Source organism: Ctenopharyngodon idella, chromosome 14 (genome assembly GCF_019924925.1).
Source record: "Ctenopharyngodon idella isolate HZGC_01 chromosome 14, HZGC01, whole genome shotgun sequence".
In the NCBI taxonomy this organism is placed as follows: domain Eukaryota; kingdom Metazoa; phylum Chordata; class Actinopteri; order Cypriniformes; family Xenocyprididae; genus Ctenopharyngodon; species Ctenopharyngodon idella.
In genome coordinates this window covers 6780122-7054679 of record NC_067233.1, presented here as the reverse complement: position 1 = coordinate 7054679, position 274558 = coordinate 6780122, and the positions used below count along the sequence as shown (strand labels likewise).

The 274558-nt window shown below is 36.4% G+C and overlaps 12 protein-coding genes and 2 long non-coding RNA genes across 23 annotated transcripts; 7 read left to right on the top strand and 7 right to left on the bottom strand.

Annotated features, from left to right (window-relative positions):
• Positions 1 to 5433: 5433 nt before the first annotated feature.
• spata4 (spermatogenesis associated 4) lies at positions 5434 to 9984 on the bottom strand. The gene is made up of 6 exons (XM_051860921.1): positions 9591 to 9984; positions 9223 to 9352; positions 8961 to 9079; positions 8422 to 8642; positions 8135 to 8287; positions 5434 to 7325 (listed from the first exon to the last, which is right to left on the bottom strand). The coding sequence occupies exons 1-5, from the start codon at positions 9758 to 9760 to the stop codon at positions 8175 to 8177; spliced, it is 753 nt and encodes a 250-aa protein (XP_051716881.1). The 5' UTR covers positions 9761 to 9984; the 3' UTR covers positions 5434 to 7325; positions 8135 to 8174.
• Positions 9985 to 10172: 188 nt separating this feature from the next.
• asb5a (ankyrin repeat and SOCS box containing 5a) lies at positions 10173 to 15021 on the bottom strand. 3 transcript variants are annotated; one of them, XM_051860920.1, is made up of 8 exons: positions 13911 to 14375; positions 13635 to 13733; positions 13395 to 13474; positions 13036 to 13143; positions 12534 to 12687; positions 12278 to 12412; positions 10569 to 10760; positions 10173 to 10471 (listed from the first exon to the last, which is right to left on the bottom strand). In XM_051860920.1, the coding sequence occupies exons 2-8, from the start codon at positions 13702 to 13704 to the stop codon at positions 10344 to 10346; spliced, it is 867 nt and encodes a 288-aa protein (XP_051716880.1). In that variant the 5' UTR covers positions 13705 to 13733; positions 13911 to 14375; the 3' UTR covers positions 10173 to 10343. The 3 variants fall into 3 exon arrangements, with proteins under 3 accessions (XP_051716880.1, XP_051716879.1, XP_051716878.1); XM_051860919.1 differs by lacking the exons at positions 13635 to 13733; positions 13911 to 14375 and adding an exon at positions 14729 to 15021 and having other exon boundaries at positions 10173 to 10488; XM_051860918.1 differs by lacking the exons at positions 13635 to 13733; positions 13911 to 14375 and adding an exon at positions 14729 to 15017.
• A 2261-nt stretch (positions 15022 to 17282) lies between these two features.
• Positions 17283 to 23600, top strand: neil3 (nei-like DNA glycosylase 3). The gene is made up of 10 exons (XM_051860479.1): positions 17283 to 17558; positions 17646 to 17755; positions 18623 to 18754; positions 19089 to 19302; positions 19441 to 19515; positions 19620 to 19786; positions 21946 to 22115; positions 22202 to 22592; positions 22977 to 23136; positions 23253 to 23600. Exons 1-10 carry the CDS (start codon positions 17454 to 17456, stop codon positions 23433 to 23435), a joined length of 1707 nt encoding a protein of 568 aa, XP_051716439.1. The 5' UTR covers positions 17283 to 17453; the 3' UTR covers positions 23436 to 23600.
• aga (aspartylglucosaminidase) lies at positions 23538 to 29046 on the bottom strand. Its single transcript, XM_051860480.1, has 9 exons — positions 28819 to 29046; positions 28584 to 28737; positions 26368 to 26480; positions 25777 to 25889; positions 24953 to 25064; positions 24600 to 24675; positions 24296 to 24403; positions 24031 to 24164; positions 23538 to 23925 (listed from the first exon to the last, which is right to left on the bottom strand). Exons 1-9 carry the CDS (start codon positions 28940 to 28942, stop codon positions 23825 to 23827), a joined length of 1035 nt encoding a protein of 344 aa, XP_051716440.1. The 5' UTR covers positions 28943 to 29046; the 3' UTR covers positions 23538 to 23824.
• Positions 29047 to 61881: 32835 nt separating this feature from the next.
• On the top strand, positions 61882 to 178958 carry si:dkey-237h12.3 (teneurin-3). 6 transcript variants are annotated; one of them, XM_051918324.1, is made up of 32 exons: positions 61882 to 62270; positions 67458 to 67541; positions 75581 to 75987; positions 79395 to 79655; positions 122119 to 122305; positions 129525 to 129763; positions 130896 to 131015; positions 133173 to 133387; positions 134199 to 134406; positions 135103 to 135204; positions 135646 to 135840; positions 138283 to 138483; positions 142753 to 142938; positions 143993 to 144019; positions 144412 to 144432; positions 145223 to 145369; positions 145505 to 145712; positions 148662 to 148781; positions 153896 to 154157; positions 155141 to 155408; positions 156307 to 156450; positions 162871 to 163120; positions 165095 to 165115; positions 166097 to 166329; positions 167412 to 167566; positions 168950 to 169830; positions 171420 to 171595; positions 171709 to 171944; positions 172504 to 172800; positions 174589 to 176200; positions 176342 to 176472; positions 177342 to 178958. In XM_051918324.1, exons 3-32 carry the CDS (start codon positions 75708 to 75710, stop codon positions 178092 to 178094), a joined length of 8136 nt encoding a protein of 2711 aa, XP_051774284.1. In that variant the 5' UTR covers positions 61882 to 62270; positions 67458 to 67541; positions 75581 to 75707; the 3' UTR covers positions 178095 to 178958. The 6 variants fall into 6 exon arrangements, with proteins under 6 accessions (XP_051774284.1, XP_051774283.1, XP_051774285.1 ...); XM_051918323.1 differs by lacking the exon at positions 67458 to 67541 and having other exon boundaries at positions 75584 to 75987; XM_051918325.1 differs by lacking the exon at positions 67458 to 67541 and having other exon boundaries at positions 144415 to 144432.
• A 5096-nt stretch (positions 178959 to 184054) lies between these two features.
• On the top strand, positions 184055 to 190606 carry tdo2a (tryptophan 2,3-dioxygenase a). Its single transcript, XM_051918330.1, has 12 exons — positions 184055 to 184217; positions 184387 to 184489; positions 184820 to 184910; positions 185324 to 185394; positions 186514 to 186641; positions 186919 to 187105; positions 187333 to 187440; positions 187520 to 187631; positions 187717 to 187774; positions 189088 to 189167; positions 189352 to 189442; positions 189636 to 190606. Exons 1-12 carry the CDS (start codon positions 184183 to 184185, stop codon positions 189793 to 189795), a joined length of 1224 nt encoding a protein of 407 aa, XP_051774290.1. The 5' UTR covers positions 184055 to 184182; the 3' UTR covers positions 189796 to 190606.
• On the bottom strand, positions 190233 to 196735 carry ctso (cathepsin O). The gene is made up of 8 exons (XM_051918331.1): positions 196461 to 196735; positions 195870 to 195975; positions 195646 to 195785; positions 194615 to 194782; positions 193393 to 193514; positions 192631 to 192794; positions 191363 to 191455; positions 190233 to 191029 (listed from the first exon to the last, which is right to left on the bottom strand). The coding sequence occupies exons 1-8, from the start codon at positions 196626 to 196628 to the stop codon at positions 190995 to 190997; spliced, it is 996 nt and encodes a 331-aa protein (XP_051774291.1). The 5' UTR covers positions 196629 to 196735; the 3' UTR covers positions 190233 to 190994.
• Positions 195680 to 201615, top strand: LOC127525666 (uncharacterized). Of its 2 annotated transcripts, none has more exons than XR_007933396.1 (2): positions 195680 to 195803; positions 201196 to 201615. It is a non-coding gene; the product is annotated as an uncharacterized LOC127525666 (long non-coding RNA). The 2 variants fall into 2 exon arrangements; XR_007933395.1 differs by lacking the exon at positions 195680 to 195803 and adding an exon at positions 199553 to 200876.
• On the bottom strand, positions 198254 to 246053 carry rnf130 (ring finger protein 130). Of its 2 annotated transcripts, XM_051918328.1 has the most exons (10): positions 245885 to 246053; positions 245167 to 245584; positions 229143 to 229337; positions 218671 to 218921; positions 216083 to 216154; positions 211101 to 211183; positions 205851 to 205947; positions 204662 to 204866; positions 202318 to 202411; positions 201542 to 201972 (listed from the first exon to the last, which is right to left on the bottom strand). In XM_051918328.1, exons 2-10 carry the CDS (start codon positions 245438 to 245440, stop codon positions 201957 to 201959), a joined length of 1287 nt encoding a protein of 428 aa, XP_051774288.1. In that variant the 5' UTR covers positions 245441 to 245584; positions 245885 to 246053; the 3' UTR covers positions 201542 to 201956. The 2 variants fall into 2 exon arrangements, with proteins under 2 accessions (XP_051774289.1, XP_051774288.1); XM_051918329.1 differs by lacking the exons at positions 201542 to 201972; positions 202318 to 202411 and adding an exon at positions 198254 to 199546.
• Positions 246054 to 250895: 4842 nt separating this feature from the next.
• si:ch211-132p1.2 (proteinase-activated receptor 4) lies at positions 250896 to 254365 on the top strand. Its single transcript, XM_051860320.1, has 2 exons — positions 250896 to 251531; positions 252288 to 254365. The coding sequence occupies exons 1-2, from the start codon at positions 251429 to 251431 to the stop codon at positions 253301 to 253303; spliced, it is 1119 nt and encodes a 372-aa protein (XP_051716280.1). The 5' UTR covers positions 250896 to 251428; the 3' UTR covers positions 253304 to 254365.
• Positions 254366 to 254544: 179 nt separating this feature from the next.
• On the bottom strand, positions 254545 to 264944 carry LOC127494427 (uncharacterized). Its single transcript, XR_007924867.1, has 2 exons — positions 263882 to 264944; positions 254545 to 254991 (listed from the first exon to the last, which is right to left on the bottom strand). It is a non-coding gene; the product is annotated as an uncharacterized LOC127494427 (long non-coding RNA).
• On the top strand, positions 260409 to 262275 carry LOC127494425 (leukocyte cell-derived chemotaxin-2). Its single transcript, XM_051860322.1, has 5 exons — positions 260409 to 260561; positions 260962 to 260994; positions 261101 to 261191; positions 261649 to 261794; positions 261981 to 262275. The coding sequence occupies exons 1-5, from the start codon at positions 260522 to 260524 to the stop codon at positions 262145 to 262147; spliced, it is 477 nt and encodes a 158-aa protein (XP_051716282.1). The 5' UTR covers positions 260409 to 260521; the 3' UTR covers positions 262148 to 262275.
• Positions 264945 to 268503: 3559 nt separating the features above from the next.
• Positions 268504 to 270886, top strand: LOC127494426 (leukocyte cell-derived chemotaxin-2). Its single transcript, XM_051860323.1, has 5 exons — positions 268504 to 268833; positions 269211 to 269243; positions 269350 to 269440; positions 270051 to 270196; positions 270367 to 270886. Exons 1-5 carry the CDS (start codon positions 268794 to 268796, stop codon positions 270531 to 270533), a joined length of 477 nt encoding a protein of 158 aa, XP_051716283.1. The 5' UTR covers positions 268504 to 268793; the 3' UTR covers positions 270534 to 270886.
• Positions 270887 to 271145: 259 nt separating this feature from the next.
• On the bottom strand, positions 271146 to 273712 carry fgl1 (fibrinogen-like 1). Its single transcript, XM_051860321.1, has 7 exons — positions 273495 to 273712; positions 273188 to 273362; positions 272908 to 273067; positions 272732 to 272829; positions 272376 to 272464; positions 271930 to 272117; positions 271146 to 271708 (listed from the first exon to the last, which is right to left on the bottom strand). The coding sequence occupies exons 1-7, from the start codon at positions 273561 to 273563 to the stop codon at positions 271549 to 271551; spliced, it is 939 nt and encodes a 312-aa protein (XP_051716281.1). The 5' UTR covers positions 273564 to 273712; the 3' UTR covers positions 271146 to 271548.
• Positions 273713 to 274558: the final 846 nt, after the last annotated feature.

Here is a 274558-nt window from a genome sequence, read left to right as displayed (position 1 = left end):
TGATGATTGCCACATGTCATTGAGTCTATGCAGGCACAAATACAGCCACACCCTGATCCCTGATGATGCTGCTTTTCTGGGAAGGTGGTGGGAGAGAGACGTTGGCTCTTGCTGCCAAGTGTGTGTGTTGTTCGTATGGGCATGTGTTAATGTGTGATGCATAGCCAGTGAGTATGGGGTTGGTTTTGGAGGGGAAATCCAAAAGTTAATGAGCGATACTTTAACACCCAATCCCCTTCTGGCTAATCATGTCCCTGTCTGGATTAGATACATGAATCCGAACCCCCCTCTTCTAACTCTTGAATACATGCATCCTCCCTATTTTGCGCTGCAGGCCCAGATGAAAAAACACACAACAGATGGCTTAGCGGCCTCTACAAGGGCATCTAGCCGTCTACATGCAGTTAGTTGGCACTGGAAAGCATCACACAAAATGTGTTCAAGTGCGCGTTTATTCTGAAATGCTTGCACTGAGCGCTACCATCTCCCGCTCAATTGTAGCTCTAGCTGACTTGTTACCATAGAAACCCACTTTAGATATCGCCTGTCCAAGAGGCAGCGCATGCACTCATACATGTATGCACAGAGCACACAGTGTGCAGAGAGCATCCGAACACCATGCTTTATATGTAAGGGCTAAACCTTTGCTTCCCGTCAGGGTTTAGTATCACCCTGAAGGGGTTTATTGTATGATAACACCCAGATTACTATACACAGCAGCTTACCAATTAAAAAAAAAAAAAATCAAAACAGTGCAATATTATTAATCCACAATCCAAGATACAGTACAATTCAAAAGTTTGGGGTCATTAAGATTTTAATGTAATTTTTCAAAAATAAATAAAAGTATTATTTAGCAATGATGCATTAAATTGATCGAAAGTGACAGTAAAGACTTAGGCTACATCTTCCTTCCTTCCTTCCTTCCTTCCTTCCTCCTTCCCAATCCATGTGTTCCTTCCTTCCATCCATCCATCCATCCATCCATCCATCCATCCATCTTTCAGTTGTATCTCTTGCCACTAGAGACTGAATCTCTTGGCAATGATTTTTCTGGGGTAGGTTGCCAGGTCTTTCCCCAACCCTCCCCAATACATGTCTTGGGACTCACACACACATACACACACACACACATTCACACTTACTAACTTATACTGCATGTTTTTGGATTGTAGGGGAAACCGGAGCACCTGGAGGAAACCCATGCAGATACAGGGAGAACATGCAAACTCCACACAGAAAGGACTCCTGTATAAAAGAAGGCAGTTATTTAATATTTTAATCCTATTTGACAATATTACTGTATTTTCCATCAAATAAATGCAGCCTTGGTGAACATAAGAGACATAAGCATTTAAGTACTTCCCATTCCATGAGTTTTTGGTAAAGGTGGGAGAAAAAAAACAAAAACGATGCATTGCGATTGTCTTTCCAATGATTCTGAGAATTTCAGAATTGATTATAAGCTTAGTTTTTAACCACAGATGACGCTGTGTGTGTTTTAGAAAAAACATGTATTCTGCATGCTTCCAATTCCTCACACACACCACTCGAACCTTCCATAAAGTTCGGAACGAACTACAAGGACATTCGCAGGCTTCATTGAACAGGATAGGCCTATGCGCTGTAAGAAACGCACACTTTGCTTGATGGTGTCGCCCTGCCAATATTTTCCTTACAAATGCTCCACGAATGCATCATTTATGTAGTTTGGAATTTAGTGGGCTATATTAAAAATATGAAACTCACTGAAATGCTCACCAGTGTTGCCAAGTCCGCAGTTTTTAACAATTGGGCGGGTTTTGTTGTGAAAACCTGGCAACCCTGATGCTCACGTGCTTGTGCATGAGGCTGTGTGCGACTCTGTGTAAGTGATTAAATGTACTTGTGTCTCAAAATGGTTTTATGATGCGAAGTTGATGTAAATGCAGTCAGTTATTTCTTAAATGATTAAACAGACAGGACAAACACATCTTATATTTCACAAGAGATCTGTGCATTAGTGTGAACACATCTTATTTGATGTCATCAGTAATAATCAAACATCAGTAAAGCTTAGAAAGAGAAAAATCACTCAGCTCTTGAATGGAAAGTGTTCAGATACTCTTAAAGGGATAGTTCACCCAAAAATGAAAATTTGATGTTTATCTGCTTACCCACAGGGCATCCAAGATGTAGGTGACTTTTTACATCTTTCAACCAAGATGTAGGCGCCAGTTCCGTTTTTTCCGTAAGTAGAATAGGGAAGGCGTAGGACATACAGTGTAAGCTTTTTGAAGAATACAGAAAGCGGAAGCACGTGCATGGCAATCATTTGTGTTTATAAAGTAAATACAGTTGTATTTATTTAGAAAATGACTGATCGTTTCGCTAGATAAGACCCTTATTCCTCGTCTGGTATCGTTTAAAGCCCTTTGAAGCTGCACTGAAACTGTAATTTTGACCTTCAACCGTTTGGAGACCATTGAAGTCCACTATAAGGAGAATAATCCTGGAATGTTTTCATCAAAAACCTTAATTTCTTTTCGACCGAAGAAAGAAAGACATGAACATCTTGGATGACATGGGGGTGAGTAAATTATCAGGAAAATTTTATTTGAAATTGGACTAATCCTTTAAACTACGCCAGAGTGCGTACACACCTCACGCACCGGATGCCGTGCGCAGAGTTGATCATAGTGGTGTATTATAGGTAATAAATTATATAAATACTGTTCGGTTTCTCGCACAAACCGATCGTTACGTGTCTTAGGACATCAATGTGTCGTCACGAGCCACAGGGTTTAATTTGGATTTGTCTGTGCATGTTTTTTTGATTCTTATAGATCGTGTTCCCATTGACATGCATTATACGACTGACAGACTGAAACAGTTGGAGTTAAAAATCATAATTTGTGTTCTACTGAAGAAACAAAGTCACCTACATCTTGGATGCCCTGGGGGTAAGCAGATAAACATCAAATTTTCATTTTTAGGTGAACTATCTCTTTAAAATACTGAAAGCACTATTTATTGCTTGTAATGTTTGTTTGTTTGTTTTTGTTCCTCATTATTATTTACTACTTGCTTTAATGTTTTGAAGATATTAGTTTATATATTTAGAATTCTTAACATACAATCATTTTAATTACATTTTTAAATTTGTATTTATTTTAAAAAGAACTTATAATTACATATGTAATTAAATTACTTTTTTTTTTCTTCAGATTTTCAAAACCATAAACAAATTTATAAGAAAATCTTTTTGGAATCAGATTGAATCGTGAAGGGCCTAAAGATTGCCACTGCTAGTTTTTGGATAAATGCTTGAAATAAGGTCTGTGGTGAACACAAGCTTAAGATATTTTCACATTTTATTCTACAATATAAAGTACATCAACAATACCCTCTTGTGATTTTTTAAAAGCTTTTACATCTTGTAAAAGGCGGTTGCTATCATTTGGCTAAATGGGACTACAGAGGTTATCGGGACATTAAATGTCATCAGCCAAACCAGTAAACATCTACACACTAGTCCACTTTCGCAGCTTCGTTATAATTGCGCTCTTGCAAAATCAAGTGTATGTCGTTAGTTCTAGCAGGTCAAATCAGTCAAGCTCACATCAGCTGATCCATGTCTAGCTATAGGACTACAACGCCTATCACAGCATCCTATATATAAGGTCCATTCAGTATTATAAGCAGTTTTAACATGTTGCTCAGGAGCTAATTACCCTCCTCCATCCCCAGCTCCTCTCGTCCAGTCAGGACTCGGCCTTCTGATATGCCTCTTTGAATCAGACTCTTTTTTTCTTGAATTATGCTGTACATTAAATTATTGAAGAATATTATCCGCAATACATTTATGTTGGTTCTGTTCTGTTTACCCTAAGGGGTGTTATTGCTGCTCTCCCTCTCTTGCCCAGAACAGAACCATACCGCTAATTGTCAATCATCTTTGATGATAGCAGTCCTGACAGCACTACTATAACTTGAACTTTAAGGGAAAATGTTTTAATGTAGTGATGTAGTTCACCGCTCTATTGAGTCACATGATGGCATAAATGACAAGAGAGACAGCAGAGATATGAAAGTAGCAATGGCACAATGAAAGTTGCTTGGAAAACAGTCAGTTTATTCAAAAAAGGCTGAATGCTGCAATATACTACTCAGAATGAAGCATTTGAAAGAGCCATTTAATATACAGTATATGGATGTACTGCAATCGAATGTTGGTCATTTTTGGGCTGGGTTATTTCCCTAAAGGAATATTTCAACCAAATGTGAAAATTTTGATTTCATTTATCCACCCTTATGTTGTTCCAACACTGACTTTATTTCTTCTGTTTTCCATAAAAGAAATTGTGACATTGGACTCCAAAAAAAAACACTGAAACATGTTTCAAATATATTTTGTGTTCCATAAAAGAAAGAATGTCATAGCGGTTTAGAATGAAACCAGAGTTAAGAGAAACCACTTTAAGACTTAAGAAGAACAAAGCATAATTTAATAGATTAATGTTTTTTCATACTTTCATTTCCTGTTATTGTTGACCATAAAATGACAGAATTTGTCATTATGTCATCAATGAGAGCAGACACTGATTTCAATAACATCTCGACTACGTTAATGATTAAATGACTGCATTCAGGGTCATACCATTCACACCTCATGGCATTTTATTCCGCACAAAGCCTATTATTTGGTTTTTTAAATGTCCACACCAGACAGAAAACAGCATGAGCATGTAATAGGGAGGAGGGTGAGAAAAACAGAGGGAGCGTGAGAGAGACTAGGTAGTCTAAAAAGTTATTTTCTGTGCACATTCATGAAAAGAAGTATGCTCGCTTTAGATATCCATGGCAACCTTATGCTATGAATTGAGTCTGAAAGATGCATGGTAACACAACAGATACACTCTTTATGTTTGACAGCGGCAGTGACCGTGTGAGAGTGAAAGAGACTGTGTGACACTGTGTTTGTGTATGTACAAGGGGGATAAAAACAGAGGGGGTAAACACTAAACAGGCACCCGGGCAACTTGCCTAAAACCTGCCTGTCTCACAGTGAGTTTGCTAAACGAATGTCTAATTTGCAGCGGGCCTTGGGTGAAGTGGAGAAGAGAACATGCTGCGCCTTTTAAAGAAAACAGAGCCCTCTCAATACAGAGATAACAGAGATGCAACAACGGGCCTGAGAGCTGCTGCAGTTAACTGATAAATGTTGAATTTATGCTTTTCCAAAGAGACAATCCAACCTCATGCTTGTTTACTTGCCATTTTATGATACTAGCTCCAGGCAGGGTGCTCAAATGACGTTCCAAACCTATACGATTTACTTTTCTACACTAAAAGAGATTTTCAGGAAAATGGCCAGACTGCTCTTTTTCACACAACAAGAGATGAACCAACTCTCCAAACACAAAAACCATAAATATACCATAAGAAAAAAGGTCATAGCAGTTGTGTGTTTTATTATTGTTTCCTGTTACTCACTGTCATTACTCATGGACAATAACCATAGAAATATCATCATGAGGAGGAGGAGGGAAAAAATTGTTCATAAACATCACTGTCACAAATATCATGATATATATGTCTGAATTAGCGAAAGCATAAATAATTATATATATATATATGTACACACACACACACACCGATCAGGCATAACATTATGACCATCTTCCTAATATTGTTTTGGCACCGCTTTTGCTGCCACAACAGCCCTGACCCATCAAGGCATGGACTCCACCAGACCCCTGAAGGTGTGCTGTGGTATCTGGCACCAAGATGTTAGCAGCAGTTCCTTTAAGTCCTCTAAGTTGCGAGGAGGGGCCTCCATGGATCTGACTTTTTTGTTCAGCACATCCCACAGATGCTCGATTGGATTGAGATCTGGGGAATTTAGAGGCCAACTCAACACCTCAAACTCGTTGTTGTGCTCCTCAAACCATTCCTGAACCATTTCTGCTTTGTGGCAGGGCACATTAACCTGCTGAAAGAGGCCACAGCCATCAGGGAATACAGTTTCCATGAAAGGGTGTACATGGTCTGCAACAATGCTTAGGTAGGTGGTACGTGTCAAAGTAACATCCACATGGATGGCTGGACCTAAAGCATCACAATGCCTCCGCCGGCTTGCCTTCTTCCCATAGTGCATCCTGGTGCCACGTGTTACCCAGGTAAGCGATGCACCCGGCCATCCACGTGATGTAAAAGAAACATGATTCATCAGACCAGGCCATCTTCTTCCATTGCTCCGTGGTCCAGTTCTGATGCTCACGTGCCCACTGTTGGCGCTTTCATCTGTGAACAGGGGTCAGTACGGCTATGCAGCCCTGTACGCAACAAACTGCGACGCACTGTGTATTCTGACACCTTTCTATCAGAACCAGCATTAACTTCTTGAGCAATTTGTGCTACAGTAGCTTGTCTGTTGGATCGGACCACACAGGCCAGCCTTCGCTCCGCACGTGCATCAATGAGCCTTGGCCACCCATGACCCTGTCGCCGGTTTACCACTGTTCCTTCCTTGGACCACTTTTGATAGATACTGACCACTGCAGACCGGGAACACCCCACAAGAGCTGCAGTTTTGGAGATGCTCTGACCCAGTCGTCTAGCCATCACAATTTGGCCCTTGTCAAACTCCCTCAAATTCTTACACTTGCCCTTTTTTCTGCTTCTAACACATCAACTTTGAGGACAAAATGTTCACTTGCTGCCTAATATATCCCACCCACTAACAGGTGCTGTGATGAAGAGATAATCAGTGTTATTAACCTGTCAGTGGTCATAATGTTATGCCTGATCGGTGTGTATGTGTGTGTAATTATATTATATATTCTGATATACTAATATTTATTTTGAAAAAAAAAAAATAAAGAGTTTATGAATCAATGAATTAAAAAAAAAAAAGTTTGAACTATTTTAACATTAATGAACATCTGTTTTTTTGAAAAATGTATGAAAAGTTTGAAGTATTTATGAGTAAATAACAACAGATGGATTTGTTGACCCATATGGTGAAGCTATTCCAATGTAGAAAATTCAAATCCAATGTCAATCTGAACAAGCCTTCAGAACCTGATAAACATGGATTTTTTTTTTTTTTTGTGGAGATGTATTCTGTTCAGACATTGACAGCAAAAGCAACCTGCACACTGATGTGTATGCTTGTTATTTTTATTTCTTTTTATTGTGGGAATGAATCTTGTGTTCAAATCTCTAGGGCCTCGTTTTGAATGTGCTTTGAAGACCTTCTTTGGACATCTACCTTAAACGGTCTCATAATTTGCCTCCAATATCTGCAAAGCATTTGCTTCTGAATCCAGATGCCACTGAACCTGCACATAAAAACAAACATTCAATGAATACAATATAGTTAAACAATGATGATACTAAAATAACACTGCTGCCCAATGCTGGTCACAAGTGTATAGTATTATTAATGAGCTTTTATCTTTTTTGTTTTAGCGATTTTATGTACTCTTGTCGTGTTTATTAGTTTGTTTTTAAAATATTTCTAGCTTTAATTTATTTTTCAGCTTTACTAATTTTATTTCAGTAGTAGCAACATTTCTAATTTACATTCATTTATTTCAGCTTTATTTCAGTTAATGAAGTTAAGTTTCAGTTAACAGCAGCAACAAGCTGTAGTGTTGCTACCACCATTAATCAATTATTTGTAGATTAGTTTAATGACATTTCTCCATAGGAATGTTTTAAACCATTAGAGACTAACTGAAGCTATTTTATTTGAGCAGTGTGATAATGTTGACACTCTATACATCAAATTTTCTCACATAATATTTCAGCAATCGAGTCCGGTATTTAAAAACGGCCTGTTTTAAATCAGAACTAGTGTAAATTAATGACTCTTTTAAGTAGTTTTTTCTTTTTTTTTAATTAATCAAAAGTGTGTAAGCAAAACTAAATCAGAAATGTTTTGCCATATAGCTTGTAGTATAACTAGCTACTTTCTCTAAAGGATAGAACTCAAATTATCTTAATTTGTAGTAGTAGTAGTAGCTAATAGCTTTTGCTAGCTACAATTTTTGAGTAGCTTACCCAACACTGCTTGTGCTCTGTGAAAAAACAAACAAAACAAAAACATCAACATGATTTGTTTATCTGAGTAAGACTGTTGGCTTACATATGTCTCATCCTTTTGTTGGGAATGTAGGGCCAGGCAGTTAACAAGCTGCCTGACTGGTGTTCATCTGCAGGCTTGGCTCGCTCTTGTGGGCTAACAGTGGACGCAATCTGACAGCCTGTTCTCCGAGAGTGGGCTTAACATTGAATCGTTCTATTAAGAAGTCAAGGAAAAATATTCAATGCAGTTTTTACTGAAAATATGTCATAAGCTCTACAATAACACATCCTACCACATGACACACGCATCTTAAGGCAAACAGAAATGATTCAATGAGTGTTACTCACTTGGGTCTTGGGTTCTCTCCTCTTTTCTCCGTTCTATGTGCCGGTGTATGATTGCAAGGACCTTGCGCTGATTGGCGATGACATTTGGTTCAGCTATAACCTCACTGAGACTCAAGTTGCTCTTTATGGCCACTGAGGCTGTGGAACGAGCCACCATGGGCAACTGGTCTTGATAAGCCTTATCTGTGAAGCCTTGCTCCACCTGCTGGATGGTTTGGATCCTACAGGACGCATAAAACGAGCCAAATGAAGACAAGGTGTGACATTAATTAGTCCTTAGCCTTTAAAGCATATGTGACTCATTACAAAATCATGTCTGCAAGCCAATTTGCATATTCATAATACACACTTAAAGCATGTACATTATCAAGCTCCTCATTTTCATTCAAACAGGATGTTATCCATCAGAGTTTGATTGTATCATGAGAAGTGGGCTTTATACTGTATCCAAAAATGGAGAAAAACAAAACGTGAGTTTTCAAAAACAATGCCAAAAATGCTATTTGATTTACATTATCTGATGGGAAAGGAAAGCTCACCTTCTGTTGGTCAGTATGGTGTAAATCTCCTGCACAAGAAGCTCTGCAGCTCCAGGTTTACAGTGGATTGTGCCATCTATGATCTCCTTCATCAGACTGATGTTTTGCTTCACAAGAAACTTTTAAACAACCAAAGAGGCTAGATCTTTATTAAACTGGTGTCATTTAAAAATAGGGCCAAGGTAGACATATCAATAAACTAAATTAACAATTATTTTCATGTCACTTGGTGATCATTTCAGCAGAAGGGTATCAGACTCACTTTCTCAATCTGGGACCAGTTTGATTGTTTGGCAGGCAAGGAAGCTCCGTTTTCATAGGAATGCATATGAAAATCCCCTGGGAAGTACCAGGAAAATATTTCCGCCACTAGGTATCCATTGGAAAAGTCCCTTTGGTCGAAAAAGAGAGCAAGGAACGTGTATAGCACATTTCATCCTTAATGGTAATTCAAATTAGTTTATTTATTTATGGTTATAAAACCATTGAATAGCGAGAATAGACCTGGAACTGAATATAAACTAGATGATTATGAGTTGTTAGAAATCTAAACTAACCAGCGATACACTATATTTAAGATTTTATAAACATATAGGGGACTGCAGAGCCGCTGTTATCTTTTTTACTCACCTGCGCACGTTTTTTGGAAAAAACGTTAAATCAAGACTCTGCAGCCATTTCAAAACCTCTCGTGGAATACCAGCCTTCTTAGGTGACTGTGAATAGGCCATTTCTAATAATGGATAACGACAGAAACGATGAGCAGCCTCACATTTGTTTGGCGAACAGAACCCCTGCATTCATTGTTTACAGTTGCATGGAAACAAGCTTGAGGACACGCGCTGAAGTTGATGTGCTGCCACCTGCTGGCAGTTCATATATTTGCTCTGTAGAGCATTGGGCTGCGTTCCAAACGTGATAAATCCACCTCTGAAGGGCACTTCGGAGTCAGAAGAATCATTACCGCCATATTGAAAGGTCGTTTTAAACCAAAGTGCTAAAACTAGCCACTTCAAATGGCCCTTCGGAATAAAGGATTTCGAAGGATACAACTGATGGACACTTTGCTCCTATGATTCTTTGCTCTCTCACAGAAGGAAAACCCCTTCATGGTGACTTTAAAGACACACTGAGTAATTTGAATTAGTTTCAAGTGGAAGAAATTGCTGAGATGTGTTGTTTATTTATTAAAGTAAGATAAAGAAGATGGGGTACTGATCACAAGTTTATTAAATTATACCAAGTATATCGTTGGCCTATTCTTGTCAAAGCATGCAACAGAGATTATTATTAAATGGAAAAAGGTAAAACGGCTTTTATTTTAAATTATTAATTATACTAAGCCTAACTATATAATAATACTAAGATGGCCTGCCTAGGATATCATCTATATTGTAGAAAGTTCTTCATAGCTTTAGGAAGGGGCAAATGTGGTAGAAGATGCAGTCGGGAACGTCCCAAACTCTCCCTGATTTGCTGACGGCACAGATGACGTAGAGAACGGGGTATCGCTGCAAAAGGAACACAGCTGATAAGGGTTGATGTGGTAAAACATGCAAAAGTAAAAACAAAACATCAGTGACTTGTGAGCCTACACATTTAACTCACCTTCATAAATCAATAGGAAGCCCTCTGTAAGGCTCCCTGGAGGAGCAACCTCTGCGGGCCGTTTATACTCCAGGTTGCGTGCATTTATATCTGCCCCAAATTCCAGCAGGAGCTTCACTATGCTAACACAGTCTTTCTGGGCAGCTGCATGAAGAGGAGTCTCAAAATGTGTGCCTCTCTGCACATTTGCACCTGTGATGGTGAAAATGCAGTAAAATATTAGTACAGTATGGGTTATTTTCTGAATATTAAGTGTAACTTTTAGTGTGAACTAGTAGTAAACATTTCATTGGTCATCTTTCTTGGTTTAAAGCGGACATCTTGGTTTAAATCTGACTTTATCCGTGTTTAAGTGCTATAACTGGGTCCCCAGTGCATCTACCAACCCAGAAAACGTGAAAAAGGACAACCCAATAACTTTTTTGGGGGAAAACCTTTCTGAATAAACAAGCCGTTCAGATTTCACTCCTCTTGTGATGTAGGAAAGGGATCTTATTATAATATTGCTGCTTCTTAATCTGTATGTTTCCACCCACGACGCCGCCATTTTGTTTTCGCAAGCAACAACGGTGTACCAGTATCACTGGTCCTGGAGTGCAGCTGTCTTGCACAGTTTAGCTACAACCCTAATCAAACACACTTGAATGTCTTCAGGATTACTAAAGCTACATAAAGGAAAGTGAGTTGGGTCGGAGCTAAACTCTGCAGGACGCAGTGGTGTAATTTTATTTATGAAGGAAATGTGACCAAATAAATTCATATACCAATATGTGCAAGTCATTTTACACCAGACTGCTTTGCTCACATCGGTCAGTAAAACACAAGATTTGCACAGAAGTTGATTCTCAAAGAAGGATCAATACCAACTGTTCATGATCCAATTTCATACATATTTTGTCATGTTTGCAAATTGTCTTTCTGAATGCGTTTCGTTAGCACATTGCTAATGTACTGTTAAATGTTAGCATTGTTTCTTACTGTATTCACGGAGACCACAGCCATGTTGTTATTTTCATTTTTAACCCGAAAACGCTTGCAGTCTGTATAATTCATCTTCATTCTTATTGAGTCTCTCCAACAGTGTGCAGCTTTAGCCACGTTAGCCGTGCAGCACGCTATCAAACTCATTCAGAATCGAATGTTAGCAAACATCCACAAAATACATGCCATACCTACATGATCTGATATGCTGCATCACGAACAGTTTGTAATAATCCAGTTTGAGAGTTACATTTGCTGTGTGAGCTTCTCCTGTATTATTTATGCCTCAGTGTACTGGAATCGCCAATAATAAGGTCACTTTTAAAAAATAAAGTTTGACTGATTGATTGAACCTGTGTTGTGAATGTGAGTTTACATTCTGTGATGAGATAAAACATTTGACTCTTTAGAGCAGATACTTTTTTTTAACTGTTTTCACTCACATTAACTGGTTTAAACCAGTCTGACACTGAGCTGACACTTCGTCAGAGTGGTTACTAAATCAACATCTGACTTACTGAACTCCATTTTATTGTTACTTTCAGTGTTATCCGTCTCAAAATGAATCTATTTTTTATATACTTAAGGCTCATAAAACTTAACTGTAATTACTGACTGGTTTTGTCGAACTGAATTGAAAAATGAATTACACATTGTCAGGTTGTCATAAAATTGCTCTTTACATTTACCACACAGCTAGTTAGCAGTGTGAATTTTGTCTTGTTTACCTCCATCAAGCAGCATGCGGGCACATATGAACTCCTTACACCGACAAGCACTGTAGAGAGGGGTGCCCATGTGAGGGATTTCATAATCCACATCCGCGCCCCATGCAAGCAGCGCCTCCACACACTTGCTGTGACCTTTTGAATGAGACAATATAAAACCATTTCATATTAAAAACTTTAAGAGTCTATTAGGAAGCTAGCTAATTAGTGTACCATAGTACCAAAATTAGCCCTAATTAGCGTCAATGTATACCACCTCTACTGACTGCCTCATGTATGGGTGAAGGCTGGTATATAGCCAGGGCCTGTGGTCTGGCGTCACTCTGCAAGAGCAGCTCTAGACATGCCAAACTGCCAGCTGAGCAGGCATGAAACAACGGAGTCACACCATCTATAGTTGTCACATTTACCTGAACACACAGAACAGCAGCTGAAATAAAACGCTGAAGAACAGCAAGTTTCACGAAATGACATAAAAAAATGCTGAAATGCTGAAAACAATTAAAAAACAAAACAAATTCTGTATAATATAATATAATAAAAATTCAAAATATAATACATTGAATAGGTAAAATAAAATATTTTAACATACATAATAATTTAAACAAATGAAATAAACATAGACTGTATTTTAGTGTAACATAGCAAATATCTTTCAATGTGTTACAAAAAGCTAAGGTCAGTAAAAGAAGCCTAGGCCATTGCTAATCAAGACCTCTGAAATGAAAATGTTACCAAGCAGCCCTGCAGAGACTAACGTTGGCTCCGGCATCTATCAGGGCTCTGGCACAGGCAAAATGGCTCCGTACGCACGCCTCATGAAGAGGGCTAATGTGGTCTATTGTCAGCACATTCACACTGTGGCCCTGAGGACAGATTAAGAGAAATGAATATTGCATTTGAATGCGCAGGATTCTTTTTTTCCAGATGGTGGCAGCAATGCCCTTTCACTAAGGTGCATTACGGATTGCAGCATTCACCTCTACACCAAATGTGTATTACATTACAAATCCAGTAGAGTGCATGTGACTACATGGTATAAATACTACACACATTAATACAAGTACATATTTCTTATCTAACAGTTCAACTAAAGGTCATTTAAACGGGAAATTACCTGAGCAATGAGGGTCTTGAGGGCCAGCAGTCGTCCTTGGCTGGCAGCATCATGAAGAGGGGAACGGTCTGCCCAAGACCCTAGAGAAGAATTAAAACAGTGATATATTAATATAATGTCATTGTTTTTTTATTTTAAAACATTGCTTTCTGTTTATTTTCAGATCTAAATGGGATTTTCCCAGATTTTCACGGCATAGATATAGCACCATCGCAAAAGCTGATATGCTAGTGTACACACCTGAGTCAATATCCAGTATAACTGCTGATGCATTCCACACGTCATCATCATCATCGTCACCTCCCTTCATCACTCACTCAACTATAGTATAATACTATCCTTTGAGTTCAAAACATAAATAGGACCTGTTGTAACCATCTCAAAAATCTGTCTCTTTCGATTTTCCTTCTTTTAGTCCCACATTCAAGAACAATTAATTCAAGAACACAGCTCACTTTTGCACTCAGGATATTGTAATTCGGTCCACGTACACACAAAACATATCAAAGCACCAACCTTGGCTGGTTAACCAGCTCAGCAAGACTTCCACTTTGACAGAGCTTGTGTCCCTTCAGGAAAATGTTTTCTCCTTATATCATTTTCTTCAAAAAATGCATTAAAAGAGTCACTGTGGCTGTCTGGTGTTTTTATCTCTGTTGCCCTACTTAAGTTACTTAGTAAATGCCAGACTATGGCAATCCCCTGTGACTATCCCCCGTCTCTGTTCCTCTCTCCCTGATCTTAAACTTGGAGAAGCAGTTTTCTGAGATGCTCTGCGAGACAACTTGTTTACACCAAAGCCCTCACTGCTGTTGATACGGCCCGGCTACACTACTCAAAATCCAGCAGACAAGAGTCTGGCTGCACAAACGCTTGATTGACTGAAGATTACTGTGTTCCTTGTATAGTCAAAGGGGAGGGGGGTGCATGGCCTCAATTCTATTTATACAACACTGTAAACAGCAGCCTGGCAGCCATTCCTGGGCTTTGCGTCGCATGCATACTTTGTGAACTTCCATGTGCTTGATGTTGCATGTTTATGATCTGTGGTCATGTGATCGTAGCCTGCTGTGATGCAAAGCACACAAATATGTGAACTGAAGTGCACATCTAAAGTACCATAATGTAAAATAGTTCTCCCTGTTGTGGTCCTTATCACATGCAATGACAGCAATAAAAGTTACACTGCAGGAAAACCATTGTGCAATAATAATATTCCCAATGCTCCATATATCCTCCTAGCAAACAGGCCGTCATAAAGGGCAAAATACTGGCAATAGGAAATGAAATCCACACAAGTGGAGAGCAGTGATGTAAGTGTGCGCTCTACTTACCATGCCCTTGACCATTATCATAGAACTCAGCTGAAATCCGGGCAGCCTCCTTACGGTTGCCTTTGATGATGTAGAAGTGTGTGAGTAGATTAAGGGTGATTCTAACGAAAAGTTTGAAGCAGAAGAGGGCCAGGATGGTGAGGTAAACATTGGACAGCTGTGCTGCGAATGGCCTGTATTCCTCAGTGGTCTCTCTCATGGCTGTTTTAAGAATGTTTTGTGGCAGGATAAGCAGAGTGCACTGCTGTGTGCCACCCCAACAGCACCCCCCATGAACTTGGGTCCTTACTGCAGCTCAAGTAAGATTTGGCTATCAATTGTTTCAAAGTAAAAGTTCAAAATGAATATTCTGTGTGGTTTCCCAGCTGTATGCTTGTTTCCATGGAACACTAAAGACAGCTTTCATACATTCCTAGTGACCTCATTTGTCAGTCTCCTAAAAAGCCCATTAAGTAGTCCATACAGTGAGACTAGTGTGAATAAATATGTAAATGAGCAGCGTTAATGAACAAGTAATGTGAGTTCCGTAATCAGATTACTTTTTCAAGTAACTAAAGTAATGCATTACTTTTAAATTTGCAACAAAATATCTGAGTTACTTTTTCAAATAATTAACGCAAGTTATTTTGTGTTCCCATTTATTGACTGACAGCTCTCTTGTCCCCATGTTGAGAGAAATCGGGAGTGCGTTGTGATGGTTATTCATAATTCTAGAGTAAATGTGAGCATACATTTACTCATTTACTTCTTCTCCTGCATCTCCTGTTCTTCTGTATTCCGGACAAGCAGCAACCTAAGTGACTTAAACTGCAATTCATCGACTGGCCGCAAGAGACCAATAGACCCCCCATGTTAAAATGCCCTACTTTACAGCAGAAAAAAATATGTTTACAGCCTGGAACAAAAAGTGGTTTTAGTTGATATAGCTAATTTTGCCCTTTATGACAACTGTAAGGGGGGTGATTTTTTTATAACTCATCAGTTTAAATTCTATTAAAAGTTCTGCATAATTAAGGGCGTGGCCACTTGAGTGACAGGTGGATTGCCGCTGCTGTCACTACTAGCCTTTGGCTGCTGTCTGTCAGCTGCACTCATGTCCCGCCTCTTTGCCCATCTTCGGTTATCCGGGAGTGACACGCTGCCAAGATGGCGACGGCTGGCTCTGCCCACTTTGGGCTTCAAAAATGCCCTTCAGAAACCTACGGATGACGTCATGGACACTACGTCCATTGTTTTATACAGTGTATGATTCCAGAATGGCAGCACAGCTAAAAGGCTTGTTTGTTTGCGCTGCGCCCTCTACTGTACAGGCGTGAATTTGAATTTCCTTCAGCCTGAGGCTTATTCACTTCACTTTTAGTGTGAAAGGGCCTTTACATTTGCAAAAAATAGAACTTTTTTGTTGTTATAAAAACAAACAAACAGCCCAGCCCAGATGAGAAAAAGTAATGAAAAAGTAACGTAACATTACTTTCTGTAAAAAGTAACTAAGTAACACTATTAGTTATTTTTTTAAGGGAGTAACGCAATATTGTAATGCATTACTTTTAAAAATAACTTTCCCCAACATTGGTAAATGACCATAAAATATACATCCATGTGTATTTTTATTTTTTAAAAGAAATCTCTTATGCTTATCAAGGCAGCATTTATTTGATAATGAATAAAGTAAAATAATACTATTGTTAAATATTATTAAACTGTTATTCTAATATGCTGATTTGGTGCTCAAGAAACATTTCTTATTATCAATGTTTCAGTTTCAAGGGGGATGGTGTTCCAGTTCAAAATGTAGGATTTCCATCTTTTATCCACATCATAGCCTCCAAGCAAATTTCATACATAATATAGTGGGATTTTCTGCATCTATGGTTTAAAAATATAAAATATGTCCTCAACTAGGGTCCCCCCAGCGAAACTCGGCCATTTCCACCACAGCTTATGTGAAAATATGATTGTGACATTTGCATAGCCATATATCTGGTGTGCTTTATAGGCCTATTGTACCTGTGCCAGGTCCATCATCGAAGGACAGCCAGGAACATTGCCTTGGAGTCTGATGAGAAGGAACTCACTGGAGACAGAAGAGAGGGTCCTGACCTGCACACAAATACCCAGAGGCCCTAGACAGTTACAATTTCTGTGTTGAATTCAGTAGAATAGCAATACTGAACTTCTTTTCACTGTTTATTTTAGCCAAACGCTATGTTGTACTGACTGAAGTGATATGCAGTCACTCAAAAATTAAGTGAAGTAATATTTTGATCATGTGCAGCATATTTTTCACTGAATAATTTATGATGAGGCAGCTTCAAAGGATATATATTTGTGTAGTAATAACTTAAAAACTTTACTGTGAGAAATCTTTAAAAAATCATTATTTCAGTGAAAATAAATGTATTAAGTAAAAAACATGTTATTCAGTGGAATGGTAGCCTTATATAATCGTTCTGAAAAAAAGAAGAAAGAAAAAAAGAATAAAAAGATAGATTGCTTACATTCTGGGTAAGGCTTATTACTGTTAAAGTTACTTTTAAATATACATACCCTAGAAATGTTTTTACGCCGTGACGCCTGTAGTTCTGACGCATCGACGCATGCGCAGATTTGAATAATCTGGCGGGTTCTTTCTTCTCACTTCTTGGACAACACTAGCGATCTTTTTGATTCTCTATCCGATTTGTTCGTTGTTTGCTAAAATAGAGACTGATAAATACAGTTCGCAATGGTCGAGGGTCCGGGGTGCACTTTAAATGGAGAGAAGATTCGTGCAAGAGTTCAAAAGGGACAGAAAGTTTTAGACATACGAGAAAATGAAAGCAGTAAATCAGTAAGTGCATGACAGTTCAGCTGATTACATAGCAGTATGCGTAAATGACATACATACAAATGTTTACTTGTTTTCTTTCTATTTCAGTCTGTTGACAGTACCAGGAGCTCTTTCCAAAGCTTTATGGGCTGTCAGTTCACAGGGGTGGAGACACTGGGGAAAGAGCTGTTCATGTATTTTGGCTTCAGAGCTCTGAGGTTTGTAGTAAACGCAAATTAATTCATTTCTGCTTTGTGTTTTAAAGTATTATTTTATGTAGTGATTTGTTAGGGGTCATGGACCAAATGAAAGTTTCTTTCCCGATTGAAATTGTCTTCCCAGAGCCCTGTTTAGATTTGAAAAGAACTCAAGTCATGAAATTATGTTCTGATTTATCATTACAATGCTTTTCAGACTGTAGCATATATATATATATATATATATATACATATATATGTGTGTGTGTATATGTGTGTGTGTGTGTGTATGTATGTATGTATGTATATATTATATGCAGGTATGTTTCTTGAAGTGTCTTGGATATGGTGCCACAGTTCTTCTGGATTTAGTCTGTCTGAGTTTTTTCTGTTTCTTCATGTAATCACAGACAGACTCGATCAGATCTCATACAAATAATCTCACTGGATTGGTACAATTAATGGCAAAAGGAATGTTTGGAAATGTAAACTGATATTTCCTACTGACACACTACAGCAAAAGATATAAATAACTGGCTTCAACTTGTAATACTACATTTTCATTGCCTAGATTTTCTTTGTGAGTGCTGAGTTTGCTCTCAAGCAAGCTAGTGTGATTAGCATCAGTCTGTCCTTTGAGAATAACTGTCTGTGTGATTGATAGTGTGGCAAATGTTACTAGCTAATATATCTCTTTCATTTGGAGCTCAGTGATTTAAATCTAAAAATATGTACTTGACATACAAATGAAAATCCACCACAGATATTTAATAAATGATATATGAAAATCCTTATCCAGTAATCACAAATGACTGGAAAGGTCATAGAAATCAATTTGTATAAAAAAGGGAAATCCTTTTTAAGTTCACTTTATGTGTTTTGGTTTAGACTGCACTTCGGCATGAATGGTTCTATGAGGATAAACCCCCTGGAGAAAGACCTGAAAGGAAAACCCCCAGTGCTGGTTATTCAACTTACCAATGATGCTGTCTGTTTCTTTGACACAACTGTAGAAATCAGGTAAAATTTCTTCTAATAGCTCAAATTATGATTATATATAACATTTGTAAGTATTATATAAGTATTACATTTAATTCTGGATTAGATTGCACATTTATTGAAAGTCCTTCTGTGTCAAGAACTTTATCCTAATGTACATCTGGAAGGTCAATTCATCAAGTGCAGGTTTCAAGCAGACAACTTCCCTGTCGCAGAAATGCTGGCTATGCTGGATTAAATTCCAGACTATCATAACTCCGTGTGATCCAGACAGCCTGAACTCCTTTCATTTTTACACTGAGCCTTCAAAGATTCTGACTCCTCAGGGAATAGTAATTCTGTTTGCTTCCCCTAGACTCTCAGATGACTGTGAGCAGAAAGTAAAAGCCATGGAGGCTCTTGATATCTGTTCACCAAAGTTTAGTTTCTCTCGGGCGGTGGAAGCTGTAAAGAGGGAGAGTGAGAGAATGCTCTGTGATGTACTGTTGGATCAGGCCGTCCTACCTGGTGTAGGAAACATAATCAAAAACGAAGCGCTCTTCGACAGTGGCCTTAACCCTGCTGTCAAGGTACGATTCACTTAGTGCAGTACCAACACAAAACTGTCAATATCTCAGTTGGATGTTACAGTTGAATGGATGTTTTACACCTTATTTAAAATATTTTTGTGGTGTTATCTTTTCATTATTTCTTCTGCGCTTTTAAAGGTCAAGCAGTTGACAAGTGAACAAGTTCATCATCTTGTGAAGATGACAAGAGATTTCACACTCCTATTTTATAAGGTATTTTTCTCTCTCTCTCTCTCCATTATTCTGGACAATAAATTTGTGATTTTGTTTTCTGTCAGATCTGCATTCAATTTTTATTTCTGTTCTTTCCAAAACAGTGTAGAAAGAATGGATCCCCACTTTACAAGCATTATAAGGTGTATAAACGTCCAAACTGTGGCCAGTGCAGCGGAACTGTCACCGTCTGTCGACTGGGAGACAACGGTAGGATGACATACTACTGTCAGCGCTGTCAAACAGGTGATCCAAGGGAAGTGAACATCAGGTAAGCTGCACCTCCTCTCATAGCTACTAGGGGTGTAACAATACACTCATGTCATGATTAGGTTCAAAATATCATATACTGATCTCACAATACTTTGAAAAAAGCCAAAATAAAGTTTAAAATGGTATGGTTTTTTTTTTTGTTTTTTTTTAAAGTTTAAAGTGCCATTTTATGCCATTTTTAAGGCTCCTAATATTGTTTTGGAAGTCTCCTACAACAGGTTTACATTCATGCAAGGTCAAAAAACACTTTTGTTTTGTCATAATATACGTTTAATATCACCTAATTTCTCAAAGATTCTTAAATAATTAGTTTGAAGATTCAGTCTCTCTAAACCTTTCCTTTCTGTGAGCCTGTTCTGCTCTAATTGGTCAAATGGCCCAGTCTGTTGTGAGTGGTCTACCGCGTATAGTGCGTGTCGAAAACCAAACGGCCATTGCCATAACTGAATTACAGCTCTGGAGGCTTATCAATTCTCAAGAGATTGTTTACAATGTATAGACAGAAAAGATGGCATCGATTTTACCTTATCAATTCGAGCCCGAGTCCAAAGATGAAACGTTGATCAACCAGAAACTCAATCGCAAGCACGACTGGAGCAGGATGTTTCTCAGTGGCAAGTGTCAACTTACTTTGTAGTATGTTATTAGACATGATAGCAGCGTCATTGTTGTAGGTTGTGATTCAGAGGAGCAAGCTGGTCCAAATAAACTGGGTACTGACCCATCTTTCAAGAGCAAGCGTTTTGCGAATCCCGCATTGAACTCCCCGAGAAGCAGTTGTTAGTAAAGCAACAGGAACACAACAGGAACACAAAAGATTGGGATTGTACTGCTGTGGTATCGTTGAAAAAATGAATTTAAACCAAGCATTAAAAAAAAAAAGCATTAGGCAAATGTGCCTAATAACCCTAACCCAGTGATGTGTACCTGTCACGGAAGTGGGATTCGAATTACTGACGACTCATTTAGGCTGTTTAGAGTCGATTCTTTCTTTTGAGAGACAATAACTTTATTTATTGTGCACTTTCGGCTTCACAACTTTGCAGATTGTTTACATTTATAGACGGCTATATTACAAATTGCATGAAAGGTAATATTGGAAAAAGCATAATAGGGGCACTTTAAATTATTACTTCAAACACATATTATATATTACATATATTACATCAGGGGTGGACTTGGACCTTCTCCCCATTCACAGGGTAATGGTGACACCAGAATAAAAATATTCATGATTCTGCTAGGCTAAAATTACAGAATTATGTTAGAAACATATCCTTGCACTTTGTCCCTAACTTTGTCCCACATATTTTACATTTTAATGTATTAATAATTCATAAACATTGAAGCTCAAATGTCTGACCTTCTGGGTTTACCATATTTGATGCACCATTACCATATCTGATGTTACATTAAATCTGTCTAAACTTTCTTTTTGGGTGAACAATACACAATACATATTGTCGCTATCCATAATACACATTGTTGCATTTTTGTATTACAATATATAGTGACATGATATATTGTTACACCCCAAAGCCCTGGACACCAAGCTGACGTCAAAGAACTATCAGGAAACAAAAGTTGAATGTGTTGTCAGCTGCGTCTGGGCTAAAAAGCTGCGCTTGAACACACCAAAAGGACTACTGCCGACCGTCAACTAGCACATGCGTTCTGTGTCTGCGCGTAAGGCAGGTATCAATATATTCGCCATTCAAAAAGGGAAATCAAAACTAGGACTTCAGATATACAAACCATAAACAAAGCAACACATGCTTACCATTCTGAATATCAATCATGCTGATCACTTTCTTCATTCCACTCGGCTCTGAAAAAACATTCATGCATTCGAATGCTCAGGTAAGATGATCAGAACCGTCTTGACTTCTTTGCTCGCTTTTATTCTCGAACGTTAAGCTGAATAGCCAATCAGAGTTCTCTCTCTCACTGATGTCCCAGTGCCAATTTAACTTGCTGAATCTGCCCAAAAAACCCTGACAGCGTTCGATTAGAGCCATTGGTGTGAAACACACCGAAAAAACTAAGTCGGCCTATGCTCAAAACCGTTGGCTTGGTGTGTCCAGGCCTTAATAGCTACCTATTTGTATGCACACATTTATAAATGAGAATCCAGTTGCTGACTCTTCACTTTGACAGTAAACTCCCAACTCGCAATAGTCTGATTGGATGGGCTTATCAGGGAGGAATGAGCAACAATGATGATGTGGCGAAACGAGAGGAGGAAGAGTGGGCATGTTCACTTTGCACTCTAATCAACAGGCCAATCAACAAGTATTGTGATGCTTGTATGAGCCCTAGACCAGAGGGTAAGTTTTAAACCTACATATTTAAAGTGAAAATTTTCAAACGTAGTTCGTATCTAACTAAATCTCTCTTTTCTGAGTACCTATAGAGCCCACAAAGCTGGAACATTCACCTTTGAGTAAAGACCTGATCCGCTACCCCTGCAACAGTTTTAGCAAACCCCTGCAGGAAATAAAGATGAATCGTAGGACTGCATTTGGGACCACCACTCTAGTCCTAACCAATCTCAGTGCAAAACCTGACTCTCCTTCAAGTCCCGCCATTAACCAGGCACACACACCAGAGACAATGAGGGGTCTGAGCACGCACAACAACTTGCAGCAGAGGGGTACCGGTAATGGTGTGAGTGGGATGCAATTCAAAGGCAATGAGCCCTATAAGAGAGAATCTCTAGCAGAACACAGTCAGCCTAACAAGAGAATGAAAACCACGAATGGAGTGCTTTCTGGAGGAAGCATGCAGCGCATCTGCTCCTCAAGGTGAGCGAGTGCAGTTAGTGTTTCGCCTGACAAGATGTATTTGTGAAGTATTAATATTTTTATTCATTAATATGGCCAAAGAATACTATAATATATACTATGAATAAACTTATTATTCACCTGTCATCATGTTTTCACCCTCATGTCATTTCAAACCTGTATGACAGATATAAATAAGATATTTTTGGACCCCATTGACATTCATTGTATGGACAAAAACATTCTTCAAAATATCTTTTGTGTTATATAGAAAGGAGGGAAAAAAAATCATACAGGTTTGAGGGTATTATGACAGAATGGGTGAACAATTTCTTTAAGTTGGATGGCACAATGTAAAATAAAGCTGATTTTGAATAACAGAACATATCTCGCACAACTAATCAGGCACACACAGAGTAATGACGCATCCCTACCCACAACCCCCTGCTGCAATAGTCATCACCGACCATGCACCGTGAGAGTGGTCACTAAGGAAGGAGAAAACAAAGGCAGGCAGTTCTACACCTGCTCCTTACCCAGAGGAACTCAATGTAACTTCTTTGAGGTAAGACAAAGAATTTTAAACTTTGAAACCTTTGTAAAATAAAATCTATTTTAATTTTCACTAAATTAAACTAGAATTGGTGGTTTGCACTTATTTCAACTGATTTTTTGCAACAGTGGGCAGACCTGCATTTTCCCATGTGTCATCATGGCAAACGAACTCTTATGAAGACCGTTCTAAAACTGGGACCGAATAACGGCCGCAACTTCTACACATGCCCAGTTAAAATGGGCAAGCAATGTAACTTCTTCCAGTGGGCTGAGAACGGCCCTGGTGTCTCAATTCTGCCTGGCTGCTGAATCCACAACATGAGTTGGACATTACATCTTTTATTTAAATGTATTAAAATGCTTTTTGAAGCAATGCTTGTTTTTAATGTTGAGATGATGAAAACATAAGTGTGTGTTTTGTCATAGTAAATCTTTAATACATTTTTTTTTTTTAAATAAAGCATTTCCAATTAACATCTTTTCCTGATTCTGTGGAAACATATAGTATTGCAAGTTAAAAACACCCCAGAGTTTAATGTCTTTCACAGATCTTAAAACAGATTTTTTAAAAAATAAATGAAAAAAGTTTATTTTTTAAAAAGTAGTGCAATGTGAACATTGATCATAAGGCATATACCATTCAATAATTCATTAACAAGCTTTAAGAAGAATGTAAACTTAAAACAAAATGCGGGCAATTAAAAGCAGTCCACCGTGTGCAACTGAGATTGGTTTGTCGGCGGGTTAACCACCATGAAGTGGAACTGGCTAAACCCAGGACGCTTGTTACAAGCAGCACCTTTGGACAAAACAAAGAAAGGTATTGACAATAAATTTCATGATTCTTATAACACTTTGTATACTCATTCTGAATAAGAAACAAACATTATACATTAGCATTTACCATATCCACCAGTAGTATTGGCACAAATAAGAGCTCCAAAGAATGTGGGGTAGTACTTCTTAATTCTGGAGATGGCTATTTCACAGGCAGTAGTGGGTTGGGTTCCATTTCTCATTAAATCAACAGCTAGAAAACTGACCCCACCCCCCAAAAAAGACATTTTTAATAAAAGGTTTCACATCACACATTCCAACAATGCAGTTCATATACCAGTTTTTGTTTTCTGTTGATGCTAATAAAATGATCTCTTAAGAATGGTGATTACCTAGGAAGGAAACGCATCATGATGTCTCCATCCCCCGTGGCAGCCGCTCCCCCTGCTGTGCTGTCGGCATAAGCCCCGGCTCCAGCCACTGGTGAATCACCTACACGACTACAGATCAGCATGCATATAGTTCACTAATGCTCTGTTGATAGGGGACTGGAAACCCATTTCTGTCACTACTGAACAACAGCAAAGCTAAAATCACAGTGAAGTTTCTTGAGGTTCTGTTTTTCTTATTTTAAACACTAATGCATTCTGACTTTAACAGGACACCTGAGAGACACTGACAAGCTGTCATACTCACCCTGGTATTTTATGTGTTGCTCCATTGGTGGACGTTGCAGCAGCCACCTGTCCGTTCTTACCAATCACGACCATTCCTAATCAAAATTACCGGTAAGAATGTAACATCATCTAAGATCATACGCATCAATGAATTGAATCAAGCAGTGGTTTTCAAATGTATCCTCAAGACATTCAGCCCATTTATCATGCTTCCTTTTTATTATGTAAATTAAAACTAATGAGCTTGATACTCTGTGGACCCAAGTCCAAGTCTGCATTAACAAAAACATTTGCACCAACAGATTTCTTTATCTATCTATCTATCCAGGCTTTACATCGAATAAACGCATATAATCTTAAGAGGAATATTACCAATTGTGTCATGAGAACTGGGGTCAAAATTTCCATTCAGATGCTTTGGCCCCCACGACTTGCCTTTGGGCTTGTACGGCCCACATGATTTGAAAGGGTTTGGAGAAACATTCTGTAAAATTAAAAGGCAAAACACACATAACTGATATAGCTTCAAATTATGCTTTGATCTGGGACACAGAACAAAGTTGTTTTTATGACTTTAAAGCTTTAAAATTAACATTACATAAGCAAAACTATCCATTTTTCATGTTGCTCCCTGATTTGCTTTATCCACCTTAAAGTTTTCTGGGGAAATTCTGATTTGAAGATCTGATTAATATAGCCAATAACCCTTACAGTTTAATCTGAGTTTGAAAACACAAAAAATAATGTATTCAGTGCATTGTTTCGCATATTTCCATAGGGCTTTGATTGTGCCAATAGCAGAATGTTGGAATCAACCATTGTATTCTTCATAAATCTCACTATGCATTATTCATTGCTTTTGTTTCACGGTGCATATTTTCTTGTCAGTGATTACACTGATATCCTTCCAAAACTTCTCAGCAAAGTCTGCATGAGTTGAGGTAAACATGACTCTCTGCTTCTCATTGTAAACCAAGTCTCATAAAGCACAAGGAATTCTGGTTCTAACCTTAACACTGACTGAAACTTTATTTTATATTTTAAAATAAATCTTTCAAAGGTTGAAGTATATCGAAACGGTTTATCTGCAACAGATCATCTTCTAAACCCATGTTTGAAGTTGCCAAAGGTGCTTAAGAACTTTAAAGGTAAACCCTGCAGTGATGATTATCAAGGTTCCTGGTTTTAGGACTCACCTTTCTATAGTTGGGTTGACAATTCTGCTGCAACCACTTGGAGAAAATAGCTATTGATTTGTTAGTTGATAAGTCCTCAGACATGAAGCCCATGTTTTGTGCAAAGATTGTGGCTGCATGAAGACAGAAAAATGTTTCTTTTCAGTTCTACTAAACTTCATACAACAGGGGAGATTTGAACAAACTGAATCACATAGTAGAGCTGTTTTAAATAAACATTAGACACAGGAAAGAGCAAAAATGGAGCATGGGAGCCTTACTCAGCCTTTTTTATTGTAATGTGAATGTTAAGCAGCCATGCATACAGAAAGAAAGCTGTTTAAGTACTCTATAATTCATTTTAATTAAGAGAGCAGATGGAATTAATAGAATGGCACAACATTATAGATGGAAGTGATGCATACTTTAAGCTGATATAAAATCTGAACAGGCCTCCAGTGTCTACACATAATTTAGAGAAAGAAATAGTTGAAGAGAACTTTTTAATACTCAAATCACACCATTTTTTCCCCAGCTGAGCCTCTTGACCACCGAGTTACAGCCACAAGATTTGCAAACGGAGTGAGTGACCACTGAATGTACAGTTCCTACCTGACTCGCCCACTATGAAGGTGTGCTCTGTGTATTCCATCACGGCTCGGGCGACACCAACAGCATTTTTGACCCTGCGCAGGTCTCCAACTGCCCCCACTTCCATTGTGTCTCTGAACATGGGACATATAGCAAACAAAAACAGGGCTGATACTTTACTTGATGGTTTCAATAGCTTTCACTATTCCTTCATCTATACTCTCACTCTTCCTTAATACCTCCCTGTTCTAGCTTGTACTATTCTGAACGATGTATGAAACTTTGTATTAGTAGCACACTTTGTGATTATTGCCCCTTTAAGCTGAATCACTTGTTGTATTCCTCATTTATAGGCTGCTTTGGACAAAAGCATCTGCTAACTGAGTCATGTAAATGTTAATAATGTGACACTCATGTGACACTTTTTTTGTCCACATTATAACATTCTTGGGACACTTTTTTTTTTACAGTGCATTCATTTTTTGCATTCAAAGATAATTATATTTACTGTTTTTGGTGTAATCAGTTTACTATATCAATTCACATAGTTTACAGTAACTATGCAAACTATAATGACAAACACTTAATATAAAAACTTCATAATTAGTTGCAGGTTTTGGCCTGTGAGTCACTCTCTCGCTGATATACCTGATGATTTTGGAGTTAATTACTCATTATTTATCATCGTACAAAAATAAAGCTCAAGCTTTTGTGTCAGGTTGTCATGTTATAATGCTAAATATAACGGTAGAAATGTGTGTATTACCACCTGTCAGAATCAGAGAGGTTCCTGAATGTTGATTGATTTTTTGATTGGTTAAAATGAATTAAAAATATCTTGGTTTTTTTTCAGAGGATCAGTGCTTATGGTCACAAAAAAAGATTTAATTTAGGCTTTTATTCACATATAAGCATTCATCAATGCATAAATCAATTATGGTAAACAGAAGCTCAATCAGGCTTGCGAGAACTAATGAGGTTCATTCTCTTGTGTTACAAAGCATGTTTGAGCTTCCACACAAGAACCAGTGAGGTTTGCTCCTGCGAGTCAAGCAAGTACAGTTGAGCTTCCATTTATGTTCGCTGAACAATGTGTATATGTGAATAAAAGCCTAAATTAAATCTGTTCATCATATAAAGCGATCGTGTCTCTTCAGAAAATTTGGACTAAACCCCTCAATTCATATGGATTAGTTTCACAATCTTTTTATGAACTTTCTGAAGCATCAAAGTGGTAGTTCCATAGGCTGTCAATGGAGGGACAGAAATCGCTCAGATTTAATTAAAAGATTTTAATCTGTGTTTCGTAGATGAACGAAAGTCTTTCAGGTTTGGAACGACATGAAAGTGAGAAAATGATGACAGAATTTTCATTTTTGGGTAAACAAACCCTTTAAATATTTTGAGACCATATGGAGATGGTCGACTCGATTGCGTTATTCACAGTGCTTCATGGGAGTAGGCAGAGCTAAATTTCAATTGTGGCGACTCTCTGATTGGTGGAATTTTCTGTTCAGCATCATGGGTAATGTAGTTTTTCATGAATTGTGCTGTTAAACACATTTGTTTGAAGAGGAAGTTGAAATAATGTGGGCTGACAGCTTCAGCTGAAGCAAATACCATTGTTTAACAACCTTGTAGCTCACAGTAGGTCTGTCTTTAAAGATTTGTAAGTTATTGTTAAAAATGTATTTCCCTATGGAGAAAATTAATGTAGTTTTTACTTCCGGAACCACAAAGATCCACAAAATCAAGTCCCATCCTACATTTTCCTCATTCGACCCGGATATACGGCACAATAAGCACAAAAGACTTTCGCAACTTGTTTCATGGCGATTTTATTCTATATTGAATTGTAATACAATACATTATTGTAATACAACAACTGGACGTTTCACCTGATGTATCCATAAATGTATAATATAGACCCTGTTGAAAAAACCAGCATATGCTGGTTATGTATGTTTTGAAGCATGGAAGCTAGTTTGAGCTGGTTTAAGCTGGTCCTAAGCAACTAGCTCCAGCTCAAACCAGCTCATGACCAGCATAAACCAGCTCAAACCAGCTTCAAAACAAACCTAACCAGCATATGCTGTTTTGTTTTTTTTGTTTGTTTTTTGTTTGTTTTTTATATATGGTTAGTATTTGATTTTTATTTATTGTATATTATTATTATTATTATTATTATTCAATGTTGGCAAATCAATGCCTTGTTAAGCATACTGATATATGTCTACCCATTCATGATCATCGCGTCAAGGGTTGTCTCTCCGAGCTCATCCGGGCTCCCGCCGAACCCCACGCTACCATCACACTGCTCGAGCTCACACTGCGCGCAGCCCTTCTCCACTGCGTCCAGAACCGAGCCGCCCTTCTGAAGCGTGCTCCAGGCTACAGAGAGAAACCACAGAAAATTAAAGTCTAGACATCCCTCAAAGCTCATACATGGTGCAGTCATGGTTAGTCTCTCACCTACTCTAGCTGCATTCTTAAAATGCCAAGTGTTAATCACCAAGGGAAGATCAGCTTGATTTAGAGGGAGCAAACAAATGATGACAAATACTCTTTGAATCATACTGCAATACCCAATAGACATATAATAACTTTCCTTCACTGTATAATGGCATCCCGATCACGAGCTAAGTCATGCCACTATTCACATCCGTGTTTTGTCACATGACGGAGCTATGTTAATGAATATTTAAAGGGACCGCGCAGTCACAAATAGTTAGGCTACTGTAGGTTATATTTGAATGTGACAAGGTTCTATTTTGAGCTAACAAATGGATTGAATTCGATCTGAGTTTTCATTTTTTTATGTCTTAGGGGCTGAGTTTTATCAAAACTAAAACATTTTAAACCTTTTCTTTCTTACCAAGCAGACAACAATGTCATGAAGAGCATGATTGAGATTAAATATTAGATTGATGTGTGAAGAAAACAGACTCAGAATCACGGTAAATACCACTTGGGAGCAATTTTTTTTCACACTGTAATTTTAAAAAGTATTATTTGAACGTTAGGACACATAAAATGTTAGCCATGAAACTAGCCTAGCTATCAAGATGGTAAAAATTCAGAAAAACAGATGACAGAATTTTCCTGTGATGCATGTATATAGACTTAACAAATCATTTTTGAATGTGAAAAATGTTTTAAAAGATTTTTATTTCAATCATGTCGTTCACAATGCATCATGGAGTTGTAGTTATTTGACCTTTTTCTTTTTGTCTGTTTCTCCAATACTTTTTTAGTTCAAATCAAAAGTTTAATGCTGTGATTCACCTTGTAGCTGATTGGTTTGATTCATAACTCTTTAACAAAGACTATATGAAAAATAATGGAAAAGAATCTTCTGGACCCAAGGCTGCTGAAAAAGTGCACTTGCACTCTATACACCAGCTACAATACCTAGCAAATAGCAAAGCTGTAATATAGCCTATAGCAACTAAAGACTGGCTATTTAAAAACTCTTCTTATATAGAGAGTCCCACATTGTTCATCACATGGGATTTAGTCACCTGGTTAAATAACGCATAGTATATCTTATAGTAAATCCTGCAGGAACCTTAGCACAGAAACTCCGCCAAAAATAGGATGAAAAGGGGCACATTTATGTAGCCTGCACTCTTATATGCGAAACATGACAGCAGTAGTACATACAGTACAGGTTTTGACAAAGTGTTGCTCTAACCAGAGAAAGAATGCAAAGATATTGAATTTGCTGTTACATTATTCATAGAAGGAATATACAGTTTTATACCATATTTTATTCATGGATTTGCCCTCATACAATAATGCGTTATAAAAGAGTCTGTATGCAACAGAGGGGTGTACTGGAGCTTAGAGGAGGACAGCTCTGAAAGTCCAATAGAAAGAGTTATTAAATGCACAGAAAGCAGAGACGGATCTAATACTACTAACTTAAAATGACATAAGCAGGATTTCTAGAAATGTATTACAGTGCCAAACATCAATTTCTTTATGGTAATAATGTAATGTCTGTAGCGTTACCAGTATACCAAACAAACAAGTAAAAAGAAACCTGTCTTATAATAGAGAAAATAGGCAATGTCCTAGAGCATTATAAACATGGTTAACGTCTAATATGTTAGGTTTGTGAGGAGAATGTCCCTTGACACACTGAAAACCGTTTCTGAAAGGAGAACACTTAGCAACATGAACCATGCAGAAAGCATCCCACTTCCTTACTGATTGGACCTCTATGCCATAAAGAATTACACAATGATTTGTACATTACATCTTAAAGATGAATTTTAAATGCTTTTCTGTTTATATATCTTGTTAGTTAGACCATTTTTATTTATTCTTGTTCTTATCAGTGTTGTTTTAGAATTATTTATATAGTATTTATATTTATATAGTATAGTATTTTATTTTTGTTTTCAGTGTTCATTTTAATTTCAGTTTAATTTTTAGTAATATTGTTATATACTTTTGTCATTTTGATCACAATTTAGATTAGAGTCTAATTCTCACTATTAGCTAACTATTAACTATGACTTTTGCCTCTATAAACTCCTAATTACTGCTTATTAATAGTTAGTAAGGTAGTTGTTAAGTTTATTGGGTTGGATTAAGGGATGTAGAATATGGTCCTGCAGAATAAGGCATAATATGTGCTTTATAAGTACTAATAAACAGCCAACATCCTAGTAATATGCAAGCTAATAAACAACTATTGAGAATTGGACGCTAATTTTTTTTTTTTTTTTTTTCTATTTAGCTTTATTTTTTTTTATTTCAGTTTCAGTAGTTTTAGTAGTTTTCGGACATTATGATTTCATCTTAATGATCAATTAAAATCGGTCTTATTTATCTTATCTTATGGTTTTAATGAGAGGTATTTGAGTAAAAAACTATTACAAATGTACAGTATTTACTAATGAAGGCAAAATGTCTCTGAAATCTTACCAAAATGCCATGAGAGTGCAAGTGCATTGAATAACTTGCATTGGAATCAGGTTATTATATACAAGTTGCAACAAAGATGTGCTTCCATGTGTTTTTAAACAAAAAGTCAAACAGATGGTGGAATGTGTTTATTAATGTGCCAGACTTTGAAAATACATTTGAATTTCATGAAGTTCTTTTTAAAGTGGTTTAAAAGATGGGAGTCGGTCAAAACACATGCTGAGTAAAACTCCAGGTGAAGTGGTGCTAACTAACACAGCAGTCACCTGATGAATGGGGAAAATTGCATTCAAATTTCAATATTTGGCATAGGAATAAACATTCAGCAATGACAGATCTGTCATCAGAGGATCTCAATTGTTGATGAACAAAGGTTTGGGAACTGAACTGCCCTCACAAGGGAAGATGTGTCTATATAAGTCTTTATTTGGGCCTAAAAAGGGACTTTTAAAATAACGCCAATCATATGCCAACAACAGTGTTAATTACAAAAATTTTGCATGTAGCTTGAGGCATGTATTTGTCTATTTTTAGGCCAGTAACCAATTAAATATATGCTTAAAAGTGGGATTTTGAAGGCTAAGGTCACCAAATGTCAACTAATAGGAAAAACTTGCTGTCCTTCAGTTCAAATAATGATTTAACAGATTGTGGCCTACTTTCATAAAGATTTTTTTTTTTCTGTGAAATTTTAAAATTATACATATTTTTGTGTTGTTGTTCTTGTCTTGAACAACAAAGATTAGACTAATGCAGACTACTGCATTTCGCAAAGGTGTCTTTTATATTTGTCTATATAAACGTTATGTAAATTATATTCGAATTGCTCTGAGGAAGATGCATTCAGAATATTAAAAAACAACAACAACAACAACAAAAAAAAACTTTATTTTTCAAGCCAAAAACATTATATGCAATGTCTTGAACATAAACTGACACAAAATATGTGTCAACATGACTAATTCCAGGATGTTTAACAACAAAAATGTAGCATAATGTAAGATTAAATATGCTTTACATGGAAAAAGCATTAATTTAAAGCCATTCTGACATCAATATACAGTGTCTTTATACAGCATTCACCTATGGCTGTCAGCGCTAAATCGTGTATATTTTACAGAAGGCTCTACAGTAGTTGAAATTAGATTATGTTACTTGGGTATTACATGGAGATCACATTAGTCTTTGGTCTGAAAAAATATATGTAAATAAATGAGCCTGAATAATTTACATGAATTAACTTATATCCTCAAACTATGTTTCTTTTGAAATGTGAGAGATAAAATTTGTATTCATTCTTATTCAGATCATGCCATGATTCTGAACCAGTGTTCACCACTGGAGATGTGGATAACATCAGAAATTTTATGAAGCTTTTATTTCTTCAAGCTTTGAAGAAATAAATAATACAAAAAAAAAAAAAAAAATAGAATAGAGAAAGAAAACTTTTAATCCAATATGTGCTGGATAAAAAGAAGCACTGAGAAACATAATAGCGAAAAAGACAAACAAAACAACAATATATTTGTGAGAAACAATGCTCTTATATTTTCCCACAGGTGTCCAGAGAAGCCAGTTGCAGTCTGCCTGCAGCAGCTTTAAATTCATCCAGTGAAGATTGTCTAACCTTCTGGGGCAATTCAGGTCTCTTTGAGGACCTAAAGGTCAGTGATTGAAGCTATTGCATCAGTGATGTCACATATATAGCCACCCTGTCTTGTCTATGTCAGTTGTCCAGTCAGGGACTGCGATTTCTGTTTTGAACAGGAAACCAGCCCTGGAGCAGCTCAATTCTTCAGTGGTATATCTGGGTTCATTCCTTCCCAACTCCCAGCAACTACCATTAATGTAGAATGAATGCCTCTGGCAAAACTTGAGCTACCAGAATTATGGGTCTGAGTTTACCAGCATGCATCCGTCTCTGCTGCTAAGCAAGAAAAAGCGAAAGTGGGAGACTTTCAGGGCCTAGCAGAGAGGCTGGAGATGGGTTTATTTAATTTATACATCCACACAAAATATAAACAATGACCATTTGGAGGATGAGCATGTAAAAACATCTTTTTCTGTCTGAAAACACAACAAAGATTCAGTCATATTTCTAAATGATTCCAAACGTTAAAGGCACACTATGTAGTTTTTCGCCACTAGAGGTCGCCTATTCAAAACAAAGGCGAGATTGAGCGCGGATTCTTGGGAGATGTCGTCTGCACCTCACAGCCGGTGGAAAAGAATCGGGACATGACTCAGTCGTGATATCATCAATCATGTTCATGGATGAGATTATTAACGTTACTGTAGTATGAAGTAGCACAGGGCCGAGTGTTGAGAGACGAGCGCGACACACGGCTCGAGAGCAGCGGAACTTTTATTATGGCGCAGTCGCCACTTCCGCTTCTTCCGGTCAAGCGTATGTGGGGTAACACAGCGCTGTTTATCATATTAGATACATTTGAGTGTGTTGAAAATGATGCTTTAATGTTACTCTGTCCATTTGCTCGCTGGCTATTATGAGACATTTGTTGCACACTGCTGTAAGCTAGATCGATATTAGTCATGGTAAAACATAGTACTCGTGATAAATCAGGAAAACGAGATTCAAACAATAAGAACGATTGTCTATAAATGCACACGGACACGGTCCGTCTCCCATGTAAAAATGACTTATTTCTCTGGATTTAAACATTCTTGGAAACATCTGGGATGATGTAACAAGTCAACAAAATATATAACCCTGTTCTAGTGGTTTTTGTATAGTCAAATTTTAATCTAAAAATCTTACATATTGTGCCTTTAATTGAAATTGCAGTATATCTTTTGTTGTGTTGTCTTGCACAGAGACCTTCAATTCCCTCACAATCAAAGAAAAATGTGCCCTGATGATTTTTAAGATATATCCCTGTCACAGTCCCAGAGTGTTAAGAAAGATTAGCTTTATTTTCTCACTTTTGTCTCTGTCTTTGCAGCTCAGAAAGCTGCGAATGTCAACAGAACAGCTGCATTAAACTATTCATACAATTTTCCTAAAGCATTTTTCTGATAGCTACTTATTATCAGGTGGAGAATGAAAGAATGTTTGTTTGATGCCCTGCTTCGATTTAATAGTCTAAGGATGTTCCAGTAATGCTTGTTTAAAACTATGCAGAAGGTTAGCATTCTGTTAGATATATATCATATCTGACTGATTTAGAAATCAATTCCGTTTACAAAATAGTAAACAGTGAATCATTTTACTTCTCAAGGTTTAAAGTTTAGACAAAATGATTCTAAGCTATTTTAGTTTACCAAAGTAAATAACCCAGAGACCACATCGGTTATTGTATTTTCAGTTATTTTTTGTGAGCTAAAATATGTTTAAGATATCAAGATGGTGTGAGAGAGTTGTTCTTGCGATCTAACAATCTGCTAACCATTTAGCTGACGTTGCTTTGCCAAATCTTTTGATGTTCATACATCACTAAACTGACCTAGCTGGTTGACATGAGGTTTTGTCAAAATTGCAAGAGCATCAGTTAGAAAGATCTAAACTATTAGTCTGACTAGGCTATCAGAAAAAAAAACAACATATTTTTGAGGTCTGGAAATGTTATTTATTGCATTATTTATTGCAGATCAATACCATGACCCATCATATTTGTATGTCATTGGCCAAATATGCAAAAAATACAATACTTATTATAATTTATTTTTATTTACTAATACTTTTTATACTTTCATTATTATTATTATCTCATATTTTAATGGCCAAATGTTGGAAAGTTGGATAAAAATGTGCTTATATCACATGTCCTTATATCTCGCTAGTCTTTTCTTTAACCAGTTGATGGGGCTGTAGAGTCACATTGGAATTTATAATAAATATAATTGGTCTAATCAGTGCTTCAGGATTGCATTAGGATTACATTACTTTGCAATGAAGTTACAATAAATAAATAAATAAATAAATAAATAAAAGTGAAATAATGCTGTAAATAATAGAGAGGGGTCTCTGACTGTTATAGCTGGTTACATTTATTGCCTCCTTTGAACTATATATTGCTGGCAAACAGGATAATTTGTATTTGTAAGTAATCTGCTGCAGTGGCGTTTGTATATTTTAAGGTGTAATCTATCTCAAACAGAAGAAAACACAAGGGCCTGCGGTGTTTGTGATCGCACTTGAATGGTTGACTTATTCCCCGCTGCTTCACTCGCTTCCACCTTCTGTCTGCTCAGTGCAGATAAGGCTGGTGTTGTAAGGGCTGTAATATGTTGTATCTGAGTTTAAGGTTAGATATCGTACAAATAATCCTCCGGGGGCTTTGAAAAGCTGTGTTATTCTTGTCATTCTCTTGTTGTCTTACTTCTAGCAGCTACTTGCCATTTAAAATGAGTAACGAGTAGCATAACAAAAGCAACATAAAGCAAAGATTCTTGTTTCACGGTTTATTTGTGATTTGCCTTGTGATATTTTTCTTTTTATTCGCTTTTGGGACTGCAGTTGCCCTTGAAAATGTAGGGGAAAAATTCATTTCAGTTTCAAATAGGCCTTTAACTGTATACTTTAACTGTATTCAAGCTTTTCAAGCATCAACAACAAAAATAAATAACTAAAGGTAAAGCACCTTTTTATTTTCAAACATCTCTACCATACATTTGTTAACCCATAGTAATCTAGGGCAGCATCCTAGAGCTCCTCCATTATGGACAGCAAAGCATTTTATTTGGTTTGATTGTTCCTTTTAAGGATTAATCTATATTATTCTCTGTCTGTTACTTTACCACGTTTTCTTTTTTCTTTCCTCAGCCAAACTGACTTGGCTAAATGAAACTCTGTTGTCATCTGACAAAACGTTATCGTCATGACTCGTTCTCAGGGCTGCATATCACATTAGCATGTAGTGAGTGAGGTGCTGCCTAGAAATCAACAGGATTATATGCATCTGTGGCTCACTGGCCGCATCCTCTCAGTCCTCTTGTGAATTTTGCCAAGCTGGCATCTCTTCTGCAGTGTAATTTAATGCCTCTCCATCTCTAAGAACAAGCCTCCCTTACTCACCCAAAATAGCAGTGTTTTTCTGCACCCCACTGTGATATGAACACTATTCGGATCATTATAGCTCAGAGGCAGAAATAAATGGCAATATAGCATGCGGAGACTAGTGTTGCGGACTGCATGGGATGGTCAAAAGCCATCTGTGAGAATTGTGCTTCCGTTGGGTGTTAATTTCCTCATGAAAAGCTCTTCTTCATATCTTTAATTAGTTAAAGAAGATTTAGTTAATAATAGTTGATGGTGAAACCCCAAGGGTGCCTGATATTAAAATGGTTCTCCTCAGTGAGGTATTCACTTTTTGTCCATTCAGTATTTCCCCTTTGGGCTTATAGTCCAATATCACATTTTACAGTGAACCTTTCAAGCTGTGGGGGGTTCAGTGAAGACGGTCTTGGTTTGTGTCTGACATGAATTTCAATCACACAACAGCTGATATTTGCTGCAGATTGCTGCATTGATCAAAGTTTTTTATAGAGAGAGAAATCATTGCTGAAAAGGCTCTTGAATGCTTTTTACAGTCACATCACTGCTTCTTTTTTCTTTTCTTTTTTTCTCCGATCCTGAAGGTCTAAACAATTCACTGACAGAGTTACATGTAGGTGAATGTGACGTTTAGGTCACAAAAGATTTAATTTTAAGAATCTAATTTATCTGTCTCAGTATTCCTTCTTGGACTGTAACACTGCCTTTGCAATAATTGATAACACTCTACAGTTAATAATTCTCCTTCGTAAGTTTTATTCATATAAAGGTAACGTCTATTAAGCCATACTTTAGTTTTTTCTGTACAGATCTAAAAATCTTGTATGACTCATTGAATGCAATTACTAAAAATAAGAAATGCATAAAACATCTCTTATTTTGAAAAAGTAAGACATGAACTAGATAAAGAATGTCTACTGAAAATGTGTATGCAGAAAAACAAAGATCTGCTAAAAATGTTGACTACAAAAAAATAAAAACTGTCTGCATCCGTTTTTTTTTTTTTTTGAGTTATGACAATTTCAAATGAAATTGCATTCAACCAACAATACTACATTGAGTTTACAACTTTATTTATTTATTATAGAGTAATCAACTTGAAAATTTGTGTTTATGCCGTAAATTATTAAAGGGTTAGTGCCCTAGGGTGACTACATTTGAAGTGCCCCTTCCCCCATACAATTTATATGCTAGTGCAACATGAACATGTCATACTAAATATCTTTATTTCCATCATAAAAGGCATGTATGAGGACTACATGCAAAAACCATTTGTTAAAAAAAAAACAAATAAGCAACCCCAAAAAAGACTGTTAAGCAACCATATTCACAGCTGAATTCAGCACCACAGACGCGCACGGCAGCAAAACACACACTGAACTTTACAAGCATCTAAGTAACCATCTAAAAGAGAAAACTGTTCCACAAATTTTCAAATCGACAACAGCGTCACATATTTGCCCAGAAATAATGGTAAATAAGCCTTACCTTTAGCAGAAGGTTTTTTTTTCTAGACATTGAGCAAGCAAAATCGTTAATTAATGCAGCCTTCATGTGCTATCGGAATTATCGTAAATACGAGCTTCCTAGGTAAAAATTGCACATGAACATTTACATATACGTGTAATCATTTGAAGCGTATTGTATATTTTATATACAGCCAGGGGCGCAGGAGACATTTTCAAAGTGGGGGGGGGACCAAACTGTAAGCAAAATCCCAGATAGTAAGATCAGATTTCCAGATATCGGACCACACTGCTGAAAGTGATATATATTATAGTATATGTTGTCTGTGCTATAATAAACAAACAAAAAAAAAGAGGCATTTTGTGATTTTGATCAGTTTTATTTTTTTCAGGACAAAACTATTACAATCTTGAACAGGATCTACATCCTCCAGATTTGTATAATTCCTTATATGTGCATCATTTTTGTCACCTGTGTTGAGCATCACCCCAGCATCACCCGGCTGCCTCCTGGAGATGTGATGCCAGCTGTGCCAGCTGCTGCTATCTTCATCAGCAACTGAAACAAAGAAACTACTGTTTATACACACAGTTTTTGCACTGCAATAATACTATAATAATATCCATTTCACATATATTAAAATGTAGATTTATTGAAATGACAATTTTATTCAAGTCTGCATACTTGCAGACTGGTGTGCAAGCAGCCTTGCCATATCCTAAATGTAGTTTTGACTTTTTTGTCAAATAATAGTTTATCAGTTGCTGTGCTTTCACATTTCGAAATAAAAATAAAAATTGAGTATAAGCATTGTAAATGCAGTAATACAGTATATATACATACCAAACGCAGAGTCCTCTCCTCTCGCGTCCTCCCCACTGCGCCGCTGGCCGAGGCAATCATCGCTTTAGTTTTCAAAGATATCTTTTATCAATGCCATCTATGCTTTTCCCTTTCTAGATGTAATTATCGAAATCAAAATAGTCCCTAAACTATAAATCCACACAAAAACTTGCGAAAACTTCAGTCAAAGCAGCTCGTGCACGTCAACCGTAACTAATCTGAGAGATCAGCCTCCTGACCATGAAGTGTCAAATTTCTCGGTTTCTGAATGGAGGGATGGCTTGATTGACATATGTCCCTGCAAATGCTGAGTTCCGGGCATGATTTATATACTATCGACATTTCCTCAGAAAACGTTAGCACGCTTTGATCGATGGTTTGGAGATTGCGTGTTTATAGGTTCGAGAGAGCATTTCCTGTTCTGGACATCCACGACAAAACAGTTGATTATTTACGAAAGAAAGCTCACAAAAATGTGAAAATGGTCTCGTTTGAAAGAAAATATCCTAAGCTAAAAGATGATATAGAGTTTGTAGCTGACTGAAGCAGCCCTTATCAAAAGTGAGGGGGTCAATTTCTGTCTTTTTTTTTTTAAACTGCCTGTATATGTGAATAAAAACCTAAATTAAATCTGTTCATCATATAAAGTGATCGTGTCTCTTAAGAAAATTTGGACTAAACCACTCAATTCATATGGATTAGTTTTACAATCTCTTTATGAACTTTTTGAAACGTCAAAGTGGTAGTTGCGTAGCTGCCAATGCAGGGACAGAAAGCTCTCAGATTTCATTAAAAAAGATCTTCGTTTGTGTTCCGAAGATGAACGAAAGTCTTACGGGTGTGGAACGACATGAGGGTGAGTAATTAATGACAGAATTGTTGTTTTTTTGGGTGAACAAACCCTTTAAGTTGCTCGAACTACTTAAGTAGCCCTGGATCCAATTAATCTTAACCCTTTCACATGTAAGTCCCCAGCGTGAATTTTTCAAGGCGACCATTATTTGGAATGTATCGCTTTATTGTTTCCATGGTGACGCGTCATTGCTCGTCACGTAACACCACAGCGCTGTATGACTGATGATCTGCTTTTATTTCTTTTCCTTTTTTATTAAAAATATTCACAAATTTGTTCACTATAGCATGAAATATCTGATATTCCGACTGTCAAATTTGTGCAAGTGGATGTGTTTTGCTGTTTAAGCACCTCGCGTTAGTTGAGCTATATGCGCGATGGGCGCCGCCATGTTAGTTTGCGGCGCGCAGAGAATCGGATCTGTTGGATTTACAACTCGTGAATTCATTCACTTCTCCCGAAATACATGAAAGTAAGTGAGCTGGTGAACTAGGGAAGAATAGAGTAAACTTTAAAGTTACATAATGTGTATCTGATATGAATAAAATGTCGTCTAATTAATGGAAAGGATTGTTATTTCTGCTTCTATAGACATCAGTGTGTATTTTACAAACTCTAAATGTATTGTTTTGTTAGTACTCGTGTGTTTTTAAATGTCTGAAACCTAAAATAAATATTATGTGGTTGAAAACACTGCATATTTGTGATATAAAAAGTAGCTCGGCGCCATCCAAAGCACGCAAGCACATTTGAATTTGGCAGTTGATCACGTGATGCGCTGAACGTTCTAATCACACCGACATTATTATGTCATCAGAACTCAAAAAAATAATGTTTGCATCTTAAATAAATGCATGGTTGCAAGTTATAAATTCGAATTTATTGATTTAATTAAACCTTTTAAGTTGTGTTAACAGGCCCACTGAATTACTTTTTAGTGTATATTTATCCTCCACTTGTTAAATATCTTTGTATGATTTTTGAAAATGTAAAATGTGTATTTCCTGCAAGGTTAAAAGTCAACCTCACCAAAAGTATTGTTAAAAAATTATTGTTTTCAGACAGGTTTCGCTGCACTCCTCATGTCTTCAATTGGTTGGACAAACCTCAGAAGTCCCATCCCAAACTTCTATATCTTGGAAACTTGGAACCTGGATAACGTTATCTATTGGCATTCTGTTCATCTCAATGGCAGTCATGTGGCCGCCGGCACGCACATCCCCAAAAGTTTGTGATCTGTAAGCTGCCATCTTTGCTTCATGGGTGGTATGTAAACTTTTATTTCATTTAAATTAAATTTCATTTATTCCTGAATTTTCAGCAGCCATTACTCCAGTCCACAGTGTCACATGATCCTTCAGAAATCATCATGCTGATTTAGTGCTCAAAAACATTTCTTTTCATTATCAATGTTGAAAACACTTGTACTTGCTTCTTAATATTTTTTTGTAAAACTGATGAATAGATAGTTTAAAAGAACAGCATAGTAATCTAAAAATGTCTTTACTGTCACTTGTAATAAATTTAATGCATCTTTAATGAATAAAAGTATTAATTTTTTTTTTTTTAACATAACTTTCTCATTATATGAAAAGCAAGTTTCTCCACTGAAAGGCATTTAAAAGTACATATACACTAGCAGTGTAATGCCAAACTATCACCCTCTAGGCTGGAACTCAAACGAACAATGTTTTGATAGCACCGCAGTGATTTCATTTTTTCAAGGAAATCAACCTACAGATGTTTTGCTTACTCTTGTCTTTGAATCGCTGAGATAGGACAAGTATTATAACATCAAACAAATTACACACAGAACCTTTTGAAATGGGTGACACATTGACACACACACACACACACACACACAGTGAAAGGTCATAAACAACTTTCATCTCACCTCATCCCCTTCTCCTTCCTCTCCCTCACTCCTTTAATATTTGTAGCACGCTCATCAAGAGTGAACAACAGAATGAGTTTACATGACAGACATCTTTTGTCTTTGATATGGTACAGATTGTCTCTGGATAAGGTTTCCATCGTTGGAACACTAGCGATTAGACTTGTCTGGCATGAGCGCAGGTGAAATTTTCTCATTTGTGTGTGAGCAGCAGGGGGCCTGTAAGATCCGTACCATCTTTGAACGCCGCTGACTTTGAACATTCCTCATCTAAAGCTACAATGTAAATCAAGCTGTAACCTCAGCAAGGTGAACTCTGAAACACAAAAGCCTTTGCTGCTATAGGAGCAACTCCTAGTCAGAACACGTACTTCCATATGTGAACGGACAAAGGTAAAGTTGAGATCTAAAATGAGGTGTAGTCAAGCTATATATTATATTATATTATAATTAGTTACAATTATTGTTTCCATCTTGATTTCTCCACAGAAGTTTAGATGTTTTTGAAAGAAGTCTATTATTTCTAAAATGTAATTTATTCCTGTGATGTCAAAGTAGAATTTTCAGCAGCTATTAGCTAATAATTGAATGTGTCCTTTCTGAATAAAATATAATTTTCTTTGAAAAAAAATAATAAAATAAAATAAAAAAATCTTACTGACCCCAAAATTTTGACTTGTAAATGTGGTGAAATCAAGCTGGAAATATATAACAGGAAAATTATATATAGGAACTCATTTTGTGTTGTCTATTAACAGCACAAATACTGCCATTAAACGTGTGAAGACAATCATGCACCCTGGAAAAAAATGTTTCCTGCTGTGCAACAAATATGTTCCCTCTTTTGTCATATTCTCAAGGTGATTAATTAGCATTAGGCTGAGGCATGCAAAATTTATGATAGACACGCTTAAATAGGGTAAAACAACTGTGCATACAGGTAGATAAGGGACAGTTTTGTCCATCAAAGAGGATTTGCTGTGTTAAGATATCAATGTGTTATTTTGCTATCAAAGTCTTTAAATAAATATTGCCCAAGGTGTAATTTTCAGCATGATGTGAATGCATATGTGGTAATAGCAGATTTTTCACACCACTGGGTCTATACTATATCTCTGCAAAGAAAATGTGTTGCATGGCCTTTGTACTCCCTTTAAAATCGACTCATTTTACTTCCTTTTCGATTCCCTGAAACCATCTGTCAAGTCAATCTGTTTAGAATTTACCAAATCTTTGCAGAAAACTTCAGTCGCCATTGGGGGAACCTGTTTGCGACAAAAATTTTGTCATTGTGAGTATATAGCAGAACATTTTGTATAGCCATATGCATACACTGGCTTAATACCTCTGTAACCAGTTGCCTTATGTTTTAGTGAATGGATTGGCTTATGTTTCATTGGTTCATAAAAAGCAGTTGGTGTTTGATTCAGCATGTTGTTCATTTGTTCAAAGTAGCTGACATCTGTTCCGTACTTTAGTAATGCCTCAAGGATGCTTTGTGGTCGTCTCTGTCTAATTCTGAAAGCCAGTCCTGAATTGTACATAGACTGTGCTGCTCTCTCAGAGGCTTCAGATGCTCCAGCTACAATTTTCACAGTGACTGAGGAGAATTTCGTATGATGCATACCAGCTACATATGTCATACAGTAGAACCCTAAAAGAAGTCTTTTTAGTAGCAGGGATTAGAACCAAGGTATTTTAGGTTTGTCTTGAACAGAAATGATCTTTGCTATGTTCCAGCATTACGTTTTGGAATTCATTAATTGAACACTAAAATTATTTTAGATAGCTAGACAGACAGACAGTTCAATAAACAGACTAATAAACAGTAGCAAGTAAGGCAAGCAAGTTCACTCAGTGGGTCATCTTGTTAAGGCAGCCAGGCAGCCAGTATCTACTTAAATGGAAAAATGTTTTTTAGATTATGTTTCATATCAGAAATAAAATCTGACAGCAGTAGTAGTATTCGAACGTATCTACGTTTTGCTTCTTCAGCTCAAATACTGCTAAAGCAACATTTTTTAGGTGACTTTCCAGTTAATCTACATAAACATTCTAAAGTACTGTGAACAAAGCGGGACTTTCATTTCTATAGCCACTGTATTGAGCGTTTTGATTTCTCCCATTTAATTTTCTTTATGTGGTCCATCTCCTCCTCTTTAAACTGTCTGTGCTAGCAGAGGCTATAAAACAAGGAGATTCTGTTCTCAAACTTTCTGTTCTCAAACTTTCTGTTCTCAAATTTGACCTGAGGCTAGAGATGTGATTTTTGTCCGGTGTGCTAAAATCTAACAGTTACTGAATACCGGCCCCTCGTCATGCCCTTGTCGCTGCATTTGTTAATAAGCCACAGGACTATTAGTTTTACCTGAGTCAGGTAATCATTACTAAACCAATTTAATTTCCGTGCTGGAAAAATTATTGGCAAGGAGAGAACGGGGCAGGCAGAGACGAATCTGAATTCCACTTATATAATGAAATGTGTGTGGAGTATTGATCCCTAAGGTTGTTTTCCAGGTGCCTTGCACTCTGCATTAAAGTAATGGCTTTATAATTTGGCATTTGTCTCCCTCCTCTTTCCCTAGATGGATGCATTGTCATATAATATAATATGATATACATGCAAATGCACATTTCTTTTACATTTGTGAGGTGTCTATAATTCTATACAAACAGAACTAAATCGATCTGTAATTGCTTAAAGCAGTCGTTCTCAACCTTTTTGACTCGAAGGTCCCCCGTTGTCCAACACAATATTTGAAGGCTCTCTGATATAGGCTATTTCTGTAATTAATACAAAACTGCTTGTTTTCAAACAAGCTGCTTTTGTTTTTTACTTAACAGAAACTGGGAGTATATTGATATATTAAAGGGTTAGTTCATCCAAAAATTAAAATTCTGTCATTAATTACTCACCCTCGTAAGTATTTTGTTCATCTTCGGAACACAAATGAAGATATTTTCGAATGAAATCTGTGAGCTTTCTGTCCCTCCATTGACAGCTACGCAACTACCGCTTTTAAGCCCCAGAAAGGTAGTAAATATATCATTAAAGTATTCCATGTGACTCCAGGAGTTTAACCTTAATTTTATGAAGCAACATTTGTTGAGTGCTTTGTTTGGCTGTCTATGGAGGAACAGAAAGCTCTTAGATTTCGTTAAATAGATTTTCATTTGTGTTCTGAAGACGAACAAAAGTCTTACGGGTTTGGAATGACATAAGGGTGAGTAATTAATGACAGAATTTTTATTTTTGGGTGAACTATCACTTTAAATTAACTACAAATCATTTATGATTTTAGCAGTTTCAAGAACTGTATGTTCTTCAATTAAAAACAAACTTTTAGGGGAAAAAACAAATATTTATTTTTACTTTGTCATTTGTTTTATTATATTATGAAATTAGATATAAAATACATTTCAGTTTACATCTTTATTTGTTAGAGCATTTTAGATCAGATTAGAGTGACTATTAATAAATTCTAATATTGACTATTAATAAATTCTTAATAATTTATTACATTTTTTTGTCATCTTGAGGGAGGCGACCTTGGATGTTTGAGGCCCATTTGGGACCCCCAGTCGAAAAAGGATTGTTCACACAAAAATGAAATAATTTACTTTACTTCATGTCGTTTCAAACCTGTATGAATTTCTGTCTTCTGCAAGCACAAAAGAAGATATTTTGAAGAGCGATGGAGTCAAACAACATTGGACCCCAATGACTTTTCTTTTGTTTTCCACAGAAGAAAGAAAGTCATACAGGTTTGGAATGACATGAGTGTGAATAAAATGACAACTTCATTTTTAAATGATGAATTTTAATTTTGGGGTTTGGTACCCCTTTAGGCAGAAAATACAGGGATTGATGGAATTCTCTTAAGAATGAATTTCATGCAATGACAGAGATTGTTTTCACGCTGTTTTTGTTGTTTCAGTACATGGTTCACTAAAGGAATTATGCAAATCAGATAATGGTGCAAAAGTGTCCACAAAATCTCAGTTGAATGCATTTTTTATATCCGATCTTGCATGGATTTGTCCTTGTATTTATACATTATGAATTGAAAGAGTGAAGGACCATCTAAACTTTCTGGAATCTAAATAAAATTACACAGTACATACTTTTTTTTTTTTAACCAGCCAGTTTAGTTGTAACCCAAGCAATTTCAATAATTGACTAAAGGCCTAAAGAAACAGAAATGAAAGAAGGCAGAAGATACTCTCGTATTTTTTGATGTTGCCTTGCTCGAAGAAAGAGCAGAATCTTGACGATGCATCCAAGTGAGATGAAAGCCTAATTATTCACAAAAGGAGGAGGAAAAGAACGAGTTTAATTGGGCTGAGAATGAATCTATGCAGGGAGAATGCAAGTATTGTGATAGATGGAGTGTGTATCTCCTTAGACACTGCAGAGGGAATTATAATGTTGGGGGTGTGGATGGTGGGTGCCAAATACCGTGACTCACAGTTGCTTGGTCAGAAAAAAAGATAGAAAATGACAGCGAGAGAAACCAAAAGAGAGAGATACAATCAGCCAGTTAATCATTAAGGTTGTGCCCAGCAGGAAGTCTTATCTGAGTCACACTTAAATCATCCTTACCAATCACTACACTATGGACAGCTACATAATTATTGAGTCCACATCGAAGCCATTAGCTTTGTTACTGTTCCAGTTGTGAACTTAGCTTATGCAGAAGATAAGAATATAGCAAGAAGAAAACTGCGAACAAAGCAGCCTGAGCATTTCTGACCTGTGTTTTCGAGAGAACAAAATAATCACTTCTAGTGAAAAGACATACAAAGGGAAACCACTGTGGCTATTTTATTAAATGTAATACATTATTAGTGGTATAGAGTGCAGACAAAATGGCTAATTTTATGTTTGCTAGTGATTAGCTTGGAGGTAACTGTATCCAATTGTTTTGGTAGAAGGCTTTGAATCATTTCATTTTGGGATAACCATGACCAAAAGACAGAATACTTTTTGATGCATATGTAACGGAGGCCAACTAGTAAGAGATGTGTGAGTAAACCTCACTCCCCTGGCCTCAAAAGGCACACTAAAGACTGACACTAGAAGCTCCAGTCTTTAGCGTCCTTGTTAACGCACCCGCCTCTCATGCCGTAAACACTGCACTGTAAAAAAAATTATTTTCATGATTTGTTATCACAACATTTTTTCTTTTGTCAAATCAACTACAGTAATTAATGTGGTTCAGGCAACATAATATTCCTATTTTAATAATAATATTTCTATTCTATTTCAATGAAGGCATAATCGCCTTCATTGTATTAACTCAAATTTTTAATTTCAATGAACTCAAAATTTTAAAGGGTTAGTTCACCCAAAAATTAAAACAATGTCATTAATTACTCACCCTCATGTTGTTCCACACCCATAAGACCTTTGTTCATCTTTGGAACACAAATTAAGATATTTTTGATAAAATCCGATGGCTCAGTAAGGCCTGCATCGCCAGCAATAACACTCCCTTTTTTTAATGCCCATAAAGCTACTAAAACATATTTAAAACAGTTCATGTGACTACAGTGGTTCAACCTTAATATTATAAAGCGACGAAAATACTTTTCGTGCGCCAAAAATAACAAAATAGCGACTTTATTCCACAATATCTAGTGATGGGCGATTTCAAAACACTGCTTCATGAAGCTTCGAAGCTTTACGAATCATTTGTTTTGAATCAGTGGTCTTACAGGTGTGGAACAACATGAGGGTGAGTAATTAATGACATTATTTTCATTTTTGGGTGAACTAGCCCTTTAAGGCAACCAGGTAACTTTTTAAGTTAAACCAACAATTCTTTTTTACAGTGTGATTCGAATCCCGCTCGGAGTGGTGCTAGTAGAAACGAGGGGTTACACATATCTACTGTTGGATTTTATTCCGGTAAATGTGTTTTCGATGTAGTTTATACATAGGGCTGGGTATCAAATTCGATACTTTTTAGGTACCGACCTAATTGCCTCGATACTATCGAGTATCGAAAAGTGTCTTGTCATTCGGTACCAAATTTCGATACCTCCAAACGGAGCAGGGGAGAGTGGGCGGAGAAATGCTGTCGCTGTCTCATTGAGCAATGTAATAAAGCTACATTGTTATTTATATCTAAATATATAAAACCATGCGCGCGAGAGAGACCCTGTGTGCGAGAGAGCGAGTGAATCAATGGTTTCACTTTCAGTTTATCTCCGAAAAGGACGGGTGAGAGCACCGACTGTTTATGCAAGCAGCCAGTTCACTATAGTCACTCCAGATACTGTGAACAGCAAAACAGAAGTACCGCACTGCCTGCACAAACAGCGGGACGCGCAATGATTTTTAGACTAGTTATGGACAGGTACAACACACAGCAGCGTTACATCAGCGTTCGTTCCTCAAGTCTATGGAAACACGTGATCGGTTCGTGACAGGCTCTAGTTCGCCTGCAGGAGCACAGGATCTGGCTCCAGAACGCGAACAATTCTGGTGGAAAAGGGGTATCGGCGTCCTCCCGATACTGTCACTGTGATACTGCCTCCTGATACTGCCATCAACCACACCCTCAGAGCGGACATTTTCAAACGGCTCCTGAAAAAGCACATATATATAATGTTTATAATCCGCGGTCGGGCCAAGTGATAAAAAATAACATTTCAATTAATTGCAGGTGGATGAGTGATAAATCATTAATGTGTTGATTTTAATAAAGACAATGAACTCCCATTTCACGGCAAGACGCAACGAACGTGCGTCACTCCTTTACTTTCGTTTTCAACTGAACGTATTTTTATTTAGAGAAAACCAATCAAGGAAAACTAGAGCACCTCCTAGTGGTCATTATATAAAACACAAAGGAAAACCCTACATGAGATATTGCTTTATAACTTAACAGCTTTAACTAAAAATATAAACAAGCTTAACTAACAGAAATGATATAGTTATATATTATATAATTATATATCCAACAATGAAGTAAGGAATCAGTGGCAAAATACAAGTTTGAAGGGAGTAAAGCCTGTGTTTAAAGGCTGTTAAGAAAATGTAATTTAGCCAAATAAGAACTGTAATTTTAAATCAATGTTAATTTATAAGCAGCCTTTTTTATTCCTTTGTGCAGTGGCTCAGGAGTTAAGTCTCTGAGTCTGTAAAAAAAAAAGTAAAACTTAAAATATAAAACCAAAGATTTTTTGATTCAATGTAATCTTGTTAAAACAGATTTTATAAAATTCGATAAAGGTATCGTTCAGGAATCGGTATCGAAGTCAAGGTATTGGTATCGATATCGAAAATTTTTGAATGATACCCAGCCCTATTTATACATATAACCACCAAGGAATTTGCCACTTCTCAATCACGCCCGGGGGAACATATGGCTACATGTGCTTTTGGCACTGCAATCAGCTGTCTTTCCTGCCTCCCTGTAGCACTGTCTTAAGCGTCTTACATTATGGACATTGCAGTTTATTTCTCTGGCCACATCTGCAGTCCTCATGCCTCCCTGCATGTTCACACAGGTGATCAGGACATACTATATATGTAAGCAATAAGGTGCGAGTGGCTGTGCTGTATGGTGAATAAGTCACGTCTGAAGGACTTTAGGCACGACGCAAACTGAATTAAAGAAGTAAAAACAGTAATAACGTGAGAAAATATTACAAGTTAAAATAAATGTTTTCTATTGTAATGTAATTTATTCCTGTGATGGCCAAGCTGAATTTTCAGCTTCATTACTCCAGTCTTCAGTGTCACATGATCCTTTAGAAATCATCCTAATATCCTGATTTTGTGCTCAAGAAACATTTCTTATTATCAATGTTGAAAACAGTTGTGCTGCCTAACATTTTGAAAATCTTTGAGACATTATACATGTGTTTAGTGTCACTTTTGATCAATTTAATGTGTCCTTGCTGAATGACCCCAGCTGTTAGAACGGTATTGTATATAGGCCTATTTATTTTTCTTATTGCACATCTTGGTGTTCAGATCCAGCTTTTTTAATGTAATATATCCTAATATTTGCATAACAGTACATAGCTGGGCAACTGGCTTTTTCGGTACCAATTGTACCTTACCAGTTTACGCATTCGTCAGTTTTCGGTAAGTGATAACCGCCTACTAGAATGTCAGCATGTGTGAAAATGATTTATGAAAGCTCTTCTTATGAAAGAATGAATTGAAATAATAGTAAGACTCCAAAATCATCACCGATCAGTTGAGTAATAAAAAATTCAGAGAGGGTTTAATGCTACAGCACCAAACTAATACAAATCAAAATGGTTCTTACATTATTTAGAAAGGAAGAGATCTACTCTGCCTTAAGTCTGCAGATATTACCTCTAGCTTTTAAAAGCTAAAACGTACCGTGCAGCCCTGACAACCGCACAGTGAGCCATTACAGCTCAGAGGAAAGTGCCACTGCCATGAGAGTGTAATTTGGACTCAATTAAATCAACTCCCCACTGTTAAGGTCCTCAGTATCACTCTATCACAGGGCTCCAGAAGGCCCCTGTCCTCACATCTCAAAGCAGATATGGACATAATTATTTCCTTAATTGCAAACTTCACTTTTGCCTCAGACTGAACGGCCATCTTGAGAATTTGTAAGCGACAGGGTTGTTAGTTTTCCCCTGCTGGAGGATGATGGGGGATAATGGATTTGAATTGAAACGGAAGAGAAAGACTTGCCTCAGACTGACACGTATAAGCACACTCATGCACTGAGGCATCAGGCATTCACAGGTAGATCTTGAATTGGCAGCTTGTCTTGTATTCTCAAGATGAGAATCTATACTCCACGTGTCTCGCTGTCATGGGATGTGAGAGACACATCTGGAGCTCTATGCACGTTTTAGATGAGGAGAACTCAATACGGCATTGTGGTAATTCCCCACTCAATTAAATGAAAGTTCCTGTGGAATCCTCATGTACACTTCATTTATCAAAATAACACAGACATGAAGTAGAAGTCTGATATGTGTATTTATACAGTCAGAAAACAAATACCTATGTTATGCTAGCTCTCTCAGCTTTGTTTCCCTAGTCTTGTGTATTATCCCAAGCCTTTATTAAGTATTGATCAAGGTCTGTTTAAAGAAGGATTACATGATCAAAGAAATGGGAATGGAATGAGCCTGACTTGTTCTTTAATTAAACACATCAGGAGTAATTGAATGATGCACCGTAGACTGGTCATTCTGTCATTCTTTTGCCATTGATGGTTACAGTGTCTCATTGCACTGAACGGTTCTGTTACTTAATTGAACGTTTAAGGACTGCTGCAGTCATCAGCATGGATTTGCTTAATATGGTAGTAGGTTGTTGTTTTACCTTTTGTTAGATCTTTAAGACCAAGCCAGGGGTTTACTGAGTGTTTTATTTTTCTTTCACTCCCCTCTGACCTTTATAGTTGTTGCTTGTCAGATTGTACAGTGTCACTTCAGTGAGATAGCCAAGGCATGATGGTGTGACATCAACTGCCATTTGCACTGTAATTTTTTCCCCTCATATTTCTGTGTTGTCTATATATATATCTGAAGGAAATGAAGGATCTGAAGGATCATGAGACACTGAAGACTGGAGTAATGATGCTGAAAATTCAGCTTTGACACCACAGGAATAAAAATGTAACAATGTTATTTTAAATTGTAATATTTTTAGGGTATTACTGTCAGCAGTGGTTGCACCTAAGGATAGTTAGGCAGAATCTAATTGCAGCAGTCATGTTTAGTCTTAAAATAATTAAAAGGTTAGTTCACTCAGTATTGGCTGACGCAGGAGCAGGAGCCGGTCAATACTGAGCCGGCGTTCTGATGTAGATCCTGGAAACGTAAACAGTGTAGGAGAATGACATAGAAGAGAAGATATTGTTGAATAAAGTCATTATTTTTGTTTTGTTGCTGCACACAAAAAGTATTCTCATCGCTTCATAAAATTAATGCACATAGACTACTTTTACTACCTTTCTGGGCCTTGAAAGTGGTAATTAAATTGCTGTCTGTGGAGGAGTCAGAGAGCTCTCGGATTTTATCCAAAATATCTTAATTTGTGTGAAGAAGATGAATGGTCTTACGGGTTTGTAACTAACACTTTAAAACAGGAAATGGACCAAGATCATCTGAAAATGAGGGCTATAAGAAAGAGAAAATAAGGAACAGGTGGATGACAAGGAACAACACCGTTTTCAACTAAAAGCGGAAAACGTTTTATGCGTTTTGGATCTTCAATTAAACGACAACAGCCTGAAGATGCAAACTTTTGAAAACGGATTTTAAAATGCAAGTTTTTGAAAACAATATCGTTATTGTCTCTGTTTAAACTACAAAAATTTGTGAAAACGGTTACGTCATGTGCCCGTGTTTTACGTGTTCAGTCTATAGGTGCGTAGTGTTTCTTTACAAAGTGACATTGCCAACTACTGGCCGGGCAGCATAAAGCCTAAAGTATACTTAATTTTTAACGTGTATGTGAGGGTCAGTGTACAGTGCGCGTGACGTGAATTTCATCATCAGAATAGTATGCGCATACTGAACGTACACACCCGGACTTTGTAACAGTGCGTACTTATACATGCAGGTCACACATGCGCATTTATTTTTTTTGCAATAATTAGTTTATCCACAAGGTGGCAACTATGCCCTGGTGTCATTGATTCACAAGGTAGTTGAAGAAAAACTGCATAAACAGAACAGACTGGCGGTGCGTTCCAAACGGGATATATCGCCCTCTGAAGGGCACTTCGGAGTGAAAACAATCATGGCCGCCATATTGAAGGGTCGTTCCAAACCGAAGTGCTCAAAACTGGCCACTTCAAAGGGCCCTTCAGAATGAAGGATTTTGAAGGGTACAACTGATGGAGACTTCGGGCCCCCATGATCCTTTGCTCAGTGAAGTTGTTTGACGTCACAGAATGGGTACAAGAGGCTCGGAGTTCGATTTTACCTATAAATGTATGTATAGTATTTTTCTATACTACTGTAATATTTATACGAGTTTTTGGTACATTATTATGATCAAAATGACATTGTACTTCAATAAAAATACTTTACAGCTCCTTTTATCAGTTCATTCAAATGTTTCAAATACATAGACACAATATACAATATGGTGTGATAAACCAGAAATAAATAAATAAACTAACTTTAAACAAAGGGCGCAGCTTACACAATCTACTCTTCCTTGATTGTCTCGTTAAGATGACGCAGAAGTGCGTTCCAAAAAAAGAGTTTTTTGACTCCTACACCCTTCATCCCTTCGAAGCTCTCACTCCGGAGGGTAAACCCTTTGAAGGGATTAGGGCATAGGGATGAGCCCTTCCGAATGGAACGAAGGGTGGAACACAATACAGCAACAATGGAGGCCTACATAGACGAGAGATTGTGGTAAGAGGTTAGAAAGTACCCTCATTTGTTCAACTCTAGCATGAAAGAATACAATATTTACATGGGTTGTAACTCGTGGCGAGAGATATCTCAAAAATGTGCATGCGTCGAAATGCCTCTCGTAGCAGCAAACACACTGTGTGTTGATCATGCTGAATTTCTGACACTGTCAGAAAATGATCGTAGGCTGTCTTTGGTCGCAAGACTGGGAAAACAGCCGTAGGACTGGACATAGGACCACCGATAAAGAGCCACGATCACAGAAATTGCCACGATTGTTTCACGATTGCAATCTTTCGTCTGGGACAGCCAAAAATCGTGCAGTGTGTTCCGGGCTTAAAAAGAAACCTCATGTGACGATTATTGTTTTACTGTATTTTTGATCAAATAAATGCAGCCTTGGTGATCATAAGAGACTTGTATCAAAAACATAAGAAAATCTTACCGACCCCAAAATATTGAACAGTATATTATTGTTATATATTTTAATGAATATTTTATATTTTTCAAATACAAAACATATTTATTTATTTATTTATTTTTAAATGTACTTTCTTATGAAAGTCATAACAGTAGCTTAAAGCTGATTTATTTTACATGGAGTGTTGTCCTTTGGAAAATTCTTTATTCTTCAGAGGGAATTTGAGGTAATTTTAGAATGATTATAGTTTTAAGTGAACAAATAATGAGATATTCATTTTGTATATCATATAGCTGAACTTTCTCCATCTCTCACTGCTTTTTCTCTCTCTTATACAGAGACACACATAGATCATCAGTTGCTGTGCTCCTTTTGGCTCTCCATTAGACAGTCATTGAGAAGTCACACTGCAAGACTGCAAAAAATTTCTGAAATTAATCTCAGTTGGCCAAAAAAAGCCCTAGCAAAATTGCAGTCTTCATGTGTGAAAATATGACTTTCCCTTTAGTGTTTTAGGCAAAATGATAGATTATTCTCGCACACTTACTCTCTAAATCTTTTCTGTCTGGTTTGTGTCTTAGTTTCTCTTGCTTTTTCACACACTTGATCTCTTATTCATTCACTCACTCATTCACTCACTCACTTACCCGCTCATTCGTTCAGTTCCTCATTTGCACACACATACACACAGTGGGCAAAAGAGGCTGGATATAATCAATCATTTGGGAGAAAATCACAGCACGCAATCTCCTCTGCTCAAACCTGCATAAATGTGGTATTAGGGACACGAGTGTCATTGGCTTGATGAATCACCAAAGGACTAACGATTATGGAGATCACTATTGACTGGTCATTCATCTCCATGGCTTTCAGATTCATGCTCAGAGATCGCAGCATAGACACAAGCATTCTCCTCTTTTATTCCTGCAAGCTATTCTTATGAGTGTCCTGGTTGGATGATGTTAGGTGGTTGCACATTAAGAAGTTTTGACATAGGTGTCTTGTATGTATAATTGATATCGGTATAGTCTTAGATTCATAGCTTTAGGGGTAGTTCTTTAAATTTGCCCCAAGTTAGACATCTTGTTACGTCGTCTAATTAGAATGCACAGTTTCACAGTGAGCATAATTAAGCCTCAACAGTAAGTCGCTCATCAGTGGCCAAGTTTTTTGAAAACACTGTCACCTCAGATGAAGCAGTTCCTCTTGTTAACCACACTTTATTTGGAAGGTTACATGCCATGGTGAGTCTTTGGAAGTCATCTAGAGACATCAGAGTTAATTAGGAAACACTAATTCTGTGAAATGGCACCTCAAGGTCACTGTCAGTAATTTCAAACATAACTGTTCACTGATGTGTTACTGTATATGTTATATGTCAGCTCTTTTAGTACATTTTTTACTGTTGCAATTTTTTAAATAAACCACCATTCTGCTAATCAAAGAAAGGCTTTTTATCACATTTTTTATGATTGTGAAGCGAAAGTTCAAATACCATAAAAGATAGTAGCAGAACTATTGTTGTTGTTTTTTTTTTCGATGTATAATTCATCACAAATACATCATCAAACAGGGGAAGTATGTTGTATGTGGGAATGCAACTCTTTTTCCATCCATCCATGCATTCTCCAACCCACTTGTCATATGTTGATGAAAATGCCTATTGCAGAACTATCTTTTATGCTTCTTTTATTTTCCAAACAAATGCAAGAACACTTTTTTCAAAATAATTTTCAGAAGAATCTTATCAAAAGAATCTCTAATATGATGTTTTAAGATAATTTTTAAATTATTTAATGCCTTAAACATTGAACAATACTACCCTAGAGGAATGAGTGACTTGGGAAGTATTCGCACACTGCCATTAAAAAGTCTAGGTTCAGTAAGATGTTTTTTTTTTTTTTAAAAGAAAAATTATTACTTTTATTCAGTATTAAATTGATCGAAAAGTGACAGTAAAGACATTTGTAATCTTACAAAAGATGTTCTTTTGAAATTCCTATTCATCAAAGAATCCTGAAAATAAATTTCCACAAAAATATTAAAGTCCCCCTGTGGTGAAAATCAAGTTTTTAATGTTGTTTATATGTCTGTGTGGTGTTTTTAATGTGCTTTAAGACAAATTCATAAGTCAACACCACTTCTGAGTATTTTCTCCTTAAAACTGCAGTGAAAGAAGACAGTCTCAAAAACGCTGTTTGAAATCGCTGGTGTTTCTGACGTCACAAACTACTTTGTAACCAATCACGTCAACGAGTGGATCTCTGAGCTGGTGTCAGTGGGTGGAGGCGGGTCTAATTTGCATATTCACAGAACCACGTATAATAAATGAGGCAAGGGTGAAGAGTTACATTCACAGTATTTTAAGGCAAGAAAAAAAATGTTTAAATATGTCATTTTGGTGATCAAACATGAGTTTTAAGGGATAAAATTATTGACTTCAAGTGGACTTTAAAGGGTTAGTTCACCCAAAAAATGAAAATAATGTCATTTATTTCTCACCCTCATGTCGTTCTACACCCGTAAGAACTTCGTTCATCTTCGGAACACAAATTAAGATATTTTTGATGAAATCCGATGGCTCAGTGAGGCCTGCATAGCCAGTAATGGTACTTCCTCTCTCAAGATCCAGAAAGGTACTAAAAGCATATTTAAATCAGTTCATGTGAGTACAGTGGTTCTACCTTAATATTATAAAGCGATGAGAATTTTTTTTGTGAGCCAAAAAAACAAAATAACGACTTTTTAACAATATCTAAGGATGGCCGATTTCAAAACACAGTCTTCAGGGACTGGGTAGATGATGCCACAGAAACCTCACCATCTGTACTTCTAATTAACTGATTAACTAAAGCAAAATTAGCTTTTATTTTAGGAAATCCAGTCAAAGACAAGTGTAAATTAATTGTGGTGGTTTTAATTATCACATAAAATAACCCAATCTCCATTCAAAACAATGGGATTTTAGTAGCTTGTTGAATGTGTATTGGATCTTAATGGGAAGTTCTTGAACCCTCATGTTCTGTTTGGGCTCTGACAGACCCCCAAGGCAATTTTACTTGCTTGAAAAATGCACTTAACATTCAAGCATCAGATTGTGTAATGTTTTCCTGTACAAACTGGTAATAAAGACTCTTGATAACGTGCTTGGCCTTCATGAAAAAAAATTTCATTTCTTATGTTTGGAGTCTCAGAGACCTTCGATATTACTTATGAGCATGGCAAGTTTTCACATATTCTTTGACCGTGTACACATTGTAAATATGCACTCCTGTTACTGTAGTTATTTATCTCTTTCATTGTATTTTTATACGTGTGCAGCAAGGTTAGCGAATTAGCCCACTATACTAGATGGATTTCTCTCTCTCTATCTCATATATACATATATATATATATATATATTTATATACTGTATCTCACAGAAGTGAGTACACCCCTCACATATTTGTAAATATTTCATTATAGCTTTTCATGTGACAACACTGAAGAAATGACACTTGGCTACAATGTAAAGTAGTGAGTGTACAGCTTGTATAACAGTGTAAATTTACTGTCCCCTCAAAATAACTCAACACACAGCCATTAATGTCTAAACCGCTGGCCACAAAAGTGATTACACCCCTAAGTGACAATTGTCCAAATTGGACGATTTCAAAACACTGCTTCATGAATCTTCGGAGCTTTATGAATCGAATCTGTGGTTCAGAGCGCCAAAGTCATGTGATTTCAGCAGTCTGACGGTTTGATACGCGATCCGAATCACTAATTTGACACAAAAGATTTGTAACGCTCCGAAGCAGTGTTTTAAAAAGTTGTTATTTTGTTTTTTTTGGTGCACAAAAAATATTCTCGTCGCTTTATAATATTAAGGTAGAACCACTGTAGTCACATGAACTGATTTAAATATGTTTTTAGTACCTTTATGGATCTTGAGAGAGGAAGTACCATTGCTGGCTATGCAGGCCTCACTGAGCCATCGGATTTCATCAAAAATATCTTAATTTGTGTTCTGAAGATGAACGAAGTTCTTCCGGGTGTGAAACGACATGAGGGTGAGTAATAAATGACATTATTTTCATTTTTGGGTGAACTAAACCTTTAAGGAGCACAACTGTTTTCAACATTGATGATAATAATAAGAATTGTTTCTTGAGCACCAAATCAGCATATCAAACAAATCAGCATACAACAACATAAATAATTTTTTAATGTGATCTATTTAGGTTTGAAATGCAATCAAAGCAACCACAGCAACAATGAATACAAAAGTCAGAGTAAAATCATCTCTTCTCCTTTAGCAGTTTAGTTTAGTATATTCATCCTCTGAGAGTAACTTAAAACAGAGTGCAGCTGCTCATTCTCCCTCATGGACCTTAACTCTTTGCCCTCACAAGTGCTTCACTATTCACCGCCTCACATACTGTTGTACATTGAAACAGAAGGTGACATACTGTATGTAGTAAGATTCATTGTCAAGTTCAATTAAGTTGACTGGTGGCAATCCATTCACATGGATACAGGCAGGATGTTGATAACGCTGCTATTCAGAGTCTAATGTGATTACGCATATATTATGATTGAATGCCTATAAAGCTGAAAAGTAGGCAATTTTGGTATTTAAAATAGTCATATTGGTATTTTGGATAAGTAAATGGTCATGCAATAAACATCATTTCGGTATCTCATACACCGTCTTTGTTATGGCAGAAAAAAAGTTAAAAAAAAAAAAAAAAAAAAACATTCATTATTATGTACCTCCTTACGACAACCTGACAAATTTCACTATCTTAACATTCAAATTAAAGGCCCACATGCATGTAGAATTTTTCAGGTCTTTCTAGTCTTAGAGGATAACCCTTATATTGCAGTCAATGGAAATTGTTTTTTGTTTGAGTACATCCATATCGAAACGTTTTCTGTGCATGTATCACCTTCAGATTTCATGTCCAAAATGTTAGTTTTCAAACAGACAGATGTGCTCTCATCTAATGAGAAATTACAGTGTTACTCATCCCCACTAGAGGGTACAAATGAGTCCAGCAGTGATGGATTAGCTTGAAAAAGAGACATTTAGTACTGTCCCAGAAATTGTGTTTTGAGGATTCAAGTAGACCTTTTCCAGAACAATGTTTGCAGAAGGTCTGTTGAAGAATTAGAGTTTGATGGGAGCGACCTTTACAGTGTTTGTTATAAAGTTTAATTGGAAATCCTGTAGGTATGACATTTATGTCTGTCTGAAATATGCGTGACAAATATGTGATATGTTAATGTGTTATTGCAACTCATTTACTGCCAGTAAGAAGCGAAGCACATTATAAACACTGTCTCAGTCAATGCCAAATATTAGCATCTTGTTTTATCCAATACACAAAGCAGTCACGTGAAACGTCCTTCAATGTGGTAAATTGATCATTATAATTTTTCATAACATTTTTGGGCATGATGAAACATTACATACTCGAGTAATGAGTATACACTGCATTTTTGGGCCAGCTCGGCTCCTCTGCAGATGGAAGCGTTTCACTTTTCTGTTGCTGTCTTTCAGTTGTAGTATAAGGCAAGCTACTGATCAAGCTGGCTTTCATGCAGATAATAACACTTCCTGTTGGGAGAGAGTTTGATGTGCTGGTGTTTGGCATGGAGACTTGGATGCAAGGCTCTGGTGAGTGGAACAGCTTGCCTTGAGAGATAACTTCATCTCAGCATGTGGTCTGAGGGCTGGGATGCAGGAGGAGGGTGAGGAGAGCGTTCCCCCTGCTGAGTCCAAAAACCTCTGGACTTCGCTGGACTTCATGACATGCAAAGGGCGACAGAAGATAAAAGAGAAATTCAGAGAAAGAATGAGGAGATAAAAGTGGAGTTTGTAATGGAAAAGAAAAGAGCTGAAAAGAATATGAGGGCAGAGAAAGAAAGAAGAATAGTCTGAGAAAAAGACAGCTAGACTGGTGTGGGGGAGGAGAAATAGGGGCGACTGATGCGAAAACAAGAGATATCGGAAGAGAGCGAAAAACAGAGGAGGGCAAAGGGAACGACAGGCGCCTCAAGCTCTCTTTCGAGTGGGATTAAGTAGCTGGGGCTTTTGTAATTAATGATCTTCATTCTTTACACACAGCTACTGTGAGCGCTGTCATTTCACAGCCGTCAAAGTGCGATTCATATGCCATGTGCTTTTCGCATCAGCTCTTTGGTGAAAGCCAAAAGGCCCTCTAATGTCCTCTAAGCAGGGGACAATACATGAAAAATGCCACTGCAGGCCAGTCTTCGGGGACTGGGGAGATGATGCCACAGAAACCTCACCATCTGTACTGCTAATTAACTGATTAACTAAAGCAAAATTAGCTTTTATTTTAGGAAATCCAGTCAATTGCCATAAGACAAGTGCAAATTCATTGCGGTGGTTTTAATTATCACATAAAATATCACAATCTCCATTCAAAACAATGGGATTTTAGTAGCTTGTTGAATGTGTATTGGATCTTAATGGGAAGTTCTTTAACCCTCATGTTCTGTTTGGGCTCTGACAGACCCCCAAGGCAATTTTACTTGCTTGAAAAATGCACTTAACATTCAAGCATCAGATTGCGTAATGTTTTCCTGTACAAACTGGTAATAAAGACACTTGATAACATGCTTCGCCCTTCATGAAATTTTTTTTAATTTCTTATGTTTGGAGTCTCAGAGACCTTCGATATTACGTATGAGCGTGGCAAGTTTTCACATAATATTCTTTGACTGTGTACACACTGTAAAGATGCACTCCTGTTACTGTAGTTACTCTTTCACTGTATTTTTATACAATGTGTTTTTGTTGCAGCAAGATTAGCGAATTAGCCTACTATACTAGATGGATTTCTCTCTCTCTCTCTCTCTCTCTCTCATATATATATATATATATATATAATGACACTTTGCTATGATGTAAAGTATAACAGTATAAATTTGCTGTCCCCTCAAAATAACACACAGCCATTAATGTCTAAACTGCTGGCCACAAAAGTGAGTACACCCCTAAGTGAAAATGTCCAAATTGGGCCCAAAGTGTCAATATTTTGTGTGGCCACCATTATTTTCCAGCACTGCTTTAACCCACTTCGGCATGGAGTTCACCAGAGCTTCACAGGTTGCCACTGGAGTCCTCTTCCACTCCTCCATGACGACATCACGGAGCTGGTGGATGTTAGAGACTTTGCGCTCCTCCACCTTCCATTTGAGGATGCCCCACAGATGTTCAATAGGGTTTAGGTACTCAGCTTCTTTAGCAAGGCAGTGGTCATCTTTGGAGGTGTGTTTGGGGTCGTTATCATGTTGGAATACTGCCCTGTGGCCCGGTCTCCGAAGGAAGGGGATCATGCTCTGCTTCAGTATGTCACAGTACATGTTGGCATTCATGGTTCCCTCAATGAACTGTAGCCAGCAGCACTCATGCAGCCCCAGACCATGACACTCCCACCACCATGCTTGACTCTAGGCAATACAGACTTGTACTCCTCACCTGGTTGCCGCCACACACACTTGACACCATCTGAACCAAATAAGTTTATCTTGGTCTCATCAGACCACAGGTCATGGTTCCAGTAATCCATGTCCTTAGTCTTCTTGTCTTCAGCAAACTGTTTGTGGGCTTTCTTGTGCGTCATCTTTAAGAGGCTTCCTTCTGGGACGACAGCCATGCAGACTAATTTGATACAGTGTGCGGCGTATGGTCTGAGCACTGATAGGCTGACCCCCCACAGCTTCAACCTCTGCAGCAACGCTGGCAGCACTCATACGTCTATTTCCCAAACACAACCTCTGGATATGACGCTGAGCACGTGCACTCAACTTCTTTGGTCGACCATGGCGAGGCCTGTTCTGAGTGGAACCTGTCCTGTTAAACCGCTGTATGGTCTTGGCCACCGTGCTGCAGCTCAGTTTCAGGGTCTTGGCAATCTTCTTATAGCCTACGCCATCTTTATGTAGAGCAACAATTCTTTTTTTCAGATCCTCAGAGAGTTCTTTGCCATGAGGTGCCATGTTGAACTTCAAGTGACCAGTATGAGAGAGTGAGAGCGATAACACCAAATTTAATACACTTCCTCCCCATTCACACCAGAGACCTTGTAACACTTACAAGTCACATGACACCGGGGAGAGAAAATGACTAATTGGGCCCAATTTGGACATTTTTACTCAGGGGTGTACTCACTTTTGTGGCCAGTGGTTTAGACATTAATGGCTGTGTGTTGAGTTATTTTGAGGGGACAGCAAATTTACACTGTTATACAAGCTGTACACTCACTACTTTACATTGTAGCAAAGTGTCATTTCTTCAGTGTTGTCACATGAAAAGCTATAATAAAATATTTACAAAAATGTGAGGGGTGTACTCACTTCTGTGAGATACTGTGTGTGTGTGTGTGTATATATATATATATATATATATATATATATATATATATGATACAAACAAATCAGTACATCTTAACTAGTAGTAAAATTACATTATGTACTTTCCATTAGAAGTCTGTGATAGGCTACCAGTAGGATGTAAGTTTCCTTCCACTTAAATCCTACGTGTATCACAGACTTCTAATTTATTATCTATTTATAATTAAATTATTGTTGTTTATATAAAATTATACATACAAGTGAAAGAGAAAACAAGACTTGTTCAGTATTCAGCGATGCTCCGAGTCCTCGTGCAGTTAATGACACTGCCTCTCCATCGCGCGGATCCCGCGCAAACGACCTGTCCTCTCATCAGCACCGCAGCGCGCGCACACACACACACAGGGAGAACAGAGGAGTGGTACAGTCCTTGGCTCCATCACATGTGTTTCTGACACAGCTAGAACTAACGCTTCTTGACTTACTGCCTCTGGGTTAGCCGGGTCCAGATCGTTGTCTCGTTATTTATACAGTGCGTGTGGCTGGTCGTTTTGCGGAGGAATTTCCCCCTCTCGAGAGCACTCAGTGTGTGAGAGACGCGGGAAGGCGTGACTGCGGGAAATTTATCGTCCTAGCCGTTATTTTATCTCATCTCACAGCTGCTGCTTTTAATAAGTTTGGATACCTACTGTAAAGTTTTTATTCACCTCGTTCCACTACAATGAGGATCTAAACCGAGTTTTACGAGGTAAGATATTATATGAAAAACATTAGTGTCAGGTTACTTTTGTTCAGTGTTGCTTTGACTTGTTTGTAATTGCAGTTGGTTAACGTTTGCCAGTATGTTGAGACATTATGTAGTGATACCACTGTTTTAATATATAAACGTGCAGCCTTTCAAGTAGGCTAGTGAGTATTTTATTGACAAGTTGGAATACTCAGTGTCTTCATACACTTTAATGGCATTGAATTCCGCCCAGCTGCACGGAAATAACCAGACATAACAAACTTGTAGCATTTTGCAACCTTGGGATATGGAATACATGCATAGAATAGTTTAGGAGTGGATTGGGGACCTGTCCTACGTCCCACAGCCTCTTACTGTACTTGATATGCCATGAAAATGTTTGCAATTGTAATCGTGCACAAACAGGTAGTTTATCTTCAATGCACAAAACCATGGTGCGGATTATGGGGGCGTATTTCAGGGCTTGAAATTCCCTAGAAGAAGTCAAAAGAAAAGGTTGGGGAGGTGGGGGGTGTTTTTTGTATTTCCCCTCATACAAATGTAGGTCTCAACACGATTTTCAGATAAAAAATTAGACAAGTGTCAAGAAGGTCAGAGCGCGTATTTTTGCCAACTGACTTTAGCGAACAGACTTCTTTAGCATTAGCTATTGCGATTAGTTTCGGGCGGTGGTCGATAAATCACGTCAAATTATATTTTTAGAGTTATATATTACAAATACATCACAAAACAATTGGTAATGTTAAAAAAAAGTTAACTGTTATTTGGTGCTGCTAGCATAGTTAACTAAGTACGTCAAATTACAATCTCCGTTGCGCGAGATCGTTTCCACGTCGTTAATAACATTTTACATTTATTAAATTTACGTACGTTTAAAATATGAATATCACTACACGCTTTCTGTATCATGATCCTAAAGAAGCATCGATGAAACAATTTCAATTACAGGCCATGGTTTCAGTGTTTTCTTAATGTATAAGACAGGAAACTTAAAAATTAATCTGAATTGGTCTATTGACCCCTTAAAGGAGCCAGTCCATATAGGCTAAGTGACTGAACCATTCATTTGCTATACCGATTAAACGCGGTTGCAGTTATATTAGCCTATGTCTCACATCACGTTTACATGGAGATGAGCATATGACTAATTGGGCTCATTTGTCATCAAGAGCACTGGTGGCACAAAACGATTTACAAGGCAATAGCTACTTCATCAAATCAGTTCAACAAGGATTATAGTAATGGGCTCTCATTTTAGACCCAGATACTGATTATTGAACAGTTATCAAGTAAGGTATGAATAGAAATTAATTTTCAAAGCTTTTTGCATTAGCATTGATTCATTTCAACTGATTCCGTTTCTGTCCAGTTATAACGCCGACAACTCCATAGTACGTATTGTGATTGAAACGTCATTTGTCTTTATCCCAAATATCCATATTGCTTTTACACGGTAAAAAAAAGTCAAACAACCATCAAACCAAACATCTAAAACATGGCGGAACTAAAGAAGCACGACATCAGAATTTGTTGTGACTGAAAAGGTACTCAAGAGTAGAGGCCTGCCATTTTGTGCTCTGATGATCTCGATCATGATACAGAAACAGCTGCGAATACAATGCGAATATGACAATGGTGTTTTGAAGCCCAACTAATTTTCAGCCAGTTCATTATGATTTTACAGTTGTTGTTTTTTTTTGGCGCATTAAAAATAGAGGTCACATTGTGAACATAGACCCTTGATTGCAAGAAAAAAAAAAGCATCATCCTCTGATTAGGGAAAAACACACATGTCGCCTGCTGGGGGCTGTAAAAGGACAGAGTGAGGAAAAAACAAAAGGTCACTAATGTCAGTTGCTTATTTAGAAGATATAGACTCTCTCATGTATCACATATTCAGCTGGGAAGAGAGTGTTATAGCCTTTTACCTCTTATCAAACGGTTCAAATAACACTAAAAAAGAAGAGAGTAAGTCAAGCTTCAATGATGTGAAAGGTGGAATTCAGCCCTGCTCCATGCTTCATAAATCATGTGGCCCTCTTACTTAGTGTGTTTTACTGTTTCACTGAGTGGAAAAAAAAGTATATATATATATATATCAACATGAAGCACCTTTTATGATATCCTAAAATGAAAACAAATGTTTGCAGAATTAAATCATAATGACAGGCCTTTCAGATGATGTTACCGTAGTCAGTTTTGCAAACTGAGTAACGCGTTCAGATTCTTTCTTTGGCATTTCACTGATTGGTCTCTTGCAGTCCATCTGTAAATGACAATTTAGTTCATTCTGCTTGATACACGTTTAAAAAATGCTCTATAGCACCTGTCAATACTACAGTAACATTTTTGGCAGTTTATTGAGTAGAAAAGCTTTGGTCACTTCTTTCAATATTTGTTTATTTGCTTGAGCACTCCTGGTGAAGTAGCTTTTTTAGTCCAGCGCGAGAGAGATCGAGTGAATAAGACTGTGTGTGTGTGTGTGTGTGTATATGAAAGTAGCTCAGCCATCAGTGCCTATTTCAATAGTGCTAAGCAAACAGGCGCAGGTTAATGTACCCTGACAAACACACACTGCCAGCACGTCAGCCTCTGCGTATCACATTTACACTATATTTATTCTGCATAATCACAGTGGACAGACCCGATCTCTGTTGGCTTAACATTGTCCAGGTTATCACAGCCTGTAAAGGATTAGTCTGATTTATCGTCTATACAAAAACGTCCCCATATGCCATATTTTTAAACTGTGGAGGATCTGAAAATTGTCCTTGGCTGAAATCCATTTTTAGTGTTTGCATTGGATTTATCCCTTTTTTACCATTACATGCTTCGACTAACAAGCACATAAACAAATGCTTTAACAAGCAAGTTGCCAAGAGGCAGGCACAAATACATCTTGTTCAATATTTGCTCAAAGCAACAAGTTTACCACCTCAGAGAATTAACAGCTAATCAATTTAAAGGCACTGTAGATGTATCAGAGATGTTGTACTGTTTGCCGGCAGTTGCAGTTACTGGATCCTACGGCCAAATTGACATCTGATTTCCCTCGTGGACTTCAGCACGTCAGCGAGACTTTACACATATTGATTACTCTTTAAACTGGTGTCATTTAAAATTGGCTTGCCACTACAGCTAGAGTGGAGGACAAATCAGAATTTCAAAAAATGCACAGACACAAATACATGCAAAGTAAGTCTCAAAGGATTAGACTGTCTCAGCAAGAGCAGTGGCTAGAATTTTTCGATTAATGCTTTTGATGGATCCATGGACAGAATAATGGTCCTTTTTCAATAAGTTGTTTTGTGCAATGTTACAATGAAGGCAGCATGCAGTGTTTTAAACGATTAGTTCACTTCAGAATTCAAATTTCCTGATAATTTACTTACCCCCATGTCATCCAAGATGTCTTTCTTTCTTCAGTCGAAAAGAAATTAAGGTTTTTAAGGAAAACATTCCAGGATTTTTCTCCATTTAGTAGGCTTTAATGGCTACCAACGGGTTGAAGGTCCAAAATGCATTTTCAGTGCAGCTTCAAAGGGCTCTACACAATCCCAGCCGAGGAATAAGGGTCTTATCTAGCGAAACAATTGGTCATTTTCTAAAAAGAATACAAAATTATATACTTTTTAACAACAAATCCTCGTCTTGCACTAGCTCTGCGATGTGCCACACATTACGTAATCACGTTGGACAGGTCACGCATGACATGACGTAGGTGGAAGTACCGAGCAAGTGTTTACAAAGCGAACATGCAAAGAGTAAGTCAGACGGCCTTTACAAAAAAAAAGTAAAACAACAATGTCAAAGAAGTTGGAGGAGAAAACAAGATGGAGTTTTTCGCCCTACTGCGGTACTTCCGCCTACGTCACGCGTGACCTTTCCAACGTGATTACGTAATGTGTGGCGCATCGCAGAGCTAGTATATAAATTTTTATTTTAATTTTTTAGAAAATGCCTGATTGTTTCGCTATAGATAAGACCCTTATTCCTTGTCTGGGATTGTGTAGAGAACTTTGAAGCTGCATTGAAACTGCAATTTGGACCTTCAACCCATTGGTAGCCGTTGAAGTCTACTATATGGAGAAAATTCCTGGAATGTTTTCCTCAAAAATCATTATTTCTTTCACTGAAGAAAGAAAGAAATAAACATCTTGGATGACATGGGGGTGTGTAAATTATTAGGAAATTTTAATTCAGATGTGAACTAATCCTTTAAATTGTTCTTGGTTTGTTGTTAAGGACATGTCTGAAATGTAATCATTGAAAAATGTAACCCTGGAGATGTACCTGTTTAGTAGTGTTATTGTGTATCTAATCTACTTTATAAGTTAAAAACCAGGCACATTTTATTGTGAGACAAGCTGAAATAAATGTCAGCCAAGGTCTCTTGTGCATTGTGTTTCTGTGTGCTTATTAGTACTGAATTGTGATGGATTGCTACCTGCAGCATCTGTCTTTACATGACACTTTACATGATTTTACAAGAGCCAGTGTTGTGATATATTGCTTTTGCAGCTGTATCTTGAAACTTTTTGTCTCTTTGTAGCATCTAGAAAGTGTCTGTGCATTTCTGGCCATGCATTTTGTTTCACCCTAAGGGATAAGAACATTGTGGATTGTGCTTGTGTGTGTGTGTGTGTGTGTGTGTGTGTGTGTGTGTGCAAGTGAACTGCTTCAAGTCAGAGACGTTCTCTGTGTGCTATAGATGTCCTAAAGTCCATTACAGACTTGGCTGCCTGCAGTACACTTTTCCAACCTCCATAACATCCTTGTTTCTTTTCCTACCAGTCTTAAATTCTCTCTCATTCTCTTTTTCTCACTTCCCCCCCATCTTCACCCGCTCTCCCACACCCCCCGCACTACTCTCCAATTTGCTGTGGAGCTCTCTTGCCTGCCTCCTGCTGTGTTGGAGGCAGCCTATGATTTGCCACAGGCAGGAAGTGCGCTGACCAGGCAATGAAACTCGCCAGTATCCCTCTTCCAAACTGCCTCAGCTCTGGAACCAAGGGATTTACATTAATGTCCTGCAGAGATGACAGTCAAAAGCTAATGCTATATATGAGAATAGAAACTGAAAAGAAAAACGGGAAAGGGTATAACAAGAGTAATGAGTTGAGAGATGCTTGTGGCACAAATCTTATTCTGTAATGAAGTTAAACTGACGATTTTTTTTTAATTCAGTTTAGGATGGAATGCATTCATTTGGATTAGGATTTCTAGTGTGGTGCAATGAGGTTTGCTTGCTGTTGAATATTTGAAAAACAGGTAAGGCTATTATCCCTTTATAATTTGAGGTGAAAACCATTTCAGGTGATTACTGATAAAAATGTTCAAAAACGTAATCAAGAAAATCCGCCATGTTGAAATCAAAGTTATTTTCCCTTCAATCTTAATCTTGATATGAAGTCAAGGAAAATTGGTTTGTTAATTTGCCTTCCTTTGCTGTCACTACATTTGCTCTATACAGCTGAATATTTTCACCTCAGCCTTGCCCCATGAGTTCTCTCTTTTGCTTTCCTTTCATTTAACTTATCAAGTAAATGAAAACTTGGTAGGTCATCTTGCATTTTGTACAGTCAGTGCATTTAGATTTACAGGATTCTGCACTGTGTTTATCAAAACATTTCCATCACCTCTAAAGGGAACATTTCTGGCCATAATGCTAGCAAGATGTTTACATTCTTATTGATTTATATTGAATGTATATGTATTTATTTATGAATGTTATTTCTGTAATATAAGTCCAATTTTTAAAAAAAAATTATAATATGTGTTGCAACTTATATTCTAAAGTGACTTATATAATGCAGTTAATGCCAAGCACGCAAAACGTGCGCAAAATACACACATTTGGATTCATGCAGAATGAGAGTGGTATATGAGGGTTACGAAGTTTATTTGTATAGTGCATTTCCCACATGTCGATAGTTTTAGTTTTGCTTTAAATAAATATAATTTTCATTCCTGTTCGCTTCTGAATCGTGTTAAATTTAAAGTATTTGTTCAGTACTGATGGGAGCTAAAATACGTTTTTATAGTGTTTAATGTTTGTACATTTTTTTTAAATTTTTTTTTATTTACTGGTATTTTACATAATTTCCTAATGTAACAATGTAACTTGTACACATACGCAGCCTATCTTTAACCTCTGCAACTTATAGTCAGTTGTGGAAAATACGGTATATACATATACCGGTGTGTGTGTGTGTGTGTGTGTGTGTATATATATGTATATATGTATATATATATATATATATATATATATATGTATATACACACAAACACACATACACACACACACATATATATATATATATATATTGAAAGCATTGTATATATTCAACAAAAACATCTACACATAGTATTTTTATCTTCCTATGATGAAACTCTTATGAATCACACAGCTGCAGAAGCATGAGAAGTTATCTTCAGAACATAGGGCGTAAGAAAAAAAGCCAGTGGCAGTGCCGTGTGAGACATTTCAGTGTAATGTTTTTTTAATAAGACCTGTGATCTCTTTGTTCTGATAGTGAGTGTGCTATCATGACCTATATAACCTCACTCCCACCTTTTCAAACTGACATGAGGTGAATTGTAAAAGTTTTGTTTAATCATCTTAAGGCCCATGCCAAGACAGATTTTCACAAATGAATTCCTTTGCCCATTGAATTGCGATTAAAATGCAGTAAATAAAACACTTCTTCAAGATGCAGTAGTCACAGAGAGCATCGTTTAGGAAAATATTGGATGTCTTATTGGTCTTAAAGTAATGATTCAAGAAATATTTAAACCATTTAGTAATCTCTGAGGAAGTTGCACATCCTAGTAGATGATTTTAGACAGAATATCTGACATGACCGTTAATGCTCTTAATTAAATCTCACCGGCAAACCTCTAACTCCTGACGAGTCCAAGAAAAGCACAGCCTTGAGGTCATGAATACTGAAAAAGACGAACACAAGTGGATGTGTCTTCCTCCAGGCCTGTGCACATCTGTGTCTGCTCCACCGTGATGCGGGGGTGGTGAAAATGACGACCCCCAGACAATAGTGGCACTATCCCAGGGTGCAGCAGTGTAGTGTGGGAACAGGCACTGGCTAATGGAAGCGTGCCCTTGTTTCCCGTCTGTATTTTTTCTTCCTGTTGTCTCACAGTGAGCGAGTGGCTGGGCTGGGCTCAGGGAGAGCAGTGCAGCGCATGAATTATGCAAAGCTGTCAAAGCAAGCTATTGTCGGTGGTGGCGGCCACACTAAAGCTCAGAACGGGTTGCGTGGAAGGGGAGGGGTTCTGTATTTCTTCGGGCTATGTGCACTTAGTTTCCTAGTGCGAACTTTAGTCTTGGCCGATTGGAAAGATCCAGGCAGGAGAATTAAAGAAAGGCTTTTAGACGAAGAGGAAGGGAGTGAGTTGATGGAGAGGAGGATGCTGCTGATGCAGACAAAAAATTATTTTGATTGAATTAAAGTGGCATGCGTCCTAATGAGATGCTAATGCTGGAGAAATCTTAAACTTATATTTTCACCTTTACTGTGTGTGGAATGGTGGGTGTTAAATTAATTCTTAATATTGATGTAGGGAGTTATAAAATTTATGATTGTGCAGTTCTATATAATCATAGGCATAAATAAACAATGCAGCCGCCATAGATGTTAACAACAGCACAGTGCCATCTGGGTACTCTGTCACAGAGAGAGATCTTACAGACTACCACAGAGAATTTATTATGTACATGGTATTAAATAATGAGTAGGATTACTCACTGTCTGTATGGTGAAACCATGCCATTAATGACCAACAAAGCATTTTCTAGGAATACTTACTGTATCAGGTTATTTTATCACGTACATTTTGTCTGCAGCAACCCTCTCCTAAGAGGCAACTCATTTGGAGTGATGTATGATTTGACCCATTCCTAAGTTGCATCTGGTAAAATATATAAGTCAGTGAAGTACAGATTTAACTCTGGATATTTGTTCCAATCTCATATTTCTGTTTTAGTCGGATGCTAAGTCTGTGTGGACCTGTGAGACACTATGTTTTGTTATAGTAAGTGCTACAAAAACAGAAAATACAGCAAAGATTATATGGTGAGATTCTTATTTTGTGAAACTATAAATATATATTGAGTGCATCAGCTTTTCCCACTCTGTTCTGTCCATATTTCTCCCCTTCAATTTAATTTGTTTCACTTTCACATTTTTACTGTCTGAAATAAAATAAGAAATTCGTTTCTTACTCTACTTCAGTTAGATACAATGCAAAATATTTGTATAAAATAAGACAGGTTTACTTTTTGTCATTGTTTTTGAGAAATGTTCATTCAGTGACACTGCATTGCAGCATGCTTCTGAAGATACATCTCTTCTTAAAAGATACATCTCCTCTTAGAAGTTCACTCAAAGTTACTTTTACTAAGGATGATTGTGTGCAATGTTCCGGTTGAAAATCTTGTTAGTTATTCTATCTGCTGGTACTCTGAGTTGGAGGTTTTACAGCCAGACCATCTCCCCCTTGGCCTTCTTTCACCAAGCAACCATCCCATGTCTCTCTGGATGAGCAGCTTTGAAGCAAATTTATATACTCCAGAGAAGAAACTGGATACTGTTAAAGTCTGTGGTCTCTTAAAAAAAGCCCATATTTTATCTATTTCCAGAAATATGTTTCCATACCAAAATAGTCAAAACAAGCAGAAGAGTTCTAGTGCTGTGATGACTAACCTTGCCTGGAAGTTTGCTTGTTAGGTAGTATAAAATTATATTTTATTTTTACTTTTCGTTTCTCATATTTTTGACACGAGTCAATAACCCTAGGTTACTTCAGTAGTCTGATGTTTAGAAAATGGATGTTGATTTTTGAGAAGTTCAGAGTTCCAAGGTGAAGCAAATGAATATAGGAAACATACTGTGGATTAGTTCTTTTAGAAGATGTTTTCTTTAAAAATTGATTAAGAGTCATTGGAGTTTGACAAAGAAGGGCATGATGGTGGTTCTTCACCTTTTATTAAATAACCATATGTAAATTTTAAATGACCTCTATGGCACCTAGTGAAAACTTATTGATTAAACCTAGATTTGAAATTACTAAAAAAATCTTCTTATACTTTATTTCATATAACTTATTTCTGTGGCATTCATCCATTCTATCTGTCACTTATTAATATAGGAATTAATTGCTAGTCTAAGGTCAGAGGGTGGACTGAGCAACGATGTTATCAACACTGATTTAAAAAACACATTTAATGTTTAATCGAACATCCTGTTTACAGTACACGCACTAAATAGTAAGCACAAAGTAGTCAGATTTACTTTAGAATCACTCTGCAATCTCTCTGAAATCCATTTTTTCCCCCCGAACTTTCTGTTGTCCATTGTGTGCTATCTGAATTATTCTGAATGATCTTTCTGTATATGTCCTGAAAGCTGTATATGATGTTTGTGCACACCTAATGGATTCACAATAACTGAGAGCACCACCAGATAAGGCACCTTGACTTTGAACCAATGCAGTCACCCATGGTTAAATAAATTGGTGGCAACCTTCATGACCCATCTTTCTTACCTGAAGCGCATTGGGTATTCTGCAGATGGTGTGAGAGTGTGGGCCTGGTGGCTGAAAGTGCACATCTACAGCAAGTCTCTTTGTTTGGTAATTACATTTCATTGGGACTAGCTGCGGATATTGGATTCCACCTCTGACCCCAAACTCCATAAATAATGATCATCATAGTAATGTCGGCCAGCAAGCCCGTACTACGATCCAGATGTTGTATGCCCGGCTTCCTATCTTCATCTCACTTCATTAACCCCAGATCCAACTTATCAACCTTTCTACACCCAAAACAGTGCATTTCTTGTGTACTTTCATCATCTAATAGCATGTTTATGAGCATGCTATGGTTATACCTTATTATTTGATTTTTATTGTTGCATCATATTTATCAGCAAAAGCAATTTATGTGCATCATTGAAAAATGTATTTTACTGGAATGCACTGTTTTTAATGTAAATAGACAACATTTTTATTCAGAGATGTTTAACTTTTTTTTTCTTGTATCAATCCTAAATGTCTTATAGTTTTTTGTTAATTGCCATTCACCTTGCTGCTGACATGGCATTAAAACAGTCCTGAGCTTTAAAAATACATTAAAGGGATAGTTTACCTAAAAATGGAAATTCTGTCATTTACTTAACCTGCGTTGGCCTTGACAGTTCCATGAATCTTTAACATCCCTAGAACCTTTACAATGCAGAAAATGTCCTTTTTAAGGAAAAATGATCTTCAGATAATTAAAATGTTCTTCACATTAAGAAAAAAAAAAGGGTTTTAAAGGGTTTGTTCACCCAAAAATGAAAATTCTGTCATTAATTACTCACCCTCATGTCATTCCAAACCCGTACGATTTTTGTTCATCTTCGGAATACAAATGAAGATATTTTTGATGAAATCTGAGCGATTTCTGTCCCTCCATAGACAGCTATGCGACTACTATTTTGACACTTCAAAAAGTTCATGAAGAGATTGTAAAACTAATCCATATGAATTGAGTGGTTTAGTCCAAATTTTCTGAAGAGATTCAATTGCTTTATATGATGAACAGATTAAATTTAAGCTTTTATTTACATATAAACATTCATCAACTCACACAGCAGTTATGGTAAACGGAAGCTCAAGCATGTTTGCTTGACGTTTGCTTGACGAGAACCAATGAGGTTCATTCTTGTGTGTCACACAGCACGTTTGAGCTTCCGGAAGAGGTTTGTTCTCGCGTGTGAAGCAGGTTCGGTTGAGTTTTTGTTTATATGTGCCTAAATTAAATCTGTTCATCATATAAAGCAGTTTTGTCTTTTCAGAAAATTTGGAGTAAACCACTCAATTCATATGGATTAGTTTTACAATCTCTTTATGAACTTTTTTAAACGTCAAAGTAGTAGCTGCGTAGCTGTCTATGGAGGGACAGAAAGCTGTCAAATTTCATCAAAAAGATCTTCATTTGTGTTCTGAAGATGAACAAAAGTCTTACGGGTTTGGAAAGACATGAGGGTGAGTAATTATTGACAGAATTTTCATTTTTGGGTGAACTAACCACATTTTTCATCTATTGCATTGCTGTGAAAACACTGGAAATGTTATTTTTTAAGTGAGTATGATTTTTCTTGTCAAATTTTCATTTTTTGATGAACTGTCCCTTTAACTTAAAAGTGAAATGTTGTATTTGCTTTTTATTTGGTTGATAATTTACAATTGTAATCTTTTTTTTTTTTTTTCTGTTTTGTTGGTCAACCATAGAGCCCAGGGTCACTATCCACAATAACGTTTGTTCTCACCTTTTTCAGTTACGCCAGATGGTCGGGCATCTAATTTAGTGAGGTCATTGCCATTAGATCATCATAAGTGAGGTATAGTCAAGTGACATCTTCTTGCCTGGTTGCTTCTTGCTACAATATAGTTCCCACTGGCCCCTCTACTCACTGCTGAGTCTTTGCTTTTCAATGGCCCCATGGGTCAGTGCCCACCTGAGCATGATATGACCGCCAGAGCTCTACTGTGATTTATATCTCTGCTTCTCATTCTTTCTAAACTTTTCTAAGTGGGTGATTTCTAGCCTATATCTACGCCACCAACATTTTTAGGTGTTCTTGTTTGAAGGGTTTAATATGTCTAAACAAGCTCTTGATGAATAACAGAAATTTAAGAGCACAATTAAAAAATTTTATTTGATTGCTTACTAATAAGCCATCGTGGTTTTGGTCTAGGAAATTAAACCGATGATAATCTGATAGACTTGGAGACCAGTTTTAAGGACATTTAGAGCTAGACCAGTATGTCTGAGCCTTCCTTGCCCCTAGCTAATCTAAATTGATCCGAATACGGGGGCCGTGTTACCCAAGGATAACTCAGTGGGTGCTGTCCAATGCAATGAAGGATAGAGGAATTCTGCTGGTGTGCTCAGGCGACCCACTGCGCCTTTGCCCAACATTGCACTCACACGCGAGAATAAAATGACCAGTGCTAGAAAGACAACTATATTTCATTTATCTCGCTGAAATATTGTTTAGTAAACTATAGCTCACTCTCTCTTTCTGACAGGAGCATTTTGATACCGGCACATCATTTATTTTACCTCAATCGTATCCCATTACTGTGGACGTATGCAGTAATGCTGACCTAGTCTCCTCTGTTTCCTCCTACAGTGTTTTATTATCCTCATTGTTTCTCTTGTCCTCTTTATAGTGCTTTAAACTGACAGTGGGGTCTCTAGGCAAATGCGTTCTGCACTTGTGTCTGTGTAGACTGTTCCACTACATAAGATAGACGACACTGGAGAAGAAGCCATGGAATATCCTTAAACTCACACACCACTGAAACTCAAGCAATTCTCCAGAGCTTTGTTGAACAGTTTTGGCACAAACCTCCCAGGAAACCTACTAAAGGCTTACAAGTCTGTGTGGATCTCTCATGACAAAGCCAGTGCAATGAAAGCGAGCATTTTTAGTATCACTTCATTTGACTTTGCCTTTGCTCAAAAATGCTGCTTTTTTTTCTTTCTGTGGAGGACTGGGGTGAATTCTGTTTCAATATGGTTGAATTATGGGATAGTTCACCCAAACATGAAAATTCCTCTTTTACTCATCCTAATGACATTCCTAACTTTTTTTTTCTGTGAAAGACAAAAAAAAAAAAAAGATATTTTTTAAGTTAAAGGGATAGTTCACCCAAAAATGAAAATTCTGTCATAATTTACTCAAGTTGTTCTTGGGTCCGATCAACTGTTTGGTTACCGACATTCTTCAGCAGAAGAAAGAAATTCATACAGGTTTGGAATAACTTGAGGGTGGGTAAATGACGACAGAATTTTCATTTTTGGGTGAACTATCCCTTTAAGTGTTTAAACGTCTTTTTTGGGTATATAATATAATATAATATATTATAATATTGTGCTTAAAATATTGAGAATATAAAATATTGAGAATGTAAAATATTGAGAATTAACATTTTTCAAAAGCTAAAAAGTAATTATTCTTTTGTCTGTAATTGTAAGAAGAGGAAACTGTGTTTTAGAAACAATATTTACGAACCTTGAGAGATTAATGATATGGTTTAACAATGTTATCAGGAAAAAAAACTAGTCGCTGCGCCCCCTCTTACTTTGTCTTTGTGACTAATTGTTCTTCTAAGGCTGTACAAGGAACTTGATGAACTAAGCAGGAGTGACATTTCTTTAAAGCTTTGTTACTTTCTTCTATTCCCCTTTTTACATGTTTCGTTCTCTCACTAAGCAGTGTTTTTTTTTTTGTCTGTCTAAGCAGGGGGAGTGGAACTAAGAGTGGAGAAAGAGGCGCACAGACAGACCGACAACTGGAAAAGAGCAAACTAGAACAGACAGAAGCAAGAGAGAAGCGTAGAAGAGGACGAACACAGCATGAATGTAACATGGAAGTGAAGGAGCGTCGGCCTTACTGCTCTCTCTCTCGGAGCAGGAGAGAACGAGGGAGAGACTGGGAGAGAGAAGGAGACAGAGAGGAGGGGGAGGGCTACAGGGAGGGTCCCGGCAACCGCCGTCACACCGGCTCATCCTCCGTTCTTACCCAGAAGTCCTATAGCTCCAGTGAGACTCTGAAGGCCTTTGATCAACACCCATCTACCCAGGGGCTTTATGGGCATCGTATGCCAGACATGGTGCCAAGGGACACCGAGGAATACAGAGCTCCAGGTAAGTGCTCTTTAACATTCACCATATGGACAGGAGACTCTGGAGTCCTTCAGGCTTGCAAATGTGATGTTTTTCAAAACCAACAAGGAAAAGAAAAACAGACGTTTGAAATGAAAAAAAAAAAAAAAAAATATATATATATATATATAAAAATAAGAAATATAGTATGCAGCACTAAACTGAATAAACATGTCCCTCTAGACATATACACTCTAAAAAAAGATTTTATGGTATATAAAAAATATTTAGAATCAAATGTTTCAGCATGCACAATTTAATACTGTAGTGAGAATCAATAAATGAAATCTTTCGAAATTAAATAAGTCTTGAAGATACAGTGGCATACTGTGGTACATCACCATCAGTAATGTGACTGAACTTCACCTTGAACTCTAACCCAAACAGAAGCTAAATCTTCAGATTTAATTCAGTCTTATCCAGAAAATAAATCCCATGTCCTCGAAACATTCTTGACCAAAAAAAGAAGACATTATTTTCCAAGAAAATATTTTTTCATTTTGAATACAATGTAGCTTATATTTTTTATTTGATACGCAAAAACAGAAGAAAAAAAAATCGGCACACCAAGGCTCCAAAAAATGCAATATTTAATAATGGACTCTCACGCAGGTGACGTTTCGAGCACACGGGATCTTTATCAGACACAATAAAATCCACAGAAATCCAGCCTTTTTAAAGAAATTCAAGCAAGCAGCAAATGATTGATTTTTTTTCATTTTACAATAAAAACACATACAGGACAGTGACCAATATAGACATTATTTCTACAATAAAACAAGAATATTTATATTACTGTGGTTACAAAATTGTTACCAGATATGTATGCTTTAAATTCTGAATACAAAATTATTTAATTTCTCAAACATTTTGTATTTCCCTCTTTTTAATAACAACTATATACAATGTAACATGGGGAGCTAATTCATTATACCTCTTAAAGGAACGACTTTTCAGATCACTTACCATCTAATAAACACTTTTTCTAAATCAGTAAAAGTCTGATCCTATTGGTTACATGCAGCAATTTAACTGCTGTGTTGCACTGTGATCCAACACCTACTTATTTATTTCAGCTTGAATACCTTTTATACAGTCAAACCAAAAATTATTCAGACATTTTTGATATTTTTGATATATTTTTACTAGTGGGTGCAGGACACAGTAGTTCATTTATGTAACTGAGGATAGCAAAATAAAGTAAACTGTGACATATTATATCCAAAAATTCTTCATACAGTGGACTACCAGTAAAACTGATAAAAATTTGGAACCAAAAATTATTCAGACACTTTGACCTGACCATGTTTTGCTTAAGTGTTATCTGACATAATTAAGATTAATTTTTTCTGACACAGTCTAACTCTGAGATCTTGTCATATTTTATTACCGTTTTTTTGAAACTATAGTGAATAAACTGTATTAATGAATGAAATGTTCAAGGTGTCTGAATAAATTTTGGTTTGACTGTATATAATGTAAATACTATGTGTTGACCGAGCCACAAAAAAACTTTGAATTTTTTCAAAACAATGTAAGCCCTCAATGAAATTTTAATTAGTTTAATTTACTGACTTTCATATATTATTTCAACCTGTCATTGAAGGAGTCTAAATTAAATTACTTTAAATCAGTCAAAACACTCCTATTAGACAGCTGTATTCAGGTTGGGCATTTGGGTTAACTTCATTTTCATTTCATTTTGATTTTTCATAGAGCCTAGCAGACACTCATTTGCTGATTATTCACAAACTATTCAAACTATTTCATAAATATTTGATGGTGTATCTCATGATGAGACACTTTTTAAGTGGAAGGGTAGGATACTGTTCATTCAAATTTAATTTCATTAGAAATACACTTAGTTGGTTAATTGTGCTCTATAGTGCGCTCCATAACCTTAGGCTGTTACACTTAGGGGGACGTCCTTAATTAGCAGCCGTGTTTGTGCCTGATCGGCACAAATGGCGATGGAGAAAAATCTTGCCTTTATTCATGATATTTTTTTTTTTATCACAGCCTGGCTAAATCATGGCAGTTTGCCCTGCATTGGTTACCAGAGTTTGCAGTATTTCAAAATGTGTATTTCAGATAATGCCCTCATGTGGTAATTAATGTCAGCACTTGTGTTGAGTTATTTTGTTACATATCTATGAGTGTACTCATAATTTAAATTCCGGTGTATTCATTTTGATGTGTCACCAACTCTGTGGGCTTTTAGTCATAAAGCATTCAGCATATGCTAGCAGGTACAAGAATATGATTTTAAAAGCAGAGCTGAAAGAAATAGAGCGGTGGTGAGTCTCAAGGTGAATTTCAATCTGAAGTGGAATGGTTTCTATTTTGTACTGTGTAGTAAATCCTCGTATTTTCCTGTGTTGAACGAGGTAGACCTAAACCACATTCAGATTCAGCTGAACAGAAATTCACCTGATGATGGGGAAAAAAAGGTCAAACAGTAAATAAGTTAATTTAGCCTATGACAGAATGAATGTTCTCCTTTAATAAAAAAATGGATCAGACTAGACTTTTTTTTATCAGGTTATTTTTTAAGTTAGTGTAATTTTGTTTCTTCATATTTTTTCATTAACGTAAATGTTTGAACGATTTTGTATATTTTTGATGCATGCCTGTTTAAATAAAAGTTGAAAATAAACTCCCTGCCTCTACCTAATTACGGGCATTTCGAGATTAAAATGAATGTCTAGTAAATCAATATTATATTTTGTTCTGCCAAAACTGTCTGTATGTTATTGTTTATCAATTTCGCTTGGCTTGTCATTTTGTATCCTGAGTAAAAATGTATTGATAAGGTTAATACTGTTTTTTGTGGCACTATTGTTATGAATAAAAGCCACTTTGAATTGAGTATTCACCATTATCTAAATTCATTTCTTTAAGAAAAGGTAACAATAAAAAAATATCAAGTAGCATTTGCAACACAAATAGGTTCTTTTAGTAGTTTTCTGTTATTTCACGTCTGCTCATTTTCTTGTTTAATCGTTGTTCTTATTTTTACTATTTTTTTTGTATTGTTTGTAGTTTTTTTATTTTGTGTTTTCTTAATTGAATTTCAGCAATGAAATTAGTCTTTGTATTGCTAGGCAGAGCAAAAAACACAAAAGTAAAGCATAAATCTTTAAAATAAATAAATAAATTATATATCCCTGGTTTAAAAGTATAGTCACCACAGAAATTCACAAACATGAACAGCATCTTAAAGAGCAAATATTTTAATATAAAAGTGTATATATACTGCAAGAGTTTGAATGCAAGATTAATCAGTTAAATAGTGTGGGAATGTTATTTTCAGCAAGTTTGCGGTTATTTTGTTTACTACTTGTTCTGCATATGCTCTCTGTATTAAGTATGCACTTTAAATCTTGCAGGCCAGAGTCTGTCACTGAGGCAGCTTGGGATATGTGGCCCTGCTCCTCGTCGTGGTCTGAGCTTCTGCGCTGAGACCGGGCTCAGCCATCATACTCAGCTCAGTGGAGCAGACCATATCCAGAACGCAGGGGGCATTTCTCCCGATTGCGCCATGCTATGGGTTAAGTCACACAGACGGGACTCGCGGCTGTCTAGCCGGTCCAACTCTGCTTTAACACTCACAGACACAGAGCAGGACAACAAATCAGATCAGGAGAATGGTAAGTCTACCTGTGTTTCATTCTCAAATGTATCCTTACATTGGGCAAAATTCCCCGATAGTCAATGTTGGTGACGTAAAACTGCAAAAATGGGAAAATACCCCTGAGCAAGTCAAGGCAAAGTCACCTTGAGTCACTCAAGGGTAAGGATGTAATTGGTTAGAGCTAACAATCGGTAGCCAATGACTGGTTGAGATGACAATATTAATGGATCGACTGGTTATGTTTGCAGCCTAAGGGGCACAGTGGGAGTTGTAGGCATTTCAGAGAAAATAACATTATTTCCTGAAGCATATGAGCAAACGGTGCAGAGAACTGCTAGACACTTCCTCTGGGCCTGTGCCCAATCGTAGATGGCTTTGTTAAAGTCACTCATATTGGTGTGCGGATCCACAGGGTGTTGCTGGGCCTGCGAACAAACGCTACGGTGGATGAAGAGGGGCCCACTGGTTTGAAGTGCAAATTGGTGTGCGTTGAAAACCCTAATGCCTTGTGGATTAGGGAGTGTCTTTGAAAAAGCAAATTGTCTATATATGAAATACATGCGTGTCAAAGCACATACATCTGTATTTTAATTTGATTTTTTTTTCCTCAGGACACATAAATAGCTTTTTTTTTCCCTGTGGCAAGCTGGACTGTTTATTTACTGTTAGGATTTATCTACTTGGTTTTGCTTTTAGAAGAGAGAAAAAAAAAAGTCTGTGCCGAGCCTTTTTTGAAATTTACATTCATATATTCACTACTGAGTTGCAAACATATGCAAGATTAGTAGAGGAAAAAGGAAAGTAAAGGTTTTAAAAATATTTGTTTATTCTGAAATGCGGTGGTTATTTCTGACAGAATGGATATTTGTGCTTTAAAACAGGAAAGGAAAAAATAAGGGAATGTAATCCTACTCACTGTAGGCTAAACATTTTTAATGGAGGATCTGTAGTGTCTCATGTTCAGCGTTCACTGCATTGATCAAAGGAAACCGCATCTGAAATGCTCATGCTCAATTTACATGTCACATTAAACACTATTTACTGCTGCTGCCTCCTCGTTTGGTGTGATATAAAGTTTAATATAATAAGAATTCACTTCTGAGAAGCTCTTGTCAAAGTATAGTTTATGTTATGTACACATTTGCGACTAAAGAATAAACCAAGTGATATACTTCTATTTAAGTTCGCTAACATTTAATATTTAGATTTATTATTTACACAGTGGGAAAAGTATTTATTTATACAGTGGGATGCAAACGTCTGAATACATTTTGAAAATCTGGGATAAAAATTTTTATTTTAAAGTGGAAACAAAACTTTAGATTTTGAATCCTATTATAAACAAAGAAACATTATTGACAACAAATGAATAAGAAATATTCCTGATTCTGCATTTCTAGGTCAAATTTGTGTCACTGATCATGTGAATTCATTTGTGCATAAGGTTAAAATTTCTTCTGCTGAAACATAAGATGCTCTTTGTATCATTCTCAAATCATGCTAACATGACCATCAGATTGATTCACTAGTGGTCTTAACATTTTGGAGCTCATTGAATGTGTAATTTGTACCCTGCTAGTTCCCTATATATATCTGCAAAATAGCCTCTGAAAAAAAAAATACTCTGGCAGAAGTTGTCTGATTTAGACATGCAGGTTAGCAGTAGTATTTGACCACTGCTTTTTTCTTTTTTCTTCTATGCTGGGTTGGGTCTGGGACTTGGTCTGTTTGAGTCAAAATATAATCATGTAGCTGAGAGCGGACTGTCTGCTTCACAGCATTCCATTAAGAGAATGAGGTCAGGTTTTTCTGCACAGCCGTTCAGCTTCTGTATCTCTCCCCATCTTTCCCGAAATCTCTCCAGTCTGCTACGCAAAACATGTTAAAGTTGTATCATAGCACTGTGCTCTATGTATCCAGCCTCCTCCAGAGGGAATAGTCATTATTATATAAAGTTAAAGACAACTCCGGAGAGCGACTATGATTATTTATTAGTCAGTCGGGTGTTAAAATATAAAAAGGGCATTTTTCATCAATGAATAGCCTACATTTTGTACAGTCAGTGTTTGATATATTTCTAGGGTTTTCACAGTCTGTCGTCTTAGGAAAGATGAACCCTTTAAAACATCAGTGGTACATAATTTTACAAATATTTTAATAAAAATGTGATGATAAAAATTGTTCTTGGTAAATTTGACGCAAACAGATTCATTTGTCTCTTACTGTAGGCCCTCGCTCCGTGAAGAATTCATGCAAATGTGAGACCCTGTGTGATTTACTGTAACAATTAAGCTGCACTTTTAAAGGTGTGGGATGAGATTCCTCAGAGACCTCATTGAGGCTGACTGTAAATTGTTCTGAGATGTGTCTTTGGCAACCCACATAAAGCAAGGCCTGAATTTCAGTGTGTATTTTTACCTATAGGCCTTTATCACACTTTTGCGTTCGAAAAGCGGAAGCTTCAAATAGGAGTGTAAAAAAACTTCTGCTTCAGCCTGTATCAATGGTTGTGCCCATAGCACGGGATTGTTGTGATTTATTTATGTAAAGTTCAGCACAGATACTTCTTCTAAAGACACCAACCTCAGTTTACAATCTTTAATTGAGTATAGTGAAACAGTGAAAAAAGGTGTCAAAATATTCCGACGCATATTTCGTGATTTAAAGGGGAGCGCACAAGCCACACACTATGTATGTGTGCAATACTTCAGAGTCTAATCACCTTACCTTATTTTATTGCAGAACTGCTAGAATACAATACAAACAACATATCACATTAAAGAGCTTTAGAATTAGACAAATCCTAAAATATTAATTACTACTAAGGTGTATTTTGGGGGGATTAAATTAAAGGGTTGGTGGAAATGTATTATATTAAACAATAATTTTCGCATTTTTTTCATGCACTTTACGATGCAATCATCAATAATTAGATCAAATTGAAGTTGTTTAAATAAGGAATATTCTATCTGACCAATTCCACAACCAGTGTGGATGAATTGGCTATACCATGTTTGTGTGTGTGTGTGCGTGTGTGTGTGTGTGTGTGCGTGTGTGTGTGTGTGACGCTGTAAAACCAATCACTCTCATAATCAACAAAGTTGACTGCATGGTATGCCATTGCAATGGTCTAGATTTGTTGCATTGCATTGCACTGCTCACTTGCAGTGTAGACACAGTGTTGTACGGCACCTTTGAAAAGAAAGCAGCAGCAGTAAAAATGCTGTGGGTAATGCTCTCAGAGCCGCTCAGCTGCAGGGTGAAAAGCATTACTTAAAACATCATCCTTATAGTACACCTGTTATGTTTCCATCTCTTTCCATCGCTCTCTAAAATCTCTTTTACTGGTATTCCTCTGCCTTGTGTATGCCTTTGTTTGCAATAAGCTGATTAAATGGTTACAAGCAGATTAATACTTAATAATTTTGTCTTCTAAATCTGTCTTCATTATAAATTATTACTCATTTAGCAGCAAGGACCCCTTTCTCAGGACTTTTTATCTCTTTGATTATTAGTGCATTCTGTCAGCTTTTGTCACAGTTAGAGACAGTTTGATTGTCTTTTACTAGCTGTACAAGTAATTATTAATAGGCAGTTTGTATGAAAGTATCTGCAAGGACGACCTTATATATGTGAGACAATGATTGCAAAAAGGACCATAATGCTTTATAAAGGTATTTACAAGTTGCCATATATGTGTGTAATAAAAAAAGTAAAATATTTATTTCTGTACAGATATGATCATGAAAGCTAAATACATTTTGGTTGCTCAAGTCATATGTTAAATTCACTGTCACATTTGGGAGCCTCATAATCCATGGATGAATGAGCAATCATGGATGGACACATGGATTGAGCAATCTCAAAACTCAAAAGCTAATGGGGCAAAGAGAAAGACAGAATTCTGCTGTGGAGCAGAAGCAGTGGAAAAGTAGTTTGGATTTAGAACTATTTTGCACATATTTATAAGTGAAATATGCACATACCCAAGTGTATAGCAATTGATCAAGACGAATGAAGTGACCAAGTATAAATACCAGGGGCATTTAGGGACATCTCAGCCGATCTCAATCTCTAGTGCTTCTTCCTCAAGAAAGTTTATCGTTTTCACACGTTTTTAAGTCTTGTCAGTTTAAACATTCAAGTGATTTTAAGCCATTCAAGCACAAGACACTGCGAAAGAGAACTAGAGTGCTGTGATAGATCGTTTCTGTGCACGCACCTGAAGCGAGCACACAGAAAGCCGTCTCTCAGACGGCATGTGAGTACCGAGTTATCTTTTTCACGTCTTGAGCAAATACACACAAAACTGTCAAAATGGCCATTTTGATGCGTATCCACGTAAACACAGTCTGAACTGAATGTAAACCGTTAAGGATGTGTGGCAATATAATGGATCTGGATACATTAGGTGTTAAAGTGACAGCAGCCTCATATACCTTCTTTTCCAATAATGTTAATCAAACAACAAAAGAAAAAGAGATAATCACTGCTCTTAAAGGGTTAGTTCACCCAAAAATGAAAATTCTGTCATTTATTACTTACCCCTTCGTTAATCTTCAGAACACAAATTAAGATATTTTAGTTGAAATCCGATGGCTCTGTGTGGCCTTCATAGGGAGCAATGACATTTCCTCTTTCAAGATCCATAAAGGTATTAAAAACATATTTAAATTGGTTCATGTGAGTACAGAGGCTCAATATTAATATTATTAAGCGACGAGATTATTTTTGGAGCGCCAAAAAAAAACAAAATAACGACTTATTAAGTGATGGCCGATTTCAAAACACTGCTTCAGGAAGCTTCGGAGCATAATGAATCACTGTATCGAATCTGCTGTTCGGAGCGCCAAAGTCATGTGATTTCAGCCGTTGGCAGTTTGACACGCTATCTGAATTATGATTCGATACACTGATTCATTATGCTCCGAAGCTTCCTGAAGCAGTGTTTTGAAATCGGCCATCACTAAATAAGTCGTTATTTTGTTTTTTTTGGCACACCAAAAATATTCTCGTCGCTTTATAATATTAATATTGAACCACTGTACTCATATGAACCGATTTAAATATGTTTTTAGTACCTTTATGGATCTTGAGAGAGGAAATGTCATTGCTCCCTATGAAGGCCTCACGGAGCCATCGGATTTAAACAAAAATATCTTAATTTGTGTTCCGAAGATTAACGAAGGTCTTATGGGTGTGGAACGGCATGAGGGTAAGTAATAAATGACAGAATTTTCATTTTTGGGTGAACTAACCCTTTAACTAAATAAATTCTGTAGCTTTAATAGTATCCGTGTATATTTACTTCATACAGTAATATAGTTTTCACAAGTAGGACTACTGTAAAGTGTTTAATTTGTATCTTTGTTCTCTATTTGTGCTATTGCTTGAAATTTGTTTCTTTCTTATTTTATTATTGATTGTTTACTTGTCTTTAATGTTTGATCTTTATATTAGTTAGGCTAGTATTAGTTTTTACTGTGATCATAAATTGGAATCGAAAATTGTGAAATTTCACTGTATCTTCACTGTAATTTTGGTATCGTAAGGTTACAAAGGTCAAAAACAATGAAAGTAATAACTTTAATATTTATTTATGCAAGGCCAGTGAATGTTTTGGCAGGCCAAATAAAGCCCTCAGTCAATATATGATGACTATTTTCTGTTAGTCAAACAGTAGCCTACATGTGTACCAATTTGAACTGTACTGCAGAAAGAGTTGTATCATTATATTATTTAAAATTTATGTACTGTTAGGCTATTTTTGACTTACTATAAAGTGATATAGTGATGCCAATTTAAAGAGGCGATTGTCTCTTGCTACAGATTCTCACTGAGGGCTAATCCCCCTGAGGATGAAATCCTAGAACCGCCCCTGAAAAATACTCTTTTACGGGTACTTCTTCTCTTTACAGTGATTAAATCCATCCCCATATGATGTTTTTAAAGGGATTATTCACACAAAAATGAAAATTGTCAATTTACTCTCATGTTGTTTTAAAGAAGATATTTAAAAAAAAATTTTTTTTTTTTTTTAAATACAGTGAAAGTCATATATAAGATATTTGAGGTCCAAACCATATTCCACAGAATAAAGAAAGCACAGCAGTTTGGAACCACATGAGTGTGTGTAAATGATGAGCATTTTCATTTTTGGGGGAACTTTCTCTTTAAGAATGAAATCTACCTCTCTCTTTTTTAAAGACATAAATACAAGCCCTGTAGAGAGTCATATATCAGGGTCTGTTTTAGCTATAAACCATATTCATTGCTGGTATCATTTAAGATGATCCATTTTTAATGAAGCGCTTGAAGATATATCGCATAGTCTGAGATCTAGCTACTCAGGGAACATCCAAACAAGACTCTTTTCAATATAGGCAATAAAACAAAATTTCAGCGGTGCTGCTGCTGCTGCTGCTGCTGTGAATGCATACAATCCTTTGCTTTACATAAGCTTTAACTGGATGTTCATGTGAAATTGTGTTGCCCTCTGATATTAATCTGGATCAGGTACTTCATACAAACTTGGAAAAATGAAGGTGGAAAAAATGATTTTTTCATCCAGTAACAAAAAAGCTAAAAAAAGGAAGAACTTCTTGTTTTGAATAAAACACTATATTATCAGACGAGGCCAATCGTCAAGCTGAAAGATTATATTCATGACTAAATTAACAAGTTTGCACATTTAAGGGAGCTCTAAAAGGAATTAATTAATGTTGGAAACTTATTTATTAAGTGAACCTTCAAGCAAGACCGCCCACATACAAAAAAAGAAAGAAAGAAAGAAAAATGGTCGTCAAAACATTAGCATGTATAAGCCAGTTTTTGTTTAAAAGTTAGAAGAAGTTTTTTCCCCTTAAAGAACCCTTAGCTAATTTGTATTCTTGTAAGGGATGTTAGAAGTCTCTACAGTCTGGCCAAGAAAGACATTGTGACAAAAGTCATCACTGTGAACAAAAGTTAGAGAAGCTCCTCGTTTGGCCAGGAAATAGCCTGGAAACCCAGCTGCCCCCAGCTTTTGTCTGGCCAGGTCGCTATTATCAGAGGATAAATGACCCCTATCAGGATCTTCAGTGCCTGTGAAGCTTTCTCTCTGTCTTTCTTTCTCTCGCCCCTGTGCATGTGGGTGTTTGCACTGTGTTTTCACATGAGAGGAGTGTATATAGGCTCCATGTGTGTATATATTCTCACCCCACTAAGGCCAATGAGGGATGCAGTCTCTGTTTTTAAACATCATTATAAGATCAGAGAGGATTCTCTGATCTTATAATGATGCTTAAGAACTGAGACTGCATTTTCCCTTGTGTACTTAATGCTCCACATTTCCATTTAGTGCAATGATGGAGAATCCACATTATCTACATCAACTGTAATGTTTCAGATTGATGAGAAATGAGTTTATGGAAATGTATTTCATAAAAGATTGGTATTGTCAAAAATATTGATATTTCAATTTGTATCTTGATACTGAAATTTCTGAAACGATACTCCTTTCTGCAGTATCGATACACCGATACCAGCTGTGCTTTCTTGCTCTCCTCTCCGACAGCGAGTTGACATGCACCCGCCTCCTCTCATTCAGTCGTCTCATTCACTCCGGTTAAATAAATTTCAGCGCGTTATTGCGCATAATTCTATTAATTCCTGCAGATTTCTCACTCACATCTGAAGTGCACACACATAATAAAGCCGTCTCTGACATACAAGTGCCAAAATGAGCTCTTTTTCCTGGCTTATTAATGGTCAAATACACTTAAAAATACTGTCACACTGCCCATCTTGGTGAGTATTAATGTAAACAGAGTCGTAAACAGTATGGATCTATGTGCGTGTCAGGTCTTAAAGGGACAGCAGCCTAATAAACATGCCGAAGATGAATAAAAGATGAAGCGAAAATCACTTACTGCTCTTGACTGATTAACTTGTGTACCTTTAATTGATTAATCTGTATTTAATTTTTACAATGAATATTATCCAATGTTATTTTAAATTTGATCACTTTCAGTTTCATTATTCAGTTTATTACCTGAATACTGTTAGACCTAAAACAATAAAGCAATTTATTTCATTTGTAGCTTTATTCTATTTTATTTATTTGTGCTATTGTTAGTCATTTGTTTATATGGCCTTAATTTATTGCTGTTTTCTTGTCCTTTTTAAATTCTGTTTACAGTTTGAAATCAAATACTGTACATTGAGTGAGCAAATATTTACGTGAGATAATTGTAATGGTAATTGATTAACATTTATATATGAATAAAAGCTTAAATTAAAATCTGAAAAAACATTTAAAAGTGATCTCTTTGGAAGAAATTATTGATTGCCTAGACTTTTCAATAGATAGATAAAATTATTCAATAGAAATATTAAAAATATCTATTTGACAGTAAATGCAGTATTTTTCTTGTATCGAAAATGCTATGGAATATCAATACTTTTTAGGGTATCGTATTGAAGTTAGAAATTCCAGTATCGTAACAACACTATAACAGACTACTAGGAAAAACCTCTTCACACTCCCAGAGGGGCAGACAGAGGCAGTTCTAGGTATGTGCGTCCATGTAGGCCTTCCCTCACCCATCGGCAGGATGCTTAACCAACCATCTGTCACGTCTGCGAACATTTCCCCACCTTTCTTTATAACATCAAGGTGTTTGCTCCATTGATCATTGTAGACACCAAGGCCAGCTTGTTTTCCATATGCATTTTCACTTTTCCACAACAATGCCCAAAATGTCCAGGAGTGTACAACCATCTGCGGCAGCTTAGAGATTGAATGAGTCTCTCTTGCGATGTAAAAGAATCGGGTTGAATCTCGACATGGCCAGCGAACCATTCAAGTGTTGTTTTCACAGGGTTTTTCTTTTTTTTTTCTGGAGGCAAACTTCAAACAGAAAAGCTGATGAGGCCTGTGTTTGATGCATTCTCATTACTCTGGGTGGCAGGAGAGTTTGGTCTGATGGTCTAAGTACAGAGTGATGCAGGCGAAACAGGTCACACAGAGTGCCAGTGCAGCTTTAGCTTCATAAGCAGCACAAGACTGATAGAGATAATTACTATGTGTCAATTTGTCTCTTTGTCTGTTCTGCTTTTTCTATTACGGTTCAGCAAGAGGACTTTGCCTTAAAGGTTACAGTCTATAGCTATATATAATGCAATTGATCGGCTTATAGCAGGATTAGGTTTTGATGGCCTAAAAAAAGATGCGCTTCTGCAATTCTTCAAAATGCCTTTTCTGTATCCCTCAGCACAGATGGAGGGTGTCTTTATCTGGGCTTTAGGATTTTTGGAAAGTGTTGCTCTCAATTATAAATACAATATTGTTCTGGAATCTATTTCAGAAATTGACTTGGACCTTTTTTGGTATTTCTAATTGTCCAACTGTGAGCCTAGATGGCTGTGTTTTATGATGAGGGGAAAAATATTCAAACGTTGTCATGAAAATGAAAGATTTTGTCTTTTTGCCATTTTGTAATATTGATAAAAGAAACTGGGGTAGCAGAAAGAAAAGAAAAGCTTTGCATATATTATAAAACACAAGCAACAGTTCACTTTCTTGTGTCTCATTTGCAGAATTATAATTTATAATATAATGAACTGTTCACTTTTATGTGTCTCATTTGCAGAATTAAAAAAAATAAATAAAAATAAATTAGCATTGTAGACAAACACTAATACCAAATCAATTTCATGTTAGAATATTTTTTATTTTTTAAATTTGTAAGTTCAAGTACATAAATCAGTTGTCGTGCTCATGTCTTTTTCTGTTCTATTTTGTTTCCATAGTTCTCATTCATTATTACACTGTAAAAAATTTCAAACCTTCTCAATTTGTGTGAATTAAATTTTATTGTGGCAACAGTCTGTTAACATTGGCTCAACATATTGTCTCTGATTGAGCCAATGTTAACAGACTGTTGCCACAATTGATAAAATTCAATTCACGCAAATTCAATTAGGCCAATTGAAAAATTTAGATGTGACCAGTGACAAAAATAGTTATTAAAATGTTATTTGTCCAATTAAATATTTTTACTTAATTGTAGCAATTGTTTATTTATTATTGTCCCAAAAGAAAAAAAAATGTACGTAAAACATACATGCATCAAAATACAGAACACAGACAACAGAGTTGACATTTTATCACATCACTTTTATTAACAAATCAGTTCCACCACAGGATATTTGGTGAAAATACCTTATTTTAAACAAGAAAGAAGAGAATATATTCAAGTCTTCTGCATAACAGGATGTCTTGATGTGGTGAAGTAAACTTTCAAAAATGGCACTGCATAGGTTAAAAACCTGCAAATAAAAAAAAGAAAAAAATAACATTTATGACAAAGTTCTTCTGCATCACATCTGTTTAGTGACAGAACAGAAGGTATGTAGGCTAACTATATAATGAGGATGGAACTGTCAATCGATATAGATTTAGCTTTTTATTTCATGGTATTTAAATATACCCAGCTTTCAGTACAGCTGACAGTTACTAACATGAGCGATGAACACTTAATGGGGGAATAAGAAAGTCATGTGCTCGATGTGTTTGAGGCAGAAAGTCCTGAAAGTGGCCGACGGCAAATTCAGTCATTGTGCTCAGCGAATGGCCGCATATCACGCAAATTACATTCAGAAGTCGATCTAACAGTATTTTACACATATAAGACACAAAGAAAATAAAACTGTAAGCTACCGTCAGACAATTATAGGGTAGTAGGGATACTAACTCGGAAAACACGATCATGAAACCAATGAATGCATTACTCGCGATTCTACAAAATGCCTATTACTTTATACCAGGTCCTAAAGCCAACACACCATACTCACCATAACATCTTGAAAATTGTGATGATGAATATCTGTCTTCTCTTGGGAATTATGTTTATTTCGGTCTTCAGCTGCACCAACTGATTCTGCACCGCTCTCGTTCTCCCTACTCCCGCGCATCCGCATTTAAATTCTCCATTCCAACAGTTTTCCTCAGGTGCATTTTGCGAATGCTTATATAGTTTCTTGGATGTAGGACTTATTCAGCCAACACAGAACTTTCACTTCAACTTGATATATTGCGTGAAAACAATTAAATATGTTAGGTGAATATAAATTTTTAATTTTAACTGTTCACCTTAAGCTAATATTACTACAATGCATCTTTTTGAATGGGGATAATTATTTAAAAGTATTTTATTGAGCCCATATGTAATAGTTTCCACAATTTTTCAAAATTATTTTTTTTTACAGTGTAGTTATCATGGTTCCTGATTAGTTCACACCTGTTCCCTGTCTCATTGATTATTTTTCCTTGTTTATTTAAGCCCTCAGTTTTCCTCTGTTTATTGTCTTGCATTAATGTTTATGGTGAAGTGTGTAGAGTTTATTCTTGGTGTTCATTAAAGTGTATCTTTATTTATTCACTACACAGCCACACATGACATCAGTAAGCATACCGAAAGATTTCAGAAAAAATTGTACCAAATTATAACATGCTGTATGCTTTAGCATTTGCATCTGTCTTCAACAGTATTAATTGTGCATTTTAAATGTGGTGTTTGCTCAAAGTTTCATCACTGAGGACAATGGAATATTTACTCTACAGTATAAAAGCTAAAGTTTTATTATCATTCCAAAACTTTCAAATGAATTTGCCTTTCTCACAGTTAGCATAGAGTCAGATACTCCAAAAACTTTCAGATCATTGTAAGGTACAGTATAAGGGCAGAGTTTTCATATAACGTTGCTAATTATACTTTTAAAATAATCTTAACTTATGCTGTACTGTATGTTATTTTATGATGAAGCAGCACCTTTTCCCCAAATTAGCACATAGTTCGCTTATTATTAGGGATGCACTGATACCAGTATCGGTATCGGGCCCAAGCTCCTGTACTTGTACTCGTACTCGTAAAAATACCCCTGATACCAAAGACCGATACCTCACGTGACGTAACTGACAGAATTGCACAGAGACACCGACGGCAGCAGCAGAAAGTATGTCAGCCTCAGAGGTGTGGAAATACTTCAAAATTAATGATGACAACTGCATGCTTTCAATCACAATTCGTTATCGATTAGTGAAGGCGGTATAGGCGGAATCGTGCTGAATCACACAGACCAGAAGCGCTCTTTCTTGCGCGCGATCCCAGTTCTCTCAGACAGCGCGCGAACAGGTCTCCTCGCGCCTGAATGGTCAAATGCACACATAGTTGTCAAACTGTCCATGGTGTGTAGTATCTCACGTAAATACAGTCAGTTATGGCTTAAGTGGACGTAAATTTGGGTGAAAACAGGATATGTGTCAGTATCCATGGATTCGGTCTTAAACGGACCGTAGCCTATATTTGTCATTAATGTTAATAAAACAACAAAATATGTTAAATAAATGTATACATGGTAAATAAACTGTATCTGAAAAACAAGTTTATTTAATTTGTATCTCTATAGTATTTGTTGTATTGTTTGTAATTTGTTTGTAAATTTCTTTTTATATAACAACAATTATATATATCGGTAGTTATGCCTTTTGAAGGTTATTGGACACTGTGAAATTTTTGTTCTTTAAGTTTGTGACAACCACATAAAAATACTTTACTTTTAGAGTACTAAAAGTACTTTTTTCATTAGAGTAATAATAAAGAAGCTGTCCTACATTCATTAGTCTCACTGTGTTGTGCTTGGAAAACTGCAACATCACCAAAAAAAAAAAAAAAAGAGAGAGAGAGAAAAAAGTATCGGTACTCGTACTCGGTCCTTAAAAAATGGTATCGGTGCATCCCTACTTATTATAAAGTCATTACAAGAACCATTAGTCCTAACGGTGTGGAACTAAGGCCAAAACTTTCACCAATATCTCAAGTACTTAGATACCTTAGCATGTCATACTATCAAACATGAAAATAGCATATTACAGTATGTTGTTGAGACATTTAAAGTTATTATTAATATTTAAACATTAGTGAATATATAATAAAAAATAAGAATGGCTTTGGTAAGAAATATAAATGGTCAATATGGTCAAAATGTTAAATATTAATGGTAAATCAATAAAAGTGCACCCAAAATAGTTTTTTATAGGTCATTATAAGAATTTTTTTTTTTTTTTTTTTTTTGAAGTCGTGTCTTGTCCTCATCCTGCTTGTTGTTTTGGACACTTAATCTGACTTTAAAGCGATAGTTCACCAAAAAATGAAAATGTCATCATTTACTCACCTTCCATGTACTTCCATGTGTGACTTTCTTTCTTCTGCAGATCACAAAATAAGATATTTTGAAGAACTAACAGTTTCGGTTACAACTGACTTGAAAAAAAATTACACTTACGTACGACTTTGATAATGCTTTTGGGAAATGTGTTGTAGAGATTAAGTATACTTTACACTCTACTAACGTCCTACTTAGTGTTTGAAGGAAACTCAGCCAAAGTCAGTCAATAAAGCACGTGCTTGTGTAATTCCTATTTGTCTGATATATGCTATATATTTTTCCCTCTTAAGAATTGCATGAGATTGCATATGATTGCAGAGCGAGAACGTCAGCGCTTTGTTCTCAGGGCAGATTAATATTTTGGTAGCCCGCTACATCATTCTTTACCCAGCATGTCAATAATTGTCTCTCACATCGCCAAGTGCAAACATTCATCCTCACCAAACAAGTTGAGATTCAGGGTTTTAAATCTCCCATCACAGACAAAGTTGTGAGGAAAGAATTCGGACCCATCTGATGGTGTTATACAAAATCTATCATTCTTTCGCTTTCGTCTGACGAATAAAAGCTTCCACCCACTCTCACTCGGGGATGTGAAAGCTGGCGCTCACCACCTGAATACGTAACGTGCACAAACCAGCCTGCCAAGACCAATCATCCAAAGTCTCATTTATGGCGAAAGGAATTTGTTTATGCCTTTGTATAAACAGTTCAAATCTATTAATAACCTTCAATGTTATAGCAGGGCCACTGTTTATTTATTCATATTTGATTGCATGCTAATTATAATTTTCATCCATGTTTCCATTCTTTTGAGACTTGGTCTCCTTTCTATTTTTTTATTTATTTATTCATAATTATTCTTTTTAAACCACCAACAGCACGACAGGCTTTAAATGCTTTGTGCCTGCCCACCCATATTTCTGTCTATTGGGTACTTTTCTTCCTGAAAGATATTGATTTTTGACTCTCTGTGTGAGGGTGAACACGTGCAGGTCAGGACGTCTACTGCCCACTTCATAGGACACTGAGATAAATCGAGGAAGTTGGGGGTCATAACTCATTCACCCTCTCCATATCCCTTTATTGCGCCCCTCATATGGAATCGGATATAGAGGTCAAGGGCCCTCTGTGCCACTTGTCATCTGTCTCAGGCTCAGGCCATTGTATCTTTCATCCTGGATTAAAAAACCATGACAATTTCAAGACTCTACATTGAATTGACTTCAGAACAGTCCCTTAAATCACATTAAATGTTGAATGCACCAGCATTACATTATTTTCACGTAATTCACAATGTAATTTGAGTTCGCTGCAGCAAGGCGACTCTCAGAAAAGGCTCTTTTCATCCATCATTTCGAATCCATAAATGTCCATTATCTCGAGATGACACTGTTGGATAACAAACTAATGATGGTGGTGTGATCTTCATGTTTCTAGCCGCAGCCTATTCTTGATCCTTGCCAATGTGTGGCAAGGATCAAGAATATCACAATGCCATCTGGATGTTGTTTGATTGCAATGTGGCTTTGAGTGCTGCTTGATTGGATATGGTTACGCTCCTTATACAAGTAAAGTACACTTTAAGTTTAATTTCACCTAGAGCTGTTTCATTTACCCAGACTAATTATTTTTTCACTTATCCTTCAGACTGTTAAAAGTAGTTGATGCTTTGAAGCAAATAAGGTTAAAGCCATGTAAAATGGATATTAGAGCAGATGCCTTTGGTTTCTTTCCAAATTGTGTCAGTCTAATTCAGTGAAGATGGTCTTGCAACTTTGTTTAAGGAGTTCAAGTAAATTCTTTCGTCTGTTAAACAATCAGGCAGCTGTACAGTTGTCTGGAAATTGGGAACAGAATCTGCCAGATCTTTGGCACTAATGATGGGCTCAGGTCCAACTTGGCAGTGCAAACACCAGAAAATCATACTTTTTGATGCTGTGTTGAGCAACATTCAGATTGACATGCTTTTGTTTTGCTTGGTGGCACGCTCCAATCTGAAGCTCCAATCTCTTCAGAATCCTGCCATCATAATATAACAGATGGTTCTGAACAAATGCAGCAAAATTTCAACAGTCTGAAGTATAACAATACCATGTATAAAATCCATATTCATTTGCATCTGCATTTATATTCTTAGCAGAAACTTAAAAGAAACTGAATCTTTTTTTTCTCTGCAAATAAAATGATACAAGTTTGATGAGAGTGATGATGATAAATGGCAATTACAACACAGGCTCATTGGAAAAACGTACCTGTGTCAACATTTTTGCAAAACGCAAAATACTTACCAATATGTACATATCACTGCAGTTTCTAGCAGAAATGAACAATAGAGGCAGTAAAACAGCAAGCATTCCAGCAAGGCTCCTTGCGCAATAATGTTATGACCTTAAAACACTTTTTACCATAGTGCATGATTTGTAAACGAATATATTTTGGAGTTTGCATCACTTGCTCTGTAGCTCAGCTGGTACAGAATTGTACTTGCGATGCGAAGAGCTCGGCTACGAATCCCGTGAAAGACGAGTCGCAGTGAAAGAGCTCAATGATGAGTTCAAAAACAAGCTAAAATGCCATGGTTACGATTGCTTTTTTATGTCATATTTGCTTTTGTTATCACTGTCGGGTAGGTTTACGGTTTAGTGTAGGTGTACGTTATGGAGCATTAAGCTTTTAGCGCCACTTGCCGGGCATTTCAATTCAGAACTGCGGTGATACGTACAAATTCCAACGTAGTAAAACATTGCCATATTCATGTTCATCTGTTCTGGAAAAAACGTAACACGCTTTTAGCGCTACTCACTGGACATTTCGCTTTGAAACTGTCGTGAAACGTGTACGACACAATGTATTTTGCAAAAATGTTGACATAGGTATGTTTTTCTAATGAGTCTGGGCTGGGCAATAGTAAACTATCCATTTATTATGCAGAGACAATACAAGATTTTTTAAATGTGTTTGAATCAAGTCTCACCAAAGCTGCAGTTTTTGGATCACAAATACAATAAAAAATGTTTCACAATATTGTGTTTCAATTTAAAACAACTGTTTTCTATTCTAATATATTTTAAAGTGTAATTTATTCCTGTTATGGCAAAGCTGAATTTTCAGCATCATTACTCCAGTCTTCAGTGTCACATGATGATTTCTGATTATTATCAATGTTGAAAACAGTTGTGCTGCTTAATATTTTTTGTGGGAACTGTGATACTTTTTTATTCTTTGATAAATAGAAAGTTTAAAAGAACAGCATTAATTTGAAAAAGCAGTATTTTATAACATTATAAATGTCTTTGCTGTCACTTTTTAATTTAATGCTTGATTGCAAAATAAAAAGTATTAATTTCTATAAATATTATTTAACCCCGAACTTTTAAATGGTATTATACTCATCTGTACTATAGGTTGATTTCACCCAAAAAGTATAAACCTTGTGCGGCTCTGTGGCTTTTTCTGAGCATCTCAGCCAGCTAAACACAGCATCGTAGTTTGTCTTGCAGTTCTATTTGAAGAGGCAAATATTGGGTAAAATAGTGCATTTTCTATTTGATTAAACGTTTCTTTTTTTCTCAAATTTTTCAAAATTCTTTATTTATTTAATTTTTTGGGCCCATATGAGGTATCTTAAGGCAACATAAACAGCTTTTGCTTTGGGCGGCCTATGATGTCTTAAAATGCTGTATAGATAAACAGCAGATGTTGGAACAGAGCTTGCGTGTTAAACTCCAGCTTTGCACGGTCTTTACATGAGTGATGAATGTGAACAGTAGTGGTGAATAGGCTTTCAGTTCTACACAAATACTAACAAGTAGTTGTCGGCGCCATTGAATAGCAGCACATTTTTGTCCGGGTCATGTACCAAACTGTGCTGAATCAGGATTTCTGGTACTGCAGAACTTTGTATTAAATGTAAATACCATTCAACCCAACTACTAGTTGGACTGTTCACTTTCTGCATCACTTTAGAATCACATTGAAGGACAGTTCGTGGTGTTGTGGGATGTTTCTTTTCTTTAAAGCCAGAGAGATATACTCAGTGGTTGCCGTTTGGGACTTCATTAAATTTGCTTGGTGGATTTGTTTTCCTCTTTCTGCTGTGTGGCATACACAGTTCACCATGGCTGAGTGTTACTTACAAATATAGCAGCAAACTACATTTATCTATCTTAGGACAAGATGAATTTTCTGAGTTTTTCTGTTTCATAGATTATGCAAATGCACAATAAACAAACAAAGCTCTAAAATAAACTGACAGAAAAGCTGGACTTTATGTACTGTACTTTCAAATAATGTCAGATTGTCTAACATTTCAAGGTTCTTAAAAGCTTTAAATATATTTGTATCCTATTCACAATGAATCAGGTAAAAATAGATCTTGAACAGGTTGCCATAAGGTGAAATGACTGTAATTATTTGGCATAGTGTATCAAGCACTTAAAGGGAAAGCTTTTATTTTTGACTTTTATTTTATTTTTTATGTGCATTCCATTCACCACATGTGGGAAAGGGTTGAGGGGGAATAAACCTTTGAGCATGAAATATAAAATCTATTTTAAGACAAACACAAAAATCACCATAAAAAGCCATCAGTTTTTATCTTGAAGCATCTGGAAAATTATGTTACTACCTCAGTGTGCTTTTATACATCATATAGTGCTGTTCTGATTTTTAAATCATATGTGTGTGTACTTATTAGTAGGTCGAATACACAGGTGATTATTTAGAAACTAGCATGCTGCCTGGTTAGATACATAATTTAAAACTGCCTGATAAACAGATGTTGTGCAAAAGTTTTGAGCACATGCGTTTTAGACAGTGTGCATCCATAACATTCCCACACATTATGAGTATTTTGTCAGCATTTGCCCAATTATGTTGTTCAACAGCCCAACAAGCCATTCTCTGAGATCATGTGGAGAAAACGAGCAATGGTGATCAATGAAAATAAGAACAAAATACTGAAAAAATCCCCAAAATGGAAGAGAAATCTTTCAAATCTTTTCAGGGCACTGAAGACAGTGATATGCATCTATGAAGCCATCATGGCAGAACCATCATTCTCAATAAAAGCCTTGCTTTGCTGGAAAAGAGTCCATTTTCTACCCTTCAGTGCGTCTGTAGACGTAGGTGCTGCTGTATGTTGGCCAGGTGCTCGCTGACAGCCCTGTGAATAATGTAGCAGGAAGATAGAGAGCTCTGGGAAAGAAAGTCAAGTCCCAGGACCCACCATTAAATATCACAATCCACTATTCCCGGGGACGCGAATGACATTTTATCTCAGCTGGTAATAGAGATCCAACCTTTAAGTGCTGAGTGGGACAAACCATTATTCACTATCTTCTGCTCTCTCAATGTCCTCTCCTTACACTCTCTACCTCTGCTGCACAATGTTATTATGACAATGTGGGATATTCTCATTTCACAGCCCCCTGCTAAAATGAAAATGTTCTGGAATTCAATTGCACCAATAAATTAGGTAAAATATGATCTGGCTTTTGACTAGTCCCAACAATTCAAGCAGTATGTTTGTAATGTTTTTCTAGTAATCATTTACAAATGAAAAACACTGGTTTTTATGTAAAAATATTTCTGCATCGTTTGATATCAGTATCTAAGGTGCAGATTGTAGTGAAATATTTTAATGCCTTAATCCACGAGGCCGTGTGACACAGAAAAAACATTAGATCCCCAGAGTCCTTGGCAAAGCCCGCTGTCTGAGAGAAAGTTATTATCTCAGCAAGCTGGTGTAATGATTAGCCTCAATCAGGATATTGAACATAGGTCGATCTGGAAAATGGCAAGGGCTTAGAAGTCAACATGTAACGGATTCACATCTCTGCATACTGAGATCGACCACTTTGCGCAAAAGACGAAAGGAATATTTGAAAAGTGCAACGATAGCCATCACCTGCATTGGCTGATTTAGTGATAAACTCTTAGTCTTAGTTAGTGCGAAATTTCTCCAGGAACAGACAACTTTGTAATTTGGTTCAGATGAGTCTGGTTCTGGATGAATGTCTAATAGAAGAAATGGATTGTGCTTACAATGCTTTCAATGTAATTTTACAGCATGAATTCATGCTGATTTGTAGCTTCAAATTGCTCCTTATGTTCAACAACTCAAGGAGAGATATTTGTTGTGGCCAGGCTTTATTTCCTGGCAATGACCTGTTTATTAGAGAATGTAACATTCAATTTGAACGATAGAATTACTCCCTGTGACTTGGTTTTGCTTGTATTCCCCTGCCAGCTTGAATTGGTTTTCCTGTGAGAGCAACCAGAAAATAAATCACAAGATGTGTAATAAATTGCAGTCGCATTCTCATCTATATTTGAAAAGATCCATTTTGCCACCAATGAAAGTCAGTCCCATAGCTGCACTGTATCTGAGTCTAACAGGTGCTGAATAATGAGTCAGCCAGACCTAAAATCCCCACTGCTGTGACGTTCATTTGTGGACTATGTTGTGAAACGTGTTGCTCTACAGGTGGAATTTATTCACAATCACTCTGACTTCTTAGATGCAGGTGGTGCTCGGACCAAAATAGCAGCCCCACTTCCTTTCCATTACGAATGTCCAGTTGCAGTTGTTTCGGTGGGCGTGAAAACCAGGTGCAACGTAAAAGTCCCCCTGGGTTGATTTTGACATGCCGCGCTACAGGGGGTTTCGTCTCTGCCGCTCCCAACCTTGTCAACTACTTACTTCAATCCGGATTATTCTTGCACAAAACCCCTGCTGCGATCCACAGTGTAGATCAGATCACAAGAAGACAGACTCTGTCCCTCAAACACTGAAAGTGGCGCACAGGTGCACGAGGCACTTGAAAAAGAGCCTAAATCGACACTTGTGTTCTTCCTCTGCATTTAATATAGATGTACGTTACGTTCTGGTTCCGAGCTATATGTCGTTCTTTCTGAAGTTAATGGATGCATAACGCGCCTGTGCGTCTGACTGAGGCTCTATTCCTCCCTGCCAAACCTAAATTCAAACCCCTCATCCTGACATCCATCCTGCAGTTGTTGCATCTCAAAGAGCATAGCTCATCTTGAGCTCCCTTCATTATATGTGCATCTCTCAAAACAACTGCCTCCTTTAATGGCGGGAAGGCATCTTGCAGATTTGATTATGTCTGCCCTCAGAAAAGAAGCAAGGACAAACACGTCTAAAATATGAACGCTGAATAGGGCAATATGATGATAAAGAGACACCTTCAAGGGGCTGTTCACACAGGATGCTTTATTGTACATTTTTTCTACGTAAACATGTGCCAGATGGACCCTTGTGATGCGCCTTTCTGCATGTTTTCTAATTTTTCTTAATGATATTTACATTTATTCAATATTTTGTCTTTTTTTTTTTTTTTTTCATTTTATTTGAACTAAAGTGGCATCTAAGATAAGTTGATGGGAAAGTGTCAATTTTTCCAGATGTACACTAATATTGACAATATGTAAGATTTTTTTCAATAAATAATACTTTTATTAAGCAAAGATGCATTAAATTGATCAAATGTGAAAAAAAAAAAGTTTATAATACAAAAGATTTTTTCTATTCATCAAAGAATCCTAAAAAATGTGTTTCATATAAAAATATTAAGAAGCACAACTGTTTTCAACATTGATAATAATAAGAAATGTTTATTGAGCACAGAATCAGCAAATTACAATAATTTCTGAAGGATCATGTGACACTGAAGGCTGGAGTAAAGCTGAAAATTCATATTTGCAATCACAAGAGTAAAATACATTTTAAAATATATTAAAATAGAAAACTGTTATTTTAAATCGTAATAATATTTCACAACTGTTTTTACTATATTTTGTATGAAAAATACAAGAAGCCTTGGTGAGCTTCAAATTCTTATTTCAAAACATTAAAAAATCTGTGTGACTCCAAATATTTGTAGTATACCTTGAGTTACTATTTAATTTAAAAAAAAGTCAGGCATGATTATATAGTTATGTGATTTGTGAAATACTAAAGCAGTCAGTCCCCAATTGACTATAATTGGATTATTTGAAAATCTTACTCTTTCTAGATATTTCTTCTTCATTGTCAAGTCAATTTTACATCACATTTCACAATTTTTGTCACTAATTTCATTGAATGAAGACTGGTCTTGCACTATAAGCTTTGAGATTTTTTGCATGAACACATCCAGTGTGAACAGCCTCTGTTTTTATTCATTTATTTCATTATTTTATTGCAGATAGATCAATGTATACAAGCAAAAGATCCACACTGACTCTGAGCTACACTAGAAGTATATCCAGAAAAGCCCTACAAAGTTGTTTGTTTACTCTAACAACACGAGGTAGATGTAGAATACCCAATGTCTGTCTTTCACCGTCTGTCCTTCTCCACACAAATCCCATTGCTTAAATCTACAGTGGTCATAATAAGGTGTGTGTTGATACGTGTGTGGTTGGCTGTCACAGTGGGCTTTCAGGAAAAGCCTGACCCGGCTGAGAGAGGATCAGTAGAGGCAAAGACATCATGCTGCTGGACCGCGACTCTGATCTGATGCTTATCCGCCTGACAGTCCGACCCCAATCCATCTCCAGTACCGCAGCTCCAATTACACTCTGTACGTGCACCGCTCTTGCATTGTTTGATTGATGCAGTAGCTTTTGGAACATCTTAACGCTATATAAAATGAGCGCTGTTTGTAATGTTGTGCTTTGAGAGTTTTTTAGTGCTCTTCAGTGCTGTGATTAATGCCATATAGACTGTCTCCTGGGGTTTGTGTGCTATGAAACATATGTCCGCTTTGTTTATTGTATTCCCAATTCATCTCTGGATTGTTACGATAGGAGAGTTCTTAGTAAGGCATTTATCATATTCAAATGGCAACTATGCCCTAGATACTTGGCACTCGAGAGTGATAATGTCAGATTTTCTCTTCAGTGCTCAGTTCTTAATGTCAAAAAGAGCACCCGTTTCAGTCTTGTGTTTGTCTCAAGTGAGCATTGTTGCTAGACACTCTTTGAAGCTTATCATCATTAAGATAATTACTTACGTTTTTAGTGCTATGTTTCCATCCACCTATTTTTGTGCACATTTTGGGATATCGCATTAAAAACGTTGGAAACGCCAAGATGCACCTACATTTTAAAAATGCGCACAAAAAACTGGTGCACACAATTGTGTCACAGTGGCTTCTCCAACTGCAGCAACTTCCATTTTTCTTATATATTTCTGATATTATTGCCAGTTTATCAGGAAGTGGTGATTTTGTTGTCTTTAGCTCACTGGATGGAAACGCTGCTTCATTCGTTTTATACAATATTCCAATTTTGCGCATTAAATTCGCAACTTTGGATGGAAATATAGCTTGTGATACATGATTGGTTATTATAACTATGCATTGTTGGGACATTTTGCATGAGGCCCAATGAGAATTTTAATATTTAATTCTTTATTTCATTAATATTTTAGCCTGATTTATTTAAATCAGTATTAACAAACAGCACATTCAATTTACAATTCTGAAAGCTAGGGAAAAACAAGCTGATCTTTGTATTACAAAGCATTTTTGTTATCATAAAACATAATACCAGAGAATGCTTATTTTTCACCAAAAGGTCAAATTTTATTTTTTATTTCAGTTGGGATTTAAAAAAGGTGGAATAATGTTCAGAACATCAGTCCAGTATTGCTAAACTGAGAGGAAAGCGCATGAAATGAAAGCTACATGTATGACTACAGTGGTCTTACAAAACCATTATAAAGTAAATATTTTGTTTGTACAGTAGTTCTTGGTTGTTGTAACAGATCAGCAGTTTTCTCTGGTATAGATTAGCCAAGGGTGCACACACACACACACACACGCACACACACAAATAGGATTTTCAATGCACATTTGCCATTTAAAGGTGAAATCCAGTAGAGAACAAAACACACTGTTCAGTTTATTTTGGGAAATTACCACTAATTGCTAATACATTCAAAAGCATGCTACTTTATTTAAATGTTAATGCTAGGATGTTTTCTAAGATTTTATTTCATGGCACTGGAAAGAAAAATGTACTCCATATTACCCACTACTTAATGTCAAATAAATGTCCCTGCATATCTAATACATGCTTTTATAGATCACAGTGCCGTATTAAATATCCAACACTGCACAGTAAATCAGTGGTTATAACTCCAGTGGATTTCAATTAGGCGTCACTGTGTTTGCATTAGCTGAGAGCCAAATTGAATGTGACACTTTCACATTAGGCACGAATATCTAAGGATAGACGGTGGGAGAGAAATGTGTATTGCAGAGTTCCTGCTGTTAGAAATTCATATTGTTTGCAGCCTGACACATTGAGGTTGTGTCTATATGTGTGCTTAACAATTGTGATGAAATGCAATGAAATTATGAATTTTTATTCTGCATAAACAGATTCAGATCATATGAAAATTATCAGTATGTGTCTTTATTTATTGAGCCTATGACCTAAATCTTTATACAGTATGACTGTACCGATATGTGGTTATAGTTGTTTTTGCTGGAAATTTTACATCATTTTTTTACATATTACATAACCATGAAGTCATGCCTGATTTTTTAAACAAAAAATGAAATTCTTTAACTTATGGTACACTTCCATTCAGAATTTTGGGGTCTTAGATTTTTTTTAAATGTTTTTGAAGACTCGTATGCTTACTGAGCTTTTATTTGATCATAAATACAGTTAAAGCGGTAACACTTTTTACAATAAGGTTCATTAGTTAACAACATTAGTTAACATGAACTAATAATGAACAATACATCTACAGCATTTATTAATCTTTGTTAATGTTACAGTAATTTCAGCATTTACTAATACATTATTAAAATCAAATGTTGTATTTGTTAACATTAGTTAATGCACTGTGAACTAACATGAACAAACTATGAACAGCTGTATTTTTATTAACTAACATTAACAAAGATCGTTAACAATACTGTAACAAATGCATTGCTAATTGTTAATTCATGTTAGTTAATATATTAAGCTTGTTAAGCTTAATATAATGTTATATGATAAGTATGTAATATGTTAAGTTTATTGTAAAGTTTTACCAAATCAACTCTAGAATGAATAGAATGTTCAGAAGAGCAGGATTTATTTGAAATATATATTTTTGCTGAATAAAAGTATTCATTTCATTGAAGAAAAAAAAAATCTTACTGACCCCAAACTTTTAAACGGATGTGTACTTTATATTTGATTATTTTCTTTTTGTAACTTGATGGACACAAACCAATCATATTAGATTATTCTAACAAATAAATCAGAACTCTTGCTCCAGCTGCTTCATATTGTGTAACACTTGAGTTAAAGTCAAAAGGCTCAAAATAGTAACACATTAAAAAGATTATAGAATAAGCCTCATGTAAAGCCCTTGTAAAATATATGAACACCTGTGACCAGACATAAGTTGAATTCTAGTGATGTTGCTTGGCAAATAAACAACCTGTTGCTGCACTATGGCCACGTACACACTGTACATTTTCAGGAGTGAGAACTGCATTTAAATGCGAGAGTGAGTCCCGTAAATCATCGTTCCGTGTGTGTACGGAACACGACTCACTCCTGAAACTGCGATGACTGACACCATGGTAATAGGAACGTTCTGGCATCTGCGCGTGTTTGGTATCCGCTATTCTGCCAAAAGAAATATTACAGTGACAAAAGACTCGTTATGTTGAACAATTTTAACTAAAGCACAGTCAATGGAGGTGTAGTGTCTTTCTTATTCTTGGAAAGGCTGCTTCACAGAGTGCCCTCTTACAGTTTTGCCACTTATAATAAGCGTTTTTGTGCTTGTTGTTTAAGCTTGGCTCATAAAACTATCAAGTTTACAGATTTATTAAAGTGAGCAGGCGTGGGTCATGATGTTTTGGTCTTATTTTCAGCATAAAGCATTTGGATTTAGTAGGGCTGGGCGATATGGCCAAAAAAATCATATCTCTGTATTTTTTGGCTGAATGGCGATATACGGTAGTATCTTGGTATTTGCTACATTTTAGAGAGAGAAAAAAAATGGATTTAGAAAAAAAAATCTGTATTTATTAAAAAAAAAAATTCATATCAAACAATGTTCATATTAAAGGCTATGAAAACAAGTGAATAGTGAATGTAACCATGTAGTCTGTGCTATGCAAAATGTGCAAAAAAGGGTTAAATCACATGACATTCTAACATTGTAACATTACAATCTAAAAATAATTATGCTTTTTAAAGCAGAAGTTAAATTCACTAAACTAAAAATGAAAATAAAAACAAAAGCACAGACTAATTATAGTAGGCTATTTTGATTTTCTCATTACAATAGTCACTTTACAGTTACTGCTATCATGAAAATACACTTACTTGTATGTTTCAAATTCTACATATGACACATTTATTGTTCAACAACAAATATTTTAGCAAAATATATATTTTAGAATTAAGGTGCTTCTATTCTATTGTGCTCCGTCTGTTTGACGCGCATGCTCGCGGTGGCGCTCGTTCATTGAAGTGTGAAGTTTAGCGGAAACTCGCTTACGTAAGGCTCATCCACTCCTGACAGCAAAATGGAAATATTTGCATGATTTTCTAACATTTACAGAATGGAGAATGCGGTTGTCACTACCTGCATTTTTTGGAAGTTAATTCAGTTGTAGAATGCGGTTGTCACACCTGTAAATTACTGAAGTGTAATAAACTGTAACAGGATTAAGCACTAAAAGGTGAACTGACAACCGAATTTATTTGCAGTGTGTACATGGCCTATGAGCGGTACGGTGCATCAAAACTAATCCGCTTCTGTTATAATCAATGGAGCTGTTTATGCTGCGACACAGTTTGCATAGTGGACTATAGATGTATTAGTGTCGGATTTAGTGCTTGATGCCACTTGCATAACATGGTAAAAAATTAATATAGCAGGATGAGTTCCAGTTAACACATTTTAGATATACCATCCAGCCCTCACACTCTCACACTAAGCAGTGGAAATGCAGTGTTGCAGTGCTGTAGTTTGCCGCCGCCCTGCCCTGCCCTGTCCTGTAGGTCTAGGTATGGAAGACTATGATTTAACAAGGGGCCTGCATCAGGGCAGGTGTGGCGATGATGGATTGAAGTGCTTAGCAGAGCTCTAGCAGCCAGGACAGAGAGTAATCGGTGTGTACAGAGAGCTGGCCAGAGTAAGCAGAACAGATACATCAAGCCGAAATGCACAGCAGAGTCGAGCAGGGTCACATGCACGCAAATCCACATATATTTACAGATGACAGAGGTCTCCCTACTCAAGCACTAACACAAAGGTAACATAATCGTCCTGCTCCAAGTGTTATATAATGTTCTGTTGCCTGCACAGGCCTATTATTTGATTTATGGCTTGGGCCACAAGGTGAGGTGTACAGCATTGTTTTTTGTAGGATGTGATGACTACATATATGTACAGTCTGCACCTGTTTGCACAATTGTGTTCATTAATTTATTGCATGTTAAAGCATTGTAATTTGCATGATTTCTTTAAGTAGGCATTTCTATTGTGTACCTTTAATCTCTCAGCTCATTTATTATTTGCTATTTTGCACGTTTATGCACAATAGGGAGCGGACAAGAAGTGATGGGGAGAAGAGGAGAGTTGGGCATGGTTCCCAGTTTTTGACATTTTTTTTAGTGAACTTGTAAGGGCATCACTCAGACTTTTTTCTCTCCCAGACAATGCTGGGGTTGCACCAGAATAGATGGCACATTAATGCAGAGAGAGATAGAAGTCCTCATCTTAAAAGCCTATAATGTTGTTTATGGTGTTTTCAGTACAACAGCACCAATGAGTTTGAAGCATCCCGTAAAGTTATAGAATACTAAAGTATGAATGAGGCTGCCAAGTAATAACTAAGAAGCCATTAAACATTTTTGTAGTGTAGTTTGAAAAAACTTGGTTTTTAAAGGTAAAGTGTGTACGTGATGTTAAAATTCCTACTCCTTTGCCAGTTTATGTGCAGGGACAAGCCATTTGTTGGTAGATTTACTGAGTGTAAACAATGAGGCGAATTCAATGAATATTTTAGTGTCATATATTCACTATATTTGCAAACCTGCAATCCATCTTAACCACGCACTAAATGCACTTAAATAGCGCTTCTTGAGTATTTAAATTGTCTTTTGAGTCTAAACATGCCTCCTTTCTATGTAAATTATGGTTATTAGCTATTTTAGCTTTATTCACTAGTCGAAGTTGGTATAAATGTTGAGCACATTTTAGCACAGATATTTTGGGTGCATAACTAAATTCAGTGCTAAAACAAGGCTAACCATAAGTGCTAATAAACATTTTAACATTTATTCAAAGTGAATTTACTTTGTGCCTCTGTTTGGAAAAACATTGGTCTTTTTTTTCTCCAGTTCACTAGCTCTTCAACAAAAAGTTTATGATCTAAGATTTTTCAATGTTTTTGAAAGAAGTCCCTTATGCTCACCAAGGCTGCATTTGTTAGATGAAAAATACAGTAAAAACAGTAATATTATGAAATATTATTACAACTTAAACATTTTTAAAATTAAAAATTGGGTAACACTTTAGTTTAGGGTCCAATTCTCACTATTAACTAGTTGCTTATTAGAATGCATATTACTCGGATATTGGCTGTTTATTAGTATTTATAAACCGCGTATTAATGCCTTATTCTGCATGACCATATTCTACATCCCTAAATCCTACCCAATTCCTATCCAATACCTAAGCTTAACAAATACCTTACTAACTATTAATAAGCAGTAATTAGGAGTTTACTGAAACAAAAGTCATAGTAAATAGTTTGACCAAAAGTGTGACCAAAAATTGTAATTACTGTTTTCTATTTTAATATGTTTTAAAATGTTATTTATTCCTGTGATGGCGGAGCTGAATTTTCAGCATCATTACTTCAGTCTTCAGTGTCACTGTCCTTCAGAAATCATTCTAATACGCTGATTTGCTGCTCAAGAGACATTTCTTCTTATTATCAATGTTCTACTTAATAGTTTTGTGGTATCCGTGATACTTTTTTTCAGGATTCTTTGATGAATAGAAAAGAACATAATTTATTTGAAATAATCTTCAAGTCAACTGTTTTATTCAAGTTAGTCAAATGATTACTTGTATATTATGGAAATTATGTTTCTGCAATGAATGCTTTCTTTCAGTCTTTCAGTCAGAGGCTTTTTCTTAACCAACACCTGAGCTGACAAAGAACGAATAAAATCACAATTTCTTGCTCTAACATTGGAATTATCTTAATCTGTTAAATAACTCATGTATAAGTGAAGTGTTTTAAGAGTGATACTATGAATGATTAGCCACTCAACATGATCAGGCTAATCTGGGATGTGTCAGCCTCTGCAGCGACTGAATGTTCGTTCACCCTGACCCATTTCCTTTGAATTAATCCCAGCTATAGTTGGGGAAAAAAGAGCCTCTTTGATCTTCTAATGAAGGGACACTCATCCCTATATTTCTGTTCTAAGTTTGTCTACTCACTTTGGTGTGTCTGTGAGCTCTCACCAAGGAATTCCTGGAATAGGGTGAAGTAGTTTGAATAATTAGGCCTTGCTTTCAAAATCTCAGTCTCCTCCTCCATCCTGCTTCTTCCTCTTACTGTCATCCATCATTCAGCTCTCAGAGCTGCCATTGGTCATTACTGTGCCAGCTCGCTTTGCATGATGGCGTTCGAAGAAAGTCGACCACCCTACTTTGATCCTGTTTTTTCTCTTTCCTTAAGGATGATAAGAACACCTAAAGCCCCTTCTACATATAGCTTGATAGGTGATGCGATCGAGCGGAAATCTGCGTGCTTGTTTGAGTGCGCTGCAGCACTTGTGTGTTTTCCGGGATTAGAGAGAGGGTTAAAGGCTAGCTCAGCAGTGGGGTGTTTTAGATTGGGTGGCTGTGGAGCTATTTCCAGACAGCTCTGCTGGAGGATGACTAGAAAAAGCACTGGATTCATTATTCAGAAGGCAGTGGAGTAGTACACAGCAGCACAGTCTGTCAGGCCAAGATTACCTTTGTGCATTACTCTGACATGCGAGGAGAGCTTAAGGTTTGAGTCTCTACCCTGAGGCGTGAAACCAACCTGACTGAAAGTAGGGTTGTACAGGCCGTCTGAAAGTTATCAGGTAGTCTACGGAGTTGTGAAGTGCGAGAACATGGAGCACAGGCTTAGATTACCAGTGATCGTTCAGAATGTAGGGTATGTTTTGCATTAAAAAAAAGGATCAGAAGATCTTTTGAGGCATGTTGAAGCAGTGTTTTGTGGCTGCAGACCATAAGGCAAAAAATTTATTTTCATATATATTTAAAATGCCCCAAAATGTATTGCTAATATGCATTTTAAAGAGGTCATAAATTGAGAAATTTAAACTTTTGACATATAACAGGTCATCATACTACAAGAATATACTGTAAGTTTCAGAACTGAAAGCTTCCTTGTTAGTCCAAAAACAATTTTTATTGAAACCAGGCCCAGATTGTGGAATGTGCCTATTTATTAGTGGAATGTGCCTATTTATTACATCATAAATAGGTGAAAGACCGCCTCTGCAAAAGAAGATCAATGCCTACTTCTACATCGTTACTACTGTAGTCCCGCCCACTGATTTGCTCATGACAAGTAGTAGGTAAATAACAAATGTGACTCTTAACACTGGATTGAGCAACTAAGCGATAAACTTGTCTTTGAAGAGTGCAAAATGTTGTGCAGTGCCAGGTTGTGGAAAAACACAGTAGCTAAATTGGATTTGCAGAGAGCCTGAAGTTAAAAAACTATGCTGTGCCTTCTATATTGGATCCGACAGGAATGGCGCAACACACTTATGTGAGTAAAAAAGTTTTTACTGTGTCACTATTGCTTTGTACAGATCGTTTGATATGTACAGATTATGTGTACATGTCTAACCAAAATCACCAGTGACCAGTGATTTCTGATATGTAATGATTCATGTACAGTCAGATGTTCTCTGTCTCAAAATCATTTATTGTCAGTAAATCAAACCAGTGACTAAACAGTCAACTTCACATTGTTTCTCTTAGTAGGATGAAAATAATCTGTTATTTAAACTGTGATTAAATTATATATAGAAAGCGATCAAAGAACGCTTCCTTTACAATCGCTGGAGCTGTCAATCAAACAGCGCAAGGTTATCAGTGACTGAGTTCTGAACTCTTGCTAAAACTCACGTTTTATTCAACAAATCTCTTATCAGGGTTTGCACAAGGTGCTTAAAGTACTTGAAGTACTTGAATTTGACTTTTTGAAATTTAAGGCCTGGAAAACCTTGAAAATACTGATATTCCTGAAAAGGTACTTGAAAAGTCCTTGAATTATTGGAAGACGATGTATATATGAAATCAGTGTTAAATTTAAAAAAAAAAACATAACATCTTTTAACGCAAAATTAACGTTGCAGCCCGTCTAATACAGACTTTATGTAGCCCCGCCTCTTCTCAGGGCTGCGCTCGTTGTCTTCTTTCTTCCGGTTTGTATTTCCAGTATTTATGAATGGAGTGCTCGTTTTAAAATCTTCCCGGTCGGGTCTACTGAGATTTGTTGAGACATCTGTTTTAAACATTACAATGCTCATGATAACTTTTGTTAACTCCGCAAAAAGTAAGTCCACTTCACCAGCTAAGTACTCTTTGACAACGCTGCCATAAGCTATGGTTTGTCCTGCATAGAGAATTACGAGGCCGCCTCCGTCAAATTTCGTGCCACCTCCGGCTGTCAACAAAACTCAGACAGGCAGTCACATGCTCAGATACACCTTTTCCACCGACACGGTTCTGTTGCGGGTTCCCGGCCTGTGTCCATTCTCGAACCGTTCAATATTGATGCGTAGATTGTGGTTTATCATTTATCATTGTGGTTATATCCGCGTATTCTGCGGATAATCAGCAGGTGAGGCAGGAAGTAATAAAAAATAATATTCCAATTAATTGCGGGTGGCTGAGAGATAAATCAATAACTCTCATTTCACGGTAAAACACAACAAATGTGCGTCACTCTTTTACTTTCATTTTCAACTGAACGTATTACTCTTCAGAGAAAACCAATCAAGGAAAACATGTGCCTAGAGCACCTCCTTCAATCTAAACATATTTATATTGTTTTATTGTTTTATTTTAAGATTGGAAATTTATTTTTAATTGAAAAAACATACTTCCTTAAGCCGCCCTGTTGTATTTAGCATATATTTTAAATGTATTTTGGCCAGTATACTGTATGCATGTGGAGATAAAAACATGTCTTTTTATTTCCTTACAGGTTAATGCAGATGTCAGTGAATGTGATAAGCACAGAAAATGCTGCATTTATTGTATTGATGTTATTTGTGGCATCTTAATTTGTTTGAACAGGAATATTAGATGGATGAATGCATACCTTATGAAGCAAAGAGGATAATGAATTAGGCCCATTGGAGTGCAAAAAGCTCTATCAATACTAACTCAATTTAAAGACTCCGAGTCGGTGGGACTAAAAGGACTAACGATGTTTAAAGATGAAACTGTTTCTTAAGGCCAGACAGACAGCAGAATCTCTATTACTCCAGCCCAGACACAATACACCTTAACATTAAGGTCATTCAATTTCCCACTCTGCTCTTCAAAGTGGGCCAAGTGATTTGTTTTCAGTGTGTATTTAAGAAGAAGCCCTGGAGAAGTTTAGCATTTAAATTGGTTGATCCCAGCACATTTTACCACAGCTGTTTTTGAAGCATCGTTCTGATGAAAAATCAAAGGAAATGTGCAAATGCATGACCTTTCCCCGGCTCACTAGCAGACAATGTCTGAAGAGCTTGTTTTTGCTGACATCCATCTTTCTTTTATACAGTTTTGTAAGACTTTACCAGGTACTTGGTGAGACAAAACATCACAAATTATTTTTAGACAATAAAAAGAACCTCACCACAGGTCTGTAGGTGAAATGAAAAAATTAAAAAAGAGTTGAGATGCAGAGGAAAGTTTCAGAGAGATAGTGACAACTGCTGGTTTACAAACTTTTGTAGTGATGGTTTATTTTTGAGTAGGAGCACTTTTTTTTTTTTTAATGACAAATTACTATTGATATGTACTAAGCCCTGCTCATGGCATGGAGGAAAAATATATTGTAGCCAAGAATTAAAAATTCAACTTAATACGTGAGCATGTTTTGTTAATTCATTAGTGGTCATGTTTTATCTTTTTTTTTAAATTTTTTTTTTAGTTGTTTTAGGTAAATTGCGGTCGCATTGTACTAATTCATTCCCTTGTTTTATGTATATCAGGTATAGTTCTTGACACATTTTCTTAAGGAAAAAAATCTCAACTAATGCTGTAAACTATACAGGGAGTTTGTACTACATCCTCTCTAGAGTTCATTTTTCTAGCTGACTATCGAGTTTGTGGTTACTGAATGGCTTTTCTGAGGTACAGTAAATGTAACATTACATGACATATTGTTTACAAGCTTGTTTTATTGACGTCTTTTCGCTGTTGAAAAACACTGATTGAGTGATTACATGAGACATGATATAAATAGGGCATTTAATAAAAAATTTAACTTATCTCGCCTAAATGTATGCTCACTCTATATAATGTGTTTTTACAATGGGGCAGTTTTGTTGTGCATGAGTATACACACAACACAAGGAAGCTTAATTTTTAACCTTGAATTGAATTTACAAAATAAACGAACAAATAAACAAATTACAAGCAAAAGCACAAATAAATACAATAAAATAAGAATACAAATGAAATAACATTGAAATCACACATAAACGATTTGGCTTAGTGCGATTTTTTTTTTTTTTTTTTTTTCGCAGCTTGTCAACGAAGTATGGCTCCAAATGCTAATCCATCTGAAAGCACTGTGAGTTCGAGTCGCTTATAATGTTTATTTTCGAAAAAGCAACACGTGTCAAACATCTTTCCAGACATGAGAAGCATTTATTAACATCTTGTCCAACAAAAGACAACATTTAACAATATGTTTTTACTCCAAACTCACTTCATAATGACAGTTGAGCATCCTTCTGTGAGATGATGTGGCTTCTTACACAGAATAAGGCAGTCGCGTGTTTATTACTCATGTTTAATCAGGCAAAGCGTTTGAATCTTCTGTTTATTCAGCTACAGCAATAGTATGATGCCCATAGGGATTTCCTAGAATGACGTGTGTTATCTACTTCTGCGGCAGGGCATATTTGGAGTTTCTGCGCAAGAGTGCCCTCTGGCTTTCAGATGGAGAAGCATTTACTGCTGATCACAGAGCCTTACAGCTCTGACAAGCTACGCATAAAATAATCCCCATGCCTTTGCCAAATCGCACGCGGCTTAATTGTGATTAATCGTGCAGCCCTAAGGAATACTACAGAAATCGAATGTTTCATTGTATAAATTAAGTACAGATGAATTCTTCTTACTATCTTTTGTTCTTTGATTAACTTTAATGACACAGACAGCAGCAGGTATATTAGGCTGCTGTCACTTTAAGAGCTAATGCATGGATCTCATATACTGTTACACATGCAATTTCTTTCGTAACTGTTTACATTCACTTAAGACATCACGACTGTGTTTTTGTGAATACTCATCAAGACGGGCACTTTGACATAATTTTGTCCTTTTCTGAGTGTTTAAGCACAATAAGCCAGGAAAAAGCACTCAGTTCGGTACTCGAGAGGTGATTGAGAGGCGGCTTCATGTTTGTGTGCTCTAAGTACCCAGAGCGTACAGAAAACTGTCTCTCAGAGAGCATGCAAGTACTACTGAATGCTTTAAAATCACTGAATGTTTAAATTAAGTCATGCATTTGATAAACTTTAGTAAGCATGAAACCTGTTTGAATGAGTAAAATTATGCACAATACCTGCAATCCCGCTTCGAAATTTAAGCCCTGGAAAAAAATTAAAATAGGGAATTTTTTTTTTTATCTACTATTATTTACTCAATATATGACCAAAAACGAAAGCTATAATGATAACTCTCTTAGCATCAACACAAAACGGATGATAACTTTCTGTTTATTCTAAGCAAATACTGCAGTTATGATCTGCACAGTTATTGATTACTGGGCAAAGTTTTAATATCGTGCAAAGCTGTAAAGAATGACTGATCTATTTTGAAATGCTGAGGAACTCATGGGGAACAGTGCTGAAGTGCTGAAATTGATTTTTTTACCATTACACTGGTGAAACAATACAGTTATTGACAACATTGGTGGGAAACCAGCATCATGCTGAATTCGCTCGCTGCATGCCAATTATTGTTCAATCATTTTTCAATCAAACGTGAATTCACACTGACTTTACATCATATGGTAACATGACTGACAGCAACTTGTGTTGGTAAGGCAATGTAAATTAAGGGTGGTGGTGGGGAGTAAAAGTACATGACAGTGCAGAAGGGACATGTTTGTGATTACAATGTTTAACCACTGCAAATACATGTCAGGTTTAACCGCAATAGGAGCCATAACCATAATCTTGATTATTATTTAGTGTTTTCTCTATATAAGACCAGTGTGGATTTAAAGAAAACATATTTAATGTGTAATTTATCATTCCTGTTTGTGTGCATTAATTTGGGTACATTTACCTGCCATATACAAAAAAATCTGAATAAAAATAAATAATAAATAATCTGAATGAAATTTTGGAATTTCTTTCTAAGTTATTTAATTATTTATTATTACTGTAAATCAAGGTGGCCACTGAACAGATTGTTATAAGAAATTGCATTTTGATATTTTTTGGCACACCCCTACAAATGTATTTGGATATTTTTTGGTGTTTGGGTGACAAGGTTTAATGATATTTGCTCATGCAGTGCAAGAGCCAGAATAGTTCAGTTGTCATGCATTCAGATAGATAGAATAAATAAATACTTCATTACATATGGGCAATGATTTCGATGATTGTTCCCTTTTGAGGAAGAAGATAAAAATTGATGATTGACAAAAGCTGAACCCTTGCTCTCAGCAGCATTGTGACAGAAGTGGTATAGGTATGATTTGTCTTTCCTGGGGTCTTGGTGAAGCTTTACATCGGTAACAGATTGCCAATGTCAGTTTCAGGCGGAATGACTTGAGGGTGATCATGTCACAGGAAACGTCTTTCCTTAAAGTTCCTGCCTGACAGAAAATTCTGAAAAAGTTATGTCACTATGTTTCTGACAAATAACTACCATTACATCTGAGAAAATTCTATCTACTGAGCATATTCAGCTATTAACAATTAGAAATCAGACTGAAGGAAAAACACCAACTGGGACTGAAATTATTCTCTGTTAGGTTTTAGTCCCAGGGAACACTTTCAGCTCTGTGGCGGCGTGTCTTTGATTAAATGCTTGTACTCTGCTTCACGCTGGACTCTAAGCACCTCCTGAATAGCCTATCATGGTAGGTAGACAAGTTTCACTATTATGCTAGATACTGTAGTCTTATACTACCCAGTATACTCTTATAATCTCTCACTCATCATGGGTAGCCACGGTTGTGACAGTGAGGAAGTTAAGCTTCCATAGGAATTAACTGAAAACTCTCCGCGCCAGTATATGCGAATCGTTATGCCAGTGTTGCCGTACGCATTTTACTTTCACTTTCACATTAGCGCCAATTCAGGGGTGGCAATTGCTTGAATGATGGGTTCATTATTATTCTTATTGACTAACACAGCAACTACAAAAACACAACTAATCCTTTGCAGGTTCCCTATTACAACCATTTTGGACATGCGCCCCCCTAAGTTTATCTAAATTTACTCACGCCCCATTACCCCCCAACCAATGGCAATATAATTGATATATACTTGATGCGTTTGAACATCATTGCTATATTATTTAATAGCCTATGCTGCATATAGTGTGCATACTATGTACTATAGAGGCTGTTCACATGTTGCACTCAAGAATGCGCGACAAGTGCGCTCAAATAAAGAGCAACAGCGTTGCGACGCTCTTCCTGTCTACGTGTGTATGCTTCTAAATTAATAGCTCTCGCCCCACAGGTTGAAAACACCTGCCCTATTAGCACTGGGTTTAAAAACTAACTTCCCTATTTTAAAAATTAAGCCTTAAAGGGTAACAAAATATAAAAGAAAAACGTTGAAATAAGAACAAAGATGCAAATTAAATAAACAGTGCTGTATTTTTTCAGCCAGGTTTATTTAACAGCGTCCTTCAAGTAAGAAATTGAGTAATCAAATATAAAAATAAAACTGCATTGTCTTCACTGTATGAATTAAATATACATTGATTCTTATTAAATTTATTCAGTCAGTGAGTGCAGGTATATTAGGCGGCTGTCACTTTAAGACCTATGTTTTTTGATTCCGTAAACAAAATTAATAAATTCTTACGTATTTCAAATCAAATTTTGGGTTGTTTTGGAGGATGTGGTAGTGGCTCACAAAGACTGAACTTGAAGTAAAATACAATTATATTCCACTGGTGACTGTTGGGTTTTTCCATGCTCTGGAGGGTTATTCCAAATGCGACATTTTCTCTCAAGTGATTGGATGTGATACCGACTGGCAAAGTCAATGGAAGGAGAGCTAAGGAGGGATGTCTAAATATAGGGTAGTGCTTGGTGCAGAATAATCAAGAATGGTGTTATAATCTGTCTTCGAAAGAGCGGAAGTAAGTGTAAAAGCTCTTCAAGACATTTCAAAGATATTCAGCAAAATTACATTCTCAAATAATGTTAATGCATCATTTTCCTCCATTTGCATCCAAAACTGTCCTGTGGTCTTACTGTTAGAGGAAAAGGTTCAGAGTTTGTTTAGAGATATTTTATGTTCTGTTTTTCTGCTGTTTGTATTGAGATTGAATAATAATTTAATTCCTTTCAGGCATGCACAGACTATTATGTGTATTTTACATTCATCTGTTACTAACATGCTCATGGTGTCTAAACCTCAAAGGGTCCCCTGTTTACCACAGAATTCATGAATGCAATTTTCTTTTCATTATTTACAGAAATGCAATACCAACCCCCCCTTTCTGGTACTATTTAGTCTCATTTATCAAATATGACAGTTTATGTTATACTCTTGTCATGGGCAGGGGGATGTATTTTTTATTTCTTTTTGATAAATGTTAGATGTTGTTGTGAGAACAGCTATTTACTCAAAGGGTTTTTGAGCTGATTTTGAGACTAATTGTTTGCATTCTTCATTCTTCAAAGAAAACAATAGCCTACATAAATGATTTATTGGTGTTACTATTACTAGAAAACTTAATAGTATTATGCTTGATATGTGCCAGGAAAGATAACTGTTTGTTTGATCTTTTTTGTTTGCTCAAACTAAAGAAAAACATCTGTTTATCAATTTACATTTAGCTCAAATAACTATCAAATAGGCAGAAAGTAGTAATATTGACATCACTATATTTATGCCTGTCAGCATGCATTTGTGTGAGTGTAATTTCATGTTTATGTCATCTGTAGCTCCCCATGATGAGAAAGGAAAAATGTAGATGACCCCTTAGCTGTGTTCCATTGACAGACATTAGTAGTAGCAGTAAGAGTAAAATGAAGATGTCGTTTCAGCCGCTCCATCCAATATTAATCAAAACGACCCAATAAAAGAATCTTGTTAAATCATAGTAGAGCTTGACATTGAGAAATTTCGTGCCAGATGTATCTGTCTTGCCAAGATTGCAAATGAAAACTTTATGGAAAAACACATTTCCTTTCTTAGCCACTTCATCTTTTTGCTGAATATGCCAGAGAATGTCAATGTAAAGGTAAAGGTAAACTAAGACAGGACAGAAATGCTCATAGAAGAGAAATCTGTGTACAGCATGTGTACGCCCAATCAAGGAGAGAATTGTATTTTATTGCTATCGGACATTTGATTAAAGGAAGCTGATTGCCTCAGATCTGGATAGAAAGCCTGCCGAATGCCTTAACATTCTGCTCATGCGGTGTGTGATCATTTGTTAGTATGTGGAGTCTAGCGGCGCTCAGATTGAATCAGAGCGGTGCCTCCTTATCTAGATTGAAGGAAATAATTTGTTACAATTTTCTATTAAGTCACATTCAAAAAGGCATGTGTTACCTTAAGGGCACATTTAAGGCAAATTGTGCTGCCGCAGAAGTTCACTGTCTCTTAAGATTGCTGGCTGTTTCATTTCCAACCACCGTCTTGGGCCGTTTGATGTATTAGCGAATGCAAACAACATGAAAGTGTAATGGTGTTCGCCGTGTCTGGGCATGACACGACATCGCCGTATTTGCACTAGGTGACCTCTTTGTGTCAGGAGCACGGAGTGGAGGGTGAACCATGTTTGCTCTCCAACACTTTGTCTAATGCACTTGTCACAGAGGCCTATTTTAACTCTGTCATGAATGTGGCAAGACACCTGTCATAATAATTCCTGTTCTTTCCTCACTTCAGCCTCTGTCCATGCAGTATACATTAGTTGCTGTTTCATAGTTCTTGACGTGGCTAAAAAAAAAGTTTGGTGCTACTGTGGTGTACAGTATATGACCACTTGTGTATGAACTTTTGTTGTTTATTTCTTAACGGTTGTTGTTATTAACAGAGATTGAATAATCATGATTTAACTCAGAGCAAGTATTTTTAATTACTGCACAATTCTAGAGGAAGATTTTAAACCTCTCCATTTTAAACCAAGTAGAAACTAAAGCGATTAAATAACAAACGTGCAAATTCAAATCTGAGTATACAGTGCTTGATGTGACATGATCACTAGCAGTTAGACTGCACATATTTCGTTACACTAGTTTGTGGTCACATGCACATTCTCAATCTCACTCACTGACTTCAGTCACTTGTCACAGCGCTAGTCTGTGACAGGCCCATTTTAAGAGCTCACCAGAGATATATGTTTGCCATAATAACAGCAATAACAGTTTATCCTGCAATAACCGTGCTGAGACGTCTTCGCACTTTCATTTGGGTCACACTTTATATTAGGTGTCTTTAACTACTATGTATTTACATCAAAAAATAAGCACAATGTACTTATTGGGTTCATATTGTATTGCAAAACACCTTTTCTGCTATTGTAAGGTTAGGGACAGATTTGGTGGTACAGAGGGTAAGCTCAACAGTGTAATTTTAGATGTAATTACAGAATTTAATTACAGCAGTAATTACATGCAGGTATTTTTTAAGATACTGTACAAGTACAATGTAGAAACATACAAGCACATTGAATTAAATTATTAATTTAAATGTCAATGCATAGTAGTTAAATATACCTAATATAAAGTTATTTGTAAGGGTGCTCCGATCAGGATTTTTGGGGCCGATACCGATCACAAATACTGATCACCGAAATAAATAATAGGCCTAACTATTTTTAACAACAATGTATTTTGTTTTTTACGTATAAAAAAATTAAGAGATGAGCAATTATCATGAATTGACAACTTATTATTTATTGGCAAGAAACATGTGCAACATATTCAATTCTCTCTCTCAGAGGTGATTAGTAACAGATTAACAAATTTAGCATTCCTGTGAAATAAATAATAAAAAAAACAAGAAAAAAAAAAAAGTCTATCAACAGAAAGTAATCAAATATAAAACAACACTGCATAGTCTTCACTTTATACATTAAATATAAATTATTCCTACTAAAGAGCATTTTTGTCTGATTTTGTCTTTTGTTGTTTGATTAATATTGATGACAGACGGCAGCAGGAAGATTAGTCTGCTGTCACTTTAAGACTGAATATGCGGATCCAATATCAGGTCAAAGTTCACTTTGCTTGTCCGTGTTCCAAACGGCAAATGCAGTGAAGCAAATTAAGCTGCGCATAGAAAAATTGTCTCGCAAGTTTTGCATCTTCTGATCGGCCTTTATAGAGAATCAAACCAATCAAACTATATAAAGCTATTATCGGCCAAAAACGATTGGCCCCGATCAGTCGGAGCACCCTTAGTTATTTGTGTTACTTAACCTAAACAAAACTTAACTGAAGTTGATTCTAATAAATATTCACTTGAGTAGTTTTGGAACAAGTATAGTGGAAATTTTTTTTTTTTTTTTTTAAACATATCCCTGATGTGTGATGTTGAAATCTCATCGTGTGCTGCAGTGCAACAGTGTTACATGTCACAGTAATCTTTGACACTGATAACAGAAATGTTTAAATATATATATTCCACTAAATAAGGAAATTTCACAAAATAATGCATTTTGCAAATGCATATTATGGCTTCCTGCTTGTTAAAAAAAACAATAAAATAACATTTCCTAATTATTGCACCCCTACTGAAGGGCATTTCAGACCCTTTTACAAAAAAAAAAAAAAGCAGTTTTAAAATTATAAACAATAAATATTATTTTATGAAGACAAGAGGACACTTTCTGGTTATGGATATTATTTAGGTGCATTTACACTGCATTCCTATGGGTCTCCAATTTATAGAAATCTAATCACACTCATCCACACAAAATGGCACTTGAATTTCCATACTTTACTGAATTTTAAAAACATTGAGGGATAACTCCAAATGCTTTCCATTATTTCAAGCGATAAAAATAAGGTGTTTAGTCTACTGCGTTTCACTACTTTATAAACATTCCCACAGTAAAGGATGCTAATAAGGATTAGAAGCAAAGAAAAGGAAAGAAAATAAAGTTTTAAAGGACCCCGTGGAAATAGCCTGGGAGAGACACGTGAGTGAGGATCTGGGGAGAGAAATGAGAGAGAGAGAATAAAGAGAACATCCAGAATCTGTCTCCAGGAACCAAGCCCTTGATAAGACTAAAGGAGCTCTTGTGATATAAATGTCACATTAAAAAATGTTATGATATTTTATTGATGGACAAAGTAGAGCATGATGGAAAATTTACAACCAAGTTTGTCAGTGTGATGGATAATGTTTATTTGTAGCGCAGTGTCTGTATTACAAATTACTTGTGTAGTTAATAATGAAATCACATTAGTGCTTACACTTCGTTGCATGTGCTCAGAATGTGCTTTCAGTGATGTAAACACAATGCATCTTTTAATTGGTTTTATTTTGGTCAGGTGCTATTTGATTGTAATCTGATCATCGAAAACACATGTTAACATTTCCATAGTTAAAGTGATGATATTTGACATATTGTTATCTATGCTAATAAACTGCACATTTTAAATGTAGCTTAAGTGTTCAAATAATTTTGAATCCATAGTATATTATAACATACAGTATGATGCATACATGAAATGTTATGTGGGGAAAAAAGAAATCTGGCTTGCCATTTTGTGATTGATGCATTTGAAATGGTAATAATAGATTATAAAGTACATTTTGATCACTGTCACTACCATTTTGGCGTTTAAATTATTGATCGTAAAAGAAAAGAAAGAAAAAAAAGGAAAAGCTCATAACAAATTATTCCATCATGCTCCACATACACTTTATTCCTCATGGTGCTTTTGCATGAGAATAAAGGCAAATATTGAATTGTTGTGGCTTGCCTGAGCAGTACGTCCCTGTCACAGTCTGGTGTGTGACAGCATATGTTTGGACACCCGTAGTCAGATGGAAACAGACCTGTCAGCACGGCGGCAGGATGGGACAGTGAGATAATCACATAGTGTCATTTTGGGGGGCAATTACCCAGCTTGGAGTGAAATGAGAAAACCTGTTTTTTTCCTGCTGTCCTAATGGAGGTTCCGGTCATTAGTTAAACGAGAGTCTCTCTCTGGCTGTAATCAAACGTGAAGCGTTCAGTTTACGAGCCCATTATAAAACATCTGCTCCCCGGCAATGGCCTGCGGAGACTTACGTTTACTCTGCCGTAAAAGTATGTGAGGGCTATTGCTACTCAATTTCAAGTCTTTGTTAAGTTGTACAATCACACCGCTGCGATCTGAGTCATATTCACCTTTACTGGCCATATATGCTCTTTTCTGACTGTACAAATAATAATTTTACCAGTCATATTTTTTCTGTTTTACCAGTCATATTATTTTCTGTTATGTCTCACAATAAGCAGGCTGGTACCTGCAATACTCAACAATACTACATTCAGTACTGATCTTTTTTTCATTGTTAATTTTTAATTCACAAATTAAATCACATTTTTGCAGTAAACCATGTGATTCTCATAATGTAGTGTTAATTGTCTCCTCTGTCTCTCTTAAATGAAGCTGGATGGAGAGAAGTGAAAATTTGAAGGACCAAATCATCCTGTAAAGAATCCCATTTAACCCAATCCAATCTGAAACAGGCACACAATCCGCCTGCGCTTTGTGTAAAGCAGAATTCTGTAACAAGCTCCACTAATACCTCTGCCTCTCCTCTTCCAATAGACCAGCTTCCCAGCCAAGCAGGACCGCCCCCTCTGCCACCTGCTCCACATCAACACAAGCAGCATCCGTCAGTCACCTCCCTCAACCAATCACTGGCCAATCAGCCGACAGAGCTTCAGAGCGCATCTGAATGTGTGCAGCTGCAAGAAAACTGGGTTCTGGGTGGCACCGTGGGCTTGGAGAACAGGTACTTGTTTTTGCACAGTCATTCACTGTGCTTGAATTCACTTACTGTATTCAATATTCCATAGTCAATAACACATAGTGCATTATATGGGGAAGGAGTGAAAGAAAATAAGTGAGTGAATTCAGAAGCTAATTAAGTACATAAACAACATCACAACACATATGCTGTACTGTATATGCATTTTATCCTAAATGCATCTTAATACTTGATGGTAATAATAAAAATTATAATAACACTTTTATAACAATATTTACATACTTTGTCAATCATTATTTTATTTATTTTATACTCTTTTCCTATAGCTGAGCAGCATGTCTTTGTTTGTCCATGGATATATCTAGTTATGAGGCACGTGGCATCCTCATCTGTCCATACAGCAGCCACGGCTCATTTGTAAGGGCAGGTGGGGCAGTGCCCCACTGAAATATTCATCCAAAACATAGAACTCTATATAAACTGAATCAATAATAAATTGTAAATGTGTTCAAAAATCTGCAACAGATTTTCTAGACTATTTTAAGTTGTAAAGTGAACAAGATATTAAAATTTAACATATAGCTTCGGCAGGTATGTATTTTGCTTAAAAGTGGGGCAGAGGGTGTCTGAGTTCTCCCCAGCTCTATAGCGCCCCACAGTTTTACAATGTAAATCTGTGGTGAAAAATGGAACTGCAGCACACTCTAATTGAGAACCATTGGGGGCAGATTTCAGACTACTCGCTTATTTTCACGTTACCTTACATAAACCTCACTCCAGACCAAGACGATACACACACACACACATTTTGATTTGGCACAGGTTTTACGCCGGATCCCCTAGCGTATCAAATCAATGAAAGTATAAATCCTTTAAACGTGCTCATGTTAATCGCCTTTATATAGTTATGTTGTAGCCTTGTGTTTGTGTTTGTTTTATGTTTGAGAATAGACATTACTTTCTTTTCCTCACTGGAATTCCTCCACAACTTGTAATATTTTAAAACAACATTTGGAGGCAATAAATACTACATTAAGGCTAAGATAGCGTTCTATGTTTGTCGTGTGTACTCAGTGCATGTCAATCAACAGAGCTCCACCCTCAGGCTCAAAAACACAACCTCTGCCAAAAGTATCTGTGTGTATTCAGCGATTACAATATAAAGCTTAAAATGTTTATCATAAAATGGCGCAAAGACCCAGAATCCGCCCTACCTAAATTTACGGTCAGGAGCCGCTACTGCCATACAGCAATAATTAAGTCATCAGTAGGATTCAGTGATTAGACTTTGATGACTATCGGTTAAATCAGTGTACATCACGGCTACAAAGGAGGGAATTATATATGGTATTCAGACAATGCAACAAATGTCTGACACCCAAATAGGGATACAGCTTGTCACTTTTACAGTCTCTTGAACATTCAGTATCAAAATGAATTTCTGTGTTATGTATAAATATTAAAATTACACTTTACGCAATCAGTTACATTGGTGTCAGAATTAATATTCTATATAGTCATACATTTTCCATTTGAGTTCCCATCAGTTTTCACTGCTCATTTTTGAGAAAATATTGTGGTAAATCCTACCAAGACAAGCCTTTATGTAATGCACCTTGCTGTCACTACAGATATCTTGAAGTGTACTACTAAAGCTGAGGGTTGCCTACCCAGCATCCACCTGACAGACTGAATTTATGTATGCATGACATGAGTATCATATCAAGCATAAGTAAAAACATATCATGTTAGTCTTACCCTCTTCAGATATATACGCACTCAGAAGCTTTTTTTATACACACATTTGTTCTTATTGTAATTGTGGACACTGTCTCTTAACCTGTTTATTGTTTAATTATAAGACTTTTTTTTTTAATTAAGGGTTGAAAGTGCAAAATTAGTCTTCATAAAAGGATGACTTCCTTTACAAATTTTAGCCTTTGTTCATAACAGACCCACATAGTAAATAGTAATGTACTGCATCATAGATTTTCCACACCCTTATGCAGATTTCTAAGTGCTACAATCAGCATTTTCACTTCAAAAGGCTGAAGGGAATGGTCCCGGTAGACTGGGACCTGCAGAGACCGAATATGAATGCAAAAGCATTGGAAATAGACTTTATTAGCCAAAACAAAAGTCACCATGTGCAAGCCAATATTTCTTTTATGTATACATTAAATTACATGCAAACACAGATGATTAAATGATCAAGTAGTGGACACAAAGCACAAAGAAAAATGTTATTTCTTCATAAGAATAGTATTAGTACTTGAAACCTAAATCAGTCAATTCATGAAATTTGGTTGGTCTATATTTAGACTAAGTGGATGAAACATCAACAAGGGATCTTCCTTGACCTTTTGAAAGAAAATACTTTATGTATTGTGAAAACATTCTGTGAGTATCTAAAAATTTCCTCCACAGATCTGAAACTGCTTTCTTCAAAAAAATAATTGAATTTCTGACATAGGAAATATATATATAACTGACTGACGTGTAAATATGGTCAATCATGGCCAACAAGAAATGACTTCCAGCAGGAATAACTTTTTATAAAGCATGAAGGAGTTAAATCTTTCCTAGATGATATATTGTGGATAATGTCATAATGGCACAGTTTATATAACCCTGCATACACCCCCAGGAGCCTGAGCTGCCACCCACTCAAAAGGTTAAACAAGACGAATAACAGCTTTAAACTATTCACAGTATCATCACAAAACGTGTGCCATTAAATGCTTAACTCAAAATTGTGATTACAATGTGCTAAAAAAAAAAAAAAAAAAAAGCTACCAGATGGCCATCATTTCTCTCCCCATAAATACCATAAAATGTCAAAAGAGAAAATGGGTTTAATTTTTTTTTTACTTGCACAAAATGCAGTATGCATGTGAAACAGGTTTCACTGGATCTCTTTTTAAAGTAAATCATGATGGATGATATATTGACACAATTATTTTGCTATTGAAGTTATTGAAGGCTAGATGTTATTGTTATGCCAAGTCTAATACTAATAGCTACAGCTGAAATATGTTGCTTACAACCATAAAGCAATTTCAAACACTATTTGAAATTACTTTGTGCTCCCTGGTATGTAAAGCAAACATATACTGTATGTATTCATTGTTGCTTCCTATCATAAAATGATTGCAATATGTGTAGGCTAGAATACACTAAATTAATCAATTAAGTTAACCTAGTATGAACAAAGCAGTCGTGTGTGTGTGGCATATAGAGGAATGGGATGTCATTATAAAAATAAAGGTAGAGTGGATCATCTTGAATGAGTGAATCAAATTTAATTTCAGTCTACAATCAGCCTGGCCTGCAATTTAATGTGGATTTTCTTCTTTGGTATTTCGACATAATGTCAGTGTTTTTTTCCTTAAAGCTTTTCATTAACTTCCAATAAAACATGTCTCCTTTACCTCTGGAAATTTAAATGTGAAGTACTGACTATTTTTCATCAGCACAGGAATATATTTAGGACAGGAATAGTTTAAATGTTCGTAAATCACTTCAAAATCTGCTCTTTCTTAAAATAATAATAAATTGGCCATTAAATTGTTTTCTTTATGAAATGGAATTTAACGGAGAGGCCTTCCTGCCGTCGCACTGTACACATTCATTACTAACAGAAGTGTTGGTAATGCTGTGCGTCATGTTTTTGATCTTTTGCGGGACACAGCTGTTGTGCTCCATTGTGGAGAGGAAAAAAAACAACAACAAAAAGAAAGACTCTAGTGAGAGTATACTTATGGATATGAGGGGGAAAAAAAGATGTTTTGTAATCACTTCAAGTGAAGAATCTTTGTTTTGTGTCTAGTCTAGGCAGAAAACACAGTCTTCTCCTGTTATTAATGATCCCAGTAGAATTCATCTACTACTTCTCGCTCTTCAGCTTCCTCTCTTTCCTCCATGTAATACGCCAATCCGTCACCATCTTCTTTTCTCACTACTCTACCTTTCTTAGCACGTTGTCTTGAAAACTTTCCACTTCGCTGTCTGTCACAAACACTCTGATCTTTACATGCCAACAGAAAGGGACTGTCCTAAAATGGCAGTGGCGCAGAAACCTCCAGGGAGCGTCTTAAAATACCGCCACTCTGCCGAGTGCTGGAGAGGCACCTGCTGCTCCCAGACCCCTACTGAGGTGGCAGATGCTTCCGCCTCAAAGAGGATGCTTGAGTCCTAGTTGGAGTTGAGAGGATCTGTGCAATTCCTCCTTGTTTTTCACAGATTTTTTTTTTTTAAAAGTCTCACGTGCATGTGTTAGAATGAGGCCTTGTCTTCACTTTAAACTCATCTTTCACTGCATCACCAGTCACATACTCTTTTCACATATAGACTCAATCGTTTTAACTCTTTAAGTCAACAAGTAGTCCTTTGAAAAGCCCACTCTTTTCTTTAGCCTAGCTATCATTATATATCAGATTATGCTAGAAAAGGACTTTTATTCTTTTGTTTGCAATTTCTCTTTCAACCTCCAAATCCTCCCCTTTTCTTTTGTAGGGGCTCTTCTTTCGTGCCGCAGCATTCCAAGCGTCAACCCGATGACAAGGAAAGGTGGGACGCTGACAGAGAATCAGATTGTACAAGTACAAAAATCTCTTTGGGGTGAAGTTACTTCTTAGTAGTCCTAATGCGAACAACATTCTCACACCCTATAAAAAGGGGCGATGAGGATTAGCTTAGTCATTTTCTCTAGCTGGCGTCACACTCCCACTAATCAATTATGGATTGTTTGGCCTCAAAACGGCACACTGTCAGTGTATTTGTTAATCGTTTGTGAAGGCTTTTAAATGTGCCTCATTCAGTGTGCAGTGGCCCGGAACCTATCCGAGCCCTTGTGAAAAAAGTGTGTGTGTGTGTGTGTGTTTGGAGTCATGGCAGCAGCTCATAACCGTGCAGATTATAAAGTAGAAGTTTTACAATGGAGTCCTTCTGAATGAAAAGCAGGCATTTTAAAACCAGGCCTGTATTGAAATTTTCACAAAAGAACAAGCGTCTGAGTGCTGCTTGACCGTTGAAGTTTAAACTTTTAAAGAGTAATGCTGTTAGTAGCTGGAGAGTTATAAATGTTTCCTCATCTAAAAAATTCACACAGTAAAGGGCTGTTTTTGTTAAAGTTGCGGTGTTTAGAAATGAATGACCAGTTTGATGAATATATATATATATATATATATATATATATATATATATATATATATATATATCAGTTACATCAGCGTTACTTCAGACCTCATTGATTCTCGCGTGTCATGCACATTTAAGCTTTTTTTCCTTTTAATGGCGGTGCATGAAGGTGAAGGTGCATTTTCCGCCACCTACTGCATGACACCTGCATGACAGCTGACATAAAATAAAGGATAAGACTCAGAATAGCCTATACCGATCAGTTAAAATAAAATGCTTAATTAGCCGTGATACCAATCCTTCAGACCGACTCGGGACATCCCTAATATATACTGTATCCAAACACAGAGCAAAATGAGTATGAGAAATAAAATGTCCAAACAAGCAGTCCCTAAATCATGAGCCACGAGGAAGACCAATGGCACACCAACAATAAAATTTCTACACAGCAGTTCGTACAGCCTCCAGTATGAAGCTAGCAAGGATAGAGCTTTCAGCAGAGCGGCAACAGCCAACCACAGTAAACAGCTATTAACAAAGCACGGATATTTGTTGGAATATATATATATATATATATATATATATATATATATATATATATAAATGAGGGATTTTATCAGAATAATTCAAAGGTTTATGGGCTTTTATGACCAAGCTTAAAATGCATTTTCCATTTTCTTGCCATTATTTTGTGGTATACTGTCTTTTTTTCCAGCACATTTAAATCAGACAGCAAACTTAACATTCACAACTCAGGTAAAGTATGATTTCTTTTGCTCTGGCACAGAAGATTCGGCAGCGGTGGAGCGCCACTGATGAAAAGCATTGCAGAAAACACTGCCATCAAATGCTGATTCATACACATCATTATGGGTTATGTTTCTTATCATGGAATCTAGAGTTCAGTTAATCTCTGTTCACTTGGACTTGAATTTGTGTTCTTCTTTCCATCATAGCACATCATTATAGACATTCATTTCACAAAAGTACAGGCACTGATCTGTAAACAGAACACTCCAATGACAGCCCTATAAATCAATGAAGTTATTACCATTTATATAGCTGTTTATTAAATTACAACTTTTGTTACATACAAAAGCTTGTGTCTGCAAAAAAGAAATAGCAAAGCTAAAACTGCTGTTTCCATGGTGATAAAAATAGTGATACAAAAAAAAGTTCTCAATAGGTCAGACTTTTTAAAGTCCCCATGTAGTCAATAATTTTATCTCTTAAAACTCATCTTTGATCACCAAAATTACATATTAAAACGTTTTTTCCTATGGAAAAAAAAGCTTGAAAGTAACTCTACACCCGTGCCTCATTTAATATACATGGATCTATGAATATGATAATTAGCCCCGCCTCCACTCACTTGCACGAGCTCAGATGAGATCCACCCGGTCAATTTACTAAAGTAAACACTGCACAATGGAATCGCTTTTTACCACGTCGGACACGTAACGGTAATTAATATGATTAGCGTTTTGCTTGACTATGTTATCAAACAGCTAATGTGTTGCTAATGTTACACAAACCATGTTCACATTCACGAGTCAGACAGCTGTCTTCTAAGGATCAGTATCCTTAGAAACGCTTTGAACAGCTCAAAACATCAGTGGAGAAAGGCATATAGTTCATCATAACATCGTAATATGCATCATACACCCGCCATATTGCTAAATGTCCCCGATTTTTCATATCAACAGAAAAATATTCCGGGATAACCTTCTTTTGAGACTCCCTTGCGCGGTCAGTTCATTTGTGTCATCAGAAACACCAGCGATTTCAAACCACGGGTTTGAGACTGACTTTAGATCACTGCAGTTTTAAAGAAAAAAAAAAAAATTCAGCAATGGTGTTGACTTATGAATTTGCACATGGTTTGTCTTAAAGCATGTTAAAAACACCAGATAGACATATGAACAACATTAAAAACTTGATTTTCACCACAGGGGGACTTTAATAACTTTTAAAAAAGACACCACTAGGTTTTTTTTTTTTTTTTTTTTTAACCTGAGGTTTTGTTCACAGCTTAATCTAAAAGTTTCAGCAAAATTATTGTTTTTATATATTTATCATCCCATATCTTATCTCCTATCCCTAGGCACTTCTTGCTCAAGACTGGAACAGGCACCACATCTCTCTTCACAACTCCTAATCCCGGTTACACCATGGCGACTGGGGCTGTCTACTCTCCGCCAGCCCGTCCCTTAACCCGCAGCACACTATCAAGAGGTGCATTCAAATTTAACAAGTCGCATAAACGGTGTTCGTGGAAATGCACCGCTCTCAGTGCCGTAGGAGTGGCCACCCTGCTGTCAGTTCTGCTCTGCTACTGCATAGGTAACTGTGTGTATGTGTGTGTGTGTGTGTGTGTCTTGCTTATGTGACCATGAGGTACTCAGGTGCGAGCTGTTTTATACAGCCTGCCCCCATAAGAGATAGCGAAATAGCTCATCAGGTGGAGTTTTTCTTCCCAAACCTTCATCTGTGGCCAAAACACCTGGTGCTCTGCTCTAAATAGTCGCCCAATTCCACAGAGAAAGTCACATACACACATTTACTGGAAAAAGACATCAATTTAATGATTAATAACTGCAGCAAAGCAAAAGCAACATGAACAGATCTTACTTATTGTCTGCAGCGATCTATATTCACTCTGCTAGCCCTTACAAACATTATAACTTCAAATTTTTTTATTCTCTCAGATTTCTTAACATTGTTTCCCCACTGTGAGTTATTTGCCGCAGTTGGAGGCTCCTCCCCCCCTGCTGAAGGCCTGTTAGAAACATTCATCCCTCCAAAGATCAAACTGAGAGGAAGAGAGGTGTGTGAAGCGCTGCCTCCTCAGCAAGCTCCCTCGCTGTGAACTTTGAAGGAGACTTTTCCCAAGCTGGTTTTTCACACATCGAGCGGTTAAAAAAACAACTAGAAAGAGTTTGCCTAAGATTTAACAGCAGTGCATGAAGAAGAGGATGTTTTGAAGAGAGAATGGAGGAAAGAGTAGAGAGGAGAAAGAGAGAAAATGAGAGAAACTCCTGTATTATATAACACAGCAGGTTTTGATCTTCAGGCTTTTGATTTTCGTACTTTTCCCTCTTTTTTTTCTTTTTAATCACTGGAATTTGATTTAATTTTCTCAGCAATAAATGTTTTCAGTAACGAGCTAAAGACTAATCTGAAGTATATTCAAAACAGTTTGCATCAAGACCCCATGCAGTCATAATTCAAAGAAAATGTTTTCAGACAGCAAAAAAGACATTGTGCACTATTCAGAGCAGATTCTAATGAGGAAGAAGGTTCCTTTTTAAAGTACTGCTCTTCTGTCCAACACATGCATAACGGAGAGTGCAAATTACCTTCTAAAATGGCTTTTAACAGCTTTTAAACTATATCCTTTTGCAAATGAGAATGTCTTATGACATGATATGTGCTTGCTGTTCCGTTTCATGATCTTAATTGCTTTCTGTCGCAGCCATGCATGTACTTGGCCTGAACTGGAAACTGAAGGATGTGGATAATCACGCCTTTGAGAATGGACAAGCCAAACCAGTGACGTTCCCGACCAACACTGTGACTGCAATTTCTGCAGATGGTAACATTTCAAGGCCGAAATCAATGACCTTTCAATCACAGAGAACTGCATTTTTACATCCCTATGAGATATTTTAGATATATACAGTAATAGGGCTGTTGGTTTAACCTGTTGGTTCAAGAAAAGCATGCAATTTATTTAATTAATTTAAAAGCATGCGTTAATTTAATTAATTAGTTAAGGGAAAAATAACACTTTAAAATACAAAGAAGACAGTCACAGTTGTGAGAAATAAAGTCACTCTGAGAAACAGAAAGTCAAATTGTGAGATACAGTCAAGCCAAAAATTATTCAGACATTTTTTATATTTTTAGTATATTTTTACTAGTGAGTGCAGGACACTATAGTTAATTAATGTAAGTGAGGATAGCAAAATAAAGTAAACTGTGACATATTATACCCAAAAATTCTTCATACAGTGGACTACCAGTAAAATTGATAAAAATTTGGAACCAAAAATTATTCAGACACTTTGACCTGACCATGTTTTGCTTAAGTGTTATCTGACATAATTAACATTAATTTTTTCTGACACAGTTTAACAAGATCTTGTCATATTTACCATTTTTTAAAACTATAGTGAATAAACTGTATTAATGAATGAAATGTTCAAGGTGACTGAATAAATTTTGGTTTGACTGTATAAAGTCACAATTAAAAGGAACGATGTAGCATTTGAAGGACAGAAAGCCACGTTCTGAGATACAAAGTCACAATTGCAAGAAACAATGTTGCATTTGTGAGATATAAAGGCACAGTTGAAGAAAATGATGTTGAAATTGAGAGATACCTTTATGGTCCCATTGATTCTTGTAATTGTGACTTTATATCTCAAAATGTGACTTCACCTCTCTCACTTGCAACATTTTTCTTATAATTGTAAATATATCACAATTGCAACATTATTTCTTGTAATTGAGACCACATCTCACAATGTTGCAGTTGAGTGATATAAAGTGTAATTGTGAGATATAGTCACAATTACTAGAAACAATGTTGCATTTGAAAGATGGGAAGTCAAATTGTGAAATATACCATCACAATTACAAGAAAGCAAGTTACAATTGAGAGATACTGTATAAAGTCACATTGTGAGATATAAAGTTATATAAATCAACCACCAAGGACAGCTAACCACATTTGTCCATTCTGGTACGCAATGGTCATTTTTTTACAATGTATTCAATCCCTAATGGATAAAATAAGTGAAAAGGGTTATGAATGTTGTTTCTTGTTGACTTTAAAGATTGCTGAAGGGCTATAGAGAGACAATAGTGATATATCATTCACTTGGGGAGTGACAGTCTCCAAAGAATAGCACCCAATGTGCTAGGTTTGTCCTAATTGCCATGTTTAGAAAGCATCGGTTTGAAGCGAACCAATAAAAGACTATCTCCTCACTCCGAATGCAAAGCTGCCATGCTATATTGTGTTCTTGTAATTGACTGACTGCCTCTTTCTGAAGTGTGATATAAAGATGTTTGCCTGTGTTGCATAAACTCTGTCAACTGTTATCTATTGATAGCCTTTGGAGAGTATGAAAGAGCATGGCAAATGCCTACTGCAAGTTCTAGGGTAAAGTTTGACATTTAGAGGCTCTCATCAGGAAAACATTGACGAGCCCATTTATCTCTGAACATATATAGAGAGAAATATTAAAAAAAATTCTTTTAATGTAATTTTAATTTGAAATTTTAGACTTGAAAGAAGACCTGATTTTTAGTTTTATCTAGGTCAGATGGCCCAATGATTGTCAAATTTGACCAGGCTAAAATGAAACATGAATCTAGCCTGCATTAGAAAGGAATAGTTTTTGACTGGGTTTGTTGTCACAAATCAACTTTGTGCAGCCAAACAAAAAATAATAAATAAAAAATGCTATTCGAGTACCCAACACTAAAGTATCTTAATTTTATCTAACAGCACATTTAAGCGAACTATAACTTCAAATATTATAATAATACAAATGGAACAGTTTTCTGGACTTGTGGGATCAGTATAATGTATGCTACCATTCAAGAAACATTTCTTCTTATTTCTTATTATTAATGTTGGGAACAGGTTTGCTGCTTATTGTATATATTTTAATCATTTTTCAGGAGTATTTTATGAATAAATTGATATCTTAATAGTGTTTTAATATATGTCTGTTCACAGGAAGGGTAGGAGTGATGCTGCAATACAATGCCACATTGGACACAGGGCAGGTGGAGTTGGGTCAGCAGGTAGCACATGCCGTTCCACCAGGAGTTTTCTGGAGGTCCAGACTTCTCATTGAACAACCCCACTTCCTCAAGTTTAATATTTCCATTCAAAAAAACGCCCTGATTGGAGTCTATGGGAGGAGGGGTCTTCCACCCTCACACACCCAGGTAAAACAATATCAAAGTCTTAAAGTTTAGTCATAAGTGACTAAATTATAGTTATTTAAACAAAAGGACAAAGGATTTTTTTAATCTTCCAAAATGAATGGTCTTTGTTATTTTGCATTTATGAAACCACAGATGAAGCTGTTGTCTGCAAAGTATTGACTGAAGCTATTTAATATAAAACAAGAGATTAAGGAATCAGCCATCAAAGCTTTTTCACGAGATAGAAACAAATCCTGCTTTAACCATAACAAAACAAAACAACTTCTCCAACAAAAAAAAGACATCTTCTCTCTGTCTCAGTGATTGGCTGGGTGTTTAACACTCACAGCTGTCAATAAAAGCTGCATCTTTCGTGAGTGCTGAGGAAAACTGTCCAACTTATTGTAGATGTTCAATCAATGTGTCCCGAAAGCCATCACAATAAACTAAAGCAAGCTTATTGAGTGCTGCTTCCAATTTGCCATGTGTCTTCTTATTGCTTTTTGTAGCTGACCAGTAGGAAATCAATTGTAGAAACTTTAATTTAGAGTCTTGTAGGTCTGTCTATTTATTTTAATGTTCTGTTTGAAGTACGGGAAGTTCTGGTGAATAATACACTCTGTGATGCCAAAAAAAAAAAAAAAAAGGCCAAAAAAAAAAAAAAAAAATCTGTCTGTTTTAAAAGATTTCTTGTGATGATATTTTAGGACCAGACAGGGTAATGGCAGCTTAAATGTCATGGTGTCTGGGTATTAAATTTGCCTTTTATTTTTTGTAATGCTTTTGTCAACTGCTGAATAATAGCTATCAAATGTAATTGCGTTTGTTTCAGTACGACTTTGTGGAGCTTCTGGATGGCAGTAGGCTCATCTCACGAGAGCGAGTTCAGTTGGATCCGGAGCTCAGGGACCGACTGGAGATTCCGGTCAGCGTTCAGCAGGCGGGCTTTATTCAGTACCTGCACAGCGGTGTGTGGCACCTGGCCTTTTACAATGATGGGCGCACCATAGAACCCGTCTCATACAACACCATAGTACTAGGTGAGCTAGCACTTGTAATACAACCGTGTAACATCATGTGATTGAGTGCATAAACATATGCCTTTGTTTATGCGCTGCAGAGAGTGGCTGGTTATTTTGTGTTTCCTGCTTATTTCTGCAACAAAGCTGAAAATTTAATTTCATACCCAACATTATGTAATGTGACGCTCGACAAAGCAATTGGGCCACTGTAACAAGCTTTTATAGATGGCCTGTTTTATATTTCTGTCTTGCACCCAAGTGCCTGAGATAGAGCAGCAGTGATAATGAGGCATGCAGAAGCATGCCCTGAGTTGTTGGCTAATCAATACGTTTGATTCTGCTGCTATCTCTTTCTGTCAAGCCAGGGAATATGGAGGCCAATAGACTAAATCTCTAAGCCTCGAGCTGCTGAGCTGTTTGTTTTTATCTTCAAATATGAATTTATTTTGTATGTTATGCGGTCATGAGAAGGATCTGCTTTTATTTACAGCAAAGGAAGGTACTTGCCTTTTCAATTATTTATTCATTTATTTATTAAGTGGGAATTTAGTAGGCAACTTCCAAAGAGACTCCTTATAATTCTTGAAGACACTCCAGTAGTATTTGTACCTCAGTTACTTTGTACTATGCCTTGTTATACCACAAATACAAAGTTGTGTAAAAATGCCGTTAATATGCCACAGTTAAACTGTAAATCTGATCTTCTTTGTGCAGAGTCGGTGATGGAATGCCCACACAATTGCTATGGCAATGGAGAATGTGTCTCAGGCACATGTAATTGCTTCCCAGGCTTCCTTGGGCCATATTGCTCGAGAGGTGTGTGTAGCATTGTAATGACAGTTTTTGCAGGAAGAAAGAAAGAAAAAAAGAAGTTACAAAGCAGAACATGGTGCAAAAGCCTCATCTGTATACTGTTCACTGCATCTTTTTTGGTTTTATGTCATCAAATTGAAATCGTTTCATGACATCGGCCAAATTTAGTGACTACCTATCGAGTCATAGAATGTGATTATCGGCCGAATCAACATTATACTGTATCCTATATAGGCTAACTTTAAAATAAAATAAAATTGTGTCGGGAAAGGATGACTTTCATTATTGTATTACAATAATGAAAGTATAATGATAATCATCATTGAGATTAATTATACAACAACCCAAAAGTAAAACATCTTGGGCATGTTTGGTGAGTTTCTTCTTTCTTTTCTATCTGTGGTCTACCTTTATTCTTCTAACAAATTTATTTCCCTCTATTAGCGGCGTGTCCAGTGTTGTGCAGCGGCAATGGTCAGTACAACAGCGGTCGCTGCCAGTGCTACAGCGGATGGAAAGGGATTGAATGTGACGTGCCCAGCGGTCAGTGTATGGACGCCCAGTGTGGGGGTCATGGCATGTGTGTTACAGGCTCCTGCATATGTAACCCAGGCTTCAAAGGAGACAACTGTGACCAAGGTAACTGGACAGATTTCAGTAGGTATGCAAAGAAACCACAATACATTTAGCTCATTGTAGTGGAGGAGAGCTCTTTTTTCAACACCACCGAGCAGCTAATTACATGGATGAGTGTACTGACTTAAAGGCTGGTTTTTGTTGTGATAAATTAGCCACACCATTTAGCAGCATCCACTGACTGAAATGGATTCTATATATGGGATTGAGACAAGGCAGACAGCCAAGAAAATACCCCTTACATGCACACAAAATATTTCCTGTCTTTTGATTATTTTCCTCTTGCTCTCTCTGGGTAAAACCAATTGAGTCTATTGATCCACATTCAATAGTCTTTGGAATGAACTCTTTAGATGTCTATGCTTGGGTCACTTGACCAATGTTATAATTGTCATTGAACTGAATGAGTAACTCACCTTAAGGTCGAGATGAGAGAGAAAGACCTAGTGAGACATCTAAAAAAGAAAGACGTACTGGGAAGTAGATTGTTTAATACGCTTTAAAAGTGTATATATATCTTGTTTTTTATGTTGCAGTTATTAAAAAGTTGCACAAAATAATAAAGACCAGATGAAAAAAAAAATACTTGACTTAATAACGTAGCTGCAGTAACATTTAGTTGATTGCCAATTAAAACCTACAAAGAGGTCTGGCAATTGCACTTTAATAGTATCTTGATATGTGTGTTTTTCAAAACAGCTTGATGCTTTCGCATTAACTGTTGACCTTAAATGATAGCACCCCCCAAAATAAAAAGTCTGTCACCATTTACTCACCCTCATGTTGTTACAAACCTGTATGACTTTCTTTCATCTGTCAAGCATAAAAGAAGATATTTTGAAGCATGTCTCTGTTTTTCTGTCCATGCAATGAAAGTCACTGTGGTCCAATGCCATTTTAGACACCACTGTCTTTTATTATATGCACAAAAACAGTTACTTCAAAAAGATTTGGAACAACATGAGGTTGATGACCAAATTTTCAGACTCAAGCAATGAGGAACGGTGCTGCAACTAGACACACAGACAAGATAGCTGTTAAAGTCTCCAAAATTGCACCCTCAAATAGTAGTGTTGAATCAAATTAGTACCTCTGTCCAAGTCTCTAGAAGAACTGTACACTACGCTTCCTATTGCTGTAATTTATTGCCAGAGCACAAAATCTGGACCTTTAAGCAATAGATCACAGACAATAATATGATCAGATGAGTCATCTTTCAACCTGTTTCCTTTATCTGCATGGGTTTATGTTTTGGGAAAGCCAAATGATACCTTCAACCCACATTGTCTGTTGCCAACTGTAAAGCATGATGATAGATTTGCCATGGTATGTGCTTCCTTCTCATGTGCATCATTAGGTCCCATGATTGCGCTGCATGATCACAGAACTGAAAAAATATGAAGCCATTTTACTGGATCAGACATATCCCCACTGTGCAAACATTGTTCCCTCATTATGTTTCTGTATTACATAATGGTAATACCTCAAATTTAAGAGTGATGTCTTGAATACTGTAGCAGCAGGAAGCTAAAAATGGCATCTAAGCATCACTGAATATTTATAGGAGGTTTTGGAGTGTGGTCTTGCTCAAAGAAATAAGAAATAGAGAAAGGTCAAGTGTAATATCATTATCAGAGGGTTTATTTAAGGAAAAAAATATTTAATAAAGGCATACGTATTAGGAATATGATACTGTGGCCTAAAATAATTTGACACCAAAGCCACATTTAAAAATGTATTAGACAAAAATACACATTTTAGTAAGATTTACACTATCATTCAAAAGTTTGGGGATCAGTTAGATATTTTGAAAGAAGTATTAATAATTTAGCAAGGATGCATTAAAGTGATCATAAGTGACCGTAAAGTGTAAACATTACTGAAGGATCATGTGACTGGAGTAATGACACTGAAAATGTAGCTTTGTCATCACAGGAATAAATTACATTTTAAAATATATTAAAATTGAAAATGGTTATTTTTAATTGTAATAATATTTCACAATATTACAGTATTTTTTGTAATGGATTAGTACGCTGTATTTTTGGGTAAATAAATGTAGCCTTGGTGAGCAAAACATAAAAAAAAAGAATCTTACCCATCTCTGACTTTTTAATGGTAGGGTATTTTAAAGAATTATAGCATTTTTCAAGCAAGACATTTCACAAGAAGACTTTATTAGGTTTTAAATGATAAAACAATGGAATAATAAAAAAAATAAAAAATAAAAAAACATGTTCATTGATAATGTGATGAACTACACCTGTGGTTACGATCTGTTTTGTGAATTTGAGAGGAACTGGGTAACTGATTTCATACATCCATTGAACAACTAAACATTGTGTGTATTGTGTTGTATTGTGTGACCTGTTGGTTAAAAGTCATTGCAAAAATCTGAAGGTAATTCTTAGAAAAAGAGTCTGAAACCAGTATTGTTTTCCACAGTGGACTGTGTGGAGCCATCCTGTTCGGGCCATGGCTCCTGTCTTCATGGTCAGTGCCACTGTACCTCAGGCTGGACCGGATCGAACTGTGAGACGCAGCTCTCTCTGTGTCCAGAACACTGCTCTGGCCATGGAACATTCCAGAGTGAGACCAGCACCTGTATCTGTGATGTCAACTGGACTGGTCCTGACTGCTCTACAGGTACCACTTGGTTCACTGATTATGTGATCGATCATGTCATAATTTGAAATGGGGTTTGATTAGAGATTGGGAGATTTATTGAAAATAATGAAAATTTCAAAACTTTCTTTATTTCCAGGTTTAAATTAGATTTGAAAATTAATTTTTCAGTGTGTGTCTTAGACTTTTGCACCCCACTGTAGGTAATTGAATCATTATTATTGGAAATGGTTGTGGGTCTGTGCTCTAACATGCCGCTCACACCGGGTGCTGTTAGGGACACTAATGTTTATGTTTCTAGTTTGATTAGCCTGTTGTGAGTAACCTTTCAATCACGTCAGCATTTCTTGTTGCCATGACACACATACTGCACGCTAATCTTACAGAAGCAGTGAGAACTTCCATATGTTACAGTCCCTTGGTGATGCCTGTAAGTAATTGGTGAAAAGAAAAAGAAATGCAGCTGTCAGGCTGTTTCTTCAGAGAATGTTTTGGGAATTATGCCATCACAAGTGCCTGTGGTTTTGGAATAGGAGAATTTTGTGAAATGTAAATGTGAAGCGAACAATAAATGTGGTGCTGCAGTTATCAAAAAGTGTTATAGTAAAACAGAAATCACCACAGATTCAATTTAATGTGCTTGACTTTTACAGTATGATAATAAATCTTCTGTTCAGATGTGAACTAAAGTTAGATTAACACTTATAGTACTGTTTAAATGTTTGGGGATTTTATATGTTTTTGAGAGAAGACTCTTATGCTCACCTGAATATATTTTTATAAATGTAATTTATTCCTGTTATGGCAAAGCTGAATTTTAAGCAGCAATTACTCCAGTCTTGAGTTTCACATGATCCTTCAGAAATCTTTCTAATATGCTGATTTGCTGCTCAAAAAAGATTTACTATTATTATCGGTGTTGAAACAGTTGTGCTGCATACTATTTTTGTGGAAACAATAATACATTTTCTCAGGATTATTTGATGAATAGAAAGTTCAAAAGTAACATTATAAATACCTTAATTGTCACATTTAATCAGTCCATAAAATTCTATTTAATTCATCCTTGCTGAAAAAAAGACTTTCTTTCTTTCAAAAAAAAAGAAAAAAAAAAGAAATCTTGACCCCAAACTTTTAAACGGTAGTGTACTGTATATTGGTTTACTTATCCTGTATATTCTTGTACAACTTGTAGTAATTTAGTAAAGCTTCCATACAATTTTTATTGGATTTTATCAAGGATTTTCATTAGCAATTAAATAACAATACTGCACAGAACAGAAATGTTTTATTTAAATCTTTTACTGAATGTAAAAGTAGTACAGCAACTAAGCCATTACTTTTGAGTGTTCGGTGAGCTTAGTGTCGGGCCACTTTAGCTGCAGCTCTGGCCATGGGAGCAATGGGAGTCCACTTGCTTGCACAGTTGGGGTTTTGTCTCTTCATTACCTCCACTGTTCCACCTCAATTAAATAAACTTTAATTAACGGGTGTATGGCATGGATCGACCCGCCTCCCGCTGGAACCTGGAAGTGCTAAAAACAGATAAACACCTTGCCGCTAATGAAAAATTGATTACATCGACTGGTGTGGAAAAAGAAGGCTGTTAAAAAAAAAAAAAAAAAGATTGAAAAAATCAACCACTCCTTCACCCTTTTAAAGCAATTTAATATTCCAGAGAGCCAGCACAACATAATCAGACCCTCCAAGGTCTTGCAGAAGAAAAAAAAAAACTCTGGAGGGGGATAGCAAAAGGGCTCCCCTGTACAAACATCAGAGAGACTTTACTTACGTTTCACTCAATTTTAGGTTTTAGCCGTTATTTATTTGTCAAGAGGACTTTCTTCCCACTCTAAAAGTTACTTGACAAAGAAATGGCTTAATGGAAGACCAATTTTGAACTTGCCTGAAAAGTTGCCTTGAGCAGTGGTGTAATTTTTCTGCAAAGATAAATTGGCTCTATTATGGCCTTATAAAATCAAAATTGCCCCAGGCGGTGTTATTTGGCTGATTTTAGGAGTCGTTGACGTGATAGTTTCTTAGGACATAATGATTAGTTGAAATGAAAGTGGATGGGGCCAAGTCAGGTCTAAGGTGCCCTTGTTATGTAGCATCACACGTGTTTAGATGCACCTGGTTTCAGCCTTGCTCATTATTCTCTTCCAGTGGCTGGATCTCTAACTCTAGACAGACATAACCTGAATTGTATGACTTTATTGAGAAAATACTTGCTAAAAAATGTTAACGCATTTGAAATAGAGGTTGAGATTTCAAAAAACTTGAGATTTCAAGCTATTGCCCATATCTCACTTCACTTTACTGCATCGATATTAGAACATAATGATTAGTTGAAATGAAGGTGGATGGGGGCAATCCAGGTCTAAGCTTCTCTCGTTATCTGTCATCAGATGCACTTAGGTGGTCCTACACATTGCTGTCTGGTTGCAGCATGTCTGAAAACTGGATCTCTAGCCTTAATACTTCCATAGCTGAATCTCTAGCTCAGTGTAGACAATACCTGGTTTATATGAATTTATGCAGAATATACATACTGAAAATTTAAATGCTTTGTGCTGTCTGACGCATACGGATGTAATCCTACGATCTTGTCTTGACCTGTAGGTTGTTTTAATACATGCAGATCGGTGTTAGACTGGAAACAGACATGCAGATGTAATTCTACAGTGTGCATGTTAATTCATTTAGATTAATAGTTTGCAGCCCACTGGGAAATTTTAAGGTGACGGTAAATTGAATGTATAATATAAACTGAGTAATGAAGTTGCTGTAGCACCATCTATGGAACCAAGTCTTCCTAATTTGAGATGTCTCTCTAGAATAACAGAGTGCACAATATTTGCTGACACTTGCAGAATATAGTTATGCCTTATGGAAGTAATTATCTATTAAATATACCCTCCAAAAACTGGTTTTGGCATGTAGCCATATTTTTAAATTCAAATTATTAAAAAAAAAGAAAACTCCCATGTTGCCTTGAACTTTAACCTTCAAATCAAATTACTTTTTCTTCTAGATTAAGGCATTTATCCCCGAAAATTATTTTTAAAGGCACTAAATGTTATGGTAACAGAAATACAACACAGTGTAATTCTGTAAAAGAGCCGTTTGTCCTTGAAAATGTGCACAAGACACAAAGTCTTGTGTGAATGTGTGCGTGTACATGTATTTGTTGATGAATGCTCTGGAGAGCTCCAGAAATGTTAGCAGTCACAGCTTGCAGGATGACAAGTTCAGAGCCATTGTGCATTGGCTTTAGCACAAAACTATCAAAGGATTACCGCCAATTTTGTTCCCCAGCATTCAAATACAATCCAGCAGTGAGAATTAGAGTGCCAAAGATGCATTCAGTCATAGCAGTTATAATTCAGCATGGTGCTGTTGTAAAGGAGATGAAATTTCTTATTTATTTTGCCACAGCAGATGAGACAACATGTAGATCAGGGATCTTCAACAGGGGATCCGCAATAGTAGTGCAGGCGTCCACAAATTAATATTTGATCTCACACTTATTTTGTGGACAAAATTTAAATGTGTTAAAGTCCCCCTTTAGTCAATAATTTTTATCCCTTAAAACTCATCTTTGATCACCAAAATGACAAAAAGTATTCATGCTTTAATGAATATGAGTATATTAGCCCCACCTCCACTTACTCACACCAGCTCAGAGATCCACTCGGTCAACTAACTGTAGTAAACGCTGCACAATGGTGTCGCTCTTTACAACATCGGACACATAATGGTAATTAATATGATTAGCCTTTTGCTTGACTATGTTATCAAACAGCTAATAATGTGTTGCAAATGTTACACAAACCATGTTCCTGTTCGCCATCGTCTAAATATCAATATCCTTAGAAACGCTTTGAACTGTTCAGAACGTCAGTGGAGAAAGGCATATAGTTCATCATAACATCGTATTATACATCATACATCTGCTATATTGCTAAATCTACACCATTTTTCATATCAACAGAAAAATATAGTGGGATAACCTGGCTTCACTTGAGATTACCAGGGGGACTTAAACAAAAATACAATATTAAGTTGACTAACAAAAGCTCAATTCAACTAAAAGTTTCATTGTCCATCCCACATTAAAATGCATTAAGGAAAATCAAAATCTAATGTACAGGTATCTGACTCTACATCCATAATAATTCTTTTATTTTAATTTTAAATTTTTATACAATAAAAATGTTGTACTTTAGTTGTATTGTTGTTTCATAAACTGTATTTATAACTGTATAAAACACACCTTGTTTGTTTCAGAAATGTGTGCAACGGATTGCGGTCTTCACGGCGTGTGTGGTGGAGGTGCGTGTCGATGTGCAGACGGCTGGTCGGGGGCAGGGTGTGAACAGGAGGACTGTCAGGCTCACTGTGGTGAGCACGGCGTGTGTCGAAAGGGGAAGTGTGAGTGTCACCAAGGTTGGACGGGAGAAAACTGCAATATCGGTGAGTTCACCCTGTTGTGAACCTTGTATTTTGTTAGATTAACTTCAAAAAAATATCCTATTCGAGGTTTCTACTTTGGAAATATCATAAACTTAATAAACTTGCATTTTACAGGCCAGTAAAAAGTCATGGAAATTAATAACATACTAAAGGTTAGATTTCTATAGTGAATAATGAATATACAATACCATTTCGAAGTTTGAGGTCAGTGAGATTTTTTTTATCTTTTTTGAAAAAATGAATACTTTTATTCATACACATTAAATTGAAGTGACAATAAAGACATTTATAATGTTACAAAAAAAAATCTATTTGAAATAAATGCTATGCTATTAATCTTTTCATTCATCAAAGAATCCTGAAAAATAAACTGTTTTCAACATTGATAATAATAAGAATGTTTCTTGAGCACAAAATCAGCAAATTAGGATGATTCCTGAAGGATCATGTGACATTGAAGACTGGAGTAATGATGCTGAAAATTCAGCTTTGCCATAGCAGGAATAAATTACATTTTAAAATATATTCAAATAGAAAACAGTAATTTTAAATTGCAATAATATTTCAGAATATTACTGTTTTTACTGTATTTTTGATCAAATAATTCCAGCTTAGGTGAGTATAAGAAATTTTCATTAAAAATCCTTAAAAAGTCTTGCCTTCTCAAACTATTGAATGGTAGTGTACATTTTTAGCACTAAAATATTTCATTGGCTAAATGTCGGTCTTAGAGATTGTGTATAGTAAAAGCTCACAAGTCCTAGTGATAGTCAATTTTTTTTTTAAATAAATCATTATTTTTAGCCATATCTTTTTAACAAATGATTCAGAAATCTGAAAATTAATTTGTGAATCAGTCTGAATCAAAATATTTTTGAAACATCCTTATCCAGTAATCAAAAATGACTAGAAAGATCATGAAATGTATTTTTTGGAGTGTGGGAGCACTGCATATTGAGAAATGTCAAATTATTCAAGCAATACTAGCATTACACAAAAATTGATTTTGAAATTGAAATTGAAAATGAAATTTTTGTTCACTTCATCTCTCTAGCTCACTTTCTGGACAGCAAAATAAAAGGTACAGTGCTTGCTTTCATTTGCCATGTTTTGCTTTCCATGTGATCTGCTGAAACTTTTTTTAATTAAATTTTCATTGAATACAAATGTTTATTAAACCAAAAAGCAGATTCACAGCCTTTCCTTTTTCCTGTTTTTGACCTTGCTTCGTCAAAAAAAGGAAAAGAAAAATTCTAAAGCACCCATGCCTTTCTCTAATCGAGCTCTTCAACAGTACAATGCAAATATCATGAAATGTCATATTTACTGAGGAGAGGGTAAGCCGCAGCATATTAGGTGTGTGTAAGCAGCGGAGGATGCCTGGGCTGTCTATAGAAATGACACTAAATCACTGCATACTGCAGTATAACACCCCATGTGTAATTCTTTTCCTTGAATGTCTCTTCATGATAGCAGACTGGATAGGATATAGAGGTAAAGGTCATGCTGCCCTAAAGAGAGCATGTGGCTCTGACCCCTCTGTCTCTCAAGCATGACTTTCATTATGTCTATGTACCGTGTATTAATGTCTCCACATCTGTTCGGTTTCAGGTTTCCTGTTTTATACAGTGTAAATGTAGGCATACAGAGACACACACACAACCATCAGTCAGTCCATACACATATACACGTTTACATTACCCAAATCCCCATTGTTGTACATCTCACTGTCTCTTAATGTTATATTTAGCAGCTGCTAAGCTCCTTTAGTTTAGCATTTCCGTCTGTAATTTCCTTTGACTTCACACATTCTGTGACAAAGGATATGATGGAGCACTTCTGTACACTGTCTGATCAACTCAGCATGCTGTTAATTCACATGGACACTGCTAGATGTGATAATTTAATAGTATTTCTCAAAAGAACTTTCTTTTTCCTTTTTAAACTGCTCAGATACCTCATAAATATTTTAATTTTTTATTTCTTGCAAATCATTTTGCCTAGTTGGTATTTCGCTGAATTTATTAATCTATTCTCCAGAAGAAAAAATAAATCTAAAATGCTAAAACATATTTTGTCCAGCTGTCTCATGTGAAATTACAGCTGTCCCTGAGTCCTGTTCGATGTCTTTAAAATGTCAAGTGACAAACGTTTGACTAAGACACATTCACCGTGTTTTCCCCTGTATGTTTATGCAGTTCTTTATGGTGAGTTTTTCACCCCCTTGACACATCCTAGGCTGCTGGTTGGTCAGTATGTATAACTGATGAATTTGTCCCGGTAGATAGCTGTCCAGGGCTGTGTAACAACAACGGCAGGTGCATTCTGGACCAGAACGGATGGCATTGCCTCTGCCAGTCAGGATGGAGAGGGGTGGGGTGTGATGTGGCTATGGAAACCCTTTGCTCTGATGGCAAGGACAACGAGGGAGGTGAGAAAATGTTACGAAGTCGAGGGCTAAATAAATGTTTTAATATGATGGTGCTCCCACTTCCACACTATCTGTGTCTAAATAACTTTAAAAGCATCCACATTTGTAGTCTAAAATCCCTTGCTGTTATTTTAGATGGCTTGGTGGACTGTATGGACCCAGACTGTTGCATTCACAGCACCTGTCAGGGTCAGACATACTGCCGTGGGGCTCCAGATCCCAGCACAATGCAACACCCCAGCTCACCTTCTCCAGACGCTCAAGGCTTCTATCAGCGCGTCAGCTTTCTGGTAGCTCCAGGGGGCACCCATACCCTACCAGGGGAAAACACATTCAACAGCAGGTTAGGAGCTCTTGAACGGCTGAGGAACAGTCAACTAAATTTGGAATTAGGCAATCGTTTGGTCACCTATGCATCCTTACATAAGTCATATTGATGAAAATATATGTCAGATGATGCGGTGGTCAATAAACATGTCATGAAGTCGTAAAACACAATCCATTTTTCCCAGTATTGTAAAAATGTATCTATCAGTAGATTTAATGACAAAGTTCTCTCCATGTTTTGGACACTGGTCACAATGTCCCACCATTCAGTCTTTGTTGGAGGTTCGTAACAACTTTCATGTTACAGCTTTCTTACTGGCTGCTAATAGTATCTTTAAAAGGTACTTGTCTTTCACCATCAAATGAGCTGCTAAGTTACCCAGATAAATTGTAGAAAAACAGCCAGTTCCTTCACCAATAATATTATATATAAACTTATATTACCTCCTGCCAATATGAGAGCTCCAAAATGCATGAAAATTATCTGCCAGCTGTTCCCTACATTTCCTCCAACATAGACCCCTTCCCTTCTCGCCAGTCTGTATAGATTTTAACTTGGGGGTATCTAATATCTAATAAGATTCAGCCAGCAGAATTCTCTCCACATACCCGAGCTGGTAGAAGTAGCCTGTACAGAACAGATATTCAGCAAGTATTCCTCTGAAATACCTAGACTGGATTGTTTCTCCTGTTTTAATCCAACCCAGTCGCGGCTCATCTGTAAGAGCAGGTGGGGCAGTGCCCCACTGAAATATTCATACAAAACATAGACCTCTATATAAACTGACTCAATAATAAATTGTAAATGTGTACAGAATTCTGCAACAAATATTTTTCGCATTTGCTAGACTTTTTTAAGTCGTAAAGTGAGCAGGATATATTAAAATTTAACGTATGGCTTCAGCAGGCATGTATTATGATACTAAGCGGGGCAGAGGGTGCCTGAGCTTTCCCCAGCTCTACAGCGCCCCACAGTTGTACAATGTAAGTCTGTAGTGAAAAATGTAACTGCAGCATGTTTTTATTGAGAGCCATTGGGGCAGATTTCAGACTTCAGATTTGTGTTTTTTTTGTAACATTTAAATTATATATCCACATTATATCCATAATGATTTTTTTAAGATGGTCATCAACCTAAGAATTCTAACCTCTGGTGTTGCAACAAACAACAGCACATCATCTGCGTACAGATCAATCTTTTGCTCTAAACATCTAAACCTTATTCCTTTTATCCCCCTCATCTTTCATTAACTGTGCTATGGGCTCAATTAATAAAGCTGAAAGAGCAGGGCTAGGTGGGCAGCCTTGGCAGCAGCCTCTTTCCAGATTAATACTCTTGTGTGAGATGCCCGTTGATCCTTATTCTAGCAAAATTTTAATACATTTAATGAACTCATCTTTAAAACCAAAAATTCTCAATGCCAAATACAGTCATAAGCCTTTTCAGCATCTAAACTAATTACTAGTGCTCTTATATTTTCCTTTTGTGACATGATCAATTTTACATGCAGCATCCACCTAATATTATCTTGAGTCTGCCTCTCACGTACAAATCCTCTCTGGTCTGAATCCACAAATTCTGGTATTAAATGGGACCTATTGTACAGTGAACCAAACTAATAATTATTTGGCTTGAGAAGGGATACTTCACCCAAAAATGGATATTACCACAAAAGATCATTTTTATTTGCACCCCAATGTTGACAAAATTGTAATTTGTGGCTGGACTATCACTTTAATATTTCTAAACTAGGCTGGAAAGCTGTATTTTATAGTTTTTTTTATGTATAAGCTACTTTATTAATAATGTTAAAACATACTTTATGATGCCACAAAATGGGTAGTTTAGATGTTTAGTAAATATTTTATTTTTTATTTTTTTTATTTAAAAATGATTTCAGCCATCAAATTGTATAATATATAATATAAGCTTTTCACTAAGACACATGGCTTTTTATCCCAATAATGCCTCTATTTAATGTTTTATTTATCAATGTTATAACATATTAAAATGTATATGCATAGAAAGTCCTTCTGGCTATGCAAGTAATTGTGATGCCGTTTGATGTGTTGCACAATATTTCCCACAGTCTTAAAGTGGTTTTTGTAACGTTTTGGGGTTGTAGATCTAACAGCATGGGAAAATAGAGCAAGCCTCTCACACTCATAAGGAATAAACAATAGGGTTTTTCTTTTTGATAGGAATTCAGAACTTCAGTTTCCCTTTTGAAGACTCCCATGTTATCCTATCTAATTTCTGCTGCTTTTATATTGCAGATAGAAAAGCCATTCGCCATTGGTATGATTTGTACAAAAAGCTAACATACCTTGTACTTTAAGAAATGATTACTTTTTCCAGTGAAAAAATTGAGCGCCTCACCTTTGCACCTCTTCAATTTGGACTCTTGAGCAAATATATTCCATGCCCTTTGGTGTTTTTCAGGCAAAGTTAACAATATGAACATATGCTGTTTGTCTTCACTGCCTTAGAATAGGACCACTCAAGAAAAACTTGTTAGAATCTCTTTAGAATATTTAGTTGATGAAGCTTTTGATTATGCCTTGATGAGGAAACTTTTCATCCCGCCCATCTGCCCTGAGGTTCCTTTTGTTCGCACATTGAAAAATTATCGCGCAATTAGTCTAAAGATGCAAGATTGCAGGTCAGACACTAAATGGTGCTCGGTAAAATAATTTGTGCTGTAATTACATCTGTTAAGATTATCAAAACAGAACGGCAGAGGAAGGTCAGGTGCAGTGGATTGAGTCATTTCATAGTTGATCTAGATATTTTATGTATAAAATCTTAAAATGTTATAAATTATATAAAATGTAATGCTGCTTATTGTTTTTTTAATAAGCAGTCTGCTGACCTTAAAAATCAATGTGATGGTTAAACTACCTTTGCTTTCATTCAGAACCACATTTACCTGTTTTTGGATGTGTGTTTGTGTTTATTTTACAGCCTGGTGTCCATTGTGCGCGGACAGGTGGTGACCAGTGACGGCACTCCACTGATTGGGGTGAATGTGTCCCTTCTGCATTACCCCCAGCAGGGTTATACCATCACCAGACAGGACGGCATGTACGTACAAATATGTTTTACTTAGACACAGACAAGCACAAACGTATACACACATAATTATGCTAATACCTATCCTTAAGATAGTCAGTGAGAAACCATTTTGCATAGTTTTATGCAAATTCCTATTTACATCTCGCCGCTTCCCACACAAGTCAAGTTAAGTCAAATCATCACAGACAGGCACATTCTCACCCCCATGTCAATGTTCCTGTCACTTGCAGGCAATCCATTACAACTTGACCTAATCTCATTTTACGACCCAGAAAGTTTGAATTTAAATATCACATTGTAATATATTTTTTTATATATAATATTTGTGCAGTTTTTTCTATGTATCATTTAATATTTTATATAATAAATCATTTAGATTAAACTTCATATTGATGGTCCACTTTAGACATTCTACTAACTATAAGTAACTTTGCAACTATATGTCAACTAACACTCCTTAGGGGCCGTTCAAACAGAACACGTTTTTCTATTCCAATGTGCTACTTTTCCATTGTTTTTCTATGTACACACACGCTAGACAGACGTGTATGACAGTTACGCTTACGTCTCGTGTCTTTTGCAGCGCCTCGCACATGAGCGCCACATTTTTAAGACGCTGTGTCAAGTTAAAGGCCCACTGAAGGGCCTTGGAATGCGCAGCATTATTCACTGTGTTGACGTAGTTTCCAGGTGAAACAGGAAGAGAAGGTGGGATATATCTAGAAGCTCCTCCCCTTTTTTTCAAAATAGCCAATAGCATTTTGCCTAGATTACAGCTCTGCCAGAGCCGTTGAGCTCGTAAAACCCAATTTTCCTCATAATCTCTAACCTTTTCTTCTCCATATATTGCTTTAAAATATAGCATTGTTTGTAGAATTCAAATGTGTCCGAACATTTTGTGGTCTGTGCCGACTCGCACGTAGACTGTGTTCGCACAGCGACGGTTCACGTGACACTAACGTGAAAACGGACTTCATTTCCATCAATGGAAAGCATAATTTACACTGTCTGAATTGTTCCCTATCCTCTATATAGTGCACTATGTGCCATTCACCATATAGAAACTAGTACATGTGTGAACAAATGACCGATTTCAGATGCAGCTTCAGTGTCTGTTTATAGTGTAGGAGGGGCGGGACTTCAGATTCTAGTGAGCATTTGATTAGAAGATTTGATTAGAAGTTGAAGTCCGCGGTGATGTCATGAAAATCCGTGATCTATTTTAGCGGAACTGACTGTACGTTTTGAACGCTTATATCTCCTAAATGCGAATTTTGTCATTGTTTTGGAACATACCTGCTTATTCATTTCCTTAAGGCTAACATATTCATACCTTTGATTTCAGGGAGAATTTCAACTTTTACACGCAGCTCCGCTCATCAATGTTAGTTCCAAAACAGTGGACCAATCAGAAGAACTCAGAGGCGGGGCAAGCGTTGCGAGCTTCTGTTTACAGTAGCAAGTTGGCATGGCAACTGTTTTATTTGAAGGCAACATGGCAGAGGAGCCAGCAATTATTTTCCTTTTTTCCATGTCAAAAATAGTATCTATCTATTCTGCTGTTTGCCTATTTCTGTTATTTCCGTTATTGCAGCTATTGCATCACGTCTGGAAAAGCACGTCTCGAGACCCTCGCGTTCTGTGCTGCGCTTTTTTTAAAACCTGAGCACTGCATCTTGAGTTTTTAGATGCAAACACGCGTTCTGTGTGAACGAGCCCTAGTAGACTGTTAGTAGACAGTTAGGTTAGGGCAGGGGTCAGCAATTAAGTTTGGAATCGGGCCCAAAAAAATGTTTGACTATCCATAGTCAAAGGATAATTTAAGAAATTAGGCTAATTGATGAAAAATGCAACTAAAATTGCCTGTGACAGACTGTTACAGTGTCTTTTGTAACTGGTAGTGAGCTGTTAATCTGTGTTAAATCCTGTAGTAGGACAGTCATTAACAAAAAGACACATCTGTGTGGCGGTGTCAGGGTTTTACACTGGATAAATTTATAAAGCAGAGTAGTGACCTGGCAAGTATCTTAATTCACCAACTTGCAACATAGACCGCCTTGCTAAAACACATGGGGGATGCGGAATGGATAAAAATAACAAAAAAATAAAAATAAAAGAGGACTTGAATAAGCCCATTAATGGCATGTTTGAGTCATGATGAGCTATGTTTTATTTCCATATTGTGAATAATAAATGAGTATCATTTTAATTTACTTGTTACACAATGGAGCCTAACTTATTGTAATAATTATTCGACGTAGCCTACTTTTACACTCAGAATTATTCCTTGGTATCCTCACATACTAAACTCCATTTTTTTAATTGTATGCGTGCTGGAGGTACGCTATTACATCATGTGCAGAGTGATGTTAACACTTAAGCTACCTGGTGAGAGAAAATGGCACTATCAAAGAGTCTAAAGAGGAAAGTTGACAGCGAAAATAGGGCATACAAAGAAGAATGCCACTATCAAAATAATCTGGCTGCGGGCGTGGGCCAGATTTTGGACCACCTATTGCCAGCCACTGGGTTAGGGTTTGGTGTTAGTGTTCGGATTAATAGAATAAGTTGACGTAGTTATATATGACATGTAATTATACTTATAGTTAGCAGAATGAATATTATAATTCACCATAATTTAAACTTATTATGCAATATAAGTAATAATTGTTCTTAAAATGAACACTTATTACAAACAAAACAAATTACACATTAAACAGTCTGGCAGTAGTGATACTGTTTTAATCATGAAACATAAGTACATAAAACAGTTGCTTGATTTTGAGTCTGACAAATTATGATTTTCACTAGATGAATCAGTTGGTAATTTAAGACTGAGTTAAATCGATTAAACAAAAAACTGATCTGCACGCACATTAAAAAGATGAAAATTTTCACTTTCAAGCCCCATTTTAACTCTAGTTATACAACATTAATGCAGTCAGCAGAGTTTAACTTTAAGTTCTGTGCTGATCTGACCTTCTTGTAGCTTTATAATAATCCCTTTAGTCATTATCCATCATTATCAAGAATCACACAGATCAGCAGTTAATGTGAGTCTTCTACGCGGGGGTCACATGTGTGGGAGTATGCATGTGTATGTGTGGCGACCGTATCGCTTTAACTGAGGCATGACCATAATGCATTAAAAACTTTATTTTCTCTTCAATAGAGTTTAATGAAAGAAAAAAAAATCCTCAAGGGATGGATCTACATCTCTAAAGAAGAAAGGCAGATGTTGGGGATTATCTGATATATCCAGATCCCTCCTAAAAACCTGCACACAGGGGAATGGGCTTCAGATAATCATGCTTGTTCAGTGCTGGTGTCTGCTCTTGGTTAGCAAGCGTGTCCAAGGGGAAACAGAGGGAAAGAAACAGCTTTAAAGGCCGATGGTCTGGAACAGTGGCCCAACCATGCCCAGATTAAAAAAAGGGACATGAGCAGTTAGGGAGAATTTCAAGGCAGTGACACTTCAAGGATGTGTATGTTTGTATGAATGTGCATAAAGTCACCGCAGCGTTCATCTCTCCCCTTCCGGGCAGGGGAAACAGCAGCTCATATAGAGCACGACTTCAAAGAGACGCCCCTTCATTTCCAAATCTGCGCCTACCTCCTTGTTACACCACGCTAATTAAAATAGGTCCTGCGCTAACTGCGACCTCCAGATCTCTCATCCAAATCCCTGAAATGTAAAAAGTTACATCACATTTCTACCCCTTTCCCTCATCAACTAATAGAACATTTTAAGTGTGCCAGTGAACTACTGATAAAAGACATTGAAGTGCATGTCATTTAGCTGTTATTTTCATTGGACGTTTGAATCGGATACATTTCTAGCAGAGGATATGGAATGTGGAAGATATCAAGCGCTGTGATGAAGCTAACAAACCATGTAATCTGGAGAGAACCCATGTGCTTGTCAGTGTAATAACAGGAAATTACAAATCACACTTAGCCTTCATATGCCCTCTGCCCCCACACAAACAATTTGAGTTTCTGGCACGAATTGTATCTCAAACTCATTTAAATGGTGAAACGTTATTAAAATATACACTATTGTTTAAAAGTTTGGGGTTGGTATGACTTTTTCTTTTTTCATGATTGTGAAAGAGTTCTCTTATGCCCAGTTCAGAGTACACGATTTTAGCTTAATTTTGGCACAATCTGTTTGACATAGAGTGTCATGGGGATTCGTAAACAACAATGGGTGTCGGGACACAAGATTCGATCATTTTATCTCATATAGTGTGTCATAGTGGACGACCTGTCGATGCTGCATCTGCGATGCTTCACGATGTCACAACAGAAAGACTAGCATGTTTAATTTTTTTTCGATCTGTCACAACGGGTTTGTTTGCGCTCACAGCACCTGTCAGCCAATAGTTCTGCCTTCTCAATGACATCACCCACATCGTTAAAGCAATAATTGGTCGGGAAGCAATGTGTAGCCTGACATGTTTTTTGTCCACGACATGACAAAAATCTGACACAGTGACTATTGTAACAGACAAAAATACTGTGTAGTCTGAATCTGGAATTAAGCTCACTAAGACTGCATTTATTTGATGAAAAACACTAAAAACTGTTATATTGTGAAATATTACCACAATTTAAAAGTTTTCTTCAGTCTTCAGTGTCACATGATCCTTCAGAAATCATTCTTAATATTATCAATGTGGAAAGCGGTTGTGCTACTTAATTTTTTTAGGATTCTTTGATGAATAGAAAGTTTACAAGAATGGCATTTATTTGATATGAAAAGCTTTTGTAACATTATAAATGTCTTTACTGTCACTTTTGAACAATTTAATGAGTCTGTGCTGAATAAACATACACATTTCTTTGAAAAACATTTTTGCTAACACCAAGCTTTTTGCAATATTAAATAACTTAAGCTGCTTTTGATACATTTCTCATATATACAACATAGTAGTACCATGTATTATATTGCCTTGGTTATTTGGACATGGCACCATGATAATAATGGCATGTACCATTGGAATACTGTATTTTTGGACTGTTTTATTTTTTAAATACCATCATACCACTATAGCACTGTTACGTAATTGTCTATCATACATGAGCTCTGTTGTGAAAATTGTGTTTTTACCCAACTGTAGGTTTGATTTATTGGTGAATGGAGGGAAAGCATTGACGTTACGTTTCGTGCGTGCTCCGTACTCCGCTGTGTATCGCACTGTGTGGTTGTCATGGAGAGTTTTCCATGTGATGGACACGCTGGTGATGAGAAAAGAGGAAAGAGACACGCCAACCTGTGAATTTAGTGGCCTTGACAGACCCTTGCCCCGAATCACTGCGTCACCACTCTCCACCTTTTACCGCTCCAGCCCCGAGGCCAGCCCCATCATTCCTGAGACACAGGTGACTCATACTGCATCACATCTGGGAGTAAAATGGGTCTTGGTTCATTTTCCAGGAAATCAAAATAAATTTTGGCTTTGTGCCTTAAGCCCATCTAAGCTGTATGATTTAATGACACTACAAAATATGAGAGAACCAGGTGATTTTTTACATACAGAACATATTATACGGTCAGGAAAATCAGACATTCTTAACACCATCACGCAGATCTTGCTTCTGAATTAATTATGACAGTGGCGTACTATATCATGTTCCTGTGACAAAAATAATTTACATTTCATGCTTGTAACATAAGTCACTTTTAAGGCTATAAGTGGAAGTCAGCAGAAATCAGACTTTGTGTGTGTGTGTGTGTGTGTGTGTGTGAGTGTGTGTAAATTCATGGTAAATTATTATTTTAGATAACTCATTCTGAAGATGTTCATATGATGCTGCTTGAAAATTGCTTTGGTTGTCTCTTTAACCAGTTAAAAATCCTCAATCTGAATGTGTATGGAGCATCTTTAATCTTTTGGTGCATCTTACACTTCCGGTGTAAAATTTTTGGGAAAATATACATTTTTAAAAATGTAATTTATTGATGTGATTACAAATCTGAATTGTCAGCAGCCATTACTTAAGTCTTTAGTATTACATGGTCATTCAGAAATCATTGTTATATGGTGATTTAGTGCTCAAGAAACATTTCTGATTATCAATGTTTACAACGGTTGTGCTGTTTAATATTTTTGGGGAAGCTGAATGAAGCTTGACGAATAGAAAGTACAAAAGAACAGCATTTATTTTAAATGAATCTTACCGTCCCCAAACCTTTGAACGGTAGTGTATATCCACTCCCGAATAAGAGAAGAATGAATTCCTAGTGTTTAATGAATTTGCGAAGCTGTGCATTTTGTTACAAATAATTTTAATAAAAATGCTAATAAAGGAAATTTACACTACAAGCAATTAACTTCCTCCCTCATGCACATTTTTAATCACAGGTTCTTCATGAGCAGACGGCCATTCCTGGGAGTGATTTAGATTTGATTTACTTGAGTTCACGTGCTTCAGCCTACAAACCTGTTCTGAAGGTCATCTTGACCCAGTCCAGCGTGCCCTTCGGCTTGGCTCGGGTCCACCTCATGGTGGCTGTGGAGGGCAGAATGTTTCAGAAGCAGTTCCCAGCTTCACCCCGGCTCTCTTACAGTTTTATCTGGGACAAGACTGATGCATACAGCCAGAGAGTCTACGGACTCGCAGAGGCTGTAGGTAGGTAGCAGAACAATGGGAAGAAACAGATCTATATAAAGCCCTATGTGTATGAATATATTATTAACTTGGACTGATTTAAACCAGGAGACAATTAATCTTTTTTTAACCCAGATAATTCTGTGGCGAGACGAATCTGCCTATAAACTGATGAATGTGTTTGAGTACAAGCCAAACTGATTAGGTGAAGGCGACTTATTATGATACGGACTAAAAGGTTGAACTTAATATTCTCCGCACCTTAAACTAATGGGATTTAGAACAGAGAATTCAGGACAATAATATGGTTTCATTTTAATACTGGCACAGTTGCTGAAAATACACAGTTCAAAAGCCAATCTCATTTTGTTAAAGTTGTAGCATATGCTTAATTGTTATCTGAACCATCTTTTCTAATCTGACACTGGGTTGTGTTCTAGCAATAAATAAAATATATAAGCAGCTGCTTTATTCTAGTCCATCTATATATTACATGTATAATTAGTCTGCAAATGAAGCGCACTGAGAAACACCAGCTTTCAGAAGGTCACAGGTCCATTTGGAAAATGTTGCTATGACTGGACTCATTGTGATCATGCCATTTGCTGAAATACTTCTTCCCTAACAATGTTGTAACTGCTCTGAAGTAGTAACTGCAACAGTTTCCCATGTGCATGAACAGTAAATTGTCAATATCGCATTTACTTGTGCAAGTATTACATACAGTAAATGAGCAGCCTATAGAATTAAAAATGTTCGAATGCTTTAAATATGCTTAAGTATGTGCATGTAAAGGTATGCTTAAAATATTTTTTTTTAATTGATTAATTTAAACATGAAACCCACTTTAAATTAGGTGGAGAAAAACTTTTAAAGATAATAGATACATTTTGCCCTGTTTTTTCCCCCTATACTGTAGTATCTGTGGGCTTCGAGTATGAATCATGTCTGAATGTGATCCTGTGGGAAAAGCGGACAGCCACACTGCAGGGATATGAGCTGGAGGCCTCCAACATGGGTGGCTGGACCCTGGATAAGCATCACATCTTGGATGTGCCAAACGGTAGGAATCGCTTATTAAACCCCATCGGAACCACCTCATGGGAAATGTCCCCTCACCAACTCAGGGGTCAGTGCCTCTACCTGGACTCATTGTCATAAATATTCATCTTAACATGAAATATGGTTCATTGCCTCATTTGCACATAATAAAACTGAGTTTGAAAGGGCTAATCGCTCACAGTGATGACAGATTAAATCGGAATCATTAACATAGCGTGCCAAGTCAGAGCTGTGCTCTCCAACATTATGCAGGACATGATTTGGCTGAATGAACTTTATCCAGTTTTCAGGCGCAGAATGCATACTTATAGCTTAATTCAATAAAAGTGCCATTAAAACATAAGCGTGAATATGGAAATGTGGCATTATTCCACCAGACATTCCCTGTTCCTTTGTCTTCATAATGAAACAGGGTGACAGGGAAACCCATTCTGTCAGCTTAAATCTCCACATTCACACCGATAATGGCATCTTTTTATTCTTGGTAAATGACGATGTGTGCACAGTTTGAACTGAATCCAGCAGTCAAATTTAATGGTGCATTTTGAGAAAGAAGTCAGTTTTGCGGTGCATCCTGATGCCCTAAACAAAAACAAGATTAGACTGGCACTTTTCAGGTGGAGTTATTTCACTAGAGTTAGTGTGACACCATCTGATTGTACCTTGCCTGAAACAAAGAATTTAAGCCTCTTTTTGATTGCTGGCTAAATCCCAAGGCCAAATGGGCATTTCCACACCCTTTAATCTGACGACCTGCTGAGCAAATGGTCATGGCCGTCTGCTCAACCCTTATTTGTGCACCTCTAGACAGTTTATCTAGTTTAAGCACTGTTCCTGCCAATAAGGATTTATTTCTCATTTTACATCTCGAGCACCAGAGTAGATTAAACCAATTGCAGATTTTTGAAGATACAGAAGTGGCTTATATCGGTATTTTATTTTAGATTAGACCATTATTATGGAAATGCTTTGGTGTTGCCATTTTATCATTTCATAGTTAATACTGATTATCATCATTTAATAATGCATTTAATCATTTTGTCAAATCTAGGATTCATCCTGTCACTTTATTCTGGCTGTTTTTTATTATTATTTTCAGTGCATGTAGATGAATTTTTTTTTTACATACTTATGTTAAATATTTGGGGATTTTTATGCTGCTTAGGTTTATTTGCTTGCTGGTGAAGTTCATAGACTTTGAATTGAAGATTAACTGCATTGTTTTTGCTGTTTTTGTGAACTAAATCTGTCAAAAACCTCACAGACACAGTTGAAAGCGATGGAACAAAAAGCCCAGGAACTGCATATTCTGATAGAAAGCACTGAGGCAGAGAGCATCTGTCCTAGAGCTCTCAGCTCTGTTAAATCTAAATCCATAACATGATCTTCTGTTCTTCTTCATCTCTTAACTAAATAATAGCAGGTTTGTGGTTAGGTGAGTTTCACACTGGGTTACTCAATATTTATCTACATGCTCATAATCTTCTTAGTCATCGACTTACAGGTTTACTCTGAGAAGAATGGCTCTTAAAAGAGCTTAAGACATAAATCTGGCTCACCCTGGTTAATCTGAGGTTTATAAATTAGATGAAAGCTTTGCGCATTGGGGCATGTCACCTTTACCTTCTTTTACGATTAGTGTGTTTCTGTATATCAGAAGCGATGCATGAGAAGTGATGGAGATGGGAAAACATTTTGTCCTGAAGAACATGTCACAAATGTAATCAATTTGCCAAAGGGAGATCTTCTCTTTGACAGTCCCATTTGTCTCACTGATTGATAATGCGGAGCCTCTCATATCTATGGCTTACAGGTCTGATCAGCAGTCAGCGGCCGTGCAAACTATGTGCCTGGGCAAATATGTATGTGTTTGAGCATGAGCAACATCCCATTGCTGAGCTTTTACTCATAACACAACCATACTCTTTGAATTTTTAAATATTAATCATGGTGGTCCTAAAATCTGAGACAAAAAAAAAAAAAATGCTTCTATTTTGTATTTTTCTAATTTAATATATATTTTCCTAGTGTTAGTCCAGCTTATTTGCAGGGTTCGCTTTCATCTGAATTATCCGCACACACACTGGATTTGGCACATGTTTTACGCTGGATGCCCTTCCTGACTGACACACGCTGACACTGGGAGAACATGCAAACTCCACACAGAAAGGACTCCTGGCTCAGCTGGGGCTCAAACTGTGGACCTTCTTGCTGTGAGGCGACAGTGCTACCCATTAGTATTGAATAGTATACAATAGTATTTGGTTTGTCATTTCGCTTTAATGACAGCAGCACTCAAGCAGCATGAACTCCACAAGTTTGTGTAAAATCTTTTGATCATGCTCTCCAGCATCTTGTGCTTTAATGGAAGCATCTGACAATCTGTACAAAGGAGTTCACATGATCACTGTTACTAAGTTGATTATGTGATTAGTAACTTAGAAATGATGGAGAATCCTCAGTGATTTTCTTTTTATGCAGAAAAGTTCAATGTTGTCTCAGATTTTTGGAACCCAATGTAGGTGTCAATCGTTAACCTTTTTGGAGAATTTTTCCGATATGGCAGACTGCTTAGCCTGAAGCGTCTTTTCAAATGCAGCAGAACACCTAAGTGATTTGATATTCAGCTTGTTTGCTTGACATTTACCAAATAGTTTTATTTATCCCATTGCTATTTGATCAGCATATTTGCTCAGTGAATAATCAATAAGCATAAGCATTGCATTACTGTAGATGACATTGAATAAAATTTCCATTTATGGAGTTTGTTGTACCTCATAGACATTAACATGTAGCTGAGAGTGGCCAAAAATTGACTGTTTTTCACCTAAAGGTCTAGCCATAAAGTCACAAGTTAATTAGGCCACAATTTACAACATCCATGCTGCATGGTAATGAGTAACACTAATGAAAATCATGCACTTTAAGTGTAATTATTTTGTGACGCTGCTTGTAATTAGTGGTTCTTGCAAATCTTGCAGCACAGTTTATTCTATGGATATCTTAAATTGTGTGGCTTGTTGAAGGCATTTGTGCAATTACTTTTCTAAGCAATTGGTTTTATTGTTCCTGGAGAATGATGAAAAGGGGAAGAAAAACAACCTTTGTTGAATGAGGGAGCTGAGCCAAAGGAACCAGAGTTTCACAGAGACATGAGTATTGGACTTTGTCAGTGGAAACTACCAAGAACACCTTAGCAACTGCATAACAATGTCCTGACAACCACTTACAATGCCTTCAAAGTGACAATGTCAATTATCCAAATCAATATGTGAGTTATTGTTCGTGTTGTTCTTGTTAAATAGGTTTTGGCATAGGATTTACAGTCAAATTTTTGTAAATTGGTCATTATTTTCTTTCATGTATTTGAGCAGTGGTTCATAAGTAGTACGAGCAGTGCATAATGAGATTAGGGCAATGCAATGCAGTAATCGTAGAGTTTGAATAAGTGAAAAGTGTCATTGGTTTGTCTTGCTGTCAAGGTCAGTGGCTTTGTTGAGTCACGCTTAAAAGCAGACACTCAGACCAATTCATCTTACTTAATGGTACACTGTAGACCTCTGAATGAGAACAGCAGCTTCTATTGGGCCGGGCTTTTTCAAGTTCCCCTCTGACTATGTCTTCATTCCAACCCTCTTCTCAATCAATTAATCAATGGCAGGGCCTAATCAAGCAGGAACAAATTGCTATGCACCCTGCTTAGCAGCACATGGGAAGACATTAGCCATGATTCGCATGCAGTTCAGATTCGCAGAGGGGGTTTTTGGGTCATTTAAGCACTCTGTGAATTAACAGCTGATATCAGCCAATGACAGTTTACCACGTTTGCAGCTGAAGTGACAGTCATCTCACTACAGAGGAATGCCCGATGAGACTTGGCTCAGGATGCACTTGATTTGTCTCCTCAGTGACACGGTGCATTCGGGAAAGGCGACTAGGGATGTACAAATCTACATATTTTGAAAATTTTGTTGGACTGTATAATTGGGCTGTTTTCAGGTTCACATGAACCTGATCGGACACATTTCTTGGGCAATGTACATAGGACACTTTCTTTTGTTCAAAAACAGTTATTCAACTAGAATACAACTGAATTTTGTGGTTTTGACATATTCTTCAAAGACTTTTTTAGCTTGACATGCCATTTTAAAAACACAATGCTTGTGTCAGGATACACAAAACCAGATGCGATGCAAGAGCAAAAGATCTGTCTGACTGTTTGTTTTTAATGGCTGTTGCTTTTAAAGGGGATATAGCTGAAGATGCAGCTTTTTCCAGAAGGTTTCACTAACAAGCTTTTTTATTGTTTTAAAAACCTCATAATGTTTAATCAAAATGTCATATCTTCTTCTACTTCCATTTCGCAGAAAACACATTCGATCACTCAGTTGTGTGCCCGAGACACTGTGGGCCTGATATATCTGTTACACAATATAAAGAGAATATAGCAAGATCTAAAGTAGGAGGAACATTTATGCTATCGTTATATAACACCACATCGTCCAGCCCTAAAACTGCTAAAAGGCATTGTAGACATAACAATATGACAGTCTATAAACCTGCTTTGAAACAATGTGTATTGTGAAAAGTGTTATACAAATAAATTTGACTTGAGCTAAAGCACATCATTCTGAAAGTATGCTAGATAAATCACACCTGCTAAAAATAACAATTCCAGTTCAGTTGCTGGACCAACTAGTGGACCACAGTGGCTCACAGTGTTATTCATTATCTGTGCTTCCATGATCAGAGTAGACAGAAAAGGCTCTCTGGTCAGGTTCTGATATTCAGGTTTGTCTTGTTTTTGTTCACAAAAAAAAAAAAAAAAAAAAATCCCATAGAAACAATGTTGAAGAGCTGTAGCCAAAATATTTCAAACAGAACAGTTTCAGACTCCTATCATTGTAATGAAACTCGGCCTCTGAACCAATTACAAAACAGTGGCGATGGTGTGTAGCCACTGAGGTAGCTAGTTACTGAGCTTGAAATGTGGTGGCCAGCCAATTGGAGCATAGTTCATTGCAGTGTTATTGATGTGATTAATAGGCCAAAGCAAGTGTTGGAAGTCTAACATGTTGCTCAGTATGAATAATTTATGGCCCTGGGCATGGCACTTCCCTTTGAAGTTCCTCTTTGAAGCCAACCCCAAAAAGAAACAAGTTAAATTTTCACAGGACTGAAATATTTATCTGTAATGACCCAAGCTCCTCACTCAGTCTTGGACTGAAAGTGGTGTTAAAGTGATTGAAACGATCAAAGGTTTTAGAAGATGAGATCTATAGAGACTGGAAAATAAAGCACACAGCTGTGTAGATCATCACCTCTCAGGTGATCGAAATGTCTGTAATTGGTTCATTTAATGCCTAAGGATTGAGGACTATGCTTTTTATTATTTATTTATTTTGGACATTGCACATTTGAGACAGATTCTCTCTGGTTAGACAACGCAAAACAACACAAAATCAGTCATAGTTTTTCCTAAAGAACTGCAAACTTCCCTCTGAATGTTTTTTTTTTTCCAGTTGCTGAATATTCCAAAATGAGAAATACTGTGAGACAAATGCATTTACATGCTTAAATAGTGAAGACGATTTTAAGTAGATCATTTTATTTGAAAATGTAGAACGTTTATTTTCTTTAATAGCATTTTTAATAACAGTGGACTGACACAAATTATAGCATAGCTCATTTAATAATATATCATGCAAATATGATAAATTTATCATTCGGCTCATTATTGGACAATGATTCAAATCAAGGTGTAGTGTGTACTAAATGTCGTACTAAAAGAAAAAATAATGCAAAACCAAAATAACAGACCAACATCAAATAAAAAAAAAAGATGCCATTCTGCTTAAAACTAGACTCTTCAGAAAGTGCTCAATTAATTTTTAAAGTTGAAGTCTAATCATCCATATTAATGAAACTGTTCATTATGGTTGCTCTGATGCCTTTAGCAGCTTAATTCTTTTTGGAGCTTCCTCATCAAAGTGCTACTTCAATGTCCACATTAATGGAGTTTCTAACGGAAGTTCGGGAAGATCACAGTGCTAAGTGCCCCCTTTTCATAGTGATGTCCAGGGTAGGAACTTTCATCTTTAGTTGAGTTATATGCTCAGGCCTTTCCATTAGAGCCAGAAAAAAACTTCCTACCCTTTTTCCACCCCTCTTATAGATTATATGAGCATGTGAGGTTGTGAAGTCAGATATGAATAGCATTTCTTTGCTTGTTTGTATAAAACAAATCAAACCAAGTTAAATTTTCATGAAAAATGCATTAAAAATATTTTCAAGACATTTAGGTGAAATTGAGAGTAATAAGCAAACATGTTTATTTTGTTATGAAATAATAATAAATAAATTTTATAAAATAAAAAAATGTATATTGATTTTTTTTCTTCCACTCTCTCTGGTGTCTCAGGGATTCTGTATAAGGGAAATGGTGAGAATGTCTTCCTCTCCCAGCTTCCTCCCATTATCAGCACCATAATGGGTAATGGCAGGCGCAGAAGCATCTCCTGTCCGAGCTGTAATGGGCAAGCGGAGGGAAACAAACTGCTGGCTCCTGTTGCTCTTGCATGGGGCATCGATGGCAGCCTGTACGTTGGCGACTTCAATTACATCAGACGCCTCTATCCGTCAGGCAATGTCACCAGTGTCATGGAGCTCAGGTGAGTGAGCACAACCGGATGTGTGATTTAGTAGCACAGCAGCATGGAAAGCTTGCAGATTACTTGAGACATTTTGTGACAAATAACATGATCCTGAGAGGCAGCGTCTAGAGATCATCCCTTTACAAAACATTTGATAGCATAACTATTTTAATTCACAAAACTTCATAGTACTCACTAAAAGGAAACTTTGCATAATAGTGGCAACAATTCTCACAGCAGGTGATTTGAAGCCCGACAGTAATTGTCATGAAAGTTATTGGTGAATGCTTTGAATTTGTAAGCAGTGCTTTGAATAGCTGTAGTGGTTTGAAAGGGGTTGAATTCAGAGATGTTTAGAGTGTTGTGCTTTACAGGTAAACTCTGTCAGAGACGTTGTTTGTATTACAGTAATTCACTTCCACTAACATTTTGAAGCTAATACACAAATTTAAAGTCCAACTACAAGACCGATTGGCAAATCGAACTTGCATATTGACTAGTCAGTTGGTATCCTTATTAGACACATCAACTCTTGTTCACCACATGTTTTTTTTTTAATACTCAGTATTTAAGAATAGACTAATAAAAGTAGATTTTTAGTTTTCGTTAACTGAAGCAACGCTGAAATAAAATATAAATATTAGATGGAAAACGTAAATAAAAATAAGAAATGTTGAAATAACAAGTGATTTTAAGTTAAAATACAAAACTTACTACAAGTAAGTTTTACAAAACTAAAACTGAAATAAAAATAAAGCTAAACAGAAATTATATATATATATATTTATATATATATATATATATATATAAAAGAACAGGGTAACACTTTTTTTTTAACCTTGTCCTTGATACATGTAGTTAATATGGTAATTACTATAAATTGTGCATAATTACATGCAACTAACCCTAAACCACACCCTAATCCTAACCGTATAGTAAGTAGAGGTAGTTAATTATTTTTACTCAGTACTTGTATAATGTATAATTACACTGTAGCATGGACACCTTAAAATAAAGTGTAACCAAAAATGGTAACATTTTACAATAAGGTTGTAATGATTATGTTTAGCTTTGGTTTAATTTTCACTGTGTTCTGTTCTTGTTTGCATGTTTTCAATTTGCTAGTTTGTCTCCATGGTTTTTGATTGAGTTTGCATGTGTTCCTGGTTACGTTAATTATCCTTGTATGTATTTAAGTCCTGATTTTCCCTAGTTCTGTGTCTGTGTTTATTAAAGACTATTTTTGTTGCTCATCTTTTTCATTGTGTGGTTTATGGACAAATATGACAAAGGTATCATTAGTTAACATAAGTTAATGCATTATCTAATCAGCAATATATTTGTTGTGGTGTTTATTAATCTTTGTTAACGTTAGTTAAAAATTATACAATTATTCATTGTTAGTTCATGGTAGCTCAGGTCCATTAAATAATATTAACATATACAACTTTTGATTTGAATAATGAATAAGTAAATGTAAAAATTAACATTAATTAAGATTAATAAACTGCTTTAGAAGTATTTTTCATTGTTAGTTCATGTTAGTTAATGTAGTTAACTAATGTCAACAAACGGAACCTTGTTGTAAAGTTACCATAAAAATGACAAAAGCACATTACAAAATTACTAAATCTTAAAAGTTAAATTAAAATGAAAATTGACAATAGCAAAAGATATATAAGCTCAAAATATTATAAACAATATTATTAATGTAAAAATATAATGAATACAAATAATGCACAATATTAATTAAATAAATACTATAATTATATATATAAATAATACTAAAATAACACTGTTAAAGATTCAATTTAAAGGTATCCTCAATTGGATTGTTGAGAATAAATACAGTGGTCACCACTGGGGTCCTGAACTAGATGGACAAGGGGGTGATGTGAAGTAAATAGAATAAATGTATAATATTTTATCCTAAATTTGTCTCACTATATTTTCTTACTATATCTTTCCCTTCTTTTTTCAAACTAACCAAAGAAATAAGGATTTCAGGCACAGGTAAGTTACATTACAGTAAAGCCACACAATGCTAATGTGTTTTGAGAGACGTGCATGTATTATGTACAAAATTTTTAGATGGGTAACTTTTTTTAGATCAAAATCCCAGAGGATGTCAAGGCACATTTTATGAGAGATGCACATCACCTTTTTCCGACTGCCAAAAAGATTTTCTCAAGCCATGCAAGAGGACTTTGGATTATGATGCAGTGGCCAACACTCGGGCCCTTTAGCTGAAAGAAGTACCACTATTTCACATTTTCACATTTGGATTTTACACAGGCCAGTGCCTTTGAGTGTGAATTGGTTTTCAAACAGTCCAAGACATTGATCGAATAGAGCGCGCTCAGTGTGCAAGAATAGCCTTAAAACAGCTTTTGATAAAACGTGAAAAGATTTGTCTGATCCCAGAGGAGAATGTCACTGAGCTCCAGACCGTCATCTACGAAGTCTCGACTCGACTGGTCATTTAACCACTAATGGCATGTCTGGAGGGGCCACACTACCTCATTCAGAAAGTAGCAGGCTGATTGGGAGGCAGAATTAATGAATGCAAATAAGCGTAGCATTCTGAAAAGCCATCAGTTGTTGACAGTCATTAAGATATGCATATCATCACCGCATCGCAGAGAACCTTTCCCCGCAAGGGAACGAGAATGATTGAAATGATCTGGCAGTCTTGAAGTCGTCATCACAGCCTCCGCAAATACGTTCCAGTCACATCACATTTACTTCCCTTTCACACATTCTTTTTTCTTCTTCCCATCTGTCAGAAACTCACACCCTTTTGATAGATGCGAAAAAACATGCTGCGATTCTTTCAACGTCTTTAATGATATTAATATTCTAATCAGTCTCTCATTTCATCTGCCATCTCCAATTGCAATGTCAGACCAATAATTTATGAGTTGCACTGCCTCAGCTTGACAGCAGACTAATGTCTTTGCTCATACTCCTACTGTTTATATGTCTCTCCCCAAGTAACAATCCCGCTCACCGCTACTACCTGACCACGGATCCGGTGACGGGTCGGCTGTATGTGTCCGACACCAACTCCAGGCGCATCTACAGCCCGCAGGCGCTTCTGGCCAGCTCAGAGCCTCAGCAGAACGTGGAGGTGGTGGCGGGAACAGGAGATCACTGTCTGCCTTTTGACGAAGCTCAGTGTGGAGATGGAGGTCCAGCCACCGAAGCTCTCCTCACGGGACCCAAAGGTATTTGTTAGAGGATCATTAAAACTGATCATCAAAAGAGCCATGCATTCTTTTCACGAAAGGAGTCAAATAGTATGGGTCCTTCAAACTGCTAAAGTGGTTGAGATGAATCTTCTGAGGCATACAACACGCTTTGATTGACATGAAAGATCATCCCAATGCTCTGTGAGCTTTTAACACTGTATTATGTACTGAGGTTTTTGATTGGCGCCTCAGCGAGGGAAATGGGAACTGACAGCCTCAGGATAAGTACTAAATTATTTGACTGAGCCAGACACAACAGATTGATGAAGCTGCTTTGAACGTTTTGTGACTTCACCGACATAAATTATAAAGTGTCACACTTGTCTGGAGAATATAGACAACCTATTTCATATAATCTCATCATGCAGAAAAAGAGATGTTTTCATTGTTTTTCAATAAAATGTCATTCACACATGAATGCATGTACGGAATGATGGATACATTAGGTATCATATTTCCTGTGTAGACGGGTACATAATGTGTTGAATTGATGGGATGTGTGCAGAGATCTACATTCTAGCTGTTATAACGATAAAAAAGTCAGAAGCATTGATGCATACATGCATTTTCCTCGGTTGGGACCGAGATTTCTGCCATAACGTCAGTTCACTTCACTGTGTTTTCGTCAGGCACAAGCTCTCCATGCTACCACTCAGCTAGGCACGCATTTACCAAGTGGCAGTTACTATAGCAACCCACACTTTCATAATTTGGGTTTTAAAAGTGGGTTTGATGCTTTCCCACTCCATGCTTTTTTGTCAGATACCTTGAGCAGACTTACAGACTGACTGAGACGGAGTGAGGGAGAGTGAGCACGGGCAAAAATGCTAGAGGGAGGGAGGGAGGGAGGGATGTTCTAATACATCCTATTCCACTTTCTCCTTAAGAAATAATTCAGCAGTGGGAGGCAAGATGTGAATAATTGAGGGCGATGCTTTCTGCAGTGACCTGAATAATGGGAAGCCAAACACGACACATGTACCCGCTGCCTGGATCAGGCAAGCAAAGAGCACAGCTGTGTGACCTGCACATTTCGTTCCATCCTCTTTTCTCTCCAGGGATTGCCGTTGACAAGAACGGACTGATCTACTTTGTGGATGGGACCGTGATACGGAAGGTGGATCCGAACGGCATCATTTCCACCCTGCTGGGGTCCAATGACCTTGCCTCTGCTCGACCTCTGAGCTGCGACTCAGTTATGGACATCCATCAGGTGAAAAGTGAAAAATGCTTAAATCGACACACTAAAGCCATTTATCTGACCCATTGAGTGACCTAAATCAGTTTTGGTCTTGGTTAACTTGTTTGTTTTTCATACTGTGGATTTAGGAAGCAATGAAGTGATTAGCTGTTATGGGTTTTTTTTTATTATACAAATACTGATGCTGAGATCTACAGTAAGAAAAAAAAAAAGAAGGCCAATTGCCGATATAATACTCATATACACATAACACTATGACAAAGATATACACAAAATTTGTTTAAAGAGAAACATTACAATAAAATAAACTTTCTTTAAATTTATTATTCTAGGTTAATACGCTTATTTTTTAACACTATACATTAATATCATGAACAATGAATGAGAATTAAAAATGAAATAATAAAAAATTGTTTATTATTATATGTTAATATTGAATTAGAAATATATATATATATTTTTTGATATTTCATTCATTTTAAAGTTAAATTAAACTATTAAAAATAATTTAATGTATTATTCTGGGTTGATATTCATTTATAAATATACTATTGTTTCTAGTTCATGTTTGTTCAAATAAAAGATTAAATTAAAAAATATGTCATTATTTAAGGTTAATATTAATTTATAAGTATACTATTGTTTATAGTTAATTCATGTTCAAATTAAACATTAAATTAAAATAATTTATTTTATTATTCTAAGTTAATATTAATTCATAAATATACTAGTTCATTCATGTTTGTTCATAATACATTAACTAATGTTTATAAAAGTTGAAATGTTAATGTATTAAAATAACATTATGTAGAAAATACCATTAATCTAGATTCATAAATGCAGCGTTGTTCATTGTTGTTTCTCATTATCTATTTCATTAATGTTAACATATACAACTTTACTGAAGATTGTTAACAAATTATCTATTGAAAGTTCGGTAACACTTTATTTTAGGGTCTTTTAACTAGTTGCTTATTAGCTTGTATATTACTAGAATATTGGATATTTATTAGTACTTATTAAGCACATATTAATGCCTTATTCTGCATGACCTTATTCACATTCTTAATCCTACCCAATACCTAAACTTAACAACTACCTTACTAACTATTAATGAGCAGTAAATTAGGAGTTTATTGAGGGAAAAGTCGTAGTTAATAGTTTATATGTGTTCCCTATACTAAAGTGTTACTGAAAGTCCTGTTAGTAGATTTGCATCTGACATGGGAAAATACCATATTTGTTAATCAGCCAAGCGAGTAGGATTAAATATCTAATTTTTTACTGTCTGTCTATCATAAAATGGAGGGAATACATTTTGCCTTAGTGGAGTTATATAAAGTATAATATCTACACATCTTGAACAAAGCATTTTCCTCATTCATTTGCCTTTAGGTGTCTTTAGAATGGCCGACAGATCTGGCTGTTAGCCCGATGGATAACTCATTGTTTGTGCTGGATGGCAGCGTGGTTTTGCGGATCACTAAGGAGGGGCAGGTCAGCGTGGCAGCAGGCAGACCCCTCCATTGCCCCATGCCTTCTACAGACATCTTGGTGACAGAAACACAGCGAGCCACACATACCCATCTGGAATCCCCAAGCGCCATTGCTGTCTCCTTCAGTGGAGTGTTGCACATCGCGGAGACAGACGAGAGGAAGATGAGCCGCATACGTAGCGTAGCAGCAGATGGCGAGATCACTCACCTGGCGGGGGCGCCTTCAGACTGTGACTGCAAGACCGACGTCAACTGTGATTGTTACCTTACAGGTGACGGCTTCGCTAAAGACGCTCGGCTGAATGGGCCGTCTTCTCTCGTGGCAGCCCCGGATGGAACCCTGTACGTAGCCGACCTGGGAAACATTCGAATTCGCGTCATTGGAAAAAACAAGCCTGCACTTAACAGCATGGGCCTGTATGAAGTGGCATCGTCTGCAGAGCAGGAAGTGTACATGTTTGACAGTAATGGAACGCACCAGCATACGGCCAACTTGATCACTGGAGACTTCAAATATAACTTCAGTTATAGCAATGAGGGAGATCTGACCTCAGTGGCCGACCGTCATGGGAACACGCTACGGATTCGCAGGGACGCCAGCCGCCTTCCTGTCCGCATCGTTGCACCCGACAACCAGGTTATTTGGCTAACTGTAGGCTCGAGTGGTGGGCTGAAGACCCTTGGCACACAGGGGCGTGAACAGGTGCTGCTAACTTACCATGGCAACAGTGGTCTCCTGGCAACCAAGAGCACTGCCAATGGATGGACAACATTCTATGAGTAAGAATGTATAAGCGTTTCTTCTTGATGCTCTTGCTTGCAGGGCAAACATCTCTATAAGTGTTGCTCAACTTTATGGTCAGCGATTTGAACAAGTATTAAGCATCGGCCTGTAACTCAACCAGCAACCTTAGAAATTACTTTTATAATTAATCAAACTTTTTCCTGGTGAATATTAAATGGGAAAAATCCAAGACTTACATTTGAAAGAGTACCTAAACCAGGGATTTAGGAGGGCCACTGTCCTGCAGAGTTTAGCTCCAACCCAAATCAAACACACCTGAACAAGCTAATCAAGGTCTTCAGGATAACTAGAAAGCTACAGGCAGGTGAGTTTTTATCAGGGTTAGAGCTAAACTCTGCAGGACAGTGGCCCTCCAGGACCGAAGTTGCCCATTCCTGACCTAAACCATTTCTAGGGACCACTATCCAACTTATACCACAGCTATTTCCCATGAATCTGCAAGACTTCTGATTTAATAGCTGCTATAAGTAAACAAGTACAAGAATAATAAAGTTCAGTAAACCATAAAAATATTTGCACTACAAATCAGTGTGTTTATGATAATGAATTAAAATAATATGATAACAAATACCAGTTTGCAACATTAAACAGCATAACTGAATGGCTATATAACTGTATAATTAAAATGCCTTTTAAACTTCACTTCAATTTCTGAACTTGAATTGAGGTAACAGTTATCAAATTAAATATAATGAACTAAAATTAAAATAGAATGAAATGAAAAAAATGACAAATGCTATATTTGTGTAATATTAAAAAGAACAGTTCATCAAGACAAACTTTAAGTGTTGGATTGACAAAACTGTGCATGAAAGTTTAAAAGAGTTTAAAAAATATATATTATTAGAAGTTTAAAGGTTATCTTGGCATTAGGACAATGCAAAAAAAAAAAAAAAAGTATTTTCTAAAACCCTCTCAGATAAACCAGTACTTATTCAAATGGATTACATTAAAGGGTTAGTTCACCCGAAAATGAAAATTATCCCATAATTTACTCACCCTTAAGCCATCATAGGTGTACATAACTTTCTTCTTTCAGCCAAACACAATCTGCTATATTAAAACATATCCTTGCTCTTCCAAGCTTTATAATGGGGAGTGCATGGTACCACTTTTTTTTAAGCCTAAAAAAGTGTATCCATCCATCCATCATAAAAGTAATACATACGACTCCAGGGGGTTAATAAAGGCCTTCTGAAGTGAAGCGATGCTGTTTTGTAATATCCATAATTATAACTTTATAAACTGTAATCACTAGCTTCCATTAACGTCCATCCGCATGTTCATGAGAGACTCCGGCATATTACGTAGGATGTAGGAGTAGCGTAAGCTTTGACACCTCTCGTGGATGGATGCACGGATGCACCTTTTTGGGTTCAAAAAATGGCACCATTCACTCCCATTATAAAGCTTGAAAGAGCCAGGATATTTTTTAATATAATTCAGATTGTGTTTGGCTGAAAGAAGAAAGTCATATACACCCAGGATGGCTTGAGGGTGAGTAAATTATGGGAATTTTTTCATTTTTGGGTGAACTAACCCTTAATATCACTCTCTATTTCAGCTATGACACAGAGGGACGACTGACCAATGTAACCTTTCCTACTGGAGTGGTGACCAGTCTGGCCTATGACATGGATACTGTTTCTACAGTAGAAAGAGAAAGTTTTGAACGAGATGAAGCTGCAACCATAACGACAAACCAGTCAGCGATTCAGAACGTCCTCACATTACACCAAGGTAACCCTTTTGTAAACAGACAAATCAAATAGATACACTTGCATTCTCATTCTCTTGCATTTAAAAATATTCTAGCCTTTCTGCTAATTTATGTTGACTTCTTTATTTTGCAGATCAGCTGAAGAACAACTATGTCATTGGTTACGACCACTCCTTATGGATTCTGTATGCCAATGGAATGAACACTCACTACCAGACCGAGCCACATATTCTGGCTGGTGCATCTTCCCCTACACTGGCACGGAGAAATATGACCCTACCTGATGACAGCGGCCAAAACTTGGTGGAGTGGCGCTTTCGTAAAGAGCAGACGAGGACTAAGGTCACAGTATTTGGACGCAAATTACGAGTATGTACCGAAGTCTAATTACAGATGAGAAAGAAATAGGTTTAAAAAAAAGCCTAAGAATCTAATTTCATTGAAAATAACCACAAGACAATTTCATTCTTAAATCTATTAGCCTTATTTAAACACCAAGCATTTGACATCTGTCTTGAGGTTCTACTTTGACATAATAGTCAAAAATCATGCAAGATTTCTTGCTATATTTTTATTTAGATGTGAATTCTTGCAATTTAAATAAATTTGACATTAAGATGGCACCCGGCTGATCTAAGAGTACAAAAATGACACTTTTACAGTGGCAAAACAATTCTATTCTGAAATCGATGTTGACTACATTGGAAGATGATTTAATAGTTTGAAAGTGACACTGAGTCACTTAGTTTTATAAAGTTAAACTATTAATCATGAGACTCATCTTCACACAAAGATTCAAGTCAAACTTTCTAATGGAAACTAAGGCAACTGACATAAAAAAAAAAAATCTGCCAATTTTCTAGTAAATTTTCTGCCATTTTACTGTTGCCATACCAATTTTGTGTCTCTTCTCTGCCTGCACTTCAAGGTAAATGGACGGAACATTTTGTCTGTTGATTATGACCGAGCCCTGAGGATTGAAAAGATCTATGATGATCACCGTAAATTTCTTTTGAAGATTGGTTATGACACAGCAGGTCAGCCCACTCTCTGGATGCCAAGTAGCAAGCTGCTTCCTGTCAACCTCACTCGCAATAGCAATGGGCAGTTGAGTGCCATACACTGGGGCTCTGTCTCAGAGAGGGTAGAGTATGATGGACAAGGCCGTCTGCTTTCCAGGACATTCCCTGATGGGAAGACTTGGAGCTACACGTATCTGGAGAAGGTAATGGCCAGCGGAAATTGCTTTTAGTGATATATGTAATATACAGTATACATCAAGAGTTTCTGTCAGTTGACTCTGTCACGTGTACACTGCTTACCACCATATACAGTACACACACACATACTGCTCTTCAAAAGTTTTGGGGTGTTTTTTTATGTTTTTGAAAGAAGTCCCTTATGCTCACCAAGACTGCATTTTTTTCTATATCAAAAATACAGTAAAAACAGTAATATTTTAAAATATTATTACAATTTAAAATGTATTGAAATTTATTGAAATTTATTTTCTTTAGTTTTTTCCAATATGTTTATTATCATTGCCTTGTTTTATAACATCACATCAAAGAAGAATACAATAACAAAATAAACTTGTTTTGGAAACCAAAACATTACACAACACATCCCATACATATTCACTCAGCTTGCATTGAAATAAATAAATAAATAACATTGTTTACTATTTCTTTTCAAGTATAGCCTACATTTCCAGTTTTCATAATGTTCATATATGGTTCCCATAGCTGAACAAAGTCTTTCTGCTTGCCCTTAGCAAGCAGAAAGTCATCTTTCCAGCCCAATGCAGTCTGATATCTCCCTTACCCACATTTTCAAAGATAAGAGCATCCATACTCTTGTAACATAATGTTGTGGATTTTCCTGGATTGAAGACATCTAAAGTCCAGAAGTTTAGTTTGTTTCAGTGTTTTTATAAAGTCCATCGGATAAATTCCAAGAACACAGAGTTAAACATTCAAATTGTTAAACATATCTGACAGACATTTTATCACCTCCTTCCAGAAGTTTGGGATTTTTGGACATTCCTAAATATATATATATATATATATATATATATATATATATAGATATAGATATAGATATATATATATAGATAGATAGATAGATAGATAATATAGTGTACCTTTCTTGTCCAAGCATGTAGTCTTGTATATCTATTTTCCAAGCATTTAATTTACCTTCTAATTTCAACATGGATTTTTTTTCTGGGATGGCAAAGCAACCATTACTCCACTCTCTAGTGTCACATGATCCTTCAGAAATCTTTTAATATGCTGATTTGGTGCTCAGAAACATTTATTAACATCAATGTTTGATACAGTTGTGCTGCTTTTTTTGTGGAAATAGTGATACTTTTTTCAGGATTCTTTGAATAGAAAGTTCAAAAGAACAGCGTTTATTTGAAATAGAAATATTTTGTAACAAATATATTTACTGTCACTTTTTATTTTTTATGCATTCTTGCTGAATAAAAGTATTCATGTCTTTAAAAATAAATAAATAAATAAATAAATTTGAACAGTATATACTGAAAAATAAAGGGGTTTACACACCCTACACTTGATTTTTTGTCTTCCGTGGGGAAAAGAAAAAAAAAATGGAGAGATGTTGTTGCTAGAAAACAAGATATATATGATGAGTCACAAGACATGCTAGAACCTTTTTGTCTCTTAAATTTTATTTTTTTATTTTATTTTATTTTATTTTATTTGGAAGTTGGTCAGCATCTTAATTGTATGGAAAAGAACAGCTTGGATATTTAGCAAAATGTAATTTTGTTTTCCACAAAAAGGAACAAAAAAAAACAAAAAAACATGGATATCAATTGAAATGAAGGCCAGTAAATGTTGAAGAATTTTAATTTTTGGATGAACTATCCCTTTTAAGTCGCATAAAGTCTTGGATCCTAGTAAGATCCAACAAGTGTGAAGATTAAACTAGTTCTTTTTCATTCATCTTGATTTATGCAAGGTATGTTTTTCTCTCGTTCTAGTCAACGGTCCTGATACTGGCGAGTCAGCGGCAGTACGTCTTTGAATATGACCCACAGGGAGGCCTTTCTGCGGTCACTATGCCCAGTGTGGCACGCTATGCTATGGAGACCATACGCTCTGTGTCTTACTACCGCAACCTTTACCATATGCCTGAGAGTAATGCTTCTGTCGCCGTGGATTACAGTGAGGACGGGAGGCTCCTGAGAGTGGTGCAGCTGGGCACGGGGCGTAGAGTCCTTTACCGGTATCGCTGGCACAACAAACTCTCGGAAGTTCTGTACGACAGCACTCGTGTCAGCTTCACCTACGATGAGACGGCAGGTGTGCTGAAGACAGTCAATCTGCAGAGTGAGGGTTTTATATGCACCATTAGATACAGGCAGCTCGGCCCACTGGTAGACCGGCAGATCTACCGCTTCAGCGAGGACGGGATGGTAAACGCTCGCTTCGACTATGCTTACGACAGTAGTCTGCGTGTAACAAGCGTTCAGGGGGTTATCAATGAGACCCCGCTGCCCATTGACCTCTATCAGTATGATGACATCTCAGGGAAGGTGGAGCAGTTCGGCAAGTTTGGTGTCATCTATTACGACATCAACCAGATCATCTCCACCTCTGTCATGACTTACACCAAACACTTTGATGGGCACGGTCGGGTCCGAGAAATTCAGTATGAACTCTTTCGTTCTCTGCTCTTCTGGATCACAGTCCAGTATGACGATATGGGCCGAGTCACCAAGCGGGAGATCAAGATTGGCCCGTTCGCCAATGCCACCAAGTATAGCTATGAATATGACGTGGACGGGCAGCTGCAGACCGTCTACCTCAATGAGAAAATGACATGGCGCTACAGCTATGACTTAAACGGTAACATACACCTACTGAGTCCAGCAAACAGTGCACGAATCATGCCTCTACGATATGACCTACGAGACCGTTTAACTCGTCTTGGGGACCTGCAGTACGAGTTGGACGAAGATGGGTATCTCCGCCAGAGAGGTCCTGAGATCTTCCAATACAACTCCAACGGCCACCTAGAACGTGTCTACAGTAAATCCACCGGGTGGTCCGTCCAGTACCGATACGATGGTTTGGGAAGAAGAGTGTCCACAAAGTCCAGCATGGGACAACATCTGCAGTTCTTCTATGCTGATCTGAGCTACCCTAGCAGGATAACACATGTCTACAACCATTCAAGCTCACAGATTACCTCTTTATACTATGACCTGCAAGGACACTTGTTTGCAATGGAGATCAGCAGTGGAGCAGAGTTCTACATAGCCTGTGATAACATAGGATCACCACTGGCTGTCTTTGGCAGTGATGGCATCCTCCTCAAGCAAGTTCATTATACGGCCTATGGTGAGGTCTACTCAGACTCCAATCCTGACATCCAGCTGGTGATTGGGTTTCATGGAGGACTTTATGACCCTCTAACAAAACTGCTTCATTTTGGAGTGCGGGATTATGACATCATGTCGGGTCGCTGGACCTCACCTGACTTCATGCTGTGGGAGAAAATCAGCAAGAACCCAGGACCTTTCAATCTCTACATGTTCCGAAACAACAACCCAATAAGTAAAGTGCAGAAAGTTAGAGACTACTTAACAGGTAGGGCACGGATTCACTGCATCTACAGTATCTGCATCTTAAAATAACTTCTGCAAGTAATATATCTGCTATATATTGCACATTTCCCCCCATTGCAAATTATGACTAGATTTTAAATTTATTCATTGATATTTTCTACAGATGTAAACAGCTGGCTGGTCACATTTGGGTTCCATCTCCATAATAGTATCCCTGGTTTCCCCATCCCCATTTCTGAGATGACACAAGCCTCATACGAACTGGCCAAAAGTCAAGTGTGGGATGACCTGACAGTAAGTTTATTTTAGATGGATAACTTCACATAATAGTTTTGTTATTTTTATTATATTTAGGGCTGTCAAGCGATTAAAATTTTTTATTTAATTAATTACACGATTTGGCAATTAATTCATCTCAAATTAATCGCACATCAAATTTGGCTGAGAAAGATCGTTTAAAGTCATTATTGTGTCTCATTATTAAATGAGAAAAGCATCAAATAGACATTACAAAAAGTACTTTTAGAAAGAAATATTATATTTGATTCAACATAGAATTTATTACACACTTATTACACATTTATTACAACTTTTAGGCTATGAGACCATGAGGGTAAATGATGACAGAATTTTCATTTTTGAGTAAACTATACAGCACTTTTAATGTTGTTGTTTTTTTTTTAAATTAATTTGGAATATGACTTTTTTTTTTATGAAATAATACTCTAAAAAATAAACTAAAACTGCCAAGTAGGTGGTGGTAAATGTCTAAATGAGCAAGTCAGTCTTTCATTTATTCGATTTGTTCAGACAGCTGATTCATTCAGGAATGAAGTAAATGACTCTCTTTATGAATGGGCCATTGAATCGTTGGTTCCCCCAATTCATTTTTTGTACCATTATATATTCAAATAATGGTGAATTTATATAATTAATAATATTTTATGAATATTTTAGAATAATAAAATCAATAAAAGCTATGTTTTTTCACATTTTTTTATTCCAAAAAGAAATGTTCTTAAAATAAATCTACATTTTTTTAACTAACTAATCGCCCTTTTTTTAGATCTTGGAGAATCTCTTTGAAAAAACAATTCTTGGAATGGAACTCTAGTTACTATAGCTACATGTTTCTGTAAATTGTTTATCATCTTCTTTTGTAGGTCAGCTTTGCAGTCCAGCAGCACGTCATTCGACAAGCTGAAGCATTTTTAACATTTGGGGATCTGCCACAGGTCGAGTTCGGCCATAGCCAAAGGGCTGATAAACCCTGGCTGTGGTTTGCCTCAAGCGATTCATTGATAGGTCGTGGGATCATGCTGGCCCTTTACAAGGGCATCGTGATAACTCGTGCACTAAGCCTGGCTAATGAGGATTGCGTCAAGGTAGCCAACATCCTCAATGGCGCCCTTTACTTGAAAGACTTGCACTTTATTGTGGATGGCAGAGACACGCACTTCTTTGTTAAAATGAATTCTCCTGAAGCAGACCTGGCAGCGCTGCGGCTTACTAGCGGACGAAAAGAACTTGAGAATGCAGTGAATGTAACGGTGTCACAGTCCACAGCTGTGCTAGGTGGCCGCACCCGGCGCTTCGCAGATGTAGAGTTTCAGCGAGGTGCTCTCACCTTGCACGTGCGCTACGGGGCATCCCTGGATGAGGAACGAGTGCGTGTTTTAGAGATGGCCCGACAGAGGGCCCTCACCATCACATGGGCACGTGAGCAGCAGCGGGTACGAAACGGAGAGGAAGGATCCCGACTATGGACCGAGGGAGAGAAGAGGCAGCTTCTCAGCACCGGACGGGTGCAAGGCTACGACGGATACTACGTGCTGTCAGTAGAGCAGTATCCTGAGCTAGCCGACAGTGTCAACAACATTCAGTTCCTCAGACAAAATGAGATTGGCAAAAGGTAGTGAACTTAGCCACAACCACTCTGTGCAATTTGTAATCGAAGAATAAGTTAAGCGGACACATTTATTACATTCTCTCTACTACTCCTAGTCTAATAAGAAGAGTACATCCTAGGGGGGAAAAACAGCATTAAAACAACGCTGTGCGTTGTGAATCATTGTGCTTTCTCAAAACCTATTAAAGGCCTTAACAAGGTTACAGTTGTGGAGCACAATGAAATTATGAACTTAACAGCATCAAGAAACAGGCCAGATTCATAGAGTTGTTGATATCTTTATTTAACTATTTATTAATTATTCATTTTTACAGGCACTATTCAAATATATCGCTAAAGAGAAAAGCAACATACCTTTTGGAAAATGAAAATGTTTACATATGCATATCACTGTACCACTGCAAAAATACCACATTTGATGTCAGGTGGTTTATTGTAGCCAGCTATACACTGTAATATTTTTATATTTATTCAGATTTGTCTCTCTTCAATGTACATTTCATGAATATCATAATGGGAAAAAAATGCTTTTGTTGGCAGTCATGTCATTTGCAATGAAAACTCCTAATTTTTGTTATTTTTTATTTATGTCTGGTTCTACTTTGTTACAAAAACATTGTTTTATAAATGACATTTGACAGTTTGATTTGCAGTCATTTTACGTCATACATTAAATGAATAAACTGTACATATAATGAATAAAATGGCAGCACAGCACAGAAAATATGTAAATGTCTGTATTTATGTAAATGAGTGTTTACCTGCATATTTTTAAAATTAAAAGCAATTATTTGCTCATTTGGTTACAGGTCCCAAGGGAAATATTTATGAAAATTGTTTGTACTTAAAAGAAAATAAATGATAAAATTACTTATTTTTGACAGTTTTTTATTTCTTTGAGCACATATCAAATTAAAATCAGGTTTATCAAGAGCATGATACACTTTGGCCTAGTTTCATGGACAAATAAACCTTGGCAAAACAATAATGACTAAACTTTGTAAAAAAATAAATAAATAAACTGTCCACTAGCTAAACTAAATTGCAGTTTACTGCTGAACTAATTGCGCTGTGGCACTCTGAAGTTAGACATGAGAGGTAATGTGAATTCACTTTAATCAAAAGCAAGACTGTATGAGTCATGAGTAAAACTCACTTTCATCTGCTTTGGCAATTGTGGGTAGACTAATGGTAATCCCTAAATATTAACTTAAATTTATAATTGCTTTCTGTGTAAAATCTGATTAATGAGTGATCAAAGGCAGAAGAGACGGGACCACAGAGCATGAAAATTTGCTTGCCAAGTCATTGAAACCTGTACATCCTCTATCATGTGATTTCTACAATAACCTTCTGGCACAGACTGTTTAAAAATGGTTTGGTTCATCATAAAACGTATCTATATATGATGTGTTAATTGCAGTGTTTAACTAAATCTGCTAAATCTGAGATCATAAAAAAAAAGATGTTTTCTCATTCAGGTGTCTAGGATGCACAGGGAAACATGAAACACAATCCATCTAATGAGTGATGATCACAACACTGACATTACAGTGTCCTCTTGCAGATATCATTTTTAAAGTTAACATATTCCTTGGTCAGCTGCAAATGTTCATGATTTATTCAAGCACTCAGACTAATAATGATGATCAGGCAAAGTGGAAACGTCTGGATGTGCAGACAGCAACAGAGTTTATTCAGGCAGGAAAGAAGTGATATAATTTGATTCAGAATCAACTAATTATAAATGTATATAATGTAAATATATGGTTATTAAGCACACTCAATAATAAAGAAAAAAACAAAACAAAAAAACCCTACTTTTCAATTTCAGCTTTTAAAAAGCAAGCAGACGTATGATCTTTGAACCTGTAAAAAGACTAGCTCTGCTTGTCTAAAGAGAAATCTAGTGCTAACCTTCATTTCTTTTCACACTTTCACATTGAAAAATCCAACAATAAGTGCACTTCATTACATGAATGATACACTTTTTTAACTGAAAAAGTCATTCAGTCTTGTTTCATTCAAACAAATGGCGAAAATGTGCTCAGAAAAATTCAGTGTTAAATGGATTTGTTTGTGTTGTTGGTAGACCCATAGATGACAGCGAATATTCAGAAGTAATGAATGCCGCAAGTTCAGTCAGAATCTAGTTTTCCAGAGGGCCATGTAATAACTTAAAATGAACTACTACATTTATTAATAAACCATATAAATCATATTAAAGAGCCTTTAAAGGCTACAATATGTAATTTTTCGCCACTAGAGGTCGCCTATTCAAAACAAAGGCGTAGCAGAGTTTGAAACGCAGATTCTTGGGAGATGTCGTCTTCACCTCACAGTCAGTGGAAAAGAATCGGCACGGGACTCGGGCAGAAATCATATTCATGGATGAGATTGTTAATGTTACTGTTGTATGAAAGTATGAAGCAGAGCGAGTGCTGTTGGAGCTGAACGAGGCCGCTGGAGCGATTGCTAATGAGAGACCAACGCGACACACGCCTCGCGAGCAGTGGAGCTCTTATTATGCCGCAGTCGATGCTTTCGTTTCTTCCGGTCAAGCGTATGAGGTAACACAACGCTGTTTATCATATTAGATATATTTGATTTGTGTTGAAAATTATGTTATAACGGTACGTGCTGTGAAACACTTGAGGACTTAAATACGTATATATTTGTATTTATACTTACATACTTGCTACACACACTGCAGTAAGCTAGATCGATTTTAGAATAATAAATGCTGGATGGCTTGTGTTGATAAATGGCATGAAATTAATTTTAAAACGTATTGTATGATGGAGAAAATGCTGTATTAGCTACTTGACAAAACAGTTTTTCTCTGAGGCATGGTAAAAGCACGGTACTCTTGAAAAATCAAGAAAACTAGATATAAACAATAAGACTAAACATGTTGAGCTATATAACAATAATTCATTTCCTGTCTATATACGTAACCAAACAGTTGTTCCCTTGTCTAATAAAACATGTAACATATTAAAACGTCTTTGGTGTTTCCATGGTTTCTACAAAATAAAACCGGAAACCGAGGATAGCGCAGATATGACGCCATTGACAGGCGACTCCCGGACACGTCCCGTATCCTTGGTTAAAATCGCGATTTTCTCACGATTTACAAATAGTTGGAAACATTTGGGATATTTTAAGTACTCAACTGAACAAATTATAGAACACTGGCTCAGTGGTTTTTGAATATTTTATGGCAAAAATTTTACATATTGTACCTTTAATGCCTACATAGCCTAATCAGCGTTCAAACGCATGCATAAAGCTTGCCACAGCGCACCGGCAGAAGTAATGTTTATGAATGTGTTGGGGAAAAACTGATAAACTTGTGTTTTCTGTATCTTCTGCTGCAGTGACGATGCTGACTCATCATCTCCGCAGTAGGATGCGCCTATATGCACGTTTCATACGGATTACATAACCTAAAAATATTACAAACAATATTTATTTTTAAGTAGGTATCTGAACCCTATTCATGACTGTGAACAACTATAAATATTAACACAGCAGGAACTTTATCAATTCTATAGCAAGAGGGTAAAGTGGAACATGAGATTACATAACACGGCTGTACTTTTTTTTAAAGTGAGGCGTTACGTAAAGCCTCTTTTTGAGCTGGAGCTTTCTGCGGGTCCCACGATGGCAAAATATATTCTACTGAAAAGCTAGAGAGACACGTAGCAAACCCCATTCTCAAATGAATTAATTGAAGCTGGGATGAAGGCCTATTTAATGGAAAGCATAATGGCATAAATTATTATAACCATTGTGGATTTTTAAATATATATTTAAAAGAAACAATGGACTTCCTTTAGGAAATTGCCATCATATTTACTAAGCATGAGTGAGCAAGGCAAGGTCTGATGATGCCACCAACACAACTGTGTTGTTTTAGTGCAGTGCATGCTAATGATATGCAAATGCACTGAGGAAAAACCTTCCCTGGATCACCCGTATTATCCATGGTCTCCGTTTTTTGGTTTAATCCACGATGCACCATGCTGTTCAGCCCCGGCTCCTGATTAACACTGCCCTCAAACACTACGTTTATGCACAATTAAGTCCCAGCAAACATACTTCCTAATGGGTTGATTCATTTTACTTGGTCTGAGACATTTTAGCTCATTCCCACCCAGTTTTATTGAATCCCTAAAATAAAACCGGTTTATGAAGGTCACTCAATTCCATATACTGTTGCCTCCAACAGCCATTTTTTGTTGCTTATGCCTCAAGTGGCAGATTTGATGGATTAGCCAACTCTTTTCAAAAGGTGTGAAGACAGTGACGGCCAATCCTTGTCACAGACCGCTCAATATCAGCACACTGGTGCCCGAGCGAGCAGTGTGTTTACAAGGACACAAGACACTCTACCACACAAAGACAAGCCTGCTGTCTGTCTCTGACACACACACACATTGGATCCCCTGACTCTCATTCCAAACCCTCTAACCTTTCACAATCTGTTCTGGCTAGCCAGAGTCACCTGTCACCCACAATTCAGCTGAAAAGTATGTATATTTACACACAACACATAGGCAGATCAAGATAAAGACTCTATAAACAGTTCCAGTAAGGTAAAAAAAAAAAAAAGTCAAACATTTAGATATCAAACATATTTATTCTGCATCTTTTGGCTAAACATTTTGTTACAGCTGAATTACATGAGCAAATATCAGCAGCCTACAAAACAAAAATAAGCAGCCAAAAGAACAATTACACAAATAACTTTTGCCCATAGTCTTAACAAAAATACCACAGAAAAAACAACTGGACTAACTAATATAAATTTCGAACATTATTAAAGACAAGTAAACAGTCAGTAATTAAATAAGAACAAATAAACAAATTAGTAATAGCACAAATAAATACAGAAACTGAACAGAAAATGTAATCAAATGTAAATAACACTGCATTGTTTTCCTTTTATAATTAAAATATAGATTAGTCCTTATTAAAGTTGGAAAAGTTATTCAGTGAGTGATTTTCTTTTGTTCTTGTGTAACGTTAATGACAGATTGCAGCAGGTTTATTAGGCTGCTGTCACTTTAAGAGCTAATGCACAGATCCAATATACTGATATACATGCGTTTTCTTTCTCAACTGTTTACATTCACTTAAGACAAAACCAACCAACGTGTTTACGAGAATATTTTTTTTTTTACATAATTTTGTGTATTTGTTTGTTCAAGCACAACGAACGAAGGTGAAAGAGAACTCAATTCTGTATTTGTGCACTATATGAGAGGCGGCTCTTTGCAAATTGCCAAATTGAGTCCTCTTTCACGTCTTCTTGAAAATGGTTTGAAAACACATTAAAATGCGCACTCAGGAATCGATAAACATAATCACAATTTTAATTTTATTACAAGTATCTGATTCCAGAATTGAAATCGATTTTCAATTCCCAACCCTAATGTTGATATATCGTTAACTATTTACATTTTTGTTAATTGAAATAAAGCTGAAATAAAATAAAATATAAATATTAGATTAAACAATCACAAAAAAAGAAATGTTACTTTGGCAACTGACTGAAATAAGCTGACGTTACTTAAATTAAAATAAAGATAAATAATAATAATGAATAACAAAAGGACATAAATTACTAAAACTGAAACTAAAATTAAAACGAATATAAAAAAGTAAAACTATGTAAAAGGACCGTTCAGGAGCAAAACAATATAACAAAGTACAATTCATTCATTCTTAATGGGAGTAAATATAGGAAAACTCTTAAAAATTCTACTTCCTTAGTCCATCTGAACCCTTTGACATGAGCCCACATGTGTTCAGTTTATGTACAAATGCCCTGCTCATAATGTTATGAAGTCAAAGTTCTGTTTCAATTCACCTGTTTCAGTTCGATTTTACCAAAGATAAGAAAAAGACAAAGTACAACATGTCGGTCGGGGTGAACATGCCAGAAGGGAGGTGGGATGTATCTAGAGGTGATTGGTCAGTCAGCATGGGGAGAAAAGTTATAAAACGTGCGGACATTCTTGAGAACTGGCGGTTTGAGGTGGAGTGAAAGAAAACAGTCCAGCTTGCCACATATTATTATTTCAGCCATGAGTGGATGTCCATATTTTCAGAAGAAATTCCTGTATGTATTTTCAGCTTTTTTAGATATTTGATTTTATATCATGCTAATCCAAAAGACACATTTCTCCATGGAATATATCACTACCATATCTGAAATCAAACAAACCTACATTGAATGTTATACACAAATGTTTCTGTGTTTGATATTAATGTGTTTGATGAAAATACAGGTCAACTAGTAAGCAGCATCTGAAAGAAGATGAGAACGATGATTCTCAATCTGGAATTAACAAAGCCAGCAAAGGAGGTCTTATCTATGGTGACTATCTACAGGTAAACTACACATTAACTCATGCATATTAAAGAAATGTTCATATATTTTAATAAGCAGAAAGCATAGCTTCTCCTAAAATAGATTAATTGGTGAGCAGTCCTCGAATCTAAAGTTTATTATAATGGCCTGTGTTTCCAGAACACCATGTGATTCTGTCCAAAGTTCCCAAATTAATAAATGCTGGAAATTGCATGCATTTCAGATTTTAATAGCAAACGGCGAACAAGTTTTTTTTTTAATGTTCTATTTTAAAAAGACACAGTGAGTTTGGTTATCACAGACTTTTTTAGCTTGCTTTTCATGAAACAAAAATGTTCTCTCATCCCCAGCTGGATAAAATAGTGACATCTCAGGTGCTTCAAAGTGAGCTGAAGGGAAACAAGATCCATGACGAACATCTGTTCATCGTCACACATCAAGGTGAGCCAAACAAATGCTAAACAGCCTTTGGGCAAATCAGTCTTAGCCTCTCTCCAATGAACGCTCCCAAAACACGACAGGCAAAAAAGCTCATTTCCTTGTTTATAACGTTAAATGTTGACAAGTTGCACTGCAACTAAAAATAGACGAGAATAAAAGCTGAATGTAACCCACATGTGAACAATCGCCGACATTTCAGAATCCACCATACCAGTGAATCCAGAGTTACTCAAACACGAAATCCATAATACATAATATATAAATACATGCTTCTTTCATATACTGTATGTCATAAAGGTACAATAAAGAAGCCCAGAGACCAATGTCACTGCACTTCTGAACATTTACCTTGAAGCATAACAACTTTTCATATGTAACCTAAAGAAATGATTAACTTGTTCCTTCTATTGCAGCATATGAACTGTGGTTTAAACAAGTTCTGTGGGAGCTGGACTCAGTGAGAGAAATCTTCATCAGTGGACATGTGAGTAGCCCAAATACAAAAAAAGCTCAAACATGAAGATTTGTGTTACTGGGTCATGAACAGTTACAGTTATCAGATTTAGCTCAATTTTTTCCCAAACTTGAATGGGCCTGCTTTTAATTAATGTAATAAGATTAACATGTAATAAGTCACCTATTAAAATTTTGTTTAAGACCATTTTTAATGAGAATATTACATCTAATGAAGGTTCAAGCTGACAGGGCACAAAGAAGAGATTAGAAAGAGATGATGAATGATTTTCATAAACATCAAAAATAAAAACACCTACTCAGCTCAATAGCTCAGACAAAATCAGGGCACTTATTTTTAATATTATTATCTGATATGTGAGCTATACTGCATCACCTATAAAACCATTCAAAATTATTTGATCAAAAAAATACAGTAAAAACAGTAATGTTGTGAAATATTATTACAATTTAAAAGAACTGCTTTGTATTTTAATATATTTTAAAGTGTAATTTAATCCTGTGATGGCAAGGCATCATTACTCCAGTCTTCAGTGTCACATGATCCTTCAGAAATCATTCTAATATGCTGATTTGCTGCTCAAGAAGCATTATTATCATCAATGCTGAAAACAGGTGTGCTACTTATTTTTGTGGAAACTGTGGTGCACTTTTTTTCTTTCTCAGAATTCTTGATGAACAGAAAGTTTTAAAAGAACAGCATTTATTTGGATCAGAAATCTCTAAAACATTCTAAATGCCTGATCAGTTTAATGTGCTGAATAAAAGTATTAATGGCCGGCTGTGTAAATGTTTTTTTTTTTCCCTCCCCCCCAAGCATTTTTGATGTTACTATACGTCATGCAGGGTCCTTTTTGAGATACTTGTCAAAGTAGCACATCTGCATGCTTCCAAATTGAATAAAAAAATTCAGTTCATTTATTGTTTGGGGGTCTTTTGGACAATGATGAACAGCCTGAACCTTCAGTTTTATGATATATGTAGTTCAGTTCAAAGAAGGAATGTGCATTGCAGCATGAGGCTGCCACCTTCAGTCTAGTTTAAGATACTTCTCTAGTTAAATGTCATGTTTCAGGGACCAAGACTGATAAAAAAAATAATAATCTAAATGTGCTGCTATTTTCTTCAGGTACGTGACGAGCGAAACATGCTCAAAGTCAACACTCGTATCCACAGGGTTGTGATGATATTCAGACTGTTGCTAGACCAGTTTGCTGTACTGGAAACCATGACTGCCTTAGACTTCTATGACTTCAGGTAAGGTGTATATAATTCTCATTATTTTTATTCCTAATATTAGTTAAAAAAAAAAAAAGCCTCACTGCCAAGCAATCACTGAGAGCAAGTTTTACATTTCCTAGATAACAGCATTGGTTGGGCAGAACTGCTGTTGGAAATGTACTAACACTCAAGAGACTGCAGATAGCTAACTCAGTAAATAAGCATTAGATGGCACTAATTTGTTAAATCAAAATCAATGGCAGTTTAGCATAATTGTATTTAGCTCGATTGATCTGTGTGTTTTTGTGCACAGGGAATATCTCTCACCGGCTTCAGGCTTCCAGAGTCTGCAGTTTCGACTGCTGGAAAATAAGATTGGGGTCCCACACAACCAGAGGGTCCCCTACAACAGAAGGCATTACCGGGACAATTTCCGTGACCAGGAAAGTGAGCTGCTCCTCCACTCGGAGCAGGAGCCCACGCTGCTTCAGTTAGTGGAGGTAAACCTGAGGGAAACAACATTATAAGATGAAATATTAGCTGTGAAGTCATGAATACTGTATTAATCAATGTAATCGTGAAAAGAGCTGTAACTTACGTGACTTCTTTGTTATTGGTATTCAGAAGCGAATAGGTTACATGGCCAAATTATATATCAAGTCAGGATTAATCTGGTGGACAGCATCCTGCCGATTAACATTTCTCATAAGCAATCAATACTTTTCAGCAATGGCTGGAGAGAACGCCTGGCTTGGAGGAAGATGGCTTCAATTTTTGGGGGAAACTGGAAGTCAATATTTTCAAGTGGCTCAGGAGAGAGAAAGAAAATATAGAGGTTTGTGGAGGATCCCTGGATAATTCAGTGCAGTTCCAAATCTAAGTTGTAAGTGACAACTCATGTTTCTTCTTAATAGCAAAAACCAGCCTCAGAGATGAAAGAGGAGATGATGGCCGAGCTCATTAAGCAGAGAGACATTTTCGTATCGCTCTTTGATGAGAAGAGACATGATCACTTACTAAGCACCGGTAAGCAAACCTCTCAAGTATACAATGTCAAAGTCAGACACATCCACTTGCTGTTACTTACGAATATTTTGTTCTGTCTGTACAGGTCAGAGGAGGTTGTCCTATAAAGCACTGCAGGGAGCCCTGATGATATACTTCTACAGGTACATCTATATGCAAGATGCTGTTTTCTACTTTAACATATTTGAAAAAGTAATTAATTCCTGTGATGGCAAAGCTGAATTTCAGAATCATTACTCCAGTCATCTATGAAAGCTTGTTTTCGCCACTGAAAAATATAAAAGGTAATTGTGACTTTTTAATCACAATTCTGACTTTTTTTTTCTCAGAATTGCATGATATAAAGTCAGAATTGTGAGATATAAACTCGCAATTGCGAGCTGTAATGATGTAAAGTCGCAATTCTGACTTTTTTTTCTCAGAATTGCAAGTTTATACCTCACAATTCAGACTTTAACTCGCAATTCTGAGAAAAAAGTCAGAATTGGGACATCGCAATTCTTTACAACTCGCAATTGTAATTTCGCAATTCTGACTTTACATCTCGCCATTGCAAGTTTATATCTCGCAATTCTGAATTTATAACTCGCAATTGCGACTTTATATCATGCAATTCTGAGAAAAAAAGTCAGAATTGCGAGTTTATATCTCACAATTCTGACTTTAACTCGCAATTGTTATAGTCAGAATTGTGAGATAAACTCGCATTTGAGAAAAAAAGTATTTTTTCCCGTTACAATTCTGACTTTATAACTCGCAATTGTGTGTTTATATCTCACAATTCTGAGAAAAGAAATCAAAATTACGAGATATAAACTTGCAATTGCGAGAAAAAAGTCAGAATTGCAATATATAAACAACTGCATGTTTATATCCCGCAATTCTGATTTTAAACTAGCAATTGCGAGTTTATATCTCACAAATATGAGAAAAAAAAGTCAGAACTGCAAGATGTAAACTTGCAAATGTGAGAAAAAAAAGTCTAAAAAGTCACAATTATTTTTATTATTATTATTATTCCGTCGTGGAAACAACCTTCCATATTCTTCAGTTTCACATGTTCCTTCAGAAAGCATTCTAATATGCTAATTTTATGCTCAAGAAACAATTCTTATAATTGTTATAAGCGCACCTGTTTGAAACTTAAGTTAAATTTTACTTTCTTGTCTGAAAGTTACTTTGAATCATTACCTTAATATTTACAAATATTCTATTGTGGTACAGTGATGGTATCAGATGTAAAATCATGGTACTTCTTGATGGTATCTATCTATCTATCTATCTATATATATATATATATATATATAGAAAGAGAGAGAGAGAGAGAGAGACGTGTTTCTCCAATGGTACAAAGAATTTCATGATTCATTTCCTAAAAAATGTTTTGATAGCTTGATGAATAATATAAATCTCATTTAACTCATTTGTAACTCAACTTATCGGCATCTGCTCTCAGGGAGGAGCCTCGATTTCAGGTTCCTTTCCAACTCCTGACATCTTTGATGGACATCGACACCCTCATGACAAAATGGAGATGTATGTGACATCACTGAAAACATACAGCATCAGAGCCGCAAATAAATCTGACCTAAAACACCCTGTAGGGCAGAGCCTCTTAGGAGTGTTAACACTGAACAAAAGATTTTCTTCTGAATATCAATAATGCATCTTTTTTTTTTTTTTTACTTCCTGCATAATTTATACCTGAATTTCCCCCTAGACAACCATGTGTGTATGGTGCACAGGATGATTGGCAGTAAAGACGGCACAGGTGGCTCATCAGGCTACCAGTACCTGCGCTCAACTGTCAGGTAGGCCAAATAATCTGGGACAAATCCAGTCTTCAGATGAAGCTCTCTGCATCTGTTGGAATTATCCATGTGAAACACAACGCTAAATGAGATGTGAATTGGCAGCAATATGTATCTTCTGAACACGAAGCACTCAAACACAAGTACAGAATGTTTTGATACGAATTATTCATGTATGAGTATGTTTTGCCAGTGATCGCTACAAGGTGTTTGTGGATCTGTTTAACCTGGCCACCTTCCTGGTTCCGAGGGAATGGGTACCCAAGCTGGACCCGAGTGAGCACACCTTCCTGTACATGGCCGAATGCTGCGACAGCTCCTACTGCAGCAGCAGCAGCGATGACTCAGACTAAACAGATGGACGGATGAGGAAAGGATGAACAGCATTTACAGAGTACAGAAGGAAAAAAAAAAGCTTCAAAACTCACAAGCCTACCATCACCAACATTTATGTCACTAAAATCTTTTTAAATGGTAGAATGAGAGGCTACAAAGCTGTGCTGATTTTACAAATGTGAATTTTAAGACAGTGTCAACAAAATATCATTGACACTGTTGATGCACTTGTGTATATACTGTCAATATAATGTAATATTCTAACATGTGTAGTTAACTGATTTATATTTTGTAAATAGAGTATACACATACAGATATGATACTTCTTGTTTATTTGGAAAAAAATAGACAATGTTTTCTGTCAAAACATGTACTTGAATAGAATACAAGTTTATTTAATATCAGTAAAAATGTCAGATTATTCTTAAAATGCAATCACAATTGCCAAAACTGATAAACACAATAAAAAGTAAACTTTATTGTACAGTTTCCCTGTTACACATCTTACATGTACTTACTATAGTAATAGTAACAGTAAATTATGCATATTAATTACAAACAACTAAACCAAACCCTAACCCTAAGTATATAGTAAGTACATGTTGTTAATTAAAATTACTCCGTAGTTATTTGTATAATTACACTGTAACAAGGGCACCCTAAAATAAAGCGGAACCAAACTTTGTAGTTACAAATGTGTATAAAAGCAGATCAAATCTGAATATCTGGTACATACTGTACTGTAGTAATAAGCACTTAATGATTTTAAATCTAAGGCTATAATTAGTATTCACATAAAATAATATAAATTTTCACATTTTTCTCAGACGAGTTCACTTGTGTGTCCTTAATCAGTGCAATGTCACAATACAATAAGAGTTCAGTTCAGCTGTGCACTTATACTGTACTTACTAACAGTGTTTTCTGAAGATTAAAACATTCTTAAGGACAAATCTAGTTAGTGCGTGTTTCATAACTAAAATGAAATCCGGCTCTGATTCAGATTATTTTGGGCTACAGTGGCTGGGATAAGGAATATGGTGTATTAGCTCAAATAGCAGCATATTTGCTTTGCATTCGCAAAGCAAAAGGATTTGTTACGTGAGAATTTTTACAATTCTCATCAGCTACACTGGAGGATTCTTGTCCTGAGAGTGATATTTTAAAATGTCGATCTGCCACGGTCTTACCACGGAAGTACAAAGATTATTGACAATTACACAAAAACAGCAGCAACACTGTCCGCAATGCCTGGGGAAAAAAAAAAAAGAGTGACTGTTGAATCTCATCTGACATTGCGTAAAGTCATTCAAAGTAAGTGACAAAAAAAAGATCACAATCTAAAAATAATCTCACTACATCATTTCCAAATGATCGGATTTGAATTAAAACTAGGCATTCGTGATTGTACTTTTACATTGCAGACAGTATTGAGTGTTTGCCAACGTCCAACGCTTCATGAATATTTATGAATGCACACAATATCTCCCAGCAGCAGGATGCTTTGTGTTTATCACTTGTCTAGGAAACTGTGACTGTCAACAAAGTTAAAAAGCATTAAAAGTGGGTCATACACAAACTTACCACACATGTCGTTCCCTATTTTTATGTAAGCATATCCATTGTCACCCCATGAGGTCCCCCATGAATTGCGTACTATCCAGTATGGCACTTCCCCTGTGACAAAATATGAAGACATATCAGAGATAATACACCTGAGATGGGAAATGATTAATAACAAGTCATATTATATAGCATACACTTATGAACGGTATGAAAACAAAACACAAGTCTTTTTATTTATGTCCAAACTAATCCAAAAACACAGATTTGACCAACTAATTAACTGCAACGTTTGCAGTTTCGTTTAAGTTACTTTAAGCAGACATTTGTACGAGGGCCCTAAAGTGACATGGTGATGGAAAAAAAAATATTAGATGGGAGGAAAAATTATGTCAATGCGTTCTCTAGCGAAAGTTTTGCGCTCTCCCAGGAAAACTTTGCGTTCACTCACAAAACTTTTGAGATCTTTGCAAGCGAGAGGAACGTAAATGTTTTGCGAGAGAACGAAAGAGAAACGCAAGTGAATGCAAAGTTTCACAGGGGAACGTAAAAATTTTGCGAGGGAACGCAAAAGTTTTGAAATATATTTTTTCTCCTATCTCATTTTTTTCCACCACACATGTTTGTCAAAATGTGTACTTAATAAGCATCTATTTACTATCAGTAAACATGTTAGATTGTTATTTTATCCAACTTAGTCCAAAAAGCATCTCGCTAGTATTACAAATTTGACAAAATGATTAATTACAATAGTGCTCATGAGGGCTTTCCACACATGAAATGGAATAACAGTTAATCCTGGGTATTTATAAACTGCCGTTTCAGACTGCACATTCCTAAACCCCGGGCTAAAGTCCTATTTGCTTATTTGCGGTGTCAGTGTTACTAAATTACAAGTTTGGAACACTCCTTTACCCGGGTTAAAAGCGGTGTTTAGAACGTCGATAACCCGGGGTTGAGCGCAGCGCCCTATGTATTGTTTGCCGCACTGGTGTGACACTAAGCATCAATTTCTCTACTTTACACAGAAAGTACTTAATTCAAACTAGTAAACAAACAGGAGAAAACAAATCAAAGGAGTGGATAAACGCTGCGGACAGCTTGCTGATTATACAGCAGACACATCAAGCAGTTTTCTGTGATGTTGGCACACAGCCAGTATTTGCCAGTGTCAGCTCAATTTTGTGCCCTTGACAGGACGTAATCCGTGAAGGCCAGCGCTCTGAACCTTTATATGCTCTGAGGCACAAGTAAAGAGTGTCTAACCGCCCGTGTCTGTGTGTGTGTACCTGTGGTATCATAACCGGTGATCAGTACGGCATGGTTGGCATTGTGGCTGGAGCAGTGGTGCTGAATGATGCCGCCCAGATAATCCTGCCAGCTGATGGCATCCACAATGACAACAAGAGGCCCCGACTCCACCAGGATGCTCATCATCACCTCCTCACGTCCACTAGAACAACATATCAATGGACTCTGTATATAGTACTTAGATTTACTTAGTTCAGATGTTACATTGCAGAATATGGGTAATGATAAATCTGTCTATCCTAATTGTACAACAAAAGAACAGCATTTACTGTTACTTTTGATCAATTTAAGCATTCGTGAGATTTCACTGCAGGCAGGGATGCCAAGCACAACGTGATAGAAATGGAAACCATGCAACCAGTAAAACTGTTTACTGGTTGACCCAGTTGCTTAGGACAGAAATCTTGTCCTGTCACAGTTAGAACACAATGTAAGACACAAAATGACACATGGCATAAAGGTTAACATCGAAACACAGGTCAGAAGTGCTGCGTTTGGCTTTTGGCCAGCGGTACGTGAGCTTAGTGAGTGTACAGTCAGTGGCCGCTCAGCATCTGACCCTGAGTTGCAAACAGAGTTGACAAGAACAGATGAGTAAACATAAAACATTGGCCCACATCCCAAAGAACTTCAACCTTGAATTATTTTTAATTCTACATGAGGTCTACACTGCACTTAATGCACTGGCACAGCTGACTGTTGATGTAAAGCTCAAGGTATCTGCATGCTACATCTATTACCTGAAGTCATAAGAGGAGTAATTCTTCACTACCACTCCATCGTGAGACAGAGGAAAGTACTGGCAGATTCCAGCCACGGCTTTGAAGGGATACTCCGCCTCGTTCACTAACTTCAATTTGGTCTGAAATAAAACAGACAAACAAAGAAGGATATTAGATATGCCAATTATGAAACTTCTGGGACGATAACAAACACCTTTAATTAGCAGCTTGTTGTAGATGATACTGACAACTTTACTTTGAGTTTTAACCCTCTCAGAGCTAGCTAATTAATTAAAACCCTTATTAAAATCCTAATTAAAATGCTAAAAAAAAAACAGATGTCATTTAAAAGCTTAGAATGTGGACTTCACAATACATTTCAGCAATTTTACCAACCTAATTACTGCTTTTTAATCTGCTGTAAAATTACGTGTTTTGTTTGCTAAATTTAGAGAATATGATCCAAATGACAATATAATAATAAATAATAACTTTTGCTTTGTTACACACACAAAGTTTGGGGTGAGTATGTTTTTTAATGATTTTGAAAGAAGATGCTTATGCTCACCAAGGCTGCATTTATTTGCCAAATAAATTACAGGAAAAAACAGAAATATTGAAAAATATTTTAAAATGTAATGTATTCCCGTGGTGGCAAAGCTGAATTTTCAGCAGATAGTCTCACATGGTCCTTCAGAAATCATTTTAATATTTAAGAAGATTTGGTGCTCGTGAAACATTTCTTTTTATTATCATCAATGTGGAACACACTTGTGCTGCTTAATATTTTTGTGAAAACTGTGATACTTTTTTTTTTTTTTTTTTTTAGGATTATTTGATGAATAGGAAGGGCAAAAGATACATTTTTATCAATTTAATGCATCCTTGCTGAATAAAACTCATAATTTCTTTCTTTTATCTTACTGACCCTAAAGTTTTGAACAATAGTGTATATATACTCCTCACATAAGAAATATGCCATAACAAATTTTCGGTTAAAACCAGGGGTGTCCAGTCCTGCAGCCCAGAGTGCAGCTCCAACACACTGGCTTGGAAGTTTCTAGTAATTCTGAAGACCTTGATTAGCTGGTTGAGGTTTGTTAATTAGGACTGGAGCTAAACTCTGCAGGATAGTGGTGCACAAGGAACAGGATTGGACACCCTTGGTTAAAGCAATTAAAATGAAAGGTAATTCAATACTATTATTATCAATTTAAATAATTTAATAAGATGACAGCACCTGTATGAGCCAGTACAGAGCTTCAACAGGGGATCCACCATTACAGCCATAGTTTTCGTAAGAACAGTCTATAACCTGCTGCACACTGAGCTTCTGTAGTTTTCCACCATCTTTAGCTGACACGGATTCAATGGCTTCCACCACACTGAAGGCCCAGCATGCTCCACACTACAAGAAAAAGCAAGAATAAACGTAGAGTAAACATATCTATTATTACAAAAGTCATATGTTCTGAGACTGAAGTTGCGTCCCAAATGACGCACTATACACTATGCACTTACACACTGTGTACTTATGCACCATCTATTCATCCATGTAGTGTGTGAAATGTATAAGGCTGCTTTGTCATTCAACAACAGAGTCTGATACCCCCTCTCCCTCCGCTACGTAATTAAAGCTGCGACAGTTGAGTGCATGAAGTGTCCAACGTTCCACACTTCGTTTTTTCCGTTAATTTAGTGCATCATCCGGGTATTTAAAGTGCACTTTTTCTTTTTGGAATTTTCTGTGTGAACGCACAACTCACACTATTTGTACTTAAAAACGTCATATAATAGTGCATAAGTACGCGAATTGGGACGCACCTTGAGTATATGCATGAGTGAGAAAATGTGAAGTTCACCAGATCTTAAGCCTAATCTTAAAGTCGGCACGAAAGAAGTTGTGATTATTTTTTCTTCCCTATTGTGACGTACAGTATATCCAAGTGAAATGGCTTCTCAAATGTGAAAAGAATGTAGGGCGGGACTTGATTTTGTTCACTGGGATTTGATTGGATAGTTGTGGTTTGCTATTGCTGTGATCTCATGTGAGTGACAGGTTGTCCTGCCCTCATGCAAGTAAATATCATCAGAGAAGAGAAGAGATGCCATTGCATAAGGGAGGGGAATATACTTTGATTAAAGATTATGAGGACATGACTTAAATAAAGGGCACGGATAAATCATTAATAATAAATTCTGCAATCTTCCTTAAAGAAATAAGAAATGGTCAATTTTGATTTCATGATGACTTTAACATCTAAACCCTACCGACTCTTGGTTTCGCACTGGTCCAACAACTCCATGGTCCCTCCAATCAAATTTGGGTGGATAATTCATCTTAACTTGAATTCCAGCCCTAGATGGGTCAAACTTTGGAGCCGTCTCAGCCCGAGCTGTGAGATATCGCTCTGACAAACAAACAACAGGTCAGTTGCCATTATACAAAGTGAATCCATCTGTAAGCATCCCTATCCTGCATACTGTATACTCACCTTTGAATTGTTTTGGAGATAAGTCAGAGAACTGGTTGATGCCATAATGGGCAGAATGGTTTGATTTCTTCAGTGAGTTCAGAAAGGCTTGTCTCTTGAGTGAACTCTACAAAGTGACAACAAATGGCATCACCAAAGGTGTCTTGTGCAACAGGTATGATCTAAATCACATGAGGAAATATATCACATGACAATAACTAATGGAATTACTGGCATTGCCTGTATTTTTTTTTTTTTTAATGTACTATAAATAATAGAACTAATACTATAAAACTCAATCTATAATCTGTATTAAGACAAGATTAGTAACTGTAGATTTACTTTATGATTCTAGATACATTAGAACCATCTCTAGTTATTGGCTGCCATCAAAAACTAGTAAGCTGCCTACCTAGACAGCATTTTTGTCCATCCAAGGCGCATTAAGCTCATCTCATAAATACTGTCTAGTAGTTAGGCAGCTCACTAGGTTTTGAAACGCATCCGTTCTCTCTCACCATAGGCAGGGATTGTCGATGAATGAGTTCTTATGATACGGATTTAATGCTATAGTTGTAATGTGAGATATTAATGTTAGTCCACTAAATATACCTGCAAATTAATCAGTCTCTGATAGGGTTCGTTGTTTTCATTTCCTTGCTGAAAAGTCATCAGTCGTTCTTCGTCCGTCAGATATTTCCTACTTAGCTCGACGCTGATGGATCCTGTGAGCAGTTCATGGTAAATTATCAAAATAACAAATGTTAAAATAAACGCCATTTAAACGGAATCATAAGCGAACGTTTAGTAAACCCTTCAGTACACTTTGGCAACTTTCATTTCTGCTGTAGATTATTTCCTGCAGCAGAGAGAGCAGAGCGCTCTATCACCCTCTAGCGGCTGATGAATACATTACCTGAGAGCGCCCTCTTGCAAAGTGATCTGGGACACAAATATGCTATTCAAATGTGAAACTAAAGCACCAAGGAATCACAGACGAAAAGGTTATAGACACTTAAATCTTAAATTCATTGTATTATATTAATTTAATAAAATAGCGTTTAAGAGGCGCCTTATTCGAAAGAAATTAATGTTTTCTTAAGGCTTTCCATGAAATTAATATGTAGCGCAGTTATTACAAAAGTAAGTACTATTTGATGGGCATAATGAACGATATGTACTCACTATGTAATTATTTTCTGAAGCTGCTTGCAATTATATTAAATTATAATTAGTGATTTATTAATATAAGAACTGATGTTTTATTTTGGCTGTCCTCTACTACATATTTTAATTCTACCACTGCTACAAATAATCATAATAATAATATTTTAATAAAATAATATTTAATAATATTTTAAAATGAAACTAGCTTTTCATTATAGAAAAATTAAATGAAAAAAACAAAAGAAAATGTAGCATTTTGCCTTGGCAACTAACTTAGCCTAAGTAATGTTAAAGGGTTAGTTCACCCAAAAATGAAAATAATGTCATTTATCACTCACCCTCTTGTCGTTCTACACCCGTAAGACCTTCGTTCATCTTCAGAACACAAATTAAGATATTTCTGATGAAATCCGATGGCTCAGTGAGGCCTGCATTGCCAGCAATGTTACTGCACCTCTCAAGATCCAGAAAGGTACTAAAGACATGTAAAACAGTTCATGTGAGTTCAGTGGTTCTACCTTAATATTATAAAGCGATGAGAATACTTTTTGTGCGGCAAAAAAAAAACAAAAAAAACACTTTTCAACAATATCTAGTGATGGGCGATTTCAAAACACTGCTTCATGAAGCGTCGAAGCTTTACAAATCTTTTGTTTCGAATCAGTGGTAAACGAAGCCTCGTTTACTGTAATCTCGTGACTTTGGTGCTCCGAACCACTGATTCGAAACAAAAGATTCGTAAAGCTTTGAAGCAGTGTTTTGAAATCACCCATCACTAGATATTGTTGAAAAGTCATTATTTTGTTTTTTTGGAGGACAGGTAGAACCACTGAACTCACATGAACTGATTTAAATGTCTTTAGTTCCTTTCTGGATCTTGAGAGGTTCAGTGACATTGCTGGCAATAGAGACCTCACTGAGCCATCGGATGTCATCAAAAACATCTTAATTTGTGTTCTGTAGATGAACGAAGGTCTTACGGGTGTGGAACTACATGAGGGTGAGTAATAAATGACATTATTTTCATTTTTGGGTGAACTAACCCTTTAAGTTGAAGTACTAGAATTAATAAAACTTACACTACAAAAAAAAGAGCTAAATAGAAATATTTAAAATATAACAATGACAAAAGCATATTAAATTACTAAAACTGAATGAAAGCTTTTATATTTATATTTTCAGTTAACACAAACTATTCATAAATACTATAAATAGTATATAAATAATACTATAATAACACTGGTCCATGTTGTATTTATTTTAAACCTTCACCCAAAGAAAGAGAGCAGCATAGGCAATTATGACAAGTTTAATGCTGAGGCAGTATGTAACATAGGTAGCCCATTATCATGACCCACATAAAGCACAGCCGTTACTCGCTGAGTGTCTCAGAGTAGAGCTTCTGCCCTGTCCTGACTGCAACTATATGACATAAAACAAATCTGTTGCAGAAACAGCATGAAGATTTCTGTGAATGCAGCCCAGTATGGTTGCAATGCCATCCCCCGAAAACGAGAACAAAATAGACAGACACTCTTGTGCATGGACAAGATCCAAGAAAGACAAAAAGACAAACTGTGCTAAGAGGCCACTTGAGAGAGATATATATACTGTATGTTTATAATATGCAAATACTGTATATATATATATATATATATATATATATATATATAAAATTTATAGGGTCCCCTTGCTTGGAACTGATTAGTATTCACTGAAGGTATTCCATAGGATTTTCTTTAAATACATGTTTAAAACATTTTCATTCTATGTACACAGAAATACTGTATATTTCTACGAGGAAGTAACGGTGATTTGTCGAGGAGTTTCGAGTGCTAACAGGCCAGCACTAAACATGAAGCTTCTGCATTTGAGCACATGAAGGACGAGTTGGTTTGCATCTGAGACATTGTTTAGCTACAAAAGCGGAGATGCAAAGCAGACAGCTTTTCTATAAAGTTTCAGTTTCCAAGCCTGCTTTTATGACTGTCCATGAGAGAGTCTTCCCCAACTGAAATACTAATAAGCACTGGAACGTAAAAACAGTCAGCAAATTACATACATGAGACAACAGCTGACACGACATTTGTGGCTAACCGAGGATACCAGAGAAATGAATTAAGAGGTACTTCCCACAGCCGTCTGTGAAAAGATGTCTTTTGAAATAGTCTTTCAAAAAGTAAGAGAGAAAAAATAAGTGTAAAAGTGTAAGGAAGCTGATGATGGTGCAATAGTCCAATCACATCCGCTTGAGGCGACCGATCGCTATGAAGATCATTCTACAGTGGTAGAGTTTATCGCCAGAGTCAGTGCGCTCACTGTCAATACTCCATTTCACACTCATAAAGGTTGATCCCCATAGTCTGGGGTCGGGGAGAGGACGATGGAGGAATGGGCTTGAGGTGGAGGAGATGCGTGTCCTCAGGATTTGTTGTCGTCGTACATGTCCAGTGACGCCTGGATGTCTGGAAGCTCCATCTCACTAACTACGCTGCGCGGAGACACAGAATTACGGTTGAAGAAATGACCACCTAAAAACAGACAAACAAGAAAAAATAAGGGTTAAATCATGACATAAGCCATTTGTGATAATGTTTAGTTTTTGTGTATAACATGGGGATACAAATGAGAAAGATGAAAGGAGGAATGATTCTGCTGAACGTTAATAAAATATTCAAGATTCTGCTGCTGCAGACTGAAAAGACTTATTTACCTTCCTTTATAAAGGTTGTGCTCATATCTGACATTTCATCTCAGCACAAAATCAATGTCGGTCTGTTACGTGTAATCAACACTTATTATGTCCTTGACACCAGACCAATTACCATCAACCTTTTCAGAGGAAGTCAGTTGTTTATGGAAGTGTTTGTGTGGGTGTTCTGTGATTATACAGCTCCTTGATTTAAGTGGATTTTATGGGCATGTATATTTTATAGGTCAACATTTTTCTATTTTATTTATATTATGCCTAGTAGACTAGATTGCAATTATTGAACTGCATGAACTGTTAACACAAATGTGTGTATGCACTGTTCCATTCAATTGTGCATTATTAAACAGTATTTAATTCTACACAGTATGAATATAAAAATAATGCAACCATAGATAGGTAAATAAAATTAAAACCTCAATGATTTACACTGCAATGTCAGAAAATGCACTGGATATTTATCCTAAAAAAAAATGGTGTTAAATTGTAACCAAAAGTTAGTGTACCTTTATTTTAAGGTGATTTAGTTACATTAAACTTACTCAAATAAGTACTGAGTAATATTAATTAACTACATGTACTTACTATAGAGTTACAGTTAGGGTTGTAATTATGCATAATTTACTGTTAATGTAAATTGTGTAACTGTCACCTTAAAATAAAGTGTTACCTAACTTTTTGGTTCAAAATTACCAAAAGTTAAATTCAATACATCAATCCTTCTTTCAAAAACGTGTTTTTTCTCTTACCCTGATTCACTATGGTAAGCCTATTATAAGTGTTTATATTTTAGACTGGGCGAGATGGTTTTCGCAGGAAATTGCGTACATGCGTCACTTGTCAGTGCGTGTCTTGTCATATCAGTAAACAGAGAAAAGTTGCTCTAGCTACTTTGATGCATGTTTGGTGTGGGAGTGGTATAGGTTAGTTGTCACAACGAGTGAGAAAGGGTGACACAGAACACGCTAAATCACAAACCTCAGAGGAATCACCTTAAGGGGAGAGTCAGCTGGCAAAAAGAGAACACGACAGAAATCGTAATAAAACGAGAGTCAACATTGGCTTGTCTTTTTGGAGATACCGAGAATGAGGGATTTGAAATGTTGTAAAAGTGAAGCGGACTAATGGACTATATTTTTATTACTCAACAGGTGAGTAAGGTATTTTTTTTATTGAACCGATAAACTGACATATGTAGCTCTCTAACAGAGTTCATTCTAAAGAATGATCTATTGTGAAAGGGTCATATTCATCCACACAGTCACGCAGAACTGAAGCACAACCAAAACAATGTTCTTCTGCAAAATGCATGCAGTTTTGCTTTTTTAAATGCTAGAGGGCTAAAAGTTACATAGTGTACCTTTAACTTGTATTTAAATGATTGCAGATTCAAAGACAGGGGCCTAATAATGTATATTGTACAACAATAAAGCAAAATATGCTTACAGTAACTTCAGATGTTTTTTTTAGGTTTCCACCTCAACTCTGCAGAAAAGTGGCCTTCTAGGACTGGAGCTGAATAGACCCCACAATCCCCATGCATTAAATGAACACAATTAGTCCTCATAGATGTGTTACAGTACTTTTAGTGCTCTAAGCTTGACTTTCTGTAAGGCACTGCTGAAATAAACTTTAGAATATTCCACAAAAAATCAATACTGTATGTCTAATATTTACTTGCTCGTCTGCAAGTAAAAATTCAATTCAAGAGCCTCACCACGGTAAACTGAGGGAGATAGAAGCATCAAAACAGTATCAAGGAATAAAACTAGTACTAGTAACTGCTAACTTGCTGGACAATTCAGCACAACAAAGCTTTTTTGCACAAAGCAATTTTAATACACACACACAAATGTTTTTTTTTTTTTTTTTTTTTTTTTTAAATTTGTTTGCATGACAAAGACAAACCAAAGGATTTGGGAAAAAAATACACATTTAAAAGACATTTATCATTTATATGCATTTAACATTTCTATACATTTAACATTTAAGACGATTCATCTAAAATGAAAACAAAAAGTGCTTATTAAATAAAGCAAATAAAACAGAAGTTGTTAATCAGCAATACCATCCAGTGAAAAGCTATGAACATCCTCACATCTAGAGAGGTGAAAGTTAGCTCTGTTAACACTATCAATGCATATGTAAGAAGTGGACCTGAAGAGCAATCAGCAACTTTGTTTTTTCAGGATGCATTTCTATTTTAGAAATTACTACTCCAGAAAACATCTTCATTCCAACTTCAGGCTGTAAAAGACATAAAAATACACATTTAACAAGTAAACTCATCATAAAAAAAGTTACTTACATAATTACATGTTATATATTTCTTAAACAAGAAACAAGAATACATGTCCACATCTAACTAAAAAATTGATTATAAAACAATTATTTGATCAAACTTTTTTAAAGAATATTTTAGCCTTACAGCTGCATAACACAATGATATTTTGTTTTTACTCTTAGAGAAGTGTAGTACACCGTCAGAAATCTTGCTGTACACTAGGTACATTAACCCATTGTTAATGTATTTAGGGATGCTTTGACACTCTGAAAATCTTGAAAAAGATAATCTTGATCTACAATACTCACTCAACAGTGGGGGTGCTGGAAGTAGCTCTGATGATCATGTAACAAAGTGTGAGAGCAGAGAGGACGCCGAAGCTGGCAACAATAAACCACTCTTCTGTTAACAGAGTAAAAGGGGGAGGGGTCATTTTCTGTTGAAGGCGGGGCCAGCGTATCATCTCGACAGAGAGCCGAAGAGAAGAGGAAACTGGAGACAGGTGGAGGCGTGAAGAAAAGAGGAACGCTTCTCTAGTCCATGGAACAGGAGAGGAAGCCATAGGCAAGCGATGATCGCAAAAACGAGAGCGAAACTGAACGTAGCACATTCAGAGCACATGACACTTAGTGCTGGTTTAGCCAGACATTTACAAAGCAGTACAGATCTGTTAGGAAGACCATGTCATCAGAAGATGCAGCAGCTAAGTATTCCACACAGAAGCTTTTTTTAAGGACAAGTTAAAATAAGGGATTTTTTAGATGTATCGGTATAATTCTGTAAACAAACAGAATTCACCGTCAAAAGAATCTGTAAAACAGAGACCACTAACATTTTAGAAAGAAAGAAAAAAAAAAAAACCCGAACAAACACCTGCTTGTGGTTCTTTAACATAATTAATCACTGCAATAGAAACAAAGGCCAACAGGAGGGGTTAAAATTGCTGAACATAATATTTTAAAGACCAGGACAAATGGTTGGTGAATAATAAATTATCCCACAAACCCATAATTGCTTTACATCTGGTTTCTGCAACAAAGGTGTGTAGTTCTGTGAGCATTTACTTATTTTACTTTCTATGCACTTTTCTGTTCTTTAGTTTCATTGCATTCAACATGTGTGTTGCTACTGCTCTGTATAAACTGCTTAAAAATACTGGCACAACCTAAACACTAAAATAACTTCAGAGAGAAGGCGAGGGAGAGGGTGACTGTTATTTAAAGCTTTATATATTTAAAGCTATTACTTATATTTTGCTTTTGATGAAGGTCTAAAGTTATTAATAGGGGTGGATAGTATAGCATAACAATTAAACTCTTATGAATTTAAAGGCAAAAGGAACTTTCTTTCTGTTAAAACGTTTAACCATTTTACTATTATGACATATAAAAATCAACTAAAATGTTAAAGGGGTACTTCACTGCTGGCAAAATAGGCTTTCAATAAAACCTGGCTGCCTATACAGTAGAAAGACTGAAATCGGTTCTACCTGACTAGAGAAAATAGAAGAAAAAAAAAGCTATTGTCTTCCCTTTTGCCAAATAGGTAGGAAAAGGTCAACATCTATAATGCACTGGGCATGTTCCAGTCCAAAGCCACATACTAGAGTCAAATACCGCCTCGCTTTAGTAGGAAAAACTTCTTAGCAAACTTTTAGTTATAATGGTGTTGACTTGTATTGTTTTCGGGTGCAAGAACTCAAAGAGTAAACTTTGAGCGTTACTTTTGGTTTCCAGTGACAGATCTAGCGTGTTGTAGGCAGTGACTAAAGCCTGCAAAGAACACAGAGAGAACACCACAATGGAAAGTGTGTTTGTAGTCAACATTTCAAACCGGATGACCACGAACACAGTATTTTAGGCTAAAAGGAGGGGAAAAACTGAAAGAAACTGCCGTTCTGTCAGCTCCACCCAACCTTTGAAGCAAAATGTCATCGTGCACAGGTAAGAAAGCTGTTGCCATAGTGTTTGAGTAAATGAGTGAACAAGTAAACACTGTTTATTTACATATACTACCAACACAGTAAAAATACAAAGTGGGTTGAAAATCGGTGAGGTTACACTTTAAGAATATGCCAGTCAACAGTCAAAACAACAACAGGATGATCATCCTGAAGTGATTTTTTTTTTTTATAATAACTGGCTGAATGTACATTATCTCACTTATTATAAAATGATATATAAATTTAAAATGAATTTTATATGTGAGAGGATAGAGACCACAGAGTGCTGACAAACACACAGTGACATGAGAAGTCTAGTACAAAAGATTTATGGCAGTAAAAAGGCAGGACACGTTGCGGTTGAGCACAGACACCTGCTCACATCACTTGAGCTCAGCCTCAGCAGCAGGTGGAGTGATGCAGTCAGTGCACTGAAGTAAGGAAAGCTAACCCCCCGCTGGGGAGGAAATGAAGGAGAACGTAGGAGGGAGGTGAGGAAATAAAGGTGACAGGAAGAAACTTAAAGGGGAAGTGTATGATCTTTTTCAACTTTAGAATACGTTCTAACATCCCAGTTTTCTAATATTCCACAAGTCTGTTTGAAAACAACCATTATTTGTGCAATTCAGTTTGATGATGCAGAAATGACACACTTCACCTTTAAAGAACATTCAGAAAAGACAGTAAGTCAGAATAAGCCCTGCTCTTACTAGTGACAGCGATGTTGATCTCTCCAGAGCGAGGAATGAGCTCTTCGTCGGAGGGAAGCTGGGAGGAACTGGAGTGGCGTAGAGGCTCCAGACTGATGCTGGTCTCAGAGGACAGGTCCACCAGCGCCGTCCTCTGGCTGGAAGTCTGACTGCGGGACATCCGATCCATGTCAAAAGCCATGTTGTCCACGCAGGGCAGGTTGGGCTGCAAGTGCATAAATGTCTTAGTCAAAAAAGGCATAAATGTATTACTCAATAATGAAATCATAGACATTTTATTAACAAATCACATCCCAAGATAAAAAAAAAATAAAATAAAAATGGGTAACATTTACAATATTGAATTTCAGCCATGACATGAAAAAAAAATATGCATGAAATAAAGTGACCACCAGAGGGAGCTAATGGATCATAAATCCTCTTCCCCTGCTGCAAAAACAATATTACAGCCCAAATCACTTCATAAAGTGTAAAAGTTGTGTATTGTGTTGTAACCAGCAACACATATTCACTTTGTCATTTTTTACAATAATGTCTTTACATTCTTAGCTCTGTAATAATTCAGGCAATCCATCCCAACCAAACTACAGGACTTGATGTTATTTTCAAGAGGATAAATCATGATAAAATCATAACAAATCAAATGAGAGCCTTATAAATGTCATAATGCTGCCCTGTGAAATCAATGTGTCTGTTGTGTGTTCACTTAGTTGTACATTTTGGGGAAAACTGTTCCCAGAAGATAGCTATAATGTTACAAAACCTCCCCTTGGAGACATCCTCGTAAAAAATAATACATAAAGTAAACAAAGGTCCCCAAAGGTTTATATATATATATATAAAAAAAGAATGTTTTAACATTAAGTTAGGTTCCTGTGATGGGAAGGTTTAGGGATAGGTTCCTATGACGGGAAGGTTTAGGGATACATTCCTGTGACGGGAAGGTTTAGGGATAGGTTCCTGTGACAGGTAAGTTTAGGTGACTTTTAAGATTTTGTCAAACATTCTTATATATGATTTTTAAGATGTTGTCTTTGTGGGGTCAGACTAAAGGACCCCACAACATCATAAATTCCTCATCTTACTATCTTAGTGGGGTCATTTGGACCCCACAAAGTAGTACAAACAAGTGTGTGTGTGTGTGTGTGTGTGTGTGTGTGTGTGTGTGTGTGTGTGTGTGCGCGCTCACCATAACCCCCAGAGCTTTAAGGATGTTGAGTTTACACATAGGACAGGTGCAGTGCTCATTTAGCCACGGATCCACACACATTTTATGGAAGACATGCCTAAAGAGAAGATGAAAACATTTTGATAGCCATAAAGCACTTCTGCATATTGTAATCATCTGTTGACATTGTATATTTAAAGTGTAATGCATTTTGTTGCAAAACCATAAATATTTATGAATAAAATCTTTCTAATCTTTCGATTTCTGTTATAACAATGTAAGACCATGGAACGCAGCATCAAGCCTTTGATATCACAATAATTCTTTGCAGCAACAATGAATATTTGAAACTGCTCTAAGAACACTGGTGCAAGAAGGACATTACATGTAAAAGCACATTACACATTTATATTACAACCAGAGAGAGAAGAGAGTGAGAGCCAGATTAAAAGCAAGAAGCTGGTGGACTTCAAAGGAGCAACATGAGCTTTCACAGAGAGCTGTTGAGTCTTTTCTCCTCCTCCTCATATCCGGCTGCTGCACAATCTTAGCTGTGTTTTCTCCAGGAAAGACCCTGGGCTCTCGACAGCGGAAACCCTCTTCATGAGGGAGATTCTCGGCACAAGCCAGCCATTGAAACTCATGCTAGAGACAAGGCAGTCATTGTGGCTCAGAAGATTGTACGAATCTTTCTCACAGCATCATAGAGCTGGGTAATTTTTATCTAAAATAATGCTTAAAGGGTTAGTTCATTCAAAAATGAAAATCATGTAATTTATTACTCACCCTCATGTCGTTCTACACGTAAGACCTTCGTTCATCTTTGGAACACAAATTAAGATATTGTTGATGAAATCTGATGGCTCAGTGAGGCCTGCATTGCCAACAATGTTACTGCACCTCTCAAGATCCATAAAGGTACTAAAAACATATTTGAAAGAGTTCATGTGACTTCAGTGGTTCTATCTTAATATTATAAAGCGACAAGGATACTTTTTGTGCACCAAAAAAACCAAAATAACGACTTTTCAACAATATCTAGTGATGGGCCGATTTCAAAACACTGCTTTATGAAGCTTCTGAGCTTTATGAATCTTTTGTTTCGAATTAGTGATTCTGAACTCCTATCAAAAGGCTAAACTGCTGAAATCACGTGACTTTGGTGCTCCGATTCACTGATTCGATTCGTAAAGCTCTGAAGCAGTGTTTTGAAATCGGCCCATAAAGTATTCTTTTCGCTATATAATATTAAGGTAGAACCACTGAAGTCACATGAACTGTTTCAAATATGTTTTTAGTACCTTTATGGATCTTGAGAGGTGCAGTAACATTGCTGGCAATGGAGGCCTCACTGAGCCATTGGATTTCATTAACAATATCTTAATATGTGTTCTGAAGATGAACAAAGGTCTTATGGGTGTAGAACGACATGAGAGTGAGTAATAAATGACATTATTTTCATTTTTGGGTGAACTAACCCTTTAAATGTTCTTACATATTTAATAATTGTCATTTATATGCACAAATATTAATAACATATAGTAATAAATAGCATTGTTAACCTATGCACATTTTTACACTTTAATATATGATAAATGCAGAGTTTTGAAATAAAACATTAAATAGGCCTATACTTAGAAGTTTAAAAGTTTGGGGTCAGTGCAAAAATATTAAGCAGCACATCTGTTTTGAACACTGATAAAATTAAGAAATGTTTCTTGATCACCACATTAGCATATTAGAATGATTTCTGAAGGATCATGTGACACTGAAGACTGGAGTAATGATGCTGAAAATTCAGCTACCATCACAGCAATGAATGACATTTTAAAATGCAGTAAAACAGTATTACATAAGTCCCAACAGAAATAAAGTCAGACTCCTCAGCCACAAGTTGCAAGTTGTTGGTTATATAAATAAGTGCCTTTGACACACTGTGATTAACGGATGCTGAGAGGACGCATGCTTCTAAAATTATACTGTAACAAAGAGACGTGCAGACAAACTCCAAAAAAGCTTTATTTTCTTGGATGGAGAACAGGCAAACAAGGGTCAAATGAATTAATGATGAGGGTGCTTACTACGCAAAGGATACTAAAGAGATGCATGCCACCAAACTACGACAGACCAGCTATATATGCCTGGGCCCAATCTTTATGTACTGTATTCTTATACAGTTACCATATCACATGCATATTTATACCATTTACATGCATATGCAGTCAGACAGATACATATAGGAAAGGGCACAGCCCAAAGAAAGTTATAGGAGAAACAGCGAAGCTAATGCACTGGGACGTAAATTGAATGGCCAAGGCTAGGTCAAGTGTGCTGCCATTACTTGTGCTATGAGTTATTGATTGTGGCTGGAGATGCTTATGCTTAAGAGAGCAGAGATACTCATGTTAAGAAGGAATAAGATAAGAAAAGATGGTAACTTGTCTCACTACCATTCAAAAGTTTGGGGTTTTATGTTTTTATGTTATGTTGTTCCTATGCTCACCAAGGTTGCAATTATTTGATCAAAAATACAGTAAAACAGTAATATTGTAAACTATTTATATTTAGAATTTAAAATAACTGTTTTCTATTGTAACATATTGTGAAATGTAATTTATTCCTGGCAAATCTGAATTTTCAGCATCATTACTCCAGTCTTCAATGTCACATGATCCTTCAGAAATCATTCTAATATGCTGATTTGGTACTCAAGAAATATTTATTATTCTTTTTTCAGAATTCTTTGAGGAATATAATAACACCATATATTTGAAATAGAATTCTTTTGTAACATTATAAATGTCTTTACTCTCACTTTTGTTCAATTGTATGTCTTTGTTGAATAAAAGTATTAACATCTTTCTAAAAAAAAATATTTTTTTTTAAATATTTCCCATCCTTGCTGAATAAATGTATTTCTTGTATTTAAAAAAAGCATGAGATGATTTTAATAATCTTTCATCATAATTTGTAATAATAATCTAACCAATAGCACACTATTGAGAAAACTAATATTAATCAAATCCTAAATGGTTAGAATCAAGTCTTGAAATACAAATATATACTGGATTTTTTTTTTTATTCTCTAAACTCAAAAGTAAACAATATTGTCAAAAGTATGTAGACACGCCTTTATGATTAATAAAGGGTTTGGCTATTCCAGTAATTCCAGTTTGAATCTCTAAATAAATCTTCATTCTACAGCATACAATGACTGTATGTTTAACTGTATAACTGGTAATGGTAACACTGGGTAAGGCCTTTTCTATTCCAGCATGACAATATCCCTGTGCACAATGCAAGGTCCATACATTAGTTTAGGAGGTGTGGAAGAACTTGTCAGGTCTGCACAAAGCCCAGACCTGAGCCTCTTCTGAACGTCTTTGGAACTAATTGGAAAGTGACTCTGGGCCATCAGTGCTTGACCTCATGGGAGGTCATGGGAATTTAATCTTCACTTCATGTTATACTTTAAAGCATAATGTAAATTTGCTCCCTTCTTTTAACCGAACACCTTTTTGCTGGCCCCTCAGAGCTAAACTAGCTGTGAATATATAATGCTGAAGAGCAAATATGACAAAATATCCAACATACATATTGCAATCAACAATTATGATGTTTCGCTGGGAAGCACTGGTATCTTAAAGACCCATGAAATCAAAGATGAGTTTCTGTTTTCTTTCCAGTTGATGGGTTTTTTTTTTTTTTTCATTATTTATTTATTTTTTATAGCCAATAGTCTTTCTTTTATATATTTTGCCACCTTTTGGGAGTGTGTTAGCTTATACATGACCTGAAAGCTAACAGAAACGGACTAAAAGTTTGATTTCATTGGGTCTTCAATGCTTGGTAAGCAGTCCAACACTTCCTCATTATGACTAAGAATCTGAGACTGGTTTGTTGCTGGATGTCAGCAGCTGTCTGAGGCAGCACAGGCTGCAGCTCATGAGTGTGTTATTTGATCTGACTGGAGTGAAGCAGTGATTCAGCCGTAAGCAGGGAACAATGCAATTAACCAAGCTCTGGATTAGCATTTCATTGGTGCTGTACAGTTGTAGAGACAGAAAGAGGGAGAGAAAGAGATAATAACGATAGAGTGAGTGGGTGTGGATGAAAAGAGACAAATACTAATGCCATAGTACGGTAGATTTCATGAAGAGATGACTGATACTGTACTTAAAAGGATAGATTGTTTACTAGTGGTTCCAAACCTGTATGACTGACTTTCCAGCATCAAACACAAAAGGAGATATTGAGCAGAATGTCCAAGCTATTTCATAAAATGGAGAGCAGAAAGTCATATAGGTCTGGACCAACATCAAGGTTGGAAATGGCAACAAAATCTTCATTTTTGAGCGAACGGATTGCTCTCCTTAAGAGGAAGCACCCCAATTACTAAGACAGTAGCAACAAGGATATGTCTGCCAAAAAGCAGAAGGAATAAAAACAGAACAGTAATTGTGAAAAAAAACTGGTGAGTTACTGCATGTTGCCACTGCTGTGTATCTATATAAGCAGTTATATCATGTGAGCATGTGTGTGTTTGGTGTAAGGTGATCCACAAAATTTGCAACCAGACTTCCAACTGTGTGACCGGGTCATACTCGGCAGATGGTGTCTGAAACTGTAGGAAAGGGCATGTTTGTGTATTTGTGTGTACATACTGTATGTCGCATCCCTTTAATATACTGTGCATGAATAGTGTGTATCTGTTTGTAAGTATAAATGCGTGTCTGTGTTTGTGTGTTGGCTGCCTAGAGGTCACTGGAAGCTGAGCTGCTAAAAATAAGCAGAGTGGGTCTGACAGGGGCAGTGATTCACAGCCACAGCAGTGCCATATTTCCTCAACAAAATCACATCTCACAACAGCAAGTGACCCCTGATCTCCCTTTCTCTCTCCCTCTCTCTCTAAATTTGACCATTATTCAAAGTCTGGGGTGAAAACCAAATTGACTGGGCAATGCAAAGAGATTTTGTCAGCAGACAACATAAGCTAAGTTGTTGAGACAGAAAAATCTTAGATCTTCATCTACACCATAACAAGGGAAGTTTAGTGCAAATTCTGAAATAAAATTAATATAAATGTAATTATTATTAATATTATTACTATTATTACTCATGCTGATACTATATTATTATTATCATCCATTAACAAACAAAATAAATTAACCATTAACAAAAAAGAAAAAAAGAAATAGTGTACCCAGACTTCTGTGGAGATTATAATGCCCTTATTACACAAAGCAAATCTAAATAAACACATACACTTACTTGCAAGGTAGGATGCGGACCACATCATTTAGCTGATAACCTTCAATGCACACCGCACAATGATTAAAATCTGGCTCCGTTTCCTGAAAAACATGAACAAGCAAAAAAATTAAGATAAGCCTTTTCATAAGTCAAAATATAGCTAAAAATGAAACTGTCAAAACAATAGAAGTAACATTAGGACACGCCTGTAAGATATATTAAGGCAGTTTTAGGATCATTTGCCAGTGAAACAAGAAAGAGGGCAAATGTCAAACGGCAGAAACCAACGAAAAGCACTGTGTTCAGTTTTTTTAAAATAGTTATGTGAGCTGCATTTTGACCAATGCTACTTAGCACAACACCACAGAAATAGAAACCAAGCGACCATTGTGTCCTGCTTCTCGTCACTTGGTGGATGTGGTCAGCTAAGGACAAAAAAGAAGAAAATGTTTTTTTTCCCTATTCAATATGACTATACAACAACAACCATTTTAAAATAATACTTTTATTGTATTATTATTATTATTTAAATTATAAAAATTAAACAAATCAATAAAGAAATATAACATACAGAAATAACTCCTATTAAAGCTGCAAGCAGCGATGAAAGGGCCCTCGCACCCGGGCTCACCGCCACCCGTTGGCCTCAGGAAAACAGTGAACAGTGGCCGACATGCATTTTAAGTGAGTAAATAGAGGAGAATTATGGCAAAGTCATTTCAAAGTGCCACACTTCCTGCTGCCAACAGGTGGCACTTTGACTGTAACTGAATATTGCCATGGACTATTATCAAACATGTAAAGTTTGGAGCAGATTGGACATTGTATGCCTGAGTTACAGCAACTTCCTGTTTTGTGGCGTCAGTCGCATACATTAGCACTTAGCCTAGTGTTGCATAATTTAACGTGTTTCTAGTATGTTTGGTACCTTTATGGCATATTTAAATGTGTTTCAGGGAATTACAGTGTAAAGCATTTCACTTCCTGTTGTCAGCAGGTGGCGCTATGACTAACTGAATATTGGCATAAAGATGTCTTCAGGCCAGGACTCTTATCAAACGTGAAGTTTGGGGCAGACCAGACACTTGTATGCCTGAGTTACAACAGCTTCCTCCTTTATGGCGAAACATCTGACTTTGTCAGGCCGCCACAGACACGCCACGCCCTTCAGTGAAAACTCAAGATCTTTGCAATGTAACATCGCTAAGGCCTTAAGATTAGACTGACCAAATATGTTGATCTGATTAAATCTCTATGAGGAGTTAATCACACTGTAAAACATGTAATTTCCTGTTGCCCGTAGGTGGCGCTATGACTGTAACTGAATACTGCATTGTAGATGTCTTCAGGTCAGGACTCTAATGAATCATGTGAAGTTTGGGGCAGATCGGACATTGTATGCCCAAGTTACCGCCACGGACACGCCCTTCAGTGAAAACTTAAGATCTTTGCAATTTAACGTCACAAAGGCCTTTAGATTAAACTGACCAAATATGACCTCTAGGAGGAGTTTGTTAAAGTACAACATCTGGAAATGGCAAAAACTGCAAAAATTCAAAATATCTCACTTTCTGTTGGGTTTTCAGATTTTGCAACCAGGGACTTTTTTTTTTTTTTGGTATTGGGCTGTTACATCTGCCTACCGAATTTCATACCCGTTTTGGTGCTTAATTGAAATTTTGTAGGTGGTGCTATCGAGCCATTTTGCCACACCTAATTATGAAACCCATATCAGATGTAAATTTTCACCACTTCTGACACATGTGCAAGGTTTCATGAGTTTTTGAGCATGTTTAGGCCCTCAAAAATGTGATTCATTTCGGAGAAGACGAAGAATTGACTGAGCAATTACAATAGGGTCCTCGTACCATCGGTGCTCGGGCCCTAAATATAACTCCCTTTAGGACTTTGGGTCCTGATTTCTCCCTACTATTTCTACTCAAGCAGCACTAGCCCATTATTATTAAATATGTATGCTGGCCTTATGACACATATATATGAGAAATGGGAATAAAGTAGGTGTGAAGTTCTCTTTAACTCATGGCAATATGCTTTGAGTACCTGCATATCACTCTGTATTGATCTGATCTCTTGACCTCCTTCTCTTTGAATTCATCTCACCCAGCTATTCTCAAGTTCACGATTTAAGGCTTAGACAAGACTCCTACAGTAGAGAGTGAAACTAAACTAAATTCTTCAAACAGATGAGATTAAAATGGTCTACAGCAATCTGTACAGTTATAATAGCAAAATATATATAAAGTGCATTCTGCATGCAATACAGTATACAACAGAGCATACTGCATATAATAATCTATTTTTTTTTTAACTTCTGACAGTCCAATTAAACAATAAGTCAAGGCATAAAACAGAGCATTGTCTTGTTATTTACAAGACAATCACTAGTTGGTAGTCACTCGCTGAATGAATGATGAAGTGGTTGTGTGCTGCACATTTTGGCAAATGAAGTAGGCCATCTGGGTACATTCCATGTACACCATATATTTGCATACTCTTCATCATACACATAATCTGAACCTTCCGACTGTATTTTGTGTCAAATAATTTCCTAACACAGATCCCAAAAAATACTGGAATATAAATTGAATAAAATCATAAAGTAGTGTAGAAAACATTCCATCAGTGTGGTTCTAGAAACTTGTGTCAACTCCCAGAGAAAACTATGGGAAGCTCTAACAGTGTATCCATCTAGTTATTGCAGGGTGAGTGAGCAGGAGAGAGCAGTCGATCGTTCAGCAGATTTAGTAGATACACTGTGTCAAAGATGCTGTATTTCTCTGGCTCTGCTTTCAGCCCATCTGTCATTTGACTGACCTGTGAGGTCAGTCTGAAGCCGATCTTGACACCACAGAGGAAACGTTAGAGTGACTAGTGTTCTGTATTTCTACACATGGAATTAAAAAAAAAAAACAAATACTAAACTTTAGGTTTTTATAACCCTTTAGTATCAATTAAGAAAAGCCAGATGATGACAAAATTATGACAAAATGATCTAGTGTTGATATCTGCATATTATATTTGATTTTAGTTTTGTTATTATTAAAACAAAAACTATTAAAAAAACATTTCATTAAATGAAATAAAGCTGAAATAAAATAAAATATCAGCATTAGCTGAAACACTTAAAATTTCACTTTGCAACTAACAGAAAGTTTAAGATAAAATACTAAAATTTAGGGATATCCTGAGCCGGTCTCAAGGATAAAGCAGTTATTTAAATGATCATTATCGGCTATCCAAAGCTCAATCCTTTATTGTACGTTCATGCCTTCTAACCTTATCTCCATTTTTTTTTTTTTTTTTTGTTGCAATTATTCTGCTTATTGTACATAGAAAATACAAGGAGTTTTTATCAGTAGTCCCATATTACAATTTTTTTTGTCAATTAACGGCCCTTGTTAATGCTACAATAACTGCTTCCTATGGTATTCTTACTCTATAATCGCAATTTCCTAAGACTTAGTGTTATGAAGTACACCAAACAGCAGTAACATTTTCAAATACTATTTATATATCATCATTGTATAAATATACCTCTAGTAGCAAGCAACGCATCACTCAGCCAGCTAACTGGACCTGCCTGGGCATGGAGCCATTTAGAAAGTGACAAAAATCCTCCTAGGTTTTATATCACACTCTGCCCTGCTCTTCCTGGAAGCACCTTCTCTACTCAAGATGCTATTTCCGTCACCTGGCAGTGTCCTGTCTACTCTGCATGGTCAAGGTCATGTTGTGGTGAGTGGTGTTCGGTTTCTAATGGGCCCCTCTCAGCGCGAGAGTCATCGACTGTGGTCCGGCAGTTCCCTGCAGAGGGACGTCGCCTATACACAGAAGCTGAGAGGCTTCGGCCAAAGGCAGTGAAGCTGTAAAGATGCTTCATCATTGGAAAAAGGGTCATAACTGATCGAAAATGTGCATGTGATCACTTAAAAAAGGAAAAAGTAGAGAGACAGAGGTGGAGAAAGACAGACAGATGTTCTCTCACTCAGCCTCTACTGAGCATGACCTCTCAGATGAAAGGTTTCAATTTCTTGCAGCACTTCTCCAAGGCCACTGATGTTTTATTCATAGCTGATGTGAGCTGACCTTGACTAGGCTATGATAGCACTGACTGGCACGGCTCCACCCTTTCTCCAAACCGAACAGCTGTGAAGTCTCACGACCCTGACTCACTCACCTGACAGTCATTCACCTTTACACGGGTCAACGTCTGTCTTTGGACTGTGGTACAATCAGAAAGATTACTTGCTGAGATGAACCTAACCGGTCTGCCATCAATATTTAACGGCCAATTATTGATTAAATTTAGCGCAATCGGTCATAAATATAAAAGAAACGATATTATAAACCCAAGGTTTAGAACACATTACATCATTATGTACACAATTATGCCTTTACTGTGCTTTAGTTTTTGTTCTCCCTAGTCACAAAGCACAAAAAGCAGTGGCAGTGCTGTATGTTTAGCTGTAAAAAGAAACATGGATTTCAACAGTTTAAACTGTTCTGAGTTTGCCTTTTCTGAAGTAATAATAGTGATCACATGTATATCATCATCCAGCAATTTCCAAAGGCACCGTGTTTTGTTTATGCTCTTCAGACGTCTGCTTTTAAACAGCATGCACTCTGGACTATAATGCATGGGTTTCTTGCTAGCCTGCAAGACTTGTGGGAGAAACTTGGATTTAACCTAAATGAGGTTGTATCAGCCCATATATGTTTCAGGAGTTAATTTAGCTGTCGAATGCAGCTGTAAATAACCAAGCTGTGTGCGTAAAGAATGTGATTAAGTACTCGGAAGAAGAGTGACAACCATTTTTAGCTGTAGTGTGTACATGTTCAGTGAGTTCTTTTTATGGAGTATGGAGATGCATTATGAATGGAGAATTACACACACCGTTCCATAACAGGAAACAGTTCCATAACAGGCATTGACAAGAGCCTGAGAACAGTAAACAAGCAATGACGTCAAAAGACCTCACCTTGTCCCCTCTTTTTACTGTCCTGGTAGTCAGCTTGCTAATAGCCTTCTTGGCAGCATCTCCCAGTCGTCGCTATAGTAACAAAGGACAAGAGGAGAGAGTCAGTCACATAATTTGCGGCTTGATTTAATACAACAGGAAATTAAAATGACTAAAAGTTGGGAAATAAAAGACTCTGAAGAGCTGAAAATATTATAATTCAGATTTTGCTAAACAAGGTAGGGGTGAATAATAATGAGGAGAAAGCATTAGCGATATTAATTGTGATAAAAGCAACATCAGAGTGTCTATCAGGATTCTATTAAGCAAAGTTAGTGAAAGGCATGACAGAGACAGCCATAAATAAAAGACTAAGTGCAGCCTGTGATGGGCAGTTCATTGTCTGTGTGTGTGTTTATGAGTGTATGTTCTGAGATGTCCTCGGTCTTCATTCTGCCAGTTTATTGCTAAATAAACAGCTCAGTGATTTACCGCCGACGGTTTACAGAAAAAGCCAAAGGGCCAATTAGGGCCCAAAGGATTTGCGCTAGCTAAACTGTTTGTGTGTGTTACATCTGCAAGGGCCTCAAAATGTTCTCACAAATACAGACACAAACAAACCTCTTAAAATTGACTCGTAGGATGGTCTTCACAAGTACTGTTCATAAAATGGCCAAATGATGTTTTAATTAAAGTCTAAAAATGCCAAAGGGGTTAGGGTCAGTCTGCACTAATTAAAATTAGCTTAATTAAAGAACAATATGAGTCAATGGAAGGTACAGGATACGTTTACAATTACATTTATGTAAGACTCAATCAAAACACTAAAAATGACCTGTTAATCAACTAAAGTCATTAAGATTTTTTCAAATGTCTCTTATACTAACCAAAGCTGCATTTATTTTATGAAAAACACAGTAATATTGTGAAATATTATTGCAATTCAAAACAAGCATTTTCTATTTAAAAATATTTTAAAATGCAATTTATTCCTGTGATGGCAAAAGCTGAAATTTTCAGCAATAATTACTCTAGTCTTCAGTGTCACATGATCCTTCAGAAATCATTCTAATATGCTGATTTTGTGTTCAAGAAACATTTCTTCTTACCATCAATGTTGAAAACAGTTGTGCTGCTTATTATTTTGTTTTTAGTTTTCATTTTAGGATTCTTGGATGAATAACAGGTTTAGGAATTATTTGAAATAGAAATGTTTCATAACATTATAAATGTCTTTTACTGTCACTTCTCGTCAATTTATAGCATCCATGCTGAGTAAAAGTATTAATTTATTTAAAAAAAATCTTTTGAACAGCAGTGTAAATGTGCATCAAAATGCTGATAATCATAAACCACATTATTACACAACATAGAAAACACAAGAAAACCATGTTTAGGCTAGATTTTGAAATTGTCTTTTTTTGACATCATATCAATAACAAATGTCTTTATTACAATACATTTGCACACTGAATAAGCAGTAATTATGTCGACAAAGGTGTGCAGAGCATAATCAGGGTAATGGGAAGAAAACTACATGTGCTGATCAGGTTTTGCTGAAGCCATTTATAACTTTTCCCCTATATAAAAAAAATGCAGTTTAAGTAACCGTACACATTGTCAAGTTATTAAGCATAATTTGCACAAGTTCTTGCATATAAATGCACTGTTTTTATTTAGCTCCTCCACAGTATCCACCTTATTTTTCAGGTAAGAACGGGCACATTTGTAACTTTAATGTGTCTGGCTTCCGATATCATTCGGTTCCAGTTATTTTTAGCTATACAAAACAGCTCGTAATGCTGCTTGATATTACAAACTGGTATTTCTTACCATATTATTTTAATGGTTTGTCTTAATTATAAACACACAGGTTCGTAGCGCACACAATTTTACAGTTTACTGCACTTTGATATTCTTCCCATTATTTCCCAATAGCGGCTAATAAATCGTAAGTCTCGCACATTCACAGAAAACACCTTACTTCCACGTTGAAAAATAAGGTGGATAAACAATAGACTGTATATTGTTATGTGTATTGTGTACAGATCTATTTGCATTTATTGTAACTGTGTCTACTATTTCAAATCTAACTGGTGAATAAAAGATTCAGATTTTACATATTTGACCTTTATAAAAAATGAATACCAGCAGTTGTTATCACCACCTGATTATAGCCTGTTTGTGTCAGTAGTAAATCTAGATCTGGTAAAAGCGAAAGGGCAGAGAGACATCAATACTACAGTGGAGAAATGAGGTCTATGAGTCTGTTTGTGTGGAACCAGACGCTGAAGAGGCAGAGTGTCACCATACACACACACGGACACACACAGTCACACACAGACACTCTCTCTCTCTCTCTCTCTTCTGCATTAAGATTTCATGAGCTGGGAAGGCTGGGCCATTTACTACTATCTTTGAGCACACAGGAAGTTCTTGAAGGTCAAATAAGCCAGTTAAATATCAGGGAGGTCTTAAAAGAAAAATCTGGCAAGGATTTTAGCTGCAAGCTTGAGGGTGAAACCGTTTGTGTTTTGTTTAAAAGGATAAAATGCAGGAGAATTCGGAAGCAAAAGTGCTAGACTGGTGTGTTGTGCATTGTGTAAGACCTGACTGCGGTCCCGTGCGCTGGTGTCTCTGATCTTCTGGATGAAGTAGAATATGAGCCAAGCAGAAGAGATAATCATCAGTACTATAAAGGAGATGGAGACGAACACCAAGGAGCCACGGTTGATGTTCTTAGGCAGCCCTCGTGACCCCACCATCACGGTGACCAACACAGTTTGGTTCTTCTCCAGGAATCCCAGAATCTCTTTTCCAAAGGACTCTGTGATCATAACTGCCACTATGTCTCCAGTGCCTTTGGAGAGAGAAGTTATATATGAACATTTTGTGGTGGGGGGACAAAAAAAAAAAAACACTTTAAAAAACTTTTAAAAAATTAGTACTAGTACTACTCCTACTAATAACAATAATAATTATTTTATATATTGAAGATACAAATATTCAGGGCTCCATACAAACATACAACATTTTACAAGAAAGATACACAATCCATTCCAGGTTGAACCATTTTTTTTTTTTTTTTAAATGTTAACATTCCGAGCATATAAAAACATCTTGCACAGATGCACTGATCTTGCCCAATTCAGTTTAATGCTCCTGGTCTGACCTATTAAACATTCACACAAATGGCACAGTAATCATGCCAAAAAAAAATGAGGACAAACAAACACTTCGTCCATCCCCCCCTACCACAAACGCACACAATTACACCGATCTGGAGCTTAGGTCGTGCCACAGACACTGATATAATTCAGGCCCTTAGGCTTAGCAATAATAAGGTTAGAACAGTACAGATGGAAACCTATTGCAGACCTGCCCTAGCCAGTGATCTAATCTCACCATATTCTGCACTTGAACTGCCCTATAACAAATGGAGCGAGAAATAGCATCATATATCTATTATGATGGTCAGAATATGTGTAAGCAAACGTGACTCAAAACACTATGTTATTTTGGCCATAACAAAAATGATTAATCCCTGATGGCACAAACTTGAAATACAAACCATTTTGAGAGATACAGTGCTGCCTGAATGTGTGTGAACCCATTAGAATTTTCTAGCCTACATTTCTGCAAAAATATGGCCAAAAACATCATCAGATGTTCACAAAAGTCCTAAAAGTAGACAAAGAGAACCCAGTCAAACACGAGACAAAAATATATACTTTGTCAATTAATTATTGAGAAAAATTATCCAGTATTACATATCTGTGAGTGGCAAAAGTATGTGAAGCTCTAGGTTTAGCAGTTAATTTGAAGGTGAACTTAGGCTCCACTTATTCTTAAATGTTTTCAAATGTTTTGTTACAGAAAAAGTGGCAGGTCTATTATTTTGCATTAAACATCTGATTGGCCACTGCGTTCATACACTCAACAGATATGTCTGTGATTGGCTACAAAGCTCAACGCTGCAAAAACACATTGTAAAAAGAAACCTTTGATGCTTTTCACAGAGCGCTTACTAAAAAAAAAAAAAAACACTCACGGAAGTGTTTTAAAGCAGGCGGCTATCAGCGGGTACCTGTACAGCAGAACAGCAGACATCGTCACAATAAATGATCAAATAAATCTTTGGCCAGACAAACATTCATTCTGGCAATATTTTCAATGCAGTAAAACCCCTGTAAAGGGGATCAATAAATACTAATGCTGTCATTAAAACAAATGCTAATACATTCTGAAATCAAAATGTTTAAATTCAACTTTTCACTAATAAAACATTAAATTATTAATTGAATAATGTTATTTATTAAAATATTATTATTAAAAAATAACAGGCATGCATTTGCTATGGAAGCAATCATGGGTACATCATCCCTTGTGTTTAAAAACTGCTGCATCTTACAGCCAAATCCTGAATGTCTTAAGGGTACAAAAAAAGTGTGAGAAAGGAGTCTGAATGTCAGAGAATGTCCGTGTGAATGTGGCTGTTTGTGTGTCTGACATTATGTGTGCTTCATCATGCATAAACAAAGGTTTAATGAAGCAGTCTACCTGCTGGTGTGATTTTTGACAATAGATTTTCATATGCATTTGTGTATGTGAGCACTTTTGTTTGTGCACAGGTGTGAACAGGACGTGACTATAGCATGCTGCCTGGCTCAGAAGGCAGTTTTGTCAGCAGTAAAAAAGATGTCTAGGGCAGGACAGGGACAATTTGCTCCAGCGATGACTGATAGAGAGGCTCTGATCCACTCCAAGGCCATTTTTCTTCATAAACGGCATGAAAACCAAGTGATGTATATCATGATATACATCCTGGTACATGACTCACTTCCACAAGCACAGTCTGTTAAACATGGTACTTATAGTATTATTTAACTAAATATTATGAGCTAATAATATCATTATCAAATATGATCCCAGAATAGAGATCTCAAAATCAGCCAAAGATGAAAATGTAAAAAATGTAATACTTGTCCTTCATGCACATAGAACTGCTGACCTCTGAAATTAAAAAAGGAAAAGAAAAAAGAAAGTATGAATGGCTTTACATTATAATGCCGAAATCTGTTTATTCATTATCGACTGTTCCTCCTGTAAAGGTTAAGGCATGCAAATATTGATCTTTGTTAAAAGGGAAACTCTCTCAAAGGTGGTCTTAAGCCCTGCACATGCTGACTATCTCTGACAGTGAAGAGGATGTGATCCTTCAAACCACAGTGACTCAAGAGAGCATGTGCCATTATGAATTTAGATGCACTCTGCATGTGATTGGTTTTAAAATATTGGTTTTAGCTCATGTCAGTCTTTTTAAATAGTACTTAAACAGATATTAAAAGGTGTTTATGCTACGGTACAAACAATGCTCAGAGGAATGAAATGCTCCCCATTATATAAATATATTAACAATAATTATTTACAATAACCTGGAACTTACCAGTAAATGCAGAGCAGAGGTTTATATATACAAAAATAAAAAAAAAGTATGCTTTTATATTTTTGACATTATCACATTTTAACTTCACACTTTAGCTTCACACTTCACTCTACATCACTGAAATGAAAACAAATTTATGGTTTGTATGGTCAAAACAGTCCCTGGTTATTCTTCTGTAAAACATCATAACAGAACCTGATATAAAATACATAAGATAAATGCATGCCTTACTATAACTAAATCTATCCTAAGTTACTTGCTCTTAAAAAGAGTGTGTCAGTTTGCTTGCATCTTTCGGGTTGAAAACACCTCTCCACCCCCACGCTCATGCACAAATACAACCCCCAAACTTCCTGTCAGTACCCAAGACATGTTTATCTAAATGCAGAGATCTGAATGTGTGACTGAAACCTACATATAAATATATTGTCTTATATGCAGAGGTGTAAAGTACTTGAGTAAACGTAATTAGTTACTTAAGTATCTTTTTGGCTACTTTGTAGTTGTACTGAGTATCAAAGATGTTAGCAACTTTTACTCTCTACTTGACTAAATTTTTGAGCAAGTAAATGTACTTTTCACTCCACTACATTTGCGATGAGTAATGCAATTACAAATTAAATTTTTCATGGCAGCTAACTTTTTCTGCAGCAGTTTGTTTCTGATATAAAGAAGCGATATCACCATCTAAGGGCATTGAAGGTACTATATCTTGTGCATTTTGCCTTTACTCCCCCAAAACTTGTCAACAAGGATACTTTACGTGAATGTGAGTGCATTAGCAGGTAGTTGCTGATCGCAGATGTTTTATTTATTAGATAAGGAAATGACTGCAGCTGGTGATGAGGCTCAAACCAGCACACACAGTAGACTTTGACCATTTAATTTTACCTAACATTGTTTTATTAATCCGCTATATTGACAAGACCGCTTTGAAGGATATTGGTTTACTTATGGCCTTTCTGTGCACTTGAGCTCAACTGAAACTTAAGAGTTTGTAGACGTTTAAGAGGCTATTGTGTTGACCTTGGTTTATTGCAATATTGAGGTGTTCAGTTTTATTTTGACTTTAGAAAATAAACTTGATTTCTCATCTTACAAATCAATTGTTTCTTATTTTCACTGGCATGTCTTGCAGGACTAGTGCATCTCTGAGCCTACATTCAGTACAAGTAAAATACTTAAGTAGTGTTAAAATCAGATACTTTAAGACTTTTACTCAAGTCGTATTGGAATTGGTTACTTGTAACTTGCAGTGGAGTCATTTCCGATGTAAGGTATCAGTACTTTTACTCAAGTATGGTTTTCAGGTACTCTTTACACCTCTGCTTATATGTATAAAAACAAATACACAATTTGTCATGTAGTGCAAGAACAATGATCTCTCTGGATAAATCAATGCATTGATGCATTGTAAGGCCGGTTTCACACCGCACGTGTCAGCAGAGCGTAAGCAGCGCATATTTTTTTCGGCACCCATGTTAACAGATGAGAGCACTCACACCGCATGCAGAGGCTGGGCAGGCGGCGTGTAGCAGGAGCAGAGCAGAAGCAGCATTGCCGCGATCGTTTCGCCGCTGGGTCTATTTTTGCTGCGCTGCTAACGCTCAATTAAAGTGAAAGTACACCTTTGATGGACAAAATAAATATGGTTTCACACAAAAAGTGCTCAAAATGCACAGAATAAGCATATCTAGTGTTTTAACAAGAATTGGAGTATGTCAGGAAAGAAAATTAATATTAAAAGATATTTATAGAAGATTTACTCATTTAATTATTCAGTTCATTTTTAATTATTCGGTTTGGGTTAAAGTATGGTGTATTATAAAAAACTAAAATAAACTAGCCAGAAAATGAGATATATAAGCATTATTTTAGTTATTACACAGACAGCTATAGGATCTAGCATACCAAAATTAAACCCTAGTTTGCTGTTTTTTTGTCGAGTTTGCTGTGTTGTAAACATGTGCATGCATCAGATGATGTTAAACACAAAGTTTACCTCATTCGTGTGCAGCAATGGATAACACAAGGCTTTTATTTATTTATTTTTATTTATTTTACGTTTATATGTGAGTGTTGTACACCTGCATGTTAACAAACTTTCAAGACTATCAAGTTTATAAATGACCAACATATAAAAACAAATTTATAGTTGTCTTTGTAAAGAAATGCTCACTTTATATGCAGCTTGAAACCGCTGCTGTGATGCTGTACAAACGCTTCCAGTGTGAATACTCGCGCGTCACTGCAGATGCAGTTCACACTCACGCGCTGCTAATGCGACGCTGACGCTTGCGGTGTGAAACCGGCGTAATTCTTTTTCAATTAACATTCTGAACCAATCCAAACAAAACTTTACACATTTATTAGGGCTGGACCCAAATATTCGATTATTCGAATATTCGTTCGGTGGGTTAGTATTCGATTTTAAATTGAGATTCGAAGATTCGGTTTTTTTTTTGGTTTTTTTTTTTTCCGCACACCTGGCATCCCCCACATGCGAAACGATTCGCTTCGCTTGAATATGTTTACACTATAAAATCTGGCAAAATACAATACTCTTTTTTACAATTATTTTATATAGCCTAGCCATTTTTACTAGGATGGACAATTGAAGGAACCCAACCTTGTTATACTTAAATATATTTGCTTCTTCTTAGCCTACCAATGTGTTCCCTGCAACTGGAGTATTCTCTGTCTGAAACGCACAACTGCATGAGCTTGTATATTTGGGTTAAGCTGCGTTGCTTTGACATTGTGGAAAATAGAATAATAGAAACAAAATGTATTAGACTTTTTACCCATTATTATCAATCTAAATGAATCTACTGCGAAATATAGGAGCTTTGCAAAACTAAAACGTGAGATTTTACTGGGACGGCGTGTTCTTTATTTATTACAGTTCGTTCATTTATTTTTCGTTCTTCTTTTATTTAAATAGCCTACCCTTTACTGTGTCAGTAATTGCTGTGCTGCTAATTTCTGATTTGGGAGTGATTTGTTTGTCAGAAAAATGTTAGGCTACCTTATTAAAAGTATTGCTCTTAACAAACCTGTGTTTTATATCACTAGTTCAGTTTCCGTTCTCGGAGCATATAAGCCCTGCCCGCATGAGGCGCGCCGCTTTCAGCTAGTTTATTTCGCTGTTCTGTAGTTAATTAATAGTTTATTAATTCTGAATGTGTCGCCTGTCCATATTGCACCAAATGCGGCACTGCACTCCCTTGGGTCCGCAGCAACACACCCGCCACGTGTGAAGTCGATTGGATGAACGGTTCTCGACATAATCAAAATGCAAACAGACAGACAGAGATTCCTACTGTAACGCATGTGTACGGAGCAAATAGGGATAGCTCACTTAGCCTGAGTTATTGATACCAGACAGTCTTCACGGAGGCGACTGACATTTCACAACTGGCGCTTTATTCCCCATGAAACCCGTGTAACTGTCCGTCGCAAATGTTATGCCGTCCACAGCATTACTTAATTAAGAAAATAACTTTGAATGAGCAACAGAAAAACAGAAATAACCCGCATACCTGTGGTGCTCGAGTCGCACATACAATACAGATCGACATTTCAACCGGGAGTGCGCAGCTCTTAAAGGGGACACACCATATTTATACTCGTTACACTGCCTTTATTAGAGAGAAGAATATGTTCAGCCCCCTCCTTCCAAATATTCGGTGTTGATTTACTACCGAAGCTTCGACGCTCAAAAAAATGGTATTCGGACCAGCCTTAACATTTATATAATACTATTCTATTTATTAATGTTTTAAATTAGCTTTTATTTTTATATTTTTTTAGTTTTAATTTTAGTTTTTTGTTTTAGCAATTGTTGTGCACTAGTCATTTTTTCTCATTTTTTAAAAAATATTTCTATTTCTGCTTAATTTTATGTTCAGATTTAGTAATTTTTAGTTATTTTAGCATTTTTTTTAGTACTATGTTTTGGCATTAAATTCATATTAAATTGAAAAGCCAAAGATCTTAACGCTGAATTTGGCAACAAGTCACCTTAATGATTTAAATCACCTTAGATTTGATTCCCTACACTGTTGCTGAAAAATTGGGATGCACAGAGAAGCGTTAGAATCTCGGTCATGACTTTATATGAATCCAAATTTAAATGAATCGTGGGGTACCTCAAAATTCCATCCTTTACAGCTTAAAGGTTTGAATCCCATACATGGCAGGGGAAAAGGACCTTCTGAATAAATCATGCAGTCCTGCTATATTTAAACATCTCATCGATCCCATTCTGATAGCGCTGTCGTGACTCACCATCTCCCCCTTTCTCCTGTTTTTCCATCGGCCCACCCCTTCATACATCTTAACATGCTGCTGAGACGTTTTAGGTTGAATTCTAGAAGAGTGTGTGCATGTTTTTGTTACATATCAGGACACAAATTTGTATAATGACATGGGTATTACATGGATATTACAAGGAGAGGGTGACTTATGAGGACATTACCCCATGTCCCCATTTTTCAAAAGGCTTATAAATCATACAGAATGAGTTTTTTTGAGAAAGTAAAATGTGCACAGTTTCCTGTGATGGGTAGGTTTAGGAGTAGGGGTAGTGTAGGGCAATAGAAAATACGGTTTGTACAGTATAAAAACCATTACGCCTATGGAATGTCCCCACAATTCACAAAAACAAATGTGTGTGTGTGTGTGTGTGTGTGTGTCTGTGTGTGTGTATGTATGTGTGGAGAGAGTGCACCTGCAGAATAGTGACTGCTCTGGCAGATAGATTCCAGTACGCACAGTCCTTCACTATGTCCGAATGTCCTCAAAAACCAAACAAACAGTCTCTGTCACACTCTCACAGCAGACAAATTTTGAAATACCTATACACACAAACAACAATTTCCAAACTCAACAAATGGATGATAACGTTCTAGCCGGCAGACTTGAAAATATAACAATCAGCACTGGTCCTGAATACTCATGCTCCTCAAGGCTACTGTTTTACGGTTTTGACTACAACGGAGAATCATCCTAAAAATAGCTTATGTACTAAGATTTGGGTTATTAATTTAATACGTACAATTATATATGTAGAATATACAATTAATCATTTTACTGTATGCATGTTAAATTTAGTAATAAGGGCTTTTCCTACCATAGGAGCAAATCAAGCTTCAATTACCACCGTTGTTTTTTTTTTTTTTTCCCCTTCTGTAACTACACGTAACACATCGACAAACCGCAGGCAGCACAGAATGAGTTAGGAAATGTGCATTCAAAAACAGCTAAACGGAGCACCACACAAATGGAACAGAACACAGATGTTTCGAGATGAGTTTTTCAAATCATCTTGGTGGGAGACATTTTAAAAATAGTCACGATGCAACCGCTACAGACGTCAGTCAGAAAGTGTACACAGATCAACAATAATAATAAATAAAAAAAAATAAAAAAAACTGAACAAGTCTACCTCAAACAGACTGACAAAATTAATAACACAGAATAAAAAAATCTACACATTTTGAATAGACAGTAAATAGACGTACAGATATTCGGTAATGCGATATATCACGATAATGAATATGCACGATATTGTTATCGTGGGCACTTCAAAATACCATAAATCATAATTTATTACCAATTACTAAAATTTTTATAATGCATTTAAGAATACTTTCCCCATCAACCGTAAAAAATGCACAACACCGCTGTATTCTGTGTCAAAGGGACGCTCAGATGTAAACAAGCCCAACGTGCATGAGAAGCACATGGCGGAACGAGTGAAGGAGCCGCACTGAATGAAAGTGCACGTTTACTCTCTGACAGCAGAGGGCGCTGATGGAACAGCAGAATGCAGCGGTTACCCCGGAAACCCCGCAAACAAAGCAACTGGGCAAGTGAAGTTTTTAAAATGCTTCAAACAGCCATTCATTTTTTTTGTAATCTAAATGTTGTTCATCACAGCACCAAATACTTAAAGACTTAATAGGCTATTTATTTTCAAACTTAAACATTTTTATATTTTAATCTGGACTACAACATGCCCTAATGATTAGAAATGTTCTGATTATTTTTTATTGTTCAGTAAAACTTTGAGACATACGGCTTCATTAGTTAACATGTTAATTCATTATTAACAAACTGACAATACTTACAAAGCATCAATTATTCTTAGTTAATGTTAATTTCTTAGTTACTAAAATCAAAATAACTTATTTAATGGACCTGAGATAAAACTAACAATGATCAGTTGTATTTCTTAACGAACATTAACAAAAAAATAATACTTTCTGTAACAAATGTAGCTATTGTTCAATCTTAGTTAATGCACTGAATAATGAGACCTCATTGTAAAGTGTTACCTGTTGTTCTTCATAGCCTAATTCTTTTGCACTGTTTGAAAATTTTACTTTATATATTTTTTGTGTATTGTATTTTTGTATTTAAACATTCAGAGTTCTTATTGTTATTACAAAAAGAGTTCTTAAACCTGTTATACTATGACAACTCTTTCTTTGCAACTTATTTCAATATCGTGATAACACCGTATACCGAGATAAAAGCTTCAGCAATTAATTGCAACATGAAAATCTGATACCGTCACATGCCTAATAGTAAAATAAAAGCACTACTAATAACATCACTGTTAGAAACTGCAATACTGAAAATAAAATTAAATATTAAACTACATATAGTATTAGTATTACAATAGCTGGATTTTAACTACTATCTGGCAGGACAACAAATTTAAAAAACATGATTAAATTCACATGCAAGTATTAAACACTTGCATAATTCATAATAACCAATCCATAATGCATTATGCGTAGCTTGATGTGGTGGTAGCTTGATATGGTGGTGTGGTTGTATCATATCCGGTTAGCATTTGTGTGGTCTGTTTAGTAAACATTTAATGGAATGTAATGGGCATTGAAATTCCAGTGTCAGCTATTGCTTTCACCAAAATGCTTATTTTTTTAAAGAAAATAAATAAATAAAAAACATTTTTGCTGAGCACAGCAACATTTTCCCCCAGACTGTCTGCTGTCCACTGCACAGAACTTTTGTGTGAGTGACAGCTTCACACACACACACACACACACAAACACATACACACACACACAAAGAGTTTTAATATTTTACAGTTTTACTGTGCAAATTTTGGAGCTATAGAATAAAACGTTTAATAAATAAGTTTTTCTATTGCACTGACACACACACAAATACACACTCAGGGTACACACTTCTTCTCTTTCTCTCTCCCATTTAGTCCTCGGACAATGATTTTTCCATATAATGTATCTCACTGCATTAAAATCTGCTGCAAGCATTACAAAGACCTTAATGTAACTGGTCAGAAGCGTCTGTAAAACCACCATGCACTGTCAAGAAATAACAATTACCACTTCCTGTATTTCTAACTGAGAAAAGAAATTGCAGTCCACTATAAATATCCATTTACATGTACATTCTGAACAAAATTTCTGCATGTTATCCCGGCATCTAGTGTCAAAATTACTATAGCAGGAAGAAGCTTTGAGTTCTGTCAGAAAAACCAACTGAGTCAGCTGACTGATAACACCAAAGTACATGGTACAAACCGGAAGGAGAGAGCTATGTTAGTCTTAATGAGAATACATCAATTATGAAGCTCACCTTCATGAGCCATCGTGACTGTGTCCTCTTTGGTGCTGTTATTGTAGATAATGACGGCTGAGGCATTGAAAGCAGCTGCCTTAAGGATCTTCTCCTTGAAGGTGCACTTCCCTCTCTGCATAATGGCCACCCAGTGTGTGGTCTTTGGAGGCACAACAAACCGGGTGTGCGGACAGCAGCCTTGCAAATCCACCGCTAAAAAGAAATAAATAAAGTTAGTGGGCCTTGCCTGCTGCCTTCATTTAGATTTTGTACAGGACACAAGCTCCAACAAAAGTTATTGTATTGAGTTTGCTGTTTTCTAAACCTTTTGCATCAACCTAGAAATACATACATTTAGGTCAGTTTTTTTTTTTTTTTTTTTTTTTTTTTTACATTTACTTCATTTTCACATCAAAATTGGGTATCAATAATCTTGAATTTCCACTGGTGTTGACTATTGAAATTTGGATGGCATCCCAATACTTGCTGTACATCCTTGTGCAAAAATACACAAACACTATTTTATATTGTATACCAAAATTTAATGTACACTTCAAAAGTTTGTGGTCAGTAAGACTTTTTAAAAGTAATGAATACTTTTATTCAGCAAAGACTCGTTTAATTGATTAAGTGACAGTAAAGAAATTCACAATGTAAAAAAAAAAAAATCTTTCAAATTTTGTTTGAAAATTCTCAAAATGTTCAAAGTTTCACATTTTGTCAACACTGACAATAAAAAAAAGAGCACCAAATCAGCATATTAGAATGATTTCTGAAGCATCATGTCATGTGACTCTGAAGACTAGAGTAATGAATTCAACCAGCTATTTTATATTTTAATAATATTCACAATATTACTTTTTTACTGTATTTTTGATAAAATAAGTCCATCCTTGGTGAGCATAAGAGACTACTTTCAAAAACATTAAAACATTTTTCTGACCTTAAACTTTTGAATGGTGTAACACAACATAACATGATCTAAACAAACAAATACAGGCTATGCCCTTGTACTCATTTACAAATAAACACACAAGACATAATATTCCAATAATATCCTAAAGGAACGTAAAAAAAATGTATCATTTCAAATCCTAAAGATATCAACAAAGAATCCACTACAAATCCAACTGGATGAACTGAATTGTCAGTAGGTTGTGCTTATACGCAGCCTCACTTTGTGCTGTTGACTTGCATTTCTGATGAAACGCACACTCACCACCATGACATCTGTGGACTGAATGCATACCACCACTAAACTCATTAGGATTGTAACAGAGTATGTGGGGGCCGCCTGCCTCCCTGTTACTTATGTGATTGCTCCATTGACACTGGAGATTATGGAGGCGGTCTTATGAGTTGGGCTATGCAAACTAATGCCCTGTCACTTCCAAACACTGACTCATATGTCGAAGCAGTCTGGCCCGCTCTCGAGGAGATCTGGAACCCCCACAGGGAGGCAGAGCAGGTCACGATAATTGATTGTCTTTAAAAGGTAATACGAAGGCTTTTGCTTGTATCAGCACCCAGCCCACCACCCCAACAAAGCCCACCATCCTTCCCTCAAGGCATTCTAGCAAGACTTGTGCACTAAACGCAAAAATGCAAGAAGAGAGGTTGCAGAAAGAAATCTCTTACCATTGGGATCACACACACAGGCATTCACATATGCATGCACATATCTGGGCATGCTCACACAGACACAGAAGATGAAGCAGAATCAAATATTCATCAATTTGCAGCACCAACACTGAGATAATGTTGGTTTTTGGGTGTGTGTGTGTGTGTGTGTGTGTGTGTGTGTGAGAGTGTGTGTGTTTACTGGGATGGAGAAGCAACAGATGAGGAGTCCAAAAGCTAATAATGTTGGTCCACAAGTTAATATTTTAGCCCTACGATCACTATAATATTAGTATCAGCATGAATGATTCATGCAACAGACCAACAGCTGAGATACTGAGTAGAACTGAGATACAGTTGTAATATGAATCCAAACCTCACCTGATATTAAACCATAAAAACAGCCTAATGATACATCATAGATGGACTGAGAGAAAATAACAAATGTTCGCAGGAGGAAATGAATTCAGTGTATATTTCTACAAAATAACTGTTAACAAAATAAAAAGATAAATATAGAATTTAATTTTGGCATTTATCTACCGATTTCATGCTTGCATTCACCAAAATGTGTTATTAACTGAAAAAAAAAAATAATGAATGTGCCGTAATTGCAGTTAGTACTGAAAGTCCTTTAAGGTCAAGGTTGGTGTTGCATAGTGCATCTTTGACTTTGCAGCGTTATCAGTGCTGAGAGGGCATATTTGGGTTCGTAAGGAAAGCTGGTGAAATCTGGTCTTCTATTTGAACTTCCTCTAAGTTACGTAAGGTTATATAACGAGCTCCATGACATCCCAAAAAGCAAGAACACATGAAACAATCAGGACAGTTTAGTTCAACTTCGACATAGAAATATTCAAAATGAATGTGTGTGACCTCAGAATGAGAGTTTGAGTATTGAAGTCCGTTTCACTTCTTGTGGAATAAAAAAGGCACTTTCCATGGTGCAAATTATAGCATTTTAAGACTGGTCAGTAAAAAAAGATTTAACCTTTACAAAATGCTGATCGTCAACCTCAGGAGGTCAAAGAAAAGTATCTTTATTTTATATTCATTTTTAATAAAGTTAATGTAATTTTTCCAAGTTGCAACCCTGTTTTGCAACCCCTGGACCAAAATGTTGGACACGTCTAAATACATTTAAATAACCTGATTTATGTGATTGTTATTTTCTAACAATAAATATTAAATAAACATCAAAAATACCCAAAATGAAATGCATACGATGGATAAAATGGAATATATCCATGTGTAATAGGTTTAACCAGTAAATTAGCCTAAATTAAGCTGTCACTCAGTTGGGGCTAACTAACTTGGGACTAGTGATCGACCGATATTGATTTTTTAGAACCGATACTGATACCGATAATTTGTATGTTTATGTGCCCGATAACTGATATGCAGAAACGATATTTTTTGACACGATTACAACACCACTGAACTGAACAAACCATTTTATTTATAACAATCACTCCCCCCTTGCATAGAAAACAAAACAAATCTTATTTATACACCAATAAATAGAGGGGTGTGAAAGTGCAAAAAAATAAAAAAGTGCACTGTTACTAAACTGTTTTTGTTGAAAATTAGTAGTCTTTCATGTAAATTTTAATCTTCATATTACAAAAATAATTGTATTTCTAAATAGCATCAGCAGCAACACTAAAAATAAATGTAGAATGTCTAATGTTTTCAAATGGAGAAAATAAATTAAAGACAGGAGTCATCAACTTTGCAGAAATGTAATACTTCATTTTAAACTACAGTTTTAGTAGATTTAGAAGCTGTTTAATAGGCTAAAGAGTGAAGAATAATTTGCTGGATAATGTTAAATATCTGAATAATATTCTCTGGAATATTGAGATATAACAAACAAAACATTGTATTTTATTGCATTTCTCAACTGGTATGTTATATCAGAATTATTAATAATGTTTTTGTCATTCTAGATGATGAAATATCTGCTGACAAAGCTCTGTTTATCTATGCATTTACACAGAACTATACTCAAATTGCGATCGCTCGCGGAGATAATAAATAATTAATTTCCATAGAGTTGTGTTTACTTGGATGTTTATTAGCGAATTAATGGTTATATAGTAAATGTTTATATAATTATGGTGTTTTAAACAAGTGAATCTTGTTAAAAGTTACATGCAAAAGTTTACTAATTACAGCAAAGCAGGTAAGTATACTTTACCTGTGCACGCCATTGTCTCGTCTCCCCTCAGATGCGCTGTAATGGCGATCCTGCGCGCAATTCTCAAAACACCCACAAGGCCGGCAGCGTTTATCGGTAAAACCGAAATTACAAAACCGTTATCCGATTATGGTAAAATGCTTAAATATCGGGGAAAATAATGGGTAAATCGATATATATCGGTCGATCTTTACTTGGGACCATACAATGGTTTGTAGTTACTTATAATTCCCATAAAATAAAGAAAGTACATGTTTGAAAATTTTGCCTTTCAATAACTGTAACATGGTGGAAAGGTTAAGCCTAATTAAGGCAGTCAATCACATGTTAAAGGGTTAGTTCACCCAAAAATGAAATTTCTGTCATTAATTACTCACCCTCATGTCATTCCACCCCCGTAAGACCTTCATTCATCTTCAGAACACAAATTAAGATATTTTGATGAAATCTGAGATTTTTTATTCTCCATACACTATTTTCATTGCAGCTTCCAGGTTCTACATCTGAACAGCGGCTCAGTATTGGCCGATGCCTGTTCACGTGAGCAGCACGAGGCATGCGTGTGATGCTGGCGCCAGCCAATAATGAGACAGCGTAAACACGGAAACGCAGCACTGCAACAACTGCTTAACAGACTGACAGGGAAGAGGAAAAATTCATAAAGTCATTATTTTTGTTTTGTTTATAGCGTACAATAAGTATTCTTGTCGCTTCATAACATTAAGGTTGAATCACTGTAGTCTCGTTGACCATGTTTTTACTACTTTTCTGGACATTGAATGTGGTAATTTCGTTGCTTCGTTGCTTACATTTTTGGTGTTACATTTTGTTAATTAAAACTTTTTTCCCCCTACACTAACAGAATATCAATTAGATTATGACAGAATTATGTCATTGCTGTATGATTGTTGGATACCGTCAAGCAAATCAAGACCTCTGATGTGAAACAGACCAAAAACCCCATTTTAAAGAGGACTTTGTTTGAGCTGTATCCAATTTGTGTAAACTGCCAAAACTCTCCATCTGTCAAAAAGAGAACCATGTGAGAAATTCATCAGCAGCAATGTCATCATATGGTAACATCAGCAACTCCTACAGAACATAGCGTCCAGAAACAAGAACCAAATACAATCCAATACAATATTTAATATATTTTTATCTTTATCTTTTCTTCTTTCCCTTTTCTCCATAAGCAAGTCATCTGCATGAAGGAAAATCTGATGTAATTTGTGACTTATCCTTTAGACTAATTCATGATCTAGTTAGGGCAAAACGCACACGAATGTAAATGTAATCTTAATAAGATGTCATGCTGGAGAATTTAGATGGATTAAATTCCATGTCTCATGCCATCTAAGCAGTGAGAATTCTTTGTTAAGTGCTCTTTTCAGTCTTGCTCTACTTAATACACAACCGGAAATTATTTGAACTTAATGACTCAGCGTGTTAGATCTCCCAATAGGTTCAGGCTCAACAAGATGCCACCATCTTTGTAAAAGCTGATAAAATCTAGTTTTGTTTGATCTTTTAGAAAAGAGAAATGAACCATGTCATTTTCATTTTAAATATCATTGCATCATCATTTAAATGGACTAAATGCAAAAACGACAAATGCAAAACAAGAAAACATTCAAATGCATGTTCTCACATATCCACTCTGCTCTCTAGTAAAATGGATAGTATTACAAATGCAGAACATAAGTTGCAGTCATCAAAACTGGATCCTGTTATAAAGCTTTGACAGTATACAGCAGACCTTTACCATGTAGCTGAAAAAAAATTAACTTGTGCAGTTTATAATAAAGAAATGAATATTATTATTACCAACATCAGAACACAACACACTTCTAAAAGAAATGTTATCAGTCGTTCTGGACATAATAATGACCCACAGTTTTCAGAGCCAATAACATTGGTTCAGAGGCTGGTCACGCAATCTGGCACTAGGTCATTTCTACCAATCATTAGCTGGGACGATCAAATTGTCTGCAAAATCAAATCAGGATCTTGTCCAATAGCTAGGCAGAGCATTATGGTTTTCACAAATTAAATGCGGTGCCCGAGGACATGTGCTTCCTAGAAATCCCTGTCTCTATTAATTATAATCAGACAATGTGGAGCATGAGAGTTGATCAGTGTGAGTTTGAAAATCAAATTGATCCTGTTTATCTGGGACATGTCTGTCATCACCAAGCAGGGGACATAAGCATTAATTATTATGGGTAAATAATATGTATAAACCTAGATTACATACAATTAAGTGAACTCAGCCATAAAATAAAACAGAATTATCAAACATTTATGTTGAGAAACAAATGTAAAGTTGCCATTTTATAATTTTGCTATTTTGATATTTGCCGTGCCCTTGATCTGCACTGCCTTATCTTTAAGATTAAAATTAAAGGTGCAATAGGTAATTCTTGACAGAAATATTTCTTGTTATACTGGTTGAAAATCTCCTCATATTCTGATAGCAATCACTGTGTTAAATGGCCTAAATGTATTTTTTATAAACATATATCATCTGTGTAAGGTGCAGGACCATAAAATGTTCATCCAATCTTTATATTCGGTCCGAATGAAATAATATAAGCCTCATTCAGACTGTCAGTCCAAATACGATTTTTGTGCATATCCGATTGAAATCTGATTAGATTTAGCAAGTCTGAATGGCCAAAAACCACATGAAATGCGATTTTTACAAATCTGTTTCAAGCTACATTTATATGTGGTTTGAAATCCTATTCAAGTCGCATTTCTGGAAATCCGTTTAAGTCTGATCGCTCTGATTGGATTTCACATGGTTTATGTGACTTTCTCACGTAACGTAAAACGTAAACGTCAGATGATTTTATAGGAAACATGCTGAAAGTCGCTGCAGAAACAAGGCTGTGTTGTTGCAAAGTGCCGGACAAGCAGAAATTAGCAATAGGCTATAACTGAGACATGTTTTGAGACCAGGGGAGACAACAGCATGGAATAAAGCCGCTCATACCTGCCTCCTATGTTTCTGCCGTTGCCTATATATATATATATATATATGATCATGATTTAAATATGATTCAAGTATTATTGTTGTATTATGATCATAGTTAATTATTTTAATGGCTTTGCAATGTGAACGGCTTGGATTGAACAATTTTTAATTAAGTCTGTACAACATGTGAATTGTCAGGTTCATTATACACTGCCCGGCCAAAAAAAAAAGAAGTCGCTGTTTGGATTTTAATAGGCAAATACTGAAGAGTCTATGGATGGATCATTATTACAGTGATTATTATGTTTCTAGCATGTTATATGTTTGGCAACGGTTCTTTTAACCCTAATTGATTTCTTAAACAACCATGTATTTAGATGTATCATAGCCATATTCCAGGATGACAATGTCAAGATTCATCAGGCTCAAATTGTGAAAGAATTGTTGGGAGGAGCATGAAGAATCATTTTCACACATAAATTGGCACCGACATTATATACAGTGTAAGTTTTTGGGATGTGCTGGAGGAGACTTTACAGAGTGCTCACCTCTTGCATTGTCAGTACAAGATCTTGACCAAAAAATGATGCACCTCTCAATGGAAATAAATGTTGTGATGTTATTTCCATTAATTTTTGGTCAAGATCTTGTATTGACAATGCAAGAGGTGAGCACTCTGTAAAGTCTACTCCAGCACATCCCAAAGACTTTCAATGAAATGAAGGTCTGGACTCAGAGGTGCCAATTCATGTGTGAAAATGATTCTTCATGCTCTCTGAACCATTCTTTCACAATTTTAACCCTGGTGAATCTTGACATTGTCATCCTGGAATATGGCCATGACTTGTCTTTCTACATGGTTGTTTAAGAAATGAAAAGCTACACACTCCATCTTTAAGGGTTAAAAGAATTGTTGCCAAACATACAACATGCTAGAAACATAAAATCCAAACAGTGACTTTTTTTTGGCCGGGCAGTGTATTACTTTACACTTTGCGCTTGGTAAGAAATGTACATTGCAAAATAATAAACCAAACAAATCAAGCCAACAACAATTACAAATAGTAGACCATACTGTACATAACTGTTTAACTTCTGTAAAAGGTGCATAATTCACCTTTCACAGTCTTCAGAGAAAAGACTCAAACTGATACCTATAATCCTCAAGTCTCAAGAAAGAAAACAGTTTTAAACATAAAATAAAATGTAAGTAAATGCAGAACACATCTGCATTCTTTTTAAGACTACACTCATTTTTATCTTTGTTTTTGCACCTCTAACATTGCCGGCACAACCACGACAGGCATGTGCAAACTTAGGAATGCTAGATACCATCAGCAGAAGCCACAAAATCCTCCATCAGACCACCTGCACTACAACCAGATAAACGTCACAAATAAGCCATATCTCAGTGTGGTATCTCTCATGTCTCCCTGTGGGAGTAGGAAATATACAACTTGGTTTGTGCAAACCTGAACAGCTGGCAAACTGTTCTTATGCTGGATCTGATATTTGCATCACACTAAGAACAATTTTCAGGTTAATCTACAACAATTACTTTTAATCACTACAAAATTACATAAAGCACACTTTAAAAATTCCAGGAAAAGCTTTCAGAGTCATTTATCCACAGAAGAACTCCACAATAGAAAATGCTGTTAGACTGATATGTAGGTCAATCCTGACAGAAGTGCACATGAGAACTGTTGATGACAAGGCACATCACATCATCTACTGTATTTTGTTCTGACTATTTGGGTGCTAAGAGGTAAAGACATGCTAAAGAGTGGGAGAGAAAAAAGGAAGATACTTACTTACATCCTTAATATACTGGAAAATATTAAACTCACAATTTCTAAAGAGTGAAATCACATTAGAATAGGCCCTATATCACAGTGAAGTGAACATTGGGGGAAAAACTGAGAGTTAGGAAATATTATATAATTAGGGCTGTGTTGAAAATTGAAATCTCTCAATTTTAACTGACTCAATTGACTCATTTTGATAAAATATTTCTTCACAAATTTCTGAAATAATAAATAAATGAAAACACGCATGTTACAGAGTTCAAAAGGTGTTGCATAACAGGAATGACTCCCCCGTTGATTGCAAATACTTGGCTTGTTCTAGTATATTTGGTAACACTTTAGTATAGGGAACACATATTCACTAACTACAACTTTTGCCTCAAAACTCCTATTTAACTGATTATTAATAGTTAGTAAGGTAGTTGTTAAGCTTAGGTATTGGGTAGGATTAAGAATGTAGAATATGGTCATGCAGAATAAGGCATTAATATGTGTATATACTTTATAAGTATTTATAAACAGCCAATATTCTAGTAATATGCATGCTAATAAGCAACTAGTTAAAAGACCCTAAAATAGTAAAGCGTTACCGTATATTTAACTGCTGCTCATCAGCAGAAAATGTGTTTGATGAGCAGTTCACTACATATATTCAATGCAGACTTACAGACCTCTGTGCATGTTAAGCTGTGGGACAAAAACTAGGAAGTAAAATATGTGCAACTTGTGACTTCTTCAAGAGTCTTCAAGTACTTGCAAAGACAAATGACCTGTAAAAAAATTATTCAGGTTCAGGTTCAGCTCAACCAATCCCAAAAATCATTGAGAATTTAAGGGATGACTTAAAGTGCTTCTATAAAAACAAACACAATATACAAGACATATTCAGGAGAGGCGCAAAACCCATTTTCACCCAAGTATTTGTGTGAATATAAAGCAAGTTTTCAGTGAATCTTTATCAAATCACTACAAACTACGTTCAGACACGACACTAATTTGATTCTCAGCAGCTCGTCTCCTAACATCGTGTTCATCTCAAATGAGAAAACATTATGAACTCACATGCACCCACACAGAGGAAAATCATGTATATTAAGAAAAACACAGGCAGACACAATTTGCTTCCTCAACCCTGCTGACCATCTCCAACCTCACTTCATATGACAACAACACCACTGAAATCAATGGCCCAACATTACTCCAGCTCACATTTCCTGCCTGGATCAATTAGAAGCATATGGTACGTCACATGGTTCCTGTCCGTTCTTTCATCTGTTTCTTTTTACGAATAGATTTTTCTTTTTTCTTGAGTAGTAGCAAATCAATGGACTGTTTACACATCACATGATATTTAAGGAACCTCTCACAAGTAACCTGCAAGTGTTAACTTACAGAGCTATTTCTACTTGATTTAACCTGTAAAAACTTAGTTCTGTTAATGTATTTAGTTTGCTTCAGTGATACTGATATTCAAAATATTTTTGACATTTTTTCATGTACTTACGCTTGGCTTTGAGGAAGCGGGGAAGAAATTAAAATGTTTTAACAACACATGGTGGAATACTTAAATCAAATCTTATAATTGTATGAAAACATCTCAGGTTACAAATGTAACCATGGTTCCCTGAGAAGGGGAACGAGACACTGTGTCTGACAAGACGCTATGGAGGCGTTCCCATGCAGTGCGAGTTCCCATTCGAAAGGAAACTGCAGCATTAATATTTTTTTATTAATATCCAATATGCGTGACTTACTGTACAGTATAATCTGTATGGAATACCACTCAAGCCACTTTCTCCTATTGCAGCCCTTCAACAAGAAATGAAAAAGGAAAAATAAAAACCATATCAGAATGAAACAAGTACAGAAAATGTCTGCTCAAGGTTATATCACTAGCTAACTATTTAAATTAATTCAATTTAATCAATTAGCCTACTTAATAAAGATGGACCATTGAGTTTGTTGCCCATAGGCCAACTTGTCTTTGTTCAGGACCTGGAGTGAACCTAATTAGCCCTGATGTCAGGGTCTTTTACTACCATTTGGGCTTGTTCAAGCATCATAAATCGCTATGCACTGGGAATCATGCTACAGGATGCTTATCACCACAAATATTCATCACCTCCCACAGGCCACAGTCTTGTTTGAGGCTGCTATCTCTTTGGCTTGATGGTTCATGTCTGATTGGGGGCTTTGCTGGACTGGCTTTTATTGGACGCCTAAGTTACCTCTGCATATTGGCAGGTGATTTTCTGTCTCACTACCCATTAGCTAAGTGTGGTTTGTTGTTTTGCCAGAACCCTAATGATGGCAGCAGCTGGTGGGGAAACAGGGAGAACTGAGTGAAAAAGAAAATGGTGAGTCACAAGACCCTGCATACCTTCTGTCTGTTTCACTTTCTCCTTTTCTCTCTTTCTATAGGATGACCTGAAAACAAGAGAATCTTTTTGTGCTCACAACCTTGTTTAGACTGATGAGCCACTGGTAAGCTATCTGAGAAGCAGGAGGAGAGATAAACAGAGGTCAGACGAATACATTGAGGTCTCCTGAGGAAATATAATCTTGAAGCAGTCAAACAGGAAGCAATGTGCTGCTTGTTTTTTTTCTGTGTGAGACAGGCTCACTGAGGCGTATAGTGACTTAGTAGTTTTTCAAAGGCAAATATACAGCACAGTCTTATGTTCTGTTTAGTGCTGGAGCTCAAATGTTAATGGTGACTGATCTGACACTTGTTAAGGTTCAGTAGCTGCTTTAAACAGCCTGTTCTTGTATGGCTTATAAGTATAATGATAGTTAATAGGGATGGACAAATATTTGTCTTCAACCTGCTAATCATTCTTAAATTTAGGGCTAGTATTGTTTTTAATTGCAGCATGCATGTACAAATTGCAACAATCACATTTATAGCAGTTTGTATTTAGAGCTATAAATATTAAACTTGCATGATGCTAGAATTGTGAAAAGTACCGACCACGATACCAAGTCGGTACTTAAATTTGAAAAAAAGTGCGCTGATAGATGCCTGCTTTCAAATGTTTTTGAACCGTTGATCATTGTAGCCAATCACAGACATATCTGATGAGCGCATGGACACAAAGGCCAATCAGAGGCGTTTATAAATCCGCTCAACGCGTCACATTTTTAAAATTTCAGTACCAATTTGGTATCACGGTCGGTACACACTATGATGTGCACATTTTCAAGAGTAGTTATGGTCATTCTGTTTAACTCATTACAAGATGTGACTGAAAAGAAAAGGAAAATGCAAATAAAATTAAAAATTACTTAAAAAAAAAAAAAAGGTACAAATATAAATTGGAGTATGCTTGATGTAACATGAGTGGTGGCAGTCAGACAGTGCATGTGCACAGACAGGCACACTTTAAGCCTCATTTAAAACGTCACTGCATTAGACTGTCAGACCCATTTGAAGAGCTCACCGGAGTTATATGTTTGCCATGATAACTGCAATAACAGTTTATGCTGCAACAACAGCACTGAGACATCTTCTCGCAAATGCTTAGCTATTGATTTGGGACTCTTTGCACAAATACATACAAATTTAATGTCAGTTATAGCATTTTTCAGTGTTAAACAGATAATTTTAAACTATTTTCTGACATGTATCCACACTATTAGTATTATCATAGTGCAAAGAGTAGAGAATCATGATCAATTTAATTAGTGTTATTTAACATTGCCGTCACTCCAAAAGACTATGTATCAAAAAAAAAATAATAATAATAATAGCTTTAAACTCATACCCACCCCCCTTCCTTTTTTAAATGTATGCAGCTGAGAGCAGTAACATCCCAAACATCCCTTCCTTTGAGAGAATATTCTTGGTCAGCTGATCTGCAGTACTGAGCCACTCAGGAATGATTATGCTATAGTGAAATCACAAATGCAGACATCCTCGAAGAGAGAGTGCTTCCTGACTAGGTAGATTAATTGTAAACCTTAACCTCATAAATCCAAAGAAGGGGCGCTAATAAGTTATCACGTTTCTTAACAACCACTTGCTTAACCTACACAAAATCTGTTGTTTAAGCTTAGAAGCTTGGCTTTACAGTGAATATAGGGAATATGACCATCACTTAAGTGCTTTTAATTTTGCTGACATATTAGAAGTGCTCTATTTTCATAGTGTGAAAAAATTACTGCTTTTTTGCTTTACAAAACAACATGATGTGTAAAATCTTAATAACATAGACTTGGGTCATATATAGTTGAAAAGGTCTCAACTAGCAGAATACAACAAGCATATTTGTTTCAGTTAGGGTGGTTTCACACTTGGTATGGTTGCCTGGTCTGAACCAGAGTTCGATTCGGGAAAGTGAGTGAAATTTTATCAAATCATACGTCATTAATAGCGGTTCTCTTCCGCGATTTAGTATGATTGCGTTCATATCAGCAGCGAACCGTACCAGAGTTCACATGAACCGTACCCCAGACCATCCTTTTTAAATGGACTCGGGTATGGTTCGCGGGTGCGCACCCTAGTTAGGAAGATGGCGTTTACATCATCCAAACGAATCAAACTCTGACGTCAATCGAACCCGAATGCGCACCAAGACTAAACTGTACCAAGTATTTGTATGAAAAATCACTGCCGATGCAAGCGTAAATAGTATACACGTGATGCTTTTGCACCACGTTTTTATTTGTAACTTTGCAAAATATTTGTAAACCATAGTAGATTACATATCTTTACTTGGAGCAGGTGGTCTCAAACAAGCCCAAACACAACATAAGACAATGCGTAGATCACGGAGTGACATGACATGCTGCTTGGCTAAAGCTATAGGACTTTCGGGATCCGATCGTGTCACAGTCAGTCACTGTTTTACAGCTAGAGCGCACTTGGATTGATTTGATCACTCAGATAGCAATGTCTTGATTTACCAAGCGCCATAGAATTGGAGCAAACAGATGAAACAGCACTGGAAGATCATCACTCATCAACCAGGATCTTATTACTTGTTTATTCTATGTACTTTTATTGTGGTGTTTACACATGCAAGTAGTTGGAGGGTTTTTTGGACCGTTGCCTTGATGTTTAGAAATAAGCGGCTAGCCTACCTAATCCATTGCATGGCTTGAAGACATGAATACATTTAGAATACGTATCTACAGCGCACTCACTTCATTTTTCCTCATGTGTCTGCTGCACGTTTTGCGCATGAGCTGCACACACACCTCAAAACTACGCACTGTGATGACCTTGTTTAATCGACCATTGATAAGTTTTATCGATTAAATTATCATCGACAATTAAGGATCGTTGATTAATCATTAGCATCCCTAATCCTGGCCCGAAAGTGATTAGAGTAACAGAGGAAGTGGGTGTTACTGCTTTACAGTATGTCAGTACTCTGCTCTCTTTATACAAAATTTTCTACTAAGAATCATTACCTTGCCTCAGATCCAATTGAGATGGCAATAAAAGAAGCAGAATAGCTTGTGGAAGTTTAGCTTTGGATTTACTGTGCAAACTTACTCTTAAATGATAGAATGTCTCCTTTAGCTATTGTCTTTCTTGCCTCACTGCAAACAGGGGAATGGATGTGCTAATGTCCTTGAGAACATATTTCCTATGAAATATAGAGCCTGGTGTCCCTTTTCCAGCTCCTGACTGGATCAGGATTAATGACCTCCTCTGGGTTCACTGGCATAATGACCAGCAGGTCAGACAACTGCCTCGGGTCAATTCAACACACTAGCTTAACTAGAACAGCATGTAAGCTGAAAATTGGTACAATGAGGGATGGACACACGACTTAGTCATCAAAAACAAGGCTTGAAAAAAGAACTCAAAATATGTGATGATCAGCAGTAAAGATCCCTTGACTGCAATGGTTGGCACTGACATATTCATCATCTTTAATCTTACCACAATGGCACTAAACCAAGTCAAAGTGCCCTGCACCTCACTAAGCATTCTAATGGTGCTATAAATATTGATTAATAATTGATTTACAGAGAATCTCAGTCTCAAGGATTTCTGGTGATTTCTGAGCATCCTGTAACCTGAACAAGCAGAGTATAAAAGAACAACTGGGTTAGAGAGAGAGAGAGGAGAGATACATCCGAACACTGGAAGACGACACCAGACAACCTAAGAATGATTATAAATACTGCACTTCCCTCAAGCCATTCAATACATACAGGAGGATCTAACAAAAACTAAATGATTCAGCAAAATTTCGAATAACAAGTGCAATGGAGATGAATTTACCTAAATATGTCAGCTGAAAAAAAAATGGGAGATTAATAAAGACAATTTAACGATAGGCACTGCAAAAAGCAACTTTGGGGCTTCAAGAACATGCATGATACTGTGATTAAACACAAAACAATTGAGCAACACCGGCTGGCGTCAAGCAGGCCACCTAACATATGCTCTGAGACGCAAGAGCTGCTAATTTAGTGCAGAGGAGGGCAAGGGATGGTATTACTGTTATAGCAAACAAAGCAAGCCACACTTGTGTCCCTTATCCCCAACGTCACTGAATTTTCAGAGCACAGAGCACAGAGCGGTGCAGGGCCTCTTCAGGGGAGGTTATGCAAGTATATCATACGAAGCGTGTACAGTTCTGTTTACGGAGTCATCATTGCAAGAGAATCAGCCAAAGCAAGGCACCTGAATATCCACAAGGTCTCACACAGTACTATGCTGCTACATAGTTGCCCTTTCAGCTACTTATCTCAATCAAGTATAGAATATATATTACATATACATTACTATAAGTACTAAATATTCAACATCAGTTTTTTCCTCTGTTGTGCACAGTATAGAGGAAATAACATGACAAGCATGTGAAGATGTCAAATATCACAGTAAGTTTCTGATCTGCAAGCCCACATTTTTTACTTCCAAAATAGTTATCTTACATAAAGCATAATGGATTTTAACATTATTGAAAAGGTGACACAATAAAGAAAACCATAAAACGTATTAGGTTCTCTGTGGAGACAAAACAGTATATTTCTGGAGACAAATAAACACCCATAAAAGTTATGGATAAAGTGAAGATTTCTAGCTAATATAAGATTAGATGGTATTTTAGTGGCCCAAGCTGGTTTAAGACCACATTATAATTATTTTTATTTTTATTTCTTAAAGCCTACAGGCTGGGACTCCAGTTGGCCATCCAGCTAAAGCAACTGAAAACCAGTCTACCCAGAAACCAACTTAAACCAGCAAACCATCCTGACCCTGATTTAAAGAGCAGAAGAGCTGTAGAGCATCTGTTCTGGTGAAATATTTTTGAACACCTGTGTAAAATATCAAACCATCTTAGACTGCTTTAAGATGCTTTTTCCCCTAACACAGGGTTATTACAAGACAGTTATTGATAACCTTAGCTAGAGCATCTGTTCTGGTCAAATATTTTTGAACACCCGTTTAAAATATCAATGCACATACACACTTACCTCCATTAACAGCAGCAGGTGCGATCACAATCCCCTTTGCCTCTGTTTTGGGAGAATTCTGCCCGTACCGCCCGTCATTCTTCGTCACCATCTGTTGAGGATTGCCTTTATGGTCCAAAACGGTGGCGTTGACTGTGGCGCTATAATAATCCTCCTTGTTCACCATAGTTTTGTCGGCACCGATAGACAGAGTACACCTGGGCGAGACGAAGGCAAGGAGGAAGGCGAGAAGGCAGCTGCTGCATGACGCCGGCGCGGCCAATCTCTTCAGCATCTTCGGCAATGTCTTCACCGATCAACGCAACCCGACTCTGCGAATCTTTCAACGGTCAGCGCTCTGTTTCAAGAGCCCTCATGTAAACATACTGTCCTCCTCTCAAGCCACAACGTGCATATGGTGAGCCATGCGTGGCTTCCCCTAACAGAAAGAAATGGTAGATAGATTAGTCGACGGTACAACAAAACGCGTGGATTTCATTAGAGGCTCGAGTCTGTATAATAAAGCCAGTTTGCGTTTATTAAAGGCCGTTAATTAGGCTTGTCTACAGGCCCTATAACTAGTACACTGGCTTTTAACGACTGTTAAAGGGCAACAAATGTGTCTCTTCTGGTGTCAGGACTGCTTTGTTCGTGCAACCAGCTGCTATGCAACAAAAACACCTTTTCTCACGCGCTGAGATTTTCATTTATTAAAAAGGGTTATGACGAGATTTCTTACCTGCTCGGTCGCTTCCACTTGTATTATTTACAGTTAAACTCTCTCTTTGTTGTGATATTTCAAAGAGCCGTGGCTCGTTCGGCCATAGGCAGACCAATGTGTTGCTGTTCTGCTTTTTTCCTTCTTGCCAACACTGAGTCGTACGCATATGCGCATGCGCGAAACAGCGCGTCTCTCGCACGGTGAGATCAGATCAGTGGAGAAAAGGACGGGGCCACATCACCATCATCTCAAAATGCGTATGCTGGGCCTTAATCACTCATTTAATACCAGTGGCAGCATTCGAGGCCGTATTCTTTTGAATTTGAAGATTCTAGAGTTTACAAAGAGTTGTTTATGTAGGCCTATTTTATGTTTTGTACTTTATAAAATATATATATATATATATTTTTTTTTACATTGCTCGTGTAATTGACCAGAACGTCATGTAACGTCAACGTTTATGTATGTAAGCATGAATGCAAAGCATAATACAATACTGATGATGTCATAATACAGAGACAACTTCCATATTTGGTAGCAATATATAAAGGTATGGTTATTGTTCTGTAAAGATTAATCATTCTCTTGTACATAAATTGACATGACAATGCATAAACATCTCAGTGGCTACACTTGTGAAAACCCAGAGCACAATTTCAAATAAGTAACGGTAACACTTTACAATGGTCTCATTTGTTAACATTAAAGGTGCAATTTGTAAGAAATTTGCGGTAAAATATCCAAAAAGTGTCAGTGTTATATATTTTGTTCACTTGAGTTCTTACAATATTCTAAATATTTGCAACTATTTGTAAACCTTGAGAAAATTGCAATTTTAACCAAGGCTCCGGGACGTGTGAGGAGTCGCCTGTCAATTGCGTCATAACCGCGTTACCCTCGGTTTCCGGTTTTATTTTGTAGAAACCATGGAAACACCAAAGACACTTTAATATTTACTTGTTTTAATAGAACAACTGTTTTGATATATTTATAGACAGAAAACGAATTACTGTTATATAGCTCAGCACGTTTAGTCTTATTGTTTAAATCTAATCTTCTTGATTTTTTGCGAGTATCATGCTTTACCATGCCTCAGAGAAAAACACTATTTTGTCAAGTAGCTAACATAGCATAATCAGATGCAGCTTTATTTTTAGTAACAGTAATACAGCATTTTCTCCATCATACAATACGTTTTAAAATTAATTGCATGCCATTTATCAACACAAGCCATCCAGCATTTAATATGATATTCAAAAATCGATCTAGCTTACTGCAGTGTGCAACAAGAGTCTCACAGCAGCCATCGAGTGAACGCACAGAGTAACGTTATAACATTTTCAATACTCAAATGTATCTAATATGATAAACAGAGCTGTGTACATCATACTCATGACCGGAAAATCGGAAGTGCGCCGGCAACTGTGGTATAATAAAAGTTCAGCTGCTCGTGAGGCGTGTGTTACGCAATCGCTCCAGTGGCCTCGTTCAGCTCCCACGGCACTCTGCCCTGCTCTGCTTCATACTACAGTAATGTTAATAATCGCATCCATGAACATGATTTCTTCCCAAGTCCTATTCCAATTCTTTTCCACTGGCTGTGAGGTGAAGACCACATGTCCCAAGATTCCGTGCTCAAACCTGGCGTCATCAAGCTACCCTTTGTTTTGAATAAGCCTCTAGCGACCTCTAGCGGACAGAAAACTTTACATATTGCACCTTTAATGCATGCTTTAACATAAACCAACAATGAGCAATATATTTTTTTCAGGATTTATTCATCTTTGTCAATGTTAATATAAATATAAATGCAATTATTTATTGTTTATGTTAGTTCAAAGTGCATTAACAGATACAACTTGTACAACAAAAATCTATTAGTAAATGTTGAAATTTCTTGAACTAACAGTGAGCAATACTTCTACAGCATTTATCAATCTTGGTTATTGTAACTAATGTAGTTCAGTAATGTTAATAAATTAATCCTTATTGAAAAATGTTACGTGAGTAACTAATTGTTTTGCATTATATATTCAATGATGTTACTTTATTGTTTGCAGGCTTGTACATTGTTTCATTTGACTAAGTAAAATATGTACTCACTGGAAATGGTTTGTGATTAAATGAGTGAAATCATATTTATGGTTCCCTGCAGAACATGTGGCACAGCTGGCTGCATCTGTATAGCCAGATGGTATGAAGGTGCACTGGACAACAGATCCAACTACAGTTTATGGTGGTCTTTTCTTTTCTTTTTTATTTTCTTTTGCATAATATAACAAACAAATCCTTATTCAATCTTGACAAACAGCAGGAGATCCATGGATCCATCATAGAATATTATTTCCACCCTATTGTCCATATGTTGACCTTTAAACAATTACCTTTAACTGCCCACCATATCTATCTATCTATCTATCTATGTATACATATCTATATATATATATATATGCACACAATTTCTTGTGTATCCTACAATTGTAGAGATCAGATTTTAGCTGGACCACATTGAATATAAATACCCATCATATCTCTGGCTCTAGTGGAGGCCATAATCCATTACAAGAAATTATAAAAACAAACTTTATTCAGTGTAATTTCATCAGATATACTATAGTGAATGAATGATGAATGACTCAAGATTATGAAAAATGAAGTTTCATGTTTTTTTCAGCTTCAGCTTCGCATTTTTATTCATGATCCCAGTACATTTTTCTATATATGCATTCCTCTTCTTAAATAAAAAATAGTTTACTCCCTCTATTTTTCTTTTATTTTTTGCATTATTATTCCAACTTGGGAACAATGCAGGATTGCTGTAAGACTGATAGTGAACACAGCTGATGTAGTGTATATACAGACATGATACATGACATGCTCAGACATGATCGATATGATGGAAGACTGAAACTAAAAGGTGCATAAGAGTAAACAAGGCATGTGAGTTATTGTAAGGGGAAAAAAGAATACATTTAGTGTTTTGTCCAACTGTCATTCATATGCATCAGAAATGCAATTATTTTAATATTTCTTAAGTTTCACAAGATTTTGGTTTTGAAACATGGTTCAACATCTCAAGATCTCAAATGAGCCTAATGTGTAAAGAGACATGGTGGGAGAGGGTGGAATCGAACTCGAACCGAGCAACTGTTCTGTGTATTATTATTATTGTAAAATAACGTCTCAACAATAATGATGTTAATTTTCCAGGTCAAGAGTGCAACCATTGCGCCCTCTAGCGCTCACTGCGTACATCTACACAAAAATGAAGGTTCTTTATTGGCATTGATGGTTTCATGCATAGGCCTACATGTGAACAAATTATAACAATTATAACAAATTGCTGTTATTATTGTGTTTTTTTGTGATAAAAAAAGACAAAAACTAATACTTCAAATGTAGTGATAGTAAATACAAATCTTTCAAATCATTCAAAAAAACAAATTATCTTCTTGCTTAATAATAACCTTTGTTATTGTTATTAATGGCAGTTATTATAAAAAAAATAAAAAAAAAACCTTAAATGTTTTAATGGAACAAAGTGTTATTATTTTCCTTCTCTCTCTCTCTCTCTCTCTCTCTCTCTCTCTCTCTTTTATTTATTTTTTTAAAGGAACTAAAAAAGTCCATGCAATATAGCATCTTTCATTTCCTCCTAGACCAATCTCTTCCTGTTTACAGAAGTGCAGTCATGGGTATAAATACATTTCAGAATGTTTTTACTGTTTGTGTGTGTGTGTATATATATATATTTGGGGTGTAAAGGTACACAAAAAATGACGTTTCGGTACGTACCTCGGCTTTGAAGTCACGGTTCGGTACGGGTTCGGTACAGCAGGGTGAGAAAACAATTTTTTTTTCTTTTTTATTAAACAATGTTTTACCTGAACAAACTGTGTCTGTGTCTTTAAATGTATTCAATAATAATTAAAATTCTTTCTTATGGATAAAAAAATCTCTGCTAATGCTGTAAACTATTAGGGAGCCCTTACTTGCACATTACTATAATAAAGGTTACAATTAATAACATAGCCCAAATTATTAAATTCAGTTGCTATTTATTTTTAGATATAATCATCAACACTCAAATAACAATAAAAATGTATGTATTGTAAACATGTAAATTACACACAAGGCAGTTTTTGCATTAACTTCTGTTTTTTCCAATTCGTTGTTGAAATATAATCATTTACACAGACTCAGTGGCTGTCATAACTTGTTTTCATGACGGATTTATTTAGGCCTTACATTAACTAACAGGTTAAGTAAAATATAATTAATATATAGGCTAATATAGTGCATATATTTAGCGAAACAGTTCATTTCTCTAGCGAACTAACAAGCTGTTGACAATGAATGGCTTTTCTGAGGTAATGTTAAATGTAATACTATGTGACATATTGTTTACAAACGGTTTTACTGATATCTTTCCGCGATTACACGAGATATGATACGTTTCAGTAAGTTGTACTGTATCTTTTAACATACCTTCATGTTCATTCTGTAGTAGTGAAGAGGAAGGGATGATCGCGTTCACTCGCGCTCCGCTCTGCCGTTTGAACTGAGGCGCCTATACAGTGATCTGTCGTCGTCAAAACGGCATTTATTGTTTGAATTTCATGATAAAATGGCCAGAATTCGAAAGATGGCACTTTGTTTCTTATCGAAAGTAACAAAACACAGAGCTTATTGCGATTATTGGTGGTTAATGCTGGTTTAAAGTGATTAGGCTAAAAAGCATTACCGCGCGCGCCCCCTTCTGGACTGGAGTGTGGATCTCCTGTGACTGACTGTATTCGTCGTCTAACTGCATGAACCGAACCGTGATGTCTGTACCGTACCGTGTATATATACAGTCAAACCAAAATTTATTCAGACACCTAAAACATTTTATTCATTAATACAGTTTATTCACTATAGTTTAAAAAATGGTAATAAAATATGACAAGATCTCAGAGTTAAACTGTGTCAGAAAAAAATATCTTTATTATGTCAGATAACACTTAAGCAAAACATGTTCAGGTCAAAGTGTCTGAATAATTTTTGGCTCCAGATTTTTATCAATTTAACTGGTAGTCCACTGTATGAAGAATTTTGGGGGTATAATATGTCACAGTTTACTTTATTTTGCTATCCTCACTTACATAAATGAACTATAGTGTCCTGCACCCACTAGTAAAAATATATCAAAAATGTCTGAATAATTTTTGGTATGACTGTATACACACACACACACACACACACACACACACAGTGCACTATATTAGCCTATATCCCTCTGCTTCAATTCCATAAATTGAAGCAGGAGGGAAACGTGTAAACAGCAGCTCACATCTGTTTAACCTCAGAAACTGAGAGAGGAACGACCGGGACCGAGAAACTCTTTGATTGGTCTAAATTCGAGGAGGCGGGGTGAGAAATCCCCCATGACAGCAAAACTATTAAAACAATTTTCTTTCAACAGCTAGACAGAGTGTGAAAGAGAGAGAGAGAGAGAGAGAGAGAGAGAGAGAGAGAGAGGATAAACGGTAAAGAGATCGGAGATCGAAGTTTTTCAGCACCATGACATTTGTTTTTATTTCTCGATTGCTTTTTCTTCAAATCCTTCTCATTGTTCTTCATGTCTCATCATCTGTAGGGGAGAAAAGCTCCAACATAACTCCCAGTAAGTATTTTCTCATTATATTATTAACTTTAAGATTAACATCAGCAAGGTGTTTTGAGTGTCTGTGACTTGTGTGTGGTGTGGTGTGTGACCTTTCTGTCAAAAATATAGGATAACAGAAAAGATTATGTACAGTAAACTAAATACTACAATAAGTGTCATTATTACTGAACATTTGTCATGATTTTCACATAATGTAGTTAAAAGATAATTTAGGTCAACACAGCATATTTAAAAAAAGAAGAAAAAAAAAAAAAAAAAGGGTGGGTGTAATGTGTGGTGCAACATGTACAGACATGAGATTCAATCTAACACATCTCGATTTTATCACATTCCTGCATTACTACTGCAAGTAGGCTACAGTAGAGTAACTAGATTAGATTAAATAATTAATAAAACTTGAGGGAACAGTTCACTCAAAATATAATGTCATCATTTACTAACCCTCATGTCCTATGGAAGCTCATTTTACCTCATAAAAAAATCATAATTATGACATAAAAATGAGATACTAAGTCATAATTAAGAGATAAAATGACAAAATTATGAGACAATTATGGCATAAAAGTCAACTTTGACATTTTATAATAATTTCAACTCCAAATTGACATAAAAATTATAATAATGACATAGTAAAATAATGACATAAAAAGCCAAAACAGTTGGCATATGAAAGTCGACATTTTGTGATTGATTTCTGGGTGGACCTACATTGTGATCAAATGAGTAAGTCTTTTTGGTTATTCTGTCCCTCAGAGGGGAGGAGCTTCCCTGTGATCAATGAGACCCTACCAGATGAGCATAAGGAGCAGTTCCAGAGCTACATGACTGAACTAGTGGTTCCTCTTCTCTGCCTCTTCGCCTTTTTCATCGGGCTTCCCACAAACACATTAGCCCTATGGGTGCTGGTCTTGCGAACCAAAAAGCTCCCTTCCACCATTCTGCTGATCAACCTCACCATCTGTGATCTTCTGCTACTGCTGGTGCTCCCCTTTCGTATCGTCTACCACTTCCTAGGCAACAACTGGACATTTGGAGAACCATTCTGTCGAATTGTAATGGCGCTCTTCTATGGAAACATGTACGGCTCAGTAGTGTGTCTGGCATTGATCGCTGTGGATCGCTATGTAGCTCTTGTTCACCCTTTTGGTGCCAAGACACTTCGTAGTAACAAGAACTCAGTCTGTATGAGTGTTTTGGTTTGGATAGTAGTTGTAGCTGCTGCTGTGCCTTTGTTAGCCTCAAAACAGTCTTATGAGATAAAAAACCTTGCAATAACAACCTGCCATGATGCACTGCCTCCAGAACAGCAAGAAAAGTACTCCCTGCCGTACTTTGCTACTCTCTTCTCCCTCTGTTTCCTGGTCCCACTACTGGTTGTGCTGTTCTGCTATTCTGCAGTGTTACGCACCCTTATGGCTGAAGGCCAGCGTTTTGCCCATGCAGTTAGAGTGACTGTGCTGATGTTGATGGTTTTTATTGCTTGCTTATTGCCTAGCAACATTCTCATGCTGTTGCATTACTCTAAATCGGACTTTGCTAATAATCACCTTTATGCTCCGTACCTGATCACTTTGTCTCTCAGCACCTTCAACAGCTGCATTGATCCTTTCATCTTTTATTTTGTGTCTAAGGATTTCAGAAAGAGGTTATGGGAGGCTCTCAGGTGTTCTGGGTCTGATTCGGGGTCCTCCTCTGAATCTAAGACAAAAATGACCTTACTATCAAAGATGAGCAGGACTGAAGGATCTGTAAATGTAGAAACAGCTTGATCGTGAGATTAGCATAACAGTTATGGAAATCAGAAGATACTAGTTTATATAACTCAAAAATTCTAGGGTGTGTTGAATGACTAATATATAGAGCGTCTGTCTTTCTGTCCATCCATCTGTCAGTCTGCCTATCCATGAATATAGCTTAAGATTACTTTGAACAGGAAAAACTAGAATGAGGAGATATTAATTCCATTTCCTCCTTATTTCCTTTAGTCATTATAATGATACAGGAGACAAATAGATATATTTCAAAACATTTTGAGTTTCTTGCATGAAGGCACACTTCATGTTTGCATCTAAAATTTGCAAATGCTGTTTGTACCCAAGACAACTCAGCAGTCTTCATGGCCTGTTGGATTAATAATGTTGGAAAAATCAGTCACACTGTCTTAAAGCAGTGACCCAACAAAACTAGGGGGCAGTGTGAACTATTGCTTGAAAGATTCACCAAAATTAGGGTAGAATTTTAGAATTTTTCATATTGGAAATTATATTATATTATATTATATATTTAAGTAATAAAGGATGTGTCTATTAAAATAAATTAAATGTGGAATATATAACTAACTTTTTAAGCTGTGAACTAAAAACTGAATACATTTAATGGATTCAAACAGTGGAAGGTAAATGAATGAATTATACAGTATAGTGGACATGTTACCGTACAATTGTGCCATATAGTATAAACCATTGAATAGCAAATGCTTTTTATGAGCCTGTTTTCTGCAATAGAAGCACGCATGTCACACAATAGTTTCTTTGTGTATGTGAATAGCTGTAAATAGGAAGTACAGAACCACAAGTCACATCTGCAACCATATCTAGCTCTTTTGTCAAGAACTGCTGATTGTTTCGTTTTTTTTAATCATGACATTTACTATGAATATGACAACCAAAATGTATATTTAAATGTATATTTGAACAGCATTGTTTTGTAATACAAAGCCTGACAATTGTATTCTTGTGAAATGTTTTTCTTTGAAGAAAGTATTCCTCTCTTCAATTACCTTCATATGTCAACATTAAAATTACATTAAATGTACTAATGACCAAATATTACATGACTGTGTAGCCTTAATGTTATTGACATGCTCCTTCTGAACTTACATTCAGTACTCCGTTTAGTGGACAATACTGATCTCCAGTGGAGACATTTAAACACCTTGATATGACTGAGAATTAATTGAAAAACTATATCACACATTATAAATATTATATTACAGTATTTGAGTAGCCTATACAATGATCAAACATATTTATTTTTATTGGATAGTGTTGGAGCGCAACTGTATGAAAAGAAACTGTCTTTTTTTATTACAAATCATGTAAACATAAAGGCAGATAAAGGGTCTTTACTTGATGTGGGCTATAGGCATATAATGCAGATTGCAGAATAAAGCATGAACTTCTGGGTTTGAGTAAGAAATGTTACTATATATGCTTCTAAAAAATGTCTACCTCTCTGAAAGTGTAAACCTATACTTATGGTATAGATATAGACTGGCAGAAGCAAATGCACGAGTGTACATCATTATATACATAAAGACACAGATAAGTGTGTATGTCTGGTTTATAAAACCACAGTTACTGTGTCCTAGATTGACTCAACAACAAACGGTCCTTTGATTTCATTCTTCCTTCTCCCTTTGTGTTTGAATCGTCTTTCTGCTGCATTCTGGTTTCTCCTGTCACAGAAACAGAAAAGGAGAAACATGAACTGAACTATCTGGATATAACAAAACTGACAGTTGAACCGATTCTGTGCTGTGGTTTATTTGCAATCAGACTGCAATAATTTAACCGCACATCGTTCGACTTCTACATTAGCTTCTTTAATGATACATTACAGCCTTTAGACATGCTCCACAAACTCCTAATAAAAGTATATTTTGTTCACTTGATTTCCCACATTCAGTGGTTTAGAAGTGTTGTTATTTTACAGTAGACAACAGAAGAAGTTGATCAAAAAAGTTCATCAAAGTTGTCCTAAGAAGAAGGACAACTTTGATGAAAAGTTTTGATCCACTTCAAGTGTTGACTACTATATATTGATTTAAGAATAACACATGGACAGACTTCATTTGCTTTTAGCAAATACTCATTGGTACACACTGGCAAATTCCCCAGAAGCATGCTGTCAAGGGTTTATATTTACTTTAAATGGCTCATGAATTGAGAAATTAAATTTTGACGTATGGTAATTGTACAAAAAAAATATCCTGTAAGTTTTCAAAATTACTTGTTTTGGATTTTGTCTCAGCATGATGTCATGTAGTAGTAAATGCGAGAGATGCAGTGATGCCAATTTAGCAGCTTTTCAGACTACCGGGGCAACAGTTTTTTCTGTAACTAGCAACAAATTTAGCTACTTTTAAAATTTATTTGAGGACTTTATCAACTTTTCAAAAGTTGCTAACCCAAACAGGAACAGGGAAACCTAAAAAAAAACTAAAACACAATGAAACTAAACATAACCTTTACATTACACCCCCCTCCCGGAAGGTGCATCCTCGCACTGTAGCAATAAACAAAGTCCAACAGAGGAGGAAGGGACACTGGGAGGAGCTGACAGAGGGAGGCATCATGGAGGAGATTATGGAGGGAGGAACCAGGCAGGAGATGGTGGATGGAGGAGACAGCTGACGACCCCAAACACAGCCAGGACGAAGGCCCATGACAGAACAAATGGTGGAAGGAACCAGATTGAGTCAGATGTCCAATCCAGGAGAGTTGGAGACCCAGGTGGATCCGAGGAGACACAGAGACACCATTGGTCCTGAGGGCCAATGTGGAGTCACAGGCTCAGCGGCCTGAGACAGAGCCTGGGGATCCATTTGCCAAGGCAGAGCTGGAGACCCGAAGACCTGAGGCAGAACTGATCAGCAGAGTGGAGTAAACAAAGGAGCAGAGGAATTAACGGGAGCCAGTGAGGAACTGGCTGTCTTAGGTAGAAGAGGCAGCAGAGGGAGGCTGGATGGGATAAGTGGAGACACAGGAGACTAGGAGATGGGTGGGAACAGCAGCAACATGGGGTTTTGGGGAATAACCTCTTCAACTTCCTCAAATAATTCTGCAGAGACCAGGCTCAGCTCACCCTCTGCAGTAGTGGTATAGGTGGGGCTCCAATCCATGCCCTCATACTCCACGAGAATGCCCAGAGGAAGGACGGTGTTGCCGGCTCTTGCATCTGGTCAAACTTCCTACTGGGCTTGAGATCGGGGACGAAGTTAGGCTCAGGCATTGTCTCTGACGCAGTTTCTGTGGTGGGTGCAGGCTCTGGGTCTGTGGTGGGCTTAAGCAGGTTGTCCGTGATGGGTGTGGTAGACGGCTGGCTGGGCTTTGGGTCCGGAGTGAGTGTGACGATTGAGTGACTGGCAAATTCCTCCTCCACCTCACCCACAGTAAACAAGGATCCACATTTAATGAGCACCAGATCTACAAAATCCATAAATTTCCTTTGAGGACCATCAGTAATTTTGGGATTTAAAACAGTCTATAAAATGAAATGAGTGCACTGTCAGGGTAGTGTGTAATATGGGCAGTTCAAAGGGAGTGTTAAGAAAAAAAATTATGTACATCAATAACTTAATAACTTCAATACCCTGCATTTATTGCATTTTACTTTTTAAATTTTCCATTTTACCTTAAACTATACCTTTACAAGTCTCACTGAAAAGTGTACACAGTTACTAAGCACAGTAGCATATCAATTTTGCTTAACACCTTTATTACTACCTTATCAGCCCTTTCAACAACGGTTTATTAAAACTTGTCAACTACAGTCTCAGACATATAGGCGTACGTACGTCTATGTATACTGTAGTGAGCTAAATGAAGGAACACGCTTGTGATTTTAAAAATGCAAACAACATGGAAAAGAGCGCAGGGTGTCGGGTAACGTGTTTTCAGAAGTTGAACTTGACACAGCGCTTTAAAACGCGGTGCGAGAAACTGAAAAAGCTGATGAGATGCGGTCAAAGACGCCTGTTTAACGCATTAATCTATATGTTTAGATGGAAAACGACATTTTCTCTTTATTTTTTCATCACCACTAGGCTAGCTAGGGTGAAAAAAGTGCAAGAAAAATCTATATTATTTGACATTTATAACGTGAGTGAATATTCAAAAGATCAGGGTAGCTACTCACCAATAGCAGATTACAATACAAAAGAAGAGGACAATATCTCTGTTGTTATCTTCTGAACTATTCCGAGATGTGTATAAAGTCTGCAGTTTTTGCTTCATATTTCATTGCTCTCAAATATGATGGCTGTTGTCGAGGCGCTATTCCTACGGCTTGCACAGACTAGTCGAGAGATCGACTACTTCAACCACTAGTCGGCGCTGTCGGAAACAATCGACTACTCGAGCGTGCATTAACCATAAATTAATTCAAAATGCGCATGTCACCAACAGACACCATGCATCAGATGTGTGGAAGTATTTCATCAAGGATGACAAAAATATCGTAATTTGCCAGCTCTGTAAGACTACTTTAAAATACAACAGAAGTACGACAGCTATGCACAACTACCTACGATTGAAACATCCAACAACAAAGGCAAATGTTAGTATGACGCACACCACAAAGCAAACGAGCATTGATGAATTCTGTAAACAAATATGACTCTCTAAAAGTGGACATTGCGTCTGAAATGAAAGGCAAGAACGTCTCCCTCACTACTGATCTCTCGATGCGCTTGTATTTCTAAATGCAAACCAGCGATCCATGAGCTCGACCAAAGACTGCGTGTGGGGAGAGGACGATAGCAGTGATGACTTGTGTTAGTCTATAAACTTTCAAGCCGACTGAAGTAAGATTCTATTCGTTCATTATTACTGTTAAAAACTTGGTAAATATTAAAGTTATTATTATAAGTTATTATTAAATTACAGTATGCATGCAGCCATGCACATATAGTTTGCATATACACCATGAATGTTAGGATTAAAATGTTGCATGCAGCTATTTATTTGGCTTTACTCCGTTACATGAAAATTTAAAATATGTAATGTCATAATTATAATGTTTTGAGAGTTTACTTATGTAATTGTTGCATTAGGCTATGAATTAATAAACATTTATTGATAAGAACTATTTCATGTCTTTTCATTTACAGTAGCATTAACCACGAGTAGTCGAGTAACTCCAGTATTGTTTTGATAAGAAATCGACTAGCAGAAATTAGTAGTCGTGCAACCCCTAACGCGTGAGCCGTAGCTGAACATGAAATGACTCCTCCCCCAGTAAAACCATTGTTGATAGGCACATTTACAACATTTATTAAACCTTATTTTATTTTATTTTTTAGGTTTTTAATGACTTTTTTAATGAAAGTGACACAGAGTAAAAAACAGGAAAATCATTAGAAAATCTTTGGGGGGGCTGGGCCGGTGCTAAGCACATTTCTGGTGGGGCTATAGCCCCTGCAAGCCCCAGCCTAGTGCCGCCACTGAGAACAGTCCACAGGAGAAAACCAACACAACAGCTTTACCAAAGCAAATAATACTGGACAATGAGTAGAACTAAACAGAGGACTTAAATACAAAGGGAAAAACAAACTGAACAAGAAACAGGTGCACAAAGCAATCAGTAACCATGACAACAAATAATGAATGAGAACTCAGGCAAACAGGAACAGGGAAATCCAAACTAAAACACAATGAAACTAAACATATACCCTTACACACAGTTGGCAAATGTTTCAATGTAATGAGATAAACACCTTTCTGTAGCGTCTTCATTTCAACAATAATATAATGTCCTAAAATACAATACCAGCTTACAAATACATAAGGAATAAATATAAATATTTGAAAGATTTTATGTTTAAAAGTGTTGGCATTGAAGTAAGGTAGACAGAGGGTCTTTTGTCCTCTGTTGAAGCTGTAGTCTATACTATAACATCTGGTTTTCTTTACCGGAACAACTTCCCTGCAAGATATGAGGCTCCTGGGCCAAATGGGTAGACAGGGAATGGTCCCTGCCTTTTGTATTACAAGTATGGAAGGGGTCTTCTTGGATCCCCAGGAAGGCATGGATACTTAGCCGGAAGATGACCGTATTTAGACTTGTTTTTCTATATGTATCACATTCCTATACCATGAGCTATATGATGTATTATCGCTCTCATTGGTTAAATCTATCCTACACCCCTTGTACTCTTTCTATATAATCTCTGACCCAGCTAAATAAAAATGAGACTTTTTAATGTCCCTCAGCGCTGAGTGATTGTTCATTCAATTGCTAATTAAGAGGACTGGGATGAGGCATGCTTCGGGACTAATTTCCTAACAATATTTATTCCTTATGTATTGTCTTTTTTAATTCCATATCAGACTCAAACATGCATAGCTGAATTTCATCAGCTGCCATTTCTCAACATCGGAAGTTTTCAAAACAATTCCTCTCATATAATGGCAGGGACGTTGAAAATTAATTTAATAAGCAAAACTGTCACCCTGTCATAGAAGTGGCCATTTACTTCCAAGTCTTGAATGTGGCATGCCCATCAAAACTGAGTGTTTCAAAGAGAGGGTCAAAAACAGGATAGAACATGGTCTATTATCTTTAAATAAGGATGTTCTTAATCTAACTAACATTACAAGTGGACCTCAGAGATCATCTGAACATTTAAAAAAAAAAAAAGGCAGTTCATGACCCCTTTAAACATTGATAAAGACTCAGTATGTTCTACATGTGTTTATAAATTAGTATTGGAGTGGTGAGGTTAGTGGTGAAGCCTATTAAATAGATTTTGACTGGTGAATTTCCTAATGCATAGCCAAAGTATCACTTTTAGAGTTTTTGAGATACTTTGCATTTGAGATTTTATCATTTTTTTTATCATTTTTATCATTATATTTGCACTGTGGTTGCACGATATGAGTTAACTGAAAACCAAGCAAAATAATTAACCATGAGAAAAACTAAAATGGTCATAGAGTGATTTTGAGAGTTTCATTTACATTTTATGTTTTACACTGGCTTATTTTCACTGCAACAGAAAATTCTATTTAAAATTTGGACTCTAGGTCTGTTGTCCCTATTTTGGCTGTTATGCAATTCCTTTGTGTTTGCAACATGTATGTTTGTTGAAATCAGGATTTCCCCATGACCCCAGTCAAAGTATAAAGTCTCACAGTTAAATTAGCCATACAGACTGGGGACGACAGCGGAGAAAGAAACATCTGAAAACAAACACTTATAGCATCATGAGACTTTACATCCTTCTCAGTTTTCTGCTTTTGGCTGGTGAGAAATTACAATTTAACTTAATGCATCACTGCCTGCAATTTTATTCTAAAACTTGTAAAGGAGGAAGATAAGAAAACATTGAGTCTATGCACAAATGAAGCATAATTAATTTTGACAATGTTTATGTTCTAAAATGTACATTTATTTTAATTACATTTAACTACATTTAAATCTAAATTTTGAGTTTTTTTGTTAACATTTTTTAATTTGATGAATTTTACTGATGTTTTTTTGGTGGTGTCATTAATAAACACTGAAAAGGATAAAAACGTGCAAAGTAAACCTTGCAAAAACAATCCAATATATATATATATATATATATATATATATATATAAATTATTATTGAAATATATTAATTATGCAAATTAAAGTCTCAAATGTGTGTCTCGTTTTCAGTGCTTTGCAGCTCTCTTGTTGATGCTAGCCAAGGTATGTAATGTAAATGAAGAAAAAGACAAACAGGAAGACAAATATAAAGACAGACAAGAAACATAAAGTAAAACAGAGATGAGTTAAAAATCTTTTCATTTCACAGTGAAATTTGGCACCCTCTGCAGAGGTAACCCAAGTAACCGTAAAAGAGGATGTGATAAAAAGTATGGCTGTGGAGACTATGGAGCCAGCCGGTAAATTGTGTTTTCTTCTGACTGTCCGTATATAAAGCTCTATTTCTCAAGCAAAATTTGTTTTATCTGACTTCTCATAGCTCTTCCCAGAAGTCACTGATGACACATTTAACAGAAAACACATTTGTACTGGAGGGTGTGCTGTGATATATTGATAATATCATTCCATTGTTTTGAGTGTGTTTCCACACAAATTTGACACACCTAATAACTCAACTTAACACAAGAGCTAATTCTGTACCATAGACACCATACTAATAAAATAAAATAAATAAAATCCATAATCATTTATTCACCCTCATGTTGTTTACAACCTGTAGACCTTCTTTCTATCATAAGAAAAACAGAAGATATTTTGCAGACTGACCACATGCAAAATGGAGGTCACATGGAGTAAATCATGACAGGAATTAAATTTTGGGGTTAACTGTTTTTATTATGTTTGTTTGTGCTGCAGTGGGAATCGGAAACATATGGGTCTTGACATTGTGTGTGCTGATGGAGACACAGTTCTTGCTCCATTTGATGTGAAGCTGAATGGCAAAGCTGCACCATACATAAAGAACAATGCTATCAATGATGGCATTAACTTGAGCGGAGAAGGTGCCAAATGTTAAATGTTCTAAAGCATGAATAGCAATGTAGCAAAAGTTTCTTTTAGAGACTATAGGTCATATCATGTTTGTGGAAAATAATGTGTTTGCTTGATAAAATACTACTACTAATAATATAGACATGTGGAATAAGATTTAAGCATAACCTTACAATAATCTTATATCTGCTTGGCAGGTCTCTGCTTCAAGCTGTTCTACGTTAAGCCAGACCGTTACTCTGGGACCCTGAAAAAAGGGCAGAAGATCGGAAGTCTGCTCCCAATGCAGAAGGTTTATCCTGGCATCACTTCCCATGTTCACGTTCAAATGTGTGACAAATCAGATCCCACAAAGTACTTCTAATGCTGATGGAGTTGATGACCACCTGCAACTATCAAACCACTTCAGAATCTTCTGTCATTTATATCAGCTTTATTTCTTCATGCTGGTGCCCAGCACTTTGCAGTCTAACAATAAAGTTCTGAAGACTACTATGTTCTCAGTGTTACATGTAGTAAATAGTGCCTAATAGCATATAAATCATCCTTTTTTGAGACTAATGCAGTAATGAATGTTCTAATGAATGTTCATGTTTAGTTTGACCTGCTTTTATTTTTATGTCCTTTTGTGTGTAACCTCTATTCTTGACTCTTTGTAGCAACCATTAAAGTGTTATTTCACCCAAAAATGAAAACTCTCTCATAATTTACTCACCCTCATGTCATTTTAAACCTGTAAGACTTTCGTTCATCTTTGGAACACAAATGAAGATCTTTTTGATGAAATCTGATAGATTTCTGTCCTTCCATTGACAGTCTACACAACTACCGCTTTGACGCTTCAAAAAGTTAATAAAAAGATCATAAAACTAATCCATATGAATTGAGTGGTTGAGTCCAAATTTTCTGAAAAGACACGATCTCTTTATATGATGAACAGATTTAATTTAGACTTTCATTCACATATAAGATTCATCAACTCACACATCATTTAGTAAATGGAAGCTCAGGCATGTTTGATTGATGTGCGAGAACCAATGAGGTTCATTCTCGCGCATCAAGCAGTTATGGTTGAGCTTCTGTTTGTGTTTGCTGATCAAAGTATGTAAATAAAAGCCTAAATTCAATCTGTTAATCATAAAAAGTGATTGAGTCTCTTCAGAAAATTTGGACTAAACCGCTCGATTCATATGGATTAGTTTTACAATCTCTTTATGAACATTTTGAAGCGTCAAAGTGTTATTCGCATAGATGGTCAAAGGAGGGACAGAAATCTCTCAGATTTAATTAAAAATATCTTCGTTTGTGTTCTGAAGATCAACGGAAATCTTTGGAACGGGTTTGGAACGACATGAGGTTGAGTAAATTATGACATTTTATTTTTGAATGTTCAGAATTTTTGTTTAAGCTAACCCTTTAATTACACATTTAGCTAAGGTCTATTTTACAGGTCAGTGCAGAAAACCACAGAGAGAGAGAGAGATAGTCTTTGAGAGCGTGGTGAAACAGTGCCCTTACAATGAAGCAGAAACAGTGTGCAGCATTTGCTATTTGAGTCACTGTGTCAAACTGCATGCATAGTCACATATGGCACAGATCTAAAAGGATGTGGCCAAAATGTCATAGCTCAATGTGACAAATAATGACGCACATCTAGTCATAAAGTGAAATATATTTGAATGTAATTTTTCTTCTTACCACCCATGGCATCATACACTGTCAGAAAAAAATGTGCAAAATGTGTACCTTTAGGGGTACAACGGCTTGTGAATACTTTTAAAGTAATAATATGTACCTTTAAGGTACTAATATGTACCATTTAGGGGTAAAAAAGGTAAAGATGTACCTTCTCACGGTCGAGCGGCGCTTAAGACGGAAGTATAATTAGAGTTAGGCCTATAGGTTAAAAATATAAGCTAACCCCAAACAATTCTGCTCTAATAACATTAACAATCTTAAATAGGCAAACAATATGTTTTTATTACCAAGTCACGTATTTTTGGCGGGAGGACAAGACAAGACAAAGTTGGCCAAATACACAAAACATATCGCGGGGTGTTTCATACAAATATAAACTGATTTAACAAGAATTACATACCTCTCAATTTCTGTAATTCTTCGTCTTCGGTGAATTATATCCCAGCTTCTCTCATCTTTAGCAGAAGATCCGTCGTCAGTTTCTGATCTGAGAAACGATCGGGCCGTCCAACCGTCGTCTGTGCTGCTCGCGCGGGCTACATTTGAATTTGAGAGACTGACTGACTGCGTGTAATATTTAAAAAGAAAAAAAAAAAAAATTCGCCCACGTTGTGTCTTGGTTAAAAAGAATAGTATATAAACATTTGTCTAGCTTGAAATAATGCTCAAGTGCACGAATTTCATGCACTTGCATGGTTTGGCAGTCTCGAACCACCCACTCCCTGTCAACCTTTCAGTCACACGATTACCTTGTTTGTTGATTAAATGGTAAACACGGACCCTTTGACAGAAACAAATATGTAGCCTACCTTATTTTCCCCAAAATGGTATATATTAGTGCCTTAAGGTGTAAATATGACCCATTGAGGGTACAACCAAAGCATTTGTAGCCTACCCTAAAATGCTCACAATGTAGGCTACCCAACCGTAGCTACCCTTTTTTTTGACAGTGTATAAATTACTTGTGATTCAGTTAAGTATATACGCAACACATGTACATAATCACTGAGTATTTATTTCAGGTATTTTCTGTTGAATTTAACAGTAGGCCATTGGACCTCATTTTAAATTACAGTACCATCAAGTGGTGAAGTGAATTTGGCCTGCTTTCTTTTATCATTTTCCCATGCTTTATCCTGATATGCTGCTGAATAATCTGTACTGGGAAAACCTCCCAATGTTCCTCATATTTCAAATAACGGTCACAATGGCTTTCTAATTAGTCAGTGATGGGTAAATGTGTGTTTTTATTTATTTATTTATTTATTTATCATCATAACCGATATTATGTTCCCACATTCAGTATAAATTAAATTGTGGATTTAGTGATAACAGGATTGGCCACAGGAGGGAAGCAGTGTACATAGACGGGAACCAACTAGTGTCACGTATTAATATTTAATTTGCCCAGTTAAGCAGCTTGACAGCATTATTCACATTCTACATTATGTTGTATTTTACAGTATTAGTCCTCTCAGTGCATAAAATCTATGCTAATATTATCATATAATATTGCTTTCTTGAGATATTTAAATTTTTAAAGGGTTAGTTCACCCAAAAATGAAAATTATGTCATTTATTACTAACCCTCATGTCGTTCTACACCCGTAAGACCTTCGTTCATCTTCAGAACACAAATTAAGATATTTTTGATGAAATGAGTGAGGTCTCTATTGCCAGCAATGTCACTGAACCTCTCAAAATCCAGAAAGGTACTAAAGACATGTAAAACAGTTCATGTGAGTACAGTGGTTCTTAATATTATGAAGTGACGAGAATACTTTTTGTGTGCCAAAAAAACAAAATAATGACTTTTCAACAATATCTAGTGATGGCCGATTTCAAAACACTGCTTCGAAGCTTTACAAATTTTTGTTTCGAATCAGTGGTTCGGATCGCGTAAACGAAGCCTCGTTTACTGAAATCACATGACTTAGGCAATCCGAACCACTGATTCGAAACAAAAGATTTGTAAAGCTTCAAAGCAGTGTTTTGAAATCACCCATCACTAAATATTGTTGAAAAGTCACTAGATATTGTTAAAATATTATCGCCGCTTTATAATATTAAGGTAGAACCACTGTATTCACATGAACTGTTTTAAATATATATTTAGTACCTTTCTGGATCTTGAGAGGTTCAGTGAGCCATTGGATTTCATCAGAAATATCTTAATTTGTGTTCAAAAGATGAACGAAGGTCTTACGGGTGTAGAACGACATGAGGGTGAGTAATAAATGACATTATTTTCATTTTTGGGTGAACTAACCCTTTAATATTTTTAAAGATGTTCTTGTTATTTTTAAACTATTTGCAATAGTATATTAAAATACACTACTCTAAATTTAAAGTGCTACAAAAAATTGTTATTATTGCTGATAGTTTCTTTTAAAATGTATGCATTTGTAACACTAAGCAAGTAGAAAAAATACAATATGAAATAAAAATGGTAACAATACCTATTAAAAATCAAATATATTTGAAAAGTACTGTAAATTTTGAGTCGTGCCACATAGAACCTGGGGACACTCCATGTACAATATGTGTAGCACCTAGCTTGTGTTTATCATCGGCAGCATGCTTCCATGTTGTCATGTTTTGTGTGGACACACAGTCTGTGAGAGCTCTCATTGGCTGCCTGTGCTTTATCACATTTTGTGTAAACACATGGCTTTAGCTATGTTTGTTTGTATGTGCCATGTGTTCTATTGTCTCAACCCTGCCCTTCTTGTTTTCTGATTATTGGTTCATTTGTCCCATAAAGCGTGTTAAGAAAAGTGGGGTTTAAAGTCCAACACCTGACTTGAATGAACTATGTCTGGCCTAAAGCAGTTCCATAAAGGTTATTTGAAGTTCACAAAATCTACTCATTTGAACCAGGTTCAAGTAGTCAATATAATTTTGTGTGCACACTATTCTTAAGCATTCTTATTTTACATCATTTTGTAAAATACAAGTAAACTTTGCAGATCTTTATAGAAAAGGGTTTTAACAATGTTTTTCATGCTTGTTCAATGTATACCATAAACAATTATTGCACATGCAGTTATGGCCAGAGCAATAAACTGCAATGTCTGTAATGTAAGATGTCTAAGGCAGTGTTTCAGGGAAACAGTGCCAAACCACATGTCAAGTCACCTTTATTTATACAGTGCTTTAAATAGTACAGATTGTTTCAAAGCAGCTTTACAGTGATAAACAAGAAAATGAATAAATCATGCAAACATGATTCAGTTCTGTTGCAAAGCTGCTCTAAAAAGACTAGTGTAATTATTCAGCTAAAATCAGTTCAGTGTTGATTCAGTTTGGTTCAATAATCGTGTAATGTTCATCAATTATGGAATGAGCATAAAGCTGCTCTGCAGAAAACAGTTTTGTCATAATCTATCTCAAATTCAGTTCAAGTTTACTTCTCATCCAGTAGAGGCAGAATGTCAGATAGTGGATTAATATCATTCACAATATTAATCTTAAACTGACAGAGTGTGTCTGCCTCTCGAACAATGCTAAGAGGACTGTTCCAGAGTTTGGGCTCTAAATAGGAAAAGGATCTACAGCCCACAATCCCCCCAGACTTGTTTGAGAACTTGGAAATGCATTGGTGGAAGAGTGGGGTTACATCTGGCATGCAAACTGGCAAACGTCCATGAAGACCACCCGCTTTCTTATTCACGGCCATGGAGACTACCTCAAAGCTGCACGGCAGCCTCTCAGAGCCACCCGCTCTCCCAGTCATGGCCACGGAGGCTGTCCCTGAGTTCATGGAAGACGTTCCAGAAGTCACTACCTACACCTTTCTTTTTTTGCCAGCAGACTCTTCTCTGTTCTCCATTTGTTTTTAAAATGGGTGATTTCCTGGAGCTTTGAGATTTAGCATGCTCCATCTCACTCGTGGTGACAACTAACCTATGCCACTTCCACACCATACACGCATCAAAGTAGCCATATCAACTTTTCTGTATTTATAAATGTGGGGAGACACGCACGGGCAGGTGACATAGGTATGCAATTTGCTGTGAAAACATCCTGTCCGGTCTAAAATATTATAATATGCTCAGCATAGTGAATCATGGTAAGACAAAAACACATTTTAGAAAAAGGATTGAAGATGTATTGACTCATTATTTAAATTTTGTTAATTTTGATCAAAAAAAGTTACATAGTGTACCTTTAAAATAAACTTCTAAATGTCTGTTCAGTCCCTAACAGACAACACAATTTAGTAAATGTGTTGCTTCTAATTAAGTGATAAAAAGCAGGTGCAACAACAATTGCACCAATAAAATGCGCAACACTTTATCTTTTACTACCAAACTATATGTAATATCTTATGAATTTAACTTACAGTGGAATGTTTTCCTTTCAGGGAAAGGCACGTGAGTTCCTGAACATGATGGGATTCATTTAGCCTCAAATACCGCTCCGAAACAGTATTCGAGATAGTATGGGTTTAGTGTGTGTTAAGGGCACTGAGCTTTGACATTTTTAAGACCTGTGACAGTCATGAGCACTTACTTCCTGTTGCATGCACGTGCTCTCAAGTGGCCGAGTCTGTGTAGGGGAATTACAGTTGAGGCACATAAAAAGACCAATATACTCAGTAAAGAGTCAAAGTTGAAGTTCAATCAATTGACAGAGAGTTTTCTGAAGACAAAGTTCTCCACACTTCCATATAAGCGATAGAAAATAAGTAAGAGGATCCAGCCTCAAACTAACTTAGGATAGAGAAACACTAGTACTTATAGTCATATGGATAAGTAGGTTTATTTGGACAGGCCCCAAGTTTCATTTGCCAAATGTGTTGTCGTGTGCTGTGTAGCACGCGGCTTGTGTTTACCATCGGCCGTGTGCTTTCATGTTGTTGTGTTATGTGTACTATAGCATGCGGCACGTGTTAATCATCGGTCGCGTGCTTCTATATTTTCATGTTTTTCTTCTTATCTGATTATATTATCTGATTATTGGTTTATGTGCCCCACTTGCTCTCCCTTCCTACCCTATCCTTCCCTATTTATTCTCCCTGTGTTCTCAGTCGTTGTTACTCATCCTGTGTGAACCTCTTTAGGTCATCCCATCATTTCCAGTCCTGTCCTGCCGTGTCCAGGGTTTTCTACCTATCCAGCTGTGCCGGTGGATCCTGCATTTTTTCCTCAGGGTAGATTTTGTTTGTTTTTGTTTTATTTTATCAATTACTAAAGCCAGCTGAACTTTGCATTTGAGTCCTCACTACATCCTTACCCACAAACCTGACACAAACAGACTGAGGACAACAGCAGAGAAGAAAGCATCGGAAAACAAATGCTTATAGGATCATGAGACTTTACATCCTTCTCAGTTTTCTGCTTTTGGCAGGTGAGAAATTACAATTTAACTTAAAGCTTCATTGCCTGCAATTTTATTCTAAAACTTAACTTGTAAATGCTGCTTATGAGTAAGAAAGCTATTGCACAAATGAAGCATATTTAATTTTGAAAATGTTTAGGTTCTAAAATTATTAAAAGAAGAAAAAGAACATTTTAAAAGAAAAAAATCTTCATACACCACACCTTAGCAAACAAGAATGTGTATTAAGATGAAGTTTTATTGTTACCATTTTTAAATTTGATGAAGTTTACTGATGTGTTGTGAAAAGAGTAAACATGCAAATTAACATGCAAATTAAACATTGCAAAAACATAAAAAACAGTAATTATGAAAATTAATGTCTCAAATGTGTGTCTCTTTTTCAGTGTTTTGCAGCTCTCTTGTTGATGCTAGTCGAGGTATGAAATATAAATGAAGAAAAAGACAAACAGACAGACAAATATAAAGACAGACAAGAAACATAAAGTAAAACAGAGATGAGTTAAAAATCTTTTTATTTCACAGTGAAATTTGGCACCCTCTGCAGTCGTAACCCAAGTAACCGTCAAAGAGGATGTGATAAAAAGTATGGCTGTGGACACTATGGAGCCAAGCGGTAAATTGTGTTTTCTTCTGACTGTCTATAAAGCTTTATTTTTCTCAAGCAAACTTTGTTTTATCTGATTTCTCCTCATAGCTCTTCCCAAAAGTCACTGATGACACGTTTAACAGAAAACACATTTGTATTGGAGGGTGTGCTGTGATATATTGAGTTCACTCCATTGTTTTGAGTGTGTTTCCACACAAATGTGACACACCCAACATTACAAAATATCTTTATTCTGCATCATACACTCTACATAGAACCCTAGGGTTCTTGATTCAATTTTAATGATACTTTTATGGCAAATGGATTCTATAAAGTAGACAACATTACTAATAAAATAGAACAAATTAAATCCATCATCATTTACTCACCCTCATGTTGTTTACATATGACCTTCTCTCTATTTTGGAGACTGACCAGACTGCTTTTTTTCCATACAATGGAAAATTTGGAGATTAATGTGTACTAAATGTACAATTGTCATAGATTTGAGAAGTAAGATTGAGAGCTAGGAAGAAGAAGAACTTACTTTCTACTTTATTTTGATCACAGGGAGTAAATGATGATAGGATTTAATTGTGGTGTTAATCTATTCTTATTATGTGTGTTTGTGCTGCAGTGGGAATCGGAAACATATGGGTCTTGACATTATGTGTGCTGATGGAGACACAGTTGTTGCTCCATTTGATGTGAAGTTGAACGGCAGATCTATGCCATACTCACAGAACAACGCTATCAATGATGGCATTAACTTGAGCGGACAAGGTGTGTACCAATTATTGAATGTTCTAAAGCATGAATATCAATGTAGAAAAAAATTCTTTTAGAGACATGTTTGTGGAAAATTAAGTGCTTGCTTGATAAAATACTACTACTAATATAGGACTAATATAGGTTTTGTACATCAAAAGCATCTCATATGATCTGTTTGGCAGGTCTCTGCTTCAAGCTGTTCTACGTTAAGCCAGACCGTTACTCTGGGACCCTAAAGAAAGGGCAGAGGATCGGACGTATGCTCCCAATGCAGAGGGTTTATCCTGGCATCACTTCCCATGTTCACGTTCAAATGTGTGACAGATCAGATCCCACCAAGTATTTCTGATGCCGATTTTGATGACCAACTGCAACTATCAAACCACTTCAAAATCTTCTGCCATACTCTAAAAAATAATTCAAGAGACCTGTTACAAATTAAATTCCAAGTTAAAAATGATCATTTATTGATTTAATTAAAACTTTTAAGCTGCAAACATTATTTTTTTAGTTCTTTAGTTCATAATAATGTTGATCATTACATTAACTTAATAGTGTGTGTAATTTAAACTCAAATTTCTGTTAATTGATTGATTGTTATTTTTTTGTTGAGCCAGCATATTTTTTTGTGTATATATCAGCTTTTTTTCTACATGCTGGTGCCCAGCACTTTGCGATCTAACAATAAAGTTTTTAAGACTATTACTGTATGTTGTCAGTGTTACATGTCGTAAATAGTGCCATTATAGCATATAAATCATCATTTTTTTACTCTATTCATCAGACTAGAAATGAATACAAAACACTGTCTGCTAATTGCACTGCATGCTCTAATGAATGTTCACGTTTAGTTTAAGCTGACCTGCTTTTATTTTTTATGTTCTTTTGTGTGGTGCTCTGACCTTTATTCTTGGCTCTTTGTAGCAACCATTTAGCTGTAGAAAAGTTCCTTTCAAAGAAAGACTTTCAAAGAAAGTTTACTTGGCGGCCAGACTGAAATCTCAAAAAATGCTTGCAAACTCACAATAAAAATAACATTTCAAATCAGCAACAAAATCTTACATGAACCTTCCCATAAATGTTGTTTTTAATGCTCAGATAGTGCTAAAAAGCCAATCTGTGGGGACAGAATTTGACATATTTAAATGTTTAATTCTTCAAATAAATGAAATTAAAGATACTATGATGGAACACATAAGAAAGCAGCAAAGATGTGTTTAAAAATGTATTGTGCTACATGCAGAAGAGCTTTTTGAACTACATATGCAAGTAGTTAAGAATTCAACTACTAAGCTGGACTACAAAGTTATTTTCCATCACCCACAAATTCATTGCCTTCATGGCTCAGATATCAGATCCATGAATTAAACATCATTAGGCTCAAAAATGGATGGTCTGATCTTCATCTGCACAGATTTGAGGGAGTACCACCAGCCATGCCATGGGTACCACACTATTCCATCATCAGTGAAGGCGCTGTAAGCTCCTCGGTGGTACAATCCATTCAGATTGGCAGAGTGACATCTAGAGGAATACAGGTGAAACAACATACAAAAAATTATTGGACACCTTTTGGTTGTCAAATGTTCATAGTTAATGTGATGAACTACACCTGTGGCTACTCTATAGGACATCTGTATGAACTTAAGAAGAACTGCCTTCATACATCCACTAAAATGACCTGTGTTGTAATTGTCATTGTCATTGTAAAGTGAAAAGCTCTGTCAGTGTTTTAAGGTGCAAACCTGTTAAACCACCAGCCACTCTTGTCCTCCTGAGCACAACTGCGGTCGTAGCGGTCATTATCCTTGTCTCGTGTGCTAAACTTCATTCCTTGGTGGCTGGCCCACCACTGAACCTCAGGATGATAACTGCCAGAGAGAGCGTCCCCTGCGTTTCCTGTGTATACACCAAACTGGAGCTGGTAATGGTTCTGAGAAGACAAATGGGATATTTAAAACGTTAACCAATCAAACAGTGCACACATATTATACCATTCAGACCAAGTCTATGAAGTCTATAAATTGTGATATTGTTTAACCGCTTATTTTTGTTGTTAATGAAAATAGAATATTTATACAGTCTTCTTTACTGATTTATTAGAAATTTCACAAGCCACCTGTTGGTTCATCATGGGCATCCACACATCATTAATCACAATATGAAGAGATTAATAAAAAACAGTAAAAACCTGTTCATTATCCACTTTGAAATTTCTGTACACTGCAAAACGGTGGCTGCCCTCAAAGTCTTCCAGATTGATTCTCAGGGTGTAATCATCTGCGTAACAGAAGGTGTTTTATTGAAATAACTGAAAAACATATATCATATAATAAGGAATAATTACAGTGGGCTGTTGAATTATTATAAATATTTTTTTGTTGTTGTTTGTTATATTGTTATATTTATTTTGATTAGAATGTTCATCAGCCAATCAGAATCAAGCATCCAACATCTCTATAATATAATTCGGATAAATTATGGCATATCATGACACATTACATCTGTTTCAGTTTGTATGCATTTTAGATGTATAGATTCACTCACCTTGAGATGTCAAATAATGTAGATTGTCATTCCCTAACCAAAACTCCCCATTAGAGGACTTCATGTCACCAAATCCTGTTTTGTAATCATTCCAGTCTCTAAAAAAACAAAAAAAAATCATGTCTCATTTATTAAACAGCACACATTTCTTCTCATAACAATGAACTTTTCCATACCGGTCAAATGACTGACTGCCATCTGAGCGTCTCTGGAAGACTGTCCATCCACCCCCCTCTGTCATATCGCAGTACACTTTGATTTTGGTTGGGCTAAGCAGTGGTTTAATCATGTAAAATCCACTCCTCGTGCTCCCATTTTTGAAGATCTGAGCACAGTCTGTATATGGCAGATTGATTTTTGTTAGTATTGCTTTGTGCTGTTATAATCAGACAAATACAACATATTTACACAGGGACAGTGAATACCATATCTTAATAAAATAATATAGATTTTGACCCATGTACTGTTTGTCTCCCATGTCATAAAATGAGTCCTCTTTTTGGGAACGTTCATCCATCTGGTTGAGATTCATTAATCGTTGAATAAGTTGCTGTTGCTTTGTATGGCGAACTTCCAAACTCTTCAACTCCACCCTAAGACGCTCTATCTCATCTTGACATATATCAGGTTCCTAAATGCACATGATACACAGAATGACCACTGTAAATTCACCATAAAAATAAACACTTTTTAATTTACCTGTAACCAAAGGTAATTTCAACACACAAGAAAGTAGCAGAATGAATGTTAAGACAATACTTACAGAGTCTGACAAATCCAGAGTACAAAGCATCCAAATGATGAACAAAACTGACATCGTAGATGTACTCATTTAATGTCGTATTTAAAGATGGAAGGTTGTACACCAAGTGACCTTGTGTTCAGTTCAATTTAAGCACTAAAGTACCACTACAAACACAACTGGTACAAATGCTCTTGAGGTCTGTTCTGGTGCCTGACAAAATTTCCTGTGGTTGGAAGTGCATACTTTGAGCTGAGTCACTGTGGATCAAAACAGATGTGCAGATAACTACAAACAGCTCCCCAAAACATTTGACATCAAAAGCAGCACCAAAACTGTTCTGTAAAAGTGAAAATTATGATACGTTTGACCTCAGTCCTTCAATTTGTTCAAGTAAAATTTGAACAAATTATTGACACTCCAGTTAAGAAGTTATATCATTTTTGTAAATATAATACATGAGATTATTTGTTAACAAAATAAATAGAACAATCATGATTAAAGAGTGTCTGATCCACAAGGACGGATACCTGATTTGATACACCCATAAAAAAGAAATGGGAAAAACATGTGTGACGCACATTAATCCTAGAGGTGTTTCACTCAAAAAATAATGTTTGTTCTGATGGTAGACATGCATATACACAACAAAAGTAAATCTGTTCATATATATATATATATATATAAATATATGGCGCTCGGCCAAGGGAAAGAATTTTTTTTTTTTTTTTCCCTGGCCGAGCACCTTCCGTCCATATGCAGCCCACCAAAATATTCATCCAAACATAGACCTCTCTATATATAAGCTGAATCAATAATAAATTGTAAATGTGTTCAACATTCTGCAACAAATATTTTTTGAATGTTCTAGACTATATAAGCCGTAAAATGAGTAAGATATTAAAAATTAACGTATGGCTTCAGCAGGCATGTATAATGATACTAAGCGAGGCAGCGGGTGCCTGAACCCTCCCCAGCTCTACAGCGCCCCCCAGTTTTCCCCACTGTAAATCTGTGGTGAAGAATGGAACTGCAGCGCGCTTAGAGTTCAGACTGCCCGTTGATTTTCACGTTAGCTTCCTTAA

Bases quoted from the DNA above. Each gene is read 5' to 3' on its own strand.
- aga (XM_051860480.1), bottom strand. From the start codon at position 28,942: ATGTCTATTGGGTATTGCAGTATGATTCAAAGAGTATTTGTCATCATT. The intron at 25,065-25,776 runs GTGAGTCCTAAA...TTAATTTTACAG, and splicing joins GTCAACCCAACTATAGAAAG to AATGTTTCTCCAAACCCTTT. The intron at 24,676-24,952 runs GTAATATTCCTC...AATTTTGATTAG, and splicing joins CAGTTCTCATGACACAATTG to GAATGGTCGTGATTGGTAAG.
- rnf130 (XM_051918329.1), bottom strand. From the start codon at position 245,440: ATGCTGAAGAGATTGGCCGCGCCGGCGTCATGCAGCAGCTGCCTTCTC. The intron at 218,922-229,142 runs GTGAGCTTCATA...CTCTCTCCAAAG, and splicing joins AGTCACGATGGCTCATGAAG to GCACTGGAGACATAGTGGCA. The intron at 204,867-205,850 runs GTGAGCGCGCAC...ATGCACTTGCAG, and splicing joins TTAAAGCTCTGGGGGTTATG to CCCAACCTGCCCTGCGTGGA.
- tdo2a (XM_051918330.1), top strand. From the start codon at position 184,183: ATGAGTGGATGTCCATATTTTCAGAAGAAATTCCT. The intron at 184,218-184,386 runs GTATGTATTTTC...ATGAAAATACAG, and splicing joins TATTTTCAGAAGAAATTCCT to GTCAACTAGTAAGCAGCATC. The intron at 187,441-187,519 runs GTTTGTGGAGGA...TCTTCTTAATAG, and splicing joins GAGAGAAAGAAAATATAGAG to CAAAAACCAGCCTCAGAGAT.
- neil3 (XM_051860479.1), top strand. From the start codon at position 17,454: ATGGTCGAGGGTCCGGGGTGCACTTTAAATGGAGAGAAGATTCGTGCA. The intron at 18,755-19,088 runs GTAAAATTTCTT...TGCTTCCCCTAG, and splicing joins GACACAACTGTAGAAATCAG to ACTCTCAGATGACTGTGAGC. The intron at 19,303-19,440 runs GTACGATTCACT...GCGCTTTTAAAG, and splicing joins GCCTTAACCCTGCTGTCAAG to GTCAAGCAGTTGACAAGTGA.
- LOC127494425 (XM_051860322.1), top strand. From the start codon at position 260,522: ATGAGACTTTACATCCTTCTCAGTTTTCTGCTTTTGGCTG. The intron at 260,995-261,100 runs GTATGTAATGTA...TTCATTTCACAG, and splicing joins TCTTGTTGATGCTAGCCAAG to TGAAATTTGGCACCCTCTGC. The intron at 261,795-261,980 runs GTGCCAAATGTT...TCTGCTTGGCAG, and splicing joins CATTAACTTGAGCGGAGAAG to GTCTCTGCTTCAAGCTGTTC.
- si:ch211-132p1.2 (XM_051860320.1), top strand. From the start codon at position 251,429: ATGACATTTGTTTTTATTTCTCGATTGCTTTTTCTTCAAATCCTTCTC. The intron at 251,532-252,287 runs GTAAGTATTTTC...TCTGTCCCTCAG, and splicing joins AAGCTCCAACATAACTCCCA to AGGGGAGGAGCTTCCCTGTG.
- LOC127494426 (XM_051860323.1), top strand. From the start codon at position 268,794: ATGAGACTTTACATCCTTCTCAGTTTTCTGCTTTTGGCAG. The intron at 268,834-269,210 runs GTGAGAAATTAC...TCTCTTTTTCAG, and splicing joins CAGTTTTCTGCTTTTGGCAG to TGTTTTGCAGCTCTCTTGTT. The intron at 269,441-270,050 runs GTAAATTGTGTT...TTTGTGCTGCAG, and splicing joins GGACACTATGGAGCCAAGCG to TGGGAATCGGAAACATATGG.
- spata4 (XM_051860921.1), bottom strand. From the start codon at position 9,760: ATGCAGGGGTTCTGTTCGCCAAACAAATGTGAGGCTGCTCATCGTTTC. The intron at 9,353-9,590 runs GTGAGTAAAAAA...TTTCGACCAAAG, and splicing joins TTTCCAAAAAACGTGCGCAG to GGACTTTTCCAATGGATACC. The intron at 8,643-8,960 runs GTGAGCTTTCCT...TGCGTCCTGTAG, and splicing joins ACCATACTGACCAACAGAAG to GATCCAAACCATCCAGCAGG.
- ctso (XM_051918331.1), bottom strand. From the start codon at position 196,628: ATGGCGTTTATTTTAACATTTGTTATTTTGATAATTTACCATGAACTG. The intron at 195,976-196,460 runs GTATATTTAGTG...GTCACTTTGTAG, and splicing joins AGAGACTGATTAATTTGCAG to AGTTCACTCAAGAGACAAGC. The intron at 191,030-191,362 runs GTAAGTTTGTGT...TTTTTTCCCCAG, and splicing joins AATAGGGAACGACATGTGTG to GCATTGCGGACAGTGTTGCT.
- asb5a (XM_051860918.1), bottom strand. From the start codon at position 14,927: ATGAGAGAGACCACTGAGGAATACAGGCCATTCGCAGCACAGCTGTCC. The intron at 13,144-13,394 runs GTAATTTCCCGT...ATCTGTCCTCAG, and splicing joins TCAAGACCCTCATTGCTCAG to GGCCACAGTGTGAATGTGCT. The intron at 12,413-12,533 runs GTGGTATACATT...CTCATTCAAAAG, and splicing joins ACATGAGGCAGTCAGTAGAG to GTCACAGCAAGTGTGTGGAG.
- fgl1 (XM_051860321.1), bottom strand. From the start codon at position 273,563: ATGAGTACATCTACGATGTCAGTTTTGTTCATCATTTGGATGCTTTGT. The intron at 272,830-272,907 runs GTATGGAAAAGT...TTGTTTTTTTAG, and splicing joins GGCAGTCAGTCATTTGACCG to AGACTGGAATGATTACAAAA. The intron at 272,118-272,375 runs GTTTTTACTGTT...TTGTCTTCTCAG, and splicing joins TCAAAGTGGATAATGAACAG to AACCATTACCAGCTCCAGTT.
- si:dkey-237h12.3 (XM_051918323.1), top strand. From the start codon at position 75,708: ATGGAAGTGAAGGAGCGTCGGCCTTACTGCTCTCTCTCTCGGAGCAGG. The intron at 144,020-144,411 runs GTACAGTGCTTG...TCTTCATGATAG, and splicing joins TCTGGACAGCAAAATAAAAG to CAGACTGGATAGGATATAGA. The intron at 145,713-148,661 runs GTTAGGAGCTCT...TTTATTTTACAG, and splicing joins GAAAACACATTCAACAGCAG to CCTGGTGTCCATTGTGCGCG.